The 217,996-nt window shown below is 35.8% G+C and overlaps 2 protein-coding genes and 3 long non-coding RNA genes across 6 annotated transcripts; 3 read left to right on the plus strand and 2 right to left on the minus strand.

The window, feature by feature from the left end:
• The first annotated feature begins 1,429 nt into the window (after nt 1-1,429).
• Nucleotides 1,430-32,457, plus strand: LOC110598230 (uncharacterized). The gene is made up of 4 exons (XR_002484070.3): nt 1,430-1,648; nt 8,088-8,123; nt 24,742-24,816; nt 32,338-32,457. It is a non-coding gene; the product is annotated as an uncharacterized LOC110598230 (long non-coding RNA).
• LOC101962759 (mitochondrial import inner membrane translocase subunit Tim17-A) lies at nt 6,329-7,253 on the minus strand. Its single transcript, XM_040273089.2, has one exon. The coding sequence runs from the start codon at nt 7,232-7,234 to the stop codon at nt 6,725-6,727; it is 510 nt and encodes a 169-aa protein (XP_040129023.1). The 5' UTR covers nt 7,235-7,253; the 3' UTR covers nt 6,329-6,724.
• A 37,129-nt stretch (nt 32,458-69,586) lies between the features above and the next one.
• On the plus strand, nt 69,587-81,685 carry LOC120885791 (uncharacterized). Its single transcript, XR_005728510.2, has 3 exons — nt 69,587-76,985; nt 79,470-79,660; nt 81,174-81,685. It is a non-coding gene; the product is annotated as an uncharacterized LOC120885791 (long non-coding RNA).
• A 14,220-nt stretch (nt 81,686-95,905) lies between these two features.
• On the minus strand, nt 95,906-216,787 carry LOC101976998 (uncharacterized). 2 transcript variants are annotated; one of them, XM_021726877.3, is made up of 13 exons: nt 216,652-216,787; nt 205,952-206,043; nt 201,745-204,084; nt 195,292-195,483; nt 182,592-182,759; nt 176,534-176,635; nt 166,194-166,304; nt 154,006-154,184; nt 111,001-111,158; nt 109,413-109,455; nt 107,352-107,538; nt 98,739-98,874; nt 95,906-96,859 (listed from the first exon to the last, which is right to left on the minus strand). In XM_021726877.3, the coding sequence occupies exons 1-13, from the start codon at nt 216,672-216,674 to the stop codon at nt 96,760-96,762; spliced, it is 3,831 nt and encodes a 1,276-aa protein (XP_021582552.2). In that variant the 5' UTR covers nt 216,675-216,787; the 3' UTR covers nt 95,906-96,759. The 2 variants fall into 2 exon arrangements, with proteins under 2 accessions (XP_021582552.2, XP_077901390.1); XM_078045264.1 differs by lacking the exon at nt 166,194-166,304.
• Nucleotides 98,870-112,847, plus strand: LOC144376928 (uncharacterized). Its single transcript, XR_013437273.1, has 3 exons — nt 98,870-99,062; nt 110,368-110,444; nt 112,503-112,847. It is a non-coding gene; the product is annotated as an uncharacterized LOC144376928 (long non-coding RNA).
• Nucleotides 216,788-217,996: the final 1,209 nt, after the last annotated feature.

Genomic DNA, 217,996 nt, shown 5'->3' on the forward strand with positions numbered 1-217,996 from the left:
GACTGAATCTTGCTGGCAGGTGTAAAACCCATGGGTATTTTAACACCAGGAGTATAGTCCAATGCACTTGTCCTTTGGAAGAAAACACCCTGGAGTGCTGTGATTTGATAGTTCTGCCTTCAGCTCTAGAAGCTGTTGCCAGGTAATTAGTGGTGCATCCTCAGGGCAGCACCTGCATAGCTGTTGCATGTAATTTAAGCAGGAATATAGACTCTTTGAGTCAAGAGAGTCAGAGCTTTCCTTATGCTTTTACTTGTCCTTTTTTTTTTTTTATTAAGCCATAGTGCGCTCGCCTGGCATGCGTGCGGCCCAGGTTCCATCCTCACCACCACATACAAACAAAGATGTTGTGTCTGCCAAAAACTGAAAAAAAAAAAAAAAAGATAGCTGTAACTCTATATTTAAACAATTAAAAGTGAATCGTGTACAACAATGTGAACATACTTAACATTACTGAGATATACATTTAAAATGACTAGGAAGGTAAATTTCATATGTATTTTGCCACAATTAAAAAGAAGAAAAAAAATAAAGAAACAAAGCGGTTTATGTCTTATTTTCACCTCTGGTTTGTCTGAGGTTTCAAGCAAGTGCCTATATAAGCAAGAGTATCCCCTTTCATTTTAAATTTATATTAAATGTTTTCTTGAATTAACATCATCCCACTACTGACCTTGAAATTTCAAGATTCTCAAACATCTAGTAAATACCCTTGCCTTCTTTCTGTCTTTTCTTTCCATGAATATTTAATGAGCATTTGTGCATCTGAGACCAGAGAGAGGGGATGAGAAGCAGGATTTTCTCTCTGCCCTCAAGGAGATGCAGACTGGTTGGGATGACTGACAAACATTGGAGCAAAACTTAGGAGAGAACATCTGAACATGATCTTTGGGGATTCTAAAGGGGGCCTCTGGACAAGCCTGGAATCCTGATAGAGGGTAGAGGTGCTAGGCTCACAGGAAAAGTGAAATCTGAAGAAAGAGTAAATAGGAGGTAGCTAGAATGTGAAAGGAAAGCCAGACATTGCTGACTGAAGGAACCACGTCTAAAAGAACACAAAGTAGCCTTGGGTGGGGACGCAAAATAGTGCCAATGATTTTGTATATTTAGTGAGTAATATTTGAGTGGGAAAGTAAGGGCAGAGGTAGGGAAGGTAAGGAGGTGGTGGAAAATGAGGTCAGAGAAACAGGATCACGTCCTTATGTATCATACTCAGAGATTTTTAAAAAAATGTTAGTTGTATGTGAACACAATATCTTTATTTATTTATTTATTTTTATATGGTACTGAGGATTGAGCCCAGTGCCTCACGTGTGGTAGGCAAGCACTCTACCACTGAGCTACATCCCCAACCCCAGAAGATGGGTATTATATGTAGGTTTTCCCAGAATGTTTGGGCAATAACTTTAGAGAGGAATTTAAACAGGAAATGAATAAGATTTGTGGTTTAGAAAAATCATCCTGACAGTGCTGTGGGAATGAATGAAAATAGAAAAGACTGCATGACGTAAGAAGGTGAGAAGCGACAAAGCTCTGAACTAGAGCTGTGGGGCTGGAGGAAAAGAGAAGGGATTGAGCAACATAGAAAGTGACTGAGGAGAGAGAAGGAAGTGTCAAGAATGAGCAGCGCTTTGAATGACGCATTAAGGTTTGTGGATTTCACCATATGTAAATTTCTTTACCCCAAGTAACCAGTTAATGATAGGCATGCTCAAGTATAGAGGGATGAAGTGCACTGATGTCTGTATCCTATTTTGAAATGAGATTGTTTTATAGAAAGCCAAGTGGATTGATAGGTAATAAAGAAAAGATAGCACAAATACTAGCTACTATAAAATGTAAATGTTATGTACATGGGAATTCACTGTACAATTCTTTCATTTTTTTTTCTACAAGATTAATAATTTTCAGAATAAGAACTAGGGGAAAATGTTGTTCCTAATTTATACAGTTAGAGAAGATATGATTTATTATATAAAAATGTAGTAATTTAAGTTTTCAAGAATATACCGGATAACTTGAGAACTCCATCACATGTATTACTTCCACAGTTCTATAGGATTCATATACTATGTTCATATTGCTAAACTAATGGATATTTAACTTCAATCTGTTTAACTTTAATGAACATATTGTATTCTTCTCAAAAATAACTAATATAATGACAGGTAAATGAACAGAGAAACCAAGCATTAACCTGAAGATCAGCAGATAAAACATATAAAGTGTTGCTTAACTCCATGTAGAAATTGGTCAAACTGATTCTGGTATTGCATGTGGGGATTGGGGAAGCGGGAATAGTATTTCTGAAAAACAAACACACACAATTAAGCAGTAAGTTCCTAACTGTTTGTGTGATCAGGATAATGACTATGCTGTTAATCAATGGAAAGAATCTGGGAAAAGGACTAGATTTGGGTTGAGTGGGAGATAGCCAGAGACGGTTATTTCAGGTTTGGTCAGACTGAGTCTGAGATGTCACACAGACAGTTGGACATATGGTTTTGGAACTCGGGAGAAGATTTTGCAATGGAGATGGGAAGTTCCTGGAATTTATTCATATGATAATGTAGATGAGACTCTGAGAGGGTGGATTGAGTGTTAAATTGACCAAGATTAGGACTATGAGGAAGAACTGAAGAAGACAGAGAGACAGGGAAGTGAAAATTTCCTTTAAGAGAGAGGAAGAAAGAACACAAGAGATGCGTGTCACAGATCTGTTGGGTGCTCCCCAGAGTTCAAGTGAGGTCAGGGCTAAGCAGTGAATTTGGCAGTTCTAAGTGAGTAGAAACTCTGGTGAGATCAGTTGTAGTGAAGTTAGATTATATCACTGAGAAGGAGCAAACAGGAGGTTAGAATGTGGATACAATGAGTCTAGATTGTTCTCTAAAGAAGTCTGGTTAGAATGGGTTGAGGTTAGACTTTGTTTTTTAAGATCAAAATGACTCAAATCTAATTGGGGCATAAGCCTTGGTAATTGATGAAATAAACAGAAGTAGAAAGAGAAATAACCAAAGAGGTGAAAGACCTCTACAATGAAAACTACAGAACACTAAAGAAAGAAATTAAGGAAGACTTTAGAAGATGGAAAGATTTACCTTGTTCTTAGATAGGCAGACTTAATATTGTCAAGATGACTATACTGCCAAAAGTATTATGCAGATTCAATGCAATCCCAACCCAAATACCAATGACATTCCTCATAGAAACAGAAAAAGCACTCATGAAATTCATCTGGAAAAACAAGAGACCCAGAATAGCCAAAGCAATCCTTAGCAAGAAGAGTGAACCTGGTGGCATTACTATTCCAGACCTTAAACTATACTACAGAACAATAGTAACAAAAACAGCAAGGTATTAGCACCAAAATAGACCTGTAGGCCAATGATACAAAATAGAGGACACAGAGACAAACCCACATAATTACAGTTATTTCATATTAGACAAAGGCGACAAAAACATATATTGGAGAAAAGATAACTTCTTCAACAAATGGTGCTGGGAAAACTGGAAATCCACAAAATAAAATTAAACCTCTATCTCTCACCATGCACAAAACTCAATTCAAAGTGGATCAAGAACCTAGGAATTAAACCAGAGACCTTGCACCTAATGGAAGAAAAAGTAGGCCCAAATCTCCACCATGTCAGATTAGGCACTAATTTCTTTAATAAGACTCCTACAGCACAAGAATTAAAACCAAGAATCAATAAATTGGATGGATTCAAACTAAAAAGCTTCTTTTCAGCAAAAGCAACAATCAGTGAGGTGAATAGAAAACCTACAGAATGGGAGTGAATCTTCACCATAAGAACATCAGATAGAGCACTAATCTCTAGGGTATTTAAAGCACTCAAAAACCTTAACACCAAAAAACCAAATAACCCAGTCAATAAATGGGCCAAGGAACTGAAAAGACACTTCTAAAAAGAGGATATACAATAAATCAACAAATATATGAAAAAATGTTCAACATCTCTAGCAATTAGAGAAATGTAAATCAAAACTAAGATACCATCTCACTCTAGTCAGAATGGCAGCTATCAAGAATACAAACAACAATAAGTGTTGGTGAAGATGTGGGGGAAAGGCACACTCATACACTGCTGGTAAGACTGCAAATTGGTACAGCCAATATGGAAAGCAGTATGGAGAATTCTTGGAAAACTGGGAATGGAACCTCCATTTGACCCAGCTATCCCACTCCTAGGTCTATATGCAAAAGACTTAAAAACAGCATATTACAAGGACACAGCCACATCAATATTTATAGCAACAAAATTCACAATAGCCAAATTGTAGAATCAATGCAGATGCCCTTCAGTAGATGAATGGATAGGGAAATTTTGGAATATATATATACACAATAGAATATTACTCAGCATTAAAAGTAAATAAAATCATGGTATTCGCAGGTAAATGGATGAAGTTGGAGAATATAATGCTAAGTGAAGTAAGCCAATTCCAAAAAACCAAGGCCAAATATTTTCTTTGATATGAGGATGCTGACTCATAATGGTGACAGGGCAGGGGGGGGCATGGGAAGAATGGAGGAACTTTATACAGAACTAAGGGGAGGGAGGGGAAAGGAGGAGGGATGGAGGTAGAAATGATGGTGGAATGAGTTAGACATCATTACCCTAAGTACATGTATAAAGAAATGAATAGTGTGAAAATACTTTGTGTACAACCAGTGACTTGAAAAATTGTGCTCTATATGTGTAATATGAAGTGAATTGCATTCTGCCATCATATATAAGTAATTAGAATAAATAAATAATTTAATAATAAAAGAAAGAAAGAGTAATAACCAAAGCTGTGTGTCCAAATGGCTGAGAAAGAAAAAGACTTCCAGGCTGAGTGGAAGGTTTAAACATGGATGGGGTAGGGAAACTTCCCTACCCTCCCATCAATAGGAGGTAAAGAAAGTAGGATGGGTGTGGGTAAGTTTCTTTCTTGCAGGTGGAAAGAAGAGAAGCAAAAAGCCATCTTTTTTGGGGGGAATGTTAACAGGTAAAAGTGATAGGAAGCTGGGTGCAGTAGTGTATAGAGGATCATAAGTTCAAGGTCATCCTTGGCAACTTAGTGAGACTCTCTCAAAAATAAAAAAAAAAATAAAAAAGAAAAGTACTGGAGATGTAGCTCAATGGAAAGGTGCTCTTGCATTCAATCCCCAGGGCTGCAAAACAAACAAACAAATAAATAATAAGCAATAAAAGGTGATAGGAAAAGTGGAGAGTCAGAGATATATGAAGAGAATGGCTTTTATGGAATTATGAGCAGGAGCAGAATAGACACATGGAAAGAAATGCTGGCCATCAGCTGGCATGGTAGTAGTTTTCTTCAGGAGCTCTTAGTTACCTAGATTGGAGGTATCTACCTAGCTATTTCCATTCTGAACTGTTCCTCAGCTCTCAGCTCCCTTTTGCTCTTGGGTTTAATCTTCATCATAGATAGAATGTATCTGAGGCTGATAACCTTTTCTTTTGTAAAGAAATTCTCAATCTGTCCATCTTAAGACAAATAGCCAGAAGTGAGTTCAAACATGTTTTCCCCAGAACTCCAATTTGAAATATAGCCTGTTAATGTTTTGATGTTATTATCATAATTAGATTGACCCTTACACCAAATCTGGTCAAAACTTAGCATTTATATTACATTTTGAAGCCTATCTCCTTGGGCAGGTAATATATTTTGCTTCGACAAGCCTGAATGTGTTCTGTGGCAAAACAGAAAGAAGTTGCCAAGTCTAATCCTATTTCCAAGATATTTCATACTCAGGCAAGATTTTGCATATTTAAATCAAAATTTCACTAGTGACCTTTAAATTTCCAACTGACCAACTGGAATCTCAGCGCTTTTCCTTCTAGAAAAATCTCCTCCAATCCTAATATCCACTTTTTCAAGTGTTTTCAAAAAGTAGATTGCAGGGTAGAAATGAGCCAGATGCCTGGGTGACTCTCTGGTGTGTGGCTTACTGTGTGGCTCCTAGATGGTTCATTTTGACACCTTGATTCTCATTCTTTCTTTATCCCAATCTGGATTTCAGCAGCACACCCCTTTCTTCAATCTCCATCTGTGTAGAAATCCTAGAATGAGGATATTCCTGGCTTCTTCAGTAGCCATCTCCCCCTGCTCTTTTCTGGCATCTGATGTCTCACCACTGTCTCTTTCTGAGTCATTGCACTCAAGTGACAGGGCTTTTTTGGGTTTCAAGTAGCCCTTATTTGATTTTTCAAAGAGTGAAGTTAGTAAAATTTTCTGGATTATTGATTCCATTCAGAATAAACACCAAAAAATATTTTTTTTCCAACTTATTTGATCTTGATTTTTTTTTAAGTTCCAGTAGCTTTTTATTGTTTGAATAATAGAACACACAAAACCAGGCAGAGAAGTCCCTAAGGAAATGATGGTCATGTTCCACTGTTATTTGCCCTTTAGTCCTTCATCTTCTAAGCACTTATTATATTTTCTTTTAAGGATATTAGATATTTATTTTGATCACAAATGCAATCCAAGTGTGAATTCATAAATGTGGCATCTTTTATCCCGCCCCCTCCATGTTCCTTTAAATAGAAAAAAGTGCTAAATGTCTCTGCATAGCCTATTTGGCCACAGTTGTTCCACCTATGGTTTTAAAAACAGACTGCAACTTGATCTTCTGAAATCTTTCTTGAACTGCAGCTCATTCTGTTAAAGAAATCCTGGGGAAAAAGTTCTACTGTTATTGTCGATAGTATCCAAAAGGTGAGGATGGTAACTGAATGGAAGGCAACTGGGAGGGGTCTTCAGCAAAGGGAGGACCATGGGGAAACTGTGTAGAGGCAAATCTTGTCAACAAGATGCCAGCTCCTTCAATTAAAGCTAGGAGAATGCCACCCATTGCAGCTGACCCAACCATGGCCACTGGACCATTTCTTGCTGCCAGTATAGCTCCTGTTAAGGCACCATTAGTGATGGAGTTCCAGGGATCTTCTTTTCCTCTGACTTGAACCATACTACAGTCAATCATAGAGAACAGGCCTCCCCAAACCACAAAACTACCTCCCAATTGTGAAGCCCTGGTTCTAATTGCTGTCAAACTCCCTCGTAGTCTGTGGTTTACTCCCACTGGAGAATTTTGAAAACCTTTGATTGCTTGAAAGACACCACCACCTATGGTACCCATCGTAAAGGCCCCACCACAGTCATCCACAATTCGCCAGGGGCAAGGCTCTCTGGCATATTCCTCCATCTTGACTCCAGCCGCGCGGGCGAAGTTAAGATCTAATGCCATTCTTTGGATTCAGCCAGTCATTGTGTGAGCTTTGCTTTTTTTACCTTCTGCTTATGCAGTAGTATTTCCCCAGGTGTTAGTCAACTCATATTTATTGGGAGCCTGCTTGAGCTTGTTGTTGCAATGAAGAGGTGGATTAGTCATAGTGCTCATCATCAAATGTGTTCATGGTTTGATTGGACAAAATAACGATTAACATATAGCAGCAATTCTCAAAATTTAATGTACAGAATAATCAGGTGAATGGTGTTTTAGTTTGCTTTTACAATGCTGTGACCAGAGACTTGACAAGAATAATTTTATTTTTGTTTATTAAGAACTGTTTATTAAAATAAGTTTATTTTGGGATTCACTGTTTCAGAGGTCTCAGTCTATAGATGGCCGATTCTATTCCTCGGGGCCTGAGATGAGGCAGGACATAAAGGTGGAAAAGTATGGTGAAGGGAAGTGGCTCAGAACATGGCCATCAAGAATTAAAGAGAGATTCCCCTCACCACTGACAAAATTTATAGCCCACAGGCATGCCCCCAATGACCCACTTCCTCCAGTTATAACCTACCTGCGTACATTATCACTCAGTTAATCCCTATCGGGGACTTTAACATACTGAGCAGATTAAGTCTTTTGTAACCCAATCATTTCATCTCTAACCTTCCTTACATTGTTTCACACATAAGCTTTTGAGGGACACCTCACATCTAAACCATAACAGATGGTTTTAAAAATGCAGATTCTTGAGCTCACTCTAAAGAGGTATGTTTTTTAAATCTGGTGAAGAATCAGCATGTTTTCTTTCTTTTTTTTTTTCCAGTATTGGGGATTGAGCTCAGGACCTCACACATGTTAGGTAAGTGATCTATTACTGAGCTACATTTTCCGCCCAGAATATGCATTTTAACATAAGCACATGGGGATTAGGGGTGTTGAAGAATAATGGTGGTTTGTATTATGCAGAAAGTGTGAGAATCATATTTTGAGAAATACCAACAGCAATGAATAAAGGTTATAATAAAGGTATCTACCCTGGTGCTCTGGGTCCCAAAGAGGTACTGCCTGACTTAGCCAAGGAGGGTGGTTTTGGGGCCGGGGAGGATGAGGAGAAGTTTGATAGATACTTCACTGTCACCTCTCTAATTATCGCGTGGAGTAATGTGAACCCCAAGTCTTTGGCCTTTGTCTCTAAAACCTACTCTAAAGCATTTTCTACTTGATCTATAGTGTGTACTCTTTGCTAGAATTTTTTCTTCTTTTTGACTAAACAATTATGTTGTCTAAAACTTCGTGGGTTTTGTGCATCTCTTCCCATTTCTAGGCAAGTTGTAATTAGGTAGCAATTTCCTCCAAAACTGTATTTGCCACCCTCAGTTCCTTATTTCTGAATTTACATAACTCCACATGATTTTTCATTTTTAGTGAACAAGCTTTTTCTCTTAAGCCTGAATTGAACCACATTCACCTCACCCAGTCATTGACTGGATTATTTGTTTCTCACAGTTCAAAAGGCAGGCTTTCCATCAAACTGGACTGCAAAGGAAGTGTTGAACTCAGATCAAATCATTTTATCTCTAGAAAAACATTAATATTAAATATTTTTTTCTTTTCCTTGTAGTGTGGGGGATTGAACCCAGGGTCTCTAGGCACATGCTCTACCACTCAATTATATCCTCAGTCCTAGAAATCCATTAGCTTTAATGAATACGAGTCTGTAGTTTTTCACTTTGGAATTTTGTTATAAGAAGACTACGCAAGCAGTCTGATTGGAACAACTGATGACAAATGTGTATGGAAGGTCACTGTGTGATAACTTAGCACCTTTGTGTTTGTGTCTTTGAATTTAAACTTTAATGTCGAGAAAGTGTGAACTATATCATGTTCAAATTTTTATGCTGTTAATATTAAATTTTTTTTGTTCTTTTTAGTTATACATGACAGACAAAACTATTTTGATACATTCATACAAACATGGAATATATCTTATTCTAATTAGGATTCCAGTCATATGGTTGTATATGATGTGAAGATTCACTGGTGGTGTGTTCATATGTGCACATAGGAAAGTTGTGTCAGATTCATTACACTGTCTTTCCTAATTCTTTTACCCCTCCTTTCCCTTCATTCCCCTTTATCTAATCCACAGTACTTCTGTTTTTCCCCTCTCTCTGTTTGTTATGGGTTAATATCCACATATCAGAGAGAACATTCGACCTTTGGTATTTTGGGATTGGCTTATTTGACTTAGCATGATTGTCTAATCTCTTAAATCATCGATGAGAAATGAGAAATGATATTAAATTGTGTAATATTTGTTTTTTTTATTTATTTGAAGTACTAATTTCCTCAAATTGAAATGTTGACATATAGGAACAGAGTTGTGTCATGTTGTCAGGCAGGAGAGACGTGAAAAAGTTGTCACCCATTTTATGAAAGAAGATGCTATGTACTGAATTTTCTTCCCCCCTCCCCAAGTTAGTATGTTGAAGTCCTAACCTGCAATGTGACTACTTGGATATCTAGATTTTAGAAGGTAATGAGGGTTAAATAAGGTCACTCAGGTGGGGACTTAATCTAGTAGGATTGGTGGCCTTAAAAGCAGAGGAAAAGATTGTTTCTTTCTCTTTCTCTACATGCCCCCTAACCACACCCCAACCCCCCCACACAAGGAAAGACAGAATAAACACACACTGAGAAGGCTGCTGACAGCAAGTCAGGAAGAGCCCTCAGCAGAACCCAGCTGTGCTGACACCCAGATCTTGGATTTCCAGCCTTCAGAAATGTGAGAGTGTCAATTTCTACTAAGTAAGCCACCCCGTGAATGGTAGTTGCTGTGGTACCCAGTCAACTAAGACAGCACAGACACAGGCGCATTCGGGTTCTAGCTCTGCATCCATCTCACCTTATTCTCTTCAACCTCCCTCTCAGTTTCCTGAGAACCTGCTTTCCTTTCTGCAGAATGCTTGAGAATATATTTCCAGTTGCTGAAAATTTTGATTCTGATGACATCAAATGACCTGTTTTGTTGAAGATCATGTGTGTTGAGCCTGAAGAAATTTCAAGACCTTGTTTCTAACTCTTATTTAGCAGAAGGGAAAAGTAAGGCCCTAAAAATTAAACTAGGTGGGGGCTGGGGTTGTGGCTCAGTGGTAGAGTGCTCGCCTAGCAGTGCAAGGTGCTGGGTTTGATCCTCAGCACTACATAAAAATAAATAAATAAAATAAAGGTATAAAAATAAATTAAACTATGTGACTTGTTGTCATATAGTAGATGCACCTGGTAATGCCTGGAAGTAATTTTCTTTGTTTCGTTTCCTATTATACCAATGAATGTGTTGTCAGGTGTTAAATAAGAATAATGTTTTCTGTCATGAACCTATTTCATTGGAAAAATGTTAATGAACTGGAAAATGTTGAGCTTTTCAGAGTAAAGATAATCTTTATTATTGTATTGCAGAGATTTATGATTAAAATATTCTGAAATTCTTTCTTTTGCAGTTACCTATAATCACATCTAAGGTTTTTATAATTATTTATTAATAAGTAACAGCAGTATGAATATGAAGCAATATTTTATTTATAAATTTTGTATTTAAAAGTAACACCTGAATATGGAAAATAACAAATAATAATGATGATCTTAAAATGGATAGTAAGTTTCTCACACACTCTTCTTCATTTCTAATTATTCTCTCCAAAATAGCAACATCTTTTGCTTTCTACAAATCTTTTTGAAGATTATCATGATAACTTTAGATAACATGCTTATTCCTTTATGCTTCCATAATCAATAGATCATATCTATAGAATTCCTGTTAATAAGTGAGTTTAGTAATTCACATTACTCCTATATACCTGTCTTCCATGATTAAGTTTGAAAATTATGTTATTTTTAGTTTTTATCAACTTTTGTAATTTTAAATAATATCCTAAAATTTTATTATTATTATTATTATTATTATTATTTAGTACTATGGATTGAGCTCAAGGGAGCTGTGCCACTGAACTATATCCCCAGTTTTTTTATTTTTTATTTTTTTGAGAGAGGGTCTCGCTAAGTTCCTGAGGCTGGCCTTGAATTTGTAATCCTTGTGTCTCCACCTCCTGAGTTTTTGGGATTATAGATATGTTCTATTGCTCCCAACTCAAGCTCAATTCTTTTAACATAATTTACTGATTTGTCGCTTTATAAAATGAATACATCTATGTAGTAGGGATGCCTACTCTTTTCTCACTTTTCCTTTCTTATATCATCCTTCTCTAAATTACAGTCTAGCTTCTACATTATCAAAGTTAAAACAGTGTTTAGGACGCCAGATATTTTGTCCAAATGGATTTTCTGGAAAAGAATGTGAAATTGGAAGTTTGCCATTTAGAAACTTTTGGATTAAAAATTACATTTATTTGAATTATGATAGAAGATAAATATATCACTATCATCTACTTTGCTTTTTAAAAATGACTTAGCATAAATAAAATTACAGAAAGAATATCACAAATATCATTTAAGTCTTTTTTTTAATTGTGTAAATTTTTGTTAAATCAGAGTTTCCGGTTTGGTTCAAAAGTATCTGATTTGACACTACATTAAACTGTATTGCTTTAGGAGCCTTAATAGTAACTTTTAAACTATAATTTGTTTATTTATTGAACTCAGCAAAATTCTATCTTTAATATGTTTCTGTCATGTCATGCTTAAAGTTATTTCATGTAACTAAGTCAGAACCTCGCTATGGAATCACTCCTCACTATGGGATCACTTCTTCACGTCAAGAAGAGGTTCTTAGCCTTAATAATCTCTCTTGTATGGAATGCTATTATATCCATTGAAGTTTGTAGGACATATGTGGGCTTTGGGTCAAGTATATTTGGATTTTAAATAGGTTAAAAACTGTACTATGTTGTCTTTTGCGCGCGTGTGTGTGTGTGTGTGTGTGTGTGTGTGTGTGCAGATATCCAGTATGATTGCTAGGGACTTAATTCTTCCCATATTTTTGATGAAAATACATCTTGAACTTCCTTATCTATTTAGGATTTCATATCCTGCAGACATAAATCCAGGAACTAAGCTTAGCTCACAGAGCTCTGTATATTTCACTTCCCCAGGGGTAGTTATATCATTTCTGAGGTAAGAAGATCAATACAGCATAGGGTTCTCTAAGTAAGGGCTAAACCAGCACCAAATATAGCACTGATAAAGCCTTTAGTGGCTTCCTGTTGGTGATGTTCATCAAAGCTGTAAGGCTGACTAATATCAGGATTTGACTCTGCACAGGACTATGTGGCTGCAAAATATCTGACAGTCTTCTTACTTGTCATGGCGTCTGAATGTTTCTTTTTTCTTTCTTTTTATTGGTTTTATTTTTTTAAATACATGACAGTGGAATGCATCGTTATTCTTATTACACATATAGAACAATTTTTCATACCTCTGTTTGTATATAAAGTATGTTGACATCAATTCATGTCTTCATACATGTACTTTGGATAATGATGTCTATCATATTGTACCATTCTTGCTAATCCCCTGCCCCTCCCTTTCCTATCTAGAATTCATCTATTTCTCCCATGCTCTCCCTCCCTACCCCACTATGAGTCAGCCTCCTTATATCAGAAAAAACATTCGGCATTTGTGTTTTTGGGATTGGCTAACTTCACTTAGCATTATCTTCTCCAAAGTCATCCATTTACCTGCAAATGCCATGCTTTTATTCTCTTTTATTGCTGAGTAAAATTCCATTGTGCCACATTTTTTTAATCCACTCATCCACTGAAGGGCATCTAGGTTGGCTCCACAATTTAGCTATTGTGACTTGTGCTGCTATAAACATTGATGTGGCTATGTCCCTATAGTATGCTGTTTTTAAGTCCTTTGGGTATAGACCTAGGAGAGGGATAGCTGGGTCAAATGGTGGTTCCATTCCCAGATTTCCAAGGAATCTCCATACTGCTTTCCATATTGGTTGCACCAATTTGCAGTCCCATCCTCTCTAACACTTATTATTGTTTTGTCTTCATAATAACTGCCATTCTGACTGGAGTGAGATGGTATCTTAGAGTAGTTTTGATTTGCATTTCTCTAATTGCTAGAGATGATGAACATTTTTTTATATATTTGTTGATTGATTGGATATTCTCTTCTGACAAGTGTCTGTTCATGTCCTCGGCTCATTTATTGATTGGGTTATTCGTTTTTTGCTGTTTAACTTTTTGAGTTCTTTATATATCCTAGAGATTAGTGCTCTATCTGATGTGTAGGGGGTAAAAATTTGCTCCTGGGATGTAGGCTCTCTATTCACCTCACAGATTGTTTCTTTTGCTGAGAAGAAACTTTTTATTTTGAGTCCATCCCATTTATTGATTCTTGGTTTTAATTCTTACACTATAGGGGTTCTATTAAGGAAGTTGGGCCTAATCCCACATGATGGAGATTAGGGCCTACTTTTTCTTCTATTAGACACAGGGTCTCTGATTGTACTCCCAAATTCTTGATCCATTTTGAATTGAGTTTTGTGCATGGTGAGAGATAGGGGTTAAATTTTACAATTGATTGCAACGATGTTACTCTTTAGGGCCCTTAATTCCTGATCAGATCATATTTATCATTATGAAAAAATTATTAGGAACTAATATTGATATATAGTTTCATGGTTTTTACTAGATTATGAATTACTGAAGAGCATTCATTGGCTTTTTCTTCTTTATATCTTCAAGAGTATACTGTAGATGCTTCTTATAGGTAAGATAGATGGCAAATGCTTATTTTCTGCCTAGCACTGTGCTAAATTATTCATATGCCTGATTTTCTTTAATTCTCAGAACTCATGAGATTAAAACTCTTCATGAGTTTTAATCTCATGAAGGAGATAATCTTTAGTTCTGTTTCACAGATGAGTAATTTAAGGAGAAGAAAGCTTAAGTCAGTTGGCATAAGGCAGTAAGCTAGTTAAATGATCAAGCTAGTGTTGATCTGAATGCTAAAATCTTCCAGAATGGCATAGACTTGGACTCACACGGTTTATAGCCTTTTCAGATGGCCTCCTTCATTTAATAAAGTGTACATAAGTTTCCTTCATGTGTTTTCCGAGGCTGATATCTCATTTCTTTTAGTGCTGAATGATATTACATTGTTTATATGTACCATACTCACCTTTAGAAGGACATCTTTGTTGCTTTAAAATTTGGGCAAATTATCAGTGAAGTTGCTATGATCATTGGTGTGCACGTTTTTGTGTGGACATATGTTTTTACTTCCTGTGAATAACTACCATGGAGTGTAATTACTGGATTGTGTGGTAATAGTATGTTCAGTTTGTACAGTTTTGCATTCCTACTAGCAATGAATGAGGGTTCCTGTTGTTTCAGGTCCTCACCAGCATTTGTTATTGTCAGAATTTTGAATTTTGGCCATTTTAATAAGCATGAAGTGGTGTATTTTATTATCTTAATTTGTTAATTCTTGAATGGCATATGATATTGAATATCTTTTCGTATGCTCACTTGCCATTTGGTGTCTTCTTTGTTATTTATTTATGCCATTAGCTATTTTTGAATTAGATTGTTTCCTTATCATTGAATTCTGAGATTTTCTAAAATACAGTTTAGATAAAAGTGCTTTATTGGATGTGTCTTTTGCAGATGTCTTTTCTCAATCTGTTATTTCTCTTTTTATTTTCTTGACATTGTCTTTCTCACAGAAAAGTCTCAGATCTTATCGATTGATAGCTTATCAATTCTTCATGAGTCATACCTTTGGTGTTGTATTGCTGGGATGGGAGTGTAACACAGCATAAGCACATGCTAAAGTATGTGTAAGGTTTTGTGTTCAATCCCCTGTACCACATCCACACACACAATAGTCATTGCCATACCCAAGGCCATCTAGAATTTTTTACTGTTATCTTCTAGCTTTATAGTATCCTGTTTTACATTTGGGTCTATGATCGTTTTGTGAAGGCTATATACTCTGTGTCTATATTCATAAGTCTAGTTTGAGATATTGATTTTATTTGGTTTTGTCTATTGTTTCCTTTTTAAAAAAATTCATTGATTTCAGCTGTGAATTTTATTACTTATTTTATTTTGCTTACTCTGGATTTAAATTGCTCTTCTTTTCATAGTTTTATAAAGTGGAAACTTGGATTATTAATTTTAGATCCGTCTTTTAATCTAATATATACACTGAATACTGTAAATTTCCCTCTAAGCCTGCTTTTGCTGCATCACACAATTTTTTAAAGTTGTATTTTCATTTTTATCTAGCTCAAAATGCTTTCATTTTTAAAATTTCTTTGAGATTTACATCATTGATCTATTATTTATTTGTTTTATTATATATTATTTATTTTTTAATTACAAGCATATCATTTAATCTATAAGCATTTGAGGATTTTCTAGTCATCTTTTGTATTTCCATTATTGATTTCTTGTTTAATTTCATTAAACTGTATGAATAACATGCTAAGAGCATTAATGGAGCAACTTATAACATGCAAAAACCAGATGAATAATGTAAGCAATATTCCTGGCAAATCTGTCTGTGGTTCTATTACTTGTTCAACCTCTTCAAATTATGTTTTGCTTTTCAGTGTGTATTGTAACTTTTTGTTGACAGATGGACATGATGTACTGGATAAAAGTTAAGTAAGGGGCTGGGGTTGTGGCTCAGTGGTAGAGTGCTTGCCTAGCATGTGTGAGGCACTGTGTTCTATTCTCAGCATTGCATATAAATAAATGAATAAAATAAATGTTCATCAACATCTAAAAGAATATTAAAAAGAAAGAAAATAAATAGGTTGTTAGTAATTTGGTGATAAGGTATGGAGAAGAGGAAGCATTCTCTAGTCCTACGATAGTCTCCATCTTTGGATGAACCCTTGGACTTGAACTTCACTAGTTCTTCTCAGTTATTTGACCCTGTGAGAGGGAACTCTACGTCTAGAGGTGGTTAGGGTTGGGTATTTTCTTCCTTTTGGTAGGTTAGGCTCTGATAAAACTGCAGCCTATTAGGTACCGGTAAATAGTTTTTCCTAACGGCAGGCCTTGATAAATAAGAATATAATGCTCTGATCTATTTTAAGATGTTCCATTTCTCTTCCCTCTGTCACAAGCAAGAGGGGATTTTTCTCTAATATTCACTGTAAGAACCTAGTAGAGCTCCTGAATTTAAATGTTTTAAACTCTCAGATTTTTTTTTTTTTTTTTTGTGAATCCCTAGTAATTTGTCAGTTATTGTACTTCAAGTTTTCTTACCCCAGCACGGGTTCCCACTGAGGTTTCTGCTCTAATAAACCACGATTCTCTGTATCTGCTTCTTTATTTTTCCAGTTTTGGGTGTAGTGGTTTGTCTGTGACCTCAGTTCTCTGAGAGATCAAAGAAGACTTGTTGGTTTTGCAGTTTGTTAGTTGCAATGATGACTTCACAGTTTCTTACTTGCTAGAACAGAAACTGGAAGTCTGCTTCATCTCTTAGTAACCATTGCGCTCCACATCTTCCACTAGCTATTGGCTGACTTGAATTCTGTGTGGTGTGGTGCCTTAGCCTAGGTTCTGTAAGAAGTAGGGTACAAATTAAAGGCTTATGTGCTATTATTTTTTAGGGAGTTGAATCCCAGTGAACAAGATGGAGGGAAAGAGGAGTAAAACAAGGAAAGGAGAGTTAATATGAAGGTGTGTTATGAAAACTGGCCAGTGCTGCTATTGCGCTCCATTGATTGCCCAGTTTTAAGGGGTCCTTGAAGAGGTCATATAAACAATACTTTTCAGAACAGCATGGTGGGGGGCAGGTGGGCAGGAAGACTTTCTCTGCTGACTCAAACTCCCATTCATTTAAATTTTACTCCATGGCTTAGCTCCCTTCTGAAGAAGTTTGAGAAATATAGAATACCTCTCAGACTTGTCCAGGACCCAATGACTTCCATTCCCTATTTATTGAGAATTTCCCTTGTGAACTCTTGTTTTTCCTTTCTGGTCAGTGATTCATGGGCACTTATAGTTAACATGGTCATCTGGTCTTTAGGAGAAGTCCAATAACTTGAAAAACAGAGACTTTTAGATGTTGGTGTGAGACTGAGCTTGTGTGCATCTGTCCTCTACTGGATTGGGCAAAGAGGTTTATCTGATACCTCGGGGAATTATCTGATAACCTCGGGGAACTGGGAAGTTAGGGACAGATGTTCAGAGTAATATTTCTTTTGAGATGATGTGAGGTTGGATCTCCAAAATGGTACTGAAATAAGTTATACTGTTTATAAACAGGTACCCTGCTAAAGTATTTATTTGCCCAGGACTTCTCTCACACTAGAGAGAACCCACCTCTATGAAATAGGTTGCTGTCATGAAAAGACAGTGGTATAGTTGCAGCTGGAACAACAGAAAAATTAAGAGTGAGAAGATTTATAGTGGTATGTAGGAAGTAACTGATATGCCTTCTTAAATGCTTCTTTGGAAAAAAAATTTCCAGAAGATTTTTAGAATCTTTGTTTTTTCTACATAGGGAGTAACATCAGCAAGAATTTTATGAGTGAGTCCACCTATAGAGTGTACTGAAAATGTGTTCACAAATTCTTTTCATCCTGGTATTTCTCTAGCCTCTTAGTTCTGACTGGCAGATTTTTACTTTTAGTTAAGGAGAAGCTGCACTCTTGGAACCGTCCTTGCAACTTCCTTGGCCAATAGACTAAGGTAGAAGTAACATTTTGCGAATTCTGGGACCTAGGCCTAAAGAGTCTTTCAAGCTGTACCTTCACTTTCTACACTGAGACCACCATGGAGAGAAACCACTCTAGCTTATTATATGCTAAAAGGCCAAATAGAAAAGTGTGGCATCCTAGCTGATGGCCAGCACCCATTCCAACTAGGTCAGGCCATTCTGGACTCTCCAATCTAGCTGTTCCTCCAGGTCAATGCAATCACATGACTGAGTTCAGGAAAAACCAGAAGGAACTTCACAGCCAGGCCACAGAAGTCTGAGAAATACTAAATCATCATTGTTTCAAGATACTAAATTAAGGATGGTTGTTAACACATCAAAAAATAATAACAGGACACGAACCAGATTCTAAAAATTTTGGGGACCATTTTTATGACTCAGCTAAATAGATTATTCAATGATGTAATAATAAGTTTGAAAATATTCATAAGATTTCATGCTGAGTTTGGGAGAGTTCTGTGTTTAAACAAGGAAGAAAATACAAATGAGGAGTTGCTGTTCCATGCTCCAATGTAAGCTTATGAAAACTGTCCTCAGTACACTAAAAGGCCAAATATACCTTAGGTAGTTTTTGTGAAACTACAAAGAATAATCTATAAGTGATAAACTCTTGGATTCTGGGAAAAGAATACCATAGTTGAGTGACTGTCAAGTTTCGATTGTATAGATGGTGCAAATTTATACTCTTGTTTAAATGATTTTATGGATCATAGCAGTAACTAACATTTACTGAAAAGACTTGAAGGAAACAATGGACTCTGTTCTCTGAGTAGGGTCTGAGTTATGCTGGTGGTATTTTGAGGGGGTTTAGAAAATGTTAATAATAAGAAAGAGGAGGAGAAGCCAAAGCAAATAGATTCTTATATTCATGTCTTTGCTGTGTCTGTGAGGCCAAAAAGAGCCAGAGACACCAAATTTTCTTCTGATGATAGAAAGGAAATTTCACATCTGGTCCTTATAATTTTTAGCAGCAGAAATTTGAATTTGATTACAAAATGGAAAAAAAAGAGGTGGTAGATTTTTACAATATCACTTATTAAAAGAAATCCTTTTTGCTTAGTATTTGGTATAGAAAATCTGGTTTTTAGTTGTTGTTTTTTAAACTTTTTTGTTTGTTTGTTTGTTTTTGGTCCCAGAGAATGAACCCATGGGCACTTTAAATTGTTTTGGAGAGGTACTAAATTGCTAAGGCTGGCTTTGAACTTGTACAACTTCTGTCTCAGACTCTTGAGCTGCTGGGATTACAGACATGTGTGACCAAGTTTGGCTGTGAGTCTGTTTTTTTTTTTTATCAAAATGGTAAACTATATCAAGATCATGCAAGAGGAAGAGAGAGAGTTCCATGTTTACTGAGAATGAAAGAGCACCTACATTTTACTTTTGCTATCTGCTGGGAAGGAGGAAGACCTCCTGTTGAGTCTGGCAGAGAAGTCCATAAACAGCTTCCCAAAGAAGAAGCAGAGTTCTACAGACAGGAAGAAACCAGTTGAAATATCATACCTCAGGGCAATTTTTGTGAATGATGTTTAAGGACAGGGTAATCCACTCTTCATCCTCTTTTCTAGTGCCTTACTGTGGCAGAAGATGCTAGAATTTTCAAAGCCCTATTAAAAGGGGCCAGGTAACACAAAAAGAGCTAGTATTATGTTTTCTCAGTGAAATTGTGCTTTGCGTTAGAAATTATTATAAACCAGAGACTTTTTTTGAACATACTTCCCATTTTATTGCCTAAGAATTATAGGAAGGCAAAATCATGTTCCAATAAGGACTGCTTGTTTGTTCAAAGAATTGTTTTATTTTTGCCTTTAAATACTATTAAGTTTATATGATATACCTGAGACTCTACATTTGATTATTGCACTGAATATTAGAGTCGTGATCCTGAGAGTTAATTGCCCTCGAATGTGCTTCGTCATTTACTGCCAGCTCAGTGTCTTTCTTTTAAAAGCATCCTTATGTTGCTCCTTCTCACCAGGCACAAATATTTCCAGTACTATGCACAGGTAATGACTCTTTAAATTACCACCATTCAGTCATCTTCCGGACAGGTTTTCTTCAAGAGTCAGCAAACAAGCAGAACTTTCAAGGACAGCTCTTCAAACTAGTGGATCTTCTACTTTGTCTGGACATAGTTCCCACTGGGAAATACTGACTGTGGTTCCAGGTTGCTGTTTTGGGACACTGAGACATAGTGATACTCTTTCATAAAACTTACTTGAGAATTACAATGCAAATTTTTTAAAAAATGTATAGTTACTCATTTATTTAGAATATATTTGTTGAATGGAAACTATATGCCCTGATATCAAATAAAATCCAATAGCTGATCTCTGGGAAAACACAGTTTCCTAGTGAGAGATACAGGCATCTGAATATGGCATAGGTTGGCATAGGAACTACAAAGGAAAAAATCCTAGGGTAGGGGGTGGAAAGACAGAGTAGGAAGAGGGAAGGAGGAAGAAGCATTCTGGGGCAAGTGATATCTAAAATGTGTTTTGGAGTAAGGATTAGAAATTATTCAAGAGAGGAAAGAAATGGTGATCAATTACTGACTTTGCTCTCATGTTAGGGAATTTGAACTTTTCCCAGGACTGGGAGTGGTTCTATGTAGCACCATTAAAGAATTCTAAACAAGAAAGAGGACTCAACTGATTTCCCTTGTAGAATGAGCACTTTGGTGACAGTATGGAGCATGAATTAGGAGCAGTACAAAGCCAGGGGAAAGTGTATCTATTAAAGAGTGGTTAAAATAACTTAGATGATAAAAAATGAGAGCCCTATCTCAAGCACTAGAAATTGTGTGTGTGTGTGTGTGTGTGTGTGTGTGTGTGTGTGTGTGTGTGTGTTGAGTTATACTCAAAAGATACTAAGGAGAAAAAGTCACCTGAGAACTGGTTGTATATGTGGGGTGAAGGAAGGGCAAGTCAAAGATGATTTCACTTTTTCTACTTGAGTGGCAGCTTGTGTGACTGGATCATTCATGATGTTGATGGAAATGTGGAAGAGCTGATCTTAGGAGACTGATGATAAATGAATCTTTGGAGTTCTTGATTTGAAGGTGCCAGTGGAACCCTCAGATGGAGATTTCAGTTAGCCCTTGATTATGGGTCTGGAGAACAGGAAAATAGCTGAGCTGGAAAAAATACTTTGAAATCTTCAGCACATAGAGAATAGATAAAACTTGAGGATATGTGAGATCATCCAAAGAGTATTTGTAAAGAGAAGAGAGAAAGGTACCAATTACAGATTTATGAGGCACACCTACTTTAAAGGTACAGTGAGTTGAAGAAGAGAATGTAAAACATTTTTCTGGAAACAAGCAACTAGAAAGGTAAGAAGAAAATTTAAGAGGGCGAAATCTGGGAGCTGAAGGAAGAAATTGTTAAGAGAGGGGGAAATAAAATTCCTGCTAGAAACTAGACCTATCTCAGCTATACCTAAGATTTCAAGGGCTAAATAGAGGTGTTGCTTGTTTGGATTTTTTAATGAAAATTCTATTAGGAAATAAAAAGCAAAATAAATATCAAAGAAACTTTAAATTGGACCAATGAAAACAATTAACAAAATAATTATACATTTTATGTAGTAGTTGAAAAGTGAAGCAAAGAACTAAGTTATCTGCAAATTTATTCAGATAGGTTATTTTCTTTGGTAAGCATTAAGATAAGAGTTCAAGTGCTTCTGAAGTAAATTGCTTTTAATCTTGTTTTTAACAATTCTTATTACTGCATCTGATATTAAAATGGACGGGAAACCATTTTAAGTACTCTTTGGAATAGCAGATTTCAGCTGTGAAAGAAAAAAAAAAGTGAAACTTACCAAGGTATTTACTAAAGTCACACAATACAGCATTAGTTTTCTATGGCTGTCATAACAAACTGCTACAGACTGGGTGTCTTAAACAGTTATGGAAGTTGGAGCCTGAGATAGAGGTGTTGGAAGGTTTGGCTTCTTCTGTGCCCTCTCTCCTGGTCTTGCAGATAGCCATCAACAAGTGTCTTCAGTTGCTTGTCCCTCTGTATGTGTCCATGTCCTAATCTTTTAAAGGACACCAGTCACATTGAATTAGGGCCCACACTTAGGATGTCATTTTAACTTAATTACTTCCTGAAAAACTTTTGTCTCCAAAAACCAGTCCCATTCTAAGGTGCTGCAGGTTAGGACTTCAGCATATGAATTTGGTTGGGGTTTGTGTATGTGTGTGTGTGTGTGTGTGTGTGTGTGTGTGTGTGTGTGTGTGTGTAATACAGTTAATAAAAATCACAAAAATCACTATTCTTGAAAATTTTAATTTCTATTAATTGGCGTAAAAATCTTCTCATAGATCATCATGTTTTTGCTCAATTTTAAGTTTTAAAAAGGGTTCATTTTATCAAAGGCACATTTTGATCATTAATAAAATTACTTAACTATGTATGGTAAAGCAAGCACATTTTACTATTTCACTAGTAGATGCACCTAGTTGTTTTTTAAATCCATGGAATGATTGTATGGAAGAACCACAAATTCTTCCACGTTCTTCCCATTGAGAGATGGAAGTCAAATGTCAATTTCTCCTTCCTAAATCTGTGAGGGTTTTCTGTGAACTGAGGCTATCCTGACTTCAGCCTTAAAATACTGGCAGCTCCACTTCTTATCTTTTGGTATACTCCCTCTAGAATCCCTGAGCAACCACGTAAGAAGTACATGAGACTGCCATGCTGGAGAAGCCAAGTGCAGGTGATGCAGTCAACTCTTCCCTTTCAATCATCTTTGTCAAGGCACCAGGCATGTCAGTGTACCCGTTTGGGATCCTTCATCGTCCAGCTAAACACCATCAAGGTCTCTTGGTGGACCCCCTATTGAAAATAATGCTTGTAGAAATACTTTACAGATTTGGTCTCTTGTGAATGAAAGCTATTAGTTCATCAGTCATTTCAGCACATGAAACTGCCTGGCAATGCATCTGTACTCAATATGAAAATGCTCTATGCAAACCATCATGCTAGATCTCATTTTTGTTGTTATAGTTACCATGGAATGCTTGTGTCTGAATTCAAGGTCAAAGATGATCTTTTATGCTTACTGTGCTTCTATCCCATAGTATCAGAAAAAGGGAAGCTATTCTGTGGCAGATGGAAAATATAAGACACCTATGGAATTAGAGGAGTCACAAAATAACCTTAAATTAGTACCAATATGTTTGGAGATTTTCATGTTTAACAGGCCAATATTTCCTATTTTGTCTTTAATTAATTTATGGAAGCCCCAATTGAATATCAGAATAATATAGTTTCATTTTAGAATGTGTCTTTCTATTCCTTTACAAATGCTCTGAGAACAAGAGACAAGAGATCAGATTGCCACTTTTTTGAACCATCTTTCCATTTACAGTGTTGGTTCATAAATGTGGAGTTTGATAATGATGATTGACAAGTGTTATAGTTCTGTTTCCTATGATTATAGCCTATGCTTTCCCCAATGCCACACACATATTTGCATTGATTATTCTCACAGGCAGCAGAATACTGCAAGAGTATGATGTATGCATTGCTTCCTTTGTATAAAGTATCGACAAGTAAACCAGCACTAGAAATGTTCTACCATGAGTTTTATGGATGGGAAAGAGAAGTAGATAAACAAATGTGTGAAAATTGTGTTGGGGAGTCAATAAGCAAATAACTTAATAAGTCCTTAAGTAAATTCAGGAACTTATGCATGTTATGAAGGAAATAAACAAGGCAATATGACAACATGACAGGAGCTATTTGAGATAAGAGTGTTGGTGCAGACCCTCAGCAGATACGCAGTTGAGTAGGTAAGAACTGAACCTCAGCATGTTATATAGATGCTTTTGAAATATCCGTCTTACCCTACTAAGTTGGCAACTTTTCCCCTTACTAGACACATGTATGGCCTCTAGTTTGCCAAATTCTTGACTTCCTGCATCCCATGGTTAGATTAGTGACTCACATTCCAGAAATACAATAAAAATTGCACTGTTTGCTGACTCATTTCTTTATCTTTTTTTTTCCAAAAAATAATGAATTTCTAGAAGAACAAATCAGGATAATGTAACAATTATTCAAATATGTAGAAAATTATGGTTAAAATTTAGCAAGCATTTACTAAATGTCTAGTATCCTTATTTTTCTGGAGTATTTAGTTGATACTAGACATTTAAATGTCTATGTATTAGTTAATGTTTATGTATTAGTTAATGAAGTTTTTTTAATAGTCCACAAAATTGATACTACCAATATGTTCCATTAAGGGTGAAATCAGGCCAGAGGAGAAAATAATTTGCCTCTTGCCACACAGCAGGGTAGTATAGGAGTTGATAGAGTACTTTCCATTACACTGCATACACTGTCTTCACAGAATAGATAGAATAGTCATTCCATGTGTTCAATACTTTGGTGGTATAATACCAATTGATTTTTTTTTTTTTAGGATGAAATTTTTCTTTTTTCAGAGCCAATGATAACCCTTAACTTGACCTTGGGGATTCACAGGAAAATAAAGATGTACTTTTTTTTAAATAGAAAAACTGCATTGAGAAAAATGTGTTTTATCCAAGCAATATTCTGTGTAAACAGTTAATAAATCAGAAAAAAAGAAAAATGTTAACAGTAATTTAGCAGCAAATGGGGTATTTGACCTGCAACTTCCAGATGAATTCCCAAACGACATGAATAATTTATTTTAGGAAGATGAAATGATATGGGTTATGTAATGCTTGATGAGAAATTGCAGTCATAATTGGGGAAATTGCTTCTACTTAGCAGGGTCACCAATGGAGGAAGGAGCTGCTCCCACGATATCATTTTCCACCTTGAGAATCTTGGCTGCAGCAGTGGGTAAGTGCTTGCTGCCCAGTTGCAATCCAGCTAGCTTAGCAGAAGTTAGCTTCGTTTTCCAAAGGCCTCCTGAGCCATTTGAATATCTAGCACCCAAACGACTTCTGAGCTATTTTCTTAGAGGTTGTGCTCCATTCATATCTCCACATCTTAGAGTTGCCCTTACCACTTAAGTTTTCCTAGATTTGCACAGATGTAAGGCACTCCCAGAACTAGGATAAGCTGTCAAATTGTAGAGCAGCTCAGTTGCTCCTTGGAATTTATGCCCTGAGGGACAAGCACTCTATAGAGCATTTTGAAAGCTGACAGCTTAGGGTTGGCAGCTGAATTTTGACATTCATGCTATTATCAAAACTCTCTCAAACAGCTGAAACTGTAGGTATGTGACAGCTAAGCCTTCTGTGAAGCGTGTTTATCTGGCAGGAAAAATGCAATCAATTCCCTTATTATTCCTTTATCTTGTACATTGCAGTTGCTTTCTTGTTAATCAACTAAAACTAACATTTTTGAGATATCTAAAATGACAAGGCAACTGAAGAGCCACTGTTAGAATTTTAGTTTCAATGGCATGTTCAATTTAAAGGTATTGCTTTGCTTCAAAATGTTTAGTTGGATAATTAATCACAGAATTTTAGAGAAATTTAAAAAGCATCACAAGACCTCACAGGTTTGTGTCTCTATAAATGTCACACTTAGTCCTTCCCCAATGGACTTACAAGAAAATGAAAACCAAATTTCTACACAGACTACAGCTGATTTAATCAGAAATATTAGTGTCTGGAAAAAATATTTTATCAAAATAAAGAGCTGAAAGTTGAGATTTAAAAGAAAATACAATGCGAGCCTTAATTTCCATTCCATTAAGTGTTGAAAAACAAATGAATATTTGACAAGTAAATAAGAATAGAGACACATTTTGAGGAGGTTTTGTCAGAAAGAGGGCATTCTTTTTTTTTTAAGCCAAGGAAAAATAATAGCTCCTGGAGCTATTTTTACTTCCTATAAGTTTTTGGTTTTTTTTTTGGTTAGTGAAAAACAATAGAATTATATTACAACTTATAAAATAATGTGGCTCCTTGGTTTTTAGTAACCAAACCAATTGATTCTAATAACACAATTTTCTCCTTTGGATGACCGCCTACCCTGACAAAAGGAAAAATGACAACAATAAATAAAACACATCTCACTCCCTCAGACTAACTACCAAGTCCATTTAGAGACATGAAAATTTGGCCTCACCAAAGAATGGGCAAAACATCTTTTCTTTTCCTTATGTACTAGATAAGAACAAATTTAAATGCATTATTAATATAATTAACCCAACCACTTGCCCCTGATTGCCATAACTGCGTATGAACTCTTAGAACTCTCTGATGTTCTTTGATTCAGGACTGGGAACTAAATTTGATAAAACAAGGGGAGATGATTCCTAGTTATATTTCCCATGTGTGTGCTCAACACCAAATAGGTAGTCTATTCAATAAGTTAAAACAATGAAAACAGTCCTCAGCAGAAAAAAAAATGAGATATAGTTAGTTGGACTTTTCTCATGATTTTCCTATACAGAGACATAGATTTTGAATTTATCAATATTCTAGTCTGATCTGCAGGCTAAGTTATATGGTGATTTTAAAATGACATTAAAATTGTAGAAACAACACTTAAAGAATGTATATGATGCATTTGACATAATTCTAAATCATTCTTATACACAGGCATAAAACATCATACATATACATTGCATATTCATATGTATACATGTACACACATATATGTATGATCTTTCATCCTCATAACATTCTTGATGCTATCACTATCCCCATTCTGTGGAGAAGGAAATAGAGGCTCAAAGAGATTAAATAGCTTGCCCAAGGTCACAAAATAATGAGAGTGGTATTTAAGTCTGGGCTATCTGCCCATAAAGCCTGTGCCATTTATTTATCATTATATTATATTGCCCCTGGGTTGAGTCACCAGAACATTTACATTCATTCAAAGTTAATTTACAGTGCAAAAAAGAATTTTAAAATTCTATATGAGTTCCTTCAAAAATGTGGTCGATACAGTAAAGAGGAATAACCACAATGGAAGGGTATTTTCACTGCTTCCATACAAAAACATCTGGAGGCAGACTCAATAATGCAAAAATATTGATTTGAGTTTAAAAGGTGATGAACTTCAGGACTGATAACAGCCAAATTTATATCCCTAAAGTTTCCCTCTCATATTTCCTAATCCCCCTTTCCACATTTAAAAAGCTGGTTTTTAGAAGTGATGACAGAAGTATCACAGAGTCAGCCCTAATAACAGCTGTCAGCTCAGATTAGTGCAAGTAAAAATTTCTTTCAGTTTCTGCCACACATCTGTTGTAGCTTATTTTTTTTTTTTAAATCTGTGGCTAGTGAGCTGTAGCATGGTATACAGAATTATTTTTTTCCTATATTTAAAGTACTTTTCTGTTTTCTTTTTTATTGCATTGCCTCATTTCCTGGAAGTTTTTCTATTAATGCATTCTAACTGCTTAGCTTCAAGCAGGCACCAAGAAATAAATAAAAACGTGAATTCTTGCCTCAAGTAAAATAAAGATTTATTTGTACTTTAAAATATCTTGGACTGATTTTATATATATGTAAAATAATTTCTACATATGCATTTTTCTATATTATGTATCTTTAAGTTTTGGAACTCTTTATTATATCTGTGAGTTGCAATATTAAGACGAAGTAGCTTTGAGACAAAAGTTCTCTTTCTCTTTTCACTAAGACTTCTGTGTTTTTAATCAAAATATTACCATACTGTCTCATTTGTTTTATTAATAATGTAAAAATGAACAAAAAATAACAACAAGAGAATTTACCAGGTTACAAAATGTAAGACATTTTAGGTTGATTAATTTTATCTTGGACCAAGGGTTTTTAATAAAAGTTTTTAAGGACATTTATATTTAGGTCTTATTTGTATTTCTTACTATTGAGATGGAATGGAGCTTTATGTGGAATTTCTGCCAAGCAAGGTATTGAATATTTTTAGCACCAATATCATCTTAGTCTCTGACCTGGACGGTTTTCTGGGGACAGCTGCAACTGTCATTCTACCTTGCTCTTATTATCTGGGGTCATATATAGGCAGTGAAGAGAATAGGAATAACTACAACAGTGGTGATATTTTCAATGTTTCAAGAATGTCTGGAGGCAGAACTGATAATGAAAAATGTACTTATTTGTTCAACTGAAACTCATCAAGACTGATAACAGCCACCTTTACACCTCAAGAGCTTCCACAAAGTCTGGCTTATGGCCAATTCTGGCTCTGTCCACAAGGCAATCCTGAGAAATGAAAAATATATAGATTTATACTCAGACTTAAAAGTTCTCAAATTCTATTCCAGATGGGACCAGAGATTTGAAATTTGTTTCTACAACGTCTGACCTTCAGTTTCCTTATCATTATATTTCAGAGTATTTTTATTTTGTATATTTTTATTTTTTCCAAAGATGAAAATGAGATGAAAGTCTGTGAATTTTTTGGAGTCTCTTAATAAATGTTTTTGTCTCTCTCAATAATGTTTCTTTCCATTTTGTTAGTAGTTTGACAAAAAATTTAATTTTTGGAATGATGATTAAAATTAAAGAAGAAGAGTAGCTATTGATCAAGATGTATTTTTGCTGAGTCAAGAAATATTTATATTTGTGAAGACCTTTCCTTCTGGAATTTATAATGTTTTGCAGCAACATTTTTCAAAGTGCAGTCTATGGGTAATCTGCATCAAAATCACTTGGGTTGCCTTGACTTACTGAATCAAGATCTCTGTGGAAGTCATCTGAGTAAATATACATATGCAACTACATCCCCATGAGAACTTTTTTTCCTACACTAAAATTTGAGAAGTAGACAGATGGTATAGCTCAGTGGTAAAATACTTATTGAGCTCAGGTTTGATCCTCCTCATTCCCTCTCTCCCCATTAAAACAAAGTTTGAGAAGCATTGTCTTGTCTTATATACAGTCTTTTATAATTTACAAATCATAAATCATATTTATGCTTCTTATATTATCTGGTTCTCCATCCTTGTCTTTTTATGGGTTGGGAAACTGAGCTCTAGAGAAGTTTCTAACCCTAGATTACAACGTCAAGAAAAAGTAGGTTTAGGCCTGTGTTATGGGCTTCTACTTCAGCTCTCTTTACACTACATTTCACCATTCTCTTTCTACATGAGAGAAGGCTAGCTGCAGACAGCTGGCACACATGCATGTGAGTCTACACAGTATTCTACTCTAAAGGCTATGGGAGATATAATAAAGATTTTTAAATATTAGAAAGATTTCATCAGATATGTATTCTAGTAGGCAGCCTGGAAAATGGTTGGAGAGAGTAGAAACTGAAGCCAGGGAGTGAGTAGGGAAAATCAACATATCTTCTATCACATTGGTAATGTAGATGAGGTTACTCATGCCAAGAGTTTTCAAATTGCATTCCAGAAAGCACTGGAAATAAAATACTTGTCAGAACAAGATATAGCTGTAAACCTCAGAAAATGGTACTTTATGGTACTTATTAAATTTTAACATTAATCACATTAATATGGCAAGCTTCTATAATAGGACTTGTTTTGTGAACTCTGTGAAAAGAGAACCATGTATGCCCAGAATCTAATTGAGTATTGGCTGTACAGTTTTATTAGAAATGTTCATTGTTAATTTAATTAACTTGAGTGAATGATGTTGATGATACTTTTTTAACAATGAGGGTCTCCTTCCATTTCCATGCAATTTCCCTTCTCTCTCCCTTTCCCTCCCACCTCTCGTCTCTGTTTAATATTAATCTTCTTCTCATGCTCTTCCTCCCTGCTCTGTTCTTAGTTGCTCTCCTTATATCAAAGAAGACATTTGGCATTTGTTTTTTAGGGATTGGCTAGCTTCACTTAGCATAATCTGCTCTAATGGCATCCATTTCCCTGCATATGCCATGATTTTGTCATTTTTTACATTGTTATACAAAATTACATATAAGAGGAAGTGAGGGGAAAGGAAAAAAACAAGGGAGAGAAATGAATTACAGTAGATGGGGTAGAGAGAGAAGATAGGAGGGGAGGAGAGGGGCGGGGGGATAGTAGAGGATAGGAAAGGCAACAGAATACAATAGACTCTAGTATGACAGTATGTAAAAACGTGGATGTGTAACTGATGTGATTCTGCAATCTGTATACGGGGTAAAAATGGGAGTTCATAGCCCACTTGAATCAAATGTATGAAATATGATATGTCAAGAACTATGTAATGTTTTGAACAACTAATAATAAAAAAATAACAAAATCAAAAAAAGAAAATACTTATTTAACACTGTTAAAAGTAAATTATTTTTATATTCATAGTTTATGCATAAATATATACCAACATTTAGCTTTAGGTATGTTTACTCATTTGATCATCACAACCCCTCATCCTATTACTAGTAGTACCTAGTTTATATACGAGAAGAACAAAGTAGTTAAGAAACTCATCCAATGTCAGTTGCTTGTCCAACCTCTAATCCTAGAAGAATTGGGACTTGAATTAGGTAGCCTGGTTCTGAGGCCTTACTATGCTACATTACTTATGTAAATTGCTTGTAACACAATGTTATTTCATATTGGTACAATTTGGAGTTTAGGGTAGAAAAAGGAAAGACAGTGGAATGAATCTGACATAATTTTCTTACATACATACATGAATACACCACAGTGAATCTCACCATAGTCTACATCCACAAGAATGAGGTCCCAATTAGAATATCCATGCTTGTGTAATTATAAAAAAAAAATGAAATCCTTCAGCACATTAAAAAATTGGAGCTTAATAGTTACACCATATGCTATAGCAATGAACAACCTTAAAATATCAGTGGCTTGGGCCAATAAAAGTTTATTTCATACTTATACTTTCAGGTAGTATAGATGACTTTGCTGTGTGGCTTTCATCCAAAAGATGACTCAGCAATCTGGGCTCTTTCATCTTGTAACTATGCCAGCAGGAATAGTTGTCCCCTAGGAGGAGAAATGAAATAGGCACACTAGTTCTTAATTATCTTGGTCCATAAGGTCACGTCACATCCACTCATATTTCATTGGGTAGCACTATTCACATGGCTCAACTTAATAGCAAGGAAGATGGGGAAATTTCCATAGACAAGCATACGAATCTTTGGTGAATTGTGATTAAAAAACAGCATAATTATAAATACATAAAAACAAAACATTGGGAGCACTGCATTTGTTTTGAGGCGCTGGTTTTATCATTCATTAGTTCAGTTACCCTGATAATTTAATTTATTCGCTTTGAATCAGTTTCACCATGCATAAAATGGGCAAACTGAGTGATTACAACTCATACGTTATTATATTACCCCATCAGAAATGATAGAAGTAATGACCACAGCTCAGTTGTGGGCACACTGCAAGTGCTCAATATAGTGCAGCCATTGTATCACTCAGAGTCGTCCACAGAAATAGAATTCATAGGAAATGTTGGTATATTTATAATATGGAATATTATATTTTCTTAGTATAAAGAAATCAGCTTACATGAATCTGAAGGCTGGAGGCTGCTATAGCAGCAGGAAAAACAGATATTCCAATTCAAAGGTAATCAGGTAGGAGAATTCTCTCTTACTTGGAGAAAGGTCAGCCTCCAACTGATTGGATGAGGCCCACGCAAATTATGAAGGGAAATCTGCTTCATATAGATTATCTATTTAAATGTCAATCTTATCTAAAAACACCCTTTCAGAAACACCCAGAACAATGTTTGACTAAATATTGGTCACATGATGGCTGAGCCAAGAAGACACTCAAAATTAATCATCACAAAATGGAGCAAATATGTTATTTTAATATATGAGCATGTTATACTGAACCCCACTATTATGTGTGATTATAATATAGTAATAAAAACATTAAAAATGAATCATCACAGCTACTATTATTGTTGTTATTATCAGATACAGTCTATAGTAAGGATTTTCATGAATAATTTGCTTTCCTTCCTAAAGACCCATGTTAAAAATCCCTTCCATGTTAGCAGCAATAGTGACCTGTACAAGATGGATGTCTATGAGTGCAGAGAAGATTTTGGTGCCTAGAATGAGCAGATAAAATTGGTAGCCCTCTTACTAGATTACCATCTTGATGGTCACACAGCCATCATGGAAAGTGTGCACAGGTCCTTAAATAAAATGTTCTATGGAAAACTAAAGGTAAAATTGTCTCATCTACTTTCCTGCATTTCTCCTCTTTGTTACAATGTCTATAATAATCATTCGGATGTATTTTTTAAATCATTTATAGTGTTTAGTTCAATTTTAGCTAGACTTTCATAATCATATTAAGGCTAATTACTTGTATAATTCTCAGTCTAACACTTAGTGAAATCTTTATTGACACAGTCTTCAAACAGCCAGTCAAGGCAAGAAGGAAGAAAGTCTGCACAAGCTGTTTGGGTGTTTAAATAAAACAATCAGCTGATTGACTTAATTTCTCACTTTCAGCTGGTTGTCATCATGGAGACACAGATGAAGAGAGATTCCACAGCCAACTTCATCCAGAAAACACTGGGAAGATTATGTTGTGTATTTAAAAAAATAAAATAAAATAAAAAAGCCTGGAAAGATGCTCTACTCTTGGTGCCCAGAAGCCTGGCATACAGGTTTTATCAAAATGGTGGAGAAACATAAGCTCCTGACACACAATGCTTTCCAGGAAAATGCTTCGTTTTTTGGAAAATCCAATCAGATAAATCAAATTCATCACATATAAAATGGGCATAATGAGTGTGTACAACTCATAAGGGTATGTTGTATTGTTAATTCAGAAATGATAGAAAAAATGACCATAGCACGGACTTGGGCACATAGTCAGTGCTCAGTATGATACAACCGTTGTATTGCTCAGAGTTGTCCAGAGATAGAGAATTAATAAGAGGTAAGAGAATTCTTACCTCTGGTAAGGTCTAGTTGTACACACTCAACCCAGTCAACCTGCTGGACTAACCTGCCCAATCAATTGGTAATTATTACTAATCAGTTGTTTGAACTGACAACACGTGTGACCAGTGTGCCATTGAAGTCAGATAAGCACTAAGGAAGGCAATAAGGCAATAAGGAAGGATTTATCCTGCAAAGTCTTATTTCTTAAATGTATCTCAAAGTATGTAGAATAACTGTGTCTTTAAATTGCTTTTCTGGTGTAGTTTTATTAGTGAAAGGACCTTGAAGTGCACATCTAGAACGTTAATAAGAAGCATCTACAATAAACTAGGCCAGATCAGTCTTAATTTTATTTAAAAATATTAGAAAACAAAGTTAAAATGTTTTGCATTATTTTATTCTAAAATGAATTAAATTATAGCAAATGCTTTCCTTATCATACAAAATAAAATATCTGTGACATAATAGTTATACAAATTGAAATTTGATGACATATTTTATGAGTTTTTAAGAAAAACAAATTTTTGAAGTCCTATCAAATTTCCATTGCCAGTCCCTTTGCTTTTAATTGTCAGCATGTGCTATTTTATTTTGTGCTTTATAATAATAATAAATGTCATTGCAGAGATATAAAAGGGGGCTAGAGAGTCTCTAAATCCACTTCTTGATTTATACATTGACCTGCACTGTATTTGTTCTAGCTCTGTGTGAGGTAGCACTCACCTCAATTTCAGGAATGTGAAAATGATAGTTGTAAGAAAAGAATATACTATCTGCTGATTTTATAGTTGCCAGGGTTTTTCACAGAAAGGAATCTCTACAAACCTAGATGGAAAGAGTTATTAATGTATATGAGCTAATTAACATATCAGTTAAGCTATAGTCATATTCATCAGGGGAGAAAATATTCCACTCCAAACTATTCAGTCTTTGCTGTATAGATAATCCTTCATAAAACATATTTTATAAAGTTCTCTGTGAACTCAAGCATTATAAAATATATCACATAGAAATTTTGTGTCAAGCCACATTATAAAGTGACTCAATTTATATGGTATGATATAGATGAGGAAAGAGGGCTGGGGCAGTAGTGTCTAGAAATATTCAAACACCTGTTCATTGAAAGAAAATGCATGAAAATTTTTTTGTGTTTATATATACATAAATATGCTCATTATCAACTTCAACAGATACAAAGGATTTTAGCACACTGTAAGTAACATACAATATTTTATTATAAATTCTACATATTTAGAATTTTTTCATTGATTTTTCTCAAATATTTATATTTTTAGTTAAACTATGCTTGCAATTGATGGACAATTGTGGTCATGACATGAATATTTGTTGATAATTTCATTCAGCAAAACAACAAAGATTCATTTTGGAATGTCACTGTTTAATGATATGGCTCTCATTATTAAAAAAAATTAAACTTACATAAGTTATATTTAATACACAGGTGATAAAACATAAATTTATCCCTTCCTTAAGTTTATATTACATTTTACTACTATTTTTGCTCTTGAGTACTATTTTTACTACTATTTTGTCTCTTATTATGGTGGGAATACTATATAATGGTGAACTGACAATCTGTTTTCTGTTCCATGTTTAGTGATTTCAGATTGGAGGCCAGAAATCTGCCATGATGAAACAATTTACACAATAGAAACCAGCAAATGCTATAAAGTCAGGGTTTGGTATTTTATTTTGTGATGTTGAGATTTAAGAAAAAGATGGAGGAAATGTTAAGAATGTCAACTAAAATTTTGTCATATCTCTGGACATTACAATTTTGAAAATCCAAAATATTCTCGAAGTATTTCAAGATATGTATTTCCATCAGCAGTCATATTTGACATTGTAAATGAGATCATAAATTTCACCAGTCAGCATCTACATTATTCTAATATTGTTGTAGCTCCAATAGTTCCTATACAATACTGTCATAAACATAGATACTACCTCAGCAAATCCTTACTGAATGCATATAAAAATGCAGAGATATCTAAAATGAGTTACTCCTTAAACCTATTAATCATTGACTTTATTATCAGGGGTTCAAAGTCCTTAAGGTGAAAGCAATGCCCTCTGAAGCATATGGATTAAATGTGAGGAGCAAGGTGTTTCCCAGAAGTTAAGTGGGGTATGGTTACCAGAAGGAGGGTGAATAAATTTAGGAAGCAAAACAATTAGGTGTGTCTGCACCTGCTGCTTAGTCTCGGAGCATGCTCGCTGGATCCATTCATCTAGAAATAGTCTTTTTTTTTTTTTTTAATTTATTTTAGGCTATGACCTAGATTCTCTACTGGCTTTAATTTTATTTATCCACTATGGTATTCACATATTAGTGCAGTCAGTGGGCTCACAAATTATAGTAGGTGGACTAGAACCATCAATATTAGAGATTCAAACTTATTAGACATGCCAATTCTTGGGCCTCACTCCAGGTGTACTGAATAAGAAACTCTAGAGGTACCATTAAAAAGGTGCATTTAAACAAGCCCTACAGGTGATCCTGATACATGCGGAAGTCTGAGAGCTTCAGCTGGAACTGTCTCTGGTTCTTTTTTGTCATATTCTGTTTAAGCACTTTCCGGAAAAATGACAAAGCTAAGTCTTGTCCACCATTCCATTCATCCTGTATGCTACCAAGTATGTGCACATATCCTGTCTTCTTCCTTCCTACTCCATATTGTCCCCAGGTCTGAATTTCTCATTTTCCAAGGCCACTGCATTAATTCTACTTTTGACTACCTTTCGCCATAGCTTCCACTGTTTTGAGAGCCCTTAGGCTTAAACTTCTCCATGGTTAATTGCAAATTAAGTCAATTGGGAAGAGATTAGGAGTAATCTTAAATCTGTTTCTCCCTTAGGAAAAATCTCTGATCTCTGATCAAGGGCTATAGAGCTGGTGGGGACAACCATCTAAGGACCTCTTTTTGCCTCTTCAGGTATGAAGGCACCACCTCATTAGCCAGGGGAGGGCAATTAGGGCCTCAGTATTCTTAGCCTATTGTACTCATTACAAATGGGGGCTCCACAGAAGAAGGAAGGACCCATCTCTCAATTATTCTCACCTGGGGCTTAGCTTCAACAACAGGTAGGATGAGAAATGTCAAATTCCTGCTCATCCTGGGAAGAAAAATCATTTGACTGGGAACTGGGAGAACAGAAACCCTGTGTTTGAGGCTGCAGCAATCTGGAGTGGAGCCTCAACCTTGCTGAGCTGGAAGTAAGCAGGGAGGGAGGTTCATGTTACACAGCCTCTTATGCTCTCATCTTTCTTACTGAATTTTCACAGATTTTTGGAACACATGTTTCCTTGTTTGCTCTTTGCTCCTGGAACCATTTCCAGAGACTAAATGTTTGCTTTTTCTTTTCTTTTTTTTTTATCTCTCTTCCTCCATATTCTCTCTCTCTCTCTCTCTCTCTCTCTCTCTCTCTCTCTCTTGTGCTCAGGATTGAGCCCAGGGCCAGGTACATTTACTCCTATACTACATCCTCAGCCCAAAAGGTTATAAAAATATTTGCTATTTTGAAACAGGGTCTCCTTAAGTTACTGAGGCTGTCCTCAAAACTACAGTCCTCCAACCTCAGCCACATGAGTAACTGGGATTACAGGTATGTACTACTGTACCTGGCTAAATGGTTCCTTTTTGTGAAATAATTTACTATAGTTTCACTAAGTAGCAGGTCAGTCATGCCTGAAGTTGGTTGTCCTCAGACTGGATGTGAATTGAAGCCAGTTGCTATCTAATTCATGCCTAAAGTTAACTGTGTATTTTGGATCCCATGAGGTCTGACTGTCCACAACTGAGATAGTCCTTCTAGTCCCAGCCCATACGCTCATCGTTAAGCCAGGCCTGATAATTCTGACTTCCCAAGTAGATCCATATTGCTATGAATGTTTTCCAATGTCTTAAGCATGTTGGCAGAAATTGTGATGGGAAGTGATGTCAGTAGAGGTAAGAAAGCACGAGAGTAAACTGTCCAGCATCAGCCCTTGTCATGTGGAATCTTACCTTTCAAGGGTAAATTGACTTCATGTTACAGGGTGCACACATTTCCTTGAGCTCACTTTTAAGGAACTGTACAGAATTTTCCATTCTTTGGATTCAATTTGGTTGCGTTGAATACCCCTTGTTCGGGGACAGTTGCTCAAGATTGAAATTCTCCTAGAAAGGAAAACATTGCCTTAAAACCTTTGTGTGTTCAGGTATGTTTTTGGTGCAGCCTGTAGGTCATGGGTATTCACAGCCCTTCAAGAAGTTCATAGTCTAGTAGGGGAAGCAGAGAAGTAATCAGCAGTTATAATGTCATGAGACAGTGTGGCAGCAGTGAGAAATCACAGGCTGCCTGTTTCAGCCACCACCCCCTCATGCTGGTATCCAGAAAGCAGTGCTGAGATTCCACAGCACGGGATGGGAAGGTGGCAGTGTGAGATCCCTGAATTCTTGGTTCTCTTCAAAGCTGAGAAGTGAGAAGCAAATTGACAGTGTATAGGAATGTGCCCAGGCAACTTTTTTCTTTCTCTGCTTTTCTAATTACCGTAGGAAAAAAACACAGAGGTTTCTATCATCATAGGGGGTGGGAGGTGGGGGTTGAGGGGTGGGGATAGGCTACTGGTGGTGTGACAGTGGCTGTGACCTAGCCAGGATGAGTCTCTGTTCCAGGAAGACCTTTTCTTTGGCAAAGTTCAGTTTAGTAGCTGAGAGCTTTGGTACAGGAAATTATGTCTCTCCCTTGCTCAGAGCATCCAATGGGTCTCCAGTGTCAGTAGAATAAAGATCCTCAGCACAGGACATAAAGCCTTCCTTGTCCTGCCCTCTACCTGGCTCCCTCCTGGCCAGTCGCTACTCCTGCCATGCACACATTTTATGTTCTAACCATAAAAGCTGCATGCACACAGCATTCTCCTTTCATGTTCCTTTATCTTCACTATATTTTTTATTTTGCTTGAAATGCTCTTCTCTTTTTCTTCTAGGCCTCACTTCCTAAGGAAGTCTTCTCAGCCATTGCAGACTAAGTTAGGTGCTCTTCCTCTAAAGATCCTGTCCACATCTCTAATCTTGCCCTTGCCGTAGTATTCTACATGTATACTTTTGCTGTGAGCTCCTCCAGGCTCTGCCTTATCTATATTTGTATCAACCATGGCTGAGCATAATGCCTGGGACCTAGTTGGTACTCCAAGAGTATTTTGCTGTGTAAATGAATCAAATGGTCCTTAACTGTCTCCTGAATGATTAATATGCTGCAGCATCTGTTTACTTTCCCACTAAAGTCTGGAAGCAATAGGTGCCTTCATTTAACCATTGAACCTAGAAATGTAGCAACCCGTAGCCTGCCAGGCTGAATGCACCTGAAAGCCTCAGGAAATCTTGTCACTGTGCATTTTATTATGTAGCTACAACTTGAGCTGAATAGGGAGATATGAATCCTAGCCAGCACTGAGCATCATGCCAGGAATAGAACAGTGGGGCCATTGCTGTCAGTGAAACAAAAGGTTACCATGGTGTCATCAGGGAGTGTTCTTGAACTGTGGCTGGACCATACACTCCATTTCACCCCAGATACCTCTCCATACCACTGATGGAGAAGCCTCTGGCTTTCTGAATCCGGGGAGGAATTTATCATACCCTATTATCTGCTAAACCTGCCTCTGCAGAAAGCTGCTTGCCCTTGGAGTCTCTAAACAGAAGTAAAGGTAATCCCAGTCCTTCCTGGCTGCTCAGTAAATGTCATATGATATACAGTGCCCCAAGCAGGTGACACAAGGAGAGCTGCAAACCTCTCTGATGGTCTTTACCACAGCACTCCTTATGCACAGTGCATTCTAGTTGTCCAGCATCTTTAGTTATGACTCCATTTCCTTTCTCTAAACTTAGGCTATGCTGACCTTACATAGTAGTTCACCGAGTGGAAGGTCAAAAGTGTCAGCTAAGAGTCTCATCTGAATAATAAACTTTCTTGTACGAGTATGGGATGTTAGGATTTTTGCTTTGGGGGACAATGAGAGACTGCAATAGAGGAAAGAGAAATGCAGTGTACTTCCAAGATGTTAGTGAGAAAGTCTGTCATTTCCTTTGAAGTGCAGAGTGATATTTTTTTTAACCTTCATACAAATGAGTTCTTGAATACTGTGTAATTTTAAGAAGCACAAAAAGAAAACCTTTGTTTTGATTATAAGCCCATGGGAATGAGGATGATCTCACAGTATGCAATAAAAAAGGTCATCTCTTGATCTTGGATGTTTCCAGCTAAGCACATTAAGGGTGTCATTGCTGGCAGTGGAAAGCCCAGGGCTCCAGCAGCCTCCACACTGTGATTTAGTGCAGGGAGTGACTGAGAGTATTTTTGTCAGAGGAACTGGTTCTCTGCTTAGCCTCAATATTTCATAAAAAGCTCATTGCAGCAAATTTTTCATTTGGCAGCATCTGCTGTGCTATCATCTTGATATCTTCACATTAAGTAACACTGACACTTCAAGGTCAAATGGAAGTCAAACTGACATGATGACTATTCAATTGTCAGCTACTGTTAGTCCTATACATTTTGAAAAAAAGATGTAATTTTTATTTTTTTGTGGTGATGTAGGCAAAGCATTTCATCAGCAGTGTTCATAGGGAAAAGGAAAAGCTATAGGAATCCTGGAGTCATAGGGCAAACTAAAAAGGTCAATTTGAAGATATGAGTGGTACGGTGGGGAAGCCACTAGAATAGATCCCACATTCAATTCTGACACTGCTGATCTTGTAAAATCATTTAATTGTAGGACTCAATTTCTCCAGTGTAAAATCAGGAGAACGAGGTACATAGTTGTCATAGTATTTGCTGTTATTCATATGTTAAGTGATAACCTTTCTAGATGCCATTTGAAGGGATATCCCAAGTGTTGCAAAACAATAAAATATACTACAGAAAAAAGGATGGGTGTTTTGTTTTCCTCCTAAGCACTAAATAATAGAATAGGCAGTATTGCTTAAATGAATGGATTGAATGGAATGAAGATCACAACGAGATTCATAAGGTTCGGAAAGGAGCCTGCCTTGTGCAGTCGAGATTAAGAAAAAACAAAACCTGTTTACAGGACTGTTTACATTTCCAGTGGAAACACTGGATGCTATAGCAATACAGGACCTTTTGAGAGGTTATGAGATTACCTGTGTAACCTAGTGTCCAGAGGGCAGCATGTCATATGGCCTGTGGTTTTTTCAATGGTCAACCTTAAAATGACTGAGAAACATCTACTTCTGAGCAGTTTTGAAATGCTTTCTCCTTGAGGATAATGTAAGTGTTTGATTCTGGAATTTTGCCCATAACTCAAAGCACACACCAGGGTCTTAGGGTAATTTGATCAGTGCTTCTGTAAAGGAACACCAAAGCCACAGATTCTGTTACCGGCAAGACAGAAAATGCATTACAAGGGAGGACAACATGTTTCATGGGATGATGGCTTGTCCTGAAGGGGGCTTGGAAGAGGAAACTGACAGCAATTAGGAACAATGATTAATGCTAGACTAACTTCCAGGAACCCAGCTGGAACATGTTCCTCAGAGTGTATTGGTATTTTCAGGACTGCCTTTCATTTTGCCTCTGGAATCACTCAGAGTTTTGCTACAGGTCTTTTTAAATTTATTGTCTATTAGTTTGGTTTTGAGCACTAATACAAAAGGATATCTTCAGAAGTGCTTTTTCCCCTCACTTGATCATCTTCCACAGTATTTGCCCTTGCATTCTTTTTGTTGGCTTATTTTCTTTTGTCTTTTTTTGAGATGGGCTCTTGCTGTGTTGCCCATACTGTCTTGAATAATCCTCCTGCATCAGCCTCTTGAGTTCTGGAATTACAGGTGTGTGCCACCACATCCAGCTTCACAGTGTCATCCTTAGAGGTATATTTACTTGCCGGCATTACTGTTCGAGGTGTTTACAGAAGTTTGCAGTCATAATCCGTCCTCCATAGCTGATCTCTTAGCTTCTTGGATTTGATCCTGGCAGCCATTGTGAAAATGATAGGCCCGTACCTGTGTGTTCATGGACCTTGCCTTCTGTGGCCTTGGGATAGGGAGGAATGGGAAATCTGGGGAAATTGGAAGCACGTTCTGGATCCTTTCCGTGAGTTCCTTTGTTAAAGGTTTTATTTGCATTGCTCATATTGGGCAACTTTCATGGGGAAAGGGAGAAGTGGGGAACTCTTTCCTGATATCCATTGAGCTACATTTTATTACAGGCTTATCTTTCAGTTCTCAGTTCAGTAAATTAGCAGACAGACTAACCAGGGCTTCTCTGAGTTCCAATTTCTCAGGCTAAACTGGGTTAGTTAGGTTGAATAGGGAATGAGGGTCTGGGGGAGGGAATAGGCTACACTTCCTTTACCTTAGGTCTAAACTTTTTTTTTTTTTTTGCTAGATTGTTTCTGCTGAGAAGTCAGGGGTCATTTTCTAGTTCATAGGTTAGCAAACTATGACTCATTAGCAAAATCTATCTTTTAAAAATATTTATTTGTTCTTTTTAGATATACATAACAGTAGAGTATATTTGATATATTTGATATATAAGGAGTACAACTTATTCTAATTAAGATCCCATTCTTGTGGTTAAACATGATGTGAAATTACACTGGCAGTGAATTCATATAGGAGCATAGGAAAGTTATGTCCAATTCATTCTACTATCTTTCTTATTCCCATCCCCCAAACTTTCCCTTCATTCCCCTTTAACTAATACAATGAACTTCTATATTCCCCCCTCCCCTTATTATGTGTTAACATCCACATATAAGAGAGAACATTTTCCTTTGTTTAGGGATTGGTTTATTTCACTTAGTATGATCCTCTCCAGTTCCATTCATTTACCAGTAAATGCCATAATTTCATTCTTCTTTAAGGCTGAGTAATATTCCACTGTGTATATATAACACAATTTCTTTATCCATTCATCTGTTGAAAGACACCTAGATTGGTTATGTAGCCTAGATGTTGTGAATTGAGCTGCTATAAACATTGATGTGGCTATGTCACTTTAGTACACTAATTTTTAAATCCTTTGAGTATGTGCGGAGGATTAGGATAACTGGGTCAAATGATGTTTCCATTTCCAAATTTTTTTTAATTGGTTGTTCAAAACATTACAAAGCTCATGACATATCATCTTCCATACATTTGATTCAAGTGGGTTATGAACTCCCATTTTTTACCCCAAATACAAGTTGCAGAATCGTATGGGTTACACATCCACATTTTTACATAATACCATATTAATGACTGTTGTATTCTGCTACCTTTCCTATCCCCTACTATCCACCCTCCCCTTCCCTCTCATCTTCCCTCTCTACCTCATCTGCTGTTGTTTAATTTTCTCCCTTGTTTTTTTCCCCCTTTCCTCTCACAAACTCTTATATGTAATTTTGTGTAACAATGAGGGTCTCCTTCCATTTCCATACAGTTTCCCTTCTCTCTCTCTTTCTCCCACCCCACTCATCTCTGTTTAATGTTAATCTTTTCCTCATGCTCTTCTTCCCTGTTCTGATCTTAGTTGCTCTCTTTATATCAAAGAAGACATTTGGCATTTGTTTTTTAAGGATTGGCTAACTTCACTTAGCATAACCTGCTCTAATGCCATCCATTTCCCTGCAAAATCCATGATTTTGTCATTTTTTAGTGCTGAGTAATACTCCATTGCGTATAAATGCCACAGTTTTTTAATCCATTCATCTATTGAAGGGCATCTAGGTTGATTCTAGAGTCTAACTATTGTGAATTGTGCTGCTATGATCATTGATGTGGCAGTATCCCTATAGTATGCTCTTTTAAGGTCCTCAGGGAATAGACTGAGAAGGGTGATAGCTGGGTCAAATGGTGGTTCCATTTCCAGCTTTCCTAGGAATCTCCATACTGCTTTCCATATTGGCCGCACCAATTTGCAGTCCCACCAGCAATGTACAAGTGTACCCTTTCCCCCACATCCTCGCCAGCACTTGTTGTTACTTGACTTCATAATGGCTGCCAATCTTACTGGAGTGAGATGGTATCTTAGGGTGGTTTTGATTTGCATTTCTCTGACTGCTAGAGATGGTGAGCATTTTTTCATGTACTTGTTGATTGATTGTATATCTTCCTCTGAGAAGTGTCTGTTCAGGTCCATGGTCCATTTGTTGATAGGGTTGTTTGTTATCTTATTGTTTAATTTTTTGAGTTCTTTGTATATTCTGGATATTAGGGCTCTATCTGAGGTGTGAGGAGTAAAAATTTGTTCCCAGGATGTAGGTTCCCTATTTACCTCTCTTATTGTTTCTCTTGTTGAGAAAAAACTTTTTAGTTTAAGTAAGTCCCATTTGTTTATTCTTGTATTTAACTCTTGGGCTATGGGCGTCCTATTAAGGAATTTGGAGCCTGACCCCACAATATGTAGATCAGAGCCAACTTTTTCTTCTATCAGGTGCAGAGTCTCTGATTTGATATCTAGCTCCTTGATCCATTTTGAATTAACTTTTGTGCATGGCGAGAGAAAGGGGTTCAGCTTCATTTTGTTGCATATGGATTTCCAGCTTTCCCAGCACCATTTGTTGAAGATGCTATCCTTTCTCCATTGCATGCCTTTAGCGCCTTTATCAAATATAAGAAAGTTGTAATTTTGTGGATTGGTCTCTGTGTCCTCTATTCTGTACCATTGGTCCACCTGCCTGTTTTGGTACCAGTACCATGCTGTTTTTGTTACTATTGCTCTGTAGTACAGTTTGAAATCTGGTATCGCTATACCTCCTGATTCACACTTCCTGCTTAGAATTGCTTTTGCTATTCTGGGTCTTTTGTTTTTCCATATGAATTTCATGATAGATTTATCTATTTCTACAAGAAATGCCATTGGGATTTTGATTGGCATTGCGTTGAACCTGTAGAGAACTTTGGGTAATATTGCCATTTTGATGAGGTTGGTTCTGCCTATCCATGAACAGGGTACATTTTTCCATCTTCTAAGATATTCTTCTACCTCTCTCTTTAGGGTTCTGTAGTTTTCATTGTATAAATCTTTCACCTCTTTTGTTAGGTTAATTCCCAAGTATTTTATTTTATTTTTTTGAGGATATTGTGAATGGGGTGGTTTTCCTCATTTCCATTTGAGAAGTTTTGTTGCTGATATACAGGAATGCCTTTGATTTATGCGTGTTGATTTTATATCCTGCCACTTTGCTGAATTCATTTATTAGTTCTAGTAGTTTCTTTGTAGACCCTTTTGGGTCTTCTAGGTATAGGATCATATCGTCCGCAAATAGTGATATTTTAAGTTCTTCTTTTCCTATTTTTATGCCTTTAAATTCTTTTGTCTGTCTAATTGTTCTGGCTAGTATTTCAAGGACTAAATTAAATAGAAGTGGTGAGAGAGGGCATCCCTGTCTTGTTCCAGATTTTAGCCTTCAGTTTTTCTCCATTTAGAATGATGCTAGCCTGAGTTTTATCATATATAGCTTTTACAATGTTGAGGTAAGTTCCTGTTATCCCCAGTTTTTCTAGAGTTTTGAACATAAAGGGATGCTGTACTTTGTCGAATGCTTTTTCTGCATCTATTGAGACGATCATATGGTTCTTATCTTTAAGTCTATTGATGTGGTGAATAATATTTATTGATTTCCATATATTGAACCAACTTTGCATCCCAGGGATGAATCCTACTTGATCATGGTGCACAATTTTTTTGATATGCTTTTGTATTCGATTCGCCAGGATTTTATTGAGGATTTTTGCATCTATGTTCATTAGAGATATTGATCTGTAGTTTTTTTTCTTTCAAGTGTCTTTGTCTGGTTTTGGGATCAGGGTAATGTTGGCCTCATAGAATGAATTTGGAAGAGCTCCTTCTTTTTCTATTTCTTGAAATAGCTTGAAAAGTATTGGTATTAATTCTTCTTTGAAGGTTTTGTAAAACTCCGCTGTATACCCATCTGGTCCAGGGCTTTTCTTGGTTGGTAGTCTTTTGATGGCTTCTTCTATTTCTTCCTTTGTTATCAGTCTGTTTAAATTGTGTGTGTCTTCCTGACTCAATCTGGGCAGCTCATATGACTTAAGAAATTTATCGATGTCTTCACTATCTTCTATTTTATTGGAATATAGGGTTTCAAAATACTTTCTAATTATCTTCTGTATTTCTGTAGTGTCTGTTGTGATATTGCCTTTTTCATCCCGTATGTTGGTTCCATTTCCAATTTTTTGAGGAATTTCCATACTACTTTCCAGAGTGGTTGCACCAATTTGCAGTCCCACCAGCAATGTATGAGTGTACCTTTTTCCTCACACCCTCATCAACATTTATTGTTACTTGTATTCTTGATAATTGCCATTTTGACTGGAGTGAGATGGAATCTCATTGTAGTTTTTGTTTGCATTTCTCTAATTACTAGTGAGGTTGAACATTTTCCATGTATTTGTTGACCATTAGTATTGCTTCTATTTTTTATTTGTTCTAATTAATAATACATGATATAGCAGAATGCATTTTGACTCATTGTACACAAATGGAGCACAACTTTTTACTTCTCTGGTTGTATGTTATGCAGAGTCACACCATTCATGCTATCATACATATACATAGGGTAATAATGTCCATCTCATTCCACCATCTTCCCCCTCACCCGATACCCTCTCCTCTCCCCTCACTCCTCTCTGCCCAATGCAAAGTTCCTCCCTTCTTCCCTTGCCCCCTCTCCCATTATGAATCAGCATCCACTTATCAGAGAAAACATTTGGACTTTGGTTTTTTGGGATTGGCTTACTTCACTTAGTGTGATATTATCTAACTCCATTCATTTATCTGCAAATGCCAAATTTCATTCTTCTTTAAGTGTGAGTAATATTCCATTGTGTATGTATAATACAGTTTCTTTATCCATTCATCTATTGAAGGGCATCTAGGTTGGTTCCACAGTTTAGCTATTATGAAATGAGCTGCTATAAACACTGATGTGGCTGTGTCCCTGTAGTATGCTGATTTTAAGTCCTTTGGGTATATAGACTGAGGAGTGAGATAGGTGGGTCAAATGGTAGCTCCATTCCAAGTTTTCTAAGGAATCTCCATACTGCTTTCCAGAGTGGTTGCACCAATTTGCAGTTCCACCAACAATGTATGAGTGTACCTTTCCCCCCACATCCTTGCCAACATGTATTGTTGATTATACTTTTGATAATTGCCATTCTGACTGACATGAGATGAAATCTTAGAGTAGTTTTGATTTTCATTTCTCTAATTGCTAAAGATGTTGAATACTTTTTTGATCAATTGTATTTCTTCTTCTGTGAAGTGTCTGCCCATTTGTTGATTGGGTTATTTGTGTTTTTGGTGTTAGGTTTTTTGAGTTCTTTATATATCCTGGAGATTTGTGCTCTATCTTCTTAGTGCTCTGTCTGTTCTGTGTGTGTGGTAAAGATTTTCTCCCATTCTGAGGGCTCTCTCTTCATATTATTGCTGAGAAGAAGCTTTTTTAGTTTGAATCCATCCCATTTATTGATTCTTGATTTTATTTCTTGGCTTTTAAGAGTCTTGTTGAGGAAGTCAGGTCCTACGCTGATACAATGAAGATTTGGACCTGCATTTTTTTCTATTAGGCTCAGGGTCTCTGGTCTAATTCTTAGGTCCTTGATCCACTTTGAGTTTAATTTTGTTCATGGTGAGAGGTGGGGATTTAAGTATGGATTTCTAGTTTTCCCAGCACCATTTGTTGAAGAGGATATTACAAACAAATGGAAACCAAAAGAATGCAGGGGTATCAATATATGAGAAAAAATAGACTCTAAGTAAGATAAGTAAATTTTAAAAAGAGTCAAAAAGTCATTGTATAATAATAATAATAAAGAAATCAAATCAATTAGGGAATTTAAAATTATAAATGTACATGCACCTATATTGGAGCACCTGAATATCTAAAGCAAATATTAATAGATTTGAAAGAGAAGTAGACAGTAATACAGTAATAGGGGAAGACTGCTAGACTTCTGATCTATTTTCTGGTTCACTAATTCCACACTTGTGTCTAATCAGCTGTTAAATATATCATTGAGTTTTAAATTTTAATTATTACATGTTTTCCACAACTAGAAGTTCTATCTGGCTCTTTAAAAAAATGCTCCTAGTAATGTTACTCATATTTTCACATCTCTTTTTTATTTCCTTAAAGACATCAAGCATGTTTAATTCTATGCTGCCAATTCTACATATGAAGCAATCACACGTCTGATTCTATTGTTTTATCCTCACTGAATCAGAAGATCCCTCTTATGAATTTTGTATTGTTTCTAATAGTGACCTTGGCTTATTTGGGTGTTTTCTGTGGAAATTCCTTGAACATGTTTATTTGGTGTTCAGGGTATATAGCATATATACCACCAGAGAGTTGTTCTAAACCATGTTCTCCATACAAGATTGACTAGAGACCCCTAAACACAGGAGAATATTGAAGACTTACCCAGACAATTGTTAGAGCCAACACTTTCATGTTAAATTGCCTATCCTTTCCTAGAATCCCTTCTTGCTTCTGATTTGAACCTTACAGAGGAGAAGGTGAGTCTCATGTCCTCATTGGGACCTCATAGATACGATAAAAGCAGAGAACCATTTCCTATAGAGAAGTCGAGGGCTGTTTTTCAAATTTTCTTCACCACAATTTCCCTCCTTTCAACATTTCTCAGAATTTCATGTAAAATATGCATCATCTTAGTTTTTAAAATTATTTCTGATGATTATTCCTTCCCTTGCATGCAAATTTTCCTGCTCTTTTGAGGAAAATGACATCTGGCATGCCTCCTTATATTCCAACTCATTCCAGAAATCGACTCCTGTAATAATCATTCCCATTTACTCCCTAAAGACTCCTGAGTTTGCCTCACAGCTTTTTCTTCCACTCTAGATCTGACCTCATATTGTCTGACTTCAAAGTCTTCTCAGAAATTTTACTTCCTCATTTTCAAAATAACCACTGTGGTACAGCTTCCCACATACCTAGTTACAAGAAACTTCTTTCCATTTTGGAAATCATACAATTAGATATTCCTCTTTTTTATTACAACTTCCTGCCCCTTTACGTCACTCACTAAGCCATTCTTGATGTCAGTTCTTTCACCACATTGAGCCCTCTATCCTATTTACCCTCTACTTACAATGTTTAAAACATTGCTTTTCTTTTTAATTCTCTCTTTATTTTATGTTTTATAATTCAAGACTTCAAATACCACATTACTTTTACCCTCAGTTGACTTGATTATATTTATTAATCTTGCTTGGCAAAGCCCTAGTCCTGGTTAAAACAAAATGTTTGGTTTCTCTGCTTCCATACCTGGTCCAGTGAATGTTCCTGAAAAAAATATCATGATTTCCACTTTTGTAATGGTTGAATAGATTGTCTGGATACATTTTATATGATGAAAACCACTAAAAATGCTGGATATAATACTGGATAGAATGCTAAAAATATTTCTTAAAACATTGAAGAATTGGGGCTGGCGTTGTAGCTCAGTGGGAGAGGACTTGCCTAGCACTGGGATTGATCCTCAGGACCACATAAAAAATAAAGGTATCAAAAAACACATTGTATCATTTAAAAAAATTGAATGATTAAAAGTATATTAGGGAATTACCAGACCAAAATTTACCAAAAAGTAGAAACCGTAGAAAGTATCCTAAGAACTTAAGCCACTTGCCCCTAAAGGCATTTTCTAAGGTGGAAAAATTTATACTTTGATTTTGATGTGCTCATTGAGTAAAGGATGATAATTTAAGGGTCAGGGACAATTCAAATGGAAGATCTAACAAGAGACTGGCCCTTTCTCAGGCCATAAACCCAAATTGCTGTGCTGTCAAGGAAAAAGGTGAATCAGGAAAAAATTACCTGAAAGATTGACTTGGAGTTAGACAGAGAAAGGGAAATAAAGGAATGAAAATTTTCTATGGCTATTAACTAAACTTTGAGTAGATTTGCAGATTAAGTTCACTTATTTGGAGGGGAACTAGGGAAACTGTGGTACATGAATTTACTTTAAGGTAGTTCTAGACTGGCAGTGCTCTAGATTTCTAGGCAGAGAAATAAATTCAGATCCTTTTTGGAGGGTGATAACTTTATTCTAGGGCTTAAGGAATCCTTGCTGATATACTTCAGGAAAAGTACAAAGAACATTGTAAAAAATAAAATCAAGTACAGAGGCAAAAGAAAATCATGAGGAGAAAACATTAGTAATAACAGATAGAAGAAATAGGTCTCTACAGATTTCACATATTTAAAAAAATCATTGGACGGAAATTATAGCTAGTTATCCTTACCCAAAGAACACAGAAAACTAAAACTTGATCTAACAGACTTGAGAAATAGCCAAGTAAAACCTCAATACATGAAAAAAAAAACAATAACCCAAATTAAACTCAGTGTCTGGATATAATACCAACTTATCCATAGAAATAATGTGAAGGTAAATGGAAATACTGATGAGAAGAAAATATCCAGAATGAATCACAGAGAGACAAAAAGGAGAAAAGTACAAAAAGAAAGACTAAAAGTCATGGAAGAAGAAGAAAGTTATAAGATGGGGGGAGAGAGAAAGAATGAGGACAAAGGCAATATTTTTTAAAAATGAGAATTTTCCAGAACTTTTGAAACATTCTATTTAGTTTGGATCTGAGGTGTCCCCAAAAGGCTCATGTGTGGAACAACACAAGAAGATTTAGAAGAGAAATGATTGGGTTATGAGAGTTGTAACCCTTTGGGGCATATATTTTGTACCTGGCAAGTGGAGTCTCTCTCTGCTCTCTGATCATCATGTGATCATATATAACTCCCCTCTTTTGGTGTACCCTTATCCTTAGATGGTATTTAAACTTGAGCATGTATAAATACTATCTTGATACACACACACATATTCTTCTGCCATGATATTGTTCCTCCTCTTGAGCCCTAAGGAATGCAGTCAGCTCCCCAAGGACTGAGATCTCTGAAAATGTGAGCCCTCAAACAAACCTTTTCTCCTCTAAAATTGTTCTTCTTAGGTCTTTCAGTCATAGCAAGAAAAAAAAAAGGTGACTAAAACATATACCAATTTAAAGATTCAAAATCCAGTAAAATCATAAGTGGAATAAATATGAACTCCATTCTTGGATATTTTACAGCAAAGCTGCACAACACCACAGAAAAAAGAACAAATTTAAAGCAGCCAGAGTAAGTTGTCAAAATACTTTCCAAGAGCAAGTTAAGCTGATTGCTATCTTCTTTTCCACCAACAATGAAAGCCAAAAGTCATTGGAATGTTATCTTCAAATTTTAAACAAAAATAATGGCCAAGTTAGATTTCAGTACCTAGAGAAAAATCTTTTTAAAATATAATTTTCAGACAAGTGAAAATAGGGGATGCTTGCCACCAGAATACCATTATTAAAGGAAATTCTAAAAGAAGTGATCCCAAGTGGGAAGCCAAAAAGAAGGAAGGAATGGAGAGCAAAGAAAGTGATGAATATATGAGTTAAATAAAAATGAATACTCACCAGATAAAATAATAATAATAATAATAATAATAATAATAATAAACAGTAGAGTTTAAAAAGTATTGAGATACATGATAGTAACAATTTGTTGAATGAATAAATTCAGTGAATGCATCCTGTGGTCCTTTATTATCTGGTATAAAGTTAAGATACTAAAAAATCTTAGAAATATTTGTATAATCACAAATGTACATTTTATATATATCACTATATGTATATTTCATAATGAACTAAAAAAAATCCTTAGTGATTTTGTCCACCACAAATTTATTGACTTCAACTTAAATCAGTAGGACTTTCAATGCTTCCTAGCAAATCTACCTGGTTTCTCACATTTCCCATAGGAACTCATTAACATATTCTCCAAATCTCTCCAATCACCTACTTTTCCCCTGTGCCCAACCTCTACTCTCATCCTCAACACAGAACCTTATTTCCTAATTCAAGTGAATATAGCAGCCATATAATGAGAGTTTCATCAACTTCCTGCCACAAAACTAAAATATTATGAACATCATAATCTATCTCCTTCTAATTTTCTGCTATAATAATGATGGAGTTGTGGCTTCTCCAAAACTAAAACTAATCCTTCTATTTCTTCTAAGGGAATTTATTTGCTCTATTCTCTCCCATCCTCCTACCTATATGACTCCTCTCTTTTTGTGTACCCTTATCCTTAGATGGTATTTAAACTTGAGCATGTATAAATACTATCTTGATACATGTGTGTGTGTGTGCGTGCACACACACACACACACACACACACACACACACACAGTATTGACCCCAAAGTTTCCTTCTAACAATATCAGTCCTATTTCTTTTTCAGAGCCAAATTTCTTGAAAGCATTTTCTCTATTCTCTGTATTACTTTCCTAACTTTGTATTTAATGTGCTAAACAGCAGTTTTCAAACATTTTGATCAGATCCTCTTTTAGACTATTGAAATTATTGGTAACCTAAAATAGCTCGTTTACATGGATATTTACAAGGTAGTTCCTATTCTGAGGTGTTCAGCTTCTCTTTCCAGATATAATAATATTCAGTCCTACTTATTTTACCTAACAGGGAATATCACAAGATCAGAATGAGCCACATCCCCAGTCCTATCTTGTATTTTATTTAAAGATAGGGTCTTGCTGAGTTGCTTAGCACCTTGCTTTTGTTGAGGCTGGCTTAGATTATGTGATCCTCCTGCTGCAGCCTCCTGAGCCACTGGGATTACAGGTGTGTGCCACCACACCCAGCAGAATGTGTATGTTCTTAATCTTGATCACCATGGTACCCTACTCAGAACTTGATATTCTTTGTTATTATTGTGTTTGTTACCTTAATGTTACCAAAACAAAATATCTGAGATAATTAACTTATAAAAAGAAAATGTTTTTATTTTGCTCAGAGTTTTGAAGTGTTCAGTCCAATATTGGCAGAGTCATTGGGCCTCTGGTGAGTAGGCTGGATAACAATGTGGGGAGCTCATGGAAGAGCCAACTTCCCACCTTATGGTCAGGAAGCAAAAGACGGAAAGAGGAAGAAGCCAGTCTCTCTCAATCCCCTTCAAAGGACCTCTCACAAGTCCCCTCTTCCTAAAGGTCCATGCCAACTCCCAAGAGCAACACCCTGGGGACCAAGCCTTTATGACATAGGACTTTGGAGGACATTCAAAATCTAGACTCTATCAGTCATCATTAATTCTACATAAATTTTTCCTTATCTTCCAAGTTCTTATGGCAATGTGGAAGAATTAGCTACTATTTCAACAGAGTTTAAGTTTCTTTTTAAATGTACATTGTACAGATTTAGCACAAATGAAAGAATAGTTTATGTAGAGGTAGAAAACCAATTTATCTCACAGAATGCATGGTCAAGGCAAAACAACAACAACACCAAACAACAACAACAACAGCAGCAGCAGCAGCAAAACAAAGATCCAAGTTCACACTCCAACTTATGTCTGAGAAAATTGCCCCTAGGTGTCCACAATGGACTTTCCACTTGAGATTCTAATATGCTGAACATAATTTCTGGTACCTCTCTGAAAAGTGACTGAGAAATAGCTTTGTCGAATTAAAATAAAGCTGAAGTACAATATCATTACTGTGACCAAGTGTAGTGGTTTTATTCCATCTCCAGGAAAAAGAAAAGATCTGTAAGGATATCCAGGAGTGAAGCTCCATTGCTAAGTTACGCATACAAACTAGAAGTTTGTAATGGTTTTGTTATAAGACCATGTGGCCCATCTTTTCACAGAATGAATATTTTTTTTAAAAATTTAATATTACAAAGCCCTTAAAAATTAACACACACGCATACACACACACAATACAAAATAGTGACAAAATTTAGTGACACTATTAATTAATTAGTTAATTTTGATGCAATTAATGCTTGTACTATTACTAGATGGATTTTTTAGATCTTTCTTTATTTTTATGTGGTGCTGAGGATTGAACCCAGTGCCTCACAAGTACCAGGGAAGTGCTCTGCCACTGAGCTACAGCCCCAGCTCCTCATGTTTTATATTTCAACTTTTACTAGTAGACTGCTGCTGGCCCTAAGGTGTGTGTGTGTGTGTGTGTGTGTGTGTGTGTGTGTGTGTGTGTGTGGTCTTGGGCAGGGAGGATAGGCAAAGGGCAGGCTGGTGGGGGCAGGTAGATGCAAAGCTGAGAAAAAGTGTATCTGAATGGTCCTTACAGATTTAATATCTAGGCCATTCTAAAGATAATTAGCCACATTGATTTTAGTTGTTATAAATGGGATGGTATAAAATGGGATAAAATGTAGCTTATGGTAGTGTCTTGGTAAATAAAAATTTGATGCTTAATGCCATCCAAGAAGTTGACTGCTTTAAAAAGTAACATCAAATGAAAAGGATGATTTCATTCTTCATAAGTACTCCTAATGCAAACTAACAAAAAATAAAACTTGCTTCCCATCTGAGTCTAATGTCAAATCTGAAATATGGTGAGACAGGCAGCGAGAACCCGCTTCCCTGCAAAGCCTTAAGCAGGCCCTTTGTGCGAACCAGCTTTCATTGAGTGCATGGGTTGCCCTAGTGATGAATGTCCTGCTTTGTGTGGTCTCAGCATTTTTTTCTGGAGAGGCTGTTTTAATGAGAAGGTGAACAGAGGGAGCTTCTTTTGAAACCGGGATAAGAGGAGGGCCACTCCTGAAAATGCAAGCATAATGGTGCCATTCCTTCTCACAGAGATCTGACAACCCTAGTCTGCATCTCTGTCTCTCTCTCTGTTTCTCATCTTTTATTACTAGGTGGCTTCAGAAGCCTGATTTGGCTAAGTACTGTTTTGGAATGGCCTATGGTCTCAATCCCCTGGAATCTTCTTTTAGAAGTACAGAGTAACCAATCAGCTCTCATTTTGTCACTCTGGCCTCATCTTCTTTCCTCTAAAAAGGGACTATTCTTGGTCTTTCAGGGAAGGACACACTCCTGCTCCTTTCTCCTACCTATTTTAAAATAACGCACTTTTTCAGATTTACCCACGCACTGAGAATTATGCTGCAGCCTGTTTGAACACCCTTTCTCCTTCAGGATCCATTATGCTGGGCAGGAGTGGGAGGAAACCATGTAATTGCTATATTTTAGGACTCGCTTGGGGCTAGCTTTGATTGAACACACACAGTAAACTCTTGATTATCCATGCTAATGGAAGGAGTAATAATTCAGACCATACACATTGTTTCCATCTGACTTTGAAATGTATTATGCGTTTTTTTTTTTTTTTTGAAAGCAGTAGCAGGTGGTTTACTTAGAATGATAATAGTGAAATTACTTTTGTGCTGCCAGTGCCTTTGGTAGGCGAAATTGTGAGAACACCGTTTTCCTTCCCACTCCCACCCCACAACCTCTCCTGGCATAGACTCCTATTGCCTTCACCTTACCTGTTCCTTATTTCTCTGTTCTCTTATCAAAAGGAGCACTTAGGAAAATGGCAAGTGGGTAAGGCTTATTTAACAATAAACTAAAAGAGCATAATGTCACATACTTACACTTAAATAGGAGTCAAAACCCCAAAGCTAAGAACACAAAAACTGCTAATATTTATGTAATATTCAATGTTTGCATTAAAAGGTATTGTTTCTTGATAGTAAGTATTATAGTTATTATTATAGTTTTGATGGTTCATATTTTTGTTTTGTTTTCTGATGTATCCTCAGTGTCCAGAAGAGTTTCAGTTAAATAATATGCACATTATAAACTTTCATAAACCCAATTATGAAAAATATAATTTTTTAAAATATTTATTTTTAGTTTTCAGTGGACACAACATCTTTATTTTTATTTTTTATGTGGTGCTGAGGATCAAACCCAGTGCCCTGCACATGCCAAGCGAGCACGCTACAGCTTGAGCCACATCCCCAGCCCGAAAAATATAAATTTTAAAAAATTTTCTCAAATACTTTTTTGTATTACTGAAAATATAGAATATTGAAATCACTTATATTATTTAAAAAAATAATTCTTGGTGTACCACCCCTTTTGTTTTATATGTAATTGACTAATTTACATATAAACCTTATAAGGGAATTCCTTATAATTCTTTATAAATTCTCATATGTAATAATGGAAGAAGTTTTTCATCAATCATCTTGTTGAACTTATGCTATTTTTCACTTTGCTGATTTGTCAGACAAAGTTTCCATCATCTTTATGAAGGCAGCTTTTCTTTGGAGATAAGTGACAAAGTGGTATGCTGCTCACTGGCCATTTCTATCACTGGGCCTAATCTGTCACAGTGTGTTTGTGTGTGATAAACCACTTACTGCACAGAGTAATAGGAATCTCACTCCAGTTATGCTCACTCCAGACAATTTTTTTCTTAATAAATCTTTCAGATTGTGCCATGTTAGTTGAGAAGAAACCAGAAAGAAAAGGTCAAAATGGAATGGTACCTTTTTTCCTTTGTGACCCTCTCAAAGGAACACAAGAGGGCTATACATATTAAGGTGGGTGGCTTTTGATGGAGGTAGAACTAAGCTTGTAGTTAGAAATTTCTAGTGTGTGTATATTGTGCTAGGAAAGCAAATGTTTGGCTTTGGAGCCGAAACTGTTTTAAATACTAGCTCTTTTACTTACTAGTTTTTAAAATGGATGAATTTACACAGCTTTTCATGACTTCACTTAAAAGAGTGATAAAAAAGTATCTTTTTTTTTTAATTTTTAAGTTTGTTTTAACTAGTTATATAAGACAGAATACATTTATGCACTCTGATGTGTCATATGTAGATGGGGTATAATTTCTAATTTTTTCTGATCATACATGTTGTAGATCACATTGGTCATGCAATCATATATATATATATATGTATATATATATATATACACATAAAGTAATAATGTCTGTTTCATCTGATTGTACTTTCTATCCCCAATCCCCTCCCCTCCCCTCCCTTTACTTCCCTCTACTTAATCTAAGGTAACTCGATTCATAATAGCTAAACCAAGGAGCCAACCTAGGTGTCCTTCAATAGACGAATGGGAAAAGAAAATGTGATGTATATATTTAATAGAATATTACTCAACTTTAAAGAAGAATGAAATTATGCCATTTGCCGGTAAAGGGATGGAGTTGGAAAGTATTATGCTAAGTGAAATAAGCCAATTCCCCCAAAACCAAAGGCTGAATGTTATCTCTAATGTGCAGATGCTAATTCACAATAAGGTGGTGGAGGGGCACTAGGAAGAGTATCTTATTGGGGAAACCAAATCTTAAAAAGTTTGCACAGGTATTAACTCCCTGCCACACACGTTTGTTATGGCTCTGATAAACACTACTTGAGTACCTACTATGAGCCAAGAATCATGTCAGGCAACTTTCATTTGCTCTGTAATTTAATCCCTACATTGACCCATTTTTCCCTGTGAGAAAACTGAGGCTGGTAGAAGTTAAATTATATGCCCAGTGCTATATAATCATTGAGTACAGTGAATTTGAATCTCTGTCTCTTTACATTGTATAATATGGCCTCTTTGGGATTTCAGTGGTCAAACAAGTTGAATCTGTTACACAGCTATGTCCCCTGAAATAAATCCTTCACCTGAAGATACTGGGGAGATAAAACAGAAAATCATTGATCAAAGTGGGGTTTTATTTAACTTTCTGGATATCTTTTCTCCTTAGTGTTCTTTGAAAGGTGCTTGGCTCCACCCTGGGTCTTGGTAGGGCTCAGATGAAGACATGATTTTCAAAGAAGCTTTCCCTGAACACCCTATCTGAGGTTGTTATCGACATCCCACAGCCACCATCACGGCTTCTACCAAAACCTAACAATATATGTGTATTTGTTTGCATCTTTGCATGTTTAAATCCATTGCACTGTGAGGTCTCGAAGAGGAGACTTTGCTTTGTTTACTGCTGTATTGTCAGCACATGGCATGAGAAGGAGGGCTCAATAAATATGCAATTGATTTACAGATGAAGATGTACAACTGTTGTGAGAAGACTTTAGTCTTGGGAGGCAAACACTGTGCTGGAGCAATCACATTGCCAGGCTTTGGTATGTAACAGATAGAGACGTGGGGGCAGGGGAGTAAAAGTTGCCTGAATTCTCTGCCCTAGGTCTGCTTCATGCCCTTTTGATGGCAGGAGGGAGCTGTCCTGATTCTTTTGCCAGGGAATGAGGGCTTGAGGTGCAGCCTGTGGCTAAATATGTCCCAACTCAGCGTCTGCTTCATCCTCATTAGCTCCACTTCATAGCTGGCCAGAGGGAAAGATTAATTTAGTGACCAAGCTTAATAAATAGATGCTTCTGGTCTTACATTTCATGCATTGCTCTCAGAGGCTGAGAGCTCATTGAAGTGCCCGTTTCAAGATGTCAAGGGCAAGCAGCTGGGCTTGAGGGAAGCACAGAGATATTTCTGCTGAGCCTTTGTTCTCCAGCCCATCTTGTAATCACCAAAACTGCAGAGGCGACAGGAAAAGCCTTCAACATCCATTTCCTGTGCAACCTAAAAACCACGTTTCTGAATCGGATTGCCTTTGTGAAACGTTGCCACATACATGGCTCTCCACACACATCAAGTCACACGGACCTAAGATGTTAGAAAATTTTGATTTTGTTACCACATAGCATCTGACATAGAAATCTGTAATATCTTCCCTCTAAAGGCCTTGGTGAAGAGTTTTCATTTTGGAAGGAGTTTGGTGTCAGGCAGCCATCTCTAGAGAAAATCAAGTCTAAGATACTTGAGAGTAAACAACATCATATCCCACAGGGTCTGAGGTGACCTGAATAAGTTCGGGAGTGAGTTTATGATAGCAGCATAATCATTACAGTCTGTGTGTTTATATGTGTGTGTGTGTGTGTGTGTGTGTGTGCGTGCGCGTGCGCGCGTGCACACATGTCTATGTGCAATTGTAATATATAATTAATTCAGAACTAAAATTATACTCCTGGGTGAAAAGAGACTGGCAGGCTGAAGAGGCTGGGACCACACTACTCTTGGTTTAATATGTGTGTGTGTATGGTGTGTGTGTGTGTGTGTGTGTGTGTGTGTGTGTGCCATTTTGTTGTCAATGTCTCAGCCTTGAGGAATGAGCATTTTGCAGTTTACCTACCTTCCATTCCCTCAACCCCCCCAAAGAAATGTTTGTTTCATTTAATCTTGTCCTCAGGCCACTTAATTTCTTTGTTTTTTTCCAGATTAATTAATTGCTCTCAAGTGGGGTGACTCATAAGACAGGCAGAAACAGGGCATAACAGCTCTTTTGGTGCAGTTCCTTTGCTTTCTGTTGGCAATGACTTTGCAAAGAGAGGTACGTGACCTGGAAGTTCTTTTCTTGTTCATAGTGCCCCTCATGCCCCTGTGACCTTGAAAGGAGGTTTTCACTGGGCACATTTGTTGTCTGTGATTATGAATGAAGTTTGACTTACGGAACAAGTGTTCCTTGAAACAATTAGAAAGGTAGCTATGATTATTTTTATTTTTCAAACCAGTACATGATTTTAGCTTGTGTATCATGCATTTGGCTAAATACACATTCTTGAAGAATATAGATAAAAGATAATTTCACTTCTCTTCTTCCCTATGGATTATTTGGAACTCACTAAGAAGCATGAACTAAAAAAAACCCTCTGACAAGATGTGGTTCCTATTGCCAACTCAACTGTTGTCCTCTCTAGGCCTGTTCTTATTGAATGCTCTACCATTCTCTACCAAAGTTTGTAGTTACACAAATTCTGCTGATCTGTTTCACCTCTCCATCTTGTCCTTTTCCCTTTGAACAATGATCTTAGTTCTTATTAGATGTAATAACCTCTGGCTTTCGTTTTCAAAGAAAGCTCTCTAATCTATTCACCAAATATCTCCTATCAAGGTGTATTATATACTAGTCACACATCTGCGGATTCTCCTTTAATTCTAGTGTGGAGAGCGAGAAGGAAAGAAGGAGAAGAAAGGAGAGGAGGTGTTTTAGTCAGTTTTTTTTTTCTGCTATGACTAAAAGATCTGATCAGAACAACTATAGAGGAGAAAAAATTTATTTGAGGGCTCACAGTTTCAGGGGTCTTAGTTCATAGAAGGTCAGCTCCGTTTCTTGGGGCTTGAGATGAGGCTGAACATCACATCAGAGTGTGTGGCAGAGGGAACCAGCTCACATCATAGTGATCAAGAAGCAGAGAGAGATTCCACTTTCCAGATACAAATATATACACCAAAGCCATATCCTAATTCCCACCCTCTCCAGCCACACCCTACCACTTCAGTTACCACCCAGCTAATCCCTACTAGGGGATTAAATCACTGATTGGGTTAAGACTCTTACAACCCAATTATTTCTCCTATGAACCTTCTTGCATTGTCTCATATGTGAGCTTTTGGGGTCACCTCACATCCAAATCACAAGAGGAGGGAAAAGTGGGAGGAGCAGGAAGATGAGGGAGAAAGAGACTTCTAGTTTGATCCTGTTAGCTCTTTTTCGTGTCAGTTTTAGCAAATAGTTTTCAACTTCAAGTCCTCTTCTCCATGTTCTTTCTTTGTCACTGTGGTCTTGAGCAAGCTCTCAAATATCTCAGAACTTTAGGTTCTTTGATTGGAAAAAGACATACAGAAGCCAAGTTGTTTAATCCTCACTAGGTGTTGGATTTGGCAGAGCACCTAACACAAATTGAAAATCTTCCATGTATTTTTACTTTTTATGTCTTTGCTGGAATAGAAAAAAGTGTGTTTTTTTAAAAAATATTTTTTAGTTGTTGATGGACCTTTATTTTACTTATTTGTATATGGTGCTGAGAATCAAACTCAGTGCCTCACACATGCTAGGCAAGCACTTTTCCACTGAGCTACAACCCCAGCCCAGTGCATTCTGGGATTGATCAGAATGTGCATTTTATTGACTAGAAAGTCTACTTGACCAAAATGGTTTGAAATCTCCACCAATTCTGTTACTACTGAATTGTTAACTTTGATGATAAAATCCTTTCCATAACTGTCCTGAAGAGGTTCAAAGAGCTTCTTGGAGAATGTCATATAAGGATGGGAAATAAAGTACTAAAAATAAAACCCACTATATTGTTGGCTAAGTATTATCATATTTCTATGATTGTTATATTTACTTGTAGTTATTTGTATCTATGGTTGTGGCTATCAAGCTTATTTATATTTATTATATTTGGTTATTTAGAAAGTTCAGAGAATTAAATGATTCATGCAAGTAGACCTAGGGTATCTGCAGAGTCTAAGGATAGCAATCTAGTTGGAAAGAAGAGCCAGAGTTGGTTTTGAAGTTATGTTTGCACAGCAGGCCCACTATTTTTAACCCAGATTGCATGCTTATCAGGGATGACTTTGAGTTGATGAAAATATGGGGCTTGTTTTAAAGCTGCAAATGCACAGCACACCCAATATGACTACTTAACTGATGTTTATTGGGGGCTTTGAGTGTGTTGAAGGAGACAGTGGTGGGGCTGCATTTTTTTTTTTTTTTTTTGCCACTGCAGTGGATAAATTCTGTCCTAGTTATATCTAGAGTTTTTGTTTTAGGTTGAATTTGTTGAAAATATAGTGCTAAGATTAGACATGTGAAGACTTCAAATGTTGCCAATTTCACTCACGACTAATTCCTAGACTTGGAATGATTTTTTCCTTTTGCAGAAACAAGGTGTTTGAAAAAGTAGCTGAGAATTGCAAATGTGATATCAGAGTTGTGCACGTGCTGTGATTTCTTTCCTAAGATACAATATGTTTGCAGGATCTGTGATGTTTGCTCACTTTATGTTTGGGTACTTGAATGAGCCATGGATTCTCTTAACTCTGTGTTAAAGAGACAGTAAGATTATAGTTTTTTCCCCCCCACATTTTATGAAAAGCTCTGTTGACATTTCAGAGGGGTAGTGATGTTTATCAGGGAATAAGGGTAGATGTTGCATTTAGATGGAATTCCTATCCGATTTGATTTAGATCACTCTGTCCCCAAACAACTTCTCCTGTTAAACATAGTGCTTAAAACCATAATATATCTCACATCTTGGATAAAATCACTACAATTAAAATGCAGTCTGGGAAAAGTTGCAATGTCTACACTAACTGTATCCTCGGATTTATAAGGCTTGGCTGTATGTAACTAATCTGAGAACTAACTACATCTACATTTAACTTTGTAGATTAAGCAACTAAATTTTGGATGAGCAAGAATGATGGACAGCACAAACTTGTCATGTAATTTTTGAGTATATTCATTCAGTAATCCAAGTAGTTAATTGATTAGTACTCTGTAAAAGTGGAAGATATAAACACCAAGACTAGACTATAATCTATTTTTTATACTAAACATCAGTCATTGCAACTTTTCCCCATATTTTTATTAGGGCATTCTAATTATACTTATTAGTGGGATCCTTGTTTCATACTCATATATGTACATGATATAACAATATAGTTGGACCAATATCAAAAGCCTTCCAATAAAGAAAAACCCAGCACACAATAGATTCTCAGTCAAGTTCTACTGGACCTTTAAAGAACTAATATCAATTCATCTCAAATTATTCCATGAAAAAGAAAAGGATGGAACACTGCCAAATTCATTCTATGAAGCCAGTATCATCCTGATGCCAAAAGCAGATAAAGTTACACCAAAAACAAAACAAAACAAAAAAACATCAGGCCAATATCCTTGATTAACATATATGCAAAAATTCTCAGTAAATTATTGGCAAACTGCATCCAGAAACACATTATAAAGAGTACATTGTGATCAATTGGTTTCATCCCAGGTATGCTGGATTGGTTCAACATTCAGAAATCAATATATGTAATTTACCATATAAATAGGGTTAAGGACAAGAATTATTACATATTTTTATTAATCATGACTACTCTTGATGTCTTATCAAGAATCTTAGTTTTTAGAATAAGAATCTTCCTGGGACATTCATAGAGAAGGATATCACAATTTAGCATTTGTTAAAATCTGTTAACAGGTCTCTAAAGTAATATCATAATTAATTGTTTGCCCTTTTAGTCATGTAGTTAAAATTAGGAGAACACATTCTGTCAAATCTGAGTTCTTATACACATGCTTCCTTATGATGAGCAATGAATATAGAAAGATCTGAGATATGACTGTAATCTCCTCACAGCCATAAAACAGGTATATTAAACTACACTTGGAGAGTATCCTTCACTTGTCCTGTGTTTCCTGCCCCAATCCCTGACAACTGAATTTTGAAGCCTATGAAGTATATGAAGATTTTAAGCAGTTTCCCCAACCTATTATTCATTTCATTCCTGAAGTTTTTATCTTATTTTCAAAATTCTCTTAGATCTTAAAAATAAAATAACCATTTCTTCTTTTAGGGTTTGATGAGGCTTAATAAGTAACAGTGTTTCTTCCCATCTAAGTTAGAACCCATAGACTCTAGTGGGAAAAAGGGAGAGAGGGAAAGAGAATTGGGAGTCACACAGATGAAGATTCAGAATTAGATTAGTTACAAGGCGCAAGGTGGATGGGGACAATAGACTCACATGGCAGCCACGTGCTTTTGCTGACACTGAACTGGGGGGATTAAGAAATGCCAATAGGGTAAACCCAGGTCTCTCTTCAGCAGTGCTTACTGCAGATTGGCTCTGAAGGAAAGAGGTTCCAAGGAGTTTGGTTTGGGCCTGCTCAGATACTTGTCCCACACTTGACAGCCATCATCTACTCCATGAGGAGAACTGAGTGAGGGGTGGGGAGATACTAGGGTATTACTCTAGGGAAGTTTCCTATGCTTTAACTGGAGTAAAAACATGATTCTAATAATGGAATTCTGTGAGTTAACAATTTTTATTTGTAAGAAAAAGAAAACTGAATCGGATACTGGAGGCATTGGAGGGTGAACACTCGAGGATGTGCAGAAATCAGGGCAACTATGAGACCACTGGCAGCAGAGGCACGGGAGCTCCTCTTTAGCTCTGGTGTGGTTGACGAAATGATTCAAACAGCACTGGGAAGTGATATAGAATATTAAGCATGGATTAATATTATTGTAACCCTCTTGTCTAGATTGATACTTTGCAATTCACTCAGTCATTTTCAAGAGTCCTATGTGTAGGTTAAATTTTATTACCTTCTCCAGCTTCTCCAGGAAGTGCTTGTACTGAGCTACATCCTAACGCTTTTAATTTTATTTTTGGATGGGAGTCTCACTAAATCGCCCAGGCTGACCTTGAGTTTACCATTCTCCTGCCTCCTTCTTCTGCATAGCTGGGATTATTTCTTGTTTTTGAGAAATGGCATGTGCCATTTACTTCTCATTTTTGACACTTCATTTAGCCTGCAGGGGTCTTCCATCTGCCCTGTCTGAGAGGAAGTTTGTTATTGTGGTTCTTAAGTGTCAATTGGACTAGATTAAGGGATATCTAGAAAGCCAGTAGGGTATTATTTTGGGGTGTATCTATAAGGGTGTTTCTAGAGGTGACTGGCATGAGTTGGTAGAGTGAATGGGGGAAGATCTGCCACCAATATGGGGAGGAAGATACCAAACAATTAGCTAGGATCCCAGACAGAACAAAAGAGTAAGGGAAAGTCTCTCTTTCTCTCTGTCTCTCTTTCTTGGAACTAGGATATCATTTTTCTCCTGACCTTGAATGTTGGAACTCTAGATTCTCAGAGTTGCACCAACAGTCTCTCCCAGGTTCTCAGATCTTCAGTTTCCCCACTGAGTTACACCACTGGCTTCCTTGGTTATGAGGCTTTCAGATTTGGATTGAGCCATGCTACCAACCTCTCCGGGCCTTCAGCTGGCAGAGATCTACTATGGCACTTCTTAGCCTCCATAATCTAATAATCCAATTCCCCTATTGACTCTCCTCTCATACATCTATTAATTCATTTCCCTACCTACCTACTTATCTACCTACCTACCTACCTATTATCTTACTGGTTCTATCTTGGAGAACATTGACTGATGCAATTCCAAACCTTACCCAGATTATTGCCTTCCATTTACATTTTCAGTTTCCTTTTCGAGTGGCAAGAAAACACTGGCTTCTTCCTAGGTAATATTATTGGATATTTACAAAAGCACCTTATTGCCCAGAAAAGATGGTTCATGTGGGGTTTTTGAGTAGAGTGAAGTTGTGGGAGTAGTTTAGAGGTTGATGCCTTGGATTGGTTCCTACATCACTTAGAGAGAAAGAAGTGCTGGAAGTAGTGGAGAAAGGATGAAAAGTAATCAAGAAAGAAAGAAAAATCATTTAGCAAGCATTTACAATAATCAAGAATTATGCTCAGTGCTTTCTTTTGATTATTTTGTCCAATAATGGACCATATGTGATACGATTTGTTCTCACATATGTTTTAGGTGGCTGTCAGGCATTAGATAATTTAGGTCCTTGGACTTAAATTTTGGACATTTTTGTCAAGTTGAGAGTCTCACATTAAATTCATTATGATACTTCTTGTGTCTGTGAAAGTAAAGCCTGAGACAAGGACTCAGATGCAGACAGTTTATTTGGGAGACAATCCCAGGAGACAGGCATTGCAAGAGTGAGAAGAGTGGAAGCCAGCATAAAGTGTGGGATCAGGGCATTGCTGCAGGAAACTTGGCTTGATTTTGCTTAGGCATGATGGGGCATGTACATGTACGATTCTTGAGAATCATCTGCCAGAAAGGCATAAAGCTGGAGCATCTGTTCACTGGCTCTTACCCCTCATCAGCAAGGAGTTCCCTAAGGATCTAAACTTCCCTGAGCTTTCAGACCCTGTGCAAGCCTTGGGTGAATGGGCTCCTTAAACAACAGAAAGATCCTGAACAGAAAGCAGAAAGATATCCAGATCATGTCTGATATGGGATATGGTGGGAGGGTGTAGTTTAAATTTTCATATGTCATTCACTACAGCTCTGCTAAAATCAGGGGTTAACTGAGATTCAGCATCTGAGATATCTGCTCCTGAAATAATGAGAAATATATATGTTGGTCTCTTCCCCAAGTCCCTGGCACAGAGCTCCTAAAATCCTTCTAATTTCCTGAGCAAAAGTGGTGCTAAGAAAATCTTTTGTTTCAGTATTTAGTCTCTGTCCCAGTTCCTGACATTCAGTCCTAAGACCATTGTAATGTCCTGGGCCATAGCAGTATTATTTGTTCTAATGAGATGACCCTAGGTGGGTTTCTGGAGGGGGGATGGTTACTAGAAGACCAGGCAAGCCATGGTCATAATCCTGGAGCTTTCAACCCCACCCCCAATCTCCAGAGAGGGGAGGACTGGAAATAAAATTAATAATTGATGGCACTCTGTAAAAATCCCTCAACTATGGGATTTGGAAAGCTTCCAGGTGGCAAAAACGTCCATGAGCTGGAGAGTGAATTGCCCCCTCTTGGCAGGGACAGATACTTCTGTGCTTAGCACTCTTCTAGCCCTCAACCTGTATTTCTTCATTGGGCAGTACTTCTGCATTCTTTTAAAAATCTTTTGTTAATAAACTGATAAGCTAAGAACATTGTTTCCTTAAGTACTGTGATGCTACTCTAGCAAATTAATGCAACCCAGGAGGGTGTCCTGGGAATCCCCAATTTATACCCAGTTGGTTAGAAGTACGAATCACAGCCTGGGAGTTATGACTCACATCTGGAGTTCAGGCTGTCTTGTGGGACTGAGCTATTAACCTGTGGAATCTGATGCTATTACCTGGTAGAAAGTGTCTGCCGAAGTCTGGCTTGGCACAAATCAGGAGCCACTTGTCAAAAAGAAACTAACTTTATTTTTAGAACTACAAACGCCAAACAAAACAGCTCCAGGGAAAAACCCTCAGAGCCCAACTGCCACCACCGGCTTCCACAAGCCTCTCTCCCCCACACCAGCCTCTCAACCTCCCACAATCCTCCTCCTCTTGAGGCCGATTGGCTGGGTTGCGTGGGCAGAGCCAAAGAAGTCACCCAATGAGCAGCTCCGTGGAGGAGCCAATCAGCTAGATGTTGCTGGGGCAGCTGTGAGCCAATCATCAGCTGGCAGTCTGAAGGGCAGGGAAACAGCCCAATGAACATCACCGCAGAGGAGCCAATCAGCTAGATGTTGCTGGGGCAGTCTGAAGCTTGCTGGCAGCTGGAAGTTTGCTGGGGCCCCTTTGGCTGTGGCTCTCAACAGTGTCAGAACTAGATTAAATTCTAGGATACCAAGCAGGTGCCCCCTAGAGATTTTCTAAGTTAATGTGTTGGGAAATACTCCCACGTTTGGTGTCAGTAGTGTTGTGCAGAGTGGTCTGGGAGTAGAAGGCTAATAGTTTATTTTTCCCTCTTATACTGCTATAATACTTTCTGTGGTTTATGCCTCACTCCATTGTGCATTTGTCTATATTCACCTATTTCTTCAACCTTATGAGTTTATTTAGCACCCATTCTATACCAGACCATGAACTAAGCCCTCAAGACACATGGGAAAGCACGATATGATCCTCAAATTTTAGGAGCTTGCATTTTTATTGAGTGAAGAATGTAGTTCATAAAAAATTAGAAGGATTAATAAAAGATTCTACCAATAAAACAAAAACAAAGATTAAAAAAGATGAAAACCAAAATACCCAGGGACACATAGTTTTGGAGAGCCAGATGAGATTATTCTTTAAAGAAGAAGTAAAAGCAAGGTGGATCAGAAATTGACTGGCTTTATGGTGCTCAGTAAAAGGTGAATTAGTTGGGATGCTGACAGTTTTAACAATTGAGTTTAGCCTTTAGTGATTTCTACCAAATGTTAGGATTATTTTTTTTTTGCTATAGTTTCAATATCTGGTTGAGAAATTATTGGTTAGTTAAGATTATCTTTCCATTCTATGACTGTCTTTGCTCAATTGCCATTTTATTTTTTTGCTATAGACATACCTTTGCTGAAAAAACAAAAATAACAAGAATGATGTGGATGTTGCTGACTGTTGAATTTTCAGGCAAGTTTGTAGTAAGCAAATGCCAAAAAGAAAACCCTTTGAGGAGGCGGGGACTAATTAGGGGCTGTAAACTGTCTGCTATTAACAGGATCCAAGGCATTTCTTGCTGTGTTGGTGGATTTTCTGGGTTTGCCTGGGTTGGGGTTTGAACAAGACACAGTTTTGGCTGCTGATGTCATGTTTCAGAATACCCAGGTGTACTCTCCCACCATGCGGTCTCAAATGGAGCCTGTTTAGCATCACTTGCTGCTGAGAGCAGTTAAATCTTGCATATGAAGTGTCACTTTCTGCCTACTGTGGGAAATTCTTCCCAAATGGTCCTTGACTGGCATCTTGCCCCAGCTAAAATCGATGTAGTACAGTCCGTTGAATCTGGGCATGAGGCCAACATAGCAGTAACATAATTCTCATGTGGCAGAGAAAGATGGACATGAGGGAGCTGCAAAACATTATCTCTGTAGTCACTTACAAGCTCTAAAATGGCAGAATTATACTAAAGAATGGACATTAGTGTTCGATCTTCCCTCTTGCCTTCATATGGAAAGAAGATTCCCTGAGCATTTATTGGGAAATTCTTTCATTACTTATTTCATCTTTAAAAAATATTCATAAAGTCCCCACAATGTGCTAGGCACTGCTGAGACTTGGGCATATGGTAGTGAACAAGATACAGAAGGTCCATATTCTAAAGGAGAGAATATTCTCATATACTCGTGTACATATAAGAGAATACTACCAAATAAATAAAATGAAATAAACAAGTAGGGAATGGTCAAATGATAAGTGCTATATAGAGAAGCAGAGTGATGTGACAGGGAGTGCCGGGTAGATTTTCTGAAGCCTGGCAGTGTGGAAAGTTGCATCCTATTAATGGGGCTGTTATAGTTAAAGCTTCCTCCCAGGGTTTCATAAACTGACTTCCAGACCACTCACGTATAATCGAATCAAGCCTTTATTGAAGCACACTGGTGGCAGCTGACCAGAACATAAAGCTGTTCCCCTGATCAGCCCCAAACAATTGCAAGGGCACTCCTTATAAGCCTGAAAACTGCAAAAGGGATGTCCAGGGGGTCTAGCCAATGCAAGCAAGCCAGGTTACAGAAGCAGGACAGTGCAGTCAAACGGAGGGAAGCCTAACCAATCACAGTTAGCCCAGTCACCCCAGTTACAGAAACAGAGCCCCGTTACCCTAGTTACAGAAACAATACTCCATTAGGTAGTTCCGTGTTCTTAAAGGTTTCTATAGCAAAATGAAAAGAACATCTTGCTCCAGTCCTGACTCTTCTACTTGGCATGGTTGTTTTACAGGATGAAGTCATAAAACAAAATGGAGTCACATTTGCTCGTACTATCACAGGGCTATTAGAATAGCAGGCAGTGAAAGTCTAGATGATGATGGGTGACCTACATGATGACAATGGGGTGACTCTGTGTGTGTGACAGGTGGGAGAATCAGCTCTTCAGAGAATATGAATAATTACCTTTTTCTGACTTGTAATCAACAAGGTATGAAGTGCCAAGTGGATAAGCAAATCTACCTTAGGACTGAGAGTGCCTGAGTGGCACTGAGGTTTGTGGTTTGCAATGGGGAGGGGCAGTCCCAGTGGTTGGTGGGAGGTGAGGATGCACCTTTTTTCACAAGAGGTGCAGTGTTGTGTGGGCTGGAACACACAGTGCAGGTGCTAATTCTCACTGGAGCAAGGAGGTGACAGAACTGAGAGCTTCTCCAATTTTCAGGAGAATTAACTCCCTTCACACACTCTGTCATCACCCTCTCCCCAGGGGGTCTATTCTCATAATACTTGTAGCATCTATGACTTTATCCCTTAGGGAGGATGCATGAGACAAGAGATATATGATTTTTTTTCCACTCTGTGTTTATACCTGTTATAAACTGTAGACAGGTAAGCAAAATTCCAATCTCCTTCCATGACATGGCAGAAAGCAAAATGCACATACTGACAATATTTTTAAATACTAATAATTTCTCATATTTTCCTTACTACATATTTATGTTTAAATATCATCTCCTTAGAGGGGTCATTTATTACCATCTAGTCTAAAATATGCATTCCATCCCACTCATTTATTTTCTTTTCCTTTTGTTCACTTTAACTTTATTTGGGCTTACTTTTTCAATTTTATATGGACTTCTGGAGTTGGATGCTTAGCTCATTATTTAAATTTTTTTCTAAAACATGAATTTAAGACTGTGAATCCCTTTCAAGCATGACATAAGCATCACATTAGTTCTGACACATAATATTTTAAAATAGTGCTGTTCAATTCTTTATTTTCAATTTTCTATTATTATTTCGCCTTTAAACTACAGATATTTAATGCTTGTGTTTTAAGATTTTCAAATGTATGGGACTTGGACATTTTGGTGCTAATATCTATTCTGCATTCTGTTCAGAGAATGAGGTCTGGGTTATGTCAGTTCTTTGCTGTGTTTTGATCTATGTCCTGTAATAATGCTAAATATTTTATATATTTAAAAAATATAAAATAAAATACATAAAAATAAATGTGTTTGAATATAAAATACATATTATATATTACATTACTCTTACTGTGTTGTTCCAATTTTCTACATCCTCACCATTTTTTATTTATTTGATTTCTCTATTCCTAGGAGAGTCACATAAAATTTTCTCATTATTATAATGTATTTTTTATTTCTCTTGGAAATTTTTCCTCATTTTTTATATATGCTTCAAGCTATGTTATTAGGTGCTTACAGGCTTGCTATCATTAAATTCACAATGAATTCCTTTTATCATAATGAAATGCTTCTTCTTTTTTCCAATAATACTTTAAAAAACTTTGTTTAAAGCTCTTTTTCCCCCATGATACTAAAGATTTAACCTTGCTTTTAGGAAATCTTTTCTTAGAATAGATTTCTATATAATTTTCTACTTTGGGGGAAAATTAAGCATTTTTCTTGTTACCACATATAGGTTGATTTTTAACAAGTTATCTAAGAGTCTCAGTTTCAATGATTATTGATTGATTGATTTTTGCCGTGGTAGAGACTGAACCCTCGTGCATATTAGGCAAGTGCTCTGCTACTGAGTCACATTCCCAACCTGATAATTTTGTTTTGATTCCTGCCATATTCAGACTTTTCTGTCATCATAAATTGTGCTTTTTATTGATCTCACCTTTTCTTTTTTGACCTTTTCTTATTTCATATTTCTACTAAATTAGTGAAGTTTTCTTCATTCCATTTGGCTCAGTTTCCAATAAGGTATTCCATAATATTTAAGGTGTTTCTTTCCCTTAAAATTTTAGCATGTGTTCTTAAGAAAATATAAATCTCACTGAACTCTCTGAGAAATTCATTGCCCTCAGACAATAAAAGAGCTATTAAATGCACTATGTTGATGACCATTCAGTGCTAATGGTGCTTGGTTTTGTCAGTTTTATTTTTGTGTAAATTGGCCCCTCCTAGAAGCAGAAGTTAAGTCATAATTTGTTTGATATGCAAGACATTTATTGAAAAAAGTGCAAGGTAAAGAGGGAGGAAAGAGGAGCTGATAGGAAGAGTCTCAGGCCATCGTGCTGGATGGATACTGGCGAAAGAAGAGATGGTTGGGTAGGAAGAACTCAAAACAGCAGCATAGCTCTGAGAAGATTTTGGTCAGGATGATGGGGAGTTCCTAACCAAAAGTTACCTAATAGAAGAGTTTTATGTTGGCAGGAATAGTCTGACATCAGAGTAAATGAAGTGATAGGTCCAAGCTATCAGTTAATTATTCTTTCCTCAACAGATTCTCTTGTAGGAAAATCCCAGTAGCACACCCGATGGCCTCAATGGCCTTGGACAAGTGTTCTCAGATCTGTTTTCTATTTTGCTAGTTCTCTCTATAGTTCTGTTTGACCTGCTGTTTAACTTGACCTTTGAATTTTTACTTTTTAATTTAAGTGTTCATATTCAGGAGTTACATTTATTTTTCAAATCCGTATAATATTCTTTTTTCATCATCTGAGCATTTTTATAGTTTCTGTACTCATTTCTCTTAAATCATATTAATTGTTCTTATAGTTCATTCTGTCTGCCCCTTACTATTCTGGATAGTTCCTTAATGTGTGTCATGTGTCACTTTGTGAGCTCTTCTGCTGGTGTGTTTTTCTGAAGCAGTCCACCATAGACTGATTTTCCGGCAATAGTCTGGGCTCAGGTCAGGACATACCTTAATGATCTACTTGGTAATTCTTATACTATAAAAGTAGAACTTGAAACTCCTGTGTGGGACAATCTGGGGTATATGGGATATTTATTTTCCTATTTATGATAGAACCAAAGTTTTGTTGTAGTTTTCATTGGAAAATGGCTTGAGCTTTTCCAATCTTTCTTCTACTGAGGATGCAGCTGCTTTAGAGTCCTAGGTTTATGTAAAGTCCCAGGACCAAGCTCTGTCTGTTTCTTTTCTCCTATCTCTGTGTGTGCATTAAAGCTCCTAGCCATTAAGTCCTATGTCCAGGTCCAGTTACTTTCCTTATCCCTCTCATCCCATGTCAGCTTAGTATTTTGGTTTTCAAATTTTATAATTTTTCTTGCTTTTGGTGGTTATTTCTTTAATTTAATACAAGCTTAGCCATAATTTTAAAGTTATTTTTTAAAATAACTTAATGTGGCTTTTTTTGCATCTCTGTAGCATGAGAATTTCATGTTCATTTTTCTGTGTTCCACCCCAGACACTGTCTCTTCTACCTGCCATGTTTTCTTATTCATATTTATTACTCTGCCACAGGGTGAGTTTTTCAGAAGCAGATGCTGTGATGGAGTTTGAAGTCCAAGTCGCATTAGGAATTAACCTACGAAAGAAAGAAGGAAGTAGAACTGGGCAGAGGAAGAAGTCAAACTTGTAATATAGGCCTGACAAAACCTCAGCCAACTCTTTGAGGAGCCCTGAAGCAAATAGTGCCTGTCAGTGTGTGGCCTTGGGCCAAAAATGCTGGGTCTCTATTCTCTTTCCCTTTCAGTGGCCAGAAGCCAACTTCTGTGGGAGGGGCTTGACCTTGAGAAAGGTGGCTCAAGTGGAGCTCTGCAGCTCACATGGATCTTGAGAGAGTGGACAGCTGGAGCTCTTTGCTGACCATACTCCCTGCATCTGGACAGCAAGTTCTTTCTTGAAGAGAAGGACTTGGAAAGTACCTCTGTATCTATACTACTAACTTTTTTTTTTCTCTATTCATTCTTTTCTCCAAAGAATGTCCGATCTGTGTACAAAGCTGAACCTATCTTGACAGAAATCAAAAGCCTATGTTTGTAAGAAAAGGGAAATTAGTGGGATTCGTGTTGTTGGTCTAGACTCTGATTGTCCTTGGAGAATAGGAGAGTTTGGATTGATTAGCTGATACAGTAGTTTTCTATTGCTGTCTTAATAAATTACCCCACCCTTTCATAGATTAAAACAGCACATAAAATTGTGTTTTTTAAATTTTTTAGATTTTTTAATTTGTTATAATTAGTTACATATGACAGTACAATGACCTTGACATATCATACATTTGAATCACATGGGATACAGTATCTCATTTTTCTGAGTATACAGGTTGCAGAATCAAATTGGTCATGCATTCACATATATACACACATACACACTAATAATAATGTCTGTTTCATTCTACTATCCTTCCTATCTCCCAAACTTCTCCCCTCCCCTCCCATCACTTCTCTCTACCTAATCTAAGGTAGCACTCTTCTTTCTTTTCTTTTTTTTCTCACATCTTCATACGTGTGTACTTTGTATAACAATGAGGGTCTCCTTCCACCATCCATGCAATTCCCTTTCTCCCTCCCTTTCCCTCCCACCCCTCTTCCCTATTGTTATTTTATAATTCTGTGGCTCAGTCCGGCACCTCTGCTTTGGGTCTCATAAAGCCTGGAATCAGGTGGTCTCTGTGATGTTAGGCTTGGTTGGTCTCCTAGTTGGACAGTTTGGGGATAAATGTGCTCCTAAACTCATTTGGGTTGTTGGAAGAATTTGGTTCCTGTGATCATAGGTCTGAGACCTGTTTCCTTGCTAGCTGTCCACTGTGTATTGATCAGTCCCCTCAGGCCCACCAATATTTCTTTTTGTCACCTTGCCTTCCATTTCCAAACCAGAAATGGTGAGTCAAGTGCTCTCCCTTCTCCTATATTTCTTCTGCTTTCAGGTAGGGAACATTCTTGGTTTTTATGGGCTCATGTGACTAGATTGGGCCTACCAAAATATTTTAGGATGAGCTCTCTATTTTAATATCTGTAGCCTTATTTATGTATATAAAGTCTCTTTTGTCACATGGTAGAACATGTCACGGATATCTCGCATGGACATCTTTGGGAATTATTATGCTGCCTACCACTGCTGGGGAGCAGAAGCCTCAGGAAAAGTCTCTGACAAGATGAAGTGACTTTTAAAAATTAATTAATTAATTAATATGCCTATGTTTAATTTTTAACTTTTTTTTTTTTCTTGTGGTATTGAAGATTGCATTCAGGGTGTTGTGCATGCTAGGCAAGCACTCTTCCACTAACCTACACCCTCAGTCCTTCAAGTGGCATTTTAAAACTTATATATGATAGCATAATCATTACAATTGTTATTACACATGTAGAGCACAATTTTTCATATCTCTGTATAAAAATATATTCATAACAATTCATGTTTTCATACATGTACTTTGGATAATAATGTCTATCACATTCCTCATAATTTCTAACCCCATACCTCCTCCCTTCCTTTCCCACCCCCTTCTGCTGTATCTAGGGTTTAACTTTTCCTTCCATGCTTCTGCTCCCTATCCCACTATGAACCAATCTCCTTATATCAGAGAAAACATTCGCCATTTGTGTTTTGGGATTGGCTAACTTCACTTAGCATTATCTTCTCTAACCCATCCATTTACCTGCAAACACCATGATTTCATTCTCTTTCAATGCTGAGTAATATGCCATTGTGTACATATGGCACATATAGAATATTTCATCCTTCAATGAGAGAATACACTTTCTTCTCAGCAGCACATAGATCCTTCTCTAAAATAGACCATATATTATGCCACAAAGCAACTCTTAGCAAATATAAAAAACTAGAGATACTACCCTGCATTCTATCAAATCATAATGGTATGAAATTAAAAGTCAATGATAAAATAATAAATAAAAGCTACTCCAACACCTGGAGACTAAATAATATGCTACTGAATGAACAATGGATTGCAGAAGACAACAAGGAGGAGATTAAAAAAAATTTAGAGGTGAATGAGAACACAAATACAACGTATCGAAATCTCTGGGACACTATGAAAGCAGTTCTAAGAGGAAAGTTCATTGCATGGAGTTCATTCCTTAAAAGAAGAAAAAGTTAACATTTTATATGGCAGATTTCTCAGCAGTCAGAGAGATTGGGCTAAGATGCAGGAGTCCTCCTAATCTAACTGAAACTGAAACCATGAGTGTCTGGATGAGGGCAATGACAGTAAAAGTTAGAAGTACATGAGCTCTCCAGAGAAAGTACTGAGGAATAGCTGCCAAATTTGCTGGAGGGTATGTGGGGGATGGGTGAGGTTTTGTGTTTAAAAGGTGTTCTTGCCAGATGTAAGGCTGTATTATTCAAACATCAAAAATTTACCTCAATTTACTCTTTTAGGCACAGAGGCAGGATTACATGGAGCAAGACCCTACATAAAGACATCTGTTTTCAGGGCTGGGGTTGTGGCTCAGTGGTGGAGCACTTGCCTCACATGTGTGAGCACTGGGTTTGATCCTCAGCACCACATAAAAATAAATAAATAAAATAAAGATATTGTGTCCCTTTACGATTAAAAATATATTTTAAAAAAGACATCTGTTTTCATTCTTGACACTAAAAACATTCATTCCAAAAACTGAGCATGAGCTATAAGATCTGATTAGCTACCCACACAGAGAGTAATAGAGTACAGATGATTGAAAATAAGATTCAAGAATCTAAATTATGTAAGTTTAACTAGAGAATACAACCTACAATTCTAGCCTACACACATATTCTATAGCGTGTTTTACTTAGGCTGATATTAAAATAAGTTTGTATTCTCTCAGTATGAGCCACTTAGTGGCTTGGGAATTTTCTCTGGAAGAAAATTAAAGGAAAGTAAGATTAAACAACAATTTTTGCAGGAGAATAGCATATATGCAAATAATTAAGAAATGCTATATGAGATGAGTCATCTGAGGGCTTAAGGTGAATCTGTCTGGTTATTATCTCAGTTGTCACCTGTTTTCACCAACAAATTCCTGGCTGAACTGGAGAAAAAACACAGAACAAGTGATGTCCCAAAACAAAAAGGTCATATTTCTTTGTTTCCATTGCTAAATTCCCCCAGAGTATCTGGAGTGAGCTGGTTTTTAGCTGCTTGCTTGATCCTCAATTCTTCTTATAACACCTGAAGGCATTGACCTTTAGGTCATTCAAGTTCATGTTGTAGAAGGATAGAGAGAACTATTTTGAAGTGAGGATCAGATGGCAAAAGAGCAGGAAAACTTTGGGGGAAAGCAGACCAACTAGACTGTCTAACTATATAGAAATGGTACACTTTTCAATAGTTGGTGAGTTTGTTCTTCTATTCACTGTGCTGCTTTTTTCCCCTTCCTCATCTGAAAATGTTAATTTTGATCCTTTTGATTGCTAAAGTCAGCATAACTTTTCATTGGGTTGTACAGGACAGATTTTACAGTACCTAAAGTGATACCATTACAGCAAACTTATTTGCATTTACGGACAAAATAGCTTGTTTTGTGGCTGAGAGCATAATGGTTTGGGCAAGTGGGAGGAAAGAGAAGAAACCAACTGGGTGTGACAGGTGAGAAGTCCTAGAAACAACAGCATAAAGAAGTATTGGTTAGCAAAAGCTGGGTGAATGCAGGGAGCTGAACCTGAGGCCCAGATGGTATGTGGAGACCACCCCCCCAACCTTCTAATACACTTTTGTTGTCCTTGCTCTGACATGTGAGCCTTTCCTGGAAACTTTCATTAACATCCCCAGGTGGAACGGTGGGATCCATGAAGAGCATTTTTAAAACCAAAACAAATAGAAATCCAAGTGTATACTCTCTGAAAACAATTCCTGGAACAATCAGTGATAGATAGGGGTGAAGGATGAAAAGTAAGAACTTCATCAAAACATCTCCCCTTTTCTGTTACCTATTAAACATCAGTTGAGTAAAAGGCTTTAGAAGAATATAAGCCTTACTTGCATATTTTCTGGAAATGTGTCAAGAAGAGTAAGTATATCTCCATATATTAAACTTCACTCAGAATAGGACACCTGAGTGAAGGAAATCTTATTAAGGGAGCTGACCCGCCTATTGACATTTATTTAATTATTTTAGAATAAAATACACATTGGCAAGAGCTTTTAGGAAAAAAATGTATCTGATTCCCATCCCAAGGAAAAGCAATGGATTCAAAGCCAAGGAGTATTCTTGGATTGAACTTTCATAGTGCCTTAATTTAGCCAGCTGGAGAAATGCTTTTGCAAGTATAAAATTATTTAAGTCTAAGAGAAAGAAAGCTTTTCATTATGATTTTAAATCTAGAATTTACTGTAAAGTTGTCTATTAATTTGTTAAGGTAAATTCCATTTTTCAGTGATGGTGAAAATATTTATGAAGGCGTTTATTGTGTATTAGGGTAGTGAACTTTTCCCTACATACTTATCAAAGAGTTTTACTTCTTTAACAAGTAATGAGATATTTTTGACAAAAGTATGATTTACAGTGCCTCAGATCTATATAAGTCATCAGGAACATAATTTCGAAACTTAATATTGAATAAGAAAACAAGTAGCAGAAGGACATGTACAGTGTGTTATTTTTGGATACATATATAAGTATGAAAATTTTGGAAAAAAATTATGTATATTATGATACTGTTTGCCTGGTATGGGGGAGTTGCCTGTGTGGGTTGAGAATAAAGAGAATTGAGAAATGAGGTTGGTGCATAAAAGAAAACTCTGGTCTTTCCTTTTCCCTTCCACTTCACTCTCCCTCCCTCCCTTCCTTCCTTAAAAAGTGCAACTAAAAATTGCTTGTGAAGTTTTATTTAAAATTACATATTCCAGGGGAAAAGATCACTAGATGAACTACATGTATGCATATGTGCAAGAATGTACATATCTCAATGTTCACTGTACTAAAATATTATTATGACAACTACTGATCAGTTTCTCTACCAGGTATCCCTTAGAAGAAAACAGGCAAAGAAAAGAATGAGAAAACAAATCTAATCCATATTTCAGTGATCAGAGAAAGAATAAGGATATGGAAACACTTGGAACAGAGAATTAAGGTGAGAGAAAATAAAACAGGACAAATGGTATAGAAGACTGAATGGAGAGAATATAAGCAAAGAAAGTAATGTGGGATGATTAAAAACATTCGTATGTACTCTTTCAAAGAAAGTCAATTACATTATAAAGTGAGCCAAGCCCGTTTGTCAGTGTCTTATAAAACAAGTTGAAACTTATGACTTTCAAAATTTCTAATTTTAACCAAAAAAAATCATAAAAATCTATTAGGCTACATTGTGGAGAAAATGGATCTATAACATTGGGTTGACCTGAAGCATGTATTATAAATTTGACTAAAACATTCTTATGTGTGTCTGTGTTTTCTGTTAAATCAATGGCCAAAGACGACACTAGCTCTAAGAGAGTGTGGGAACATGACCTGCCAACAGAGGCTTTGATCTATGAACATAGACATCAGCAGTACAGGACAGATCCTTTCTGGTTAAAAGGCAGCTTTTGTCTGGAAAGTTCCCCTCCAGCAATACATAGACCAAAGCAAAAATATTAATAGGTCTGGCGAGGACATGAGACCCAGCCCCTGTAACTGATTGTGGGTTTATTGTCTCACACTGTTCTAAATCTTACAAATGACACCATGTAAGTAAGGCCACATAAGCCATATAAGTGGAAAGGAACAAGTATATATTGGATCTTTTTGTATTCTTTAATTTTACATTTCTATGCTTTTCTTGTCTTTACCAGGTATTTTAGTCAGCTTTGCATTCCTGTGACCAAAAGACCTAACAAGAACAACATAGAGGAGGAGAAAGTTATCTGGGGATCATGGCTTCCACGGTCTCAGTTCATGGATGGCCGATTCCATTGCTCTGGGACCAAAATGAGTCATAACATCATGGCAGAAGGGTGGAGAAGAAAAAAGCAGTTCAGGACATGACAATCAGAAAGGAGAGAGAGAGAGAGAGAGAGAGAGAGAGAGAGAGAGAGAGAGAGAGAATGAGAGAGCGAGCGAGCGCACAAGAGCAAGCACGCTCTGCTCACCAGGGACAAAATATACACCCCAAGGGCAAGCCTCTAGTGACCTGCTTCATTGTCCAGCCACACCCTACCTTTCTACTTACCACCCAATTAATCAATAGCAGTGGGTTAATCCATTGATTAGGTTAAGGCTCTCAACCCAATCATTTCACCTTTGAACTTTCTTGCATATAAGTGGAAAGGAACAAGTACATATTCAATCCATAACACCAGGGCTATTCCCATCTAATCCCAGTGTTTCACATGAAAATAGGTTAGTGTTTGTAAATTATCTTTGAGGCCTCTCTTTATCTACTTTCCTTTTTCCTTAACTGCCCATTTACTTACAGTGAATAATAAATTTATGTTGGATGCAGAATTGTGGACATTAGGAGTGAGGAAAAAAATATACTCTAAAGAAAGGGAAGAAACTAACATGTTTTAGTGAGGAAAATATTTTGGGTGTTACAATGCCTCCTGTAGAAGGCATCAACTTCAAGTGCCTGCTGCCTGGTGACTTTGAGTTCCTTCTTTGCTGTAAAAGCAGAGCAGATATTCTGCTGAACAGAGCAGGAACAGAGCACCTCATGGAGAGTAGTGACCAATGTGAATAAATCATTGTTTCAGAATCTGACCTGAATTTTTCTTTCCAGCAGAAGGTTGTGTTCCTCTAACAGAAAGGTTTTAGAATACAAAAGTATATATGATTTCCTGAAAACAGAGGCTCGATATTATAGGCACTTCTAATAATAAATATGAATTCTTTGGCAAAAACAAGTATGAGGTTTTATTGATAAGTTGATTGTTGTACAGGAACTCTGGGCCATATTGACTTTAATAAAACATTAAGTGGTTTAATTAAATCATTAATTCCACCCTCAGTTCCATTTTTCAAAAGACACTCAATGTAAAAATAAAATGGTTTCTTTTTTTAGCTGGTTCTCTTTCTTCTATAATTCATTAAGATGAGTCTATAGATCAACTTATTGCTATTCTGCTATAAAGCACTTGCTGCCATTTCAGGAATATAGCACTTTATGCAGGATACAAGGAGATATTGATCTTACGGTTGACATCTTCCTTCACTTTTCATAAAAGGGATTTTTTAAAGAAAAAAATTCTATAAAATGTGTATGAATGCTGAGGTTTATGTCACAACATTCTTATAATATTAGTAAAATAATTATTAGCTAGTTTCTCTGTTGTGTGGAGAAAACATGAAAGGTATATATGATATCTAAATATATATGATAGAAGTTACCATATATTAACTTTTTAAATTAATTTTAATTTTTTAAAAGTAATCCATGACAATTATAAAAATTAGAAGGCTTATTTTGGAAACTAATAATCTTCTTTCTCATCATCATATACCCTAGTCTCATTCTCCAGAGGGAACCACTCCTTCAAGTGTGCAACTTTCTGTATTTTAAAATAATATGCTGTTTTAGCTTAGATCCTTAAAAACAGATCCACTAAGCATTAATGTTTTGGTACTTTATTTGAAGGGTAAAAGCCCAGGAAGGTGAAGGTGTGGAAAAAGAGAAGAGAGACAACCCATACCAAGAAGCAACGCCATGCAATGTCTTACCATGGCAGATGCTGAGCAACCACTTTAGCATGTGGACTTCTGCAGTGGGCTGTGATGCATCACCCCATGCTCAGCACTGCATGTATGGGGGAACCTAAGAACTAACAGGTTTGGGTTCCTTTTGTCTCCATTTGCTCTAGGTCAGGGTTCACACCAACTCTCCTATACTTCAGAATCAAGTCATCCAGCCCCCTGGTGGTCCCACAGGAGGGACCAGCACACTCTGTGGTATTGCACTATATTAAGGTCCAGGAATAAAGGGGTGATCTGGCAGATAGATTCAGAGGTAGAATGTGTGGATCATACAGGCTCTGAATTTTATCTTAGGTCCAGCCAATTGGGAAGCTTGGCAAAAATGGAAAGAGTGTGGTGGCCTTTCAATCTGAGGTGCAGACAGAAACTTTGGAAAGGAGAGAGTAGTGGTAATTGAGGGAATGTATGTGATAAAGACTGTTTTATATCTTGAATTATCAATTTAAGACATTACATAACTGAATTCTTGGTACTGACCAGTGAGTGTAGTCTTTCCTTGGTATCTGTTGGAGAGTGGTTCCAGGAATCCTGTAGGATGCTAAAATCCATGGATGTTCAAGTCCCTTCTGTAAAATGGCATAGTACTTGGATATAACTTATGCTCACCCTCCTGTATGCTTTAAATCATCTCTAGATTACTCAACAATACCTAATACAATACAAAGATATGTACATAGTAATATTTTATTAAGGAATAATGAAAAGAAAAAAGTCTGTACATGTTCAGTACCAACACAACAGATTTACCAAATATTTTCCATGCACAGTTGGTTTAGTCTGTGAATGTGGAACCTATGGATTTGAAAACAATGCACATTCTCACAGCTCCTTTCTTCTCATTTCTATTCCAATATAGTTATATAACAACTTTTGTTTAAAGTAAGAGGTAGTTTGCATTGTTATGACTCAGTGAATTATGTTATTGCTAAGCTAGGTGTTCAATATAATTAAAGTTTTCTATGCAATTTTCTTTTTAAAAAAATATGTTTAGTGATAGATGGACACATACCTTTATTTTATTTACTTATTTTAATATGGTGCTGAGGATCAAACCAAGTGCCTCACATGTGCCAAACAATTACTTTACCACTGAGCCACAACCCCAGCCCCTCCTACATTAGTTTCATTTTTCCAACTACTGTGTTTTTATTTGCATTGTTTTCTAAGTACCTGTTCTAATATTGTCCATTATGCCTGGCAATGATCTTTTTCTCTAAATCCTTGCACATATTAAATAGTCTATAAACTCTTTTTTTTTTAAATTTTTTTTTTCTGGACTCTTGGATCCTCCTACTTTAATCTGGACTGATTGCTTTCCAGTTTAATGATGTGGAATCCTTATTTTCTGAATCTCATGTTTATTTGTTTTGGTCGAATCCCTTATTTTTCTGGTTGAGTACTTCCAACAGTGTTTCCAAAGAAAAATGTAGAAGACACTTCTAGTTCCCCTTCATAATTGGTTTTCTTTTCACCCTGAACAAATGGAGAGTGACATTTCATGGCCTCCTTGCAGTTGTATAGGGTCATTGATTAGTTTTGGCCACTGGGCTGTCTGTCATAAGCCAAACCAATTTCTTTTCTTGTGTAGGAAACCTTATATTGAGAAGATCAGAAATAATCCTGGATTGCTGAATTCCCACAGAAGAGACTTGCCCTGGAAAGTCTGCTGACTGACAACTGTTTTAATACCTGTTCCTTTGTATGCAACCTCATTATTCTCTCTGAAACTTTGAGTCCTCTGCTTATCTCTTGTATTTGAAAATTTTACCATGATGTATATTGGTGTGTGTGTGTGTGTGTGTGTGTGTGTGTGTGTGTTTGTGTGTGTGTGTGTGTGTTGGGCACTCTGGGGGTCTTTTGGAGAATTACATCATTCATTACCTGTGGTCAAATTGAAATTGAATCCTTGATAATTTTTGTTTTTGTAATTCTTATAAATTAGATGTTATACAACCTGGAATTTTCTTCTCTTTTCCCCTATCATAGGTTTCTTTTGTCTGGTTATCCTAGTTTGTGGAAGAAATTCCAACTTTATCTTTCACTTCTTCTACTGAACTTAAAAATTCAATCCATTTTACTTTATGGGTTCTTTCTTGTTATCTGCTTATGTTTTATAAATTCTAATTTTCTTTTATTTCTCTGAAAATATAATTGATATATTTTTCAATTTATTTGTTGTTCCCTTCATTATTTCCAGTTTTTCTGTTTTTTCTTTCTTTTTTGTTTAAAAAAAAAATCTTTCATCTTGCAGGTTTCCCTAAATAGTCTGGTGATATCTGCTGTCCATTCATTTAGATACTAAGCATGGAGACCTAAATTAACAACCGTGTGCCTAGGTGGTGCATGTTTACCTAGAAACAGTACACTAGATTTTGGTGAGAGAGTGTCTCCAAATATCAGTATCTCTAGATCTTTCCTTTGAAGTTATTCATTTTCCCCTCAGGAGATTCCCTAAATTTCCTTCCTCAGACAGTGAGAGCAATCCTGATTGGTAGCCTTTTTGGCAAAAGACAGAAGAAGGAACTACCACCTTTGAACACAAAGGCTTTCTCCAGTTTCTAAGATGTCCACGTCTGAGACTGTGGTTAACAGAGAACAAATGTCTGGATTTTTATCATAGAATGAGATGATGTTTCCTCGGTTTCAAACAATGGGAGAAGGACGTACCCATGGAGGGGTGAACTGGAATGAGCTACTGCAGCATAAGAAGGGCAGTGCAGTACAGGGTACAGTGAGTGGGAACCGAGATGGAGCAAGGGGAGCATCCATACAGAGTATGGCCCTGTATGAGATCTCAGTCTGGGAGGAGTGAAGAGAATGACCTCTAGGAGAACTTTGTGCCACAGAACATTGGGGCCTGGAAATTGAAGAGTGTATTCTCACTGGGTTGAGGAGGATGGCTGCCTAATGTGGGGCTTTAGAATCCAAGCTGGGTGAGGAAGGCTTTCATGTGGTGATGGATGTTGAATTCATTTGCTAATGCTGCTGTAACCATTTACTACAAATTTGGTGGCTAAAAACAATGGATTTTTTTTTTCTCACAGATCTACAGATCAGATGTCCAAATCCAGTTTTACTGGACTAAAACTCAGGTATCAACAATGCACATGCCAGGAAGAAATGCATTCCTATGAGTCTTCCTTCTCCTAGAAGCTACAGCCATTCCTTTGTTCATGACCTTTTCCTAACTCTGACCTCTGTTTTTCTTGTTGCATTTCCTCTGATTTCAATTCTCCTTCTTCTTTTCCTTTATAAGGACCTCATGATGGCATTGGGCCAATCTGAAGAGTCCAAGATAATCTTCCAATCTCAAAATCCTTAACACATCTATGAAGGCTACCCCCACCTCCTTTTTCTAAATCAAGAATTAAAGTGTGTGTAACTTTACAGGAGCCTTTTTAAGCCCTCCACAGATATATGAGTGTGCTTCTGCACATCCACACATTCAATAGCTCAGCCTGCCAGAAGACCTGAGAGCAACTATACCGCAATATCCATGAATATAACCAGTGACTGGATCTTAGCACCAGTTGTATTTTGGGTTTTTTAGGAGGCATGTTCTAAGAGAAACTTTTATCGGGCTGCCTTAGTTGGGCTGCCCCGGGCAGGGTGTGACTTAGTGAAGGTGACCGTTGACAGTACTCTTACTTTCAACTAAAAGGAATGAGGACTTCTTGGTGATATGGTTGATTCCAAGGCTGGGCAGGGAAAGCACAGCGAGTCCAGAACAGCCTTTGGTAAAGATGATCATGTGGACATGTCAAATGGATACAGAAGTCAGTCCCACTGACCAAATGTGAGACAATTTGAGCATCAAAATAAGTAATACTGATATGGGTTATATCATTCAATAAACTCAGAAACCATGAATTCATACTTATTTTAATACATAATAAATTGAAAATTTGATTAGTAAAGGGATATTTGCATAATTTAAAGGTAGCCTTCAACAACTTCTTATTAGTTACAGGGAGACAAAGCATGAAGTTTGGCTTTGTCATGTGATCAAGTGATCAAAATGACTATTAGTAGTAATGTTGTGAATAGAGATTTAGTGTTACCTGATAGGATGCAAAGAACAGAGTCCTACATCTGGATTTTTTTTTTTTTTTTGCACCCAGGATTGAACCCAGGGGTACTACATCCCAAGCACCACCACCCCTATCTCTTTTTTTTGAGACAGGGCCTCACTAAAGTTGCAGAGGCTGGCATTGAACTTGTTCCTCCTGTTTCAGCCTCCCCTATTGCTGGGATTACAGATATATGCCACCACACCTAACTTATAATTTTAATCTTAAAATGAGTAAACATGAAAATAAACAAAATTATAGGGATAATACAATGAAATAATTAACCAGTAATCAGTTATTGGGTCAACTGGTGAATGGGATCTGAGGATTCGTTAGTGGTAATTGATCAATGTTGATTTCTTGGTTTAATGGTTATACCGTGGTTGTGTAGAATGTCCTTGTTTATAGGAAGTACACTTTATTGTATTTGAGTATGATGATGCATCATGATGCCAACTTATTCTTGAATTATTCTGAAACAATTTTTGGTGCAATACTTGGAACTTTTATGTAAATTTGATATCATTTTAAAAATTGAAGTTGCTACTCTTAACTTTTGCCAAGCACCCCATACAATTGCTTCCAGATTGATTGATTATTAGTTCTCTCTGAGAGAGAGAGAGAGAGAGAGAGAGAGAGAGAGAGAGAGAGAGAGAGAGAGAGGGAGGGAGGGAGGGAGAGAAGGAAAGGGACAGGGTTGAAGTAAAGCACAAAATGAGGGAATACAAATTTATGGAACCACATTTCTTTGTCTCCTACCCATACTGAGAACTGACGCTCAAGGTTTACTAATTTCCCCTCAAACTCTACTTTTCTCATTTCAATTCCGTTCAACCCTAAAAAACTAAAACTATAGGCCACTGATTTGTTTTCTAACATTTTATTTCCAGTACCCATCCCAGTTCCTGGCACATACATGGTTCAATGGTCATTTAAAGAATTGATGGTGTCCTCTGGAAATAATTCAGGCAACAAAGCCTTAGAAAATAACTTAGTTCAACCTTCATTTAACATTTTCCACTACTATTAGAACAAAACATAAAAAGAGTCTTTGTTTGTTTTGCTTTCTATGTTGTTATTTTTTAATGAGATAATTCTATTTATGGCCCCTCCATCTGCACACATTTTCCTGAACAGTTCCAGTCAATTAGCTTCCAGGAATATTGCTATGTGACGAGTTCCTCTTTTCCAGTTTATCCTACTTTTTCCTGCTACAGTTACCACCTCTCTAGGATTTATGGAAGAAATTGGTTTCCCAACTTCTCTTCAACATGTTAACTCCAGGTAAAAGAATTTTTCTTAGGTCTTCATGAAAATAAAACGTAACCAGTAAATGCATTCTATAGTCATGTATAACTAATTAAAACAAATAATTTTTTTTTAAAAAGTAACCAGTTTTACCTCTGACCAATTTTATATATCTGATATGCAAATCCCCTTCATTATCAACCCTTAATTCAAATCCTAATAACTGACATTAAAATTCTAATAATAACAAATAATGATTTCCAGGTGTCAATCATTGTGCTAAGCTATTTTATGTATTAGCTTACTACTCCTTACAACAAACTCATGAGATAGGTAGCATTTTTATGTAGATATAGCTGAAGAGACAGAGATAAAACTGAGCTTCTGACAGTGATTCCCAAGTCATGGAAAAAATGGATTGCCAAGTAGCTGCTGCTCTTGCCTCCATCCGAGAGTTGGCTGTGCAAATGATGCTCTTTCCAGCTATCAGCTTAGAACCAGTCTCACAACATGAATGCTCCTATCCTGCTATGTTTCTACTTACTCAGTTCCAAATTCAAGCTTGTATTTATTTATCTGATTCATAGTACCAAAAATCATATCTGGACCCAAGTTGACATGGAGTTTGGGAAGTGTCCTTCTCAGCTTTCTATCTCTGTGATGATATAGGAAGGAATACAAAAAAGGGCACTGACATAGATGTAAAGTAAGCTAATTCTCAACCACAGAGGAACTTCACTGTTTTATGTGGTTTAAATGGAAATATGCTTATGGCCTGTTTGTAGATACATCCTGGAGTAACCTCTCACTTTATTTTCAACATTTGAGTTCACACAATCTTCCCAGTAATTATCATTATTACATCTATATGAATAAGACCTATTTCTACAAGTCTTTGAGCCTATTTCCTCCTTCTCCCACCCCTCTAGCCCTAGTAGTTTCCAACCCAGATAGTGCATTTCATTGCCTTCTGGTCACTGATTTCCTGGTTTCTCAAACACAGAAAAGTGCAGCTTTCCAACCCTCAGCTTCTTAGTGATGCAAGGATTGTGTAGCTGTGCTCATCTCCAGCTAAGACTTCCTGGAGGAGAAAACTTGTCTCCGCTGTGGTTTATTTTTACTTAATACCATATAGAAATTATAGCTTAGCACAGTCCAATAGAAATATGTTGTAAGCCACATATATAATTTAAAATATAAACTAAAAAACTAAGAAGAAATAGGTATAATATTTAAGCCAACACTTCCAATATTTTATCACTTTAATATATAGCCAATATAAAAAATCATTAGTGAAATACTTTTTTGGGGTACCAAGTCTTCTAAATCTAGTGTCTGTCTATTTTCTCTTCACTCACATCACTAACTACATTTCATGTGCTCAATAGCTACATATGTCTAGAGGCTATGTTACTGAATTTGGTTCAGAATGTGCTGGTCATGTGTCTTGAGGTACTTATATCACCGCAATGCAGAGGTCTATGGAAGGAGAAGGAATTTTTTTGACTTCACTTCTGTCAGTGATATGAATAAGAAGCAAGAAGCTGGTGGTACCCCCTTCCCTTTTGCTCTGCCCTGAGCATTTTTAGCCATTTTTTAAACATTAATGACTGAAATATTTTAGTTAAGGATAACTTCATGACTGATAGTGATTAAGCCTGGAATACTTAGTACCAATACACTGCTACTAAAGTACTTTATTATTTCAAAGACACCCCTAGTTGGATTATATTTCAAAATGAAAAGTCATCATTTTCCATTACTCTTGTAATGGCAAATTGTTCAAACTTTCTGGTGCTTGGTGTATTGGGTCTGGATATGCACTATCTTCCTTGCTAACATAGTCATTTGTGATCTTTTGCTCCTCTTTCAAGGAACAGAAGGTCAGTTTTTGCTGGAGCTGGACATGTATTGTTTATCACATTCTCCATTTATGCCGCTGAACTCACAATATCTCCTGTCATTCATCTTAGCAAGTACAACATGCTTGTCATTTGGGGGCAGGAGAATTGATTCTACTCAATATTTGGGAAGTTTTCTTGTTCTCACATGGTGTCATCATAATGGAGTACTCTTAATGCAATTGCCAATGTCCTTTGGATTTTTTTTAAAAAATAGCATTTGAATAGTTTATCATATGAAATAATACAGACATTCCCATTGTGTAACACTTGTATAACACTAGTCATTATTCCTTTTGGAGATACATTTTTGATACATGGAGAACTCACCACACCATCTTATGGCTAGGCTCTCAGTCTGCCAATGCTCAACTTGTGGTTCTGTGTTGATGCATTAACTTCAGTTCTTTGGGAGAGAATAAAAGGGAACCTAATGCTTTTCTCCAGATTCCCATTGCTTTTCGGTTTTCTTTTTTTTTTTCATTTTTTAAATTTTTAATTTTAATTTTTTGCATATGACAACAGGATGCATTACAATTCATATTACACATGTACAGCACAGTTTTTCATATCTCTGGTTGTACACAAAGTAGGGTCACATCCTTTGTGTCTTCATACATGCACTTAGAGTAACGAAGACCATCACATTCCACTGTCTTTCCTATCCCTGTACCCTCTCCTTTTCCCTCCCTCCCTCCCTCCCTCCCTCCCCTTTTCCCCTTGGCCCTATCTAGAGTTCATTTAATTCTCTCACTCCCACCACTCGTAGTATATTATGGATCAGCATCCTTAAATCAAAGAAATTACTTGGCATTTGTTTTTTTGGGATTGGCTAACTTCACTTAGCATTATGTTCTCCAGATCCATCCATTTACCTGCAAATGCCATGATTTTATTCTTTTTTAATGCTGAATCAAATTCCATTGTATATATGTATACATACATACATATACACACATATACATACACACTCCACATTTTCTTTATCCATTCATTTACTGAAGGGCATCTAGGTTGATTCCACAGTTTAGCTATTGTGAATTGTGCTGCTATAAACATTTATGTGGCTGTGTCCCTGCAGTATGCTGATTTTAAGTCCTTTGCATATAGGCCAAGGAGAGGGATAGTTGGGTCAAATGGTGGTTCCATTCCAAGTTTTCCAAGAATTCCTCATACCACTTTCTATATTGACTGCACCAATTTGTAGTCCCACCAGCAATGTATGAGTGTGCTCCCCCCCTCACACACACATCATTTCTTGTATTCTTGATTATTGCCATTCTGATTGGTGTGAGATGAAATCTTAGAGTAGTTTTGATTTGCATTTCTCTAATTGCTAGAGATGTTGAACATTTTTTCATATATTTGTTGATTTTTTAGTGGAATCTGTGCCATTGGTTTCTGTAAGGAAATCTATGCTACCCAGGTCACTATTGTTATGTTATATAAGATCTGGTGTCTCTAATTCAATTATTTTCCGACAACTTGATATTTCAATGTCTGGCAGACTTCAGTTTATTTGTCTTAAAAAATGAGAGGAAAAAGATCAATTATTTCACTTTTTCTGAAAAGGAAGATGGAAATGCCCAGTGAATTAGATTTGTTACCTTAAACCTTTTACTCCTGTTCTATCACATTCACACTTGTAAATAGCCAGGCAATTTCTTTCTGGGTTATGATGATGATCTTTTAGCAGGTTTATTTTTAAGATAATTGAAGTCTCCTTGCTCTTTATCATCAGGGATGGGTGTTTGCTTCTCTTTTTCATCATAGTTTTTCTTTAGAATCTCAACAAGTCATTTACCTTTACTCTTTACTCTGCTTTAGCACAGAGCAAGAATTTTATAACGTAACAAAAGAATATATTCAATGTTCTTTGTGTATGACAAATTTGACATATAAATTTAGGACATATACTTTTAGTTATATTTGGCAGATAATTTTCTTCTTCTAAAAAAAAGTCTGATTTTTTTAGAAAACTAATAGAGTTTTAAGGGTGTAAGTTGAGGCTTTGAAAGAGAACAAAAATTACAACTGCAAAGCATTTGACTTATTAAAAGACACATTACTACTGATCATAATTAACTGAGGCAAACAGTTGTAGAGAAAAGAAAAAATGATTTAGCATACAACACTTTACTATTCCAAAATGATTTCACGATTGTATATTTCAATGGTAAGGGTGAAAGTAGCAGCAGGGAATCAGAACCCCTTAGCAGCCATTAGTGATACTCCCACTGAGTGTGGACAGTGCCACTAGATATAGGGATTTGGTAGTGTCAAAAAAATCTTATGTCAATTTTTCATATTTTGTTTCTAAACTATTATTTATAATTAGTTAAAATTATGGAGAAATGTGTGTTGTTGCAAACTTCATCAGTGTTGCTATCGTAGGTAATCATTTCATCTAGAAATGATACACACTTAGCAAAATATTTAATACCCCAATGCTAGAAAAACGTCTACCTTTATGACTCTATCACAATGATTTCAATCATGCCTCTCTTCCTAGTTTTTCCTCAGCAATAGCATTAAGCCCCTGCTTCCTAGGTATCCATTATTGCCTCATCCCCATACTAGGATCAGTTATTTGTTAGTCTGACTTAATATCCCCAGGCCTCTGGTGCCCTGAATTTCCTGATCAGTGATCAGCAAACTCCTTTGCATATTCAAACTCTTTTCTGAATGTTCACTTGTTTTTCTTTCTACAATATAAATACAGATATTCCAAAAGAGGCTTCTTCTCATCTGCTCAGTCTCAGTTTAATAAACAGTATTTTCCTGTACATCCTAACATCCTATCGGACTAATGTCATTATTCTCTCAAAATGAACTTCTTCCTGCACTCATCGCCATATATATAATTTATTTATTGTATTGCTCATTTACTGTTAAGACTTCCCAATTAGAAGGTAAGATTCTTAATGAAAATGGAAAACTTATTTACAAGATTATTATTCCTTAGTGCCTGACATACTGAAAATGAATGCATGAATGAATGAATCATCACAGAGGCTAAAGAGTTGTGTATATTTTTAAAATGAATTTTATTTTTAGACTAAATACATTGATGTTGTGGTAATAATTTTTTACCTGTTTAAACTCATTATTTATCAATTGAATGATGGGCTATTGTTGCTTTTACTGTTGTGCATGAGAAAAATAATCTTACATAGTTGTGTCAGAAGACTATATTTACTTCACTTGGTTTCTGAAGCAGTTAGACCTTAAAGCAGGGCATGATAGAGCAATGATCTTATTTGATATGACATGTTTGTTTATTCTCGGTAAAAGGTACAATATTTTACCTCTCTAGATATTCACTGATTAGCACCTAGATCTTTTTTAGTTGAACTGATGTACACAGAATTCTAAGCTACTAATGCATTTGGAAGCAGGTGCAAGCAGTTCAAAGTAAAAGCAAAATAATTATAAATGGAAAAAATGGATTTTGTCGGGGAAAGGAGGAGTTTCTAATTTTTATTGATACTTTGCTGAACTGGGGTAGGGGAATTTCCTCCTTTCTTTTTCTTTTTTTCTTTATTTTTATGTGGCGCTAAGGATTGAATCCAGGGCCTCACATGTGCTAGGCAAGTGCTCTACCATTTAGTCACAATCCCAGCCCAAAGAAAGATGTTTTAAAGTTGACTAAACACATACACATACATTTCTTTCAAAAGATCAGGAAGATATGAGAATAAGAAAAATAAACCTGAAAACAAACCATTAATGTAATTGGGGGAAAACCTATAATTAACTAATTCATAGAAAATATAATAATGCTGAAAGAACTAGAGCTATATGTTAATGTATTGTGCAATTAGTATGAGATTTCATATGTAATAAATACTCCAGAGGAAGGTGATAGAAACAAGAATAAAATGTCCATGTGGGTAGAACCAAACTATCAGATCACATTACCTTATGTTACTGCCAAGAGTAGAGTAATTCCAAGAACTAAGTTCTAATTTATTTTATAGCATAAAAACATACAGCCTGGATCATTTTAAAGTAAAGTCATAATTAAGATGAATATAATTGAACAGATTCACTGAGCAAAACATTTTATTTAATCTGCAAGTTGAGAAACTGATGAAGCATGAAAGACAAATGTGCATAACCAGTTGGAAATTCTGAGAGGGTGATTTTAGCAAAATAAAGGATTTGGTGTGGTTCAATGGAATTTGCCCAAGAGGGTTCTCATTTCAAATTCACATTCACAATGTAACTGCTGCTTACTTTGCTGACAAATCAACACAGTAGTGGAGTTCTGTACGAGGACACATTTTCAAATCAGTGTTATAAAAACAATGTCTACCTTCTATTGTGTTATATCAATAATTTTAAGTATAGCTAACTATATCTTTTTCATAATTTCAAACTGCATTGTAGTTTATTATAAAGCACACTAATCTTTTGAAAGTATGGGATAATGGGTTGCTCAGGAGAAACAATAATTCCTCAAGAACTATGGCTTAAATAAACTAGCTTTGAAATTTATTTTTGAGTTGGGTCTACTTAGTTCAAAAATAAAGGAGAGAAAATTAAATAAATGAGTATCAAATGACTTGTTGCAGGTGATAATAGTCAGTTTGTATCAGAACAGAACCAGTATCATAAGCCACAGTTTAACAATTGTGGTCTGTAGCTGCACTTGGTTTAATAAAGTCTTTCGTCTCTGACATAGAATTTTTAATCTTCTGCAAGCATTCCTTGAATGGAGACCGGCTAACTCATTAAATTATAGACATTTTGGTGGGAATTCTTTGGCTTCTATGTCTTCTCCACACCATTAAACTCATATAAGTAGGATGAAATACCAAGTGTTGGCTTCCTAAAGACTCCTTTTTTTTTTTTTTTTTTTTTGAAATACACTATTTCCCTACTACTTCACTTCAAATAAACAGAGTTTGGGCTACAGAGTTCCCAATCTATTTTCTTATGTGACCTCATCTCCTTGATCATGAGTATTTGGTTTCTTAATTTGTTGGAACTGAAATTGAAACAGATAAGTTATTCTCTCACAGGGAATTGCACCTGAGAACACAGAAACTTGAACTGAGAACATCTAAGCTATTCCTCCATATGGGTAGGAATCAGAGAATGGCAGTTTGTGTGTCATTCCTAAGTTGACACATTTCTCCCAGGACATTCACTGTTTACACCAGTTGTCCCAGTATATTTACCAGTAGTGTCTTCTCTCAAAATGTTCCAATTTAGAAACTAAATTACATGGTCACATTAATCACTCAATATTGTGATGGAAAATAATGAAGCTCAACTTGAACAGCAACTATATAGGTATCATTCTGGGTTCCATTATACAAGTCAAGAGACTCAATTTTCATAATTTGGAAAGAGGGACAGAACTTACCCGTGTAAGAGAGCAAGTGCCTTTGAACTATGAAGGCTCCCATCTTTTATATTCTACAAAGGGGGAACCACCTTTCTGAAATTGGGTCTCCTATACTGTTGCTGAATAGGTAGGTGCTTGCTATTAATGCTGGTATGCAGAGTAGTTGTCCCTAACACACAAGTTGTAGGTATGATTGCTACAAAGGATTTGTCATCCTGTATTCTGGTCATAGAAGCATGGAAGTTTAGAGTCTTCGTGTGAATGCTGATAAGCAACTGGGACTGTCACTGGGGTTTAACATTCATGATACATTCACTAATGTTCTATATCAACAAAAGTCAACTTTCAGGGAGAAAGAAGAATGAAACAGATGCATAAAGAACAGCAGAGCAGAGCTGAGTTGTGGCTCAGGGTTAGAGTGCTCACCTAGCACATGCAAGGCCCTGGGTTCGATCCTCAGCACCACATAAAAATAAACAAATAAACTAAAGGTATTGTGTCCAACTACAACTAAAAAATAAATATTAAAAAAAGAAGAGCAGAGCAGAAAAAAGGGTACACTGAGTTTCTTCTTATGTTCCACACTCTTTTTGAGCTGCCCTTGGTGTATGTGACATCATTTCTTCATAATTACAATGGATTTATAGTCCAGTTCTCTCCAAAAGCTTTCTGTAATTTTCAGTTCTAAAGTCCCAATATCACTGTGAATCTAAACTGAAAATAATATTAAATTTTATCTGTGATCAGATCAGTAAATGAAATTAATTTATTTATGCTTTTATTAGATGAATATTGAATGTTTAGTGTATTTTCAACATTGTGTGGGCTTCAGGGCATACAGTAAACCAGATAAACATATTCCTACCTCCTTGAAGATATCAAACTAATAATTATAGATGTGAGATATTCCCATTCTGCTTCAAAAGATTGATCAAATAACTTACTAGAGTATTCAAAGCCTTGTTTATGTATTCAGGGTATCCATCTGCTTTGGGTTAATAGTCTGTGAAGAGTCATTGAAATGAAAACTCTCTGCCCAAGAATGGATTCTATTCTAAACAGACAGACTTGAAAACATATGAAAAGATATGTGTTACCCCAAAATATCTATGTGTAAATATGGAAATATGCTCATGTATATATGATGTGAATTTTTGTGTTAACTTTAAAAAATTGCTCTACCATTTCATTACTTTTTGCATCCTATGATAGACATGTCACTTGATAGGGTCTTATGTGGTTGCTGGGAAATATCACATGAAAAAATAATTCTACTATGTTAGCCAAACCTCTATGGAGAAAGGGTTTTTTGTATTTTCCTGAAAATTTAGGGGCGTAAATATTGTTCCAAGTCTAAGAGAAACTTTAAAGGTGATTTGGAGGTACGGAATTCTTGAAAAAAATTTCTCAAGCTTTGTAAGTAAGATAAGTAAGATTTCTTTTAGTATTCCCTTAAGGCAACAAGCCATTGTGGGTTTTTTTTTATATGCATTAATTTATTTTCACTGAATATAATACTGCTGGGAAACCTAAGTGCAGAACAGTCCAGCAATTTCTCTTCAGGTGTGAACACTGTTAACAGATGGGGCAGAACAGGACTGACAGGGAACCTGTAAGAACATTTTGATTTTAGGTTAGGGGTTCTAGGGATATAATGGAAAATCTCCCAAGTTTATCAAAAGTTGGGGTAGTGAAGTTTCAACAGTTGTAGGCTAGTATTTAGAGTTTTAAAAAGGCAAAAATCTGAAGACTATGACCCAGGAAGACTGAAACTACACCTCTCTCCCTCATGTCCTCTTAAGATAGAACCTGATGGGTATGTCCATAGTCCTCTCCACCTGTCGTCAGTGAGGGGAAGGGACAAGAGGCATTTTTTTCTGTACTGTCTACAGAGATGTGGAGTCTGTATATAAGCTGACAAATCCTTGCTAGTGATGTTGATAATCATGTTGAGAGCGGGCTAGGGCAGCCCACTGTTCCAGCACTTTTCATAAACTGCCCATTGAATTTTCATAAGCATGAGACATGTACTATAATTATCCTTGTTTATGGATGAGTAAATTAAAGCAAAGAGAGTTCACACAGTCTGTCTAAGGTCATAGGCAGAAAGTGTAATCCCTAGAGTTTGAACTAGGGCCTGCTGGCTGCAGAAAGTATGATTCAAACAAATTTTTCCTGACTTTTCTTAATGGAAGTTAATTGGTAGCAGCCGGTAAGTGTAGCCCATAGCAGGTGCTCAATGAGCCTTTATTGACTGACTGACCATTGGATTTGTGGGCAGCTCTCCTTGATTTGCCAAAAGGTTAACCCCCAAATGTGCAGTCAGATGTTGCAGAAGGCTGGCTTTGCACTTTCCCCTCCCTATTACATGTATTAGAGATGGAGACCTGGTGAATTGGGGGGTATTCTTAATCTTAGAAAGAAAAGTTGGGTTTTTTTTTTTCTCTTTCTGGGTCACATATCTCTTTTTCAGAATTACATAAGAGATAAAAATCCTTTCCAAAAAAATACCCACCCACAAAAAGTTTTGCATAATATCCTGGATTGTTTAAATCTTTAGAACCTTCCAGGAATAACACCAGTAGTTTTGGGGGTAGTGTCTCTAAAATTTGAATGTCCAAACAGTTAATTTTCAAGCCATTTATGTGAATGCTTGATTCAGAGAAAATTGCATTCACATTTTATTGAGGTATTTGCTTTTGTTTTCCTCCTCCAGGGGAAAGCTCTGTGCCAGTGTTACAGTTGTCTGTGGTCACTAGCTGGCTGCCTGGTAACGGCACAGTTTGTGCATTCCATGGCGAGGCTCCAGAAAGGCAGAAAGCACTGCTGGGGAGCGGATGTACGAGCCCCAGGTTTCTGACATGAACATTACTAATGCTGCTGCTGAAAGACCTCATTATTATCATGGCAGATACAGGAAGAACAAAGGGACCATTTTCAGCACAGAGAGCTATCTGTTGTTGCTAATTGAATATTTTTTTTAATTATGGTTTTAAGTTGGTCAGAGTATTCTAGCATGTATTTTTTGGCATGAGTTCATTAAGGAGCTTCTCTTAATACATGGACTGAGGAGCACATCCTCACACACTCACAGGCCTCCTTTATTTGAATTATGGTGAACAACAGATGCAAGTGTAGCCATTGTTTGAGGACTTTACATTATTTTTGGCCAAGAAGAAATAGAAAGTATAGGAAAAAAATGACATGAATTTGGATATCTTCTCTTTTTTTGCATTTAAGATTCTCTGGAAAAGAATATAATTTTCCATGAGATCGGAGAAATAGAAACATGATTTATTGCTGGAAATGATGTGTTTTATTTCTCAGCTGAAGACTAGAAATATCCAACAACTTTGGGTAGTGGGTGGTTTCTTTGTCTGTAAAACTATATTTCACTTTTCTGGGCACAATGAGGAGGAGGAGGGTGACTGAGTGAAAACACTGGATGGAGATACAAAGACCCTGATTCAGTTCCTGTTCTGCCATCAACATGTGTGATCTTCAATAGGCAATTACCTTCCTGAGTTTGAGGCTTCTGTTTAAAGGAGAGGAGTTGAGCTGTCAGGTCCTTGTAAGCTCTAAAACACTATTATTTTTTTCCTTTAATTTTTCTTTTATTTATTTTAAATATTTTATTGGTATATCATAATTATACATATTAGTGGAATTCATTATTACATAGTTGTACATGCACACAATATAATGATTTAGGAAATGTGATTATTTTGTTTATTTTCTTCCTTCCTTTCTTTTTTTTTTTTTCCCCCTTTGGTGACTTGAGTCAAAGCACTTGAACCTCACAGCTGAACTCCTTGAAAATCTGTGATCCTTGTTCCATTAGCAAGGTCACGGGGCTTCAAATACATCACAGCATCTTGGATACAGCAAAAGGATTGTTCCACTGAAAAATGAAGCCAATGCTTAGAATTTCTTTTGACTTCCTCTTACTTTCAGCATCAAGAGCAGAGCATTCTTAATATATTTTTCGTTTGCATTGTGACAGAAGTTCAGGGAGAAATACGCAGTGTCTTTCAATCTTCTCCCTGAAACTCAGTCTAATTCCTTATTGATTTTTCTACGTATAATTTTTACTATCTTTTTCATCTGGGAAGCCTTAGGAGGCACTTGGGTCTGTTAATTGTAAAATGGCCCAAGAGAGACCTTGTTTAGCTGAAATATTTACCTTCATTTGAGCCATTTCACTTCCATGATTCTGATTTTCCCAAATATCGGCTTCCTTCTCCCTGGCTGAAATCACCCTAGGAAACTTAGAGTCAAAGAACAGAACATAAAATAAAATCAAAAAATAAAAGTTTTCTGTATTTATTCTTTCAAGAGATGAGGATAGGAGATTCTGTTATATTTTGATGCTGACATAGACCACATGAAGGGGAAATATGTAATAGAAGTGGTGTCCCTGAACTTCAGAGTAGGTATTGGTGCTTTGGTTCAAAGGCAAATTTGTAATCTCATCATAAATTTTCAGTATACTGGAGAAACATTCATTTGAAAAGCTGAATAGCAATTAACATTTTGTTTCTTCCTACAGAAAGTTGGTGATGACCCTGTGGATCTTTCTCTTAAGAACTAGGTTTCCTTTCACATTCTAGTCTCCTCTAAGGGTCGATTCATGAAGTCTTGAATAGCCTGGTGCAAAGGAATCCATTTTTTGATAGACATTTGCAGAGCTGTAATCCAGCTGCAGAAAAAAACCAAAACAGTATTAGAACAGGTCACTAAACCAATTGTTGGACTCCGGAGATATGAAGTAATACAATATCTTTTAATTTATTTTCTAATTGTTTTTCTTGGTTGCTTAGCTTGAAATTAATAGGATAAACCACACTCCTTAGATTCTGAAGTCAGAAGGTAAAATACCACATGTGGACTATGCAGTGATAGTGATGAAGTTTGATAATATAAACAGTAGAATCCAAAGAGAGTATAATGTTTGTAAATATTCATTAATGGATATAAAGGTTTTAAAAAATTGTGATTAATATTTTATTGTTTCTATTTAATTTAAATTTTAGTTGATTAAATGTAATCAAATATTGCCAGATGGTTAAATGTTTTTAAATCGGGAGGCCACAACAAACACTCCAGTTAAGTCTCCTTTCATCTCCCTTTTTTAAATTTTGTTGGATGATATTTTATAAGCTTGTCCATATAACATTTACTCTAAGGGCAAGTGCTAGTTTTTTAAAAATACCACCAACAATGACCGAAACAAATGAACTAGAAATCTTTCCAGCAGAACGTCTCAGAAATACTAACAGGTTAATGTGCTCTGTAATTCTCTGAGAGGAGAATATGATTTGTGTCATTTCCTGAATTTACTTTAGGGATAAGTAGAGTATCTTGTGAATCCAGAGTCTTATGCACTTTGTAATCCTATGCTGTTATGCTTTGAAATATTTCTATAATGTCTCAATATTTTTCTGATAAAATCTCCTGTGAATTTAACAGTGAGGGCCAACCATTCAACCTCCTCTCATAGAGAAGCTGGTGGACTTCATCAGATGAGCCTAAACTCTGTTTTAGTGACTCTCTTTCTCTGATATGCTAGGTGAAGCCATTCCCAGGTATCTGTCTTTACCTGCTGTAGGGATAGTAACCATGCCCAGGAAGGAGATCCTGGTAAAATATCCAGTGGTTCTACCTTCACTATCCTCTAGCCCAGCCTTAGGAATGAGAGATACAGGCAAAGTTTACCACATTGAAGAAGGTGTAAGAGATCTCTATATCCCTTCCTCAAATGGATATTTGGTGGAAATCTCCCTTTTAGAATTTTATTTCTTTGGGTTCAAACAATGTGTCTAGTTCTTGCAAATGTCCTTGGAAATTTTTGCCATGTCTTTTGCCACACTAAGTTACTGGGAATTTCTTTCTTAGATTCTTGTTTCCCACACAGTTGTATAAAGGGTTTGGATGAGGTAGGGGATGGTCATGAAGCAGGTGAAAGTAGGGATAGAAAATGGAGGGTACCGGATATCTTGGAGATTGAAGTCGGGTTATGGAGACTGAAGGGAGGAGAATACTTTCAGTAACAGAGAGCATTTCCTCTGTCTCAAGGTTTTGTCTCTGATAACTTGATTCTTTTTCAGAATCATTATGAACTAAGCGGTATTTTTTGCATGTCAACATGGATACTGAATGCATCACAAATTAGGTAAATTCTATCTCCTTCAGTGGCTTATAATAAAAGGAAACCACCAACCAAATGTAGGTGGATATATTAAATACAAGTGAAATAAAATCTGTGGATTAATAAATTATAAGAGTTACAGATTATGGTGTTTGTGGATATTTTATGTTGAAGCTTGAGGTTGCAACTGCCTGGGGAAGAATTGAAGATTACTACTTTTTCATTTGAAAAAAATAAAAGAAACCTTTTAGAATAGTTATCTAAGGAGGCATTGGAGGAAAAAAAAACTATTCTATGGAATACTATGAAAACTACAATGAAAGAGAGGGATTTAACTGAAGATGTGGATTTGGAAAATAAGGACAAGGGTTTGCTAAGAAGGCCTTGTCAGGACTGATAAAGAAGAAGAAATATGAAGTCCTTGGCTTACCGCTGGTTTTCTGTTTTATTTTCTGCACAGAGATAGAAAGTCTTGAACTCTTCTGATGGAGGTTTGAGTTCAATTACTGATTGTTTGAAGCTATGGGTCTGTTCACTCACCCTATATCCTTGAAGATATAGGCCACCTACAGAGCATGAAAAAAAATTAACGCATGTGAGAATAGGGAAAGAGTAAAAAGGAGAAAAGATGTCTGAAAAGGTTTCAAGAACATTTTGTGTGTGAAGAACCCTCTAATCCAGCTGTCTCGTTTCACAGGTGAAGAAACCAAGACTTCAAAAGAATGTGTAATTTCAGGTCACACACTATTTAATGGTTAGTAGAAAAAAAAATTGAATTTACTTGTTTCCATTTGTGCCTTCTTCTTACTACATGATGAGTATTTAGCTTTGGATAACTGTGCTTAAACTGGTTTCTTTATCTGAAGAGCATATTTTGAAATAAAATTTTCAGCATCAAAGAGTTTCACCTGGAATATTACATTAGAGGCAAATTAAATAGTATTTGCTGAGGCAAATCATTAAAATATCCTTCCTGAAGAATAAAGATATCCAGCAGTTTCTACAACCAACACAGACTCTCACTCTCTTTGCAAATATGCAAAGCATATTTAAAATATGAACCCATAGGGTGACATGAAAGAGCCAACTTGAATTAAAAATGAGAATAAGTGATTTATTTTATTGTACTGGGGATTGAACCTAGAGGTGCTTTACCACTGACCCACATCCCCAGCCCTTTTTAAGTTTTATTTTGAGACAGAGTCTTACCAAGTTGTTTAGGGCCTTACTAAGCTACTGAGGCTGGCTTTGAACTAGTAATCCTCCTGCCTCAGCCTCATGAGTTGCTGGTTTTACAGGTCTGCTCTACCATGCCTGGCACGTGATTGATTTTAAAAGATAAATTCTGTCCTGTGATATTCTGAGACCATGTAAGAGGTCAGACTGTACGTAACTTGGCCTGATTTTGTTTTCGTTATTTAGAGGCAGGGAGGATCTCAGTCTAGGAGAAGGCTCTGAAAAATCAACACCCTTGTCTGTTTTTTGTGGTGTTTGATACTTTGAGTAGCTTGACTCATGCAGATATGCCAGGCAGTGTCAGCAACAGTGATGACCGGGTGTTTAAAGCTCTCTTGCTCCTGCTCACTCCCCTAACTCCTCCCAGGAGCTACTCTGGTGCACTACACTAACAAAGAAAATGCAAAAATATCATTTAGATTTTTGCCTCTCTACCTGATAACTGCTCTGGGCAAATGTATTAACAAGAAGGCTAGGAAGGGAATATGTCAGACTTTTCCTTTTGATTGTATTCACTTCCAATATGTACTGTCAGGAAGATGCAAATTTTCTTTTTAAACACAATGAGTGGACATTGATCTTTAAAAATTAGGGGATAGGGACTGAGGTTGTAGCTCAGTATTAAATTACAGCATGTGTGAGGCACTGGGTTCAATCCTCAGTGCCACATAAAAAATAAATAAAATAAAGGTATTGTGTCCAAAAAAAATTTAGGAAAAAACCTTGTTTATTTTATGAGAGGGTTAGATGCGATATAAATAAAATCCTTTTAATTTCATTTAAAGCATCCAATTTAGAATTGACTTCTGAGAAATTATTCATTTCAGAAATGGACAGAATTTTTTTTTCCCTCAGTAGATCTCAGTAGTAGGGTATTTACTACCAAAACTATAGGGTGATATCTTTTTCTTTCTTTCTTTAAGAGAAAGATCTAAAACAGCTTTATTGAAATATAATTTGTATACCATAAAATCCACCCACGTAAAGTGTATGGCATCTCTGTAATCTAATTTTAGAACATTGTCAACTTAAGTAGAAACTCCACACCCATTAGCAGTCACTTTTCATCTGATGTACCCTCCCAACCACAGGCAACCTTAACCTATTTTCTGTCTCTAGAGATTTGTCTTTTCTGAAGCATTTAATAAACATCAACGCTTCATTCCTTCTGGTTGCAAAATTATATTCCACTGTATGGATATACCACATTTTATTTTACCCATTCACTAGCTGATGGACATTTGAATTTTCTTCCATTTTTGACAATTATGAATAATGTTTTGAATATTCGTGTACGAGTTTTGGTCTAGGTCTGTTTTTATTTCTTTGAGTATATACTAGAAGTAGAATAGGCAATCCGTTAAATGTTTCAGGACAGTAGAGTACCTAAAGACATATCAGGGTTATTTTACTGTCTAATTTCCCTGCTCCAAATAATAGCACACAGTATTTATAGGTTGCTTCATTGGTTTGTGGCTTCTTCCTGATTGTGAGATTTCTTTTTTGTTTTTTCCACGTTTGAGAAGACATGAATATCCTTCACTGTCTCTACCCTTTCTGAGAATGAATAGAAGGTGTTGTCCAATAAACTGTTTCCTACAAACAGGAAAGTTTTTTTGACCCTTTTTCTAATCAGAAGTAGGTTATAAATGATTGGCAGAAAAGACATCCAATAATAACCCCATTAACTCCCTTGAGGTGACTTCACTGGGCTGGTGTCTCTTTGTTATGAGACAGGTAGCAATAATTATCAAGTCTGCACAATGTTGGTTGCAAGAACTGTGCAAGCATTGCGTGTCCTATTTGTTGCAATAGTGTAAATATATCTTTCTGAGAAGTACACACAGACCTTGATGTGATTTATTCATGACCAATAGCCAACAGTCATGATTTGTTACTTTCAGCTTTTGCTGGAGAGAGAGAAAAGGAAAAAAGTCATCAAGTGCATGGTGAATGACAAAGGCCTTCAGGCTCATGTGAAGGCACTTTACTGAGGGGCTTCCAGAATAATCACACAGTGGCTTTTTAATATTAGCAGGCACATGAGAGCCAGCAATATATGTTGTTAAAATACTAGCACTTTCCTTGACAGGAAGGAAAACCTTCAGGGAACCCATGAGGCTCTTTCTCATTACACAATAGAGGTATATTTATCCAATTGAAAGTCAAATATGGGATTAGTGTTTAATATGGTTCTTACAGGAAACTAGGGCTGTGTTCTTCCACATCCTGCTCTTTCCCCTTATAGTAATTTTATGTTTTTCCTGACTTCCCTTTGTTACCCTCTGTGTCCTCACAACATCTCAGTTAACTGTTACAAGGAATGAGGCATGCTGATGATGCTATAGAAAGCTATAAAATAGGAAATACCACATGTAGTCTTTGAGATCTCTAATGAGGAACACAAAGCTACAGATTAAAACACTAAAATTAAATTTAAAATATACAAAACAGCAAAGCAACTACGATGGTACAATCATGGAACCAGGTCTCCATGAAGTGGTGACTACAGAAGCCTGGGTCACAAGAACAAAAAAAATGAGTGGCAGGTTTACTACAAAAATATTCTAAAGGAAGTAACCATCTTTAAATACCCTGTTTTTAGGATTCTGAGCATGAAGTTGACCATCTGAACAAGAATACATGTAGAGACAAAAAGTTTTTTATATCAGCATTTTTCTAACTTTTTCGGTTGTAATAAATGCAAACATCTACATGTTTTCATATTATTGAACAAAAGTTTTATGAAACATTGTGATGTGCTGTGATATTTTCTACTCAATTAAATTCCATTCAGCTTTTATTTAAAATATTCATCACAGCCTACTACATTGATTGCATGACTCACTAATAGAACCCAATCCTGCAGTTTGAGAAGCACAGTCATAAATGATAATCAAGACTTTCTTCAAGGTTATGACATTCATAGGGCAGAAGAACAAGCAAATGGACATGTGTGGGATGTGCAAAAGTCAAGCAGAACTTGTACAGTACAAATAAAGGAAGAATTATAGATCAGACCATTTTATAGACTATTTACTCAACATCACCTAGAAGAATTAAGAATGAGCGTTAGAACTTGGCATAACCTTTATGAATGTAATAATGATTCATATTCTGCCAGGTGGGTGGAGTATACCTGTAATCCCAGAAACTTGGGAGGCTGAGGCAGTAGGATGGCCAAGGATGGGGTCAACCTCAGTAACTTAGCAAGGCCCTAAGCAGTTTAATAAGACTCTTTCTCAAAACAAAAACATAATGATTCATATTTCATGCATATAAAATGATTATGCCACACTGAATACTTTGTCTCCAGTAATGTTCAAGGTATAGTATGAGTTCTGTCATTCTCAACAAATTCTGTTACTGTTCTCACAATTTCCATGGTTCTCACGGATTGGGTGGACCCTGGCTAACTTAGTGTGCTGACACACACCATTACTAACTCAGTGCTACTGTAAGAAGAATAATTTCTGCCAGAGGGCTACACATAGAATTGTGGCTGAGTTTGGGCACAGGATTCATTTAGCACTTATTCCTATTTTGAGTCTGATCACTTAATTGCTGGGTGATTATCAACATATTAGTTAAAATTTCTAAGTTTCTCACCTATTGATGGGCAATAACTGGGGGTGTTTTGTAAAGATTAGATATACATAAGGAACATTAAGTGCTTATCCTAGTCTTTGACGCGTAGGAGGTTTTCAGTAGATGCTAACTTTCCTCCTTCAGTATAATTAAGCAGTATGTCCCAGCCCTCTGATAAAATGTCTCACCTGGGCAGTGAGGGTGGAGAGAGTGAATTTATTCTGAGGAATTTCCACAGGAGGTTTGGATATACCTCCATTCTGTCTTGAGTTGCATCATGTTAAATCATTGGCTGTGAGCTCAGGTGATGAGTCAAGATTGAACTGGACTCATAGAAAAAGGATGTAATGGGCTGGGGATGTGGCTCAAGCGGTAGCGTGCTCGCCTGGCATGCATGCGGCCCGGGTTCGATCCTCACCAACACATACAAACAAAGATGTTGTGTCCGCCAAGTACTGAAAAATAAATATTAAAAAATTCTCTCTCTCTTAAAAAAAAAGGATGTAAATTTCACTTTAAAATTTAATTCTAGGGCTGGGGTTGTGACTCAGTGGTAGAGCACTAGCCTAGCGTGTGTGAAGCACTGAGTTCGATTTTTCAGCACTGCATATAAATAAATTAATTAATTAAGTAAAGGTCCATTGACAACTAAACAAAAACTTAAAAAAAAAAATTTAAATCTAGGGAAAGGTACTTCAGAGGAGCTCCTCTACAGCCTGAAGAAAGGTTAGCATCTGGTTAGCTGAAGGGGAAATCCAGTCTGGACCTAGCTGTAGTCAGAGTGTGAGGGGGAAGAGAGATGGTGATGAAGTTCAGCTTCTGGAATAAGCTGCATGCTCAAGGAAATAGCATTTTGTATTCAGGGAAGAGTAGAATCATGTAAAAGCAAAAACCCACAGTCCTCTATTTCAGAACAGGACCTAGATATAGATTTTCTGTTGTGATTTCAATAAGGAAAATATTCTCTAAATACTTGAGATAATCTGGGCTAGAAATTGAGAATCTGTGGAGATAGAAATATTCAAGAAGTTAAGGAGGGATAGGATGGGTAGGTTAAGATTGTATTTCTATTAACCACAAAATAACATATTTTTAGAGAGTATTATGGTTAGATATGTGGTGTCTCCCAAAATCTCATGTGTGAGACAATGGCGGGGTTTAGAGGTGAAATGATTGGGTTATGAGAGCCTTAACCCAATCAGTGTGTTAATCTCCTGCTAGGGAATAACTTAGTGGTGACTATGGGCAAGTAAGGTGTGGCTGGAGGAGATAGATCATTGGGGGCATGGCTTTGGGGTATATATTTTATGAGCTGAACTTAGTCTATCTGCTTCCTGATGCTACATCCTGAGCTACTTTCCTTCAGCATACCCTTCAGCCATGATATTCTGCCTCACCTAAGGAATGAAATCAGTCATCTATAAACTGAGAAATCTGAAACTAAGAACACCAAATAAGCTTTTCCTTCTCTAATTGTTCTTGTCAGGTCACAGCAGCGAAAAGCTGACTAAAGTAGAGGCATTTTTTAAAAAGTGATAGAAATTAGATAGTTTCTTATAGCTGTAAAAAGTGTGATAGAGCAGAAAGACCACAGATATGATGACCTGAGTTGCTATATTGTATTTGAATTACTTTTGCAATCTTCTGATTTTTCTCCACTAATAAATGAGGAGATGATATACTACACATACCTCATAGGACTGACGACCAGTTGAGGTCATTTGAATATCCTTTCATTCATTAATTCATTCAATGTAGATAATAGTGATTTCTAGAGGATATAATTCCTTGGAAAAGATAAGATGGCCAGCAAGAGATAAAACACAGGGTAGAAGGTGATAAGTGTTACAAGATAAATAGTTCCAAAAAGAGAGGGTTGTTTATCTAGGGTAGTCTGGGATAGCTTCATGAAAGAGATAGAGAGCATTTGCTTCCATGTTTGAAGGACAGCTTGTACTGGCAATCAGTAGTAGTAGTAGAAGATTTCAGGGAAAGGAACTAGCACAAGAAAAGGTATAGGATCTGAAAATTGTCCAGGAGGTGAGGTGTGCTAGAAAAATTGACTGTAACTGTATTTAGGTGGAGTGCACTATGCTTTAATACAAGGAGTGGAAGATAAAGCCAGATACAGGAATTGTAGGACAAAGATAAGGCCCTAAAGTACTTAGCAGACAACTTTGGAAGATTCTGGAAAGACATGTGCAATGATAAGTGCTGAGAAGATATAAACTTTCCAATTTTTTCTACTTATCAATATTTTTTGGGGGAGGTTATGAATAACTCAGGTCACCTAGGTTCAAATTCTGTCTTCACTTTCTACATGGGCCAGTTATTTCACCTCACCAAGTATGACTTTCCAGATCTGTAGGTGAAATGATAACCTATCTCTTTTAGAAATGAAATAAAACAATAAGTAAAAACACTTAACAGAGTGACCTGTACAAGAAGAGTTGCATTAACTAAGAGGTACATGTTGTAAATACTACTTTTGCTGTTATTATTTTCAGGTTGTTCCATAGTAGCAGTTTGCAACTTTCTAAACAGGACTTCCTATCCAAGTAGCATCTCTTCTGACCTTTGGGAATGGAAGAAGCCACCTAGTAGTTGTCATTATTATTTTTAAACCCCTGGAATCAGAAACAGTCTTGGCTCCAAATATTTGGAAGTACTTTATTAACATTTATTTCAGAGTTTGGAATAATCTGCACATTCCATCTTAAACATTTTCTTTCTATCTTGGAAAGAGTCTCTCAAAATTAGCTTATTTGATCTATCAATTGAAAGGTCTCAGATTTTTTATTTTTGGGGCATTAGAGGTTGAATCCAGGGGCCCTTAACTTCCCAGCCCTTTTAATTTTTTATTTTGAGACAGGGTCTCACCAAGTTGCTTATGGTCTCAGTAAGCTGCAGAGGCTGAATTTGTGATCCTTCTGCCTCAGCCTTCCTAGCTGCTGCAATTACAGGCATGTGTGACAGTACCCTGCTAGGTTCAGACTTCTGTAATGGTATTTGATGAGTCCAAATCAATGACAGCTTTGTAGATTTAACTCTCTTGTTTACCTTCATCCCCATCCTGGTATCAGCGACTTAAAGTCACGCGTATTGGTTTGGGTAAGAACAGCCTGTTTTGTAAGTGATTAGAGATGCTGTCTACCTCTTTAAAATTGTGTGATAATCTGGAACATGTTTTAAAAATGGAAGGGTGATTAAGTAGAGGAGAGTCATAGCATTGTTTATCCAGAGTAATACTAGCTTTTTACCTCATGTAGACTTCCAAAAAAGTCTAAGGGGTCACCAATGCCTCCTTCTCATTTGAGATATCTACCTAGCTTAATTAAACATAAGCAGTAGTGCTAAAACTAGAAATTAAGTTAATGAGATTCCAGGATGTTTACTACTGCTAATTATTTATGAATTATTTGTATGTCAAAAAAATAGACCACAAATGATTTGTTGGGTCAAAAATCACAAGAAAGCTAGTTTATTTTATGGAAATCAGGTACACATATTATTTAATTAAGTGTGTTATTTGTACAATCATTATATATAATATATATATCTTTTAAATAGTATAATTTAATAAATATGTATAACTGATATATATCAAATGGATATAATATATACAAGAGAACTCTTTGTAGAGAAAACTTCATGTGTAGAGCTAAAATCACCTGAATAGCTACAACTCACTTGATTTTCAGAATAAATTTATAAAATAGACAGCTATTATTCCTATTTTATAAATGAGGAAACTAAGTTTTAGAGGGTTAAGTAACTTTTCCACAGAATATAGGATTTTAATATTCCTTTTGTTACTCATTTGCCCAAAGTAGGGATACTACAAGAAAAGGTTGGAGACACTACCTAAGAAAATAATTGGCATTGACTACGAATGTCATTGATGACCTAAAACATGGAGGAGTTTATTTCTCAATTTTCTAAGCAGTTAAAGTGAGGAGTTAAGGGTACAAGCTTTGAGGTTAGCCTGCCTGTGTTCAGAAGATTTCAACTTACTTCATTATGTACTACTTGTCAAATTATGTAGACTGCAGTCAGGTTTCTAATCTGTAAAATAGGAACAGTAATAGTGTCTCTACTCTGGAGAATACTGAGTTAATTTAGGTAAAGGACATAACACAGGGCCTGGTAAAAGCTCAATGGATCTAAGATGTCAGTACTATTACTATACTGTTATTTCAAGTGACAGATGACTTCTTACCTGAGGCCCGGGTGGAACGAATGCTGTCATAGAAATACAAGCAGCCATCCTTCAGAATGCAATAGTGCTGGACCCACAAGTCTGTGCTTCTATCCAGCTGGTGCAGGAGGCCCAGACACTCTGGGTTTTTAATGGCCAAAGGTGGAAGACTGCTGTTGTGCAGAGTAACGTCTTCCCAGACATGGTTCTGAAAATGTAGCACAAAGGGATCATCTGAATGGTCATTCTGCTATTGACCTTTGGCAAAGCCATTGATTCCAAGAGACAGTGCCATCATGACCAAGTGTGTTTGATTTTAAGGAGACCACTGCCCCAAATGATTCTATTATCAAGACAATCTGAATAATTGAGCAACTAATCCAAAAACCTAAAACCCAAATTTACCCATTGACCATAGAGAACTCTTCTCCTTTTTCAAGTCCATAGACATCCTTTCTCTTTGACTTCTATTGTATTCTAAGAAAATCAAAAGATTATCAGGCAAAGAGCAGGAGGTTGTGAATAGAAAGGAAATGGAAGTAAGCACCCCAGCAAAGATTTTTTTTAAATGCCTCTGCCTGTAATTGCTGGACCTGTTCTATTTTACTCACCGCTGGGGTTGTCCCTATACATCTGTTCCTGGTATGTCCACAGTGACTAAAAACAGCCCCTGGTCCATGCTTTTCTTTATCTGTAACCTCCATTTGTGCAAAGGAACAAGTTAAATGCCCCAGGCTAGCTCAAGCTTTAGGCTTTCATGGCCAGTGATGTAATAGACTGTTGATAAACTGGAATCCTCTACCCTGGAGGGCAGCCCTCAGTCCACAGGCATGAGACAGGCTCTTTCTGAGAACTCTGACTGAGGCTGGAGACACTGTGCTTTATCTCTTTATCAGAACCCTTGCTTATGCTTGCCAGTTTCTCTTCTTGTTTGAGTTTATTTTTGCCCTTTAGTTTTAACAAGACAGTGCAAAAGATTTCAGGATGCAGAGCTTGCTGTATTCTTTTCTGTGAAGTGGCAGCCTGCTGGGAGTTTGGGTGTTCAGTTTTTCACTTTGCTGCAGACACTCTGAGTGCATTAGCAGAATAGATACCTCTTAAAAATATCGAGGCTCATTAGGATGATGCATTGGAGAGATGGATGAGTGCATCGAGTGTTGTGTTCCAGGCAAAATGAAACACATGTCCTGCTGTTTGTCATATGATGATGTTTGTGATTGTTCTGAAAGGACAGTCAGGAGGCAAGGTATATTCATACTCAATCTGAATTTTCCCAAATGCACAAGAACCAAAATATAGAGAGAACATAATTGATGCTAAATGCCTTTTGCCTGCATGCCAATTTGTGAGGGTATAGGCATATTTAAAGAAAATCTATAACTTCATTAGAAATCATATCCATAGCATAAAAATGAAGCAACTGAGTATTAAAGCAATTTTTTTCTTTCTCGACAAGGTTGTATATAGTACAAGCTCAGAAAGAGAACTATTGAATGCCTTAGGGGCTGAAGTGATGACTCACTTGCTGGTGTTATGAACTTATCTATCACTTTATAGGTAAACTCTAAATTAAAAATGATATTGCTTCAAAATTGGGAATCTTGAGTGGAAATGAATATTGAAAGTTGGCCTGATATATCTATAGAACAACAATATGAGAATAAAGCACTGTATATCCAAATATAATGATAAAAAGTTGCTCAGCCAACAGAACCATCATGAGATACCTCTGAGATCTTATCTTTTGGGGGTGTAAAGAAAACAGCAACGTTGGTTTATTATCATGGGGAACTACTGGACTGCTCTGTGTGAAACAGAAATTCCACCCCAGTTTGTGACTCCCTATTGAGTCTTACTGGGAAGGATGTCATACAAACCCCTGAAAATAAAAAGAACAGCAGGAATGCAAGCTTCCCCACAGGATCTGAGCAGAAAACCCTATTGACTTAACATTCTCTTTCTGAGCTTTTAGAACAGATCTAAGAAGTCCCTGGGTGGATTGCATGACATTTAACTTGTTCCTTTTCCCCTCTGAAAAGAAAAGCAAAATGAAGGCAGAGAAAAATATCAAGGAAACCTTACCTGGTGAATAGGATGGGCTGCTTTTTCCATTGCCTCAAGCCACCTGCAAGACAGTAAAATGAAAGGAGCTATCCTTGGGGACTGGATTAGTGTCATTTAGAGGGGCTTGTTTTGCCAAATCCACCATTCAGACAGAACAGTCCTGGGGCAAGATGTATTTTATTGCACTAAGTTCTTGGGTGAAGGGCAACATATTCTTGCAAAATTAGGTTTACTGTGTGACAAAATCCCACCTCCAATAGCTATATTAAAAATAAATTATTTCTTCCCCTCCTTAACTGTTGTTTAATTAGTATCTGAGAGAAAAATTATTCATTCTTTATTTTTCCAAAGTATGAAATTTATTAACACCAGCAGACCTGATAACAATTGGTACATTAATGGTAAGGCACTGTCTATTAAAATATGGAAAGACTGGTAAATGCTCCATCCTGTGTCCATTCCCCAAGTGTTCCTTGGACATAGTGGTCACCTTTAGTACAGCATTAGTGTCCATTCTTTTTTTTTTTTTTTGAGGGGGTGGGTACTAGGGATTGAACTCAGGGGTACTCAACAACTGACCCACATCCCCAGCCCTATTTTGTATTTTATTTAGGGTCTCACTGAATTGCTTAGCACCTCACCATTACTGAGGCTGGCTTTGAACTTGCAATCCTCCTATCTCAGCCTCCCAAGCCACTGGGCTTACAGGCATGCGCCACCGTGCCCAGCTTAGTGCTCATTCTTGAAGGTTGAATTTTTTTAGTCTTCCCTCCTTAGCCAGACATGATTAGAAATCATATCCACTGCATAAAAATGAAACAATCCAATATTAAAGCGATTTTTCCCCTCAACAATTTGCATGTAGCACAAGCTCAGGAAGAGTTATCAAATGCCGTCAATAATAAACTCTGCTGATCCACTGCCTTTCTTGTATTTACTCTCCCTCCTTCATTCTATCCATCCCTCACTCCAGATAAGCAGCATTTTCACTGCAGTTTCCAGTTGATTTACTGGATTTCCCAGTGAACTCCATTTCCTCTGGAAGACAGGGTAAGTAATAATCATGGTGGCTGAATGGTCATAGCTTACAGGACACTTTCTTAGAAATTCATGCACACTTCTCCCTTTGGGTATTGTGTTCACAAAATGTCAACTGTGTTCATACTCCTCAAAACTATACAAATTAATTAATCAAGCTCATCTCAGTGTGGTGTATTAAGCTTCAATCCTTCTACATTATTTTTATACCTAAGACTATCAATCTAATTAGCTTCAAATACATCTATCTGGCAGTTTTGGGGGATACTAGGTGTGAATTCTAGCAGTATTGAGGGTTTTTTTTTTCAGAAAATATAGAAATCTAAAGCAATTGAATTAGCAAAACATACTTATTTTCTTTAGAAATTCTCTTAGCAAAAAACCTGAAGGCATAATGAAAAAAGTAATCTTCTCACACCTAAGGGAGAAAACAACCAACTTGTTGACTCATGCTATAAATTTGTCATTCCCTTTTCTACTTCAACTGCCAAGAATCTTTTAGGCTGTCATTGAAGAAGCATTTTTCCATTCAAAATGAAACTGGTAGGGTAAAAGATTAATGAATTACCTTTTCATTTCTTGGTTTGAAGTTGCACAGAGGCAAAGACTTCTATTTCCAGGTGGAGGGACACAGTTAAACACAAATGATTTTCCCAAGCTGCTATCTATACCAACTTCTGCACCTTCTAACTTTATTACCTCTAGAGGTGGCCACTTTCCTTCATCCTGTAATTGATAAGGAAGATGTTAAGTAATTGATGCTGTAATTACATAGACAAGGGAGAAAATGAGACAGAGAAAAGGAAGACTAAAATGATTGCTTTAAATTGATTTTTTTGGTTCTGTCATGAAAATAAAAACAAAAAGTTTTTGCAGGTGGCACATCTTTCTTAATATAGTTCATGGAATTCCAAATTTTCTACCTGTGATATTTTTCACATCATTTTTGAACAACCACTATTAACATGTGTTTCATTTATGACAACTTAGGAAAGTATCAATAATTATTAATGCCCATTTTTTTTCTATCAGAAATAAAGAGCAGCAAAAGAATTAACATCACAAAATATACATGGTTGGTAGTGACATAACATCTCAACTTAGTACCTATAGTTATTATATATTTTATGCTTTAAATTCTTTATATCTATTAATTGATTATCCTCACAAATGCAAATGAGGAAGTTACTCTTATCATACCCACAAGCTCAGTGAAAATGAAGAACATTTTTGGTTTTTTTTTTTTTTTTGGACTGGGGATTGAATCCGGGTCTCTTTAACACTGAGCTACATCTCCAGCCCCTTTTATGTTTTTGAGACAGAATCTTGTTGTTTGGGGACTTTTAATTGCTAAGGCTAACCTTGAACTTGCGATCCTCCTGCCTCAGTCTCCTGAGTCACTAGGATTACATGCAAGAACATTTTTCTTTAAAGGACAGTCCTTTAACATACCATAATACTCATGTAAACTGAAAATTATTTTGTAGTAAGTATTTTCTTATTTGTACTTATTTTACAATTATTTCCCAAAGTATCCTGTCCACTATACATATTTGTTCTAAAAATATCTACTGTAGATATAATTTACATACCATGAAGCCATTCATTCTACAAGTACAACTCAATGGTTTAAGTTAAATTTATATTTAGGAAATTAGCATCATAATTCAATTTTAGAACTTTCCCATTAACCCTAAAATTTCCTCTGAGACTATTTGTAAATTGCAACTATCTCCTTCCTATCATAAACAACCAAAGACATATTTTCTATGTTTTTATAGTTGCAACTTCTGGACATTTAATACAAGTGGAATTACAAAATATGTAATCTTTTATGACTGATTGCTTTCACTTAGTGTAATGTTTTCAAGTTTCTTCTATGTTGTAGCACTTATCAATAAGTCATTTCCTTTTATTGCTGAATTATATTCTGTTGCATGGATATGCCACATTTCATTTATCCATGCTCAAATTGGTTACTTTTTTTTCAGTTTTGTGCTATTTTGAATGACACTGCTATGAATATTTGCACATATATCTTGGATATATGCTTTCATTTCTCTTTCATAGGTAACTAAGAGTGAATTTTCTGGGTCATATGGTAAGTTTATTTTTAACTTTACAAGAAATGGCCAAATATGTTCCCAAGTGACTGTACCATTCTACATTTCCCCCACCACAGAATGAATTTCCCAGATTCTCTACACCCTCATAATAATCAGCAATGTTTGTATTTTTGATAGACACCCTACTATGTGTGTAGGGTGTCTTCACCCTACTTCATTTTCTAAAGGCAGATGATGTGGAACACCATGTAATATGCTTATTGACTACTGAAATGTCTTCTTTGGTGAAATGTCTCTTGTTTAGTCAAGTGTTTTTCAAATATTTTATGAGAAAAATATTTTCTGAGAAATCAAGTAATAAATGAAACAGAGAACTTAATCCCTAGTATAATAGCTCTGTCTTCCTATATAACATCTATCAAATTTCTGATTTTTTGAGTCACTGGAATTTGGGGACTGTTGGCTCTGGAGTCAGCACTTGATGGTTATGATATTTAACACCCAGGTGTCAGAGTATCTCCTGATACCATTAGCTTTCCTGAAATAGCACAGAGTCTAAAATTTTTATCTGCTTTGTTATATATCAGAAAGTTGGCATATCTTATAATAATAATAGTGCATGGTCAGTAATATATTAGGAACTAGAATATATTTTCATTTGCTTTAATGAAGATAAAGACCATGTGCCTATACAAAGAGGCTAATTTTTTATTTTTTTCTTAGGAACATCTTAAATGGCAAAAATTTATATAAATGAAGCTTGGAGGTTTTAGTCTATTGGTAAGAGATTGATATGTTCATTTGCTAAAAGCAAATGCTCACTGGGACTGCTTTCTGTGGACGCATTTTACAGATAGGATGGTGCAGTATGTTGGTCTCTGTGTCAGTGCTGTTTAGTCACACTCTACTGCCAGTGCTCTCTCACATCCTTTGCTGTAGAATACATAAAAGTTCACTTATACAGTTCATGACACACAGCCAAGAATAGTACCTCAAGTCATGAGCAGAAACAGAGACTGTTTCCCCTGTGCTCAAGTTTCTTCTGTTTTAGAAAATGGATTACCGAGTGAGCTGTATTTAAAAACGAGGGCTACTCTCTCTTCCATGTTCTCCATCATGGCCCAGATTCCACTTTTACTAATCTCAGCTGCTGCCTCATTGCCCCTGTTTATGAGCCTGCTCTGGCCCTTGGAGCAGCTGCAGTAAAACCATGGTCACAGAGCCTGGCTCACAGGAGTTGGTGCTCCTGCAGCTGCACTGACTCATCCTACTTTTTTTTCCTCTCAGTTTCAACATCCCAGGCAACTTTAAATTGCACTCTTGTGGAGATGCAGAGGTTACGAAAAGATTGTCCATTTAGCCGAATCCTAATACTGCCTGGATGATGGTGCCACATTCTCCAATCAGATGTTTTCTAGAGATAAAGGACAATTAGAATCCCTCTTGTACTTCACTGCCATGCCCCTGAGGCTTTTAACTCATCCTGTAAGCAAAACTCTATCCCTCAGTTTGGCAATGAATATTAAACTGATTCTGTTTGATCTCCTCCCCACAGCTCTGCCAAAAGTCCCTCTTCTGTCAGTGCTAGAACAATGAAGATTTCTTTAAGACTCTGGTTTCCCCACAATTTTACATTTTCCTGTCCAAGGCGAAGAAATTCTTTAACTCCAATTTTCTATTCCTGAGCCAAGTCATAGATGCAGCTGCTTCATGCGTGCAGGATTGATTAAAATGGCAGAGATGCTGGAGGGATTTATCAAGGAATTGTTTCGTGATGTCCAGAAGCTATAGACTGAGAATAAGGGAATTTGGGCTGTTCATGCCAGATGGCACTGGGTGATGTTGACATTGTCTATCATGGAGAGAATACTTCTGCAGAAATAATCCCAAAGGTCAGGATGTTCAGAAAAAGGGAACAGTAAGCAATAATAATGACAAAAACTCAACCTAGAGTGAATCCACTTCTAAATTAAATTATTTCTTCAGAGAAAAATACAGACAAGGACATTTGTATCTTTCTGCAATCTGGCTCTGCTAAAATAAAATTACCTACACATATTTTTGAATCATTTGCTTTGGTCAAAATTTTGGTTTAAATATGCTAGAAATTATTTGTTGATGTCAGACCTCCTAGTCTAAGAGAAGAGAAAATGTGGGAACACTGTACTGATATGTTTCATTTTATCCAGAGACACAGCCATGAAAATCCACAAACTAAAGAGGTGGGAAAGGCATCTTTAGCTATGGGAGAGATCTAATTCTCAGTGGGGAAAACAGAGCCAAGATAAATTTAGAGGGAAGAAAAAGCATGTCCTAAAGCAAAACATCACATGAAAGGGTACATGAAATACACAGCTAGGGAGCTCTATTTAAAGCTGGAAGGTTGAAGCAAATTGAGGAATGTGTGTCCCTCCGAGCCTTATTAATGATGCTGAGAGCCCTTTATCTCTAGGTGGCAGTTTAAAGTCATCCCCTCCTTGTCAGTGACTGAAACCATCACTCCTAGATAGCTATGAGATGATGGCCTCTGTCCATGTCACAGCTGATGGGATCAGGAGAGCAGCAAAACTACATGGGAAAAGGGAAAGAGACATAAAAGGGTGATTTCACTTTTGCTATCTTTGTTCTGTGAATAAATAATTCTTGGCTCTCAGAGCACTGGAGACCCTCATTATACCACTCAAAATTATTTATGTATGCAAACATTTATGTATGTATGTATATATATATATATATATATATTTATTTATTTATTTATTTATTTATGCTTTCTTACCCCACCCCCCTCCAGGTAGGCAGGATGGAAAAGGATGGAAAAGACTAGAAAGCTGAAGGTAAAATAAATAGGCAAATGAGACCCCTGTTCATGGACAATACTGGGTTTCCTGTCAAAGCTTTACAGATTTGACATTTCTCTTTTACTTTGATCAAAGAATTGAGATGAATACAATTCCAGGGCTCCCAAAGTTGCAGCAATTCTGCAACATCAGAAGACAAGTACTTACATTAGATATTTAATCCTTAAGCATAGTTATGATTCCCTGTTTTTAGAAAAATGCCTGACTGCATATGTGACATCAGCAGAGGTAACTGGCTGCAAACTCAGAATTTTGTGCTTTCCTTTTCAGCTTTCCTGGAGTAGGGAATCATGTTTTAGGAGTGATAAATACATGCTGGCTGCACCATGTTGTTTCCTGGCACCAAGGAGACTCCAGGCTCCAGAAAACACTGGCAGCCCTTGCAACTGAATGAGTTCATCTGTACTAGACCAGTGATGATCCCGTGCCCAGACAGACAGGCTTCCGCTGGAAAAATAGCCAAGGAGAGGGGTGCCAGTGTACCGGAGTCTGGGCTGCCAGGGCTCTATAGCTTTGAAGAGACATTTCTGGCCTCAATCACATGGCTTATTTGTCACCATTTTTCTTGGCTCCTAAACCATCCCTTAGAGTATGACAATTACCACCCAATACTTTTTTCATAGCAGAAAGACTCTGAAGGGTGACACTGAGACATAGTTATGACCTTGTTGGCAGTCAGAGTTGCAAGGTCAACTGAAAAAGGCCTTCATTCTGCATTTTAAATTCAATTAAATAGTTATCCTAATAGGTTGCCTGCTTAACTTCGTGTATGGTGTAGTTTCTCTTATCTTGGGAGAGTACATTCCAAGAACCCCAGCGGATGCCTGGAAGAAAGACACACACACACACACACACACTTTTTTTATATGCCCTTCAGCATTACCACATCTTACTACAGTTAATTTGTTATTCCGTGTTTAGAATGCCAGTACCTCCTTTGCATCACTACTCTTATACTTCAGACCATTATTAACCAAAATAATAATTAACCCAAGTTCTGCAATACAATAATAGGGGATCTGATGATCAAGTTGGCTACTAAGTGATTAATAGTCGGTAGCATGGGCAGTGTTGATATGCTGGACAAAGGGATGATTCACATCCTGAGTAGGATGAAACTAGACAATGTGAGATTTCATCATGTTAATCAGAATGGCATGCAATTGTAAATTTATGAATTGTTTATTTCTGGAATTTTCCATTTGGTATTTTTGGAACACAACTGACCATGGGTAACTTAAATCTTGTGGAGTGAAACTGTGGATAAGTGAAGAGAGTTGATTATTCATTTTTAGATGGATTCTAAAGCTAGAAAACATGGGGCATACCATTTACTAGGTCATTTATGTGACCTTAGGTAAATTACTTAATATTTCTGTACCTCAACTTTCTGATCTTTAAAATGGGATTGTTCGAAGGATTGAGTTAATATATGCATAAAGTGTTCAGAACATTGTGTGGCTCTTCAAAAGTGATATTAGCTTCCATTATTACAGAGAAATTTGATAAGAGTGATAATCTAAAGAAACAATTACCCAAGAAGCATTAATATGGATAACAGTGTAACTTTATTTAAAATAAGCTTCTCTCTATATATTTTTTCCCTCTAACCTCATGAACAAGGGGAAAAGCTTAATCTCTGTGAATTTCAGTATCTTCATTTTAAAATGGGGCTGAGAACATCTTTCTTTGCATGTATGTAAAGTGTTTGTCATATAATAACTATTCAATGAAGATTGCTTTTTTTCCCCCATTTTGGGTTCCCTTTTAGTTTGTGTCTAAACAAAACATCACCAAAATATTCCTAGGAGTCAGACAAGCTGTGTTAAAAATAAAAGATCTTGCTTCAGCATCAGTGATGGTCATTTCTGGGAGGAAGGCTGGGCTGGGGCCAGGGTGGGGTGAGCATGTAGTGGGAGTTGGTTGAAGAGAGATGGCAGAGAGGGGAGGGAAGCTGGGTGCGTGACTTTTCTATCCTGCATGAGAGTTGTAGTGATCAGATAGATTGGGACCTGTAATGGGACTCCTGAAATTCCAGTGGCAGAGCCTGTTAAATGCTCAACTCCACCCCAACTCAGAATTTGGAGGATTCAGTACTTGTGTCCACAGGGACTGCCAAGCTCCCACCACCCACAGACAGAGGCGTATTCTCCTACACTGAGCCAGACCCTTCCTGCTGTGTTTATAGTCCTCTGTGATCACATTCTCAGGGGTTGTCGTTGGGATCTTTGCTAAACTCTGCCTGACCATGTCTGCAATAACAAACCAGGCTTTAGTGGATCTCTCTTCGTACTTCTTAACTCCACCCTACCTCCTTTCCACCGATACTGAGTGTGTCTGCTTTCTTTACCAGACATTGTGCCAGGCTCTTCAGTCCTCCCTGGCCTTAGACTGATTCCGAGATAAGGCCTCTCTTTCTCTCACTCTTTTTTTTTTTTTTTTTTTTTAAATCAGTGCTGGGGCTAGAACCCAGGTCCTCCCAGATACTAGGTAAGCACTGTACCACTGAGCTAACCCACAGCCCTAGGCCTCTCATTTTTGACAATTCTTCAGCTTTTCTTCCTGGTCAGGTTGTTGGATACCTGGATTTTTTCTACCCAAATCTAACTTGTGCATTATTATTTGTCTCCCTACTCTAGCCCATTCTGCCCCTTATTATGGAAAAAGTGACCTGGTTCTCCTGAGAAGGAGTGTCTGGCTCTCAGTGGATTCAGGTGTTCATCTATACACAAGCTCAGTGTTTTTGCTCAAAAGAAAAGAAAAAAGAAAGTGATTCTCTTTCCCTTTCTATTTTCAGAACCTTTTTTTTTTTTAACTTGGGATGGTAACCTGGAAGAAAATTCTGTTTTCCTTTGAAATATCCCTATCACCCTTCTATTTAGTTCCTACTTATGGTACTTTTACACAAGGCCTTGACATCTCATTCTATATCTCAATTTACTAGAGGTAATTGATAAATACCCCAAATCCCTGAATATTGGGGCAGGGTTGAGCACTAAACAGTTTATGCCACCTGAATCACAGGAATCCAGGTACAGGAGCCTACCAGTCAGATTGAGGGCCAAACTTCTTTCTCCATGGTCCTGACAGCCTGAGAATGCCCACCCAAGATCTGCTTCTATTGTACTGTTCATCATGCCGGTTACCAACGTATTGCCTCTCAGCTTCAAATTCAGTCCTTGTTGTCTGATTTGTGAAAATGGATTTGGGTCTTTTAGATAATTTTTTCCTTTACCAGCTGGCATGAAGTCAAACTGTCAGTACAGAGCACTAGAGAGACAGTGCAGGACGAAATGGGATCCTCTTCCTGTTTCCAGAAGATGGTTTAAATATTGCATTTCTTCTCAATCCCCAGCCCTTGTGTACTCCAGTGCTGAGTACTTTTAGGATGTGGTTTCTCCTGGGTTTTCTCTAACTCTCAATTTGGGCACCAATGATGTTTTGGGGAGCCCTGGACTGTGTGGTCGTATTCCCTGGCCCAGGTTTCTGCTCCACATATTCTCTCCTCTGCTTTACAGAGCTAGAAATTTAGGAAACTTTCCCCTAAATCCCAGGCTAAGATGTACTCAAAAGTATCCTGTCTTTGAAGGGAGAGGCTGCTGCCATTCCAGTTCCAATAGCACCTCAGTGGCCTTCAATAGCCTCTAATGTATCTGACTCTCTCTGAGCCCCATCGTCACCCTTGGCTCACCTAAGCCCTGGATGTGTTTCTATGGCTAACTCCATGCAGACACCATGCTCCAGCAGCATCCTGACACTCAGTATTCCTGACTCACTGTACACCTGCCTAGCAGCCTTGGCTCACCCGAACCCCAACAGGTTGTCCTTATTTTTCCAGAGGCTGTGTATTAGTTCTGGCTGGGCAGCCCAGCAAATTTCTTCATCATCCAGTAAGCTATAACTGAACTTTTCTAACTGCCACATTATACCCGCTTCTAAATTGATCCTTTCTTGAGTATTTCTTTTTTGCCTTAAGAAATATTTTAGAGTTCTCTTTTTACATTTATAACTATCCTCTTCATTGGTTAATTGCTCTTTATATTAAATTTCCTCTAAGATATTTTGTGTAGTAGCTAATTTTCTATGTGCACTTGACACCCCGTTCATGGGTCAAATGCCATTCTGGATGTTGCTTTGAAAACATTTTTAAAACATAGTTAACATTTAAAGCAGTAGACTTAGAGTAAAACAGATTAGTGTCCATAGTTTGCAAGGATCTTAACCATTCAGCTGAAATTCTTTAGAGAGAAAGATTGAGGTCCTCTGGAAGAAGAAATTATGACAGCAAATTGCCTCTAATATAAATCCTTCCATGAGTCTTCAACCTGCCCACTTGGCAGAATTCAGCCTTGTTGACTTGTCCCATAATTGCATGAGCCAATCTCTTAAACTCTCTTTGACATACTTTGTCTTTCTCTCTTCTCTCAATCTCTCTCTCTCTCTCTCTCTCTCTCTCTCTCTCTCTCTCTCTCTCTCTCTCTCACACACACACACACACACACACACACACACACAACACACACACACACCCATCTTTGTTTTTGTGTTTTCTGAAGAACACTGACAAAATTATACTCTTGTTATTTCTCCTTCTTCTTCTTCCTCCTCTTCTTCTTTTCCCCCTCCTCCCCGCCCCAACCTTGTTCAATATTTTCTTTCTTTGGTGGTACTGGAGTACTGAATCCTAGGCCTCAGGAGTATCAAACAAAACTGTACCACTAAGCTACAACTCAGCCTCACTGTGTTGTTTCTATTTCCTGAATGAATCCAGACTGAAACTAATGGACACATCAAAAATATCCAATGGAAGCTCTCCAATTGATTCCAATGCCCCTTGATAATTTGGTTCCATCGTATCTATCATATTTCATTAATCAGTGGCCGAGCACTTGCCTAGCATGTGTGAGGCACTGGGTTAGATCCTCAGCACCACATAAAAGTAAATAGAAATAGTGGGTCTATCTACAACTAAAACAAATATTTAAAAATTTTTCATTAATCATCATCTGTCCTAGATTACATCATACTCATTCCTTCTCTGCCTGTGCTCAAGTCCCCCTCATCATTTCATTCATGCTCCTATTTCTTCTCCTTCATGGATATCTTAACTATTCTTCAAGGTCCAGCTCAAATTTCTCTTCCTTTGTGAAATATTCTTTGCTTCTTATAGATATCACCAACCAATTTCTCTCTTCCCACACAATATGCTCATGCCACAAAATTGAGTGCCTTGTGCATATTTTCTTTGCAACATTTCAAGGACTGAGCAATTATTGTGCACCACACACTATGCTATGCACTTTATAAAGTTGACTTTTGAATGGGAAACACGATGAGTAATGATGCTGATGATAATTGGTTTCCTGAGTGTCAATTACTTTCCAGATATTTCTAAGTTATCTTATTTAATTCTTAAGATTTTTATAGGATGAATTATTCCTCACATTTTTATATATGAAAAAAACTGGGGCATAGCATTTCTTGTCCATGTGCATGCAGTAAAACAGTCTTTCGGAAAGCAGCAATTCAACTCAGGGTGAGTCTGAGACTCCTTTCTGCAAGATCATGGGTATCATTCATAGAAATGTTTGTAAGGGAAAGCTTGCTGGAAGGGACCAATTAAGGAGTGAATTTAAAATTTTAAATCTTATTTTTAATTAAAGATCATGATAAAATATATACTACATAAAATTTACCTTTTTAAAGATTTTAAAGTGTAGTCATCACCATGGCTACAGAACTTCAGAACTTTCTTTATCTTCCTAAACTTAAACCCTATATTCATCAATAATAACTCCCCACCCTCTGTGACCTGTCCCCAGTCCCTGGAAATCACCATTCTATTTCGTGTCTCTATGAATTTGACTACTTAGGTACCTCACATAAGTGGAATTATACTGTATTTACACTTTTGTGGTTAGCTTACTATGCTCAGCATAATGTCTTCAAAGTCATCCATATTATAGAATTGGTTGGAACTTTCTTCCTTGTTAAGACTGAATAATATGCTACTATATGCATATGCCATACTTTGTTACTCATCTAACCATGAACGGAAACTTAGGTTGCTTCCATCTTTTGACTATTATGGATAATGCTGCTATGAACATGGGTGTACAAACAACTACCCAAGTCCCGGGTTTCATTTTTCTTGGGGCATGTACCCAGAAGTAGAATTTCTTGATCATATGGTAATCCTGTTGAATTTTTTGAAGAACTGCCATATTTTATTTCATAGGGATTGCACCATTTTACATTCCCACCAGCAATGTAATAAGTGTCCATTTTTCCTCATCCTTGCCAACACTTGTTATTTCTGTTTTTTTTTTAAATAATAGCTATTCTAATGAGAATGGAGTGATATCTCACTGTGGTCTTAATTTGCTTTTCCCTAATGATTAGTGGCATTGTTCATCTTTTCATGTGCTTGTGGGCAATTTCCACATTTTTGGAGAAATTGCTACTCAACTCTTTTGCTGATTTTTAATCATGTTGCTTTTTAATTAATAAAATCTTAATAGACAAATAAAACTCATATATATTGTCATGTACAACAAGATGCTTTAATATATATATTCATTGAGGAATGGCTAAATTTAAGTAACAGATGTGTTACCTCACATACTTCTCACTTTTTGTGGAGAGAACACTGTAAAAATCTACTCTTAGTTATTTTTACAATTTAATCATCTCTTCTGGGAGATTCTTTATCCAATACTATATGTATAGGTCTGTGCATTCCCCTAACAGCTACTATATAATTAAAAGGTTTCTTCTTTCTCTGAGAAATCAAATGAGATTAGCAAACTGGGAATATGATTTATTGTTCTTAAGTAAGATACCATAAGATCAGGGTATCCCCTTTTTAGAAGATAGACATAGGTATAAAAACAAGGGAAGAGAAAACAATATATGCTAAATTGTGAGAAATCTCTTTGTGCATATGAAAATTAAAGCTGTCTTCTGATTTAGTATTTCTAATGAATAACAGAATCGTTCCCACTGAACCTACCTCAGCTGAGAGAACTTATCCTGTGATTCACTGTGAAAACCTACAGAGGTAATACAAAGAATTGGAATCCTCTCTGTCCTTGCACTAGTTCCTTCGTCATGCCTACAGAATTAACTGGAATTTCTAGAAAACTCCTTTCTATCTAATCTCAAGAATTATCTTCTCAATGATTCAGATATTAGGCAAAAAGGAAACTTTTATCAGCATGGAGATAAGAATACTGTAGTTGATTTACGAACACTGTTTAGCTTTGTCTTAAGTGAAGATTAAAATGGTACCAGAATAACTCTTTATTCTTGATTCTTCTTCATATCTTGAAATTTGTCTTAATATTCCTTTATGATTTTGGCTAGGTTATAAAACACTCTACTATGGGGGTCACATTATCTGCATTCTACAAATGAGAACATGGAGGCAAGTGAAGTTAAATAATTTTTGACTAAGGAAATACAATAAACAGGTGGTAAAGCAGGATATGAACAGAGGTTTATCTAACCACAAAATTAGACTGTCTCCACAAAAATGAGATTTATTTCATAAGGGACAAATATGCAAAATGCCACAGTCTCATTAACCCTGGAGGTCAGGGATGTCATTATCTCCATCTTACAGTGGAGGATAAAGCCTTAGAGAAGCTTCTTGAATTAACCATGTCCACTAACGTAGTCAGAAGCTGGGTAGTATCTTTATGACTTAGAGCTGGTGTTCAGTCTCTTGTTAGCTGCTGTTTCATCTGGTCTTATGGGCTCATGTAGATACAAGCTCCATCAGATCAGGATTAGGTGTTTTTCCCCAGATAGTAGGTAAGACATCACTGAGTCCCAAGGAAATGCTCTTTTAAACACACATTGATGCAGGTGGACAACTGTTAAGGGGTCCATAATCCTAATATCCAGCATGGAGATTTCTTATGGTACCTTGCTGTGTTTCTTAGCAACAGTTTCTTTTCACGTCTATAGAAGTAAGTCCCCTTAATTCTTTTTTTCAAGCAGTTTCTCCCTCTCCCTGGAATTGGGTAAAGAGCACTTGTCTGGGGGCTTTGGCCTTCTTTCCGCCCTCAAGGCCCCACTAAGATAGAAAACTATTCTCTTGGGACATGCTGTTCTGAACAGATGGACTGAGCCAAAAGGAGGCCTGGCTTTAGACTGTCATGAAGAAGTGGAAAAGGTATTCTAATCACTGACTCTACCAGGGCTTTAGGATGTTCTGTAGCTTTATTATTATGTAGCACATTTTCACAGAAGCAGAATTGACTAGGCATTAATTTTCCCTTCAGTGGAAAAACACTTTTAACCTCAAAACTAAGTGACATTCTCTCATAAAACATTTTAACTCTATGAGCACTACTTTTATTCTACTCTCACAAAATTAAAAAAAAAAAGATGAATCCTACTAGAGTGCTGTAGCTGAGAGACAATATTCCAAGGAATAGGAGACTGTGGTTTATTGAAAATATTATTGAAAATAAGATCAATAAGGAATGAATACCTTTAATTTTCTGCCTACTTTGTTCCAAGGATTCTACTAGATGCATTAGATGTTGATACATATAGTACCAACAATATCTTCTTATGATCTGTATCATCACCTTTTATGCCAAGTTGAATTATGCAAATTTGGATTAGCATTATGTACACATCAGGCACAAAATCAGAAATAAGCTGAATACCCTCAAATTAAATTTAAAAATTGATGAGTGTTTTGAAACACCCACGTGGGCCAAGAAAACTTAGTTCACTCTATTGGCACAGATATTGCTCCTTTATCTGGCAATGAAAATACCTGTCGTTCTTTGTCAAGATTAATTTTGAATTCCATTAGCACTTGGGAATGCATTCCTTGCCAAAACTGCAATTGTCTCAAATTGTAATTCCAGAAAGTATAGGGCAGTATATTCCTTTTACGTAGTGAATAATCAATAAATAATCATTTGGTTGATTTGGACAGGATCAGACAAGCTAAAAGGGAAGTGCAATCAGACAGAAGCTGTTTAGTCCTATGCTTTTGGAATGTGAGCCTGTCCACTTTTCTTTCATTCCTTCCTAGATCATGGCCAAGGTTTGGGATTCCAGCTGAGGCTACGTGATAATATGTGATGTCCAACTGAGTACCATTTAGACCCTTCAATTTTTTTAAAAAAATTTAAGTTCTCATTAGTTATACATGACAGTAGAATGCATTTTAGACACTTTGATTTTATCTTCTTAGTTTCACTCTTGAATTCTTTTCCCTCTCCTTCACCCTCCCTTTCTTTTTAACTTCCTTGCTTTCTTTTCTCTCCCTCCTTCCAAAAAATATCATGGGCATGGTAGCTCTTTGCACATAATCTTGTATTTTCAAATAATAGTAAGTCACAGGAATTTGAAAAAAAAAGTCATCCCTCCATTTCTATGAGGGATTGGCTTCAAGATAGATCCCTTGGGGATATCAAAATCTGAGGATGGTATAGTCTATGCATTTAACCTATGCACATCCTTCCATATACTTTGAATAATGTCTACGTTGCTTAAAATACCTAGTGCAACATAAATTCTATGTAAATGGTTGTACTGTGATTTTTAGGTAGTAATAACAAGAAAAATGTCTGTAAATATTCAGTACAGACACCATTTTTTCCCAAATATTTTTGATCTGTAGTTGGTTGAATCTGAGGATGTGGGAGGCCAATTGAAATACAGAGTGCACCTGTCACTCAGTTTATCCCAATGGTAACATCTTCTATAACTACAGTAACAAATGAATTTTTGAAGTGTAGGAGCAGTTCACTGAGTTTAGGGCTCAGGAAAAATGTATAACAAGATGCAGTGATCTTTTCCTCTGGTCTAAAACTAGGGAAGGTATCATGAGTGTGCATCCAGTGTCTTTGTACAAAACCCCACTAGCAGAAGGATGTACACTGTATCTTAAATTTTTTAATAATTTTATCTTTGAATCTATATTTTGCAAGAAAATTAAGGTGAAGCATGTACTGTGAGCTTTGCACCTCTGTTCATGTGTGGTTTTACCTCTCTGCCTCCCTAGCATAGTCTTGGCCTTTTGCTCCCAACTCCTGAACCAGTGCTGACCTCCTTCCCTGGCAAGATGCTGGTTGTGGGTGCAAGAGGGTTAAGGTGAGGAAAAAACTCCATAGGAGCTTGCACTTGCCTATCAGACATCCTGCCCTGGTAATCACAGTGTTAGAAAACAAATTCAAAAGCAGCATGACAGTTCAAGGCAGGGATGGCAAGTGAAACAAAAGAAAAGTTTCGAGTCAGCATTTTTAAAAAGGGGCCCAAAATTTTCATTTTGCACAGGACTGCACAAGTCATATTGCCAGTCTTACTTAATACTATTTTATAGCCCAGGCTTTTACAAGAAACTTAGGCATGAAGATGAATATTTATCAGGAAATAAGAAACTTTAATAGACACTTAGAAGAATACTTGTTCATGGAAGGAGAAAACGCTTTCCACTAATGCCAGAGAAATCTTCCAACAGCATATTCTCATCAGGTCATGGACTGCTCTAACTGCAGAGCCTTTGTTTACAGAACACAGACCACAGCCAGAGCTTGCTTTTGGGAACGCTTCATAAATAATCGACCCTGATCCTAACTCCTGGATTTCAGATTTCACCAGACCTTGATTCAGATCCATGCTTACTTCCAAATAAATGAAGTTCATGCTTTCCCAGTTCAGCACTTTTACTTATGCCATTTTTACCCATTCTTTGAGCCTAAACTATCACTTCTCTCAAGAAGTTCCCAGATTGTGCCACCCCATCACCCCATAGCCTTCACTTTTCACTTGCCTGTGCCATCTAGTTCTAGGACTTAATGACTAGACTGTGTTGCCTGTCAGAGAGAAAGCATTTACTGGCTCTCAGATAATTTCCATGCCACCCCATTCCTGGTCTATCAATTCTATTTATCCATCTTAAAGTTTAATATATATATATATATATATATATATATATATATATATTTTTTTTTTTTTTTAAAACAGGTGTAATGAGGATCTCTTCCCATGACAACAGAACCTTTTTAATTTTCTTCACTTCTGCGTCCTTGGTGACTTAAACTGTGCCTAATATATATTTGTTGATTAAAAGAAGAAGTGCTTTCTCTCTTCCAAACCCTGGAGCATACCGTATCGTATTTGGTGTACATGTTTTCTTCTCCTTTTCTATGCTATTAACTTCTTGAGGGTGAGGAATGATACATTTTCATCCTCTACAATGCCTCGGAGAGACTTAGCCTTCTCTAAGTCTCCCTTGAATAAATATATAAAAATAAATGGTGCTGAGGTAGAACATTTCTTTTCTCTTACAGAACAACTGGACCCAGCATTAAGCCAGAGAGATCAAAACTAATTACTAGAACGCTGGGCACATGCCATTTAGCATTCACTGCGCCTGTACTGAGGTCAGCCTTGAAAAAGTGTGTAATCAACTAATGGCACACAGCGTTCTGAGTGATCTCTGTATTCATTGTGGTGCCATTCTCTTTAGGAAATTGGTTGTCTTTGTGGCATATGGGATAAAATGTTTCCCAAAATAAAGACAAGGAATGAGGTTCAGTTATTATGAGAGATCAGAGCAAGAACACTGGGCATTTGTGTTATTCTTTGAGCAAAGAACTTTGCTTCTCATAATGGATAAAAATGGAAATACTCACCTGTGTATCATTTTGGGCATCTAGGGCTTGTAGCAAGGATAAGGCAAGTCATTTATCTGGAGAGCGAGTGACAGGTTTGGCACAGAGATGAGACCATTCAATCAAAATGGCGTATGAAAAAAAAATCATCTGTTCTGCTTGTTCTGAGCAAGGAGAACATGAGACCCACTGACCATCTCAGCTGGGTTGAGATGAGGCATTGTAAGCCCTAAGATAGAATCTGGAGTCAATAAAGACCCCCCAGGCAAGAGAAAAGAGAGCAATTATGCACATGGTTTAAAGATTTGGAAGCCATGTAGAGAAAGGGAACTGAAATGTTTTGAAATTTATTTGCACAATTCCCTCTTCCCTCACCTCAGAAAAGGGGTTCTCACTGGTAACCCCAAGCCCTTGTGGCTTCCCACAGGCACTGCTATTGCTCATGCTGAACATATAGATGGCTCCCGGTGGGAAGACTCTGATGAGACTCTAGCAGTTTCTTTCTTAGGGAAAGTTAGTGGATTCAGGAGGGGTTTCGGAGGTGGGCACATGAACTACACAGAAAAAAAATGTAACAACTATTGAAAACTGGAAGAAATGAGAATCATGCTGCAGGACTCAAGGCAGGTTTGCTGTGGTCAGATACCTCCTCAGAAAGCCCATATGGGCTAGAGCAAGGATGGAGAAAGGTGTGTAATGCTGCGTGATGCATCAGAGTTGGGAGGTGTGATTTTAAAAATTCTGCAGGCAAGTGGTGGGAAGGCTTATGTGTGGTCCTCTTTTTGGGAAAAAATGCCCACTGTGTGGCATAGGAAGCACTGCTGGTGGAAAATGGTACTCAGATTGGTCTGATAAATGGTACTGGGTAAGAAAGTTACTACTTTTTCTCTCTTTTTCACTATGAAGAGTATCATTCTTGATTCATGTAAAAAGGAAATTCTGTGTAGCCTGGAATTAGCCCCCAAACACATTTTTCTCCTCAAAGGCATCCACTGTTTTCGTCCTCACTGCCATCTTTGGCCTTATTTTTCTACTCTTCAGGGAAGTAGAGAGCAAAGTTTGCCTTTAGACTGGTCCAGTGTGGGCTGTGAGCTAGGTTTTTCCATTGGCAAGATGTTCCTGGCTGTTAAATAAATAATTTATTTGTCAAATCATTCACCTAGTAAAACAGCACTTGCTTTCTAAGACTGATGTCTCCAGTTTGCCAAATAGTACCCAGGGGTCTCAGCTCCTGCCAAACCAAAGAGCAGCTTAGGAGCTAAGGGAATCTGGCAAGTCCAATTAGCTCTACCTCCAAAATTCATTTCCAGCACATGTCCTTACCTCAGATCTATGACACAGGCCCACTATGTGTGCACTGCTGTAACGGCATCTCTACTGGCCTCCTGCTTTCATCCTTTATCCCCCTTGAAGACTTTCTCCATGGCAGCCATAGGCATTGCATCACTTTCCTAGTGCCACTATAACACATCTGGACAAATAAACTGGCTTAAAATGACAGTAATGCATTGTCTTATTGTTTTAAAATTCTGAAATTAGTTTCAATGAGGCTAAAATCAAAATTTTGTTAGGCGTCCAATCTTTCTGGAGGCTCAAGGTTGAGAATCCACTTTCTTATCTTCTCCAGCTCTCGGGCCCCCATCACTCCAAACTCTGCTTCTGTTGTTACATCTTTCTCTGAGTCTGGTGTTTCTGCCTCCCTCTTATAAGCAGGCATTAGATGATATAGGGCTTATTTGGATAATACATAATAATATCCCCTTCTCAGCAGCCTTAATTTAATCACACCCACAGAATTTCAGAGTGATGGCCATCTTCTAAGGATCTCAAGTCCTGAAGAAATCCAAATCAGAAAAACTCAGTAAAACATTTCTCCACCTTGATTGTGAGTTGGTACAATCATTATGGAAACATTATGGTGCTTCCTCAAAGCAGTAGAAATGGGACCACCATATTACTAAGCTATACCACATCTTGATTTTTATCCAAAAGAATTAAAATGATCAGACCAGAGAGACACACACATACACATGTTTAGAGCAACACAAATAACAATAGCTAAGCCATGGAACCAGCTAGGTGTCCATCAGTGGATGAATGGATAAGGAAAATGTTGTATATATACACAATGGAGTTTTATTCAGTCATAAAGAATAATTATATCATTTTTCAGAAAATAATGGACGGAACTTGAGAGCATTATGTTAAACAATATAAGCCAAGCTCAGAAAGTTGAGAGTCATACATTTTCTCTCATAAGTGGAAGCTAAAGAGGATAAAGGAAAAGAAAGGGACGGAGGGAGGAATCTCATGAAAATCAAAGAGATACCAGTAGAGCAGGGAAAAGGCACTGGGGGAGGAAGGAGAGTAGAGAAAGAGGGAATGATTGGGCAAATTATATTGTTATATTGTATACATGTATGCATATGTAACAACATATCCCATCACTATTTAAAACTGTCATGCACCAATAAAAAATATGGTTTCCTCTTTATTCATAGTTTTATAGTTTAATTTTACTATCCCTAGCAACTAATTTTTCAGTCTTTTCAAGAACATTACTCAGTTTTATTCCTAAGTTAGAAAAATTGTGGAGAACATTTTCAATACATTTTTTTTTGTCTAGGGTTTATTAGTACATGACTTTGATCTGAAATGACTGAAGTTAATCTATTTAGTATCTTCTTTCAAAGTGGTGCTGGGTACTGTGCACAGCAGAGGGCACACATTGAGTGGGAGTATTAAAACATGGATATTCATCCAGTCTGGGGTACTTGAGATAAAGAGGCTTACTAAATAGTCTCTTGCATAAAAGTAGAGGAGATACTCATCTCAGCAGATGGGAAGAAATACAAACAATAGGAAAAAAGGAAGGGAACAAGCTGCCCCAAACAGCCTAAAACACTTCAAAAACGAAGCCCATGATCACTATGATGGAGAAAATGTTAGGTAAAGAATTTAAAAGTTTATAACTAAAGTGTTCAATGAACTAAAAGAAGTAAGGAGTGAACTAAGAGAGAAAATAGAGGAAGTAAAAGAACATTTTGATAAAGGCATAGAGATTCTGAAAGAGAACCAAACAAAAATACTGGAAATGAAATAGTCAATAAATCAAATTTTAAAATTCAGCTGAAAACATCACCAATGGATCAGACCACATAGAAGACAATTTTTCAGGTTTCAAAAACAAAGTATATAACCTTGAAAATAAAAATAACAATAAAGAAAAGATACCTAGAGATGATCACCAGAATATTTAAGAAATCTGGGGTAACATTAAAAGACCAAATATTTGGATGACTGTTGTGGAAGAAGGCACTGAGATAAAAACTAAAGGAATGCATGACACTTTCAATGAAATAATATTAGAAACATTTCCAAATCTTAGGGATGAGATGGAAATCCAAATATAAGAGGTATTTAGAATCCCCAAAAAGATCCTTATCAAGAAATATTATAATTAAGATGTTTAATATACAGAACAAGGATAGAGTTTTTAAAACTGCAAGAGAAAACGAGCAGGTCACTTTTAAGTCAATTAGAGTTAAGTCTCAGGCTAGAATCTAAAAGCCAGGAGTGCTTGGAACAATGTTTACCAAGCCCTGAAAAATAGCGGGTACTAATCAAGATTACTATATCCTACAAAGCTATCCTTCAGAACTAAATATGAAATAAAAACATTACACGATAAACTAAAAGAATTTATAATGACTAATCTATCACTACAAAACATATTCAATGAAATATTTCACATAGAAAAAAAAAATATTAGAGCCAACATAAGGATGAATCAATCTCACTAGAAGAATAATTAAAGGAGAATCAAGTCTGAATTAATTAGAAATAATCAAATCCACAGGAAATAAAAATCATCTTTCTATAATAACTCTGAAAGTAAAAAATCAAAACTCTCAATCAAAAGATATACGATTGGTCAGGCGTGGTGGCTCACGGTTTGGGAGGCAGAGGCAGGAGGATCATAGGTTCAAAGCCAGCCTCAGAAATTTAGCCAGTTACTAAGCAACTCAGTAAGACCCTGTCTCTAATAAAATACAAAATAGGGCTAGGGTTCAGTGGTTGAGTGCCCCTGAGTTCAATCCCTGGTACCCGACCCCCCCCCCAAAGAAACTAAACAAAAAACAAAAGATATAGATTGTCAGAGTACAGTAAGACAACAAGACCTGACCATAAGCTATTTACAAGAGACACACCTAACAGGCAAGGACATCACAGACTGAGGACAAAAAGATGAAAAAAGATAACATCTAAGTAGGAGTAGCTACTCTCATATCTGTCAATGTAGACTTCAAGCCAAAATTAATGAAAAGAGACAAAGAATATAACTTCATACTGATTAAGGGCACCATCCAACAACAGAATATAATGATTATAAATATTTATGCTGCAAAAGTCAGTACACTTATATACATAAAACAAACCCTATTCAAGTCCACACCTGTAATCCCAGTGGCTGAGGCAGGAGGTTGAGTTCAAAGCCAGCCTCAGTAAAAGTGAGACACTAAGCAACTCAGTGAGACCCTGTCTTAAAATAGAATACAAAATAGAGCTGGGGATGTAGCTCAGTGGTTGAGTGCCCCTGAGTTCAACATCTGGTGCCAAAAAAAAAAAAAAAAAATCAAACAGACCCCAAGACAACAATACTGGGTGATTTGAACACACTTCTCTCATTAATAGATAGGTCATCCAGACATAAATTAAGTAAAAACAAATGTTAATCAAATGGACCTAACAGACATCTATAGAATATTTCATCCATCAACAAGTTCATTTTTATTTCAGCTGCACATGGAAACTTCTCTAAAACATACCATATTTTGGGATGCAAAGTAAATCTTAGCAAATACAAAAAAATCGAAATAATTCCTTGACTTCTATCAAATCATATAGAAAGAAATTGGAAATCAATAGTAAAATAAAAAACAGAACCATTTTAACAGATGGGGATTGAATAATATAATTTTGAACAAGAAATGGGTCATAGAAAATTAAAGGAATAAATTTTAGAATTCTAAGAAACAAGAGCAAAATCTCTGGGACAGTATAAAGGCAGTTCTAAGAGGAAAGCTGGTAGCATTGAATGCTTACATAAAATAAGACAAAACAGAAAGAGTATAATATAGTGATACAAGCACATCAACATTTACAACAGCACAATTCATAACACCCGAGTTATGAAACTAGCCCAGGTGTCTGCCAACAGACAGATGGATTAAAAAATGTGGTATATGTACACAATGGAGTTTTATTCAGCCACAAAGAAGAATAAAATTGTGGCATTTGCTGGTAAATGAATGGAACTGGAGAATATAATGCTAATTGAAATAAGCAGGACCCAGAAAGTCAAAGGTTGACTATTTTCTCTCATATGTGAAAGCTGGAGCAAAATATGGAGAAAGTGGGGCTATTCCCTGAAAATAAAAGGGACATCAGTAAAGAAGGGATTATGGGGAAGGGGGAGGGACTGGAAAAGGGAGGAATTATAGAATTAAATTGATCAAATTATGTCATGTACACATATGAATATACAGGCTGGAATGTAGCTCAGTGGCAAAGCATTTGTCTGCATGTGAGCGGCCCTGGGTTCAATCCCTGGTTCCAAAAAAGAAAGACAAAAATAAAACAATGCCTTTTCCATATATGCACATACCACCATAGTGAATTCCACCTTTATGTACATCTATAAAATACAAATTAAAATAATAAACAAATAGACAGTAGAGTAGAGGAAAGGAAGGAATCTTATACTAACCAACTTGTGGCTGCTGGTAATTGGGGTAGGACCATTTATAACTTAATCCTCAAATGACCTGTACTCAAACATTTGGGGTGCCTTTTACCAGAAAAACAGAGGCTTATTAAACAGTACATTAAAAATCTGAATACAAATTTTCTGACACTCAATCCAATACTGTTATAGTTGTATGTACCTATATATTAGAGATAACACATCCAAGTGGAAAGACCTAGAATATCGGGCCAAGACATCAGTCCTAACCATGCCACTTAGTATTTGCATGACCGTGAGTAAGCACTTGAGTCTTTGCAGACCTGAACTCCCATATTGCATAAAATTGTTTTGCAGAGGAAATGAAATAAGATATGCTGGTTGTCTAGCACAATTCCTATTGGTAAAGTAAATACTTAACACACAGTAGATCTATTTTATTAACAGATATTCTACTACTTAAGACAGAGGCATTTTTGCCTCTTCTCTTTCCTGTAAATTAAAAGAGGCTTCAGTGAGTAAACTTGAAATAAATGTACTTGGTCAATAGTCTGCCCTATTTTCATCATTACTTCTTCCTGTCATAAATATGCTCAAGCCTGACCTTACTGAAATAGCTTTCCTCATCGGTAGTGAAGATTTTGTAACTAAACCCAAAATTTACAGGAAAGAGGCAAAATTTATCAGTGCTGAAATGCTGTTCTTTGGGGTAACTGCTCATTTGGGACACTGGAAGCTGGGGAGTCTTCCAGGTGGGTGAGAAAAAAAAATCTCTTTCTGTTCTCATAAGGTGGTTGCCCTAGGGGAGTATTTCCAGAAAGCTATACTTTTCCTATTGTACCTCCAGGGCGAGGTACAATACATCTCTTCAGATAATTTCCTTCCTAAAGAACAGTTCATACCGACATGTTTCAATGACAAATCTTTAAAAAAATGCAAATATGAGTGTACCACACCTTTGTTTGAAGCCTCCAATGAGTTCTCATAATTTTCAGAATAAAGGTCAGACTTCTTTCACTGTTTTTTAAGTCTCTTCACCACTTCATTCCAGTGGAACTTGAAAGCTCACTTTCTTGGTAACTGTTCCCCGTCCCTTGTCCCTTTACTACTGCCTCAACACACATCACTTCATGGAGATAAAAGGTGCTGTTTGCATTTGTATTTTCTCACATTGAGAATTGACTTCAAGGACATGGACACCTTTATGTTCACAAGGGCACCAGAAGTGAAATTTAGACAATTCTCTTACATATCAGAAGAGAGTTCTTAATATCTAGTTCTCATTCATCCAAGCTTTGGATGGACTGAATCTATGGGTAGTAAATATCTTTACAAGGAGTTAGGATCATGTACAGAATTTCAGGAAAATCAAAGACGTTTGAAAACTGTATTTAAAGTGTTGATTTGTTGGTCAATTCCTAAATGCCCAAAGGTATTTATCCCTGTGAAAATTCAGTCATTTTTTAACAAGAGGCAGAAATGATACCTCCGTTTTCCTGTGTAGAGACCATCCTAAGATACATAATATATATTTAATCATCTGTGTTCCTGGAAGAAGATATTTTCTTATTTCTTTCTGAGAAAGTACTGTAAACTCAAAAGAGTGTGTTCTTGAACAAACATAAGAAAAAAAAGATTGTGCTGTCTAAAAGGCTACATTATGCTCCCCCCCACACACACACACATGGGATTTATAAGAATGTCAACAGGATAATTATTCATGGTTAAAATTAATAATTTAAATGGAAAGTTTATAAGCATCTGAACAAAAGATAAATTGCCTAAAAAATACAACTGAGTTTTAGCCACAAAATGATATTATGTTAATTTATTTAGAAATCAGAGACTAGAATTATTTTTAGGAAAGTCACACAGCACAGAGTTACAGGGGCACTCTGACTTTGGAACCTAGATGAGGTGAGATCCTCCTCAGCTGACTAGCAACTGAGTGAGCTGGGGAAATGTACTTCCCTCTCTAAGCCTTGGCTTCCTCATTTGTAAATGGGAAAGCGGTTGTTGAAATAAAAACAAAACAAAACAAAACAAAACAAAAACTTATTGTTTGGTAAAGTCTTATTTTGTTTATAATAAACTCAATAGATATTTACTACTTTTTTTACTATTATACCCTCCTCCTTTTTAAAAACAAAACTTGACAATGAAAGAAAAATCATCTTTTGTGTTTCACTGTTTAATTCCATTAATTTATTTATTCAAGTTTTATAAGGGAAATTTGATCCTAATTTTCCTTCTTGCTAAAATTTATTTTTAACCCCCCCCAATCAATACTCAGAAATCTTTCATGGTCATTGATGGTCATGTGCATATGGAAAAAAATAATTTGACTAGTGCAATACCCTTATCCCTAGCTGAGGCTGAGGAAGACAATGCTTTGCCTTCTTGTTTCAATTTTTATACTATAAATAAGTATCCTTTCCTATTTAATGTCACATTTTTTGAGCTTTTTCTTTAGCATTTTTATATTTTGTTGTTAAAGGTGGTGATTTCACTGATTAATATGCCCCAACTTAGTGCTGAAGTGCTATCTAATAGTTTGAAGTACAAGAAAGCTGTGTGGTTCCTTGTGAAGAAAATATCTATGTTAGGCAAGCTAGATTCAGGCCTAAGTTATAGTGGGATAATCTGTGAGTTCATTACCAATGAATCAACAATATATATATATATATATATATATATATATATATATATATATATATATATTTTTTAATATTTATTTACTTATTTTTTTTAGTTTTTGGCAGACACAACATCTTTGTTTGTATGTGGTGCTGAGGATCGAACCCGGGCTGCACGAATGCCAGGCGAGCACACTACCGCTTGAGCCACATCCCCAGCCCTCAACTATATACTTAAATGAGATATCTTTAAACAGAAACACTCATAAAACAAGGTTATGTATCCATTGGTTGATGGAAATGTGAATAGAGGCTTATAGGAACTTAACCCTGAATTTCCCCTAGGATCAATTGTTCATTATTCTCTAATTCAGAGTTTACTATGACTTTACAGAACATAGCTACTGAGAATAATGAGAATAAACTGTATTTCTGAAATCTGTCTTTATAAAAATGAATGTCATAGATGATATGTTAGTTTTTTCAGAAATAAACACATATCATAAGAATATATAACTTTGCATATATGAAAACGTTGTTTACAATTTCTGGTAACTACTTACTTTTGGAAATTTTATATGGCTCAATCATTCTCATTTTATTTGCTTATGCTTTTATAATTATTTGCTGGTCCCCTAATTTTGTTCTATCAACCTCATGAAAAATCAATTAAAACAAAATGTGAAAGTCTGGTGTTTTCATTATTTTATTCCTTGGATTTTTGTTTTAGACAAATAGTAATCCTTAATTAATTTTGTGTGTGTGTGTTTAACCTCAAATCCTTAATTAATTTTTTTAAGTGTGTAAACTCAAATTGATAGAGTTTTGAATAATTATCACAAAATTCTGATAATGGTGGTGCCAACAGTTGTCAAAAGTATCTTTTCTAGTTGTAGAAAGAATAACATTTAGAACTTTCTCAGTGAACCAAGAAAAGATATGTGTAGGTCCTTTTTGTAAAAACTCAGGGCACACAAGGCCAAGGCCTGTGTGATCTATGAATCAGCATGAAATTCTTGCTCCAAAACTGTTTTGTAATATGGATTTCCCTTCCTCTCAGGCCCGTTGGTGCATTAGAAAAGATCTCTAGAGGAGTATTTTTCAGAATTTCTTTTTGCTTTAATAATGTTCCTTAAAATTTTTAAAAATTTTAAAATATCTACAATTATTTTTCAGCTCTTCAATTTCTTTTCAGTTTTGATTTGTTCTTGGTAAAAATCAATCAATTTGTGTACGCGCACTCTCTGTAAAAGTCTACTGTGTTTATATAGACAATTGAAATGTTAATGAGCAAATTTTGTCACTTAAACCACTGGCCTTTGACAATCAATTAGTTTTCAAAAAGGCCCATCTTACGAACTGATAAGACCTTGGTATCTGTTGTATGCATCTCAGAGACTGAAAAGGAAGAAGAAAATAATAAAACTTCTATTTTTAGACTTCTGCCTAAAACATAACAAGTTAAAATTTACAAATGTTTTGTATATAGCTGTCCCTGGCATCATCTGAATTTTGTATTTCAAAGTGTCACAAGTTAAGAACCTGTACTTGAGGGCTCTGCCTGCTGAAGGCAACTGAGTTCCAAAACATGGAGTATAGACTGTACACTCATGGCCATGTGTTTACATTCAGCATAGTGCACCGTTAAGTTAATGTGTCTTGGGTGAATTGAGGAATTATAATACTTTATATATTTTAAAATTTTCTTACGATAATTTCTATGATGTGGGGTCAGTTAGCATAAAATCTTTTGTACAATACAGAGATATGCTGGTTGTCTTACAGGAAGATATATCAAATTTAAAGATGAATTGCTTCCTTTTTATTAATACAAAAATCTAATAACCAAACTTTGCCTGCCAAGTTTGCTGATTTTACGTGTGTGTGTGTGTGTGTGTGTGTGTGTGTGTGTATGTGTGATGCCAAGTAGCTATCAATAGTGCACTACAGAGCAGATATTTGAAAAAAAAAATGAGCTTGATTTGCCCCTTCAAGGTAAAGGTCACATTTTAATAATAAATGAGAAAGGAATGGCTCTAGAAAGAAACTCAAGTTATGAAGAAAGCATTTTGGGAATGTTTCTATCTAATGATTTAGCTGGCATAAATAGTGGACTCCAGATATAAAAGAGGATATCTGCACACTTAAAGAACCTGGATTTTCACATCTCCATATAAGACGTAAAATGCACCACTGCCCAGCTAGTTTGCATGGATGATTGACTGTTATCAGGGAAGATGGAAATTTACTATCCATATTTAAAGGAAAAAATTTTGCATAATTGGTGGATGAGATTGCAATATGAGAACCAGGAATCAGAAAGTGCAGCCAATAAAGTACTTCTTCCATTCAGATGGCTGATATCTTTGAGAAGTATTTGTTTTAGTTATGACAGCTATTAAAATTACATAGGAAAATAAGCTAAATTCTGAAGTAGGACTTTGAATTCCTGAGTCAAAGCATGACTTTTTTAAAATAATAAGGTATATTTAATCAAGTGATCTCAGTTTTTAAGATGAAAGAGAACAGAAATTTTTTTTAGAACTTTAATAAGTAAAATAGTTTTAGTTTTTTTCTTTATTTGCCTTTTAAAATTTTTATTTTTGTGTAAATGTCAAAATATCTACATATATTATGAGGGCAATATGAATTAAATTAATAAATAAAATATTATTCAATATTATTGGATTAATAAAGTAGGGATATATGTTAAAATTTTTCTGAAGATTTATGTCATAAATAAGTTCAAGGATCACTGGACTGGACTATCCATTATAAGAGCAGAAAAGGTAAAATGGGAGATGAGACATACTGTTCAATTCTTTTAAAATTTTTTCTCAAGGGGGAATGTTTAGGAAAATATCTACCATTATTTCTTTTTAAAAAGAAAAGACAATTTAACACCAGAAAATCAGGAAAGCTATAATTGTAGAAAAATGCATACACTATCAAATTGAAAATGATTTACTTATGAATAACAATACATTGAATACATTATTCATAATTTTCTCCCCCATGGACTACTCTGAATACCTCAATATTATTCTCTACCCACTATCTTCACTATCTTATTTTTCAGGAATTTGATATGCCACGTTCCTTTTACTCCCCCCCCCATTAGTTTCCTAATACCATATTAATTTTCTCTTTTTCTCTGACAGTTTTCCTCCTTCTTCCTTGACACAGGGTTTGGGTAGGGCTTCTCTGGTGTTATTATTACGTAAATACTAACTTCACAGTTAACAGAGAGTAAGCATTTTTACATTTATTATTTCAGTTCTGTTTTCTGGATGTTTACAGTCCACTTCAATCTCTTGACAATTTTGGTATCACATAAATACCCATGTGGTTTCTCTTTCTGGAGTCTGTATCCTACCCACAACTTTCGAATTATAAAAGTCATTTGAGTTTAAACCTAACTTTTGTGATATTAGACATTTAGACATTGTTCTGTCTGTGACTCTGATCTTAATGATCAAACTTCATCTTGTTTTTTTTGATTATTGCCGAAAATGATAAGTTACAGACTTTCAAGAAGAATCCCTGAAGTCTCATGGATTTATTTGCTTTCAATAATGTAACAAAATATTCATAAAAAATTTTGTACAATATTTTAGCAAATTATTTGTTTGTTATCATTTGGTAGCTATATAAAATAAAGAAATAATGTCTAATAAAAACAACACATTGAAATTTCCACTGTTTTATAGTATGCATAGTATTTTCTATCACTAATTTCATTTCTTACTCATAGGAAATGAAGTAAGTCAAAAGAAACTGTCATAAAATTATAGTGAAACTAAAATAATTTTAGTTTCATAATGTTAATATAGAGAATATTTGTGTGCTTTTATTTGCAGTGTGTGTCCCACACCTGTGGCCTTTGGTTTACGTAACAGAGGTTATCAGTTTGTGCATATGTGCCAAGATTCTCAGCACACGGATACTCAGTGAATCTAATCAAACACAGATCAGCACAAGTTTGTTAACTCCCTGTCCCTGAAAATATCCTCTTTACATTCTTTAATCAACAATTTCCTTCCTCTCCACATCACTGGATGGTCAAACAGGCTTGTTTAGGTGCTCTGTACAGTGAAGCATTAGCTTCCAGCAGGAAATTCCTCTCACCTCCTGCTCCCTCTTATAAGGAAGTGAATCACAGGAGACTTGGCATTCACCTTTGAAACTGGTCAGCCTCTGGTATGCAACAACAATAAAAGGACTTAGATTCAGGAAGAGTGTAGCATATTATTTGTCATAGAAAGAACTTTCTAGAAAAAAGCAAAATGCAGATTGAGATTGTGCTCAGTTACAGATATCATGGAATTCTGAACATGTTTCTAGAATACTCATAAACTAGAAAATGTTAAAAAAAAAAAGAAGAAGAAGAAGTGAAACCTTCCATGAGGTAACAAGTGAGGGGATAACTCTCCTTCTCTGGGCTGCAGGTGATGGGCAAATGTAAGACTGCCTTCAAAAAGTGTGAATGTTGCAGGGCTAGGGTTGTGGTTCAGTGGTAAAGTGCTTGCTTCACACATGTGCGGCACTGGGTTTGATCCTCAGCACCACATAAAAATAAACAGAATACAGATATTGTATCTGTATACAACTAAAAAAATTTTAAAAAATATATTTTTTAAAAAGTGTGAATGTTGGGATATTTTCTTTCAAGAACATACATCTTGGAAATGGTTAGAGAATTTTGAGTCCCACAAACTCAAATGATGACCTGGAACTTTACAAGATTTCTACAAATTCCTGATCTTTGGCAGTCTGGACATTTCAGACTAACATTTTTAAAATGTGTAAATCAAACTACATAGGATTACAAGACAGAGCAATTATATTAAAATATAATTATCAAACTATTAAAGAAAAATTTGTGATATATTAACATCTGCTTCAGAATAGCATATAAGCTGAACTAATTCATAAAGGAATCGAAAACGAAAGTGCTTACAATGGCACAGAGGATTCAAGACTGGTAAAAGGGGTTCAGGATAGCAGCAAGAGGTTCAGATTAACAGATGCTTAAACAAGATTTTCCTAAGGTTGATTTTCTTTAATTTTCAGTGCCACCACTCAAATTCAGTCTCTTATTTCTTGTTTAAATTAAAGGTTTCCTAATTTATCCTACATCCCAAGTTTCCAGCACCACCTCAAAGCCTTCCAAAAAGCTTCCATTCAGTTTCAGTTATGCTTCTAGGGTTCAAAACTATTTAGTGGTTCTTCATCAACACGGAAGTAGGGTGAAACTTTACAGTTTGAATTCAAGGTTCTTTAGTATTTGGCTTATCTTTACAGTCCAAGTCTCCATTAGTCTTTTCCATGTACAGTACTTTATGATGCAATCCAATTGGCCTACTTATGACTACCTGGTTGAGTCTCAACACAATCCTGTCTGGCCCTTCCTCAGGATGTTGCTTCCAGATGGAATTCTGTTTCCTACATTGCATGTCCAAGTCATACCCCCATTAGAAGTTTTGGATCAGTCAGCACCTATTATGAGTATAGGAATTTTGTCTTATTCAACTTAGTTTCTAATATAATGATTATCCATGTCCCTTATATATAAAAGATGGTCAGTAAGAGTACTTAAAATTGATGAACAAGAAGATTAAACATGGTATATTGCAAAAGTCCCTAGATTATAAATTGATGACTAGGGAATGGGATTTAAGATATCACATTTCAGAATCATGCCCCAAAGAGTGGAAGAGCAGGGCACTGTGGCACATGCCTATAATCCCAGTGACTTGAGAGGCTAAGACAGGAGAATTGCAAAGTTGAGGCCAGGCTTGACAACTTAGGAAGAGCCAATATTAAAATAAAGAACAAAAGAGGGCTGAGGATATAATTCATTTTACATAGAGGTATACATTTATGTAAGAGTGGGAAAAGGAATCCCAATATTTGAAAAGAAAAAATAGGGAATCAATCAATAATGAATTTGAAGTCTTTTCTTGTTTTATTTGGATTATCGTATTTTAGTTTATTTGGTTTTCTTTCTTTACCTTATTGTTCCTGTTACCATCATCTCCTCTCCTAATATAAAAGAGGAAAGGGTGGAGGTGATATTAGGAGAAAGAGGGTTGTATATTGGCCCCAGCCAATTTCACAATGGTGGAATGTCAACATTGGGTGGGAGGACTACAGAGTTTCTTTTACAGGCAAGCTATTTTTTAAAAGGTTACTTGTGTATAATTAGTTTTAACTCAGGCTTTTCCTTTCTTAAATATTACCTGCCTTTAACCTACATGAGATTCTCGATCGAAATTCTCATGCTAACCAACTCTAGCTTCCTAGTTCCCATAGCACCCATTATAGAACAATGAAATCTCATGGCTGCTGATGATATCAGAGTTGATGAATTCTCTGTTCCCTATAAATTATTCAAAAGCAATTTCAACTTACCAGAAATGAATTTCCCTTTCAATGAAAAGGCAAGTTTTGGTCATTTTCACCTTAAAATAATCTAATGATACTCAAGACTTAATAAATGGATACAGAATATTTCTCAAGAAATTTGTCCTTTGAAGGCTAAGCTGGCCTAAATTCATATCTCTTTGCCAGATTCAAATGCAACTTGATATCTCTTAGATGAAAGAACTGGGGGAAGAATTAATATTAAACTGACCTTGAGCTCTCTCAATTTCTGATGAAAAGTTTCAAGTTGCAAATGTTCCTTCTGTGCTCTCAGAACACATTTTTCATAGCTAGAGCAGGCACTCCATTTGCAAGCTTTGTAAGATTGCCTGAGTAGAATTTTATGCAGCTAATTCAATGTTATAATTCCTTGCAATATAACAAACACATCTGACCACCACACAAAATGGCAGTGAGTACAAAGAGACTCAGGAACCATAGCCTAGTTTGCCTTGTCATTGTGTTTGGCCAAAGCAAACAGGAGATGGCAGACTGTGCCATTATGCAATATTGAGGACAAGGATGACTCAGTTTAAATGGAAACATTATCTTAGTTCTGAAGTAAAAGGGCAGATCTGCAAGCAAATACCCTTCATGTAAACAAGGATGATAAACTTATCCCAAAGGGAAAAATGCAAAGGACATTTGTACCTCATGAATAATTTATCTTAATTGTCTATTCTGGAGCTTGTTCCCCAAGAATTTCTCATGAAGAAAAAGGACAATAACTTTAATTGGCTAATTCTTTTGCTGATCTAGCAGATAAATGGGATAAGTCCATTTCATGAAAAAAAAATGTACTACAGAGCCATAAAATGATTTCCATTCTAATAATATTTTGGTTAAACGTCTTTGAAGAAGTATGAACAGTGGTTTAATAGTCTTTGAGCAAAGGTTGTCAGTTTCAGAAACATATTTTCCAAAGGCCCTGCTACAGAGACTACTGCTGCTAATTATCAGACATTATGCCCTACTAGAAAAACCTACGTGAGAAAGAAGTTATGTGCTTTCTCTTCAATTTTTTGGAGATTAAAAAAAAAGGAAACTTATAAGAAAATTTTAAAAATACCTGGTTATATCATGCCAGGCAAGTAGATAATCATGGTCTTTTGTTTGATTATTGGAGTTAGATCAGTGGAAAGATTCTAGTACGTAATTCTAGTACCTAATTAAGATGGAAGAGAGGTTTATTGTAATTTTTTATTGTAGTTAATTTTATTGTGGTTTTTTTGGGCATAGTTTTCTAAATCAAATGCAAAAATTCCAAAAATGTAAATGAGGAACATACTGATTTTCTTCATTATTCCAAATCCATTTGCTATATCATCATTGTTTTCTGCTACCGAGCTGAAATTGCATTCTCCCAACCCACTTTTCACTAACAGAACTCCTCCTCATTGTGTCCCCAAACCAGGATGAGGTGAGGGCTCTGTGCTTTTAACATTTAGGGAGAACACATTACAGCCTACAAAATCACAGCATGCATAGGAAAAATAATATTGTGGCCTTAAAGAATGTCTAATGCTCTTTCTTTATTCAAACCCAGAAAGAAAAGTGCCTCTTTAAGTATATTATAGATAAGAAATCATGAACTACAAAAATAAATCTATGGGTTTTTTTTAAAGGGAAAAATTAAATATCTCTTAACAACTCTTTAGTGTTCTGAAGGTTTTGGCATGCATTGATCTTTTCTCTCGAGGTGTTTAACCTCTTCCTATTTAGAAGAACTGAACCTGTGCAAGGAGAAAGAAGGACATACTGTTTGAAGAGCTGAAGCTCTGTGAAAATACAAATTCTACAGAGCATCAGTTCAGATTTGGTAGATCTGATGTGATGCCTGGGGTATCTGACAAGTGCCTGGGTGGTTCTAATTTGCGGTTCTCAAGTCACATTTTGAGAAACACTCAGAGAGCTAGAGATAGGCAGTTATTTTTTTCAAAGCTTTTCAAAGAGCTGCTTTTAAGTACTGATCATTTATACTTGGAATTGTCAGTTTGCCCCATCAATGGGTCTTTCTGATTTTTTTATGACGTCCTTCTCTCCTTTTACTGGCGTACCCTCTATGGGTGTCACAAGGCTGTACTCATTTACCCAATCCCACACTCTAGGGGAAGGATACATGCTTGACAGGTTCCAGAAAGAACCCTTCCTCCCCTCATTTAAACTTGATTTCCTTTAGTATCTTTCTTTATACCAGGTAGCAACAATTATGAAGCAATCTGATGAATTACCCAAAGTTATATAATGATTGAGAATAGTTTTGTGCTTCTGCCTCAGGTCCTTTATTTTAGCTGTTTCTGCTGACTATTCATTCTCCCGCATCTTTTGTTGTTTGTTTAATACCTTACTCATTATCTTTACAGACAAGCTTCTTTGATATTCCTTGGAAATAGCCTTTGAATCTCATCTCACCTGTCAGCCACTCTCAAATCCAAATAATTTATCACAATGTAAGATCACTTTATATATTCTGTCTTTTTTCTATAGAAAAACATCATTCCATAAAACTATTGGCCTTTTCTATCATTTTTACACTTCTATCCCTAGCATATAAGTAAGTTATCAGTAAATATTTGGTATATAACTGAATAAATGTGAATTTCTCCCAGGAATAAATCTCTTAACAGTGGGCATGAAGACAAAGCCTTGCTTTTTAAAATTTACTGAGGATATGGAAAGTGGGATTTTTTTGTGAAGGGAAAAGCAGTTGGTAGTAGAAGAAAGTTAGAAAAGCAAAGGGGTAGGTGAATTTCTGTTCTAAAATGTCCTCTTTTGGGGCAGGCTTTTCAATAGAAGTAGGTCCAAAAAGGTTATCATCCTGAGAAACATGGTCATCCTATGATATAAAATCTCCCTCTAATATCATAACACCCTCCTAAGACAGAAGTAGCTGCTTCTGGTATTACATGGGCTTCATAAGGGAAGTTTCTCAAAGTTGGAGGCAGGTAACCAGTATCAAAACAGGTATTTCAGTGGACATTAACTACTTGAGTTGAGTGCTAGGCCTTTTGTTGTAAACTCTATATTTAGAGTTTATTTTCTTATTTTGGAAAGTAAGAAGGTAGGTATAAATGATTTCTCATGTATTTTCCAACATTAATAAGAATTTTGATTCAAACTACCCTCTACCAGGGGATATGAATAACTAACTGTGAGTAAGTGACTCCACCTACTGGGTGACTCTTAAATTACAAATAAGGTTCCAATGAAGTATGAAAACTTGGAGACTTCCTAAGGTCTCTATTATATTGAGTTCATGTCTCTCTATGTCTGTCTCTGTCTCTGTCTCTGTCTCTGTCTCTGTCTCTCTCTCTCTCTCTCTCTTTCACACACACACACACACCATTCTTTTTGAATGGTGAAGGCACTTTCCATGGGTATGTCTTTGTTTTATTCCTGTGGACTCAGAATTATGATTATGGTCACAAATTTTACTTAATAGGTCTTCCATTTGTCTCTTACCTTTTGCTAGGAATGACAGGACAGGAAAACAGGTTGGATGGGATACTAGAGATAGCTGAGATCTACATTAGAACCAGATCCACTGTGGCAGGCAAAGCACCGTGGTGTGACAGGAGCTGGGTCAGGGTCTATAGTCTTTGGGGCAGGGAGTTGGCAAGTAGTCACAAAGATGAGAAGGAAAGCAGTAGGATGCTTGACACAGTATAAAGGAAGAGCATGATTTGATCCTTTTAACCAAGCATACTTGATTTTGAATCTGTATTCAGTTATTAGTTACATGACCACAAGCAATTTACCAAGAATGGAGAAAGGAGATGTACTCTAGTATAGTATTTGAAATTATGTAACAGCCCTTGTAGTGATTGGTTTGCGTGTAACTTAATTTAATTCACATAAAAGCCTTATCAAGTAGATATAATTTCCCATGACATTCTGGTGACCTGTTGTTTTTCTCATTTTGCACACTTTTCTTGGATAATCCAGCATGATCATTATTTAAATAACCACCTGCATTGCTCAAGCAGACACCTGACTGCAGTGGGATAGAAAGAGAAAGAGAAAGAGTGTGAGAAATCTCTTTCAAAAAGTTTGCATTAGGAAAGGAGAAGAGAAACAAAAACTAGTTGAAAGAAATGTGTTTTCAAAGGAGTTTCCCCCTTCTCCCTTGAGATGGCAAAGACAAATGTGATTTTACATTGAAAAAAAGCAAAATTTAAAAATCTAAATAATCCAAACAAGACCAGTCACAGCAAGACAGGTTCACTTTCTGACCAAGAGGTTCTTGTCTCATGAACAACCACTTTGTAGCAGTTTTTCATTCTACTGATCACTTCATCCTCTCAAAACACATTCCTCTGAACCCTTTGGTTTTCCTCTTGGACCACTGGCTATCTCTGGATCTACTACCAAACCCTTCTCCCTGTGCCAGACTTCTGACAGAATTTGTCTTCTACCTAAGGGCTAGGTTCTCAGCTCTCTTCTTTTATAATCTACATTCTTCCTAGGTGACTTCTTAGCATACAATATCATCTAAACATGCAAATGATTAACACCACCAGTCTCTTTCCACATCTCTACCAAGTGCTCCAACACAGTCTTTGCCTGGATATCTAATAGACATAAAACCTTTTGGGTGATAAACATAAGTTCAAAGTACTCTCACAAAATGTAAGTACTGAAGTTCAGAACTTTATGGAATTAATTTGCTATTAAATTATACAATTGCAAGTTTCCTTCCACTGTCCATTCAAACCTACCCTTTGGGCCTGGTTTTCTTATGATGCTTGGATCATTTCCAGGCTAGGTCTCAACAGCTACCAACTTTTCTAGTAAGCTTTAGTTAACTAAGAGTTGTTGCATAAAATCTTTATTCTAAAACTGTGGTCTGTAGAGTCAGAATGACCTTCAGAGCCCACACTATTTACTTTCTCTACCCTGCCTCCATTTAGTTATAGAACTTTATAATTCTGTAAAATGAATTGTTAAAACTCTTGCAAATTTTGAAGGGAGTATACATCACTTTCCTTTGATAAAAGGAAATGCAGATTAAGAGGTCTACTTACAAAAGAAATCGAACATACGTAACTGAAATAATTAATCCTATTTCATGCTTCCAATTTTAATCTTTGTTGAAAATGAAGTCTTCTCTCACTGTGTGTGCCATGCCATCCACTAGACTCCTTCTCCAACACAGCAGAGTAAATATGCAATGACAATCAGAACTCTTGAAATAGAGACAAGTATTTACAGCACAGTACACTGCTTTTTTTCTTCGAGCATCTGTAAAGCCCAGTGTGTGAAGAGCCTCCCAGTTCCCCCCACACACACCCACATTTGGGTTCTTGCATATAGATTCATAGAACAGAACAAAAACTGGCTTGTTTCTCTACATTATAGAGGGAATGCCTCCTTTTATTTTTAACTTGGTTGAACATTCAGTCTTCATTTTCATAAAGTTCAACCTGCTATTGGCACTAATGGCCTGATATAGCCAACTTTTAGGAGGAAATAGTAAATAGGTTGGCCAGTCATTCCTCTTCTTTTGTGTCGTCAACTTTTTTTCTCTGTTTCTCTATACTCCACCCCCAGCACTCACATTTAAACTGGTAACTTACATTTTAAAAACTATGACAAAAAGAGCTTTTCCCTCATACCATCTTCCTTGTCAGTCGTCACTGAGAAGGTAATGGCAAACCAGTTGATCAAGCATCATCTCTACTGCTGAAAAAATGTAAGAGTTGAAACATATGTTTCTGAATATTGCACAGAGCTAGGAAGAAAACGAATATTAATGAAGGTAAAACCCAGCAGAAGAACCCAACATCAGGGTCATACCCATTTGAAGAGGCTGAGAAGTGAACAGAGCATTCAACAGTTATGGAGCTGACCATCTGTTCAGGAGGTATTCCTGAAAGGTCATGATCTGAGCTAGATCTCTGAAGAATAACCCTGGAAATTAGGTGAATGAGGCAAATGCCAACCCTCACAGGCACTGAAGGTTGTCTTACAACCACTCCAGCACTGATAAGATTGAGATGACCTTGAATTATGAGTACTTTTATCTTTATAACAGAAACAAAATTGCAGAAATGGAAGATGATAGAACAGATCTATGGGGCATCCAGATAAAAGAATCATTAGACATGGACTGTAACAGACAATGTTAGTATGTTAAAAGAAATGAAAGACAAGCTTGAGAATTTCAACATAAACAGGAAACTATAAAAATAATCACATAGAAAGTAGAAGTGAAAATGTAAGTACTGAAGTTCAGAACTTTATGGAATTAATTTGCTATTAAATTATACAATTGCAAGTATGTCAGAAGATTATATACAAAATAAAGCATAGAGAGACAAGAGTTTTTTCTTAGCTTTCTGTTGAGAAAGTAGTTGAGGATCTTATTGTCACAATGAAAGTCAAAGAAAATGTAAAGACACATTCAAAGTTCTGAAAGGAAACAACCACCAAATCTATAATTGTATAAAAATTCTCAAAGTATTAAGGAGAGACAAAGATATTTGCTAATACTGAAAAATTCATCACCCAAAGACCACTCACTAAACAGTGGCCTGCTAGAAGAAGAAAAATAACCTCAGGCTAAGCATTTGAAGATGCAGGAAGAGGAATATTTATAGGAGGGGTAAATATGTGGGTAAATATAAAAGAATACCAATAATATGTCATAGTAGTTATGGTCTATGTAGAATTAAAATACAAAACACCATGAACATATTACTTAGATAATATTTAAATTAAGTGCTGTGAATTCCATAAAATAGTACAGGTATTAATTTATATTAAACTTTAATAAGTCAATGTATGAGGCAAACTTTTAGGTAACTTAAAATTATAATAAAAGAATTTTAATAACTATGATATATATGGAATAATAAAACTATTAAATCACTGAAAGGAAGAAAAATGAGGAAAAGAAAATATGGAACAGAGGGGTAAATTGAAAGAAAAATAGTGATAGCAGACAAATTCAATGATATTAGTATTCGCATTCATTGTATATGAACTAGACACTTTTTAGTTATCTGCTTCTGTAGTCTCTTTTGCAGTTAAGCTTTTTAGAAGACTAGTCTCTGAATGCTGTTTTCAAATTTCAACTCACATTAATGAATTGGCTCTGTCTAAACCCACTTGAGACTGCTTTTGCCAAAATTACCAATGACCTCTGTGATGCATAATTGAACAGATGCTCTCCAATAGTCATTGTTACATGGTCCCTCTTCGGCATGGGGAAACAGTAATCACCTTCTTTCCTGAAACTTCAGTTTTTCTCTTGGCTCTATGACACATGCTTTCCTAGGTTTTGTTTATCCCTCTCTGGCTACTCTCTCAATCATTTTTCCTATTTTCTCCTTCTCTGCCCACCCTCTGCTTATGTTAAGGGCGCTCTCTCTCTCTCTCTCTCTCTCTCTCTCTCTCTCTCTCTCTCTCTCTCTCTCTCTCTCTCTCTTCCTTTACATTCTCTCCCTTAGCAATGGCATCAATTTCTGTGACTTTAAACACTACACACACTCACTACATGGCATACTATAATATCTCTATATATCTTTGTATATAATATCTCTCTCTCTCTCTCTCTCTCTCTCTCTCTCTCTCTCTCTCTCTCACACACACACACACACACACACACACACACACACCCAAACACACACACACACATGCACTTTTCAATTTTTCTTCCTAGCTCCAGTCTTGAATATTCAAATGCCTACGTAAAAAGGGCACCCACAATGTCAACCACAATACCACTCGATTCAAACTGAACTACTAACCTTTCTTCATTCTATACTTCTGTGATCTGCTCCTGTTCCAATAGTAATCCAACCACTTACTTTTGAAAAAACTTCAGAACCATCCTTATCTACCCTTTCTCTAAGTGGTAGAAGGGATATCCCCATCACCACACATACACATTCATGTGTTGAAACCTTAATGTAGAGGCATTTGGAGGTGAGATATTTGGAAATTAGGTCACTAGGGTGAAGCCTTCATGAATGGGATTAAGACCTTTACAAAATAGACTTCTAAGAATCCCTTGTCCCTTTCACCATGTGAGACATGTGAAAAGATGGTCTCCTATGAAGTAGGAAGGGGGTTCTCAAAAGCCAGTGAAGCTGTCGGTGCTTTGAATCCAGACTTCTCAAGCTCCAGAACTGTGCAAAATAAATTTCCATTGCTTATAAGGTGCCCAGTTTATGGTATTTTGTTATAGCCGTCCTGAAAGACTAAGATACCACATTTAATCCATTACCCAATCTTATTAATTCTGGTTCTTAAAGATATCTGGAAATCTCTCTAGTAAAATACTCTTACCTGGGTCAAGACTGTTGCCTCTTGCCTAGAAAGCACTGACTTTCTAAGTGGAATTTTCATTCCACACTTATCACCCTCCAATTCATTCTCAACATTAAGTCAGAATGAGCTTTTGAAAATCGCCTTACCTAAAACACTTGATGGCTTTCTATTGTGGTTAGAAGAATATGAAAAACTGTCTCAGGGCCTGCGTGATTGGTTTCTTGCCTACCTTCTATGCCTAACTTTCTTTTTCTGCCCTCCACCTTCCACTCTGGCTTTAGCTACACTAGACTTTTTCTGGTCCTCAAATATGACACACCTTTTTCTAGCCTGGAGACTGCACACATGTTGTTTCTCCTGGCTGGAGAAGGCTCATCCCAACTGGGTAATTATTATTCAGCCCTCGGGTATCATGTAAAATGTTATATCCTTGAAAAGGAACTCATTACATATCCCCCCATCCTAATTTATCTAGACCATTCATTTTACTTTTGTTCCAATTGTCAATTTATTGCCTCTTAGCCTCTGTTCAAATTCAACTCTTAAAATATGCTATGTAGTAAAGGACTGAATTCCTTGACATTTACAGTACATTTACATTTCTCTTTACATTTAGCATAGTGCTAAGATTTCTCAGTAGAGGGTGCTAGAGGAGCATTGCAGGGGGAAGGGATGATCTTGCTCTTTCCGCTGCAGCAGGGTGGGTACACAGTGTGAATGTATGAACAACCGGGGGTTCTTTGTCTCAGCCATGCACCCAGAACACGCTGTGCTCCTGAAACCTTGCAGCTCTAGTTTGGCCTGGTGATCACCTTCCTGCAACTCTCTCCATAAGGATTTCCTTTGCTGTAGGTCTCTAGCCCATCCTGATGTCCTGATCTCCTCTGCTCACTTCCCTCTTCCCCTAGGTTTCCTGCCCCCCGCCCCCACATAGTCCTTTCCAGACCACCACTTCTTGACAAAGTCTTTCTAAAAATGCACACCTCATGCTCTAGGCCTTCTGCCACCTGAGCACTCTCATTCTCATTGCATAACTATCTAGCAACAACCAGCTGAGATTTGCCTGTCTGATCTGTGCCTGAAAGGGTTGTTTTCTGTTTGTCCTGTGATTACAGATTTAGCAATGGCCTGGCAAAGTGGTGAACTCTGCCATCCTGTGAATTAAACTGATTTTCTAATGGGATATGAATCCCAAATCTTAGAGAGGGATCCCCCTTCCAAGTTGGTCATTTCTTGGATATGCTGTCTTGGTGTCACATAGAATTTTCTTATATTTTATACTTATTCTTTTATTATAGTTTAAGAACTTTTTATATTGAACTTGCCTTGTTTAAAAGCATTCTATGAGGCTGTCTCTTGGTTCCATCCAGACTGCTGCAATTTTCTTCTCCCTATCATTTTACTTATAGGACTAATCACAATTGTGTGATTATTTGTTAGTAACAGTCTCTTCCACAGAACTATAAGCACAAACAGGGCAGGCTTCCTGTCTGTTTTGATACCTTCCCACTGCTTCCATAATGCCTGGCTAATAAAAAGCACTCAATAAATATTTGCTGCATGAATGAATACTGTGTAGCCAGGTTCATTTTCTGCTAATTTATTCTGTTATGTTCTTCTTATGCTCCATTAACTCTTCTGAGTCATTGCTATCTATTCTAAAGATCAGACATAATGTATTCTGGAATTTGGAGCACTACAAGGGATCTGATTTTGGCTCTTTATAAACAAAATAAAGCTGTATTCCCATCTCCATATTGATACCTATTGTGGCAATGACGATCACAGTTGCATTTGCTCATGATAACTTTTTCTTTTGTGTTCAAACTATAAAATCCACAATTTTTTTTCAAAAGAAAACTAGAGGCAATTAAAACATATTTTAACAGCAGCTATTCTTATCACTAAAGTTCCAACTTTTTCACATAAATTCTACCCCAGAACTTATACACTCAAATCCCAACAGGGCCTGGTGGGTAATTCAAATGACTGGGCTCAGGGTAAGGAAATGAGGAGTTGTGGGGATTATAGCCAATTGCACAGCACATGCTTCACCTGGATTCATTTAATTAAAAAATTTATGAAAACACTATGGAAGCCAAACACAACACCTGCAAGCAACACCAGTCCTATGACCACTGCCTGGCAAACCCAGACCTAAAATATTGGCTCCAGATGCCATCTGAATTTCAAAAACCAGGAATCTTCAAACAAGGGGTGCCTGACTTAAAGTTATTTTATGTATTTATTTTGCTGAAAATAACATTGAAATTTAGCTATTAATCAATATTATTAATAATATTAATACTATTTTATAAGAGGAAACCAAATTATCCATCAAAGGCAGTAAGTACATAATCTCAGGATACTAATCTCAAGAAAGAACAATTGGCAAGCTTAGATGAGCTGTTGTTGTGAAACTCACCTAGGCTACAAATCAAAATCAACTTGAAAGCTTAGAAAAGAATGCACAAATTCAAGGACCACTCTTGAAGATTCAGGAAGAGAGGAGACAGTTTGTCTGTGTACTTTGAAAAATTCTGGGGCTTCTGAAATAACACCTAGACTGGAAACTTCTGGTCTGTTCCACTTTAGCACTCAGACAACAGAAATCAAGGATAGATCATCATTTCTCATTCTAACTAGAGAAAATTTTTATTTCCCTGCACTGGAGGGAGACAAAGTTTTTCAGAATAGTTTATAGGGCTCACATTTCCATGAAAGCATAGCACCCCATGTTCTGTGTCACAAATAGATGTTTATATTGTATGTACATATATATGTGTATATACAATACATATATATATATTGTATATACATATATACACATTAAAATCTAGCTATTATTTAATACTATTAATACTAATTAATTCTCTCTCTCTCTTTCTCTCTCTCTCTCTCTCTCTCTCTCTCTCTCTATATATATATATATATATATATATATGTACAACTTAAAGTTAGGAAACTAGGGTAATGTAAATTAAAGGAAGAAAAAATAAGATTGTGTAATGAATGAGGTAAAAGATCAAAACTCCTGCTTTGCACTCACAAATACTGTCAAAGTGAAGCCAGTAGGTGGTTCTTTAACAGATGGGAGAGTGTATGCACTTCTTAGGAAAAAAGTCCATCTAGCTCCTGCCAACACCCAGACTATTTCAAGAGAAACTGGAAATTGAGATATCCACGTGAAATCTCTGTTTTTACCATGTTTGCATCTGATTAAAAAGTATTAGACACTGGATTTCATGGGGCTGATAAAACACTTATGCTGACAAAATGTGAACTGCACATTAGAACCACCTGAAATGCTTTCCCCATATGTATGGGCCTGGGCTCCATCCCAGACCTGCCAAATGAGAAACATCTGGGAGGAGAACTAAGCTTGCATATTTTGAGAATATTCCCTAGATGATTCCAATTTTCACCTATAGGTAGACATCACCTAAGCGATTTGGGAAAATGAAAGAAGGTATTCCAGGCCACTTCCCTGGTGCTCTGCCTCAGGAGCATTAATGACATCCGAGTCTTATCACACAGGGAACAGTGCCTGAGCTCTTCAGTCCTGGCCAGCTGTGCTCTGCCTTAGGTCCACCTTGATTTCTCTAAATATTCAGTTTGGTTCTTGTTTTCTTGGCTTTGATAAGAAAGTTTTCACAGAGAAGATGAAAATAGGAGCAGACAAGATAGAAACTTATGCCAGCCTTGATTTATGCAGCAGCAGAGAAAATAAATTATAATTCTCCAAGCTTTTGAAGAAAGAAAAAGTTTCCAAAAAGTCACAGAAGAGAACACTGTTTCCAGAATCCTGCAACATGGCACCATACAAGAGAATACTTGGGACACAGAATAGTTGATAGGACTGCTCTGCCTATTGCTTCTTGTTCTTCTCCCGGGGCCAGCCCTTACCCACACCCTCAGTTACCTTTTTATGTTTGTAATAGTGGAGACAGCCATCATGTTTCAGCACAAACCACCTCTTCCTCCAACCCTTCATGAAGCCAGAGTGAGTCCTCTTATGTAGATAGCCACGGCAGGTGGGCCGGGGGGTATTGGGACAGTGGCTGATGTCAGATCCCACCACCAAAGTCAAGATGTCTGGACCTAAAGGCATGAACATAAGATTGTTCAGTGGCTAGAAATCTTAAAAATCAACCGGAAGGACACTATTATTCAGGAGTAGATGAGGAAACAGTTATAGCTTTTAGAAATGGAATTAAATAGAATTTCAGCTTAGGAATGAAACGAATTCCTTAGCGATTAAAACCCTCATGTTTTTTTAGGAAAATACAAATTGGTGAGGTAAAGTGACCTCCTCAAGGACTCACATCTTACAAGGGGTTGAGTCAGATACAGGACCCAGGTGTCCTGACTTCCAGGACACAGTTCTTTCATTCAACCATAATGACCTATTGGTTCTAATTATGAACTCAGTTCTGTTCATTTTCATTTTGGGCCTATTTGACCCAAGTCAGCAAAAGGGAAGATTTAAGTCACTGCTTGAATAAGCAAAAGGGAAGATTTAAGACACTGTTTCCAATAGTGTCTCTCATCAAAATTGATTACCAACCCTTGAACTTGGAAGTAGAAGAAGATCTAGGAGGGCTAAAGTTCTTCCCCTCCACCTACATATCTGACTTAAGCTAAGAGTTTAACCCTGAGCTTCCAGATTCCTATCTTCTCTTTCTTAGAAAGCCTTTGGTGCTTGGATTTAATGGCATCTTCTTCCCCATAGGACTGGATGGTGTGTAGCTTGGGGAAATTGTCCCTGTCCCTGTTAATATGAGGGCATTGTGCTTTGATGCTGCCAATGTGGACATAGACTTTTGTCATACACCTATCTTATGATGTCTCAAGACAACACTCTGAATGTCACTCAGACAGACAGCAACCCTGACATGCTTTGAAGTCTGCAAATGGGGTATGACTTCATTTACAATTCCTCTGAGAGAGAGGCCACATCCCTGAAGGGGGACATTTGGCCTTGGCTGCGCTGACTTCATCATGATGTCTGACATTGAGATTACCGATCTGTTTAGAGCTGTCTATGGAAATGGGGGTCAGTGAGGAGACTCCTCTTCTATAAATGACAAGCTCCAACCCAGGGGATCATTCCTGGCTGAGCCACATGGCCCTGAAAATAAAGATTTGTCCCAGAAAGGCTGACACAGTCTTAACTTTAGCAGCACGCAATGCACCTTGGTAATTAAATAACTCTCTGTGTGTCAAGATAATTCTTCATTGCCATGTAAATACATTTTAATTTATTGAACTGCCCTTAAGCTCCTGTCAAAAACACATCCAAAAAAATTAGAAGAAATGCTCCAGATTGACCAGCAACCCACAAATGTCTTTGTCTTTGGACTTCAGTCCCCAAAGAACTGCACTCCTGGACTAATATGCATAGTTGACACATCTGCCAATTTATTTATGTACTGTTGCAGTGGGTGCCCCTTGAGGTCATTTTCCTCTTGCTTACATAGTCTGCATATGGGTTTCTCTGATACTGATCAGGCCAAGCTTGTATTTCAGTCTGGCCATAAACAAAACTTGGTGCACCACAAAAAATTCTCTCTGGGGTAGGGATACAGATGGCCCTGCTGCAGCATAGTGTCATCATAGTAGAAGAAAGTTTTTCACAAGCAGGTTTCGGACATAAGCCGGATGCATCGGGAGTTTCTGAGTTCCAAACAGCTGCGGGGCAGTGGTGGTTTTTATACTATTCATCCAATTCTATCAGGGCCCAGAGAACTTGGATCTGACATTCACAGAGAAGCTTAATTTAAGATTTTAGACAATTGATGTTACCTTCAAAAAAAGTTATTAGTATAGTCATTGTAATATGTGTGTGTGTGTGTGTGTGTGTTAAAAGAACTAAATTGTCAAGTAGGAATGTTTAAAGTCTCCTGGTTTTGTTATCATATATTTATTAACTTACTGGGAGCTTAAAATTAGAAAGTGTCTTTAGTTCAATGCTTTAAAAATCAAATAAGAATGCAAATCAGCCAGTGGTTTGCTAAACTGCATATCCTCACTCAGTTGGTCTGCATGAGGCTTGAGATTCTGAGTTTGTAACAAGCTCTCAGGTAATGTTTGACTACAATTTGAGTTGCAAGTTCTCAGGTACCTCTCAGTTTCCAAGAGGCTCTGTTATTTAGCAGTCTTTGCCACCAACTTCCCTATTTCTTCCTTTCCTTGATTATGATTTACCATTCTCTGCCTGCTTCCATTTTCAGTCCCTATATTTCTCAGCAACAAAACTAGCTCCCTCCTTTGCTTCTTCTTCTATGTATCTCTCCAACCTGAAGAATTACTTTCCTTTTCTGGACATCTTGCTTGTTTTTTGGTGGTAGGTGGGATGAAGGATGTGGGAAAGTAAATATCTGCAGCCTGAGATTAAAGAGTCAAGAGAACTTCCAGTTTCATTAGATGAAGAAAAGCTTGAAAACTAAACCTTTAGCAAATTTAGCTCTTTGGTGATGATGTTCTTCAAAACAAAAGCTACCCAGCAAGCTCTTCTTCCCTAGCACTTTGGCCCAGAGCTTTGAAAGTAAGGAGTTGTGTGAGGTTATTTACAGCTACAGGAAAGAGAAAAATAATTTCTTTTTCTAATTCACACTTTCTCCTTGGCTTACCGTCTTCTTATTATGCCACCAATCTTAAACTGTGTCAGAGTCACACCTCTGCTGTCAGACAAACTCTACCACCCTCGTCAGCACAGAGGAGAAATGTGCAAGACAAGTACTGTCCCTGAGGGCTTGCTGTGTGCTTCACAGCTGAGGGCCTGGCTTCCAGAGATACCTGTGTGCTTGATTTTAGTGAAGCCTGCACTTAGTGAAGCAAAGTAACCCAGAAGGTGGTGAAGGATTCTGGACTGATTAAGCTTTACTGTGTTCCTTTACTCTTTTTTATTGTTGATTAAATCTTCTATTTGAGTCTGCAAATATATATTAAATCTTCTCTTTGAGTCTGCCCTATACAAGTATAGAAAAGCCAAAAACAGAAAGTAAGGGACACCTAACTAAAACAAATATTCACACAGAGACATTGTCATCACAATGTGACACTGAGCACTTTAAAAAAAATTTGTTTTGGTCTTCCTGTCAGTAAAATCAAGGTATTTTAACAGGTGTGTGTGATCAGTACTATTAAATAGTAATCCTAATTATAAAATTAGACTTTCTAATCTTCTATAAATCCCCTTTGTCACGCTAGTCTGGGGAGGTACCACTGGTGTTGGAGTCTAAGAAAACACACTTGTAATCATAGGGCCACAGCATGTCTCTGAGATGCCGTGCTCTGATGCAGGGCTGTTTGTGAAAGAATCATCAGGGAGAGTTAATTCAAATTACAAATGTGCAGACCACGACCACTAATTTCTTACCAGTGACTAATATACAGCTAGATTTAGGATTCAACATGTGGCAAAAAGTGATTTGATGTTCACAAATATAGATCAATTCCATGGTCACGTATATTCTTCTTGTAGACCCACCCTCCCAGTAATCCTGTTTTGTTCTGCCTTCTTTCACCATTACTGCCTATATATTTTAGAATGTAGATGGGGCTAAAGTTATTTTTTGGGTTCCCCTTTCTTGAGAAAGACTATCTGCCTGTATCAGGAAGCATTCCTCTGTTGCTGTTGAACTCTGGTGTTCTTGATTCTCAGATCAGTTGATTGTCACACTCTGGCACATGGTTCTCTGCAAGACCTCATTTTGCTTTATTTCATTTTGTTTTGTTTTACTTTATTTTCTCGTCAGGCATTCTGTCCCTTACAAAACACACTGACTGTGGTATTTTGTGTACATTGTTTTATTTTTAGAAACAATATTATGCTAAGATGTAGTTCTATATCTTTCTCTCTCACCCTGCTTTGTTTCTCCCCTCCTCTCTCTTTTATTTTCAACTCACAACCATGTTTTACAAATCTATCCATGGTCCTGGCTACCGTTGTGAAGAGAGGTGTAGAAACGCAGAGTGTGAATCTCTTGTGGTTTACTTATCCTTTCATCTAGTGATGGCCACCCAAACTGCCTGTAATTCTTTTCTACTACATAGGACACTGCAACAAATGCCCTTGCATGGGTCCCTTTGCAAGTTTTTTTTGGGGTTGTTCACACTAAAGTGCAACTGCTAGGACATAAGATTTATAGGTACTGCCCTAGTCACTGCAAGATTGCTCTCTGAAATGCCTGCATCTTCTAAGGAGAGAACGAGGAGGCTCATTTCCTTATCCTTTCTGTCTTGTATTTCTATTATTTCAATCGTTGTTGTTTTTTCAAATCTTTTGGATCTAAACTAACATCTTGCTGATAAATTGCATTTCTTTGATTACTGACAAAGTTATTCTCCTACCAATTTCTTTTATTGACGATGCTTTTAACTTTACAATAGGAGTCTTTAATATAGCTGAAGTCCACATTTGTAAAAGGTATAAAGGTTAAGCCATAATGCTTGAATCCAGCTAACTTCTCTGTAACAGTGAGATTTTTTTAGAAATTTTGTCCTCTCCTCATTGTTTTGTGGGGTTATCTTTTCCATATATAAAGTTTTGATTAATATTTGAGTATGTTTTTGAGCCTTCTGGTCCTTTTCTTTCCCCTAGTCTTTAGCTGTTCTGTGGAAGAACTCCACCTTTTATTTATTGTTATGGATTTGTAATATATCTTAGTATCTGATATGAAAAGTCCTTTGCTATGGCTTGCCTTATTTACAAATGACATAGTTATTTGCAGATATTTAGTCTTCTACATATTTGAGGATAAGTGTGTCAAGCTGCACACAATTTATTAAAAATTTATTGGAATATTATTGAATTTTTATATTCATTTTGGGTGAATTAAGATCTTTACAAATTTTTCCGCCCCATTTCCAGGTATTTAAATTTTCTTTTATGTACCTTGAGGGAATCCTAAATATTTTTTTCCATGAAATTCTTGTGCATTTTTTTTTGTTAGATTAATTCTTACCTACCCTATAATTTGGTTGATAATGTTAATCATATATCATTTTCTTTTTGTTTTTTACTGATGTAAGCAAATACTACTGATTCTTATAATGTGATCTTGGTTTGGTCAGTTTGTCTATTTAGTTCTAGATGCTGGACTGCTTTCAGTTATACGCATATAATCTGCCAACGATAACGTTTTTTTCTCTTTCCTGCCAGAACATTTCTCTTTACTTCTCTTGCATGTGTTATTGGATTCGTCAGGCCCTTTGATATTTTGATAAATAGGGTTGTTATTATCAGCATTGTTTTTTTTCAATATAAAAAGAAATGTGTTCAGAGTTTCTCTGTTATATGTTTTGATCTTGTGTGTGTACTTTTTTGATGATTAGGATTTGGATAGTGTTACTGTATGGATCTTAAGTCCCCCAAAGGACCATATGCTAAAGGTTTGGTAGCCAAACTGTCATACTATTGAGAGGCAGTAAAACTTCAGGAGGTGGGGCCTAGTGGAAAGAAATGAAGTTACTGGGGTTGTGCCCTTGAAAGGACACTGAGAATCTGTTCCCTTGTTTTGTCTCTATTGCTTTCTGATTGTGTCTTTTGCCTCCCCTCCTAGGCATTCTTGACATGATAGACTGTGCCACCACAAGCCAAAAGCAGCAAGTCCAAGCAATCATGAATTGAAATCTTTGAAGCTATGAGCCAAAATAAACTTTTTATCTTTTTAAGTTTATTTTTTTCAGGTATTTTGTCATAGTAACAGGGTTATAGTAACAGAAAGCTGACTAATATAGGCAGATAGTCTTTCTCAAGTTATGAGAGAAAACTGCTATTCCTACAGGTTAGTGGACTTAAAAAGTTATTATTTTATTAATTAATTTAACTTAATTACATTATAGATAGAAAATATAATCTATATGATGTCAAATGCCTAAAATTTATTGAGGCTTCATTCTTAGCTTAATATATTGTCAATTTTTGTGAATGTTCTTTTGTATTCAGAAAAACAGTATGTATGCTCTGTAGTATATAGAATTTATTTTCTTTAAACCTATGAATGAAGTTCAAATTTACTAATACTTTTTTTGGATTTTAAATATCAATTCTTCTTACTGATATAAGAATTCATAATAAAAATTTATGTATTTATTTAGCCTGGTGTCTACCCTGTTAACAAATTTTTAAGTGTCTAACACACTATTGTTGACTACAGGTAAAATGTTCTGGAGATGTCTGGAAATTATTCAGTTGCAACACTTAAATTTTATACTCGTTAGATTAACAACTCCCTCATTTTACCTTCGTCTAGCTCCTGGAAACCTCCATTATATTCTTTGCTTCTATGATTTTGACTATTTGAAATACATCACATAATGTAATCATTCAGTGTTTTTTCCTGAGACTGGATTATTTCACTTTGCATACTATCCACAAGGTTCATCCATGTTGACATATTTTGCAGAATTACCTTCTTTTTTAAATGCTGAATGGTATTTAATTATTTATACACCACATTTTCTTTAATCCATCTACCAATGAACCTTTAGGTTGTTTCCACATCTTATCTTTTATGAAGAGTGCTGCACTGAACATGGGAGTGCAGATCTTTGGGATCCTGATTTTATTCCCTTTGAAAAAACACCCACAACTGAGAGTCCTAGGTCATACAGTAATTCTCTTTGGTTTTTTGAAGTCTTTTCATACTATCTTCCATAATAGCTGCACATTCTATATTCCTGTTCACAGTATGCAAGGATTTCAATTTTTCTACCTCTTTTCCAACACATGTTGTCTACAGTTTTTATTTTATTTTTGTAGTAGCCATCCTGACAGATATGAGGTGATATCTCAGTGTGATTTTGATTTGCATTTCTGTAACAATTAGTGACACTGATCTTTTTTTTTTTTTTTGTATTCTTGATGGCTCTTTGCATGTCTTCTTTGGAGAAGTATCAAATCCTTAGCTCATTTTTAAATTGGATTACTATGGTTTTTTTTTCTTTTTCTTTTTAATTTTTTTCTTTTTGCTTTTGAGCTTTAGAAATTCCTTATACATTTTGGATATTAACTATATGAGAATGTTTTTAGTTTGATGTATCCTATTGATTTATTTTTGGTTTTGTTACCTGTATTTTTGTTTTATTTTTTATTTTTATTTTTTTAGAGAGACAGAGAGAGAGAGAGAGAGAGAGAGAGAGAGAGAAAGAGAGAGAGAGAGAGTTTTTAAATATTTATTTATTTATTTTTAGTTTTTAGCAGACACATCATCTTTGTTTGTATGTGGTGCTGAGGATTGAACCAAGGCTGCATGCATGCCAGATGAGCATGCTACCGCTTGAGCCACATCCCCAGCCCCTGTATTTTTGTTTTTATATAAAAAAATCACTGCTAAAATCAATATCATGAAAAAAATTTCAATTTGTTTTCTTTTAGAAGTTTTAGTTCTTAAATTTTTAATTCATTTTGCATTGATTTTTGTGTATGGTGTAATATAAAGATCCAATTACATTCATTTGCATGTGGATATTCAGTTTTTTCAACACCATACATTGAAGACACCATTTCCCCTCATTTTGCATTCTTGATATGCCATCAAAGATCAATTGACCATATATGCACGGCTTTATTTCTGGGCTATCTGTTATATTCTTCTGAACTATTTGTCTATTTGTATGTCAGTACTATATTGTTAAAATACCTTTGTTTAATTTATTTTTTTATGTGGTGCTGAGGATCAAACCCAGTGCCTCACACATGTGAGATAAGCACTCTACCACTGAGCCACAACCCCAGCCCAAGTACTATACTGTTTTGATTACTGTCATTTTGAAATATATTTTGAAATAAAAATGTGATGTCTCTGTCCTTATTCTTTTTATCAAGATTGATTTGTATATCTGTAGTCTTTTGTGTTTCCATATGAATTCTATAATTGGTTTTTCTACTTCTGTAAAAAAACTGCTGCTGGGTTTTTGATAGTCATTGCACTGAATGTATAGATTACTTTGGGTAGTATGGATATTTATTATCTATTCTTAATAGTTTTCCAATCCATGAACCCAGGATACCTTGCCATTGCTTGTATCTTCTTAATTTCTTTCATCAATGTTTTGTAGTTTTTGGTGTATAAATCTTTCACTTCCTTAGGTAAATTCTTGCTAAGTAATTGATTCTTTTCAGTGCTATTATAAATGATATTGTTTTCCTAATTTCCTTCTCAGATACCTTGGTGTTAGTGTATAGAATAATTACCATTTTTTTATATTGATTTTTTTTATCTTGTAACTTGACAGAATTTAATTCTTTGTTGTTTTGGCATCTAAGTTATCTGTATATAAGATCATGTTGCCTGCAAACAAGGACAATTTAACTTCTTTATGATCTGGACGCATCAGACCTGTTGATATTCCAAGACTGGCTAAATGAATGCCAGTTCTTTTGGCAGTCATGGAGATGTTGGGAAGCTGCACATATAGATCAAATCTTTCCATCCCTAGGTTTAGCTAAGAGCTAGAATTTTTTCTCCTTGTTCTTTGCTGAGCAAGGAAAGATTATGGTGCTTACCAGCTGACACTTCCATGTCTGATCTTCAAGACTGAAAGCCAGTCCTCCGGAATTCCACTGGGAACGTTGCAGTGTTTGATGTGCATACCAACCCTTCCCCTCTTCTTAGAGAAGGTGGTAACTAGGGGTTCTTTTCCTGATCATATGGTGCAGTAGTGGGTGTAAGAATTCAGGTGAGAGAATGTCACAAATCTTCCTTCTAGCTTTAGTGAGGTTGATTTATTGTTTCTGGGATAAGGCAACTTTTTACCTAATATCCAGATTTCTCAAAATGGGAATTTGTCTGTGAATAGTTGCTAAATTGGTATGTTTGTGCAAGAAAGGATAGTCTGGCACTTCTTACTCTGTCATCCTGCTTACATTATCTATTATTGATGCTTACTTTATATTTGGATATTTTAATCACTTTTTGAGTTTAGTAAATTCTGAGTTAAATAAAATTGTTTTGTCCTGGATGGAGGCTAATATGGACAATGGGAAACTTTGAGTTATTTATTCACTTCTATTTCCCATGATTAGCATAAAACCATTCTGGATTTATATTTTTTCTTTGTACAGTTTCATGTGGGAATATTTTAAACAATTTTTTTCTAAAACTATGAATGCCAACATATGTGTTTATTGTGCACTTACATTTAAGTAATAGTTTAGTTGACTATTACATTTGAGTCATACTGCTAATTTCCTGTAACACTATGAAAATATTACTCCATCATATTCTAGCATCTGGTGTTGCTGTTAAAAAGTTCAATGCCAATCAAATTTCAGTTCCTTTAGTGATAATATGATTTTTTTATCTCCTGAAAGTTAAAATTTTTCTCTTTTTCTTTGATAGCTTAAATTTCACATCAATATGCCATTTTGAGGGTTTTTACCCCTATCTATTGAGTAATCTGTAAGCATTTTCTCAATTCTCTCTTTAATTAATTATGGAGAAGTCTTTTACTTTTCTTAAAAATATTTTTTGTTTCATGTATTTGAGTTTTTCCTTCAAGTACTCTTGATTGAAATACTATCACATTTTTTATATTATCTGTATTTCTTAACTGTTCTTATGTATTTCATTTTTTTTTCATTTTTTGAACTCTTCTGATACTTCCTTTAAGAGTGTTTACACTAAATAGTTTGGATGACTTAAAAATCTTTCTACTATGTTTCTCATTACTCAATTCACCTACTACACCAATAATTTCAACAACTGTCTTCTTTATATCTAGTACTGACAATTGCTTCTTCTTTACATTTGCTTCTCTGCTTCATACATAATATTCTATGAATGTCCTCCTTCACCATTTTTTATATTTATTGATCTTATTTTAAATGCTTGTTTTATCAGATGTGTTCATTTATTTTGCTTTGCTTGCTATAGATTTTTTTGTATGTTATCATTCTTTTATTGTAATTGTATTTCTCAGATGTCTTATTATTTTTACTAGACATCTCCTATTGCTCTGGAATTGTTTAAAAAATCCAAGAAAATGTGTACAGGGAGATGGTTTAAATTCCAGGCCATAGTTGGTATCCCACACTGGTGAGTAAATGGTGGTGGTAACAAGGTATTCCTCAGGGCCATAAGCTTCTCAGGTTGGTGTCTTGTCCCAGCTCTGAATTTGTGTCATTTACTTCATTACCAGATGATTCTGAATCTCAGGGAATCTCCTTGTTCTTCTACCATAGACTCCACTGTTTCTCACCTAAAATCTTTGCTATAATCAATTAATTTTAGGAATGTGCAGATTATGCCTGAGTGAGGAATAATCAACTCCCCAAACCAGCTGGGCTCATCTTACTGACTGCCCCCAATAGATGCTGCCATTTTTATGGCTTTAAGTGGTGTTGGAGTGGAGAATTTGTCACCCAGGGCCACACCTATTTCTTATTGAGGATGCTTAGCTCTCTTTTACTATTAGTTGTAATTTCCACCTCTCTCACACAAACATTGGTGCGAAATGATCTCCCCCTACCCCCAGTCTCTTTCTGTCTTTAATTGAGCATCTCAGATCTAGAATGTTGGGTTTGAAGATTGGCAAAGACACAGGTCCACGGTCCTCATTGGAGAGCAGCAGTGTGCAAACAAGAAATGGTTTATTGTAGGTTATAACAGCAGATAAATCCATCTTACCAAATAGCTCCCAGGGGCAGCACAGGCCAGGGTGGTGAATTTGGCCTTTCTCCCACTACCAATGCTTGTTCATCACCTTGTCAGAACCCAGAAACCCCTCCATTCAAGTTGTAGAGATATTTTCTGCATTCCATTAACTGATATATTGAGGTGAAATGGTTCAGAATTATAAAGAATATTAAACTTCTTGGGGAAAAATAGAGATATTAAGAGCAAAAATATTAGCAATGGTTTATTTAACTAAAAAATATCATATAAAGCAATTATCTCTGAGAAAGAACCTAGGAACAACTAAGTCCAGAAGCAAGGGGTAAAATTCTCTTATGGTATGGGATACTATCAATTCATTATGATAATCATGATAATATTACTTTGACTTCTCAACTGTTCTCCATAAACCATAAATGTTTTTGGAGGACTTACATGTAGTTGCTACATAAGCTTAACTGACAGTGTTCTTGGATTCCTGGTAGACCCAGTACCAGTACTACAGAACAGCAAAACACCAAGCCAAATTCTATCTCAAAAAAAGTTCAGAACACTCCTCAGGACACAGCACTTGTTAATGATTTTCTTGTGCTAGTCTAGAGAAGTCTCTCGCTGTTGCTAACCCCTAAGCATGAGAAAGGCAAGTGACACCTACTGCTTGAGAAGTGTGTCCTCTCCCAAGTGCACACCTTTTAAATATCTTATGTCTGATAATATACTTCAGTGACACTGAAGTATTTATACATCATTTAGGGAACCAGGAATGGATACTATACCAAATAGTCCCATGGTAGAACACAACACTGTCCAGCTGTGTATTTTTAGGTCTGCAGGGAGATAAGGATTCCTAACATGGCCCAAAAAAAGTAAGTTGTTTTGCAGAAAGGATGACAATATTAACCTTTTCACAAAGTTCAATGTGAGGGAATGCAAGGGTATGTGGCATGCATTAGCACTGTTCTTGTGGTCTTTTTCATCTTTGTTAGAATTGTTTTAAATGGAAGCCTCAGGTGGCCCTTGCAGAATCTCCAGAAGCTTTAGACCAGAGATTGGTTGATTGACTGATTTCTTTTTCTTCTTTTGCTCTTTTTTTTTTTTTTACACTAAAAGCCTGAGGCTCTTAACTCTACAAACTGATAAAAAGAAAAAAAAAAGGAAGAAAAGAAGGGAACAAGGGATGTAAGTAGGAAAAAAAGAAATAATAAGTGAATCCTTGTAATGAGAATATCTTTTTTTGTGTGTTTGTGTGCAAGGAATTTAAAGAAATATATTGGTAATAAAGAGTGTTCCTCTTACTGACCATCAATACTAAAAGTACATCAGTTAGACATGTGCTTTAATTCTTATGAAAAATTATGTTGATGACAAAGTTTTAAAGAGGCAACTTGGGAGAGAAGTGCATTTGTCTCCTTTGTGCAGTTGTCCCCCTCCTCACATTTGAGCTGTGCATTGCAGCTCTCTGCTCCTCTGTAACTGGCCCACCTACCTTTCCTTGCAAGGTGCACAGCTTCTGCATGCTCGACACTGGTGACCTCAGTACCATTGACAGACAGCACCACATCTCCGATTAGGAGCCCAGCTTCCTCAGCAGCACTGTCTGTAAGCAGACAGACAATGGTCTCATTGAAGGAAAGTTCCCACTTGAGGGTCCTGCTGTTTGTACTCTTTTAAAAAAAAGGCTTTCTCTAAAGGGCCTTTATTTCCAACTTTAGACAATTGCCTATGTCATTAATAAGAAGGAAAATGCTCTCCTTGCCGCCTGCCTTTCATTTCCTGGACTCCCACATTCAGCCAGTTGTCTGAGTGGCCTCTTTGCAATATAATAGCAAAGCTGCTCAGAAACGCAATCTATTCATCCACCAGAAGGTTGAACTGCTAGTTCTCATTCCTCCATTGCTGCTAGGTCTCTTTGTAACCCTGAGAAAATCACTTAACCTCAATATCTTCATCTATAAAAGGAGGATGGGGGCAGGGGCAGAGCTTCTCTGCAGGATTGTTGAGGGAACAAGTAATTGAAATACTTACAAAGTTGTGCAAAAACAGATCTTGGAGTGGTCAGGAAAAAAAAAAAAGAAAGAAATAGAGCTGCTTTTACTTTCATCGAATAGGCTCCTCCCTGAGCAATTACAGAAAGGAAACAAAAATAGTTCAAGCCTTAGAACTCAGGGTATGAAACATGGGGAGGACCTTTCTAGAAGGTATTTATTTTATCCCTTGGATTGTAGCATTTGCATTTACTGCAACATACCTAACATTTTCTAGGGACAAAAAAGATGTAATAAGCCATTTCAAGGTTAATTAATTTTTAATAAGTTCTTCCATATATTTGGCCAAAATTCTTACGTCTGTTTTTTTCCTTTATGCTTCATTTTACATTTGTTTCCTCTTTCTTAGATCTCAGTTCTTGGTGCATATGTAGTGTTCATGGACATGCAGAGTACTATGCAGCAACGTCAGAATTTTATTATGTAGAATGTTATATATCTCAAAAATTTAATCTTAAAGCATGGCTCTACTGGTGTGGTAACAAGAAAGACTATTTTTGGTAATGGCCATGGTCTGTCTAAATCTGTTCATAATAGTAGGGAAGGCCTTTTCTGCTTGATAATCAGTGGCTCACCAATACAGGAGGGTAGGTAAAGCACAGTATTTGATATTTTGTTCATTTACATAATATCATGCTGGTACCTAATTAAAGTCTCATGGTATGGGTGACCATTTGAATATATTCCTTCTTAGTCTAAAAGAACTCAAAGCACTTACTCATGGCAATGCTTTCTGAACTAAATTCCAAAATGACAACATAGGTCCAGAGACAATTCCTAATTAATTTTTGTATTCCTGATGGTACTAATTATAAAGACCTATATATTATAGTCTTCCAATCAATACATGTTGAATGAATGAGTGATGCCAAAATTGTATGTCATAATTCCTACCTGCAAGGAATTTTAAATTCCATTGCGAAAGAAAAGATATGCTTAATATATATATGTATATATATACATATATATTTGTAATATAGTGAGTGACAAATATAAAAAAATAAAACAAAGGCAATAGATAATGTAAAACTTCAGAACAGGACATTTTCACTCCAATTTGGGATAGTTACAAAATGCTTTTCAGAAGAATTAGAATTTGGTCTGACTGATTAATAAATAGATTCTTTTTAGTGGGGAGTCATAGGGAAGATAAAGTGGCAGAGTGCTAGGTGTTCACAAATACAATTCCTCTTGTCTTTTGACTCATGCATTCCTTTGCTGTTGGGCATGCAATATATATGAAATCTAGCTATTGGACTGTAAACCAAAGCAAAGGTGCCACTTCCAGACTTGGCCCATGACATCATCCCAAGAGCCAACCCTTCATATTCTTTTCCTACTGCCTGCCAGATGCCAACTTAGGTATCACAAAACATTATTTGGTATAAAACTATTCTCCAACCCAAAACATCCACAATGGAGTAACAACCACAAAGGACTAACAACCTTTTTTTTTTTTTCTTTTTTACCTTTTTAGTTTTTGGTCTTAAGTCATAAATATATTTTTGTTCCAAAGCTAACATAATTTTAAACAATATAAAAAGCAAGAAATTAAAAGTATTCTAAACAAACTTATGGCAACAACTTTTTAAGACATGTCAAAAAGTAAGCGACTCAGATTAGCTGGAGAGAGGCTGTGGGGAGACAGAGGGGACAAGGCAGAAAAGATGACCAAAACATGAAGGGTCTTCTTGATGGTGAAGATCTAGAATTTATACTTGATCCCTCAACAATAGAGAACCATTAAAGATTGTGAGCAGAAAATAAATAGGCAGTTGTTTATAAGAGCTTAATTTTGGGTAGGGAGAGATTACGTTAAGCAGATCAGTATGAACATTATTACTAAAATATACAAACCTGAAATATGACTCCAGAAATGAGAATTGGAAATGAGGTATAAAAATCTGTCATGGGAGCTGAAACATTTTATTCATTCATTTGTGTACCTATCTAATTTTAATGGACTGTAAACACATTATGGACAAGTAAAATTTCTAATTATTTTGATATTTACCCTGTTTAGTATAATCTCTGACACCAGGCAGGAGATTTTTAAGTGTTGGTTGAACATGTGTGTTTTTAGATACACTAAGATAAACTTGGAGGATAAAATTGAAAATATTCATTTGAGTTATTGAAAAGTATGTTTCAAACCTAGAAGATAAGATAGGCCTGAGAAATAAATTCATGTTTCTTAACCAATGGGACAAATGTAAGAAGATAAATCAGAGCTTTGAAGACAAAATTTTGAAGAATAATTAACTTTAGAGAGAGGAGAAAAGAGGGGGCAAAGAGAATATAAGAAAGAAATAGATATATCTTAGCATGGACTCAAGAGTAAAAAGTCAATGAAGACAGTGGAAAATTTTAGGATTGAAAAGAATATCAACAATCCTATCATGGCGCCATAAGAGTAACCACAGTTGTTGGGTGTGGTTGCACTCCTGTAATCCCAGTGGCCCAGGAGGCCTAGACAGGAGGATTGTGAGTTCAAACCAACCTCAGCAACTTAATCGAGGCCTTAAGCAACTTATCAAGACCCTGTATCAAAAGAAAAAAATAAAAAGGGGCTGGGGATGTGGCTCAGTGACTGAGCGACCCTAAATTCAATTCTTAGTACCAAAAAGAAAAGAGTAACCATAGCATTTTTAATCCTTTTATGTCCAAGAAGTAAAAAAAGTAATAACAGAGGAAAGGTGATAATATCCGGAAATGGGAAAGTAAATGATAAAGAACTTTAAGGATTATAGAAGTAGAAGGAAAACATTTGAGTATTTGTGCCAATCAATAGGTTAAATGATTGATTAGATAAAGTTATAAACCACTAAAATAAATGTAGGGGTCCAGTAATAGGTTGTCATTACTAAGTAAAATTTGATTTTAAATAATTTATTTTTACTTAAAGAGTTTACTAATATGAAAATAATCCTTTTTTTTTTAAAAAAAGCACCCTTAATTCACATATAATCTACTTGATCTGTGTAAACTGAACAATTCAATTGTTTTTAGTATATTGATGGAGTGTGCAACCCTCACCACAATCTAATTTTAGCACTTTTTCTTTTCACTATGGAAAGAAACTAGTCAATAATGGTTACTTTCTATCCACTGCCCCCCCCCCCCCAATCTCCCATCCTAAGGCAACCACTAATCTGCTTTCTGCTTCTCTGGATTTGTCTACTGTGACTATGCCATTTCTTATAAAATGAATCATAAAACAAATGGTCTTTTTTGTTTGGCTCTATTCACTCAGCCTAATGTTTTTAAGATTCATCTGTGTTATAAACTGTTATATATTCCTTTAGCTGACAAACAATATTCATTGTTAGAATATGGCATATTTTTAATCCACTCTTCAATTGATGGGCATTTGCATTATTCACATTTAAAAACAGCTATGTAAATTTGGAGACAAATTTGAAATTTGTGAACATCTGTTTTCATTTTTTTTTGTGAATTTATACCATAAGTGGAACTGCCCTAAGTGGGAACTCCATATCTAACATTTTGAGGAACAGTCAAGACTGTTTACCAAAGTGACTACACAATTTCATATTCCCACCAGTATTGCATGCATGTTTTGGATTTCTCTACATTCTTGTCAATGTTTATTATCTAACTTTTTTTTTTATTACAGCCCTCCTAGTGAGTGTGAAGTGGTATATCTGTGGTTTTGATTTGTGGTTCCCTTATGGCTACAGATGGTGAACACTGTTCATTTGCTAATTGGTTATTTATACATCTTCTTCAGAGAAATGTCTATTCAAATCCCCTGCTCATTTGAAAATTATGCTATCTTTGTATCATTAAGTTATGAGAGTGAAAATAATTCTTGTTTGTAGAGGAATTATTTATGGAGTGTAACTCTTCTGGGTAGTTTATATAATTGCTTTTAAGTTTAGTTATCAAGGGTACTGATTGTGTTCCAGTATCATGCAATATAACTTATAAGTTTTCCTTTATCTACTAATTATGGTGGGAGTTTGAGGCATTAGGACTTCTTGTGGGAGATATTTCAAGGTAGCCTTGTGATATATACCACACAGATGTTTCCACCACTTGAGGCTGATCTTGGGGGTGGGTGGAAGAATTCAGTCTATGTTGCTGGTGGAAAACAAGACCATGATTTTCTAAATTTACATTTCCCTCTAATAGGATACTTGACTGCACAGTTCCATGTTTATTATGGAGAAATGAATGCTGAGCTACTCCATATTTTCATGCATATTTACATATAATGCAGAATCTGAAAACCTTATAATTAAAAAAAGGAGCTTGTAGATTTCATTTAAAAATTGTTCTATAACAAGTAGCATTTTAAATGCTAGAGCTTCCAAAAAGATGGGCCTTGTTCAAAATGTCCTCTATAGTTTGCCTTTCCTTAAATTTATAGTTTTCTTTTCAAGTTTGCTTGGTATCAAAGTTGAAACATCTGTTTCTTTTGTTTATGCCAACAGATCTCACAAGCATTTAGGCTTTCATAGAAAATGTTCATGCAAATGCCAGCCGGGTGTAGGCAATTAGTTATGTAAGCTCCAAGCAAGCTCAGTCTCTCTATACTTATGGATAATCATTTCCATCCCACCTACAGGTCTCATCGCTTTATCTTTTTATCTTCAGTGTGTAATTAAGCCTCTCTACTGCATCCAGAACAATGTTTTGTGGTATGAATAAGATTCTCAGAAGGGCTGAAAATATGTGTAATTTTAAAGTCCCTCAACCCCTCATTTAGTAGATTTGACTAGACAATGGATTTCAGAGGGTGCTCTTCAGCATTGAGGAATACATTTTTAAAAAGAGAACTAGACTCAGCAGCTACATGAAACCCTGCCAGGGCAGCACTTTCTTATGATGAATAAAATCCTAGGTTAACTATGTATTGCACCGTTTCTAGTACTGTAAAGATGTCTCGGCTTTTCCTATTACCAAAACCTTGGGGCCTCCTAAATAAAAAGCCATTTGCAATACAAACATTTTTATTTGTCTCACATTTGAACAGTTAAAAAGGTCTCAGAAATTAAATAAGTCATAAAATCTTATCAAACTACATTAACTTATTTTATCTAGAAGGGCAGGCACAACAGGTTATGTAAAAATTTGGGATGTTTTGAAAAAATCTACTGAATTTATGAAGTCAGACCACTTTGGTTTGTAAGAGGTAATAATTTTTATATTCCTTTATAAATTCCTTTGTTTCTGTTAAAGACTAAACTGGTGAAGTCAGAGGGAGAAAAAGGAAAAGAGAGGAGGGAAATGGGAAAGAAGAGGAAAGAGAAAACAAGACAAGGGGGAGCAAGGGGAGAAGGGAAAGACAAAGTAGAGTGGGAATGAAACATCATTTAATATATTTCTCATGAATAAACATTAATTTTTGTTACAGCCAGATTTCTATCAAAAATATAGTAAGAAATCTGAAGCCCTCAATGCTAAAATATTGCCTGTCTTTTTATCTGTGAAACAGAAATAACAAAGCACACAATTGTTTTGTGTTCTTGCTCATGTAAAGGACACGAAGGAGCCAAGTCAAATTGACCTCAACAGCATTTGCAATTTTGGTCTTTTGTGGTCTGAGCCCTGCTGCCAAGCTCTTCTTCAGCTCTGTTTCCTCACTTGTTTGTATTTCACCTTTCCACCCCAAATCTCACTGACATGAGAAAGACTCTCTCCCTTCCCTAATCAGTAAAGAAATAATTGGCTAAATAGCATACGCACACACACACACACACACACACACACACACACACACCCATGCACACACCCATGCACACACCCATGCACACACACACATACATAATTTGATTAATTGACTTAACTTTAATTGAAATCCATTCACATTAGAATAAGAATATATCCCTGCATTTGTATTTTAACATCTAATTATGAAATAGAAGGCTTTTCCCCTGTATTAAAAAAAAAATTTAGTTTAGTAACTTAGCCCTTTGTTTTCCTGTAAATATTTTAGAATCTAATTGAGAACTTCTTACCAAAAATAAATGAATCTGAAGACAAAAATAACTACTAGAATTTTGAATATGATTATACATACTGATAATTTGGGGAAGAACTGACATCTTTAAATACTAAGATTTAAAACGGATGAATGCGTTTTTCCCTGCTGTTAATTTTGTCATCCTTTGATTTCTTTCTATAGCATTTCACTTTCAAAGTAGTGATTTTTACCTTTATTAGAATTATTCCTATCAGTTTCCTTTTTTTCCTCACCAAGGCTTACTCTCCTGCACCCATTGTGGCGGTCTTACGTTAACACTGCCCAGATCTACCTGTTGCAAGGACTGGAACCAAGAACCTTTGACTGCCACTCATTTGGACCCATGATCTCCCACATTGAGGCCATGCTTTTCCCAGGCTGATTCCAGGTAGTGACTGAATTTGGAGGGGATGCTAGAGTCAAGCAGTTGCTTGACAAAGCAGGATTCCTTTAATAGTCCCTGCTCTGGGGCTCCCTATTAGCCTGTCTCAGAATTTCTCAGAACTAGTTTGAGGCTCTTTCTGCCTAGTCCTGCTTTTCTTCTTCTCTCAGGTGCCAGACAGACCTGCACTGTGCTCTGAGGCTCTTCTTCCCACCTTTGCCAGGCACAGGGATTTCCTTTAACCTCTTGTACATTTATATTCAGTCTATTATCAGAGGACAGGAACTGAGAAAAATGAACTTCCTTTGTTACGTTAAAAAGGTTTTTATCTGTTCCTAATTTACTAATATTTAGTAAGTCATGGCAAAGTGAGAACAAAGGGGATCAAGCACACAACAGAAAGGACTGGATTTTGATAGGTGAAGGAGGCAGAAAAAGATACAAATTCCATTCCATTTGGAGGTGTAGATGTAGGATTTCTGATAAACAGGAAGTAGAGATAGGAAATTGTAGAGAATATAACCATGCTTGCAAAGCTGAGAAGGTTCAAACTGAGGGGAAGAAAAAAAATTAGAATGGATAAGAATTCTGATATATATACCTACAGATTTTATATATATATATATATATATATATATATTCACAAATTCTGACATTTTGATGATTATACTAAACTGACTTGTAGTTCTCAGATTATTACGTTAGTCTAGACTTTTAATGATGAAACAAAGAGGTGGCGTCTTTATTATTTAAGAGAGACAAAAAAAATTAGAGATCATCTCGAAACTCACCTAGATTAATTGATTAGAGTGTTGAGAAAAAATTGTTTTATTTAATATACCAACTGAATGCTGTTCATTCCATAAACAATTAAATATCAGAGGTAATGTGTAGTTAGCTAAACCATTAGCTAAGAAGAGTTGATGTGGTATTTAATGTATTTAACATTTTCAGTAGTCAGGAATAAATTTGGCCTGAATCAAGTCATGAAAATTTCAAAGGCAGTTCTTTTGATAAGTCGAATCAGATTTTTAGAGAAAGGGATGAGATGTCAAGTACTATTACATCAAGAAGAGGCAAAAATCCCTCTTTTGCATTAACTAAGTGATACTTGGTGTGTTTGTGCTGCTTGTTTGTGTCTCGTTGTGTGCAGGGAGCCACTGTCTTAATATGGCTTGACGCTGGGAGGTTAGAGGGTTTCTTTAGACCTTACAACCTTACCTCCTTCTGTTTTCCATCATGTAGAAGCTTGTGGAAGGTAAAGGAGTATTTCTCTGCTTCAGGTCCAGAGTAGGCCCTGGCTTTCTAGTAAGTCAGTTATAACAATCTCATTCCCCTTTGCCATTGGCCTATGTAAACCTGCTCACAGTGGGCCCCAGGGGTGATAGCAACATAAGGGTATTTGAAGCTGGAAAACTGTCCTCTGTCTCTTTTTGACCCTATGATTTGTGATGGAAAAAGGCTAGAACTGTGGAGATTGTTTTGTATTCAACAGGAAGCATGCAATACTAAAGAAGGGAATGAAAGAAGTCATGCCTTTGATGAAATTATTGAGCCACTGAAGCAAATCAAATCCCAGCACCAGCTCAGAGCCTTTAGTTTCTGTGAGCCCATCCTTCCCCTTTATTGTTTAAACCATGTACAGTCCAATGTTCTATAAGTTCCCAAAGAGTCCTGACTGAAATAAAACATAGTGAAATAAATCATAGTTCTGGAGGTAGAAATTCTGAGACCTGAATGCTGGTGTTGCCTTGGCCATAGCTATAAAGCCTTAGGCAGGCCATTTAGCATTTAACAACTTTGACCTTAATCTATTCATCTATTAAATGGATGTGAAAACATCAATTTCAAAGTTGTGTTAAACATGCATTAACAGGAAGAGCATGTATGCTCTCAAATATACTGTTCAAAATAGGCACCCCTTAGTGAACGTGAGTTCTTTTCCTCTGTGACATAACATGGCTTTTACACTTAAAGTGAAATTAACTGATCGATACTTTGATATTATAAATAAGTAAATGTCTCTCTTTTGTAACATCAATGAATCTAAAATAGGTGTTCAGGTTACTTAGTATTTAGATAATACTTATAGGAGACTAAACTCTACAATTCATAGAATGTGTGCTATTGACCACGTGGGATGCATGATAACCTGCAAGAAATTTCCTCAGGATGAACTTTAATTTCCTTAATGGGCCCGAAAGATCTTACATTCTACTCTACTCTCATACCCTGAGAGTTGGTTAAAAATTCCATTAATATAAAAAAAAATTGGTGGTGGTCTGAACACTGTTTCCTGCTCAGCTATGCCTGTGTGATGGGCTGGGAGGTAACAATTTACTCTGATGCACCTGACACCCCTGTCACTTTCACCAGAGCTGAATAGTCATTCACTTCTTTACAACAGAAGAAAGGCAGTTTCCAACAGAACTACAGAGTCTACAACAGAGGAACTCTGACAGAGAGAAATGAAATGGGACTCTAGTGATAATGAGGTCAGAAATGCGATTAGGGGTGTGTGGCCAAAGCAGGAAGGGTGGGTCTTCCTGAAGTATTGGTCTCCCCTCCTCCATACTGTTCCAGCCTTCTGGTATCCAGGGCTCTCACAGTTACTCAACACTGTTATTGGAGCACCCTTCTGTTGTCCTTTGGATGCTTCCCCAGATTGAGGATAAAATGATAGGTGAAATGCAGTTTTTGACCTTGGGGTCAAAAACTCAGAGTTGAGATGGGGAGATAGATAAACAAACAATTGATAATAAAGGAATTCAGAAACTCTCTAGAGGCCCTGAGTTTCCCTCTGTGATAATCTCATCCTTCTCCCCTAATGTACCAGGCTGAGTGTGGAAACATTTATTTTATGCTTCTACTAATGATATTGTTTGGGATCTGCTTTTAATTTTTTTTTCAAATCATCCATCTCAGGTTATTATCAAATTACAAATCAGGAAGTAGAAAAATCTAATGTAACATTATTTACTAATTCTTAATATGTTAATTAAAAAATCTGGACACTTGGGAAGCCATAGAGAAAATAATTTAGGAGTACTAGAATTCCTCCCAGAAACTATAAAATACTGACAAGAGATGTATGGTCAATATTCTTCTTACCTCCAGAATTGAGTCCTATTTCTGTAGAAACAAGAAGGGCTCTTTGGTAGGAAGACTAAGTAATGCTCTCTGTCAATCAGAAAGGTACATTCCATCAGGAATACATGTCTTTTAAAATATGCAATCATGATATGAACGTTCTCAATCATGAATTTTTGGTAACTGAGATTTTCAAGTTGCTTTTACTATGTATGTGGACTTTACATGACTATGATATTGAAGGCTATTTTATGTATTTTGCTAGGGTTGAGATAGTTGTTCTGAAATGAATTAAAGCTTTTTATTACGAGACCACTTACTGGTATCCACTTCAGTTACCATGATTGGTTTGGAGAACTGAATTCGGAATCCCCAAGGATAATCTCCAGTTCCCTTGAATAGTCTCACCGTTCGCTCACGAACTAAAAAGAAAGCAAAGGGGCATTGCTTTGAGTTAATTTTTAGATATTATAAATTAACTATATTATTATTAAAGTAGCTAATATTTATCGTTGTTTATTACATGCCAGACCTAATAAAAATGTTCTAACCAATACTAAATAAGTAGTATCCACTTTAATTTATACAACAGCCTATTATTCTTATTTTGGGGGAAGAGGAAACTGAGGCACGGAGAGGTTAAACAATTTGCCTGAGTCATCCAGTGAGGAAGGGGTAGAGCAGTACAATGCCCACGCCTTCCCTGTTAACCACTGTGCGACAGCTACCTGCAAAGCACCTGAGCCTTAAAGATCCAAGTCACCTAGATCTGTAAATAAGATATTTAGTGTAAGGTTATATATGTAGATAAGAAAACAGAATCTTCACCCATAGATTTAAGTCTTAGGAGAATCCAAGAAAAAGCTGAGCTTTTCAGAAGAATATAGGAATAACTGGGTCTTTCTACGAGAAACTCCTAGCTTGTGCTTCATTGAAGGTAGAGAGTCCGAAGAACTTCACTAACAGCCCATGGCTTTTTACTCTAGTCCAGCAACCTCTTCATCTGCTTTTCCTTCTGTTTGTTCTTCTCCCTGCTGACTTCATACCCTCTTTTCTGTGTACATAGATATAGATGTGTGAATGTTTCTTCCTCAGCTTCTGCTTGTGATAAGTTTGGCTTATTCATAACTTCAGCCCATTCATGGGCCCTCTTGAGTTTTCTCCATTTTGAAACATTTTAACTTCCGTGTTCACTACCAAGAGCATTTTCCAACTTTGAATTCCAGTAGGAGGGAATCTCACAGGTAAAAATCCTTTCTGATCAGAATTCTTCTGTGTTGTTAATTTTCAAAGGCAAGGATCCGGCATGATTCCAAGCCAGAAAACATGCTGCCACAAGACCGTCTCTTCCTTTTGTGGAAGGAAAGTTTCCATAGAGGGAGATGTGAACATGGTAGGCATTTTAATCTTTTAATGATACAATTAATTAATTTCTTATTTAGGAAAAAAAAATATACCTGAATCATCTCAGAGTACACGAAATAAGATACCTGAAGGGCTTGTGTAATTGCAGATGATTCATTTTTGAATGCTAACAATGGTCTCCAATAAAGAAATATAACAAAAGACTTCAAAATAATGTGTATTCTGTTTTATTTATGGTCAAGTCCACCAGAGAGAAGTACTAAAATAATACTGAGAGCATTAATCTTCCTTGAACAATTAGATTTATATATATCAATTTTTTTCTATGTCAATGAATAACTAAAAATAACTGAAAGTAAATAATAATAAAGTATGATAAATCTCTGAGCTACAATAGTGAAGTATTAATAATAGGCCTATTCTGGGGTCCTGGAGAAAGTCAGGTAATTCATTATGAAATAAGAAAGGTGATTTATTAATAAGGTCAGGGTAACCTAACACCTTAAAATTTAAACTAAAATTCAAGAGTCTCCTTTCATAAAAAAAATAGGAAACATTAGAATTTAAGGATAATACAGTTTGCTGCCTTATGTCAATTTTTAAAAACGTTTTTGTCACTTTTCATTTCTCAGAGAGAAATGTGTAGAGTAGTCTCTTTTTTAGGTCTGTATTCAAAGACTATCACAGAAAGTAAAAATGTAGCTGAAATATGGCCAGAACTAAGAGCATTTAAGAGGCCAAAAGAACTCTTGATAATTTAAAGTGATGGACAACAATTTATTTAGACTGGGAAGGCCCTTAGTTCAGTCTCCCAATTGGTGTGGAATCTCTTTCTTACCATCTCTGGCAGGTAGAGTTAGGTGAGCATGTCCTTGACATTGGGAGAAATATTAGTATTATAAATTTATATTACTTGGCACAGTTTATAAGATGATTTGCCATTTAACTTATTTAATTTTCTCTCAGATATTATGAGGTAAATCAATATTTTTCAAATTAAGTTTCCTATGAGAAATAACAAATATAGTAAAAGGTTAAGCAATTTGTCCATACATGCTCAGATGTGACCACTTCCTTGATCAGAGAGATAACATAAGTATCTGATAAAAACAAGGAAACATGCATCTGTTCTTCCAGATTCATCACAGTTTGATAGCAGAAGTCATTCATTAATAAGCATTTACTGAGCACCTACTATATTTCTGGTGTTTCCCTATGTATTAGAATGTAGTGGAGAGGACAGACAAGTGGTGATTTTCTCATGGAGTTTATGCCAGACATTGACAGCCAAAAGAGGCAAACATTCAAAGACAGAAATGATAGTCTTTTCATGTGAATTCCTGAAGGAAGGTTAGTTTTCACAAAATGTCCGAAGAAAATGCATTTTTGTTGTTGTTGTTGTTTTATTTTACTATAATCAGGAAAAGCCTACCAAGGTTGCTGAGAAGATAATAATGCATTCCAGCTCTAAAATTCTGTGCTCTGCTCTGTTGGATGCTTCTAGGGAAATCTCCATTACTTGTTAATACAATTCTCTTTGGTAGGACTGTTTGGACTGCCACTTACTGGATCTTGGTATAATTTAAGAAACAGAACTGGGAAATTCAAGGACTTAGGAATTAATATTTCAGCAATCTGCAACAGGTTGGTAGCTAATCAAGTAAAAAAAATCAGAAATCCTATTTCTGACCCCTGTAGAAATCATTTCTAATATCTCTACTTGTCAAGACTTCCTGCTTCCTCTGGGTTACTCTCTTGATACTATCTTGTGCTTTTGACAGATTGATTACCCAACAGATATTTGTTTAATGGAGTATTTTTACTGTGTTGATTCAAATCAAATTATGTTTGTTATTTTACTTTCGTATGGCATGAGACTGTTAAGCTAGCTATTGCTTTCAAGGTAGTGTTTCTTTCTTTTCAGTTTTTCAATCAGGCAAATTGAATGTCAACAATGTGTATGAAAAAATAAACAATTCAATAAAATCTTGAAATGGTGAACTGTAGAGCTCTCCTGTGGGAGAAGAGACAATCAAAATGTTTTGTAGCATGTTCCCCTCCCATTCAGAAGACAATTTTCTCATATTTTAAAATGAATAGTCCTGGTTTCCCTTGTCACTGTCTAGTAGAAAATCTACAAGTACTGCACAACTGCAGAAAAGCCACAAATGAATATTATTGTTGTTTCAGAGACTGTTTGGCACATCATCAATAATTTATCCCCCCAGATAATATCTCCTTAGAATCATATTGCTAGATGTAAAAATTCAAACAAAGGGCAAATATTTCCACAAATATAGCAAAACTGGTATACTAAACACACCCTAAAATTTTCACATAGTGATATGGTCTTTGTCTATTTATTCAACTCAAAAGAATTCTTTCAGGAAATTCAGGATAGGATTATTTATTTTTAAATTATAAATTTTATTTTATGAAATTCATTTTGGTAGATATAAATTAATATTGTAATATGCTTAAAATTTTATCTGGTTAATGAGGATATTTTCAGTTCAAAAATTATCTATTTGCCCTCAACTAATTTTTCTTAATTTCCATCTTCTTTTATTGGTCTCTTGGTACCACATAGTTATGAACATAGGTCTCTGACACATATAACACTTGAAGTATTAGTAATAATAAGAAAAGATAACAAGGATATTCTTGAACTGAGGTTCAGTCCAATAAATTGTATCATGAGCTCACTTGCAAAATTTAAATATATTTTTGTACATACACAGAGACACATATATACATACGTATGCATATATGCATGTGTACCAATATATTTATATGCTCACACTAAAAAATCAGTCCCATTTGTTTTCTTTTACCCAAGCAAATGATACCAAATTAAGTAAAATGCTGTTCTTTGATAGATACGAACAATAGTAGAAATTACAATAATTGTATTTTTTATATGCATTATACATCAGGTTTTAGCTAAAATACTATGAGGGTAGAAGTTATATCTTCCTCCTCTTTATGTTCTTTGGTTTCTGCCACAAACAAAAATTTCATAAATATTTGATAATTTACTGAATTTGTAATACAATATTAATTATGTATATTTTACATATAAATGTATGTGAATATGCATAAACATGTATGTGAATACGTATATATTTATAGTTGTCATTGAACTATACTTGTAATAAAATTAAAAGAAATTAAAGGGGGAGATGGAAATAGCTAAAATAAATAGAAAGAGCCCATTATAATTTTCACATATATAACTTTATTTTATATTTTTATAATGCTGAGATAGGCAGAAGGATAATATTTTTTCCAAGATCACATAGGTGATAATTATTCAATAGTACTTATTGTATTGTACTTATAGTATTTTTAATTATTTATTTTACAAATGCACATTGGTTTCCCATGATGAAGCAGATACTGTTCTGGGACCTTGGCCTATACCAATGAACAAACAAATAGAGGTCCTGACCTGAAGATCTGACCTTCAGTTAGTGTTCTTTCTCTATATTTAACTCAAATAAAAGATAAAGAAAATTTACTGGTTTTTTTTAAGGCTACTCTTAGATCCCCATCATCCACCTTTGGTTATTATTGTGTTTGTTCTGATTTATTTAATTTTTAATATTCTTATTTTATTCAGGTAAGAACACTTGACATTAGATTTCCCCTCTCAAATTTTTAGATGTGCAATCCATTCATCTCACTTAACTGCAACTTTATGCCTCAACCCCTCTCTTGATTTTCACAAACTCCACTCTGAATACTTTTGGATTTAGAGTCTCATGTTTACTTTTCAGTGAGTGGCTAAGCATAAATTGTTTATGATTTGATATGAATGTAAGTAAATATTCTAAATATGCAAATGACAAACCTTGTATTCTCTTAGGCATGTATATGAAAACTCATTTAGATATACAACTTCTCCTCATTAAAACTCTCCATTGTTAAATTTCATAGTATTTATAAGAAGAAAACCAAGAAAGGCTCTATTTTACTCTACAGGTAAGACAAATGACATTATACATAATATATACATATGTCCATGTATTACATCTTATCTGTATAATTGGAGGTAAGATGAAACTGAGCACATGATGATGCCTGTACTAAATGAAGTATGTGCCATTTTGTAGAATTTGTCATATTCTAAAACCTGTCATTTCTCTCTATGTATCTTTGACAACTCCTCCCAGGGCCTTGACCATAGTAGGCATGATGTTTATTAAATATGTTATTTTAAAATATTCTTTTTTGCCTGGATCTTTGCTTTTGTCCAGTTGTTTATTCATCAAGGTTATTTGTAACAACAAAATAGAAACTTACAGAATATCTGCACCCTGAATATTGAAAATTGTAATTCAGGTGTAAGTTGCTTTTTTTTTATAAATCACAAGCTATTATTGCAATAGAGAAATATATACAGTTATTAATTTTTAATTTACTAAAATTTATCTCAAAATATCATGGAACATTAATATTAATGAAATCTTCAAAAAATTAAAATGCTTACATTATCAATTAAAGGTATAATTATTGAATACTCATTATCAAATGTAAAAAGCAGGCTGTAAGATATGTTTCAAAATAAAAATAAATACATGATAGTAGTATTAGATGTGTATTTCATGTATTTTTAAGAACAGGGCCACACGAATGTATAATAAAAAATGTAGAAACAATAAAACAGTTATCTAGAGGAGTTGGAATAAGAAGTGACAATTTATCACTTCTTTATACTTTTTAGTAGATATTTTAAAATTAATAAGTCCTTTTTAAGCAAGGATAAAAATAAACTCTTTATTCTGAGTATATTGATCTTTATTCCAACTGTAGAATTACTTTCCTGTTTGAATAAGCATTTAAGACAGTTTTAGAAAACCCAATATTAAGAAATGTGTTGTGTATGATACATTCTTTTGTTCATCAAACTCTCCCCTCAGTTTTCCAGTTTGGTGACTGCAGAGATTTACCTGGAGTCTAGCTACAGGTTCTATAAGGCTCACCCATCTTGCTATGATTGTAGATTCTTACCAGCTACTGGTCGTGGTTTTTTACTAAGACATCTAGGACTGTCTTCAGGATTCCCATCGTCGCCTCGGAAAACCCACGCTGCTGAGTGAAAATTCTCTGTGTAGAAACCTTTTTCTTCAGTATCCACTCGAAAGCCAAAATCCAAAGAACGACCGTCTTCTGAGGTGACTGAGGAACAGAAAAGATAACATCAATTATACTCTGGTGAGAAAGAAGGTCCAACACACTGAGGGTCAGGATGAGAAAGTGAATACACAGAAGAAAAGTCTGTATTAATAAAGAGTGTTATGCTTGAAAATAGGTAGCTAAATTTCCTGGAGAGTTCTCTTGGGATGAATTTATATAGACAAAAATACCATAAATCAAAACAAGTATTGCTTCAGGACTTGAGGCATGGGAGTCTGTGCCTTAGAGCTAGCACTATGAATTATTTTGTGAAGGAAAAGTATGGAAGATTTATTATATAAGGTATATTAATATTTAGAGGTGAAGATGAAAATCCTCAAGACTTGGAATTATCTTGGAGTCCCTTTGAATAATCTTGGAGTCTATTTGAAAGTCCTTTTCAAAGTACCAAGCATAAGGAAAAGGATTATTAAGTGTAAATTTTTAAAAATCTCTACTGTTTCTGTGCTTGAAGAAAGCACTGCAAAATGTCAATTCTTAGCAAAGTCATTCTGTTCTTACATGAAGAGAAAAGCATAAAAGGGAGCATAGAAAGTTCCATCTCACTGTTTTTCACAGCAATTTAGGGCTCTCTCTCTCCTCTTTCTCCTGTGTAGGAGTGTCTTGGATAGTGTGGAGGGCTGCATCATTTACAGAAATGAGAGGGTGTTCTATATTGCCTCCCAAGTACTTTCTTTTTTCTGTGACTTAACACAACTTTATTTCCTTTTGTGGGGGTATTTGTTGTTGGGTTTTTTTTGGTACTTTTAAAAAATTATTTTATGTAGATATATATAATATTGGCTTCATTTTGACGTAATTTAATGGAGCATAATATAATTTGCTCCAATTTTAGTCTCCAGTACTTCCTTTTTCCTTCCTTCCTTCCTCCGTCTGTTCCCTTTTGTCTACTCTACTGATTTGTCCTATTTATATAGTTTTTAAAATTAGTGCATTATGGATATACATAAAGGTGAAATTCAGGGCTGGGGATGTGGCTCAAGTGGTAGCGCGCTTGCCTGGCATGTGTGCGGCCCGGGTTCAATCCTCAGCACCACATACAAACAAAGATGTTGTGTCCGCTGAAAACTAAAAAATAAATATTAAAATTCTCTCTCTCTCTCTTTCTCTCTCTCTCTCTCAAAAAATGGTGAAATTCACTGTAGTATATTCATATATACTATATATATAAATTTGATCAGATTCATTTCACCATTCTTTCCTTTTCCTGTCCCCTCATCCCTTCTGGCCAATCCCCTTCCTCTTTTTCTCTATTCCACTGATCTCTCTTCTATTTTCATGGAATACCCCAACCCTCAATTGTTTTTTCTTATTTCAGTTTAACTTTTATATATGAGAGAAAACACTCTTCCCTTGACTCTCTGGGTCTGGCTTATTTCACTTAGCATCATGTCCTCTGGTTCCATCCATTTACTGGAAAATACAGTAATTTCATTCTTTATGACTGAGTAAAACTCCATTGTTGATTTATACTACAATTTCTTTTACCTATTGGTGGGCATCTGGGCTGGTTACATATTGGCTATTGTGAATTGTGCTCCTATAAACATTGAAGTTTTTAGGCTGTATCACAGTACTATGATGGTTTTAGTTCTTTTAGATAAATACCAAGAAATGGAATAGCTGGGTCATATGGGGGTTCCATTTTTTTTTAAAGAATATCCAAGATGCTTTCCAGAATGGTTGTACTAATTTACAGTCCTACAAATGTTGTACAAGTGTAACTTTTCCCCACATCTTCACCAACATTTATTGTTATTTGCTTTCTTGATAATTGCTATTCTGACTGGGGTGAGATGAAATCTCAATGCAATTTTGATTTGCATTTCCCTTATTTTTAGAGATGCTGAATGTTTTTGCATATTCCATTTAGGTAAAGTCAAACCTTAAGCTGTTTCAAGTGGGAAGACTCAAGAACTACCACTTCATAACCAAAATACGACTTCAAGAAAAGCGTAAGTCATTTACTTGTATTCAAGTACATGGACAGGATGGGGTAATCATTTTTGCAATCTGTTCTTTGTAATCATTTTTAAATTATATTATTCAAAGTCATCAACTATATTCACAAAGATGTGCTGTTCCCAGCTCTATCTTTAAAGTCAGCTCTGCAGCAGCAGAAATGGAGAGCCCATGACAGCATAGGATAATTTATCCCCCAGAGAGCTTGCAGTTAGCTCTGCTCCTGGCCATTCCTAGTAGAATGAACTCCATGTATAAGGTTCAAACCAAGTTTAACACAAAACATGTCAGCTTCTGTGAAACTTGAGTCAGCTCTATAAAAATTGCATCGAAGGGTCCATGCCAGCAAAGGGCCCATCCAGCTGGGGAGGCCAACTGTGGATCAGTTATATAAAGCCTCTGGGAAGGATGCGTTATCTGCTTCCAACTGGGTTTTTCCTGGAGTATCATTCTTAATGGTTCTTGTTCTTACCTCTACAATTATACCTCTGCTTTCTTAGTACCAGACTGATAAAAGAATGTATTAGTCATTGTCCTGATACATAGATAAATGCACTGAGATTTTATCTCACTTCAGTTAGAATGGCAATTATCAAGAATTTCAAGCAACAATAAATTTTGGTGAAGATGTGGGGGAAAAGGTACACTCAGACATTGCTGATGGGACTGCAAATTAGTGCAACCACTATGGAAAGCAGTTTGGAGATTCCTCAGAAAACTTGGAATTCATCCACCATTTGACCCAGTTATCCCACTCCTCAGTTTATATCCAAAGAACTTAAAATCAGCATACGACAGTGATGCAGCCACATCAATGAATATAACAGCTTAATTCACAATAATTTTATGGAATATTAGCCATAAAAAGGAATGAAATTATGGCGCATTTGCTGGTAAATGGATGGAACTGGAGAGGATCATACTAAGCAAAATAAGCCAATCCCCCAAAACCAAATACTTAATGTTTTCTCTGATATGCAGATGGTAATTTCAAAATAAGGGAGTGGGTAGGGGAGATTAGAAGTAGTTTAGACGAAGAGGAGTGAAGAGAAGGGGGAAGGGGAACAGGAAAGATAGTATAATAAATTGGACATTACTATCCTATGTGCATATATGATTATACAACCAATAATTCTACATCATGTACAAGCAGAAGAATGAGAAGTTATACTCTCATTTTGACATGTAAAATATGTCAAAATACATTCTACTATCATGCATAAAACTAATTAGAACAAATAAAAATTGCAACTAGATTCCCAACACATACATTTGGTTAACTTGTGTAGTAATTGTCAAAGGTGGTGTACTGAGAAAGTATGCAAGAACAGTTTTCTGCAGACAGACAAGAACAAATTGTTAATATCTTTTAACCCCAAATATCTTTAATGCTTGTTACTGTATTTTTAATTTTGTATTCCAAATGAGACTGCACTAGTCATTTGACAGTTTGAGTGGTTTCAAATATATTCATTCATTCATTAAATTGAACTGGTTTAAAATAAATGTTCTTTCATGAGCAAGGTATAGTTTTGTGTGCAATAGGGATAGATTGATGAGCAATTCAGGCTCATGATGTTGTAAACAAGTTAGAAGAACAAGAAAGAGATTCTGACTGAGAGGTAAAATTAAAGAAAGAATATCATTAGACTGGACCTGGTGGAGTGAGTAGACTTTCTATGGGAAGAGAGGGTGGGAGAGAGGCAGATAAACATGTATGGACAAGTGGCCTGCAGTGGGAGAACAGGTGAAGTTTAAGCATCTGTATTTTGAAGCCCAAAAGGCGAAATCTGGAACTTTTTGAGTACCAATATAGCACCACAAGTGGAAATTCCATATCTGATGTTTTGTGAGACGTCACAGTCAAAACACAGGTGTACTAAAAATATTATGTAAAATTGCCTTCAGACTGTATTGTATATGAAACATAAATTAAATTTTTGTTCAGAAATGGATCTCATCCCAAGATCTCATTATGCATATGAAAATATTAACAAAAAAACAAATTCTGAAATAATTCTGATCCCAGGCATTTCAGTGAGGGATCCTCAACTTGTAAGATAGGTCATGTTGGTTGAAAAATTAAATTATAGTGTATGGGAAAATAAAAGGCAATGACATAAAGTTGGATACTACACTTGATGTTTGTCAAATGGCCAAGAAGCAATGTAACAATAAAGTCAGAATGTAAATGAAATGATAAATTTATGGGGCATATTGTTTATTGGAATGAAAATTGTAAAAACTTCAGAACAGAATACCGTAAATCAGGATATAGGATGCATTCTTCCACAGATACTATTTCATAACCCTTCAATACTTTTTTGCTTTCAATTGTTGATTAAGTCTGAGTATAATGTTTGATGTTAGAAAGTAGAGAAAGCAAACCAAAAATTATAGTAATTTATTGACTTACATTTCTCAGCTTTAAGGTTAAATCAAAGTTTTTTGCTAAAATAATACTTGCTAAAGTTACAGAAGGGCTAAACGATTTTGAAGTGTCAAAGCATCTCTTGTTTGATTTATTTCCTATATGCTTGGCCTTAAAAATTCAGTAACATTTTAACATTATGAATATAACTTACAGAGATTTCTGGGCCCATTGATTTATTATTTTTTCCCTCAGCTATAGCTGTCCACGATGGATATGCAATCATCTCCCTATCATGAAAAGGGCTGAGGGTGGGTCTTTAAATTATAGTGATCTTTGTTTTTATTGGTATGCATGAGTCTGTTAAAACAGCTCACTGTTTTACAAACAGATTGGATTATGTGGATGAACAGTTCTCTATCCATTCAGTTACCAAAACATAGCTAATCAACATACTCTTACATAAACTGAGACATAAAATTTGTGTTAAAATCTAATGAAGCAGCAAGCCACACACCTGCTGCAAACTTATAGCTGCTAGATTTCTCAACATCTGCCCCTTGAGTCAAATAGAAAATAGTTTGAATATTCCTTTGGCACAAAAATTTTGCCACTAAAATTAGGTGTGCTTGATGAGCCTTTTAATAAATGAAATTTTAAAATACAATGAATTCTTGAATATGCTTGATATTATGGAAATTGCATTTGAACACTTGTCCTAAAAATTGTAAACACTTCCTTTTTAATTTTAAGTTTTTGACTTAAGAATAAAAAATATAAAATGTACAATCTGGTTCTAAGTGTCTTTAGGCATTCTTAAACTTCTTTCATTGTATTGCATTATTTGAAGATAATAAAAAATGTAGATGTGAGACCCTGTTTGGACTTTTCCAGAGAGAGACCAGGATTAGATTTGGAGAGTCCAATCAGATGCAGTGGATTCTGTTTAAGAATGGATTCTGTTTAACATGGATTCTGGTCTAGCTGTCCAATTTGAAGCTCAGCTGCACCACTAATAATAGCTGAGTGATCTTAGATAAGTCACTTATCCTTTCTATGACTCAGAACCTTATTTACTAAAATCTGGATGAAAATATGGTACTTAACTCATAATGCTACTGGGAGAAACAATAAGGTAAGAAATAATAAACAGCTTACAATAGCTCTGTAAGCACATTTTAATTGTTAGTTTTTAGCATTAAGACTTGGAGTTGTTTTTCTTTTTTCCCTTCCTCCTATCTCTCCCTTGATTTCTTCCTCCATTCTTTCCTTCCTTTTTCCCTTTTTTTTCTCAATGGCAATTAATATTTGGAAAATATACTTCCATAATAATTTTAATAGCTGAGTTAAATAAAGTATCACTATCAAGTGTCCTCACATGATTAGATCCAAATTCTTGCCACATCTGTTCATGATATTGGAGCCATTTGAGATTACAAAATTCAGAGCTCCATTTTGCAGGCCCTTCCCTCTTCCATTTATTGCCTTCCAGTTATTTACCTAGTGTGCCTTAGTCAGCATTCCCCACAGCCTAGATGGATTGATCAACTGTGTCCATACACATAAATATGTCATTCCTAATGTCTTTTCCAGCTATTATATAGGAAGTCAGAGATGAGTGAGATTAACAGAGTGAAAAACACCAGCTGTAATGATGCTCGATAAAGCTGTCAGGTTTTAAGTCATGGATTAGTAGCATATCCTGACTCTATAAACAAGATAAAATTTAAACCACACATTAAACAATGCTAGCCCTAGCAGCTCTTGGTAAATTGCAGTCTCTACTGAAAAGTTTCCAAAGAAATAACAACATGCTTTCAGTGTGTCAGTGGCTTGGATAAACTGAAAAATGGAAATGGCAGACCGATCAATTCTCTTGAGTCTAATGTGAAACAAATTGTCAATATTAAGTTTTCATTCAAAACAGAATTCATCCAAAAGAAAACACAAGCATTGTTTTAATAAATGATTATTCTAGTTTGGCACAAAATTTAAATGTGTATAAATTATACAGCTGATTGCTGTGTTATTTCAAGTAGAGTGCTGGTAAATGTTTTAAGTGTTCCAAAAGGAAAACAACTCCTAATTTGCAGTGTTTGCCAGTTTCCATTGTATAAATACTCCCACCATGACCAATTTCAAGCTACCAACCTGCTGTTGCTGAACTGCAGTGTTAGAAAAATGTGCCCAGTGGCTTTTGGGAGCCACTGAGAGCTGGCTCCAGTACACCTGATTATTCTTTTTCTCAAGAAATGCATAGCAGACTTGAATGTCTAAGAGCACTAGTGGTGAAAGATTTGTCCATAAAACAATGGCTAAAGTAGACTAGTACTGAGTCCAGATAGCTGAAGGACACACTGGACTGAAAAGTACTGCACCTTTTCTTTATAATACATGAAGATCATCCATAGTTAATCAAATTAATCAAATTTTCCATTTGAATTTCTTAGTTTTGTTAGATAGAAGTAAGTTCTAGTGTGCTATCACACAGAAGGATGATTATAGTTTTAGCAATAAATTGTGTATATTTTAAAAATTTAGAAGAAAGGATTTTAATGTTTTGGCTATAAATAAATGACAAATGTTTAAGGAAGTAGATATGTTTAACCTGATTAAAACATTACACAGTATATACATGTATCAAAACATCACACAAATATGTACAATTTTTTATGTTTTTATGTATCCTTCCTTAAAATAAACTTAGTTAAAAAATTGTTCCAGGTAATAGTGGAAGGTATATGTAATAAATTCAAATTATTAATATAGAAATAAAATTATCATATTAATTTTGTATGATTATTTACATTAATAACTATTTACATTAATGATCAATATAAAATTTTGTTTCTGTTTTTCATATTTATAACCACATTGTTCATCCCTCAGTTTCCTTACACTTAGTTCTTCAGATGGGTAGATGCTGATTAATGTTGGTCAATTGCAGAACACCTCAATAATTTTGGTTATACAGGTTTCAATTAAAACTGCAGTTGAATATTTCTTCAATATAAAAGAGAGAAATTTTAAGGTCTAAAGAAAAACAGAAACCAGTGAATATTGGAATTACAAGGGAAACCATGCTGTGAATGTGACCCCTCATATTGCTTAGGTGCCCTCGAAATAGAAATACATAATGAAACTTCAAATTGTTTACATAGTGTAAACCCTCTCCATGTTTCTCCTTTGATGTCTTGGGAAATCCTATATTCCTTACTTTTAATTTTGTGTGATATAGTCTTGCAGGACCTAGAAACATAGAATCAATGTCAATTAATATAGCAGTTGCATACATAATACAAGATTTGTATTCGTACATGAAGAGAAATAATATGTTCAAAGATAGAAAGTCTATCAGACACAAAACCAAAAAAATAAGAAGGGCGGTTCAAGATCATGGCTCTCTAGAGATTATCATCCTAAGTGAAATAAGCCAATCCCAAAGAACCGAAGTCTGAATGTTTTCTCTGGTATGTGAATGGTAATTCACAATAAGGGGCGGGGGTCTAGAAAAAAATAGATGTACTTTGGATTAGATTGAGGAGAGTGAAGAAGGGGAAGGGATATGGGGGTAAGAATGATAGTAGAATGAATTGCACATTATTACCCTATGTGCATATATGATTACACAACTGGTGTAACTCTATATCATGTACAACCAGAAGAATGAGAAGTTATGCTCTTTTGTTGTATGATGTATCAAAATGCATTCTACTGTCATGTATAACTAATTACAACATTTGAAAAAAAAAGATTTTCATTGCTCTCTGGAAAATCCAGTTTGGTGCATCAGTCTTAATAAAATGTCAGGTATTTATTTAGAGAAGATTAGAGTACACTGAGAACAAAACTTCCATCTCATTATTTGGACACTGAAAACATAAACCTCCTACTATCATATGTCTTCCTTTCTTAATTAGTGTGACCTTATTCCACAGGCTAAGCACAATTTTGCTCTTCCAAGAGACTGGTGACAGGTAAACACTTTATTATAGGAACTTAAAAAAAAAGTCATCAACTTTTCAGGGAAAAGGACCAACAAATAGTTTATTCTCTTAGATTCTTTGAAATCTTTAAAAGCCTTGCCTTACCATTTCCACTAGTCTTAAACTGTTAATTCATGACCCTGACTCAATTCTAATGAACCTCTCATATTGAAACACCTACATTAAATCAAGTTTTTAATTCTTATTGAAATCCAACTTTGCCTATTTCACTCTGAGGCATTATCAAAGCTCTGTTGAGTGGATGACCCTTTTCTCTGTAGGCAGTAAGCGTTTGTGTCTTATTGATAGATGTTTTGGTGATACTTGATGGCATGGCATTCAACAGCAACAGAGAAGAGTACTGGTGCATCATAGGGTCATGGCATGAAAAAGATGGTACACTCGAATGAATATCTGAGGTGAATTTAATAAAAACACTATTCAAAAGTGTGGACAGGATTTAAGGAAATCAAATGTCATAGTCTTGAGAATAAGAAGAGTTCGTCTAAGACAAAAATGATAGGGGAAGGAGCAGGTAGCTTTACCACAACACAGAGCCATTGAAGACAGTGTGAAGAGGGTCACTCTATGGGAGTGTGGCTTTAGAGTCAGCCAGCCTTTGGCATCTTACAGGGAGAGATCAGGAGCAATTTTTCCAAGACCTCACCCTCTTCACTCCCTCTAGGCCCCTGCTGATCTCCCTCATTAGAACTCAACAGAAAGTCAGGCAGGCCTTTGATATAGGTCAAAGAGATGAGACTCCTGGGCCAGAGAAAAAGGTAAGAAGGGCAGAAAAGAAATCCAGAGGGGTAAATAGAAGCAATTCTCAGAGATGATTTTTAGACAGTGGAACAAGGATAGATCACAGTGTCCTATTTTGATAGAAATGCTAGAAAAACATATGTGTGGGTAAGTCCTAATTCCTGCAGTCTTTTATGAATACTATAATAAGTTTGATTACACATATTTAGAAGCAAGAGTGGCAACTGAATTTTTATGCATAATAAAGGAAAGAGGTATTTCAAAATCCAGCAAAATATCAAACAGGAGATAAATGTTTTGGAGATAGAGGTTGTGTATACGTGTGTGTGTGTGTGTGTGTGTGTGTGTGTGTGTGTGTGTGTGGTGTTTTATAAGATCTAAAGATGGGTTTAAAAATAAGAAGGAATTCTCATTATTCCACAAATTGGCAATACCTGAAATCCATAATCAGAGTGTGCATTTGAGGAAATAATTGATAGAATAATTAGATTAAAACTTTATATAAAATAATGTTCTCAAAGGTATAAGAATTAAACAATAAAAACTTCAGAACAGCATAGAGATTTTTTAAATTAGAAATGAAATTGCTCAAATTTTTAAAGTTAAAAAAAATAGGTTAAAGAGCAGGGAGGACTTAGATGAGGAGTGAATTACTAAATTGAATGATAGAGCTAAGGAATTCTCTCATTACAGAAAAAAAAAGAAAAGAGAAAGAAAGAAAGAAAAAGATGAGGAGATGTACAAAGGAAAAATTAAGGCACATGGAAAATAAATGCAAAAGTTAATGACCAGCGGAAGGGAGTGCAAGTAGGACACATAAAAGAGGAGAAAACGAAGTGAATATTTGAAAAAAATCTCTGGGAATTTAAAGAAATATATGAAAAAAATGAATGAATTATGAACATGTGAGATCCCATGGAATGCCAAACAGGAGACAGATATTTAAACTACACACCCTGGGTGCATAGAAAAATTTTAGAAAACCAAGAGTAAAGAGAAACCCTTAAAAGATACTAAAAACAAAAAAAATGTGTATTGATGACAAAAGTTGTAAGAATCAGATTGGACTTAGACTTCTCATTAGCACCATAGTTAGAGGACAACAATGAGCTAGTTTCTTTCATAATTTGAACCTAGAATTCTACATCAAACTATGCCAAGCTATCCCTTATAATTAAGATGGAAGTGAATACATTTTCAGATATATAAGGATCCAGCTCATTTCCCACAGAATTTCCCTGAAAATGTTATTAGAAGAATTATTATAACAAGAAGAAATATAAAGTAAATTTTGTTTGAAGTAATTAATACAAAAAGCAATGATGAGGAAAAGTTAATGAAATATCTAATTTATTATTAAAATATTTTAAAAAATTTGTACCAAATTCTAGAATATAAATACAACAGTTGATAAGGGGCTGGTAGGCTGGTAGTAGAAAGACATGAATATTAGAACAAATGTGAAGCAGTATGGTTATTTTATTGGAAGTCTAACAAAAAAAGGTATATTCTCCAGGAATGTATTTAATGGTATATGGATAATAAATGACACTAAAAGAACCTTACATTGAAGTAAATTTGAAAATAAAAATTTAGGATTTCAGATCCTGGGGAGTTCTTGCTGCCAAATAAGAAGGAACTAGGAAAAAAACCAGACATTGATCAAGGGAAAAGAATATAAAGTCTCAGGGCAAAATAGAACATTCAACTTACATTCCTCATTGCTCACATGTGCTGATAATGATAGAGCACAATGTTTGGTTATTTAAAATAATTGTAATTGTTCCCCCTACATTTTCAGCTCTAGCCTGTGCCAACACTTCAACTTCTTGATAAGTTCTACCACTACCTTCATGAACTATACTGGTGTCATCACATCAGCCTGTCTGTAAGTCAGGACCTAGGACACTCACTACTGCTTTTTCTTGAAGTCATTCTCTGTATCACAATTCTGTTCTGTCTTTTTTATCCCTTCCTCTTCCCTCCCTCCTTCCTTCCATCCCTTCCTTCCTACCTCTTTCTTGTGTAACTAAATGAACTAATCCCTCTTTATTTTTTTTCAATGTGGATTTTCACTTGAGTTGAGTTTTCTCAATGATGTTCTATCTTCCATTGTCGTTTACTATTGATTCAGAGACTGAAGAATCCACTGATTTTAAAAGCAGTCTGTCAATAGCAAGAGAAACAGTATCTCACTAAAATGCACATCCATTTAAAGATATTTATCATTTCAGAAATGTTAACAGAAGAAAATGTGTTACTTACTTTTTTATTTGTTCTAGTTAGTTATACATGACAGTAGACTGCACTTTGATACATCATACATAAATGGAGTATAATTTCTAATTCTTCTGGTTGTACATGATGTAGAATCCCACTGGTCATGTACATAGGGTAATAATGTCTGATTCATTCTACTATCCTTTCTGTCCCCATATCCCTTCCCCTCCTTTCACTCACCTCTACCTAATTTTAAGTAATACTATTATTCCCTAAGTGCTGCCTGCCATTGTGAATCAGCACTTAAGAGAAAACATCTGGCCTTTGTTTTTTTTTTAGGGTTGGCTTATTTTGCTTAGCATGATATTCTCCAGCTCCATCTATTTACCAGCAAAGGCCATAATTTCATTCTTCTTTAAGGCTGAGTAATATTCTATTTTGAGTGTGTGTGTGTGTGTGTTTGTGTGTGCTTATCTCACATTTTCTTATCCATTCATGTGTTGAAGGGCAACTTGGTTCCATAGTTTAGTTATTGTGAGTTGAGCTGCTATAAACATTGATGTGGCTGTGTCATTGTAATGTGCTGATTTTAAGTCCTTTGGGTATAAACCAAGCAATGGAGTAGCTGATGGTGGTTCTATTCCAAGTTTTCTGAGGAAATCTCCATACTGCTTTCCATAATGGTTACATCAATTTGCATTCCCACCAGCAATGTATAAGTATACATTTCCCCCACATCCTCACCAAAATTTATTGATGCTTGTATTCTGACTGGAGTGAGATCAAGTCTTACAGTAGTTTTGATTTGCATTACCACATGCACCTCAGATAGAACATTAAACTTGTTACTTATAATCAAATGTGTTTATCTTATCCTTTTGCAGTATACATACTTTGTAAACCAATACAAATTCCTTGAAGTAAGACACACATTTAATTTCATAAAAAACCCTATAGATGGCTTTTTTCCTACAAAGAGAAAATGTGCCTTAGCAGGCAGTTGTACTTTCTAAAGAAGATAATTTACAAAGGAAGGATTACTTAATGGATAACAGAGAGTTGATTATTCCACAAATGCCATTCATATTAAAACTTATAATCACCATGTTCAAACAGTAGTTTATGTTTGCAGATAAAAGCAACTGGATGGGGGAGTCTGGTCAAGATTCAGTAAACTGTTGCCTTTGCTGAGGACAAGGAGCTGACTACTCACTGGATCCTTCAGTGATGTTGCTGGTGAATGAGCTCCCTCCTGTTGAATTACATCTTCTGCCTTCTCTGAATTGCTGCCTCCTTCTGGCCCACTGGTCTATTGCTTCTTCCTGGGAACCATCACTGGCTCTTCCACCTCTTAAAGCCGACTCCTGGGAAAACTTTCCCAGGCTACTGATTTCCAAATTCTGATCTAGATTAAACCACATAGAGTATGAAAGTTAGACAATATTTCAAGATAAAATGTGAAACAGAATCACAGTAGATCAGAACTAAAACATTTAATTTCTTTATGATTCATTTACTAAACTTGTATAACAGAGAGAGGGAGAGAGAGAGGGAAAAATGCATACTACGCAGCTTAAAAAAATAGACTTACATTGGAAAAGGGCAGATCACCAAACTTTGCTTTAGGTATATTCAATTCAACAGAGTATCAACAATTCTATACTAATTACCATGGAGGGGCAAAGTACAATTTATAAAATGTATATGCTAAATTGTCAATAAGAAGATAGTATTACCTGAATTAGTTAAATTACAAGCCAGGACAATGAGTTAACTGCTGAACTCTAGTACTTATTGTTTGAATTCTATTAATCATGTTACTTTTCCTGCTGTGTATGTTAGTTCAAAATGATGAAAAGAAAAATTCATAAATATGTGAAGGCATTGTTAACTTTACATTTGTATAAATAACAACTTGAGATACTTTATACAGTTACAAACTATTGATATTTTTCATCACAAACAAAGATACTGTGTACTATAAGAAGGATAAAAATTCAAATAAATGACCACAATACAGTCAACTTTAAAATGAAAACTGAAAAAGCACAATAAAAAGAAAACCAAATAGGAGAACACATAATACCTATAAAGATATTTTATATATTAGAACTTGTTAAAACTTCACGTGATTTTACAACATAGATTTTAAAAGAGGCCAACTCTAGACCTTTACTTTTACTTTGTTCCTAGCAGCAAATGAGTGTTACAATTTGGTCTCTGTAAAAATGAAATTTATTAATATAAAAATTTGTTCTAAGAACTATTTAAATGATAAATGGGATAGACATTAAATAAATAGCATTCTTTATTTATATATATGATTGTTAAGGATTTGCTTTTATTACAATTTAAATTCATTTGTCAGGGCTAAACAGAGCTAAACAGATGGAAATGGGAAAGGATCATTATTGAATTTACCTAGTTTTCCATAACTTTGTTGTTGACTCTTATCTCTTTCTTGGGAAAAGAAAGAATGACAGCAAAACTGCCTTTCTTCTGTAATTTTTAGTTCTTTCTTCATTTTAATTTTTGTTGTACTGGTTATTAGGACCTTAACAATGAACAAGAAAACTTTCACTCTCTGGAATATTACAGTACTGGATCTTTTAAAAATGTTACAAAATGACCACCAGGTATTTTTTCCCAAAGTTGCTTCAAGTTATGCCATTTGTTAAGATTAAGAGCTCATGATGACAATGAAGGTGTCCATGAAAGGGAGTATTTTCTAATATCAAATATTGTTGGGGGAAAAAGAAGTCTTATGAGCCTAGGGAATGGTGTGTGATATAGATCTTTGCTTGTGATGACAGATATCAATAAAATACCTTATGCATTGCATATAAGGGAAATCTCCCTCTAGGACTTTCTTATACACTAAAATTAGGAGAAAGTATATGCCCTATAGTATGTTTTGAAATGTAAGTTGAGAATTTCTGAACAACTTACAAAGTATAAACATCACTGCTGTTGTCCAGCTTGGGAATTTTAAATGTTTTGTACAGAACATAGATGTGATATGGTCCAACCACCCTCTACAGCTCAAAACACTTCTACAAAATTTCTACCAAGTAGTCATTCAGTCTAAGCTTAAATACTTCCTAGACTCAAACTTATTATGTGTGAGTCAGCCTAATCCTTGTATACTAAAACTTGTTAGGAAGGTTTTGCAATTTGCATTGAGTCTATACCTCAATAATTTTCATTCACTTGTGTGTCTATTCCTGATTCCATGAATACGCTGTAGATTTTTTGAGCCTTGGAATCAGGCAATTTTCTGGGGCTGGAATGCAGGGACTTAAGTCTCTTGAGGGGCTCTGTTAAAATATGCACTGTCACTTTGTGTTTTTTAAAAAACACAAGAGTTTTATTAAGTGCTATTGTTGAAGATATGTGTCTCTTCAAAATTCCTACTTTGGAACCTAAGAACAAATGTGGTAGTATTAAGAGATGGGGCATTTAGATAATGAACTCTGGGGCTTTGACCTCATGAATGGTATTGATATCCTTTGAAAGAACTAAAGGGGACTAGTTAGGATTTTTATACCCTCTGCCTTCTGCCATGGGAGGAAAGCAACAGGGTTTCATCTTGGTAGCAGCAAGAATATTCACCAGATGCCAAATGCTGACACTGTAATCTTGAATTTGTCAGCTTCCAGAACCATAAGAAATAAATTATGTAATCACTGACATTTTGCTATAGCAGCATGAATGGACAAGTATGAGTGTAAAGGTGGAAGCTACTACCTTAAAAGCCAGAAGAAGGCACAGGAAGTGTGTGAGAAGACCAAGAAAAAGATGCAAATCTGGGAGGAGCCCTGCTGGAGGAAACCACAAGCACTGCAGCTGGACCAGGCACCTGTGTTTGTGCATGGACCAAGAAATGTTGAAATATGCACATGTATGGAGAGATCCCAGTTTCACCCTGTCAATCTGTTGAATATTATCCTAACATTTATAGGCTTCTGCAAGGAAAAGAGTAATTTTCATTTCATCTTTTTATTCTTTTTTATTGTAAATCTTTTTTTAAAAAAATTATTTATTTATTTTTATTTATATAAGATCCCAAACTTTTTTTTTTTTTTTAAAGAGAGAGTGAGAGAGGGGAGAGAGAGAGAGAGAGAGAGAATTTTTAATATTTATTTTTTAGTTCTCGGCAGACACAACATCTTTGTTGGTATGTGGTGCTGAGGATCGAACCCGGGCCGCACGCATGCCAGGCGAGCGCGCTACCGCTTGAGCCACATCCCCAGCCCCCAAACTTTTTTGATCTGTAGTCTTTTACATCTTTTTGCTTCAGTATGGGCTCTTGGAATTGCTCCTTTAAAAAAAATATTTTTAGTTGTAGATGGACAGAATACCTTTATTTTATGTGGTACTGAGGATCAAACCCAGTGCCTCACATCTGTGAAGCAAGTACTCCACCACTGAGCCACAACCCAGCCCCTGCAATTGTTCCTTTTAAGAGGTACAGGGCAATAAAATATCTTATTCATTGCATATAAGTTTTGTGTCATGTTACATATAAATACTCATTTAGTTATGAATATGTCTTATGCCATATAAAATGTCACCTAGTACTTCTTATTATCTGTCATTTTCTCATGGTTGCTTAGTTTTGGTTTCCTTATTAAAAATTTTTTATGATATAGAATTTCTATTTCTTTGGTTTAGATCTTATATTTCAATTAATTTAAAAATGAAAAAAAAATCAGTCCTTGAGCAAGTATTTTTTTTTTAATCCCACAAACACACAAGCAGAGGAAGAACGCAGTATTAAGTTATAATAGATTCAGAAGGAAATCCTTTCCTTAAGATTATGCTGGCTCTGTTGCCTCCTGCCACACCCCACACCTATCTCCTCTCATTTATCAAGTTCAGAGGTAGCATACTGTTTAATTTGCACTGTGTCTTCCAAATTTTATAGTATGGAGATTCACATGTGAAAAAATCCACATCTCCAGGTATCTTGAAAAGTCAGAAGGTCTGGATGCACTCTCATTTCCTTAGATCACTGTTTTGCCAACATTCCTCACTTTCTCACACACAGCCTGTTTTACTCATTTACACTGCCTGTCTGACTCCTGTAGATAGTCTAGTTTGTAACTTGCAATCTAGTTAATTCCCAAATACAATACACGTTGGAAGACACAACATAAATATTACAGTCAGCACTCATGTCAGGGATTCTTAACCTGAGTTACAACATGGATAGATTCTGAAGAGTTAGAAAGCCTGTTTGAAAAGGTAGATGTAAGTTTGTGCCTATATCAAATTTATGATTTATGGTACAATAGCCCAAAGGTGTCCAGATTCTTCAAAGCAATTCACAGCCTGATAGGTTTATTCAGTCCTGACCTGAGGTAACAATAGTATACTTATAATTTTGTTCAATAAGATGAAAAGATACTCATAACTCTAGGAGAATCAAATACATGCAAACATTTATAGATTTATATATTTAAATAGTTTTTCCGAAAATATTTTAACTGCTGAATTTTTATCCTGCTGAGAGTACGTGTTTGTGTGTGGGTATATGTGTTTGCACATACACACAAGCGTAGGTATGTGAACAGGGAATTGCATAAAGAAACCTGATACAACTTCTCTGCATTTGTTCTACAATATATTCATTGAGTTTGTACACTACAGGACAGGCATTGTCTAATGCTGTGGCTATACCAATAATTAAAAGAGAAAAAATCCATGCCTTCATGAAGTTGACATTCTCATTGAAGAAAATAGAACATAAACAAAATAAACCAGTAAAATATACAGCATATTAGAAGGTGAAAGTACTATGTATGAAAGTAAAACATGGAAGAGGGATAGAGTTTGCCTGGGCTGGAACAAATCAAACTGAAATTTTAAACTCAATGGTCTGAGAAGGGCTTACTGAAATTGTGCTATGTGAGCAGAGAGACTGAACCTGTGGACATGTGGAGAAAGACTGGTCTAGGTAGTACATGCAAAGAGCCTGAGGTGGGATATTGGTTGGAAGGTTCTAGAAACCCAGGTAGGTCAATGTGGCTGAAACAGAATTACTAAGGGGAAGAGAAGTTAAAGATCAAGGGAGATAGCTGTAGGAACAACCTTTTGATGAACTATAGTTACACAGGGAACCAATGGCTGGAATTGTTTACCAAATGGGACAATTTCTAAGTTTTTTGAAGGGTTATCTCGGTTTTGGGTAGATTCTGGCTTGGACTATTGATTGTTTTAAGGAAATGCGTCTTGTTAGGAGAGAAAGCACAAGGATGAGCATGCCTCTGGATGAAAGAGTTGTTCAGAGAGATATTCATCCAGGTAAACACACAAGTACTCTTATTACATGCTTCTTTTTCAGTTCTCAATAACTAGGCACTGAAGCAAATGTTGGAATTGATGTCATTGATCCTGATATCTGGAGTTACATTGGCATTGGGAAACAGTAGCTGTGATAGATAATCTTTGCTTGAGGTTATTCATATCATGCAGGTGACTCAGAGGTTTTGCATTGTTTTAAATCATTTATTTGTTTACAAAACAAATTTCACATTTTATGCTAACATTTATGCAATTATGCTTTTTTATGTTTCTATTCTTAATAAAAATTTTAAAATTTTGATTAATCATTAACTCACAAATTTAGAAAAACAACAAAGAAAAGATAGCTTCTCCAATAAGTGTTAACATTCCAAATCTTATTTTTGAGCATTTGCAGAGTGTAATTGGTCAGTTAGCTTCCTTATTTACTTATTTATTTATTGGTGCTGAGGACTGAACTCAGGATCTTCTGTGTACCAGACAAGCACTCTGCCTCTGAACTATATCCTCAACCCCTGTTATCTGCAGCTTGGAAGGCAATTTTTACCCATTCAAGATGTATTTTAATTTACAATATGGAATAATGATAATAATAAATATAAAATAATTAGGACTCATTGAAAAAAACAAGGGTCTTTTATAAGGTGACAAAAGGAATATTGTGATGATCCAAGATTGAAAACAGACAGAGAGTATTATGTAATTAGAAAAGAGCTTCCATCTTAGCCCTTCTTGAGGACTGGAGAGCTTCTGGGTTCTATCAATGGTTTGAGCAGGGCCAGCCAAATGCACAAGGGAGACCAGAGGTCTCCTGGAAGTCAAAGGCCTCCTGGATGTCTCAGTTTGTATTAGCCCTGATTGTTTCTGGTTTTTGTCCTTTGCTTTAATTGCTATTCCACACTTCCTCCTGAGACATCTATAACTCTGTTTGTAATGCCACAGCAAGGTTTTAAAACAGTGCTTATTATAAACATATTCTTCCCATTCTTTTAAACATGCTTGGTTTGCAAGAAGGAACAATATGGTGGATTATTTAAGAGTGGCAAGAGGCTAACATTTCCTACAAATTGATCTGGCAATACATCAACTTCTTAAAGAGAAATTGATTTTTTTTAACTTTATATTAAACTCTAGCATTGGTGATTTTTCTATGCACTGTTTATGGGTGGAGTGGATTATAATGTAAAAAAAGCAAGCTGATATATGATTGTTCATGTACATATAACTCTATAATACTCTATCTTGGACAAAAAAAGAAAAAATCCCAAGCAATTAAAAAAAAACAAAAAACCTTACCCTTAAGACTTTCCAAGATTTAATAAAAATAATGAAAGTTAAAGATTCTGTATAGCCACTGTACCTTTCAACGCCTTTTGCTTCTGAGGAGACAGCAATATATCTATTTGATGATAGTAGTTTTCCTTTGAGTCATTTTTGTCCTCATCTCCTTCAGAATCTTGCCTTGTTAATGCAATTCTTTGGCACTCCCCTGGCTCCTGTTGAAAACTGGTTAATTCAAGGCTCTCTTTGTCTTGATTACCACTTTGGTCTGCATCACTGTTTAATGTTTTCTGTATAAGAAACAGCTTATCCGTCACACACACTTTGTAGCTGGACTCAGCAGTGTTTGGTGGAAAGTCCATTTTAAAACAGTTTTCATCATGATTCTCACTGGGTAGGTCTTCAAAACCTCGGTGGCATGCATTCATTATCACTGGTATTAGTTGGCATTTTTCTTTTTCAATATTCTCCAAAAAGCTGGGTGACTCTTTGGGGGTTCTCATTCCCAAGGGACAATTAGAATCAACTGTGTGTTCTTTATCATTTTGAGTAATTAATCTTTGCTCGAACTTATCAGTTATGAAGCTCATGACTGACACTTTTGTTCTGCTAGGAGCTACTGTCTCTGGATGATTTTTCTGGGCTTCTGTTTGATCCCATCCAACAGTGGTGTGGCTAATATTGTGAAGTGAATCCTCAACAGCTAGGCTGCTGCAGGATGCAGGGATGAGGGTTGGACTCTGTGTACTCTTTGTTTCCAGCAGTTGCTGTGTGTTTACACAAGAGTCACCATGTATAATGGCTTTTTTAATGTCTGTTTCAGTCATATCACCATGCTCTTTCTCATGGTCTATCACAAATTCAGCACAATGGTTAAAGGAAAATGTATGCCCAAGGGTATCTTTGGGTTCTAAATGTCTGGTGGCCAAGTGAGAAGGACTGAATGAGGTAGAAGACTTCAGAGCATTTTGACTGGAGGAGAAAGATTTAGAATTTGAGTTCTCACAGCTTTCTGTGGATGAAGTTTTGTTGCCTTTGCAATAGATACTAGTGGCCTTTTCTCCCAAAAGCTGAATGCTTAGAGAAGACAGAGAACAAAAGTCAGAGTCTGAGACATCTTGAATGGGAATGATGTTGGTAACGGTACTTAGCAAATGATTTGTTCCATCTGTGCTTTGCTGAGTATGTGACTCTGGTGTGATATTTTCTGGGACAGCAGAGTTGTTTTTTCTCTCTTTATCCACATCCTTAGGATCCTCAAAAGGTGTTTTACTTAAGTGTGTATTATTTAAACGTGTGGTCTTTAGAGTATCATGTGAAGTAGGAAGAATGTTTTTCTGAAGAGCATCAGCTCCAGAGAAATGTTTCTTCTTGGGGTTGTTCTGACAAATTTTAAAAGCCTTCTGCTGAAAGATGGCAGATTCTACCTCAGAATCATCTGAGACTGAAGATAGTGTATCAGACTTATTTTTTTCTCTTTTGGGAGTTGAGGTTAAAGAAACCAGAACTGTGTCAGAATTCTCCTTCTGAATGGTGCACTCAACAGGCGGAGAGGCCCCTGCACTCTGGTGCTTTTTTTCAAGCTGCTGCTTTTCAGGGTACTTAATATCAGATTGCAAAGGAGACCTGAAACTTTCTTTAGTGGTGAGATTGGAGGGAATGGTTCTGTATTTGGTTATTTTTCCCCTTCTTTTAGGATGAGTTATGTTAATTATTACATTCTGTTTCTTACTTATGTATTTAACCTTAATTTCTTTTCCTACAATGCCTACTTTCAGTGAGGGGCTCTCAGTTCTGGCAAGTTTCCCCTGTTTAGATGACACCTCAGGTTTTATTTTTTCTGCCAGTGTATTATTGTGTTTAGGAAAGCATCTCCTAAATGTGTAACATCTCCTAATAAATCTGGCAGAGAACGGCTGGTGACATGTTGGACATACCTTTTTTGTTGGGAACTGTGCTCCTGTTTTACAGAAAATGCTTTTCTTGATTTCTACTTGCACATTGAAAGCCCCACATTTCACTTCTGTAATAAATTTTCCGTTTTCTGCTTCACAGTTTTTTACTGTGCTTGGGAAATCCTGTAGTGTAATTTTTCCTGATAATGATTCTTCACCATCTTTAAACATGACCACCACCGGTAATGCTTTCTTTAGCTGGTGAGAGATGGCCAAAGAAGGATCATCATTTTCTTCCCCCCTACCTATTTTGCTGTCAGATGGAGGTTGTTTCTTTTCTTCAGGGAGAAAAGAGGGATTTTGCTTTCGGTTCACAGAAGCAGATGTATGCTCGTCTCTGTTTTCCTTAGATTTCCTTAATACACCAGTCTGATGAAATGCAGCTTTTGAGGTATCTCCTTCGACTTCCTTTTCAAGTTCTTCTGTATTTTTTTGGCATGCTTGACCAGAAGGCTGAGATGTACCTAAAAGAAGAAGAAGAAAAAAAAAAAAGAAAGAAAAAAAACCATTTAAACAAGATGAAACATAATGCATATCTTTTTATATCCTTTATATTCTTTTGTAGTGTAATTAATATTTTTCATCCATTTCTAGTGTGTCAATTTATTTTCCACAAAAGTTCAGTTCTAATAAGTATTTATTTTTAATTCTCAGAATAAATAATATCACCTGTTAGTTTTAGGAGATAATAATTTAATTAAGCTTTACTCAAAAACAACTTCCCAAAGTGGGTAAAGTGAAAATTTCAAAAGAAATGTATGCAAGTAATTTTTAAATGCAACTTCTTAATAAAGAGCAAGTTGCCATTATCAGGTATTTGAACATGGCATTATATGGAGTTCAGTATACAGGCTATACTGAACTCCATATAAATTATGATGGTGCCACTAATGAAGATGTGAGTAATGAGGATCAAAAAGAGCCAAGTATGGTTTCCAGGCAACCTTTCAAACATGTCTGACAGAATCCTTTGTCCCATGCCTTTTATGGGATATCATTATGAACTCCAATTCCTAGGACATCAACAGGTGAAGCAGGATAGATGTACTTCCTCTGCAATTGAGTTCCAATCGACAGAGGACATGTGAGAAGGGATCCTGGTATTACTACATCTTCTCATTTCCCAGGACAGAATAAGATTCTGGTTTTATTATACGGTGCAAGTCCTCCTAATTTCTAAGAGTTGGATCAAATAAAAAAAAAACACCTCTTTTCAGGTGGGGCCCAAAAATATGTAGAAACCAGCTTTGACTTCAGGACTGTCAGCCTGCAACTTGTGCTTCTCTGCTTTTTAAAGTTGAAATTGTGAGAAATTTGTGAAGCTGAAATCAAGGTACCTTATGTAAAACACAGTGGGGAAAAACAAAAAGATCTCACATTCTATTTTAAACATCTCAAGGAGGTTATTTATTAAGGAAAATAAAGAAGAATGGGCAACAAGTAAATAATGATGCCATAGAAATTGATAAACTAGGTGAGCAAAAGGTGATTCTTAATAATCTGATGAAGTTTAAAAATTAGAAACGATCATTTATAAATTTTATTTAAATGTTATCAAATTAAGCATAATTTTATATGTAGTTAAATATTTTGTATAAATACTTATGTAAGTATGCATACAGAGAGTAAATAAATAAATTCTCTTCAGCAGGAGAAGAAAAACATCAAGTATAATAGAATTTTTTGGAGAGTATAATCATTCCCATTTGTCTGTTTTCTAGTCTGACAGAAGGGCTTCTCTCTAGGTAAGTACTGAAACAATTTCTAGTGGGTCTGGTTATAATCTAAAAGTTGTAATGTGGAAGTCATGGGAGAAAAGACAGAGACAATTTCTCTAAAGTACATTTATGACAGAGCATGTCCATGATAACAGTTTATAAGCTGAAGGACTGCCTTCCAGAACTGGAGATTATAGTTCATTCTTAAAATAACACCTTTATGCCAAGAACAGTTCAAATATATATATTGAATATATATATTTTATAGCCCCCTTCAATTGACTATTCTTAATATATGCAAGCAAGAAGATAGAACTGAAAAAATAATATAAAGATGCACTGATGACAGACTCTAAGGTTGGTGGTCTTAATATTCTATGTCTCAATAAGTAAATATTTTTATTTAATTTTTATTATCACAACACCTAACATTAATAATTAATGCAGAATTGTATATATGATAACAATAGACCAAACTTTAAAATCATCCTATAATATTTATAAGTACTTTTCTTCCTATTTTATATTATAGACATCCCTGTGGTAAAGAACAAAATGCATAAAGTGGTAGTTAAACTTTTACATACTTACAAAAGCATCAAATGGAACTTACATACTGTGGTATTCAATGCTTTCTTTTTTTTATAGCCTCTTCTTCTTTTCCTTCTCATTTTGGAGAGCTGTAGATCTTCAGTTATCACTGCCCTTTGAAAACATACAATTTGAAATTATTTTTCATTCTAAATTTAGGTTTAATCAATTTACTGGCCAACTCAACTCATTTGTAACTTGTTACCATAGTATTTTTCTCTTTCCTATAGTATTCTCCTTTGAATACATTTAATTTTCATAATTATATTTTCCTTACTGTTTTGTTCTATCCCAGCTATCTAGTGTATTATCATATGCCATGTGAATATTTTACACACACACACACATACACACACACACATGAGCACACACACGAGCACACAAATTGGTAGACATTTAGAATTCAAATTATAAAATTATATGAAAATAATAATCATATTTTTAAATAATCATATTTTTATTTTCCATTTTTTCCTTATCCTAATAGAAGCATCTAAGTTTTTGTGAAGTTAATCTAAATTCAATATCATCAAATTTTTAGCCTTCCCAAGTTAAGTGCGATAGAAAGATGGTTTGCCTTTGTTGACATGTCATTACACATAGTAAATTTAAATATAAAATTGAATGCACACATTGACAGAGTTGGCAATTCTTGTAGAAGTCTCAATTAATTATTTACATTAATTGTGAAACAAAAATTTATATTCCCTGTTCATGATGTCTTAAGTAATAGAAAATGTTGGAGGAGGTATTTGGGGGAAGGCAGTCTCCTAACTTGGTAAGTAGGCATCTGCCTGTGCTTAGAACTCTGCCTGATTCTAATTGCATTAATTACTACTTTAAAATATTAAAGTATATGCAAAGATGCAAGAGGAATGGCTTCTTATGGAAGCAGTTTATTTTATGCCTTTGGACACCTCCGCTGAGCATCTTGGCTTGTTTTATGAGTAATTTAAATGAAATGGGGCTGATTTATGGCCAGTTTTAATAGAAATTTACTTAAATCCTTAACTCATTTGTCTACTCAACCCCCAACCCATGCCATAGGATACTATGATACATCTAGGATACATAGATATATTGATTTCAAATCCTTCATACTCCAGACTTTAAAAGATTCACAACTTGCTGACAATTCTTTTTCCTTAGGTCACGTTTCTCATATAGAGCAGTTTATACTCTTTTGGCATCTTCCAATTGTCCTTTCTTCTCTCTCCTTCAAGAGGCACAAGAAAGTCCATTAGGCTGACAAGACAGCAAATAATCCTTTCTTCTTAGAAGGTTAATGTGGGGGTTGGATTTGGAAGCAGATTACAAACACATAATTTAATCTTTTTCTTTTTATTCCTTGGGCTTTTGAATTTAAAACATTCTTTGAAAACACTTGACTAATATAAACTATTTCTCTGTGAGTCCATATTGTGGACAGAAAAGGTGACCTGCTATACTGGGTTCAGTGGAGGGCATCTGGACTTTTTTTTTTTTTTTTTAAAGAGAGAGTGAGAGAGGAGAGAGAGAGAGAGAATTTTTTTTAATGTTTTATTGTTTAGTTCTCAGTGGACACAACATCTTTGTTGGTATGTGGTGCTGAGGATCGAACCTGGGCCGCACGCATGTCAGGCGAGCGCGCTACCGCTTGAGCCACATCCCCAGCCCCGGCATCTGGACTTTGATCAGAAGACCTGAGTATCTTACTCAGCAGATGCTATAATCTCTGTAAGGTTGTTTTCTTCACTTCTAAGGTAGAAATGATAACAAATTCTACCTTACAGAGTTGTCTTAAAGAAACACAACTGAAAATATGATGCCTGTTCTTCTGATTTCTTCTTCTCCTCTTCCTCCTTCATCTTCTGTGTTGAAGATTGGTTCCTGTTATTCTTAACCTCCTATCAGCAACAGGCAAATTACATAATTACTTCCATAATTACTTCCATTGAGCATTGCCTGGCTTTGGGAGACAGGTCATCTCATCAGAGTTATAGGTGAGTACTCAGATAATGCTAACCAAAATATAAATTCTTTTTGAGCTGGACTTTCTAGAAGTTTCCAAGGACATCTCATCCAAAGCTCTCATTTTACAGGTGAGAAACAGACCCAGACCGTCCTTGCTTCCTGTATCTCACTAATAATCCAATACCTCACTAACAAACCAGAACTAGAATGCCGGCTGTTGAGAATTAGACATAGGCAAGCTCTCTGAGTAGACACACATAGTGTAGATGGCTTGGTATTGCTTCTGATCATACCAAGAAAATGTTATAGTAAGTTTTAATTTTAATTTGGAGAGAGCACGACTTTGTTCCACAAAATTGAATGTACTCAGAATCTAGCAGAGTACCTGACACCTAGTAATTATGCATGAATATTTAAATGCATTAAATTGACAGTGCCAATCTGTACCTAATTATGTTTTTAATAAAATGCCCTCTTGTGTTTCTAAATATATTCATTCCTTTCAATAAAATTCCATATACTTACTGTATTTTCAATTTAGTGATAGTCAATTTATAGTTGATTTGTGTATAGCTGTTTTTTACAACCAAATTGTTCATATTTTCCACTACAAATTATCTCTCTTGCCTCTACTTTTGTAAGGGGCACCAAAATCAGCTGATGGCATTATCATTGGCATTAGTCTCATAATCAGCCTGTGGGGTACTATCAATTTTACTTTAACTGAATGGCCTCAAATATTTCTTCCTACTAAATGTGGCATGGCTGCAACCACATTTTCTAAAGTGACCCTAAGTAAATGATGTGTGGGAGAAGTTGTTTCTTATCATCCCTGTCTCCTGTTTTCTGTGTGATTTTTTGTCCCATGTGACCCTCTTCTTTCAAGACAGGTGATCATTTTATGTTCTTGTCAGTTTCTCTCCCTTCTTTCAGAAAGCCATAATAAAATTAGAGAGAGAATGGCTAGAAAACAAACATAGTAGGGGCACTGAATTATGTTTTAGAACAGGAAAGAATTTAATATTTTATTTTTCAAAAAATTTCAAAGTAGTGATCATTGGAAAAATTAGAATATTCTTGGACTTCCTCAAACATGGTTTGGAATTTTTAATTTTACATGCAGACATCATAATCATTTCAGAGATTTCCTATAACAGTTTCATAATATGAACATATTTCCTATCTCCTAAACAAATATTTACCATCTTATTTCTTCTCCAGATTCTGATCTCTCCTCCTCTTCCTATACTCTGGATGAGGAGCTTGACACGTGGGACATGGGAAATAGAAATTGACTGAAACTCTTTTTGCTTTCCAATACCCAAACTGCCAATTTCTTTGAACTTGTATCAGATTTTATCAAATTCCTTTTATTTTGAGTGCACCTGGACCATTTTTCCTACAATTATTTCCTCTTCTCCTATAGTAACAATTTCCTTCTTTTATGGTTATCACTCCATGTACTGTCACATATCTCTGTTCACTTTGACAGCAGCACATCTTGAAGAATTCATCTATATTTTCTGACTCCTCTTTTCTTTCCTCACATCTTTTCTGAAGTCCACTACAAGCAGGTCAATATTCCCATACATTCCACCAGGATGTATCAGGCGGTTATCACTGACCCAGATTATCACTGACACCCAGGTTATTACTGACACCCAGATTGCTAAAGCAAAGAGTCACTTATCTGCTATCATCTCAGAATTTGACTCACTGTTCCTCTTGCATGTGTTCCTTCCTCAATTCCTCAGAGCCACACTCTCCTGGTCATCATCCTGCTCTATTAACAGTCCCTTCTTAGATGCTGTTGCTGGATCTTCCCTTGCTCAGTCTCTAATCTTTGACATCTTCAGGTTTCTTTTGCTTCTTCATCAACTCTCGTTAGAAAATTCATGTCCATTGCTTTGAAATCTTCTATATGGAAAATTTTATGTATGTATAAAATCTTCTGTTCTAAAATTCATAATTTCATAAGCTCAGAAGTCCTAGCTTAAATACTTTAAACTGCCAAATAGATATATCTTCTTGGATGTCTAATTGGAATCTCAAACTTACCATGTACCCAACAGAGTTCTTTATGTCCTCTGCTTTCTCCAATTCTTTTCTCCTCTGAATCTTTCCAGTCTCAGTCAGCAGCATCACCATTTATTCAGCTCAAATCAGATACGAACATATCATTCATGACCCTATAACATTCCTCATTCAAGCCATTAGGATTTGTCCTACTCTATTTCTCAACATCTTATCCCAAACGTATCCATTTATTTCTTTTTCCACTGTTACTACCCAAATCGAACCCACCATATTTATGTTTTTAAAAATCTCAACTAATGTAACAATTTTCTAATTAGTTTTCTTATTTCCAAAAAGTTCAAGTTACAAAATATTTGGAGACTATGTATATTTATACTTATTTATATGGTTAATGTTCATATCCTTTGATTATTTACATAGCATCCAGATTGATTTTTTAAATGCAAATTAAATCATACCATATCTCTCTGCTGAAAACTCTTAAAGGGCTTCTTATTTCACTTTGAAAAAGTTCTAAGCACTTAACTTTTTCTTCATAGAAGCATAAAATTTAATTTTATCCACAAGCAAAGAATATCACCATTAGAGTTTGGTTATACATTACAGAGTCCATTCCATTACAGATTTTCCTGACATTATATGTTTTATAAATATTTATTTGTTCTGTGAAAAATTGGCAATAAAGTTCAGGAAAGTCACCATGATTGCTATTTTTTTTACCAGCTGAATCCTATTATATCTGTTGCCTTTATATTGGATTTTATAGATTTTTTTTTCCAACTGGGCTTTGACTCATTACTATAATCATAGAAGAATGAAAAAAAATCTGAACAGAAAAACTTACAATATTTTTCTACTGCAGAATTACATGGTGATACTGTTACTCTGAGAAAGCTGTTGAATTGTGAAGATTTTTTTTTTGAAAGGTATTGTTAGAAAATTTTACTGATGTCACTTTTCTGACAAATTACTTAGAAATTTCTCTATTGTATTGCTAAGCTGGAACATTTTCCTTGAAACATTGAAAGATAATGCTCTATTACCAATACAAAGAAGTTCACGAAAGAATAGATAATGATCACTATTAAAACGCTAGAAGGAGACTAAATATGAAATAAATTCAGACGGTTAAATGCTCAGCTTCCAAGGTAGCACATCATCATTCTTTGTAGTGTCTTCCATCATCTTGAGTTTTCTATAGTCTCTTTTTTAGTGTTTTTCATATGACTTCATTGTCTTGATTTTAAGACAAAGCTTATGTACTCTGTACTAAATTTTTAAAGAAAATTCAAACATGTGAAACAAATTCCAAAAAGTTCACATTCAAAAATGTTGAAGAATATGCATATTTATAATCATTTATGTGGATAAAATATTTGAATTAATTGGATTAAACTTTTTAAGCATAAACATTCAATAAAACCAAATTTTCTTTCCTTCAAACATGCAATGAGTAAGTTTTTTAGGCACCTGAAGAATATTTCTGTCCATATGCTAAATAGATTTTTGGTCATCACTAGAGCATAAATCTGTTAAAGTCTTGAGTTCAGAGGACTAGGTATAACAGAATTTCAATACTAAAATAATTGTTGGAGTGCTAGCACCTTATTTGGCCCACAATGAATCAAACATAACTTAATGGATGAGTCTAATCATTTAAGAGACAAGGACATACAAATTAAATGAGAATCTTTGAGAAAATAAAATTCAGATAATAGAGAATTGTGCGATGTGTGATTTATAATGTTATTAGTAATAATAATGTTTATAACTTGAAAAAAACTTACCAAACCAAAGAAAAATGAGGGCATTATTTAATGAAGTTTGATACATTAGGTAACACCAGGCCAAAAAGGATGAACTAAAAACGAAAATCCCTTACAGTTACAATGTGTCTATTTTGCATTTGACTGAAGATTCATATGAGATCATCTACCCTACTCCCTCACTTCTCTTCAAGAAAAACTGGTAGGCAAAGCAAATTGTCCAAACATTATGCTGAGATGTTGCTTAATTTCTCTTTCCACCATGGCCAGACTCTGCATTGGAAGAATTTTCTCACTTAGGATTTCTAAAAGATTTTCATTGCTGACATGCTTCAGAATCTTTCCCTTACTCTCACTTTATTATAGAATAACTCTGGTGAAAGGAGTTCAATTATAATTGGGAAAATTTGCAGTATGCTTAATAGCCTTAGAATTTGGCAGGCTATGTTCTGGGCTAGACTTGATGTAAAAATGTAAATACAGGTTAGTGGTAGGGTGCTTGCCTAGCATATGTCGAAGCACTGGGCTCGATTCTCAGCACCACATATAAATAAATGAATAAAATAAAATTTAAAAATGTAAATATAAAGCAAATTTCAAGTAGTTTACAGTTTAGCACAGATTCTCAAATAGAGTGTGCTTGAGAAACTTTGAGCAACAAGCTAAAAATATAGATTTTGAACCTCAGCTTAGAGATTCAGGATCTAGATATATGTATTTTTAATATGCATCTATTCTTCCACACCATTACACACACACACACACACACACACACACACACACACACACACACACACTCACCAAGTGATTTTGATTCAGAAACTCCACTGAAGCAGACATAATTGAATAGATAGAGTGGAACTTTATTCAGATAATCTCTGAAAGCCTAAAATTTCAGGCTAGGGAGACCTAAGGAAACTTGCTATGAATTCAATGTCACTTGATTCTACCTCAATTCCCTTCTCTCTCAATTGTTGCACAGTAAGTCTTGAATTTAAAAAAAAAAATATTCTTTTGGTTTAAGAACAGATTGTCTTTTTTATATGAACAAGCTTCTAGAAAGACAACTCAGCAAAAGATTACTTTTTATTTTTTCACAGCCAAATCAATGAAAAGGAGTTCGACCTAAACTGTTCTAACTCACTCACATGGTAGCTCCCCAATATTTATTTATCTTGAGCTAAACATATATTGTGATAAACATTGAAAAAGTCAAATTTAGCAAGCCAGGAATGCTGGAACAAGAAGAAAAATAATGTTGTCTTTTGGATTGCTAGTCTCTTCCTGTCTAGACGCTCAGCTTCCCAGAGTCAAAGATTTCCTACACTTTGGGTTTGACATTGCTTTTAAGAGCTGAAATGGTTGACAAGTGCAAGGGGGATTACAGTGAAATATTTGGAAGTAGGGTAGCTGGCAGGGTACTTGATCAGGTATCTAAAGCTTGATCTTCCTATTTATGATCTATCTGTCCATTCTTTAGGGCTCCATCATTTGTACAGCATGTTCTTTTGAAGCACCTCTATTGAGAATATTTTAGGATTGTAGTAGTCACCTGGATGCTCCATAGTTAAAACTTAAGTTAAGCCAACTAGGCATCAAAGGAAATTTATTTTGAGGTCCATCAAAAAGAGACAAAGCACCTAGTATATACAATCTTAGTTTATTTTAATCTTCTGAGGCATCACTAAAAGTATGCTGACAAAACATTGGATTCACAAAGACAGGATATCTTATCTATCTTATATTTAGAAATTTTCTTATTCCTGATGTGTGGAAGGAACATAGTAGTTAATAACTACTTGTTGGACTAATTACTGAACATGACTTGCTCCATTGGTTTTCAACTTCATTTATTTGTGTACTACCTTCATGATCCTTATTACATCCAGCATTACACCTGTGCTGTTATTGCTCAATAATTTTTTGATTCATTATATATTCTACTTTAGATACACATTAAGTCATAATATACACGGGATCATGGATTACATCCAATAAGCATGAAAACAAAAACAAATAATTAAAAGTAAATATCTCCATGTTATAATAACTAAAACAATTTTTCATACTAGCCTTAAATGTCTCTTGATTTGGAAGATGTGGTCATATTCCATGTGCTATTATCATGACATTATTAGTAGAAAACTCTGAAGAATTGTATTTTGCTTTGCTTCATTTCCTCTTTGGCTTTGGAATGAGTATTACAGCGCAAGTTTAATCTCACATGCAAAATGATGTATGAATTAAATATCACTGTACAGAGGAGGAAGCACTCTCTTCAGTTACAATTAGAACTCTAGCTACTATAAGGTGTGTGTTTGTTATTGTTGCTGTTGTTGTTTTTAATTGTTATATCTGAGAAATATGTAATTATGATTTTCCTTACTCTGACCTTGACCAGCAATAGGAACTTCCAGAATCTAACTTAATTAACCCATTTCCAAATTTCACTTAGTCCCATGTTTACATTTTATATCACTCCTTTTTGACTAATTTTATAGCCTACAATAAGAGAGCTTCATTTCAACACATATTTCAAATAAGAAAAATTTACTACATAGTGATACTTCCATTATCATGAACAAAGAAAAAATGACATACATTCATGTACTTGAATATAACATTAGATAACTTGTAAAAGAACAGGCACAAAAGGCTAATTGAATATATCTCAGGGACTACTTTTTTCTTCTCAAGACTTTTCCTACCTATTAATTAAATGGAGAATTCCTTTGAGTTTTCTAAAGAGGAATCGCCCCCCAACTCTCTCTCTCTTTTCACTTATTGAAGTGGAGACACACTACTTCAATAACCATGGTGCAGAAGAGCTATGCTTATCTGAAGATTTAATGATTACTGAATTTTCAGCTCTTACTGGGTTTAAATGACATCCTCTTAATTTTGAAATATTCAGTCTTAAACCTCAGTTTGAAGGAGTATTTGAATATATAACAACTATATCTTTACACAGAAACATCTGTGTGTAATTCCTACAAAACATAAAATCACTGTAACTCAGTGGGTTGTGTCTTTCCCCAGAGATGGATCTCATCAATTCTGCTGATACCAGAGAGTTTTAGATTGCTCAAAGCAGATCCCCTATAACATACTCATTCTTTTCAGCCAAGAATCAAGGAAAACCCATTTAATAATCACATTGCTAAAGAGTAAGAAAGAGTAAGAAAAGTCTCAAATAAATGGTAAAAAAAACCAACCAAGCATTTGACATATTAATGTAAACCAGATATGAGGGTTCCAAAGAGATGTCAATCAAAAGCTTGAAAGGATAAACCTTCAATGATTTTAGAATCATTATTTTAAAATATTTTTAAGATTCACTTTATTTACTAAATATGCTTCTGTAGCTTAATCCAAACTACTGCATGATTCTGAAAGTAATAAAAAGGCATGTGTTTAAAATGTTATATACTTGATATTTTCTGCTGGTCTTCCTTGTGCTACTGATAGTGCTATATTTTTTCCCATGGTCATAAAAAAGTTTGCAATCGGGCCAATGATGAAGGAATGATAAACTATGCTTAAAATTAATTTGACAGCTTAACTTAACCACCCTATGAATAGGTTTATATTGAGCATATAATCAGTGCTGACAATATATTCCATCTCAAATTCGCTGAGGTCTAGGCAGTCTCAAGGGGTCAGAATAATAGGCTAGTACATTTTGTGTAGTATAGGTACATCTTTACAACTTAGATAACATTCAGAATTTTTATTTTGCATGTTGCAAAAGTAATTGAGAACTAGTACATGAAAGAAGCATCATATTTAATGAAAGAGTTGAGCATCTGATACATCACAGTTAATTTCTTGATACATCATTTTAAAGACTTATTTGAAGATGTTGTTATTGGATAGTTTTGTCCCTGGAGAGAAGACATCAACACTATCTTAAAAGCATCCTAATTGTAATTTTATCACAGTGTTACTACAAAAAATTCTTTGAAAAGTCAATCAACTCTACATAACTTTTTTTAAAGCTAACAATTGAAGGTATATCTCAAAAAACAAGAGATTTAAAAAAATATTTCTAAATAAAGAATTTGAGGATACTCATTTCATATTATAGTTTGACACTAGGATAAACAAACTGATGTTTAAACTCTGAAAAGTTAAAGGAGAGTAAAAATGAGTATTCATATTCTGAATGAGGAAGATGAGAATAGCTGACTGAATTTTTAATGGCAAAAGAAATCTTCCATCATAAATGTATATTGCCCTAAAAATTTTGGGGCACATTCAATCAACCGACATCAAGATTGTATAGGCTATTTTGCATAGTTTGTTTTGGATTATTTACATAAAAGATAATATTCAGAATATTTTGCCCGTGAAATTGACCTAAATCATAAAGTAACTGCAAATGTTATAGACAAAAATTTCTGAGTTTAGATCACAACGTTTGGGTAATTAACATGATTCAAAAAGTTAAATATAAACACTTATTTAAGTAAAAGTGTAAAATTAATGTAGAAAAATTCAACTAACAAAAGTAGATAAAGAAATCACTTTGGCAATTAGTACTTTAATACTTAAATGAAAACAAAGCAAAATATAAGAATTCAAAAAAGGTCTTCTGTTTAGAAATGAAAGTGAATCTTCCTACATTCAAGATGAATTTCAATTATGCTTAGAACTGGCTTGCCAGTTGCATTTTCCTTGCTTTCCAAATGTACAATTTATTTGAAATAACCAAATTAGAATATAGGTAATGGCTATTCAACATGTCTTTCTTTAAAGAATAAGTCTAAACATATTGAATATTTAGAATTGAGCTGCTATATAGTTTGTAGTTGGAAAGAAATATGTTGTTAATTGTGTTCATATATAACATTCAAATAATTTTCCCTTTGCCATTATTCTTTGCCAAGCAGTCAATTTACAGCAGCTAAGACTAAAATAGAGAATTCTTCACTCAAAAAGAAAAATATATATAAAATCAGCTCACCTGGTGAAGCCTTCATAAATCATTCATCTCTGAAGGAAGCATGGATAAAATGCTAATATGCATTTTGAAAGGCAAGAAAATGAAGTAGAGATTTGAGTACTGTGTCTTGCTCTACTCTGGATTTAACTGGGTCCTCTAAGTCCAAAATCTGATTAGCACTTTTAATCTCATGCAGTGTCAGGAATAGTCTACCATCCTTTAATCAGTCTATTATTATCTTTCTTAATCACCCCAATAGATTATTTTTTAACGTACTTTTAGTGAACAATGATGCACACTGTGCTTTTATAGCTTAGGAATTTTGATAGGAATATTCATGAAATACAGGCATGATGTTCTTGTGTGGTACAGATGAAAGGGAAGAAATTCAAATAATAATGAAAACTTAACTGATCTAATTTGGCTGTTTATGTGGGTTGGGCTAACTATTAAGTAAATTCATATATCTTTGTGTGATAGGACCAAAAGTAGTGTGGTATACAGTGTGATGGATGTTATAGATTTTGGTTCAAAAGACTTAAATTTCAGTACCATTTCCACATCATATATTTATCTTAGGAAAGCCATTTTTACTCTTAGATTCAAAATGCTGATTTGTAAAACTTGGATGAATATTACAGGACCTGATATAGAATTTTTGAATTCCCATGAATTTTGTAAATGACAATATAGTTCAGAATCTTTAAATAATTAAAAAGTTGTTTCTATTTAAACCACTCGCCTATGGTATTGGTTATAATTCTCCAGATTGTCTTTAATGAATTTTATTAATGCACCATAAAAATTTAGAAGTTTTTTTCTACAGTTCCTTGAAAGAACATAAATTATGCTGTATATATAAGGTACTGGAAGACACAGAAGTATTATGAGTTGAAATGGAGAGGTAAGTTGTTATGCCAAGGAGAAGTGACATTTTCTTTGTTGAAGGGGAGGGTTCTTTTTGAAGTTTAAAGTAAGGTAAAGATTAGATAAAATCGATCTTTAGCATGATATCCTTAGCTGCACTGTGAAAAATGGATTGGGATTAAAACCAGATATAAGGAGGCACATTCTGGAAGCTGATGTAAAAACCAGGTGAGTGAGCAAAAGTAGGATATTGGCAGTGAAAGGTGTGAAGGAAGGAGGAAGCAAGCTATGGGGAGTATGGAGTAGGAGAGGGAGATGCTGAGATTTAAAAAGCATTCATTCTCAAGAAAAATCATACGATTTAGAGATTGCTTGGCTGTAGGGTGCAACAAGGTGAGGGATATATAGATAACAATGTCCAAATTTCTATGTTGGGCAAGACTTTTGACATAGGGATATGAAAGCTGAAACATGCTCAGAAGAAAAGATAATGATAAGA

Source organism: Ictidomys tridecemlineatus, chromosome 1 (genome assembly GCF_052094955.1).
Source record: "Ictidomys tridecemlineatus isolate mIctTri1 chromosome 1, mIctTri1.hap1, whole genome shotgun sequence".
Lineage (NCBI taxonomy): Eukaryota > Metazoa > Chordata > Mammalia > Rodentia > Sciuridae > Ictidomys > Ictidomys tridecemlineatus.

Coding starts and splice junctions, on each gene's coding strand:
- LOC101976998 (XM_021726877.3), bottom strand. CDS start 216,674: ATGATTTATGAAGGCTTCACCAG. Junction 206,044..216,651: donor ATTTATGAAGGCTTCACCAG/GTGAGCTGATTT, acceptor ATGTTTTCAAAG/GGCAGTGATAACTGAAGATC. Junction 98,875..107,351: donor TCGTTCCACCCGGGCCTCAG/GTAAGAAGTCAT, acceptor CATGCTCTGTAG/GTGGCCTATATCTTCAAGGA.
- LOC101962759 (XM_040273089.2), bottom strand. CDS start 7,234: ATGGAGGAATATGCCAGAGAGCCTTGCCCCTGGCGAATTGTGGATGAC.